Raw genomic sequence first — 208,513 nt, 5'->3', positions numbered from 1 at the left:
TATTCCCTTATTATATAATAAAAACTTTAAAAAATTACACTCCTATGCACATTTACTCCGCCAAAAGTCCTGCCGTGTTCAATAAGGCTTCTACTTTACAACTCTGCATCAGATTATAGCTTTGGAGTTTAAAACCTGCCACCTGGGATCATCCATTTCTTTCAGAAAAAGTGACATAGCTCAGTATGGGAAGCCTATTTATGAGATTTTTTTTCCAGCTTTTGACCCTACTGCTTGCCACATTGGCCCTCATTAAAATGCTCAGTTTTCCAGGCTCACATGTAAACAATGACCGTGTCACATCCTGTAGCCTGCAAGAAACAGCTGAAACCTGCAAGTAATTTCAACAGACTCAGTGGTAGATGAAGTTAACACAAGGATGAAGATATAATTGCTTGCATCAGACGTGAAGACAAATGGCATCGTCTTTCTCTCCCTTGTTCTTTAAACGAATTAGTTGAAGCCACACACTGATTTCCAGAAATAGCAATGCAAAATATGAAAATACATCAGTGTGCAAGGCATTTCAAACGAAGAAATATGGATCCCTTAAACAAATTATTGTATTACATTTCTGTACCAGGATTTTATGATGTTTCTTGGATTTCACATAAGGCTGTCATTTCTACAGATTGCATTATGAAAGTAGTCCAAAGTTTGGACTGTGTTAAAAATAGTGGAATATTTATAGGTTGCTCTGTTTTACATGCTGACAATGTGATCCTAAGAGCACTTCTTTGGAGAGTAAGCCCCATTGAATAGACATTAGGATTCTGAGCAGACCTACTTACAATTACCTTCAGAGTCACAAAGTTTATTCTAAGGCTGCAATCCTAAACATGTTTTCCTAAGAGTAACTTCCTTCCCCATTAAATACAAAGGGACTTATCCACAAGAAAAAAAATCATATGATTGGTAATGCAAGTCAGATCCTACATATCTATGGGGAGGGGCTGTGGCTCAGTGGTAGAGCATTTGCTTGACATGCAGAAGGTCCCAGGTTCAATCCCTGGCATCTCCAGTTAAAGGGACTAGGCAGGTAGTTGATGTGAAAGACCTCTGCCTGAGACCCTGGACAGCCACTGCTAGTCTGAGTAGACAATACTGACTCTGATGGACCAAGGGTCTGATTCAGCATAAGGTAGCTTCATGTGTCCATGTATATATCTAATTCTCAACATAGCCCCATCTGGGGATACTTAAATCCAGAGACTGGGACTATGAACACACAAGCCAGATCTTTCTAAAAAGCTGAAAAAGCCCTGAGTTTGCAGAAAACTGACGTGGAAGCCAAGCGGATTAGCAGTCTTGTCCAGGATACCCATCAGAAAGTCCACGGCCACATAGAAAAGTGTAGTTTATTTGTACAGTGCAGAAATATATACAGATACTCCCTTCACACTCTCCGCTCATAACATCCCGCATAGAACTGCGGTTTCACTTCATTATATACACCTGGTGATTGCAACCACCAATCACAGTAGATATCCAATTACCCTGGCATTGCTACTGCATTGCATCAGCCACCTGGCTATAGCTGGATCAGGCCAGCTTTCTCTAGCTCCCCAGGTACTTTCCAGGCTGATTACATCATCCTTAGATCTCACTGATCTATCCTGCACCTGTCAAACTAACTGACAGACTTGTAATCTTGACAAAAACATCTGGAAAAAATACATTGGGGGTGTTAAATCACATCCAAATAACAGAAGCAGCACCTGTTATTTCAAGAAACAGCTACCTTCTGAGATCTCAGTAGCTATTGTGGATATTGTAAGGCAACAACAATAATATTGCCAGCCTTCAAGCCTTGGTTTCTGTCAGTAAAAGACAGGGGGTGGGGCAGTTCCCTTTCCGGGCATGTTTTAGCCTTGCAAGCCATCGCTGCTCTTCTCCTTCCTGCTTTGGGGACAGGCTTGGAAGCAACCATCAAATGGCTCACTACCAAACAACTTTGCCAACTCACCCAGGCACAGCACCAACCACATGGCAACTCTAGGGTTGCCAGGCCCCCGCTGGGGGCGGGGCATCCCCCCTTTGGGCCCCCTCCTCTGGTGCTATTCAGCCAGCCAACAAGGGTCTTACCAGCCCTAAATTGAGACCTCAGCCTGGTTGCCATCAGCACCTTGATGTCACTTCCAGAAGTGATGTCATCATGTCACCAATGACATGAGACATAGAGTTTTTGCCCAAATACCAGAGCGTCACCTGTCGTTGGCGATATGATGACATCACTTCCAGAAGGGACGTCAATGCACATATGGCAACCAGGCCAAAGCCTCAATTTACGGCTGGTAAGCCTCCACCCACCTACCCCTTCCCTGCTGGTTGCCAGGGGGTTCGTGGCAATGCTAAGCAATTTACTACTGTTCAACAGCAGCCACCACACAAAAGCCAGTATGGCACAGGGGTAGGAATGTGAGACTTAAAATCTAAATCCTCATTCTGCCATGAATAGGTGACTTTCAGCCAGTAACTCAATCACAACGTAATCTACCTCACAGGGCTGTTGTGAGGATAAAATGGAGGGGAGAATTATGTAAGCTGCTTTGGGTCCCCATTGGAGAGAAAGGTGAGGTATAAATGAATAACAAATAAAAGCTGAAGACTAGGAAGGTAGAGGAAATTGGTGGGTGGGAAGAAGAGAAGCAAGAAAGGAAAGGAGAGAGGATATGGGGGCTGCCAGAAGGGGAAAAGGAAATATTGTGTGGAGGGGGATACAGGGGGAAATGAAGTACCCCTGACAGTTCTTGTGGGTTCACCACTTGTTTATTTCCAAAACTGATAATCCACAGTTCTTACTTCACAAGGATCTGGCAACTGATGGTACCCTTTAAAACCATGCTCTGCAGCACATAACATCAAGGTTCAGACTGCCAATGCCATGGATTCCCATCTCTTTGCTCTAAACGAATCCTGCACCAAAGTAGCAACAGTAATTGGCACGTCTGCTTCAGTGCAAGCGGAATTAAGTAATGCAGCAGCCTCACCCATGAGGCTTTTTCAGAGCAGGAGGGCCTTAACAATCTCTGTCCTCGTGCTGCCATCCTGAAATTGATCTCTTGAAAGCATATCTAGTGGGCAGCCTCCCGTGTTCCTGGGTCAGTGGCAAGATACACAACAGAGAGAAAAAGTAGTGTCTTGTTGAAAGGTAGGAATGTTTCGGCCTGGGTCAGTACTCTGCTCACACCAGTAGGATTGGCTTCTTGTCTTAACAGCTAAGAAAAGCCTTGGTGGATCATACCACATCCCAATAAGCTCATGATATGCCTTGTGAACTATTACCAACCTCATATGAGGAAACAAAAATATAGATGTTTACTCAGACAAGTGCATATGTATACAAACTGCAAAACCAGTCTGACCTGAAAGTAATATAGGCAGTCCTAGGCACCAGGGGTTATGATCAGGGTCCCTGAACTCATGACAAACTGTTTATTTTCCCAAGAGGGGAGAGTCAGGAAAACAGGAACCTTGGTTCAGCCATTGGGGCCTACCTGCCTAGGGGATCTGATGAATGGGCATCATAAAATTCAATAAGGGGGAGAGAGACAGGCTATATGCCAAGGGACCTTATTGGTAAAGAGCAGAGCAGCTACCATGAGGGGCAGGATTCCTATCTATGGATTGTGGGGAGTGAGGGCGAGATTTCTTTGTTCTGGGTTCAAACACTTCACCCAGATGCCGTGACCAGGCAATGTATTTGCTCCATCTGAAGGTAACTAGCCTAATGTAACTCAGACATATGTTTTCCCTTTATTTCCTTAGATCTGTAGTCTCCTACTGTGATGGCTATTTTCCATGTATGTGCTTTAATTTAATCTTTGGTAATAAAGCTTCTATCCTGTTTAAGAAAGCAGACTGTGCCTGAAATCCCACCGACACACTGACAGTTCATACATGCTAAGGACATTCACCCATGGGGGGAGCTAAGGTAATTGGAAGCTCTGCACTTTGTACTTGCTCAGAGACAGACTTACCAGCATAGCCCAAGGCGCTCGTTACTAAGAGGCTGGGTTTTATATCTGGGGGTGGTGGCAAGAAGAGGAAACACGATTTTACATACAGGCAAACATGCAACACATATGTGTGAACACAAAGACCCTGTGCGGGAATGTGATAAACCCCACTCCTAAACCTACTTTTCAAGATCCATTTTTAAACTCCCTCTATTTTTTGGTGCCTGCTGGCAAAGAAACTCTACACTACTTCCTTCCCTCACAAACTTACAATTCAGGAATCTCACATCAGTTAACCCTGAACTTTTCTTTTCACACTTAACATTGAAAGCTATATACTGAGCAACAGGCTTTATTTCATGGCCATTTTATATATTATACAGAAGCCAACCCAAACTTGCCAGCAAACATCTCAGGCTCCTCTCTGGGTTCGCTTTGTTCTCCTCTTCCCTCCTGGCCTCATGTCTCTATTTTAGGTCCCAAAACATGGCTCAAGAACCACTACCCTCCACACAGATGGTCAACTGCAGTGCCAATCTATGCACAAGCTACTTGATGTGTTCACATAGCTGTGTCTTTTATTCAGGGCTTTTTGGTCTTGTGTAGAGTTGGTTCTCGCTGCAAGCACTAACAGTGCATTAAGAGCTCTAGCATTCTTTATAGCACTCTTTAAAAGCAGCCAGAGAGATGACTTGGCAAGTATGAAGTAGCAGGACACAGAAGAAATGCCAAGGTGAAAATGGCTGTGTCACACAGCTGGAGGGTAAATGCAGGAAAAGGGAGATAAGGCCTGGAAAAAAAATGGTAGCGTAACAGCTTGAAGATTTTTATTTCACGTTTAAAAAATGCATAACTTGACTTGAAGAATAACCTAATATGACTTGAGATTTAGCTTCCTCTCAAGTCTGGTATTCCAACAACTGAATCAGGAGAGCATTATATACTATAATTTCAGAGGGAAACATCAGTGTGACAATAGTGTTTTTCACAGAAAAAGTGTTGTGTGCAAAAGCAATACCTGCATATGCACTCGGCTTTAAATACACAGGTACACATGACTTACACATGGATAGCCCCAGGCTAGCACAATCTCTCCAGATTTCAGAAGCTAAGCAGAGTCAGCCCTGGCTCGTACTTGGATGGGGGGGCCACCAAGGAAATGAAGTGTTGCTACACAAATGCAGGCAATGGCAAACCACCTTTGTCTCTTGCCTTGAAAACCCTATGGGGTTGCCATAATTTGGCTGTGACTTGTTGGCACTTTTCACCACCACGTCTTAATCACATTCCTTGCAAGTTCATGGGTTTCAAAGATGTGTGCACATTCATAAACTATATCCATCCATTAGGATTTTGCTGCAGGGTTTTCCACAGCAACTGAAATATATAGCACTGCTCTCCTATAATTTGCTCTGCTTCTACAAGGAATGAACCGCCATGATTCTTTTAAAATGTGCTGTTGCTGTCAGTTATAATTTAGATATAGACTGCTTGCAAGGCCACTCACTTCAAAACATTAGATTACTGGTAGGAAACACTAACACGGCTCTCTTGTTAAACACTCTGTCAAACAGCAGGATGAATGCGTAAAGCAGCTGTCAGCAAAATGCAACAGCATTAGAATTTCCCACTCGTGTGTGTGTGTGTGTGTGTAAAGTGCTGTCTGGTCACACCCAATTTATGGTGGCCTCAAAGCATTTTCAAGGCAAGTGATTGAGCAGAGGTGGTTTGCCATTGCCTTCTCTGCAAAGTCTTCCTTGGCGCCCCCCTCCCCATCCAAGTACTGACCCTGATGAGATCAAGCTATACTATTCCATATCCTACTAGGGTTGCCAAGCTCCAGGTGGTGGCCGGAGATCTCCTGGGATTAAAACGGATCTCCAGGCAAGAGATCAGTTAACCTGGAGAAAATGACTGCTTTGGAAGGTGGACTCTATGGCACTGAAGTCCCTCCCCTCCCTAAACCTCCACTCCTCAGGCTCCACTCCCAGAACTGTTCATAATTAAAATCTTCCTGGTTAGAGGCTATTAACTCATGCCAAGTTACAAAACTGTGTTCACTATTTTGTGCATTAGCATACAGTAGGACTCTTCAACATTATATAGATATATAATTTATTTTCTTAACTTGAAGTGCTCCTTAATCAGATTTCGAGAAGACCACCTCGAACAGCAACTTTGTGGATAGAGGAAGGTGGCAAAATGTTTACATTTAAAGATCAGAAGGAAAAGGGGGGTGGGGGCCAGCAAAAGGAATTTCAGAGAGCAAACTTCTTCTGACACCAGTTATGATGTAAAGTTATAAGGGCAAAAGCTGCCAGCACAAACACTGCAACAGCTTTGGAACAGAACGTTTATATTTTAGCACAAGGTAGTGCTCGGCTGAGGTTCCTAATTGCTCTAGAGTTCACGCTACCGTTCTTCAGTTAATATCACTAGATTTCGATCCGCTCCCAACTGAATCTTAAGCCATTCCAACCCCCAAATTTGACCTTCCACTTTAATATGTACTAATCTTTGAAACTGTCGCTAGTCTCTAGACAGTGCTTAGAGACATATGCAGCCCTGTCTGGAAGCTACGGTATGTCTTTTGACCCAGAACCCCACACATGTAAAGCAAAGATGCAGATAAGTCAGAGGTAGGGAGAATGCACAGGGAGAGCAAAACAGGCAGGCGACTGTCCGTTAGCCCCCAAATCAGCATCCTCAACACGCGCACAATTCTAAGCTCCCTGAACAAGGCACAGTGGGAAACGTAGTTCCTGCTTCCGCAATTGGCCCACGGAACTCCATTTCCCAAAAGGCAACGGGAGGGTACGAGCCGACGGCCTACGTCAGAAGCCCGGACAGCCAATCGCCTTGCGGCCGAAGCGAGCGCCGTCAGCCGCCAATGTTGTTTTCGCTGAGTTGAGCGGCTGGTGTTGTTGGCGGTGCCGGCGCCATATTGGAAGGGACGAGGCGGTGTTTTTTTTTTCGAAACCACCCATCCCCCCCTCCCTTCTCCTCGCTCGTTGCAGGGACAACGGAGCCCCGCCGAGCGCGGGCCTCGCCGCCGCCATGCTGTACCTGGAGGACTACCTCGAGAGTGAGTCTTGTGTGGGGAGGCGCGGCGGGGGGGCGCCAGGCCCGAAGGGGAGGGGGAGCGGCGAGAGCGAGCGAGGCGGAAGCTCCTCCCCCTTTCTCCTCCTCCCCCTCCCTCTTCATGGCGGCCGCCACATCTGACTGACTCGCTCCTTCTCTCCTCCCCCCTCCCTGCAGTGATCGAACAACTTCCCATGGATCTCCGCGACAGGTTTACAGAGATGCGCGAGATGGATCTGCAGGTGCAGAGTACGTGAGTCAGCCCCGCCCACAGGGCGCTTAAGCTCATGCGCAGCCCAGCAGGGGAGGGAAGAGAAAGGGGTAAGCCTTAGCCTGGAAGTTAGGTGGAGGGAGGCCCGCCCGCCGGGGACTCGTATGAGTGGTGATGGTGGCGGCGAGTTTTACATAGTTCCCGGTGAAGGAGGCTGCGTTCTAAGCAGGATAAAAGAAAGTCCCGTTGAGCTCTTTCGTGAGTAAAGCAGGCTTAAGAGAGCGCTTAGTAGGCGGCAGTAAAAGTAACATTATTTTATTAAACTTCTTACTGCCAAGTGGCGGTAAGAGTAATATTTATCATTTACAGCAGTTATGTGTGGCACAGTGTTTAATAATTTGTAAGCTCCTCTGAACTCAGTAATACCTGTGCTTCCAAGTAAACATGTCTCGTTTTTATATACCACTTTTCCAGAGAGACTTTGCAGCATGATCCATGTGGGGTTTCTTATCACATTTACAACGCAATCTTTTGCTGAGTTACTCCAGTCCAACCCTGATTGAAATCAGTGGTTTTAAACTGGAGTATCTCTGTAAGATTGCGCTGTGAATAACACAGTCTGACATTTCACTGAGAGGTCTACTCAGAATCCTACACAGATCTACCTAAAGGCACTTAATCTCAAGATTTCACTGAGATTATTTTTAGAATTGCACTGGCAGTAACCTTTTTACAATATAAATGAAGAGTTTTTACATTGGATATAACTTAAGAAAGTGTATCCAAGTAATGATTCCTGATCCTGGGATGTAGGGATTATAACTGAGAGAATGAGGTATTACAAGTGTATCTATATGCACACATACATGCTGTAATTACCCACTTTTCCACACAAGCCTGGGCAAGGGAGTATTTTCATATTGTTGTTTTTAAACATTTTTTTGCTGCCTTTCCGTTCGATCGGGGTCCCCAAGGTGGTGCACATAAAGACATTAAAAAATTTGAACAATTAAAAAGAACATTTAAAATTATAAAATAGTTCAACATAACACCAAAACCAGGGATGAGGGCCAGTAACAGTTACTGGCGGTATGCCAATCAAAACAATGAAACTCTTCACCCACTGTTGCGTTTTGTTGCATGTTCATGCTGCCAAGGTACCTGTATTCCTGTGAAAAACTAGAAGCAGTCTAACACGTAACAAGCATGCTTTCTGTCAGACATATACAGTCCTATAGGTTTTTATAAAGACATAAGAACGCAGTGTAGCAGAGTCACAGTTCTACTTACAGACACGTTTTTGACACAGGTCTTCATACACTGACATTCACGTTTTTTGCATGTAAGTATTCCAGCACAATATTTTATCTGCAGAAAGTGACAAATTGTGGCATGTGAACAATCTCTTCTTGTCCTGAAACAGATAAACCGGTATAGGAATCAAAGGAACCTTACCCTATTTGAAGCAATGCAGTCTTTTCCTTGTTAACATATTTGCAAACTACCGTTATAGTTTCTAGGATCTGATGGGCTCTGTCCCAGCAGCAGAACTAATCCTTCAGTTCTCAGCTCAGCTTCTGTAGTCAGACACCTTCACCGACCATGTTTTTTCCTTTGCAAATGCTCTTAAAGCCCAGCCTCCCTACATTATAGGTACAATGGAGAAGAAATGGTAAAGGGCCAAAAATAGGAGGGGGGATTTATAGAGCATATGGATGATTAAACAAATACAGGTAGAAAGTAGAATGGGTTCTAAGCAGCCTGTAGAATGATGCGTACGCTTCTTATACAAGAATTGGAAGTAGGAACAACTCCAAGGAGAAATGTCTCCATAGCCTTCGTACACTCAGCTATAAATTGGCAGAACCTGCTCATCATCACAGGAAATGGACCCAGTAACCAACATACAGGTCTAGGAAATGGAAGGAACTGAAAGTAGTCTCTAGATTTTGTGTGTATATTGGCTATTTCAGAGCAAGGATGAATTCATAAAGTGACAAAACAAAAATTTGGTTTACAAAATACCTGTCCCAGGGCCTATTTTGATGTGCCCGTTAAAGAATTATCCTTTCAATTAGCTGTTTGTCAGAGGCAAACCATTTTTTAAATGAAAAGGAGGTAAACCTGATCTGCCTCTGAAGCTACTGTGTGGCACAGTGGTTCATGTACAAAGAACTTGAGAGCCCACAAACAAATTCAGTAAGGCTGAAATTTCTTGCTTACCTTTGTATCTTCATAAAACCTATATTGTAAGACAAAAGAATACCAACATTAAAAAAATTCAATAATGAATGTATTCCCTGTATTATGCAAGCATAAGATTGCAGCCTTAATTCAATCCTATTGTGTTCTGTGAATCATATTTCTAAGTTAATATGGTTAAGGCTCTACTACAAGTTATCTGCCCTGACCTGGATGGCCCAGGCTAGCCTGATCTCGTCAGATCTCAGAAGCTAAGCAGGGTCAGCCCTGGTTAGTATTTGGATGGGAGACCACCAAGGAATACCAGGGTTGCTGTGCAGAGGAAGGCACTGGCAAACCACCTCTGTTAGTTTCTTGCCATGAAAACCCCCAAAAGGGGTCACCATAAGTCGGCCGTGACTTGACGGCACTTTATACATACACACACATGCAAATTATTTATTTTGTTTCTAGTTTCATGTTATTAATAAATCTCTTCTTAAGGGAACATTGGCATACCCTTCTGATAAAAAAAGCACTAGTGTGGACTCGCTGTGTCCAGAGGAGTACGTGTACACTGTATTGGAATCCCCATGGAATTCTTCATGGAATCCTCAAGATACTATGCCAGTATCTAAACAGTTCTACTTAAAATCCGATTCAGATCAATAACGGGGCTTACTCCCGGAAATGTGTTTTTAGGATCGCACTGACAGTGTGCTTAATGGGGGCTACTTCCAAGTCAGTCTGTGTAGGGCCACAATCTTGATTATGTTCTGCTGGTGCATTCATTTTCCTAATTGCTCTATGTAGTGAAGTCATTGGTTAAGAATCCTAAGATGGAGTAGATCTCTTTGCTGTTGATTTTAAGGAAAGGCACGTCAATCATAAACATATTTCTAAGAAATAAGTTTTTTTGGGGGGGTGTTTTTTAGTAAAACCAGCTTCCAAGTTACTTGGGAGTGAGTGCTATTGACTTCTATGGTAATTTGTATTTCATGAACATTCATGGTGTTCATTTTGCTAATAAATGCTTGCAAATGTATTTACCTATAATCTGTGGCAGATAAATAAACATCCTGTAATGTTCTGTGTGTGTTTAAGATGCAATGGATCAACTGGAGCAAAGAGTAAATGAATTTTTTATGAATGCAAAGAAAAACAAACCGGAATGGAGGGAAGAACAAATGACTTCAATTAAAAAGGTAAGAGTAAGGCAAAAACTAGTCAAATACCCCCCCCCCAAAAAAGACTGAGTCAGTTCTGACAATATGCCTGCAGCTGACTTGAAGAAACGCTTCTCATGCAAACTGCCTCATCTGAGTAGTGTGGGAGAAAGGATGCCAGGCAGCAGACATCAGTCTATGTTCTGAAGTCTCAGTGTGTTGGCCAACGCTCTAGAACCTCTGGTATTACCATAGAGTTTCCATAGAGCCTCGTCTGATATCATGTCTGGGTTTTTGCCCAGACATGTTGTTATGTAACCCGATGTCATTTTCTGTCCCTGCTGTTTCTCCCACTGACCCAAGAGGCGAGGACAGGAGGGAGGGCCCTTTGGTGGGGGATTGCCTCCAAGAAGCAGGCATTTGGCATTTTTATGTGGAAGCCATGAAATCACGCAAAACTGGTCCCCCTTCTGTAGGACCGTAGACTTTGATCCCTAGTTTTGCTTCTGCTACCTTATGTCTGTTACAAGGGCAGTCCTCTGCTGTGGAAAGTGTTGCTCTGATGCTAAAAAGTTTATTTCAAGATTATGGTCTAGCATTGCGGAAGCACCTAATGCTTGAGGGACATGTACAATTGTAGAGGAATGCCTCCCACAAAAGAAAAGGGTACAACTCAAGTGGAAGCATGGCTTAGGATTTAAAGCATAACTCAATTTTTCTTTTTTGTGATTGTTTGCTTGAACTGACTCCCTGAATTTTTTGCCTGATTCCCTCCCCAACCTTGAAGCTTCACACTTGGAACGTTGAACCAAATGGGCACACTGTCTTCTAATCTAAAGTCTCAGTCTTCAAGGAAGATATTGCACTGCAGTGTGTATTGAATTTTCCTGCTCTTTAGAAACATGGTGCAAGGATCAAGGTGGATTTTGAATTTGAAGTATAGAACACTGCTCTGAATTGTGTACCATATTTCATTTGTACATCTCAGCATTATCACAGTATATAAACGAAGAGAATGCAAAAAGAAGTGGATGAAATATAATTATAATTCTTACAAATTATTTTTTCTATGTAATCTGATACTCTCGTTGAAGGTTTTTCATAAAGTATTGCTCATCAGGCATTTTGATGTTAAAATGTTAGCCAAACTTTGTAATAATTATTATAATTGATTTCTGAAGACATTTTACTTTTACTGTTCCCATTCAGGATTATTATAAAGCCCTGGAAGATGCTGATGAAAAAGTACAGTTGGCCAATCAAATTTATGAGTTAGTAAGTAAAATAGAACTTATACTTGATATATGCTGGGCTTTAGTTTACAGACTTTAAAAACATTAATGCTTGCTTCCCTTGATGTCTAACACTTTGGTGTGTGTGTAGAGTATAACTGGTAATATGTTTTTCTGTTTAAAAACCTCTTTTCAATTATGTACTAACTGGTTTGTATGCACAATTGTGATCTTTAACAGACTGGTATAAACAACTAAGGCCCTGACCTCGATGGCCCAGGCTAGCCTGATCTCGTCAGATCTCAGAAGCTAAGCAGTGTCAGCCCTAGTTAGTATTTGGATGGGGGACCACCAAGGAATACCAGGGTTGCTATGCAGAGGAAGGCACTGGCAAACCACCTCTGTTAGTCTCTTGCTGTGAAAACCCCAAAAAGGGGTCGCCATAAGTCGGCTGCGACTTGATGGCAATTCACACACACACATAAACAACTAAGAGAGCAACACAAGCAAGAACCAGGCCCTGTGTATGTTTACTCAGAAGTAAGTCCCAGTGAGGCCAGTGATGCTTATTCCTAAGTAAGTGTGTGTAGGATTACGGCTGCAATCTCATGCCTGTTAAACTGGGAGTTAGACCCATTGAATACAGTGTGCCTTACTGTTAGTGTTGCAGTCCATTGAAAATTGTAGGCTGATTTTCAGAAAACTACTTTAGACAGGCTCAAGGCCTTGGTGCTCCCAGTGAGATCTGACTTCTTTGTTTTTTAACATCAAACATGTATGCTACCCTCCCCCCATGTCATATCACAAACTGCTTTTAGCAAGTCTCTCACTTTCAAAAGCAGTTTGCAATGAGGCAGGGGCCTGGGGTAGGGAGGGTTTTTTCCCTTTAATAAGTCCAAAGCCAACATGGGCATGTGAAACTAGTTGTATGCTGGTGAGTTTTTATCGCAGCTGTAGTTTGCAACCATTCATAGTACACATAATTGTTTAAATTCATTCAGCTAGACTTAATCTGTTCAGTATAATTAGCCACTTGATCATCATTACAAAAGGAAGAAGCTTTTTCAGTGTAATCTTTTTATTTTAACGGCGTCAAGGCAGATGAAATCAGGTTTTTTGTACAGTACATAATTAACTTAGTAAATTGATGATGGCCATGAGTTTAGAGAACTTTAAATGTAAGATAGACAATGGAAGATGATGATGTCTGTTTGCTAAGATGGCTAAATAGAACATGCGTGTATACAGTGAATACAGGTTGAGTATCCCTTATCTGAAATGCTTGGGACCAGAAGTGTTTTGGATTTTGCGTTTTTTGGATTTTGGAATATTTGCATATACATAATGAGATACCTTGGGGATGGGACCCAAGTCTAAATATGAAATTCATTTATGTTATGCACATAAGAATATAAGAAAGGCTCTGCTGGATCAGACCAAGGCCCATCAAGTCCAGCAGTCTGTTCACACAGTGGCCAACCACATAGCCTGAAGGTAATTTTATACAATATTTTTAATAATTTTGTGCATGTGGGGCATCGTGGGGAACTTGCCATTGGCTTGTCCAGCCTACACACGTGCCATTTTATTACCCTTTGTGAGTGCTCAAAAAGTTTTGGATTTTGGATATTGGATTTTTGGATAAGGGATACTCAGTCTGTACTGATTGCTTGTGGAGGGGGCAACAACAAAGGGACATTATGGCTTCCAGGACCTGTTCACAGTGGATGGGATCCAGCCAGCTTTTTCACTCAGACTTGCCCAGTTTTCCGCCTTACTACAGATGCCATTTGATGACGTGGCTTTTGTCCATGAAGGTCCTGTGATCTTCTTTGGCTGTTCAGAGGTGACCACGCCTCCCTTTTTCATCCACGAAAATGTTGGTTGGATCCAAATGAGTGTTTTGATTTTCTGAAACTGTCTGGTTGCAAACTGGCTTAAATTTTTTATTATGTTTTTAAATCAGGTAGATCGTCATTTAAGAAAATTAGACCAGGAATTAGCCAAATTTAAAATGGAACTTGAGGCAGATAATGCTGGGATTACAGAAATATTGGAGAGGCGTAAGTATATGTGATTTTTTTTCCAGTCGCTAAAAAGTTGTTTCGCAGAAACTGATAATCCAGAAAATAGCTGTTGTAATGTACTCCTTTAAGTTGCAGCTACTAGTATGCTTGATTTCTTGGGGCTTAGCATTTTAAGAAGTAGAGATGTCTATTTGTGTGTGGTATGTTTTATATTTTCATTATTTACTTGTAAATATGGACAGTCATCTTGTTTTGTGCAAAATGCCCAAACCAAAAGGAGAAGAAAGAACTTCAGCCCAGAAACATTAGGTAACCAAGAAAGTTGACAAAAAACCTAACAATAGAGCGACTAACAATAGGTTATATACAAAAAATTAACAAAGCTTTAATACATTGTAAATCATAAAAATGTCCATTCAAACCAGATGCATTTCGGCTGATAGGCCTTCCTCAATTATATAAATTCTTAAAATACACACCATAAAGTACAACAATTCCAAATATAAAAAACAACAATTCTGACCAAGTAATAAAACATGTATAAGAAGTAGGGGCCGTTCATTAGCTAGATAATCTCCCTTTCACTGTTGTAATAACATAGGACCATTGAGTATCATTTTTCAAATAGTTGTTATACCTGGTCTAACTATCTTAGTAAGCAGGGTCAGAATAAATCCTAGCTCTGTGGTTTGTATACATCCAGAATCTGGAAGCAAAATGCCTTCATAAATGCTATCCACTTGAATAATCTTGAACTATCATTCTAAAAATATGAATAAATACCACTTTGGATTTATCCCTTCTATTTCTTAGAATCATAGAGTTGGAAGGGGCCATAAGGGCCATCTAGTCCTACCCCTGCTCAGTGCAGGATCAGTCTGCATCTTGTTCAGTACAGGAAAATAAGTTCTGTTGATTTAGGTTGGGTTTACTTCTGTGAAGTGTGCTTATAGTCTCATTTTTTAAAAAACAGATTTTTATAGGACGTTGTATAGGAGCTTATTGCTTAGAGAGGCGGTGTTGTATAGTGACATGCTCTCAGCCATAACCTACCTCAGAGTGTTGATTGCTGTGAGGATAAAATGGATGAGAGGAGAATAATATGATTATCATTAAAATCTATTTTAAATTAATTGTTTAAAAGTACTCTTCAGTGTTTATTCAGTATTCCAAAATATGAGAACAAACATGAAAATAAATTCAGGGGTAATAAAGATCAATAGAGATTTTATTTGCTCGTTTTTAGTTTATATCCCAAATTTGTCATAGGATGCCAGTTAAAAGCCTAATTTGGAACCATTTGTGTATACTATCTTGTAAAGGAGCTGCACAGAGAATAAAAATATTTGATTCTATTTTAGGCAGGCCCTTAGTATGGTTGCTTTTAATATCTTTAGCAGTCTTTGCAAGACTGACACTACCATTAGTTTTAAATTCAACGAAATAAGAAACCAGGACATAGTACAGAAATCTTCTTGCTTAGTTTAAGAGAGCCTGTTCCTGCTCAGTTAGTCATTTAGAGATGTGAATAACATGGAGCTTTAAAGAATGGCATAGGCGAATGAAACTGCCAATTTTGAGATTGACATTGCTATAATTCACTCTTGCAAACTGTTCTTTCCATAGGTTCTTTGGAACTGGATACACCGTCACAACCACTGAATAATCATCATGCTCATTCACACACGCCGGTAGAGAGTAAGTTGCACATTTTAGCTTCTGTTGTTGATTAAAGTAAAAAAAAGAATTCCTCTCGTGAACCAACAGTCATACAAGCAACCTGTCTTTCCTTAAACCACCACCAAAATTTGATATAATGTCTTGAAAATAGTCCTTGAAACCACACTAGGGTTCTTTTTGTAGAGTACCCAAACTTTGCTGTTTTGTTTTGTTTTTGTCCCTTTGTAATCAAGAAAGTGTTTTGTATTTATAAACCTTCAGTATTCAATTGGGTTAATGTATTGTTTGTGTCTGAATCTAGAAAGGAAGCATAATCCCTCATCTCACCATGCAACAGCAGATCACGTCCCTGAAAAGAAGTTTAAGTCTGAAGCCCTTCTATCAACTCTCACTTCAGATGCCTCTAAAGAAAATGCAGCAGGTAATTTAAATTTCAAAAGTGATTATTTATAGATAGTCTTTTCCTATCTTCAGTGATAGGATTGTTTCTTCTTGGAAGAAAGCCAGGTACATTCCCCCCCCCCCAAAAAAAAAAATTTAGGAGCACAAGACTTACAGTTAACAACTTAGAGACATTGAAAACATAAACACAACAGCTAAGTGTAAGTATGTGTGAAATTCAGCTGGTGGAACGTAGTAAATTTGGGGAGGAGGTACATGCTGTTTGGACTTCCGGAGGATAACATTTTGTATTCATAAGTACAAGAGTCGATCGCTGACAAAACTGTTTCTGAAAATTAGCTCCTCTGGTGACATTGCTGTATTTGCCTCTGCAGAAAAAGCAGTGGCATTTTTATGGGGGAGGAAATTGGCCTTAGAAGAGGTGCTTCCCCAGTGTCCTTTACACTATGAATAGCCTTCTCTTTTTCCTCTCTTTGAAGTTAAATGCATAATGTTATCAGAAGTATGACCTGGCCTCTGGAGAGCCAGTTCTGTTTAATCTTGTAAATTGTGAAGTTTCTCCTTACTTTCCTGTGATTAGAAAAATATGGATTGGGTATGTGTATCCTGAGATCAGCTCTCCGTCTTCTCCTTTTAGGCCCCTTGCTTCCCTTCAGCCTGCTAACCTGCATTTATTTATGTACTTACCTAACTTCATTTATACCCCACCATTCTCCCCAAAGTGACTGACATCATTCTCCTTTCCTCCCTTTTATCCTTACAACTACAACCCTGTGAAGTAGGTTAGGCTGAGAGTGTGTGACTGGCCCTAGGTCACCCAGAAAGCTTTTATGGCAAAGTGGGGATTCAAACCTGGTTCTCTCAGATCTTAGTCTGACACTGTAACAACTACACCACACTGGCTTACACTGATTAAGAGCCTGTGTGTGTAGTCTATACTTGTGCTGCCAGGATTCTCTTATAGCTGGCATGAAGGTAATTGCCTGCTCTGTTTTTGATCACCACATCTCTTTGGAGGTTGCAGGAGATCTTTTAAAGCAAGAGTTTCTTCTCCACTCCATTGACCAATATACAGAAATCTCTCCTTGGGCTCCTTTTGGCAGGCAGACCATCCACATGGGGTTGACCCCTTTGGTATAGTGAGTGACTGAGGTAGTACAAACCAGATTGCCTCCTTATGACAGATTTCCAATTTTTGTTTTGTTCAGAAGCACAAAATATTTTGAAGCATGTTTTTAAAAATTTTCGATGTTGCACATTTTCTTTCTAAAAAAGATATTCATCATTATACTGTTTTGACTTGCATACTCTAGAAAGTGCGAGTGACTTGACCTACAAGCAAATCAGATATATAATCTATTGGGGATTTTTTTAATTGTGCAGAAACATTTAGGTTGCATATGATTATCTTTTTAGTTCAATTTCTATAGTAATTCCACTGGCATGAGAAAAAAAATAGTGATTATATTATTGATGTTAATTTAGTTTTCAAGTCCTTGCACTTTTGTGGGCATGTATTTCTAGTTTATCATCCTCATTAAAATGATTGTCCTGTATCCTATATGGGTACCAGCTCTGCTTTCTTATTCATATTTAATGATTTACTGATGTGAGGTTAGTCGCTCTCTTTCCTCACAGCATTCTTACGCTTCATTCCAGTGGAGAAAAAGTAAACAAATGGATAAATATTGATGGAGAAAGCAGTGCCAAGGATTCGCCCAAAACAGTGTACCTTATTACTTAATTGCAGCCTTCGGTTTCATTGGTAGATACCATTGGTTTTCAGCTTTTTTAGATCTACTTTTAGTTTTCACTTTGGACTATATAAATATGTTCCCTTTGTTCATCAAGGGTGTCGAAACAGTAATTCATCATCCTCATCCAACAGTGCATATAATGCAAATTCCTCTCAGCCATTGGCATCGTATAACCTGGGCTCATTATCTTCAGGAGCTGGAGCTGGTGCTATTACCATGGCAGCAGCTCAGGCCGTGCAAGCCACAGCACAGGTAAGGAATTTAAGCTATGTTTTTAAGTACCTGTCACCAGATGTCTGCAGTTGGAGGGGAACGTCTTTCGTTCAATTTGAATTGTTACTACCAGTTTAAAAGTACTGTCATTCTCTCTGATGCTTGGTGCCTAGAAGTCCCACCATCTTCAGCAGGACTTACTCCAAAGAAAGAATGCATACATTTGTGGCCATAGATTTTCATTGATACCCTTTCTTATATGCTGAAACTCTTTGGCATTTGATTGCAGCCTGAGCCTAAAGAAAAGTAGGTTTTTGCTGTTTCAGTGACTGACACAAAATAGAGGTATGCAAAAAAATATGAATCAGGTAATTTATTATTTTAAAAGCTAGTGTTGGATTCTTTAATATTGGTGCTAAAGCTGGTCATATTCAGAAATCAATAGTCATTTCCATTGGTTTCAGTGGGAAATGTGTTTTCAAGGTGTAACCACCTATCCCCTACATCCAGTTGTACTAAAATTCTTAGTTGCCATAGTTCATGCAGATAGGGGGGGAAATTCCCATTCTATAGCTAATTGAAATTCTCACTTGCATGGCAGGCACATTGGGTGTTAATTAACCTATCACTGAATGTATCCTACTTTATTGGGATGATGAAGTGGAGGGTTGTGTCAGTTTTTAAACAAACATGCAACATTCACACGATTATACTTTTCCCTCCCTTAACTGGCTTTCAGTATTTTTTCCCAGCCTGACTCTAGTACTGAAAGTCTCAAACTGGGAAAATATGCTGAAAGTACTGTAGTAAGGCATAGTATGAGATGGGATTTGGTTATTATTTAGTATTTAGGAGATGTTTATGAATCCTCCACAGTCCTGCTCGAGGTGGTATACAGTTAAATATTATCAATATTAAAAACAAACAAGCCCAGGGACATAAAAACACAATGAAAACTGACCTCAGATCAGAAGCAGCTGTGAACCAATACACAATGCTACTGCCACCACTTCAGGCTTTCTTTAAATATGATTGAAGGGGGCTGCTTGTCTTTTTTTCCCCTACTGGAGCTAATAGCAGCCGGAGAAGGATTGATTTTCTATTGGGGAACTGCTTAGTGCCTTTAGTTAAAATTACATATGTTGAGACTTCGCAGATCATGAATCAGAGGGTCTGTCTCACATAGTAAGATGGACTGATCCTCATCACTGATCTCTTATTTCTAATCTGATTGTGTGTGTACTTTGTACTATAGAAGCCTTAGGTTTTGCCTGTTTTCCCAGTACATGTACTTATACTATTTTGAATGCTGGGCAGGCAAAATTCATAGCTCAGCCTGCCACCTACTAAAGCAAAGTGTTTCCTTCTGTCATGGAGGCTGGCTAGTACTGTTTCTCTGTAATAGGGTGAGGTGGAATGGAACCATAGCTCTTGTGCCTCTCTCCCCCTTCTCAGTTTGCCATGCCTGTCTCCTAGTATGTTCAGTAGAATCTGTCCCTTGTGGAGACGATTGGGCTGGATATCATTGCTTACCTATTATGAGGGGAAACTGTAGCTTCTGCCTCTTACTCCCCCTCACAAATCAGAGCAGTCCAGCTACCTATGGAGGGGGGAAGCCTGCACTCTCTGTTTCCACCCCATGTCTTGTATAAGAAAAGCCTTTTCCTTGCCTACCTAGCACTCACATAGCCCCAGATGATGGAATATCTTAAGCAAATGGGACTCGAAAAGTTCTTCCAATGCTTTTTAGACATAGCCAATGATTGGCTGAAATTGCATCAAAATGCCAGTCAAAATAATCCTTGGTGGGGAGGTGGGCTAATTATTCTGCTTGGAAAACATCCCTATCATGCATGTGTTTGCTGAGTCATTATTTCAGCTTTCTGTTGTCCTTTCTGACACCTGCCTGGAAAAATGAAACCAAACAACAAAGCACTAGAATAACAATCAGATCAGGAGACTTCCTATCTCCCAAACCTTGGAAATAATTGTATTTGTATTAGGAATGTTTCAAAATGAAGTATGGCTTCAGTTGGATTGTGATTAGTAAATTTCCAGCTGCACATTCCAAGTGTTTAAAGAGGCTTAAGCTGCAGTCTTGTTCACATGTGAGATCAAAATCCCATTGCAGATGGCATGAGGTATAGGAGCCATGGGTATTGTCATTACCGGGTTGGATCAAGACTAAATTTTCTGCTAACAGAAGGGGTGGAGTAATTTCCACCAATTCCCTGTTCCTGCTGCAGAAACCCTTCTTGCTGTTCCAGAGGGTCCCCTGTCCCCCAGGAGCAGTACTTCAGGGAGTTCAGTGGGCTGCAATGGGGTGGGGTGAGGAATGTTCTGATCCAGTGACAGAAGTGCTTTGTGTGAGTGGAAAAGCTCATCTGGATCAAACACAATGTTTCTGGGAAACGGTGGGCATAGAGATAGTGCAGGGTTCCAAACAAGGACACGATTTCATGATGTTCGTGAAAACTAGTTTACACTCTGCATGCTGTACTAGTTACAATCCAAAGTGTGTTTATAATATTAGTAAATGATAGTGCACTCTGTTAATATTACTGTTTTCTTTTAGATGAAGGAAGGAAGGAGAACGTCTAGCCTAAAAGCGAGTTATGAAGCCTTTAAGAACAATGACTTCCAACTTGGAAGAGAATTTTCATTATCCAGGGATGCAGCTGGGTATTCGTCATCTGCTTTGGCATCTACATTGTCGCAGACATTGAGTTCTTCAACCACAGATTCTCGGAGTGGCCGAAAAAGCAAGTGAGTTAATGAAAATGGTTACTGCTCTTCTGCTGTGCTCCATTAAGAATTGGGAGGAAACTTAAATCTACCATCAGTAATGTTTAGCAACTTTTAAAAGAAACATAACTCAATGTTTTATATTTTTGTAAGAGTTATTTCCTGCCTGAGTACTTGGAGTGATGCAAGCTACAGCTTTTAAAAATCTTGTATGTACAGATGCACTCCCACATACGTGTAAGCACGCACACACAACAATCATTTATAACAGATTCTTGGTAAGGCAGGGTTCTTCCTGAGGATGGAGCAGAGAAATATATTTAACCACCCATGGATGGATTCGCTCCCCCCTCCTCTGCTCTTTTTTCCCCTGGTGTTAGATGGTCACTGAGGGACAAACTAGACATTACGGAATCACTGACGCCATTTTAGAGAAGAATTTTGCCATTTAGAAATGCAGCAGCTGCAGCACAGCAGCACCAGGTGATCTTGTGTGGTCCCCCCATGCCTTTTAAAGTTCTGAAATGCTTGGAAAGGTGGGGGGGGGCACAAGATTATCTGGTCCCTCTGCACTGTGGATCAAGCCCTCTCAGCATTTGTAAATGGCCGAATTCTCTAAAATGCAGTGAAGTCTGTAGATCGGCCCCACGAACACCGTACCATATAGTTTGGTCCCAGGTCTTAAATTTAGAAGGAACTAAGCCCCACTCTTTAGTCTTTGTGGCTCGGTACTGTTTAGCATAGAGCCAAGCTGTCAGGTCTGGTTGCTAGTCTTTCTCATCTCATTGTTGTAGCTCATCAGCATGGCATGTCTGTTCTGAGCAGAAGAAATCTTTTTTAAAAGCTAAGGAAGGCAAGAGTCAAGACTAATATGGCTAGTATTGCTAAATAAAAACTACATGAAGTATTAAGTCAAGCTTATTTTAAGTGTTCCATAGAGGAAAAAGGGATCCTTTAAATGTTGTCATCTGTGAATTTGCTGTAGAGGGGTTGAAACATTATGGAAAAGCTTAATAAAAGATCTGCAAAGATATTGGCATATTCTAGACTAGCTGTTCAGATGGTCCAGACCAAGAAGGGATTTGATTGGATCTGAGACTTTATGCAGAGTGAATTTAGACTAACATAACTGCTGCTGAAAGAGTAGCAGAAACCCTTTAAAGAATACAGTGAGCTAATGTTCCTGATCCTTTAAGAAATTGTAATATGGCTTAAATATGCAGAGCTTTGCTCTGGAATTAAGTTGGATTGTTGAGAAGTATAGAATGAATTCACCTATCAAAACATGAAGGTATTTTTAATATGAAGCTTCTGATCTTGGGCACATGTCTTACTGTAGAATTTTATTCAACACGGGGAGAAAGCATTTTTTTAAATACTATAATACTACCTGCTTTGCAAATTCTGTATATTATATTTTGAAAATTAACTGAATTGTTGCGGCTGCTAAAGCTAAAAATGCTTATACTAATGTACTTTATTGTAAAGCTTCTTAAAATTCAATTGTAGTGTTCTCATAGTTTCAGCATTCATATCATTATTCAGAGGATGAAAAATAATATTTGGTCATGCATATGTTTATTTTTCAGAAACAATAACAAATCTTCAAGTCAGCAGTCTTCATCATCTTCCTCGTCTTCCTCTTTGTCGTCATGTTCCTCATCCTCTGCTCTAGCACAGGAACTCTCTCAGCAAACGGCAGTAATACCTGAGTCTGATACTAATAACCAGGTTGATTGGACATATGATCCTAACGAGCCACGCTACTGTATTTGCAATCAGGTAAATCCTGTCCAGTATGACATAGAATAGAATATGAAACATTCTGCTCGTAGTAGAGGGTGCTTCAGATATGACAGTATGATTTAGCAGGCTCATTTGCTGAGAGCAGACTGTCTCAGGTAATGGGAGATGTGATGTAATAGGCTCTTCAGTTTGTAATGTTAACACTAAGACTACAAAATGCATAAGCATCCTAAAATAAGCCAGACCCTTGTGATCAAAATCATTTGGTGTATGGAATGGAGCCAACCAGCTTTTCCACTGGTGAAAAAGAAAGGAGGGGGTCCCCTTTGACCACCAAAAAAGGGCTTTCCAGGGATCAAGGGACCTGCTCATACAAAAGCTATGTGGGTTGGAGTTGCAGTAAGGAAGAGAATTGTGTGAGACTGAATGAAAAATCTGGTTGCACCCAGACAATTCAAAAATGCTAAAGGGTCTGATTCCAGAAGCTGTATAAAGAAGGTCGTCTAGCTACTAACTGGTACATTTTATGTCTCTTTGCCGCTTTCCATGGTGTTCATGCCCATTCATACACTCCAGCACATCTATATTCACTTTGACATATATCTTGCTTGGTGCTTTGGCTCCAGAAAAAGTGCTGGTCCTTTAAGGTCCTAAAAGGCTGTGGACAGGGATATTTGGAGGACTGCATCCTCTCATGTTGCCTAGCGCATCAGTTAAGATTCTGTCCTTCAGTCCAGCCCCCTGTGATCCCACCTGCAGATGTAAGATGAGTAGCAACCAGAGAATGGGCTTTTTTCTGTGGCAGTCCCTCATCTTTGCAGTGCCCTCCCCCTTGAGGCCAAAGCATTTTTAAAATCCAAGTTTTTAGCTAAAAAAAAAAGATAGGACTCCTTGGGTTTTTTTGTTGTTGTTGCTTTGCTTCTAGCCCAAGAACTATTTTATTACTATCATTTCAGGTTGCAGTTGTTGACGTGGCTTGTTTTGTTTTGTTGTTTTCATTGTGAATAGCCTTGAGCAGTTTTCTGGAGAGGCAGCATACAATCTTTCTAAATAGATAGATGCATTTCTGCTTTAAAAAAAACCTAAATCTTGCCCTATAAAACATTATCCAATATGCATTGGCACTCAGAATGCCCTTTGGATCAGCTAAAAAAAGGCCTTTTGAGTAACAAGCTAATCTTTCATTTGGGGCTTATCCATGCTGGATTGCATATGCACGAGTACCTACTTGAATATATGCTTGACGGTAATCGCATGCACTGTGCAGGTGAACACAAAGAGCACACTACCCTGTTGATGGTTAGCACTGTGAATTCTGATAGTACAGATGTGTGCAACTAGATCACTGGACTTTCTTCTGAAAACTCACAAAACAACCTTTCACTTAAAATGGAAGCTAGAAATTCTGTGTGAAATAAGGAAATATGGGCTGAGGATAAGAAGTGCCTTGTTTGGTTGACTTTTTATAGAAAAATATAATCTTCTCCTGATTCTTGTGAAAACAGTTATTTTTATCTAGGCAGTTCATCAGAAGTGACTATTAAGCCTGTGTTAAATGGATGCTTTAAATGGTACTGGAAAATCTAGGAAACTCAAAACATTTGTTGGGTAACCAAATTGGGAGTTCTTTGCATGCTCTGCTGGTCTTTTTCCGTTCTAAAACAGGCAAGAACAGAAATGCCAATGTGTAACAGGAATGCATTTCCAGCCTAGGACAACCTGGCATGTGTCCCATTTATGTCTCTTTGATAATGAAGGATCTTTGAAGTGAAGTATTTTGTGGAAGATACTAAGATTTTCTTTGTTTTCTTTCAACCAGGTTTCCTATGGTGAAATGGTGGGCTGTGATAACCAAGATGTAAGTATGGAAAAGATTAAAAAGACTTTAGATGTAAAATTACATTATTGAAAATTACTGTTTTAACCCAAAAATAAAGGCAAGCACATGCAGAGGATTGTGAATTTATCCCAGGGTTTCCTCACCTTCTTTCTTTAAAAAAATGCTGCTAATGCTGTAGCTGTAGATATTTCTAAAGTTGCTTTAAACTTCAGGGGAGGTTGGTTGGGGGGACCGGAATTTAAGGCCTCATGGCACATGCCCTTAGGATGAGGGGCAGAGTAATAATTACACAGAAGAAACCATAGCACTTGCAGACTGTTAAAGAATTAAACCTAAGTTTTCCAAAGATATTGGGCCTTCTTTTTTTCCTGTACTTTGTTTTCAAATCCTTCCAATCAATTCTAGCATTTTTATTCTCCATTTTTGCTTTGTGTAAATGAAGTGAGCCATGCTACAGACTTCTTCCCTGCACCTACAACTGTTGAAAGTTTTCTGACATCAGCTTCTTAGGAGGCAGTGACATATGTCTTCTCATTACTTGCCTTGCAGTGTCCTATCGAGTGGTTCCATTATGGCTGTGTTGGATTGACAGAGGCTCCCAAGGGGAAATGGTACTGTCCACAATGTACAGCTGCGATGAAGAGGAGAGGCAATAGGCATAAATAAACGTCCCGTCCACATCAGTAGAAAACTTTGTGCTACTGGGGTGGGGTGGGGGGGTTGAGAGGAGTTGGGGTGGGACGCTTCTTTGCAAATGGTCAAAGAAGGATCAGTTTAGCTGTCATAAAATGTTGACTTAATTTTGCTAGTTGTGTTTTAATATTGTATCTAAATTATTTATGCACTACTGTTGTGCTATAAATACTTTTCCAGTTAGCCATGGATTGTTCCAGTGGCAAACATATGCAGACATTTGTACTCTCCAACCATTTTCTCTAAGCAGCAGGCATTCTACAATCATTCGGTCTTCAAACAAATTCCAGCAACAAAGGTTTTGAAGGATTTTATAATACAGCTGGCATTCTGCTTGCACGTTCTGTACACGAGAGCTGTGATGTGGAATTTTGTGTATATATGGTGGTGCAGAAAGTCAGAATGTTAAGAGAAGGGATTTTTCTAAATGCCTTTATAGCTTTGTTTCTTGTTGAAACTTAAATTCAGCAGGCTGAAGAAAATGGTTCTCGTAAACACTGGGCTGGTTGTTCTCTAGAGTACTTGGTACATAACAAACAGACTCTTGTACACCTTAAACAAAACAAAAAATGTACCACTAGTCTTTATATGTTTGGGGGTCATTCAGGGCATAGGTCATTACAAGGGTGTTAAAAGTGATAAACCTTTTATAACAAATGTGTTTATTTTTTTGTGCAAGTGATCCTTTAAATTGAAACTTATTAGGTGTTACAATTTAAAAAAATCAAATGCTAGTATTAATGCTTTGCATACTTTATCAAAAAAGTACAGTAAAACATTTCATGGAGCTTTCATAATATGCTGTCTAATTAACTGGAGGATTTTAAATAGTTTTTATTTTTTTAAAAAATATATAAATAAAAGGTTTCCATCTCTAATGTACTAAGTGCTATGCTTGCCGTGTGATTGTTTTCTCTCAGGGTTTTCCCATTTCTAATATTAGTAATATTCCTTTAAAAGAAAGGTGTGTTGACCAGGAAATTGTTAAAAATAACACTTTCAGAGATTTAATTTTTTATAGATTATATGAAGAATTGTTTGCACAACATTTTAAATGAAAACTTATTACAGCATGTTTAAAGGTATTGCTAATTATACTATTGCAATTGGCTAATGGCATAATTAATAGCTTTAATAGTTGATTAGTATATCGTGTCCTCCTAATGTTGAGCGCAGTTAATTCCAGCGCAGCTCATATGAATGTAGAAAGAACTCTATGTAGATTGCTTCCATGGCATGCTGAAGGGATTGCAGTTTAGCATAAGAGAAGCCTCCCAATCCAGGTTTTCAGCCACAAGAGTAATTGGATTTTCACCTTTTCTTAGCTAAGTCTACCTTACAGGATTGTTGAATGGGGGGTGGGGGTGTTTCATAAATGTGAATAACGTGCAACACGATTGTAAAAGTGAGTTAAATCCCAATGTTCAAAGAACAGCTGAAGTTTCAAACCTCATGTGAAAGCATTGCTTTGTATATTTAAAAAAAAAAACAGTGGTGTTCACGGAGCCTCACAGTGATGGAAATGCAGTGTGGAAGCCAACTTCCCTCCTGTTAGGGAGAGGAGACTGAAGATTAAAAAGCTTTGGCACTTGTAGATAACTCCGTTGGAGATGCTGTGGTGGGTTTTTTACCCCATTTGCTTGCAAGAAGTTTCTTTTAAAAGGACATTTTTTCTGTGACAATTTTGAGGGCTAGATAAGTATTAACGTTACCCATAATAAGGAAAATCACTTAAACAATAACCCTAAGGCTCCTATATGGAAGTAAATTGAAATCAAGCAGATTTACTTCTATGTAATGTGTTTAGTCATAAGACAACCACCTGGATTATTGGTTGGAAAAGCAGTCTAGGACAGTGGTCGGCAAATGATGGCTCACGAGCCGCATGCGGCTCTTTGGCCCCTTGAGTTTGGCTCGCGCAACGGAGGAGGAGGCCCCCGGCTCGGCTCGCATCTCGAGCAAGAAGGCGCAGCTCCGCGCCCTGCGCCAAGAAGCTCAAAAAGCTGGGTGTCTACTCAGCCTGCAAGGTACCCGCCCGGCCCGGGGTTGGGGTGGGGTGCTGTGGAGGGGGGGGAGAAAGGACGGAGCCCCCGCCGCAGCAGCTCCCGCAGCCTTTCAGGGCTCCATTGGCCCTCTATTCTCCGCCGCCTCCACTTCCTCCTCCTCCTCCTGCCGCTGGTCTCCACCCCCCCACACCAGCACCGAGGGGGTGGAGGCTCAAGGACACACCCTCGCTGCAGCAGTGGCGGCGCTCCCAAGGCGCTCGCCGACCGGCCCCGGCCTTCCCTCCCCAGCAGTAGTGAGGCGGCGCCTTCCGTGCCCGGCAAAGGTGCCGGTGGCCGCTCCTCCTTGCCTATGCGCCCAGGGCGCGCCGGTGAGGAGCCGCCCCCCTTGCTCCAGGGAGGCTGCTCCTCGAGCCCTGGCCACGCCGCAGCGTCCTGCCGGGAAATGGGGCAGAGGGAAGTCTGGGCGAGGGCGAGTGGGGCTGGCCCGGCGCTCTCCGCTGCGCCTGGGCGCTGTGCCTAGCAGGGGCCTGGCCGGGGTTGTCGGGGGCAGGTGGCAAAGCAGAGCCGGCACTCCGGCGACACGCCCAGCCCCACCGAGCTGGGGCCAGCTGCTGCTCTCACGACTGCACTGCTTGGGGAGGGGGGGCTGCTCCTTCCCTCTTGGTTCCAGTGCCAGAAGTGGCGGCGTGCGGGAGTCGGGGGCAGGGGGGCGCGTGGGGCTCCGAGCCACCAGGAAAGGCCACGCTGGGCCGCCTTTTGTGAGGATGTCTCCGTCTCCCCCCCCCCCTCGCATTGTCCTCCTGGAAGCGCCGTTATGCATGCGAAATAGTCTCAGGGGCGGTGGGAGAGGGGCAGAGGGGAGGGGAGTCGCTGCCCGGGGAGCGGGGGGGGAGCTCGACGCGGCTGGGCTTCCTCTGGCGGGATTAGCACTTGTGAGCGTAGCTCCTGTTCACTTGGGCACAAAGGTTGGGGGGGTGGATTGGGCCCCACTTTAAAGGGTGCATAAAGGAGGTGAATGGAAGGGAAGAATTGGTTTTTATACGCCGACTTTCTCTGCCACTTAAGGAAGAATCAAACCGGCTTACAATCGCCGTCCCTTCCCTGCAACAGACACCCTGTGAGGTAGGTGGGGCTGAGAGAGCTGTGACTTGCCCAAGGTCACCCAGCTGGCTCCGTGTGTAGGGGTGGGGAAACAAATCCAGTTCACCAGATCAGCCTCTGCTGCTCATGTGGAGGAGTGCGCCAAACCACTGCTCTTACCACTACTACACCATGCTGGCTTCCTCTCACCTATTGCTTTTAAAGGAAAAGCAGGAAATTGAACCCAAGACTTTGTGCCTGCAGAGCAGATGCTCTACCCCTGAACCACAAATCTACGTGTTCAGGGTCTCTGACCCTATATATAGCAGAGCACACAAAACAAGGACCTTCCTGGCTGGACTGGTAAAATTCTGACCAGTTGGCAACTCTTGTCAGGTGCAAATGGGATTTGTTAATTAGTCAGTTATCAATAAGGCTCACAAGGACTTAGGCCCAGAAAATGTCCAGGAATATTAAATGAGAAAATAAGAAAAAGATGTCTTTGATCATGCACAAATTGCCTTTTCCACCCTGCTTAGTAAGCACAAGCGGTCCACTCATATCAGGAAGTAAGGACTGGAGAGTATAAATTTCAAGCGAACACAAGAAGAAGAGTTGGTTTTTATATGCTGACTTTCTCTACCTTTTAAGGAAAACCAAATCAGCTTACAATCACCTTCCCTTCCTCTCCCCACAACAGATATCAAGTTTTATTCAGTGTACCTATAGTTTAATTAAGACTTAAAACTTTATTAAGTTAAACTATATAGGTAGGTACACTGTTTATTAAGTTTAAGAAATTTGGCTCTCAAAAGAAGTCTCAATTGTACTGTTGATATTTGGCTCTTTTGACTAATGAGTTTGCTGACCACTGGTCTAGGATATTGAAAATAAAAGCCAGTAAAAACTATTGATTTTTATTTTATTTACCTTATTTATAGTCTGCCTTTCTCACTTGTAATCAAGGTGGATTACACAGGGTGAGTCAACACAATCAACAAAACGGGACATTCAATAAAACATGGGTTGGGGTTATAGATGGAACTAACCAAAAATCTAAAAGACAGAACTGAAGCAAAGCAAAAATATTAACATGATATATTAAATTAAGCAAAAATTACATAGTAGGATTCTTCTGACAGTGGGCTGTCACACACATACCACAGTCCCCTATCATTTATCGAAGTAACTTTATAAATAAGGTTGCCAGCCTCCAGGAGGTGGCTGGAGATCTGGGATTACAGCTGATCTCCAGGCGATAGAGATCAGTTAACCTGGAGAAAATGGCCGCTTTGGATGGTGGACTCTGGCATTATATCCCATTGAAGTCCCTCCCCTCCCCAAACCCTGCCTTCTCGGGTTCCACCCCCGTAATCTTCAGTTATTTCCTAACCTGGAGCTGGAACCTGGAGTTGGTAAACCATCTTGTACAGTACAACCCTGTTAGCTGTGTAGAAAAGCCCTCTTGAATAATTTAATTTTGTGTAGTTTGTGGAAAGCCAGGAGAGTGGGAGCCTTCCTGATTTCCTTGGGCAGGCCATTCCATAAGGTGGGGGCCACAATGGAGAAAGCACATGTACGGGAGGTGTTGATTTTGCCCATTTGCAGGTTGGCAGCTATAAAGGGCCCTGCTGAGATGAGCAAAGTTGTCATGTTACAGTGTGAAGGAGAGGCGGCCCCGTGGATAAGAGAGACCAAGATCACAAAGGGCTTTGTATGTGACAGCGAATACCTTAAATTGAGCCCCCTAACTAATGGGCAGCCAATGGAGTATCTGCAGAATGGGAGTAATATGCATGCTCCATCTAATATCAGATAATAGCCAGGCTGCAGCATTCTGCACCAACTGGAATTTCTGAATTGATTTTAAGGGGAAACCAATGTACAGCACATTACAGTAGTATAGTCTTGATGTTACTGTTGAATGGATCCAAGTGGCCAGATGAGCCATATCAAGGTAAGGGGCCATCTTAGGGACTACACTGAGTTGGCAGAATTTTTTTTTTTTTGCAACTGTATTAACTTGCTTCTCCAGCAATAAAGTTGGATCCATTATAACCCCAAGGTTTTTAACTGAATCAGCAAGGGTCTGCTGAACTCCCTCAAAAGTGGAGAGCACAATTTCCTTTGAGTTCTTCACCTTTCCAACCAACATAAGTTGATTATCAAGCACAGCATTCCTTTCTAGCAGTCTGGTGAAAGATTAGTATCAGCATATGCATTATGTGGGTGAAGTTCCTATTATAGCCACCAGGGGTGATTCTTGGCAGTTTTGGATGCACTGGTGTCCCGTAGTCTGGTGAAAAATGGGGATAGAAGGCCAAGGCCTAGGTCTTGCTTGTGCAACTGTTTGCAGTGCTTTTTAACACCTTGATTTCCTGTGAACATGAACATGGATGGTAAGTAAGGCAATTGTAGGGGTGATAACCCATGAACACAATCTATGGGTAGTAATTCTATTAATAAGGCCAGCAAACCATTGACAAGAAGAGATTGTCCGTGGCACATAAATGACTATTTGGGGAGTTCAGTTTCATTGTTGTAAAACAAAAGTTGTATTGCACTGCCCAGTAGGGCCGTCGATTCGGTTTGGCCCAAACCGAAAAACAGCTGAATTTCCCCGATTCGGCAGTTTTTAGTTCGGATGGAACTGAACTCAAAAAAGGCTGGAAACCGGGAGCCGAATTCGGCGAGTTTGGGGTGTTCGGTGAATAAATTTGGCAAATTCGGGGTTCAGCACAGCAGCATAACCGTCAGTTAGTAAGCAGCATTCTCCCGCGGCCAATCGGTGGCCAAGCAGTGTCGTCTTCTGGCCAATCAGTCGCGATTGAGCTCGTGAGCCCAGTTGCTGCGTGGCCCGGGGAGAGAAAGAGAGAGTATCTGTTTGTGTGAGAGAGAAATCCCAGTGGGGGGGGGGTGCATGTGCACATTCGCTCCTTTCCATGGCTGCAGGGGGCGCATTTTTGGGGGTGCAGCCCCCCAACTTTCAGCGTAGTTTCAGATGAGCCTTCTTGCAAGAACCCCCAAGTTTTGTAAAGATTGGGTCAGGGGGTCCTGAGATATGGGTCCCCCCTTTTCCCTATTGGGTTGAATGGGATCAGCCGATCCTGTGCCTCTAGAGAGCAGCAAATCCAAGGCAAAACCTCCCGTGCTTAAATGGAATCATATTGGCTTACCCAGTCTCTCCTGATGGAACAGAAGACATCCACGGTAAGACCCCTTTTGGGGCTTTAATCTATAATTTTTTTCCATGTGTATGTGGGCGGGGGAACAGTTTCTGTGGGGGGGAAAGCCAAAGGAGGCTTTTGCCCATTCTGCCGAGGGGTGTGTGACCGCTTACCTCTGTGGGAGTGTGTGTACTGCTTTTAAAGTTAAGTTTAAAGTTGAGTCTCTCTCCGCTCGGAACCCTTGGTGTCGAGCCTCCTCCTTGGTGTTTTTCACTGTTTTTGCCTCTAGCCTGGGGTTGAGTGCAATGGGGCGGCTTGCGTGAGATCCCCTGCATCTTGGATTTTTTCCCCGTTTGGGGGGTGCACCGCGGCGCCGTATTGGTTGGAGAGGTGTGGGGGGGTGCTGGTGAGACTTGCTTGAGTTTGGTGGGGTCGTTTGCATAAGGGGGGAGCGTCCCTCCACCATGAGAAGAAGGAGCAGGGCAGAAAATACAAACTCTGGGGGGTTTTTTGCACGGTCTGTTTTGCTGCTCACTCAAAAATGTTTTTGCAAAATCTGACATTCACAATACATTTTCACAGTCCAAGTCACCTGCTCCTTTTTTCCTTTTTGCTATAGCTAGCCTAGTGCGCCTCTGTTCCTTTCCATGGTCGCTCGCGTGTTGCTTTGCATTGCAATGGTTAGCACGGGAGGTTTTGCCTTGGATTTGCTGCTCTCTAGATGCCATTCATCCCAATAGGGAAAAGGGGGGGACCCATATCTCTGGACCCCCTGATCCCATCTTTACAAAACTTGGGGGTTCTTGCAAGAAGCCACATCTGAAGCTACGCTGAAAGGTTGAGATCTCTACCCCCAAAATTGCCCCCCCCCGGAGCCGTGGAAAAGCACCAATGTGCTTTAAGTAGCTTTATTCCTGTCTCTGTGGGCGATTTCTTTTGGGGGGGGCAACCTCTTCCCGGCCCCATATCTCGGGACCCCCAATCTTTACAAAACTTGGGGGTTCTTGCAAGAAGCGTCCCCTCAAGTTACCCTGAAAGTTTGAGACCTCTACCTCCAAAAATGCCCCCCCCCCCAGAGCAGCAGAAAGGCTCGAGTGCATTTTTAATGACTTTATTCGGCCGAATTTTCCCCCGAACTCGAACTAGGCACCGAATTCCATGGATCCGAATCGGGGGAGTTCAGACTTCAGCATATCCAGAATCGAGACGGGCCGAATTCTGCTGAATCCAAACTATACCGAATTTTTTTTTCAACAGCCCTACTGCCCAGCATGTATGACTTTTTTAAAAATACAGAATTTTAAAAAGTACTAATGTTAGGCTTTGCCCACCTGTTCTTTCAGAAATACTTGTAAGGTTTCATGCAACTGGGAGCAGGGGAACTTTGCTGATTCTCCCTTCCTACTTCAGATTCCAAATCTATCCCTCTTGCTGTTCCTTGGGGTGCCCTGTCCTCTAGCATTTCAGGGAAAAGCAGGAAAGGGATGGCGAGAAAGTCCCATTCTGTTGGCAAAATCCCTTCCATCATCAAAAATCACCACTGTATCCAATCCATGGAAAAAAGAGACACGCCATTACTGCAAACTGCAATACACCACAAAGAAGGTATATTTTAATGTTCTAATACATGGATATCATTTTCCTATGGTCACTTCCTCATTTAGGAGCTATTACTTGGCAACCTTAACCAAAGCGTGATCATTTTTGGAAAGTCTGTAAAACGGGATGCCTGGATTGGTCTGAATTTGCTAGAAATTTCATTTTGGTGCTGTCAAAATCATGCGTCATCCCTAATGTTATTTCATTGCTCTTAACAGAACGGTTGCCCAGAGCTGGATGGCCCAGGCTAGCCTGATCTCATCAGATCTCAGAAATGAAGCAGGGTCAGTCCTGGCTAGTACTTGGATGGGAGACCACCAAGGAATACCAGGGTCGTTATGCAGACATAGGCAATGGCAAACCACCTCTGTTAATCTCTTGCCTTGAAAACCCTACTGGGTTGCCATAAAGTCGGCTGTGGCGTGGTGTAGTGGTTGAGAGCGGTGGTTTGGAGCGGTGGAGTCTGATCTGGAGAACCGGGTTTGATTCCCCTCTCTTCCACATGAGCTGCGGAGGCTAATCTGGTGAACTGGATTTGTTTCCCCACTCCTCCACATGAAGCCAGCTGGGTGACCTTGGGCAAGTTACAGCTCTTTTAGAGCTCTCTCAACCTCACCTACCTCACAGGGTGTCTGTTGTGGGGAGAGGAAGGGAAGGAGATTGTTAACTGGTTTGATTCTCCCTTAAGTGGTAGAGAAGGTCAGCATATAAAAACCAACTCTTCTCCTCCTCCTCCTCCCCCCCTTCCATTCACTGGACTATTCCCCTTTGAAGTGCAGACAAGCATATGATTCCTCAGGAGACAGTGCTACAGGCTATGTACATCTATTTGGATAAATGGTTGTGTATGAAGTGGGGTAAAAGAAGGCAATAAGAAAATGTGTTTCCAGTAATGCTATCAGGGTTGATATTTGGGGCCAAAGTCCAGACTCCTGGTCCCCTGGCTCAGCTGAGGGGTAGCAAATATCTGTCTACTAGAGATGAACAAGCTTAGACTGGCTCACCTCCATCTTTATTCCCCTACGTCCTTCCCCTGTGCCTTCTGGGAACTGTAGCTCTCAGAATGTCTGACATAAATGCAGAAGGGAGGGAGACTGAGACCATTAAGTCAGGAGACTAAACTTACCTAACCGCATCATCAGCACTGTTCCAGGCACATTCTGCAGCACAGTGGATACCGGAAGGAGACTGAAGTAAGTATCTCTGTTGTTGCTCCTAAAATACTTTGGTTCTTGGCTAGCTAGCATGGCAAAGAAGCAGTGTCCATGTGCTCTGTGACTGTCAAACATCTCTAGTTTCCTGAGCTTAAGAACATCACATGCCATTGCTGCAGAGGAAACGAGTGTGAGACAGAATTGAGCAAAGCGAAGCACTATCACGAACTTAAGATGTCACAGTGGCATGAATAGGCTTCTGCTGCTCAAACATCTGTTCACTGAAGCACATTTCACTCTTACACCTGAAAAGGTTTACAGTTAGAGTGCTTAAGAAATATCTTCCTTCAGCATAACCTATCCTTCTGTTTCTAAATGAGTTGCCAGTCTGGGCATGCCTCTGGTTTGCAAGGAGGTCAGTCCAGGACAACAACTCATGCAGAGATGAATGAGAAAACCTCTGAGCGTATGTGAGTCAGTTGCAACTCAATGAAGAATGATTGAATAATCCATCACACTCAATGCAGAGATGGGGCAAATGTTTCTGACACTCTTTGGAAAATTAGTGCAACCCAAAGCAAAGTTACAGCCTTCTAAGTCAACTCAAATCAGTGGGCTTTCAATGGTGTAACACTGCTTGCGTTTGCACTGTAGATCATACAGAGCTGTACCAGGCAACCTCCTCTATAGGCTGATGTTTTGAAATCACGAAAGTGTTTAATTATTTGCCTCTCACCAGATTCACTAGAGTGCTTTTACCAGCACAGAGTCATTTTGTTCCCTGTTTCCTCTTTTGAGTTCTGGTTATGCTGAGTATTCTGTATCCAAGTCCCTTTTTTGAACTTTGCTTATGGAGTGCAGCACATGTGAGAAGAAGGGGGGAAAAAACTACATTGTTCCTGTGATCCAGCATTCCTTCTGCAGTTTCCAGTGTGTGTGTGTGTGTGTGTGAGCCTTTTTCAGAACTTGGTAAACCCCACCCCTCAGGGCAGTCCTGCTTTTTATTTATACGTCTGTGGCCGAACGGAGTTCAGATGGAGTGCCGTGTGCCTGTGTGTGCAAGATGAGCTGGAGTCTTGAGGCTGGATTGTTCCAAGTGGTTTTAATCAGTGACCCGCTAGGGGAGAATGGAAAACGTCTGACAGGGATAAGAACAGAGTAAGTAAACATCACGTTGCACGGGAAAGCTGGAAATACCAACCAAGAGAAAACTAGCCTTTTTGCTTGCTAAAATCCAGACAAACTCATTCAGCGAAGGCAGCATGTGTTTGCTGACAGGAAAAAAGCAATTTAAGAGCTCCGGGATGAAAGTAACAGTTAAAGAAACAGGGACTGGAAGTGCAAGAGGACAAAAAAGAGAAGAATAACAAAGCAACTGCTAGAGAAGCCTTGTTGCCCTTAAAGCTGTACAAGGCACATAACACATTTTATTGCTTTCTTGAATGCTATTGAACTGCTAGAGCTTTTGCTGCCCTGAGAAGAGCTTTTGCCCACATTGTAAGGTTTCTTCAGCTCGGTACCGCTCGCTGCATCAGTGTTCCTTCTTGTACTTTCCCTTTTCCCCTTTCAGTACGGATCTGTCACCACTCCTTGCGGGACCATTTGTTATTCAGCTCTGAAGACCTAAGGCTCTTTGCTACACTGTGCCATGGGAAAACACAGGCCCAGAAATGATGGAGAGAATTTGATGTATCGATGGGAAAACTCAAGCGCATCCCTTCATCTCATGCTGATAGAAAGGAACCACAGGGATCGTTACAGTAATGGGCAAAATTAAAACTGTGAGGTGGCCATGGCTTGCCGGCAAATTCTGCCTTGCCAGAGGTACTGTCGACTCCGTCCATTCCTTTTGGTGCTGGTGCTGGCCGTCTATCTTTTCTACCAGACCCTGACGCCATTAAGGGCAAGAAGATACCTCGCAGCCGTTGACAGCGGTGTTCTACCAACCCAGGAGGTGCAGCAGAGCTTATACAAGGAGGTGCCTACGAGGCAGGTCTACTGTGTCCTTCCTTCTCGCAACTTACAACTACAGAGGGAGGTAAGAAAACCGACAAGTCCTGAATGAGACACTTGACTGGCAAACCGGAGTAGCATGTCTGGCTAAAAATAACCTTCATGCGCACTGATACAGATTTGTCTAGTGTGCACAGGTGAGGCAAGAACAGTGAACAATTTGAAAACATTTTTAGCGTTATGTTCCTTGGCCGAATGAAATTGTCTAGAGGAGGGTTTCCAAAGTGATATCATCCTGGGGTCCGAGAATATTCAGGCAGCGTAGTGGGGAAATTGAATGGAAATGGGTGAATTGTTTAATACTGTAGTTTGAAGGGAGTAGCGAATAGCTGCAGTTACCAAAAGAACCAAGTAGGCTGTTAATACTGCAGTCCTGTGCAGAGTTCGCCCAGACTAAGCACATTGATTTCACTGGCCTTGGAGTGGAGCAACTGGAAGTGTTCGAAAATAATAGCATTTCTGAGCTTGTGGTGGCCACGATCCACACATTTTTCAAATGTTTCTCCATAATCATAAAACTGTGGAAAAGTTCACCTGCCAGAGGATTCTCCCAGTAAATACATAGTGGGTGAACATATCCCACAAGCTCTGTCCTCAGCCCATATCCTTCTTTTAACGGGTCTGAATAGACAACACAGTGATAGACTGATATGCTGCCTACCCTATGACTGGGAGACCTTGCTAGCATGCTGCACTTTCCTTTTCAGTTCATCAAGACCCAATTTTTGATCCTATGCAGAACATACCTGCAGATGCAACCAAAAAAAACTTTTCATATATATACACTGTTATAAAAATCTGTGGACCCAGGATTTACAGTGCCTAAAAAATTAGATGCAGATATGCAGGAACTAAAAATACTTTTCCATCTTTGTGCTGGATTATTTTCAAAAGTACTGCCCTGGCTCCAAACCATTTGATGTTGGTAACTCAGATCATTTGAACTGTATTTCCTGGCCTGCTCACTGTGGCTTTATTGATTTATTTATTTATACTTTACTTTTCTCTACAATGGAGACCCAAAGTGGCTTGCATCATTTGTCTCCCCTCCATTTAGGGTTGCCAACCTCCAGGTACTAGCTGGAGATCTCCTGCTATTACAACTGATCTCTAGCTGATAGAGATCAGTTCCCCTGGAGAAAATGGCCACTTTGGCAATTGGACTCCATGGCATTGAAGTCCCTCCCCTCTCCAAACCCCACTCTACTCAGGCTCCGCCCCCAAAATCTCCCACCAGTGGCGAAGAGGGACTTGGCAACCCTACCTCCATTTGATCCTTAGGAGGTAGGTTAGGCTGAGATGTGACTGGCCCTGAACACAGCTGTGGGTAAGGAAAACACAAGTGTCCCTAGCATGTCACCCAGATTTGCTTGAATGGGCTTTATTAAACTGTATTGCATTAATTAAAAAAGTGTGAAGTTGTGTTGCTGCTGACCAACCAAGAAAAAGCAGGAATGAAAAAGGGTATACTAAGAGCTGTATTTTCTTGTTGATCTTGTTGTGATTCAGTGGGCAGCCTGGACACAAGCAATGCGGGAGAGGGGGCTGTGGTAAAGCATCTGCTTAGCACGCAGAAGGCCCCAGGTTCAATTCCTAGCATCTCCAGTTAAAAGGATCAGGTAGTAGGTGATGTGAAAGACATCTACTTGAAACCCTGGAGAGCTGCTGCCTGTCTGAGTAGACTGAGCTGACCGTGATGGACCTATGGTCTGATTCAGTATAAGGCAGCTCCATATATACATGTCAAAGTAGTCTGAATGCATGTGTTGTGATAGAAAGCTGTCCATGCTGCTGGAAAAAGCCAGGTGTTCATGGATTCATAACCTATTACTAATTGTATAAGGATTTGGGCATTTAAAATGGAACATAACTATCCTCAACTATCTGTTCTAGAGTTATGAAGACATATAGGCTGTAATCTTAAGGGCACTTTCTTGGGAGTAAGCCTCAGAGAATACTCCCACTGAGTAGACCCACTTAGGATTTGCCCTAAATGATCTTTACTTTTGCCAATAAAACTCTTTTCAGAAAAACAAGTAAGATTTTAGGGGCTTCATTAAAATCACTTGGTTAATCTTCATAGTCTTTTGAGCTAAAAGAGCCCTCACTGGTATCCAGTGGCATCTGCAATATTTAAAAGAAATGACAATTTTCTGGCTCATTGGGCAATCATCTGGGAAACTGATGAAATAGGACTCATTTTAAAAAGAATATTTCATAGTCATTATCATACAGAGTTTATCACTCTTAAGTCCCAGTGATTCAAACATAAAAAATACATTTTTAAAATTCTCCAATTTAAGGCGTAATTTTGGTACAGATATTTCCGAATGTACACGCCTATTCTCCCAGTGCTTTGGGTGGTTTAGTGCACCATAGCATAGTGCTGGAAACTTTAATTTGTCCTTGAGTTACCTGTTTTCCAGCTGTGCCAAACTCTGCTGGCTGCAACATTTTAAACCCTGGTCATTTGTTTGATAGTTATTAAGTGTAGCTCCGTAGCTGTACCAGCTATTTTTATTATGGCATTTGTGATTAGCATGGATTTAACAGCATAAGGATTTGTTAAGTCCCCCGGAAAAGAATGTTCTATAAAACATGTGGATGGCTATTTAAATTACATGTCCTCCAGGCCAACTCTCTTATTACAAACAAAATGATGTCCTGACTATAAATAAAGCATTCCCTGACATTCCTAATAATGGGGCACCTCGACAGGGCTTTGCAGTCTAAATATACTTTCTAATAAGTTGGAAATTCAGATAACTTTTAGCTAGTTGGCTAATAACAATAGTTAAGAGTTTGAGTACAGTAGCTGTAAAAGACACAAACTGGTCTGACCAAATAGTATGTTCATATTCCTTTTTGTAGTTTCTGCAGTGGAATCCTAAGCACAGTCACCATTGACTTCAGTAGACTTAGAAAGGTACAATTCTGCTGAAGGGTAAAACATTCAAGATCCTGTCTTTAGCTGCCGTATGTCTCAGGAATGCATAGATACCTGCTTCACTGAGCTTGGGCCAAGATGTAGGCCCCCTGAAGTAATAGGATCTGCTCATGTCCTCATGAATAGGAGCTGGGGATTTGGTGGGTCAATCACCATATTGGAATAGAGTTCTTGAATTACACTTGTCTATAGATGCAGGAGCAGGAATGGGGGGAAAATTTCCAGTCACCATTTCAGTTACTTCAGAGCATGCTGTAGTTTGTAGGAGCTTTTATTAGGGTTGCCAATCTCCAGGTGCACTCTGGCGTTCTCTTGGATTTACAATTAATCACCAAACTACAGAGGTCAGTTCCTCTGGAAGAAATGGCAGCTTAAGAAGTAGGGTTCCCAACTCCAGCATGGGAAATTCCTGGATACTTGGGGGTGGAGCCTGGGGAGGGTGGGCCTTGAGGAAGGAACAACCACAATGGGGTATACTTAGGGTTGCCAGCTCCGGTTCGCGAAATACCTCGATATTTTGGGGGTGGAGCCTGAGGAGGGTGGGATTTTGAGTGGGAAGGGGCTTCAGTGGGGTATAATGTCATAGAGTCCACTTTCCAAAGCAGCCATTTTCTCCAGGGGAACTGAACTCTGTCACCTAGAGATCAGTTGTAATAGTGGGGGATCTCCAGCCACTACCTATTGTCTGGAGATCAGTTGTAATAGCAGGAGTTTACCAGCTAGTACCTGGAGGTTGATAACCCTATCAGTTCACCTGGAGAAAATGGCCGCTTTGGCAGTTGGACTGTAGCATTGAAGTCCTTCCTCTCCCCAAATCCCACCCTCCTCAGGCTCTGCCCCCCGAACTTCCCACCTAGGGTTGCCAACCCCCAGGTAGGGGATTTGAAGGGATTCTTTTGGAACTGTGTGATGGAACACACCCTGAGACTCTTTTTCTATTCAAAGTTGAAGTAACACATTTATTAGTTATTGTATAATTTCAGTATCTTACTGGAGATTTTGGATTGTAATCTTTATAGCATATATGGTGATTAATATATGCTCATGTCTACATGATAGTATTTGGTGTTTTTGTTGAACTCTGAAGTCTTGTCATAATTAACAATTGAGCTTGGTGCTGCTTGGTTCTCTCAACCCCCAGGTAGTAGCTGGAGATCTCCCGCTATTACAACTGATCTCCAGCCGATAGAGATCAGTTCACCTGGAGAAAATGGCTGCTTTCTATGGCATTGATGTCTCTCCCCTCTCCAAACTCCACCCTCCTCAGGCTCTGCCCCAAAAATCTCAAGGTATTTCCCAACCCGGAGCTGGCAACTCTACTCATGCCGGTCAACCCTAGCATGCATACATAATAAACCACAGCCTGTATCTTTGGGTAAATATGTAAAATAATTAAGCATAGGACTTTTGAATTTTAGCACTAAACACCTCCCACCTGAAGTTGCAGTTGACTGACCACATGAGTCCTTCAGTTCTCCTGGTGTGGCACCACAAGCCAACAATCAACGCCTATCTCAGTGATTTAGTGGTCTGCTCTATATTTACGGTAGATAGGAAACAATGAGAGACAGAGTAACATTCCAGATATTTCAGATGAGAGCCCACTCCTTCCTGAACAAAACTATTAGCGAGGTAAAAGCCAACAATTTTTTAAAACTTCCAGTGAACAAAGCAAAGCAGGAAATTAACTTCTTTCAAGCAATGCAGAAAGCCTCCAAGTGTAAACATAAAATAAACCAGACCCACAAAAAGTTGGGGTTTGGCATACAACTATGTGGGAAGTCCATATTCTAGCACACACAAAAAGGCTTGTTTTGGAAACAATAAAGTTTATTGTAAAGTTATACAGCGCTGTCTGGGAACATGGTTAGCAGCTAATTTGTAGTGCTCTAAATAATGAAGCTGAGCTGATACAAGTGGTTCTCTTTCCTTTGGGCTTGGTGGCCTTTAGCCAACTTGGTCTCAAGAGGTGTACAACAACCATTCACTGAGAGCCTGCTATGGCTCCTTGATATTCCTGGTGGTCCCAATAAATTTATCCTGCATACGTACCAGAAATTCTCTTGCCATACCCAAAGTGTATGGGTGGTATATAGTAGGCACAGAAGATCTGCTATGCCATTCATCAGTAACGTTTTCATTTACCTGAAACTCTCCAACATACTTTTCTTTTTTCTTCCAAATATGTGTGTATTCAGGGTTTACATACAACCCATAATTAAAACACAAGTTAAAAACATTCTTCTGTTGGTTTTAGGCCACATTTCTACCTAACTAGTTCCCAGAGCAAACTTGCTCCCCAGTCACTGTGATGCACCAATGAGTTAAATTATCATTCCTAAGGGTCAATTCACATGACCAGCTTGCTGTGTTGAAAATGTGGGTGGGTTGAGTGAATCCAGGAAGACTGGGCTGGCTTCAGGGTGTTCTCCTTCAGCATGGTTTGCCTTTGTGGATTGTGTCGCTAATCAAAGTCAGACATAGATGAGGCAGAACTACTGAAACTACATTGTATGCCAAGATATTTGTAAAGAGCAAGTTCCCCCTGCTTTCTATCGCTTTGAAAGATTCAGCCATTTTCTAAACTAAAACAGTTACTCTTGTTTTTGCCCAATGGAACAGTGATTATGTGCTCTGAGTGAGTTCCTGAGCCAATTTCATGTTTAAACAGAAAATGCTTTGAAGTTATGTAAGTGGGGAAAAAGAGGCCAGCAAAAAGTCTTGCATTAAAAAAATGTAAATGAAAAGACAGAGTGCTTCTTCCTGCATATATATTTTTTATTTTATTTTTAAATGAAGAAAACTGCAGTCTGTTTTTTTGATGAGCAGTGGCATGCGTTCAGTTTAGAACTTTGATTTTATGGGGTTAATAGCTGCAGGATTTAAAACAACAGCAATGGGACAAGGATTATTGAAGTGTTGTGTTGTGTTTAGAGTGTTGGACTAAGATCTGGGAGAACTGTGTTCAAGTCTCCACCCTGTCATGAAGCAAGCTAGGTATACTGAGGCCAGTCACTTTCTCTCAACCTAATCTTCCATGCAGGATCTTACCCAATTGGCAACAGAGGCAGCTGCCCCAGGCCCCTCCCTTCGAAGGAGGGGGGAGAAGAGCAGACTCCTGTCACTGTTTGAGCCGACCCCATCTGTATGGTTGCCAACCTCCAGGTACTAGGTGACGTTCTCCTGCTATTACAACTGATCTCCAGAGATCAGTTCACCTGAAGAAAATGCAATTGGACTCTATGGTATTGAAGTCCCTCCTCTCCCCCAACCCCGTCCTTCTCAGGCTCCTCCCAAAAATCCTCCCACCGGTGGTGAAGAGGGACCTGGCAACCCTACCCATCTGGGTCTTAGGAAGCTGGATTTCAGCAACACTGGGGTGGCAGTGATTGTGGGGCCCCATAGTGGACTGTTGCTGAAGACCCCAGAATCACTAAGACCAACCCTGCCTACCTTACAGGATTGTTGTAAGGATGAAATGGAGGAGGAGAGAACAATGTATGCTGCCCTGGGCTCCTTGAAGGAAGGGTGGGATAAAAATGTACTAAATAAATAACCTATTTAGAAACATGACAAAACACACTACATTGCATTCACAACTACATGTCACTGAAATCAGCCAGAGAGTTGAAAGCCCCTCTAGTTGATCCCTTTGCTACAAGGCAAAGCCAGCCCTTCAGTTGTGCCCTCCACACATGTAGAGCAACACTCTACAGGGAAAGCAAAAAATCCTTCAGGTTTTGAAGTAGAACTGTCCACTAATAGACCAAATGTATTGAATGATAACATGCTTTTTTAGAGCTGCATCCAGCCACTGTTGGCTGTTGCTCTATTGTAGTACTATAGTAATTCTTCATCTCCTGAATTGTCTTGTCCATACAAGAAAATCCAGTTGTGAATGACTGCTGTAATGCAAAAATAATGTAATATTGTTACATATAATGGATGCAATATAAAGAATATGATATAATGTGTGTGTGTATGTGCCATTAAGTCAGAGCTGACTTATGGTGATCCTGTAGGGTCTTCAAGGCAATAGATGTTTGGAGGTGGTTTGCCATTGTCTGCCTCCATGTGGGATGAGAGAGTGCTGAGAGAACTGTGACAGGCCCAAGGTGACTCAGCTGCTTCATGTGGAAGAGTGAGGAATCGAACCCTCCAGATTATAGTCTTCCACTCTTAACCACAACACCACACTATATTGTGTAATGTACACAATAATTATACACATTGTTTTGATTGTTTGCCACATTAGGGAGCCTAAGTTGGGTAGAAAGATGGTGGGGAAAACCCCCCAATATACAGTGGTGTGTGGATGCAGTCTAACTGATTGGCAAGCAATTTAATTGCTTTCAAAAATACATACATCATGGAAATCTTCTCAAAGTAATCTCTTCTTGACCTCAGGAAGGAAATTTAACACTGACTAAACAAAAGTTATAGCTGAGAATAAGACCATCTGTAATTTTTTTTACAGCACAATGCTATGAAGAGTTATGCCAGTCTAAGCCCATTGAAATGAATGGGTTTAAACTAGAGTCTCTCTATTTAGGATTGCACTGTTAGTCTGTTATTAATTTACCAGTCTTGAAATGGCATTAGCAAACCACTAACTCTCTGCTCCAATTACTAAAATGTGCTGTTACCACTTTAAATTGGTGCCTAACAATTAATCAACTAAAGCCTTAATTAATTAGCTTGCAGCCCAAGAACCTAACAGAAATGTCCAAAATATAGTAATCAATCAGAACCAGAGTTTAAATCAAACGACTGATTCTGTCATTCCATGGGAAACCTTACTGGGTGCATTTAAAAAAAACATTATGAAAAAGCAGTTAAGTGCTCTAAAATCCGCCTTGAACCATATTGAAGGGATATATCACGTGGTGATGATCTGTTCAGGAGCTTTCAGTTGCACAAAGCTAGTGACATTTGGCAGGTACAAACAGCACAGATATGTAGAGAGTAGACTACCGGAGGTGTACTTAAGGCTGTGCTTGGAAAACTCCCAGGAGCAACTTGAGACTTCCTGCAATAAGCTAAAGAAAGAGGCAGACATTAGATCAGGGAATTAAGGGACACAGTTTTAATAAGCAACATGGCAGTTCAATTTCAGTTATCTGAGGCCAGAGTGGCCATACTAACATGCTGAATGGAGCTGCCCAGGAGAAGGTTGGTTTAAGTTCCACCAAAGCAGCTAAACCCTTGAGCTGCCCGGCCTTGTGAAAGATCCGGCAACAAAGAAATGCCCCCCCCCCCACACACACACCAGTGGTTATGGATATGCCTTTGCATTTTCCTGCCCATGAGTTTTAATTCTGCCTCTGTGAAAAGCTGTGATGAGGATAATTAAGAAATCTAATCAACATAAAAATGCCAAATCTCTATAGTTCTCATTTGACTGTATTCAGCCCAATTATGAAGAGCTAAATCTGGTAAAATGCAACCAATTGTGGCCTGGTGCACTCTGGGAAAGGCAAAAATAAATGTCCTTTTCAGGACAAAAAGTGACCAGCATAAGTTATGATTCAAGAAGTCTCATCTGTCTGTTCACAGTTGGGGACCTCCTTGCAAGTGTGATACTTTTTACATTATTGGATGAATATGAGAATTTAGTCTAGGTCAATACAGCTTAAATTTTGGGGCCCAGTGATTTGGAGAGTGCAGCGTTATAGCTGTTCCTTGCATTCTAGCATGTGGGGTGGGATTTGTTTGAGAATGTGATGGATGACTAGGAGGATGTAGGCGTTCTAGTCCCTTATGCAGTTGTCCCAGCTGTGAGTGGACTGCTTTTGCTCTGCTGCAACAGCATCTGTATTAGCAGTAGAATAAAGGTTTGAGAAGGCTTTCCTTCACTTACAGTTCTTTTAGGGTAAATTGTGGCTGCATTCTTCTTTGAGCTCCACTGGGGAAAGTATTTATAAGTGAGCCATGAAAGAGGAACCCTGAGCCCCTGGAAATAAAGTTAAGTCTGAAGGCAGAGATACTGCCATCTGGAGTGAGAAACTGCTGAGGGACACGGCAGCTGTATTCTTCCCAAATGGTGTCATCATGGCACTGCTATGAAAGAAAGGGAAAAGCTCCAGCATGGGTTGAAATTTCCCTTCCTATCCCCATAAGAATTATGTTCAAAAACTGTGAATTTTAAGCATCTGGTATGCAGTTTCCAATCTGATAAACTGGAAATGCTACCATGGTGCTGCCACTAGAGTGGGTCGATAGATCTTGCCTACCATTTTTATATGTTTGGAGCTTTTGTTGCTTCAACTACAGTAGAATCCTCCAGGGTGGCCCAAGGGTTTACTGTAGGGTTGCCAACCTCCAGGTACTAGCTGGAGATCTGCTATAATAACTGCTCTCCAGCCAATAGAGATCAGTTCACCTGGAGAAAATGGCTGCTTTGGCACTTGGACACTATGGCATTGAAGTCCCTCCCCTCCCCAAACCCCACCCTCCTGAGGCTCCGCCCCAAAAATCTCCAGGTATTTCCCAACCCAGAGCTGGCAACCCTAGTTTACGGTGCCCTTGGCAAACTATAACTCTGACATCTCCTGTACACCTTCAATATAGAAAAAAGTAGAAAGTTAACTTCTACCTTTATGTTCTTGGCATTCAAAATGAACAATGTAAAAATAAATATTTTCATTTTTCAAAAACATTTCACTTATCCTAGGAATTCACTTCCATTTTATTTGGCACCCTTTAAAGCCAAGGCAACTGCCTACTTCACCTATTTGATTGGGCCAGCCCTGCATCCACATATCCTGGGAAATTGCACTGCTGTAAATTTCCTGTTCAGACAGCAAAATCCCATGTGAATGACTACAATAACATATCTAACAACATATGGATCCAGTTCCAATCTTCTTGCAAAATGGCCTCCTTTCTAATTAAGCAACCATTTTGTGCCAGAAATACAAATAAGTTATTTTATGTATGTGTGTGTATGCTGGTTTATGTGCAATGAAATACATAACTTTGAATTTATAACAAACCTATGTGATCATTTGTTGAACATTTCCAGAGAGATAAATATTCTGTGTTAATATATCGTACACATGCATCAGTTTGAAAATTGCTCTTGATTATGGCACATAATTCTCCTCTTGGAAAGCTAAAACCATCCTCCCACAGTTTAGCTCAAGGAATATGAAAAGAATAAAGATTACCAAGAGGGTAAATTATTTGAACAGACTCTTTTCATCTGTTGCTATTGAGTCCTTTCATGCCAAGTCTCAGCCTGAGGTAAACTTTTATGGCTGGAAAAAAGAGGCGTTTGAAAATGCACAATTGGCAAAGCTATGCATAAATTGGAACTTTGTTTCCATAACACTGGAAATTCTGACAAACTCCAATACATAGTGATGGTGACATTTTATGTATACTGTAGTTTAAGGTTTAGTAGTAGCGGCTCACAAGAGGGAGACCTATAAAGTTTGGAAGCCTTTTTTAATTTAAACTTTTTAAAATTAAATTTAATTAAATTTCATTTTAAACATTAATTAAAATTTAATTAATTAATTAATTAAAAGTTTATTTGAAAATAAAACCGAAAGGAAAGGGAGATATTGTAGGTTGATGGCCTAAATATTTCAATATCCACAAAGCATATCTATTTATTGCCTACAGAAGGAGTCCTTAACTTTGTTGAGTCTGTGGACACTTAGGAATTTTGAGAAAGGGTAGTGAGAACTACTGTAAATGACTGTCTTGGGGGAAGGCAATCACAAAATCTTGAGAGGTTACAAGCCAAGCATCCTTCTATGAAGTGAGCAGCTGTTTCAGAGAAGGTGCTCTCCACAGACTCAAAAGCATTTCATACTCCAATGAGGTGAAGAACAGCCAGGACTGGGATGTGGTGTTTTTCAGAAGATGCAAGAGGGTGCCAGGCAACACACTGGGCACATTGGGGATCACTAGCCTACACTGTAGGCACTATACAGAATGCAAACCTGAAAAATCGCTGCGGTTTGAATTCAGGATTCCCAGCCAGAGCCCAAGGATCATTACTCTGGGCTAGCCAGGGCTTTGGCCTCCAGGTGCTGCTTGATGAAGCAAAATGATGGAGCAAAATGAGGTGAGGCATTTCCCAAATCCTTACTGTCCCTGCTTCCCCAGTGCTCCTGGGGTGGCCAGCCAAGGATTGACCACCCTACTCTGGGCCAGTAAAAACTGTAACTTGCCCTCCCTTGTTTCTTATTCTATTGCACATGGGTTTGTAATCTGGATTCCCAGGACCCTGAAAAAGTACTCTTCCTTCCAATGCTTGGGTTCTGTTCCCAGGCTAAATCCCACCATGCTGTTCATCAGATCTCACTAACCATATACTTAGCGCAATTGTTTAATCTAGTCTGGTTTTGGTCTCTGACATAACGCTGAAAACCGAGGGTCCCTGAATTTCAAAGAAAAAGAGTTTCCACTAAAGAATCCAAGCTCTTCATTGCCTTGTCAAAACACATTTGTTATGTTAGTATGGCTACAATCCTACGAACACTTTCCTGGGAGTAAGCCACATTGCATAAAATAGGGCTTACTTGAAAGTTAACTAGCGTAGGATTGCATCTAAGGGTAGGAAACACCGGTGCGTAACAGCCCAAGCGAACCCTTGGGATCAAAGATTTCAAATCACCTGCTTTTGTAAAGCATTTTGGGAAGAAATAAGGAAATATTTGGATCAATCTCTTCTAAATCAGAAGGATCCAGTACAGAAGTTTTCTGTCTGGATGCTTTGAAACGAAAGGCAGGATACTGTATTTTGCTCTTTTCCAAAACCAACTTCTGACATTTTTGGGAGCTATTTTTAACTGTTATCTCTGTCCATGATGGAAAATAACTGCTTGGATTGGACAAGTTCCAGATATGTCATTTTATTAGAAAGTATTCTGTCAACCTTTTTTTGTTAACTGCACGATTAAAAGGCTATTGGACTTTCAGTGGAGACAGCTTTTAAGTTCATTAAGTTCTTCCTCAGGCATAAGAACTTTTACATAGTAATGGTTTTGCTTCCTCTTTCAGACAAAAATGGTAAAACATTTCTATCCCCATTGGAAGGATATTTACATTATAAACACACTCATTTAATCTCCTGACAAACACTGCCTGGTGTGTCCCAGAAACCACAGAGGAGAAATAAAACTATTTTTATTGCCAGAACTGATTTGCTATGTGGGAGACACTGAAGAGGTCTGAAGAGGCAGGCAAATATGTGATAGATTTGGAGAAACTCCAACAGAGAACTGTAATTGGTTTTTGAGGGAAGGTGAAACATGGAGGGAAGGCTAGAATGCCAAACTAGGATCTGGTTGACCCAGGTTTGAATCCTTATTCTACCATGGAAACCCCACTGGGGGATCTTGGGCCAGTCACTCTCAGCCTAACTTACCTCACAGGCTTATTGTGAGGATAAACAGAATTATGATATAAGCTGCTTTGGGTCCCCATTTGGAAGAAAAGCAAGGTATAAATATCTAAATAAAAAGACTGTGTGTGAAGCAAGGGGTGGCTCACAACATGCAAATTGCAGTCTTAATTGCCCAGTAAAGCACAAGTCCTCCAAAGTATTAACCTAAGGACATGCAAGGCCCTTCTTCATCCTGTATACTCTGCAGTGATTCCTCCTGTCTTGCTAAATGCTTGATGCCTCGGGCCTGCAAAGATATTATCAGTTCCCTCAAAACAATTACCAGGTTGGGAAATTCCTGGAGATTTGGGGCTGGAGCCTGGGGAGGGAAGGGTTTGGGAAGGGGAGGAACTGCAGCCATGTATAATGCTATAGAGTCCACTCTCTAAAGCAGCAATTTTCTCTGTAGGGTTGCCAGGTCCTTCTTCACCATCGGTAGGAGGTTTTTGGGGTGGAGCCTGAGGAGGGCGTGGTTTGGGGAGGGGAGGGACTTCAATGCCATAGAGTACAATTGTCAAAGCGACCATTTTCTCCAGGTGAATTGATCGCTATCAGCTGGAGATCAGCTGTAATAGCTGGAGGTTGGTTATAAAGATCACCAGTACTGTAAAGTCGTTGCTTCAAAAAACCAGTACACAGCCAATGATCAATATAGGTTGGCAATCCTATTTCTCTGATGGAACTGATCTCTCTCGCCTGGAAATCAGTTGTAATTCCAGGAGATCTCCAGTCTCCACCTGGAGGTTGGCATAGCCTTCTCCCTCTTACTGCTGCCCTGGGGGATGGCACTGGCAATTGTAAACAGAGAAGCAATTTCTTAAACTGTTCCTGCTCAGTGATAGTTTGCTCCCTGGGCGCAGACTGATTGGATCCATTGAGCCAGAAATGTGTCAAGGGCTTTGTATATCATGTCAGCCTTCCATAGTCTAAACATATTCCTTGTACTATTGTAACTCCTTTTGCAAAATCCATTCCACCAAATCCCTGCTGTTCTTTTCATAAAACCAGTTTGAAGTTTATTTTCCAATGCACATATATTTTTTGTGAATTAATGGTTATGTCCCTTTTGATTTCAGCCATCGGGTTCGTGTTCATGTCTGCCCTTCACCAGTTTATAAACAATATGTCTGTTTAGACAACTTAAAGACCATAAAACCCAAGATACAGATCAACTGTATGAAATATATATCTACAGAAACATCTAGAGCCTTTGATCAAATTCAAATGTGGAGATGGATTTTCTACAGATATTCAATCCTCAAGGATATTAGATCACTCATCCCTAACCGCACCCCATAACCAGAATTTCTCCATTTTTTTCACAGACCTAGTAAATCTGGCTCTGTAAGTTATATTTAGACACAAGTGGGGAGCAGTCGATAATGAGCTTTTGGAACCAAACATTGTCAGGTAGTGGGCTCCCACCATTGTGTATTGGCTCAGACTTCTGTATACTCATCATGGACTGCAATGATGATAAATGAAGATCATAAAGAATTCTGTAGACTAAAATATATGCCAAAGATACTGATAATAGACCAAATTCACTGGAGGGCAATGTGTGTATATGTGTAAAGTATAAAGTGCCATCAAGTCACAGGTGTCTTATGGCGACCCTCTGGTGTTTTCAAGGCAAGAGATGTTCAGAGGAAGTTTGCCATTGCCTGCCTCCGGAGTGGGCTGACAGAGTTCTGAAAGAACTGTGACTGGCCCAAGGTCACCCAGCAGGCTTTATGTGGAGGAGTGGGGAATCGAACCAGGTTCTCCAGATTAGAGTCCGCCGCTCTTAACCACTACAGCCCGCTGGATGAGGAGATGATAAATAACGTTCTTAGGAGAAAAGTAAGCAGCAGTGTCCAGGGAGGGATGATTAGAAATAGGATTTGGTCACCATGCCAGTATTATAGTCATTGCTTGTGGAGGCAGAAGAATCCAGTCAGCAGGATCAGCACCATGTGATCTGTTGAATGACTTAGCAGTGGCCACCGTAGACCACTTATACATCACTGGCCCATCAGGCACCTGTAAAGTGTTGATGCAGCTGCATTTCCTGAAGTAAGGTCGTAGAGGCTTTTATCCAGTTCACTACACTGCTGATAGCAAATCCACGGAAAAAAGAGGAAATTAAGAGGAGGTTCTGGTAACCCTGAAGATTGAGCATAATAGTAACAGAGAGGGGAGAGTAAGGAAGAGGATACTGGATGAAAAGGGCAAAAAACAAATAAAGGACACAGGAGGATACAGAAAGAAGAGGTATTCTGAGGTAAACCAGTACTTCCTCTCCCACTATTAGGATATAAATACAACAAGGACAGGGAGAGGTTGAATTACAAGACTGTGTAATACAACTCTTGTGAAATGATCACTTCCTATTTACTCCCGTTCTTGTACTTGATTGCTGGAATATTTCAAATCTTCTTGCCTTATCCATTTGTTCAATATATTTCAATAAAATATGAAGCAAAGATTTTAACAGGTGTCCCTTGTATTGACTGCAGCCAGGGAAAGATGCCATGTTCTATATTAAAACCAGAAAGGTATTAGCCATTCATCAATGGTCCAGCACAGCTATGTGTCTCCCTCCTACAAAGAATCTCATACTTGAGCCAAGCGTAACATAAGGCTACTTCCTGACACTGCGGGAAAGACTGCTGTGGGAGTCACTTTATAGCTAGCTACCCTATTCATCAACAACTGGAAGCATTTTCAATGGCATTTGTTTGCATTGAAACATCTGCCATTCTGCTTTTAGCAGACACCCATTGGAAGACCCAGAATGGCTTGTTTACATAATCCTTCCTGTAAGCATCCCAGCCATAAATCTAACAACTGTGAAGTTTGTCTATCCACTTTTTACTTTTTCAACTTCCCCTTTTTTTGTGGTTGTAAAAATAATGTACATTTATGGGCAATTTAAAGAGAAAGGTTATAAATTATTATGCGTCTGTCCTAAAGTAAGTTTTAATTGTTTTTCATACTAAAGCATTCTTGATAATGCTTTAAATGGTGAAATCCAAAAACAAAATCAATGTAATCCCTTTTATTAAAACCAAAGTTGTTTATGTTTGTTTGTTTGTGTGAGCCATGCACACAATCACAGTTTTGTGTGAATAGGACAACATACATATGTTCCTGCTTCAGTTCACAGGAACACATACCCGGATAAATCAGGATTTTGGTTTGCGTGTACCAAAGCAGGAACCTACATGGATTGCTCTGTAAAAACAAAATGGCAACTGCATGTACAGAAAGAACTGAGCGTAGCACGATCTCTACTAATATTCAAATGGTGCACAAAAATTAGGAACTCTTCACCAAGCTGGATGTGATTTTAAAAAAGCTTTGAGGCCATAATCTTACAGCTTCTTCGCATATTATATCAAATGTTTTGCTGGTTTCAATTTGCAGAGGTTCAGTCTGGCTGGAATTAGGTATATTCTAGGAATGCTGGAACCAAGAAGTCAAAAAATGGGAACTATCTACCTGAAAACAAAACAAGCAATAATTGGTCACCTTGACCTGGATGCCCCAGGATAGCACAATCTCAGAAGCTAAGCAGGATTGGACCTGGTTAGTTGTTGGATGGGAGGCACCAAAGAAGGCCAGGGTTGCTACACAGAGGCGGACAATGGCAAACCACCTCAGACAGCCTAATCCTGAAAGGGGGGGTATTACGAGGTGCCAGGGGATGGCACAGGTGTGCCACCTCCTGATTAGCTTGTAGCAGTGTATGGGGGAGTTATTTTCCCCCAAGCCTTGTGAAACTCACCTATAGAGTTTTCCGGTGCTATACCAGGGGTTTTGCAGGTGTAACTCTGTGCCTGTGAAAAGGGGCATTCCTGGGTCGATAGGGAACACCCTCCTGGATGCCGGCATGAGCATTTACGCCAGAAAAATGCTGCCAGCAAGGGATTGCTGGCACCCCAGTCTCACACTGCCATGCGGTACCCCTACACCGGTGTAAGTGCCCTTGTGCCAGCGTCCGTGCCACTTTGGACAGCGCAAGTGGCACTTATGCCAACATAGGGCTCACGCTGGTCCCTGAGAAGCTCAGCCCCCACTTTCAGGATCGCTCAGTCAGTCTTGAAAACCCTACAGGATACAACTTAACATCACTTTCCATCACCAATAATTGATCAAAAGTCTCTCAGTTGGACTGAACTGCCAAATGGAACACACAGGTCTTTTAAAAGGCTGAGAGCAAGCATGGGAAAATGCAGTAATCCTTTTATTACCATAACTACACTAATATTATCAGAGGCAAAAATATTATCTATTGAAGTTAGAGTTTGACTAAAGGGGGTTAAGTCAATATAAGATGCTATTTTTCTTCTATTGTAAAATTTATGATGTTTGATCTCTGTATTGTGGTGATTGGACTGGAACTGAAATACCGGTAAATTGGATTTCAGATATTAACAATACTGAAGATTAATTTTAGTTGAGTAAATAGTCCATTTAAGCCAAATAGTAATGGTATTACCTGGTGAAATTTCCCATGTTTTTTTTCTACAATCCTTTCTCTACTGACAAAATTCTAGTATTTCCACAAAACAGATTTATCTAGCTCAGATTGCTAGATAATGAAGTGCAAGGCCTTTGCAGCCAAGTCAGGAATAGTGTTTGTGTGAGCTTGGGGATGGTAAAGCGGGAACTTCAGTGGCAATCTGTTTTTCCCACCGGATGGATCCGAAACAAAGTAGGGCGTATATGCTAACAAGATTTAACATGTTACCATCAGCAATATTACAGGGGAGATTTTGTAAAAATACCACTCACAGCAAGGTTATGCCCTTGTGGAACAAACTATATAGAATCGGTTGCACATGTTCTTTTGCACTGTCCCCTTTATCAGATAATCCATCCTTCTTAAATTTATCAATCCATTGTTTGCTAGTAGGGAGTAGCAACCGGATGAGCACAGGGTAGCCTTTTTTATGTCTACCCAGGATGTGGCCACAATTGACTATGTAGCCAAGTTTTTGCAGCAAGCAATGGAGATTCATGAATGGTATTGGAAACAGGAAAAGGTGAACTTTGTTGAGTGAAACTGTACAATTACATTCTCAGTGGATGTTGTTTATGCCAATAAAGGTTTTGACATTAAATTGACTCATGATAGCTCACAAAATAGACAAGGTCAGTAACTGTGTTGGTCCGTAGTAGAATCATAAAAAAAATACAATAGCCACCTACTGTGGACAAATATATGGACACATTTTGGAGGCATAATATCTAGTGGTCCATAGCATTCCCTTACAGTAGTCAACAAAGCCAGAATAATACCAAAAGATAACTTGCTACGAGATAGGCCTAAATGAAACAACAGAACATCACTGCTGGTCATGTATAGGTCTCAACTCAAACCAGATAAACACATCATTAACGACCTACAAGCTAAGCTGGGCAATGATATTCTTCTCTCACAGGCATCAGGAGGAAAACCTTTTCTTGCCCACAGGTTGCCTTTTGACCTTAAACAACTTCTCACTCACAACTAGGGTTGCCAACCTCCAGGTACTCACCTCAAAAAGAAGAACCTAGGTTGTTAGAATGAAAGTGTTCTACGCAGATACGTTCCACCAGTAAGGAAAGAAAAAAGCTCTGGGCAAACTGGGAGTAAAACTCGAGCTTACATTAAGAATCCATGTGCATCTTCTGAGGAAGAAATCTTTGAAACAGGAACAACCAACCGGTAACCTGAAAAGAAAAGAAAAATAACTTTACGCATGGACATGTCTGGAAAAAACAACAGTGACATGAACACTTACCTTGAGAAGTTATAGTGATATGATTCATGGACTTCACTTGTCACATATGGAGACTGTACCCTCTGACCTTGAGATTTTGTATGATGACTGATCTATTATATGGTATTTGTATTGCAAGCATGTGGGAGATTTTGTATGTATAACATTGAGTTGGTTTATGTTTAGCATAGTTGTAGTAAGAATACATAGAGTAGAGATATCATCATTAAATGTGCAACTTTGATATGAAAACCTGGTAAAAATTACAATAGGTTGTTTTTGTTAAAATACAAGCCCTAGAGGTTGGCAACAATTGATTTTCAGTCTAGAGAAGCCCTTGAGATTGGCAAACACTCTTTTCTCCAGGTCATTCCTGGAGGGTGGCAACAGAGGATTTTTTTATCCAGGCCAGCCCTGGAGGTTGGGAACTGAGTTTTTTTCTTCCTCAGGTTTGTCCAGGAGGGTAATAACAATAGAACTTATAACTTAGATTTTACAACTTGATTTACATTATAATAGGTTGTTTTTGCTAGAACACAAACCTCCAGGTACTAGCTGGAGATCTCCTGCTATTACAACTGATCTCCGGCTGATAGAAATCAGTTCACCTGGAGAAAATGTCCGCTTTGGCAATTGGATTCTATGGCGTTTAAGTCCCTCCCATCCCCAAACCCCGCCCTCCTCAGGCTCCGCCCCAAAAACCTCCCACCGGTGGCAAAGAGGGACCTGGCAACCCTACTCACGACAGTGTGGTTTCTAATATGGATATGGGCTTTGGGACCAGGCTCCGCAACAAACCAAGATGCCAACTCTATCCCCATGTTCACTCTGATAACACAATCATGGGACCTAACAACACCAGCCATACCATTTCAGGTTCATTTGCTTAATTATCTTCAAACATTATATATGCCATCAAATGTCAGCAATGCCCTTCCACTCTCTATATCAGTCAAACTGGTCAGTCCCTACACAAAAGTATAAAAAGACACAAATCTGATATAATAAATCACAACACTCAAAAAACAGTGGGAGAACATTTTAATCTTCCAGGCAATTCCATTGCTGATGTAAGAGTGGCAGTCCTCAAACAGAGAAATTTCAAGGGGAGGTAGGGTTGCCAGGTCTCCCCAGTCACTGATGGGGGGTGGGGGGGGAGTAGGGTTGTCAGATCCAGGTTGGGAAACTCCTGGAGATTTGGGAAAGCAGCCTGGGGAAGACAGGGACCTCAGGGGGGTGCAATGCCATCCAGTCCACTATCCAAAACATCCGTTTTCTCCTGGGGAACTTATCTTTGTCACCTGGAGAACAGTTGTAATTCCGGGGGGATCCCCAGGTCCTACCTGGAGGCTGGCATCCCTAAGAGGAGGTTACAACAGGAGAGTGCTGAACTTGAGTTCATTTACAAATTCAGAACAATGGGCCCCCAAGACGGAATAGGGACATAGGATTATTATCTCATTATTATCTCACTACAGATGCTCATTTTCTGCCCCTAAGCATTTGTCTTCTGTGTTAACCAAGCTGATTACAATGTGCATTGTACCTTTGCCTCCTGAGTCACTTCTTTGCAACACCTCTCCCACCTTTTGACTGGAATATAAGGACTCAGGGATCTCCATTCCGACTTGTATTTGACTATGAGCTTTGACTCTCAAAACTTATACCCCCCTCCCAAATCCTGTTGATCTCCAAGGTGCTACTGTTCTACTGCAAACCAACACAGCTATCTTCTGAAGGCATATGATCTTGTCTCTTCTCTTTTAGATTGAAGATTCCATTTCTAAGTATGTCAGAAGCCTGGCAAAAAATGTGATACTTTACATCCCGTCTTCCAGCAATAAACAAGACCTTCAGTTGTATCAGCACATCCTTGCACAGCACAGCTTTACAGTTACAGTCCTTGAAGACAGGAAATTGAATGGACAGAAAGAACTCCACCCAGGTGAGAAAACTCAATGCCATACCAATAGGGATGCCAGCCTCCAGATGGGACCTGAGGATCCCTCAGAATTACAGGTCATCTGCAGACTACACAGAACAATTCCTTTAGAGAAAATGGATGCTTTGGAGGGTGGACTAATCTAGTAAAGGCTTTTAACCAAATACACTAGTGAAGTAAATATGTCACAATTTTAGGTAATATTGATGTATGTTTTCTGGCAAGCAACATCAGTTCATTACTCCCCCCTCCAAAAAAGAAAAGAAGAAGACCATAACAGGATTTAATTTAAGTGCTTTCTGTCAACATCCAGATGTATCTGTAACTTTCCCCATAAGGGAATTGTATCAAAAACTTTCAAAAGATGCCATTTTTAAAGCAAAAATCCTGCTGCTAATTCTATTCCACATGTTTGTGTTTTGTAGCTTGATCTGATTCCCAGCTTTTAAGAACAAGCTATTCAAATAAATTCAAGAAGTGAAGTAACTTGCTTACATACCAAACTTATGATCTTCCTTGAAAACAGATGGAGAAAGATTACTTCTCTCCTTGCTAGGCTACGTTTTTGTATGTTATTCAGCTGTGATACTTGATGTATTAGTTTCTGAAGACATATAGTTTATGTTGTGTCATAACATTTTTCTAGTAGAACTATTCTAAATTATAAAAATTCACTCCTTGGATGCAGTACTTAAAAGGTTTAGGCAATATAGACTAAAACATGAAATGAAAATGGTCAGGTAAATTGACAAGAATTGCTTGTCCTTGTCAGACATAATTTAGTAGCCATCAAGTAATTTTTTTCAATCAGCTTCAGGTTTTCAAAGGTCTTAGTGCTTCATGTTCCTCCACATGTTAAGATGGATATTGTGAGGATTTATAGAAAGCTGGCTCTGAACCAATGGACAAGGCTAATGGCATAAATGGAAAAAATGAAATGTTCCTTACCCTCCCTTCTGTTCCTGAATTCTTATTAGCTCTAAGGCAAATTACTTTCACATGTAGTCTCTCACATTATAGCCTAACCTTAAAGGCTCTTGTTAATTTGAGCCACTTGACATTAAGACAGTGATTGTAAGTAGATCTATTCAGAATCCCACTCAGTAGGACTTGGTCCCATGAAAGTAGCCTGTATATAAACAACTAAGGGAGCAATCCCAAGCAGGTCTACTCAGAACTATGTTATCCAGTAGGACTTACTCCCAGGAAACTGTCCTTAGGATTGCAACCTAACGGAGCAATCCTACACAGTTCTACTCATATGTAAGCCCCATGTTATTCAATGGGTCTTAATCTGAGGAAAGTGTCTTTAGGATTGCCCTATAAAGCAGGAACTAATTTCTTCCATGGAACTTTCCATGCTCCTCAGATAGCAGGAGGTGCATGACTAGGATCCATAAACACACTTCATATTGTGCAAGTGAATACAGAGCTATGGGGTAGGACTGTGGCTCAGTGGCTGAGTATCTGCTTGGCATACAGAAGGTACCAGGTTCAATCCTGGACATCTCCAGTTCAAAGGATCAGGTAGCAGGTGATATGACTCTACTGAGTCCCTGGAAAACCACTGCTAGTCAGGCTAGATGATACTGACCCTTATAGAAGAAGGGTGTGATTCAGTAGAAGACAGGTTCATGTGTTCAGCTCCCATAAATGAAAAAAGAGACCCAAAGTAACGGCTGTATAGTCCCTTAAACATTGGGGTGATGGTAAGCACATATGTTGGAATGGGTGTGCCATTTATTAGCACATGCCAGATACATTACAGGAATACTACAGCAGCATTACTATACTACTATAGTGTTACTGTACTACAACAATCTGCCAATTGTCAATAAACTGATGAAGGAAGCTTTGACTCTTGAAAGCTTATACACTGGAAATCTTGAAGGTCTTTAAGGTTTAACCGGGCTCAACCCTTGCAGTACTACAACAGGAACTCCTATGGTGGTAGACAGTTCACAAAGCTGAATACCTTTCAGATTGTTTCTATTCCTACACTATTTTTTGCTTTTCTCTCTCTCCACCATAACCTCCCCCTTTTCTTTTTCTGGCAACATTATGTACATATAATATATGATTCATTGATAAATCTTCCTCTTTTTAAGAACAAAGATTTGTGTGTGTGTGTATGGACGGCACAGAAGTAAATCTCAGAATCCAATAGGGAGCCTAAATTCCCTGTGTAGCTCTTGGCACAGCACTGCTATTGTGGTCTTCTGCAGCTGGTGCAGAGGAAAGAAGCAGAACTGGCCATTTTAGGAGAGAGGAAAAGACCACAAAATTATAGTAGGTCACAGACTAAACATACATCAGCAAAGTGACTACTTTCCAAAGCAATACGCTACTACTATGAGCTATGGTATCAAGACGGGGTGGTTTTTTTATTAGTTTTTGTCCTTATTCTATGCCAGTGTTGTTAGCAGTGCTTAGACTTCTGGCTGTCTCCCCCCCACCCCCGAAATCTTTTACAAATGATATAAATGGGATAGAAAAGATTCAGAAGAGATAAAGTAAGAGAAAAATGATATAAAATGCAAAACATATTAGTAGATCTTAAAATTTATTAATTTTGATGTTTACACCATGCATTTCTCCCCAGTGGGGACTAGGGTTGCCAGCTCCGGGTTAGGAAACACCTGGCGCTTTTGGGGGTGGAGCCTGGGGAGGGTGGGGTTTGGGGAAAGGGAGGGACTTCAATGGGCTATAATGCCCTAGATTCCACCTTCCAAAGCAGCCGTTTTGTCCAGGTGAACTGATCTCTAGTGTCTAGAGAACAGTTGTAGTCCCAGGAGATCACCAGCCACTTCCTGGAGGTTGGCAACCCTAATGGGGACCCCAAGCAACTTACATAGTTCTCCTGTTCTCCATTTTATCTTCCCAGTAGCAGCAGCAGCCTTGTGAGGTAGGTTAAGGTGAGAGAATGTGATAGGCCTAAGATCATTCACAGAGCTTCTGTGGTAGAATGGAGATTCAAACTTGGATCTCCCAGATCCTAGTCTGACATTTTAACCTCTTCATAGTTCTACATTGTGAGCCTCAGAAAAATAGTGTTGTGACATGACTGAGGGTCCTTCAGGTTTTCAGGAAGGAAAACAAATGTTCTTCCCCTTCAAAGGGTGTGTGGCCACAACACAGCAGAGAATTGTGCTTGCTTAAGCCCATTGAAATCAAGATGTAACAACTGGGAACCTGCAAGGACTTATCTCATTTTCACCTCTCCCGTTATTTCTTCTTTCCCTTTCCTAAAGCCCCCATTGCCTCTCCCATTTTCCTGCTTCCTTTTCTCCTTCCCATCCAACAGCTAGTAATCCAGGAACTTCCCAACCTGGAGCTGGCCACCCTAACCAAGCCTGGCCCCAATGAGTACTCCCTCAAGGGCCCTGTCTTTTACTCAGTGAAACCCCATCTGGAATGCTGTGGTTGCCTAGCAACAGCCACTTAGAGAATCAGTTTGCTAAAGCTACAGGTGCTTATTTTATCATTTTGGGTTTTAAATTTTTTTCACACTTTTCTGCACATCTGGAGCATTTTTCAGGTTTGTAGAAACATCTGTCTTGCCCGTTCACAGCTCCTATCACTGGATATAAGTATCCTCAGATTTGGCCGACTTTGGTATTAGAATATAAGATAAGAAAGCTTTCTTCATTCGAGAACAACTGACTATAGAACAAATTGCCTGGTGGGCTGGGGATGGAGCTGCAAGATCTCCTTCAGTGGAGGTGCTCATTATGGAATTTCCCCCTCAATTTTTTTTAAAGATAATCTTTTAATTGGAAGAGGAGGGCAATTTCCAGTGGCAGCCAGGAAACTATCTATTCTTGTTGAATGCAAGCTGTACAAGTGTTCCTTCATTTTAGAAAAATAACTACTGCAAATGAAAAAGCATAAGGGGAAAATGCTAGTGTATTTAGTTAACATCTGGTTACAATTTTCTGACATAAGGGCCCACCTATTTAAGTGAATGAAAGATGTTTAGCAAAATAAATAAGACACTGGATCTTTTGTTCTTTTCATTACTGTGGGGTAAAGGAAATATAATGAATCGAGAGGTCACAAGAAGCTCAGCTTTTATAAATACAAAAGTCTGAGAAAATTTAAGTAAATTGAATTCAAGTTCGAGCAGTATAAACAATCCAACAGAGTTAAGGTTAAATAAACATGACTAGGGACTCATTGATGCTAATACAAGCACAAAAGTCCTTGAGACATTAGTAATTTTGTTTTTAATCATTGCTAAAGAAACATACTAAAAATGAATCATGATATAAAAGTATTGTGGAATAAATAAATTAACTGTACATTCAACCTTGCTTTATTTCTCTTAAAATAGGATGCAAACACCACAGACCCCCACAGAACATTAATTTCTCAATTTAAAACATATGTTGCAGACATTAATTTTTGTTTGTAAAGCAAAATGGATATTTCCATTGTATTCTTTAGTCCTAGCTTTTGGCTAAACACTTCCATTTAAGATCATATTTGGAGACTTGGGATCATTTTGATTTTTAAAATTTTTTAACATAACGTATATTTAGTTTAGAATTTTTGAAATTACTTGTTTTGATTTCTTGTGAAAAATGAGTGAGACGGGCAGAATAATCCTGGGAACTGAAGCAGCCAGGAACGGCGCAGCCGCCTCCACAGAGGCTTCCCGGCTGCCGCAGGGGGTGGGGACGGGGTTTAAAAACAAAAAACGTTAAAATGGGGGGAAAGGCTCTATTGCAAACCCAAAATGGTGATACAGCAATGCCGTTGCATTAGGGGGCATTCCCAGGGGGTTGTTAGAATGCTGCCTGAAGGCAGCTCCACCTCCCAGAATGGCACAGGGATTTGCACTGGAAGAACACCGGTGGGAGGCCACATTGGCCTCTGAGGGCTGCGCTACTGCTGTGGTCCAGGAGGGCCAGCATAAGTGGCCCTATGCCGGTGTCCGTGCCAGTTTGCATGGCACAAATGGCACAGACACCGGCGTAGGGATCACTCTAGCTCCTAAGAGCATTTGCGCCCCCCCCCTTCAGGATTGCACAGTTAAGTATAGTGGAGTAACAAGGAAGGAGATGCGTTGGTGGGAAAAGGGAGGCCAAGGCAAGGAAAGTGTGGGGGAAACTGCCATGTGAATGCTCTTGCCACTGTGAATGTCTCTGCATTCACAGTAGCAACAAAAACTACACAGAGAATAGTTGCCATGTGTGGAAGAAGCCTGGGTCTACAGGGGGGAAAATCCAAAATATATAGTAACTAAAATGCAAATAAATAAATGAGTCCACATGAACTTATGGAATCATAAATTGGAATCATGCCGCAGATGGATGAAGACAGTATAATTTATTTATGTGTTTGACATTTAAAAGGTGAAGCGAATGTTGCTAGGTTTTGGTTGCAGTATAATTTGAAAATGGCATCCTCAGCATTAAAATGTATATATTTGCTAACACGTTGGCTACAATCCAGAGAATCATGTGAATACATCTGCATGTACAGCAGGATGTTTCTTCTCATTTCTTTCCAAAACAGACCACCACTACACTCTCCAGCTGGTCTGGAATATGAGGGAATGTTGAAGACAGAATTTACATGATAACCTTGCAGTAGCTTAGTAAGAAGTACTGCTAGACCCAGGAAACAATAACTTTTGGAAACCCTGGATGGAATTTCACTCTGGGCCAAAGGCCGTGGCATATTCACCATTAACTGATGGTGAGCCATCTGTAGACTACAGATTTCCACAGGAAATGGAGAACAGGGCAGTATATAATTTATGTCATAAGTTTCATTTTTTAAAGGTTGTTATCCCACCTTTCCTGGAAAGCTCAAGGCTGCAATAAAAAGGCCTAATAAAATCATCAACAATTAACACCACAAATACCTCTCTTGTTATCACAAATACAAATGTAAATATTCTGCCCAAGATAAATTCCACTCAGGTGCCTAGCGAATGCCCATATAAAAAGGCACACCAAAATGAACTGGAAATACATTCCATTTAGAAGAAGGCACACTGAAAAAACCAGACTTTCTTAAGACATGGAATCTTGCTCGCTTTTTCCAGAGGGTCAGAACCACAATGGAAAAGGCTCATGAATGGGCTGCAGTGACATGTGTGGACTCACAGAGAAAGTTCCTGGCAGGTCAGCCTTAAGCAAGCAGAGCCAAACCCCAGTAGCTCTGCCAACGTAACAGGCTAATTGGCATGGGACCTTCAGGGGCAACACCGACTGCTTGGTGGGGTGAGCAAGCACCCGTCGCCGACACAGGTGGCCATGTGTAAGCTGAGCTGTCCCTGCTGTGCTGGCTTGTAGCAACACCTTGGCTTGTTCCTGGGCCATTTTAACTTCCAACTCTACCCCAGTGCAATTCTAACTGAAGGCAAAACCAGAAGGTTCTCCTGAGAGCACTGTAACAGTTGCAGGGGTTCATACAAGGAGAGGCAATCCTTCAGACTGTAAAGGGCTTTCAGGGTAAGTCATGAGAAAGTCAAGAGAATGGCTGTGTGTGTGTGAGTGAGTGAGTGACAGAGAGAGAGAGAGAGAGAGAGATTGAAGGATGTAGCAAAGCAATGAATATTCAGTGATGCCCACACTACAGTATTGGAGGAAGGTAAGGTGCCTGAGACCTAGATTTTTGGGGTGGAGCCTGAGAGGGTGAGGTTTGGGGAGAAGAGGGACTTCAATGGGGTATAATACCTTAGAGTCCACCATCCAAACCAGCCATTTTCTCCAGGTGAATTGATCTCTGTCACCTGGAGATCTGTTGTAATAGCGGGAGATCTCCAGCCACCACCTGGAGGCTGGCAACCCTACTAAGACCCCAGAGTAATTGGTGAGGAGGATTTCAGAGGGGGCCTAATGAGCAATAAGGAGGGGGCCTGAGGATGGGACTTTAACCAGAGGTGGCTCAGAGGGATTCCAAGGGCTGCATACGGTGCAGTTAGAAGTTTTGTATCCACAGGCCAGAGCTCCTTTTTAATTATTATAATGATCTGGAGTAGCCTCATAGGATGCCGGGGACTTTTTCCACAGTAATGGAATCGAGAAGAATAGTTCAGAGCACCTGGCTCAGAAAATGTTCCTGACACATGTATCCAGTGTTCAGGAAGTAGTCCTTGGAATGCCAATATGATGATCACATTCTACACACGCCTGAGGGTTCATCCAGAGTACCAAGGCTCAGCACACTAGAAAAACATTGTGAAGTGCCTGGATTTCTGTGATCTGTTTGCTCTTTCTTGGTATGCTATGTTTGCCTTTAAAGAAGAGTTGCCATGTATTTTTTTTCCCTTATTATGGAAGTTATTCATGGCATCTCACTAGTGCAGTTTGCCATTTATTTATTTATTTATTTAAAAAATCTTCTTATTTCCCTTTGTGTAGAAATATCAGAGAATTTTCAACTTAATATTGCTTGGTGTCTGACAGCCTGATTCAGAAACCAACTAAAGCCAAAAATATCTGGGTTTAATGCTGGGATTCTGTTTCACTAATGGCAGAGCATCCCTCCGATGCAAAGAGCTTTCTGCCTGCAGAACATGGCCTGCCTACACAAGGCTGCTTGCATCAGAGAAAGGCTCCACTATTCACACAACAGAATCACAAGTTCCAACCTCATTTTAAGTTAGTTGACTCCCAGTAATTTCAGTGGGGACTTAAAGGCATAAATTAAGTTGTAGATTAGCTTGGCAACTTCTCATCAAGTCTGTTTTCCCTTCACACCCTATGTTTGCAGAATATTAATTACACACATAGGGCGAAAACGCATGGTCGCTTTAGCCTGCTTTAATCCCTGTTTCAGCCAGAATTCATCCAGGATCAAATGCATGCGTTTCACCGAACGTGCATTTGATCCTAGCTGAATCCTAGCTGAAACAGGGAATAAAGGAGGCTAAAGCGACCATGAGTTTTCGCCCACAGTCTTAAACTTCAGTGCAGAAACAGCTGGCACTAATCAGCTATTTCATCCACTATCCGTTGTACAAAACTATTGCATTCTTAAAAATTAGTCTTCAGAAGTCATATAGCTTACTCGGCCAGAAAGTGTGGAAATGGCTTGCATGGAGCTGTGCTAATAGCTGGCACAGAGATGCTAATAAATAGTCATTTAAAAGTTTTTCATCTCTGTTGAAGACTGTCATAAACAGAAGCAGCCCTGCACAGCTTCTTCATCACAGCAATAATCACATTGAAGTTGGTGTCATTCCCAGAATTTTGTTTCCAGCCATCATCCTGGTTGAGCTGCATTGTGTCCTGAAAAAAAACAAAAGCCTAGTCTGCTATTGTGTAGAATTAAATGAAGGTTTTCATAGCATGAAGGTAGACATTGGTGGTGGAAAGTGCTGTCAAGCTGCAGCCGACTTCTGATGACCCTGTAGTATTTTCAAGGCAAGAGACAAACAGAAGAGATGTGCCATTGCCTGCCTCTGTGTAGCAATCCTGGATTTCCTTGGTGGTCTTCTGAGATCTGATAAGACTGGACTAGCCTGGGCCATCCAGGTCAGGGCAGGCAAACATTATCACCTGCAAATATGCATGCCCCAAGGAATACCAGGGTTGCTGTGCAGAGGATGGCACTGGCAAACCACCTCTGTTAGTCTCTTGCCATGAAAACCCTAAAAGGGGTTAGTCTCTTGCCATGAAAACCCTAAAACCATAAGTCGGCTGCAACTTGAAGGCACTTTACACACACACACAATACACATGCCACATTGCTATTAAATACATTGCTGCAGGGCTGGCTGAACAGTTGCCTAATGGTAGGTTAATTTATCATATTTTTACCACCCTTCCTCCAAGAAGCTCAGGGCATACTTTCAGAGCCATCCTAAGCAGAGAGACACCCTTCTAAGTTAATTGAAGTCTTCCCCGCTCCCAGTCTGGCTTCACAACATCACTGTGGTGTAGTGGTTAGAGACGAGTGTGAAACTAGGATCTGGGATGACCCAGGTTTAAATCTCTACCCTGCCATGCAAGTTTGCTGGGTGACCTTTGGCCAGTCACTCTCTCTTAGCCTAACCCACCTCACAGGTTTGTTGTGAGGACAAAATGGAGGAAGGGAAACTGATGTTGTATGCTACTTTGGGTCCCCATTGAGAAGAAAAGCAGGGTATAACTATCTAAATAAATAAACAAACCTGAGAGAAGATTCTCAGCTGACCAGAGATTTGAACCTTAGTCTGACCCACTCTCCACTATGCCTCACTATCTGTAAGTGCTGGGAAGTTTTCAAGACTGCTGTCTAGAGCATATATCATGAAGTCTGTTCATTGAATTCATTTCTTTAAAAAATTAAAACATGCAAGCATATTTTATGCAACAACTTCTTCAAAGAAACTCTTTCCTCAGACTTCAAATGTTAAAGGAGTACCCAGGGTTGTTTTCAGGCCAGTCTATCCTGCTGGTTCTCTGCTTTGCCGTCTCGATTAGCAAAATATTATCTCCCACTTCAGAAGCTCTTCAGATGAAAAAATAAGTTTGTCATCCTATGCCAACTAATTCTTTGTTGATAGGCTCTTAATAGTCATTTTAGGCATTCCAAGTGATCAGTCTGGAGAGCAAAATGTGTGAGAATAACGCAATCTTATTTTCATCTGCTATCTTAGTTACTGTTTTGATCCACATAAGAATAAGAGTCTAACCAGATATGCTGGTTTCCATAGCCATTTCCCAAGCTTAGTTATCTGGCCTGCTGGAGGCTCAGTTCAGATCAGAATCTATGCTATCTTTCCCAAACTGAAGTGACCCTGGGGGGTGCTATTTCCCCTGTTGTAGGAATATTGATAGAGTTATTCTAAAATTTCCCCAGTGGGACAAATAGTGGCTCCTTGGGGCCACTTCAGGTCAGGAAAATAGTGTGGCGAGGTTTAAACCCCTCCCTTGGGTCCCATTCAGCTTGATAATTAAGTCTGCAAGACCACTGGGAGCTGAAGGAATTGGCATGTCTGGTTAGACTCTGAGATGCTGTTTACACATAATATACTGCTCAATTTGTACATCAGGCCGCCCAGAATGGAAAAGAATGCTAAGAACCAGATCATATGGACTACTATGAGTATGGGAGTGGCTGAGAAAGAGGTAAAGCTCTTAGCACCAGCTGCCGTGCAATGCTGAGTCACGGCTACTTACTTTGCCCAATATAGCTACAGCTCTAGCATTTAACTAGAAAAAGAAGGGGGCTGAACCATCCATCTCTCATTGGATTAAAAGCGCCCATCAGAATAGTACTTTTTCTAACCTGTGAGGCTACTTGGGCTGCAGTGGTTCAGACCTAATGCCATATCATGCTTCCCACCAAAAAGAAATAATAATGGTTGTGCTGAGCCTCTGAGAAAGGTGGGTAGTCACAACAGCAGTTGGCTTAAGAATCAAGGAAAGTTCTAGCCATGCTAGTAAAAAAAAAGTGAAATGCTGAGATAGCTCCTTAAAGGCCGAGTGAGAAATTGCCCCTTCTATCCCATGAACATAGCCAACTTTACTATGAGGACTGCATAGTAAAAGAAATGAACCTGTCATTGGCTGTCTGTCTTTGTGTTAATCTTGATAGTTTTAGTTTTAGTTTCTGTGAGTGTATTATACTGGCACTTGGTTAGCCAACTAAGGAGAAGCCTTTTAGTAAATAAATACATTTAATACAATTTTCTTTCCAAGAGAATTATGTAAAACAAGATGAAGAAGCAAAATTACCTCTCATTCCTAAATAAATCAATTTCTATCTGTTTTGCTCGGTATATTGTTGCAGTTAGTGCAAGTACAGCACCTTGATGTAGAACACCCAAAATATGCCGTCACTCCAGGAATCACAATAATTTCCCATTATTTCTCCAGTGGATGAGGGACTCAAAGTGTATAGAATTCTAACTCAATGTTCTCAATGTTACTTAGTTTTTCTCAGACTAGAATGTCTTCATAAGTCTTTCTCATTGTGCTTCTCTTTCTTTTCTTTTTATAGGTGAATTAAACCCCTGGGATCTTATGATTTGCTTATCCTCCAGCAAAGCTGACTATGAAAATTGCTTAGGTACACTAGACTCACATCAAACAACACTATTACAGAAGGTATGGTGGTTACAAAGGGTCATGGTTGTTGGCATTCCCTTAAATCAGCAGTCCCCAATTTTGTGGCATTTGTGGGTGCTTTTGGAATTTTGAACACAGGTTGTGGGCACCACAGCAAAACAGACACCATGGGGTCTGAGTCCAATCACAAAATATAAGGAGGTTCCACATTGGATGCAGCTGTTTCCAAGTGGGTGCTCCTGGCAGACAGAAAAGTAATCCTTCCTGGGCTCTTCTGAAGCATCTCCAACTCCAGTGAAGTGGAGAAAAGCCAAGATTAGTTCTTCTCTTTGGGAAAGAAGCAAGTGGGTGCCAGAAGATACATTGGAGGATACCATATTAGGATCCACTGCCTTAAGTAATTATCAATTAATAAAACAAAAATACTGGACTTTTTGATTTAGATTTTTGTTTCACTGCTCTACCATGCACACTATTTGATACCAACATTAACATATATCATATTTTCACTGTTATTGCTGTCCAGCTACTATAGGTATGTGTTGATAGAAAATGGAACACAATCTTTGCATACACAAAGTCCTAGTTTCAGTTCCCAGAATTTAACAGACCTTGGGCTTGTGACCCTGGAGAGCCACTGTTGGTCAGAGTAGGCAACGCAGCAGGAGAGACCAATAGTCTGTCTTTGAGTCAAACTTTGTGTGACATTATGAACCCTTTGTGTCAGTCAGGAATGTTTTGCTGGGGAGGGACCCCTGTGTAGCTTTCCTATAAATTGAGAAAGCCGCTTCAGGGGTTGGTAATATACACGGGGAAAACAGCATGGAGAGAGTGTGTTACCTTCCTCTACTACTGCAGACTTGATTCAGTTTAATCCTGTCTTGACTAGTCTTACTCTCTGTATAAGACAATTTTATATGTTGTGAGCAGGGTTACAACCCAGGCCTTTCTATGCACAATTCTAGCACTTCCTGAAAAAATATCTCACATAACAGAGAAAGGCCTTTGAGTAGGGTTGCCAACCTCCAGGTACTGGGGGAGAAAATAGACACCACTGTACTAGTATCGGGAGACTAGGAAGTCAGTACAGGAGCGAAAAACACATATAGGTGCAAAGACTGTTTATATGCTACTGTGTCTAATATAATACACACTCATAAATACACAAGGTGAACAACACATACAATCATATCAAGCACAAACATACAAAACCATCTCAGGGATGGTGGTAACAAGGAACAGTTCAATTCAAAAGTGCAATGTCTCTCAAAGTATACACATCAATCTTCTGTATTTTGTATACATCTCATGCAGGTAAGTGAGCAGATATAACAGATACTTAATATTCAGGGAGGAATAACTTCATGGTGGATATGGCCGTTTCAAATTCTTTGCAATTGAATTCTTCATCAGTCCTTCCTATTACAGTTTGCAATAATTTAAAATACAAAATTGGTTATATTTCTGTATGCATATAATGCCTTTACAATGTTAGTTTACAAAAATAGATTATATAATAAAATACATACAAAAATACTTATGAGCATGTTCCTCTTATATTGCACATCTTAATAGTAATAATAATGAATTTCAAAGTGCTGGATACAGGTTAGTTCCCACGAAGGTGAGGATAGGTATTTAGAAAATTAGCTTCACATTGCATACATGGCTACATTTGTGAATGTTACCCTTCAGCTGGAGATCAGTTGTAGTAGCAGGAGATCTCCAGCTACTACCTGGAGGTTGGCAACCCTACATTGAAGCCCCTCCCCAAACCCCAAACTCAGGCTCCACCCCAAAAACCTCCTGCTGGTAGCGAAGAGGAACCTGGCAATCCTACCTTTGAGCCAGAGACTCTGGAGGGTCAGGGGCAATTGGTGGTAGGAGGAGAGCCATTTGGCCTAGGCACAGAGACTAGGGCTTGTAAGGCAGATCTTAACTGACAGGCACTGGGCTAGATGTAGCAATATCTGAATTGGTATAAAGTAGTTTTGTGGAGAGTTGAAGGTGTGCTTAGTTCTGTTGTCTCATTCTCACTGAAAAGACAATGTGATGCCTCTTTCTTTCTTTCTTTCTTTCTTTCTTTCTTTCTTTCTTTCTTTCTTTCTTTCTTTCTTTCTTTCTTTCTTTCTTTCTTTCTTTCTTTCTTTCTTTCTTTCTTTCTTTCTTTCTTCTCTGCCTCTCCAAAATAGTTCCCAGATGGCTCTCAACTGTTTTGCTGTGAGTGACTTTGCTGTTACCTCAAGTGAATCTCTGTAGTTTATGCCACCCACAATTGGAATTCAGCTGTCACACATAGCAGGAAAATATAAAATTCCAAAGAAATTTACACAAGTGCCTCATTGACTGAAGAATGCTTGGCAATAATGCAAAACAAAGTGTGGAACATACACTCAGCATTTTAAAGGGAATAGGGGCCAGTTTTTCTGGGTGTTAAGTGGGAGTCATATCTTTTCTTTCCCTGAACAGACTTGGCTTAAAGATTGTTGTTTTTTCTTTATGCCCTTGTACAAACAAGTTTCCTAGGTTTAAGTGGGCAAGCAAGTCAACAGCTACACCCATTAAGAGCAAATGACAATCAGTGGAGTTTTTGAATAAATGCCAGCGAGAGAGAGAGAGAGAGAGAGAGAGAGCACATATTGAGAGGTTCACATGCAGCATGCTCTTTGCCATCGGTGCCTCTTTGCCATCGGCGGGGTTTTTTAGGGGTGGAGCCTGAGGGGGCGGAGTTTGGGGAGGGGAGAGAGGGACTTCACGGTCATAGAGTCCAGTTGCCAAAGCGGCCATTTTATCCAGGTGAACTGATCTCTGTCGGCTGGAGATCAGTTGTAACAGCAGGAGATCTCCAGCTAGTACCTGGAGGTTAGCAACCCTACCCAGTTCAGAGTGCCAAAAACATAATGACTGAACAGGGCTTGAGACTACTTCCTGTACGAGTAGTCAACTCTTCTCATTATCCTAAATAACGTTGCTAACCCTTCCCACTAGGTTTGCCAAGTCCCTCTTCGCCACCGGCGGGAGGTTTTTGGGGTGGAGCCTGAGGAGGGTAGGGTTTGGGGAGGGGAGGAGCTTCAATGCCATAGAGTTCAATTGCCAAAAGCGGCCATGTTTCTTCAGGTGATCTGATCTCTATCGGCTGGAGATCTGTTGAATTAGCAGGAGATCTCCTGCTACTACCAGGCAGTTGGCAACCCTACTTCCCACAGTTTACCAGCATACTTTCCCAGAGCAGGCTGAATAAAAATAATGCTAGGTTTAAGAGAGCCAGCAGGATATAGTGGTTAAGAGTGGTGGTTAGAAGCGGTGGACTCTGATTCCCCACTCCTCCACATGAGCGGTGGATTCTAATCTGGTTGGTTTCCCCATTTCTACACATGAAGCCAGCTGGGTGACCTTGGGCTAGTCACAGCTCTCTTAGAGCTCATCTACCTCACAGGGTGTCTGTTGTGGGGAGGGGAAGGGAAGGCGATTGTAAGCCAGTTTGAGTCTTCCTTAAATGGTAGAGAAAGTTGGCATATAAAAACCAACTCATCTTCTTTAAGGAGGAAAATGACACAATTTTTCTCATTATTTTCAGGCAAATGTTCTCCCCCAAATAGAAAATCTCCTTTGCAGAAAAGAAAGGCTGTGCCAGATAGTGAGAACATATCCAGGTAAAAAAAATCTGATTTCCTTCCACAAATTACTTTGTGTGATCACCTTTACCTTCTGTATACTGGCATACAACTGAATAAAAAATGCTGGAATGGGAATCTGTTTTATAGATTATTGGTTGTGGAGAAAGAATGAAAACAGTGCAATTGTATATTTGCATTAGGCAAAACAACTGTAGACACATGAACGCGAAGGAGGGTCAATGAGAATCAGTGAGGGAACAGCAGACAAAATAAAAAGTGTTCACCCTTTGGTGGAAGACAATCCCCAAGATATCTCATTATGTATATGCAAATATTCCAAAATATTCCAAAATATGGAAAGATCCAAAATATGGAACACTTCTGATCTGAAGCATTCCGCATAAGGATACTCAACCTGTAGGTTCAAACAACACAGGAACCACTGAAAATGGTGCCCACTTTCCCCCAAAGCGCACTTTATAAGGGAAGGGGGGAGATTGGGGGGGAGGTTGGCTTATGGCAGTAAGCTGCTCTGCCCCACTGGGAAAGCAGAATTTAGCTCAGCCCCCTTCCCATAGTGAGTTGACAGAATGTTCCCTACAGCCATTTTGTAGATCATCCAGAGAAAAGTTTGTTTGTTTGTTTTCTCCTGGAAAAAAGCCTCAGGAATGCTCAGAATGAGCACAACATCATATGGATGACCCCTTTAATGCTGGGGTTTCCTGCTTTCCATGCAGGAAATGCAGTTTTGAATTCTAAATGCAATCTTGAATAAAAGGTCATAGCATGCCTCAAGGATATATCTTTCACAGTCACACAGAATGACTGATTTTAAAATCTAAATAAAGCAATTTTCTATTGTTTTACTCTCTTCGCTCTTCATCAGGATATCCTCTTCATTGTCTGCTGGGCCATTTGATTTCTTTTTCCTGGCAGAATTTTCTAATTTAATGTTCCATCTAAGTGTTAAGGCTTCTGGGTTTCTGCTATTAGGATTGGGGGCTAATCTTGGAGAAAGAACGGAAATGGGACTCCTTCACAAGTCTACTTGGATTATTATACTGAAAATACCAGTCAGCACTGAGTTAAGGGACAGCTGTTCTCCACAAAGACAATTCCTCACTAAAATTAAAGATTACAGAAAGAACAAGAAAGAGATAAATAAATTGCACATTTAACTAACCAGTTAAACAGATTCAGAAAAAGAGACGACTTTTCCTTTGCACTTAAATTCATTTTTTTGCACAAACTCATTTCAGCGGGAAAGAATTAAACACATACTTAATTCTCCCAAGTCAAGCATGTTCTGGATTGTTCTCTCATTTCTTTCCTCTTAGGTTAAATACTTGAAAATTCCGGGAAGCTTGTCTGCTGTTTGTAAGCCTAACCTCATCTAAAGTGCCCATTTCTCTTTATGGTCAGATGAATCCTCTCTCTATATTTTTGAGTGAGTGTGAAGCAACAGTTTTGTCGGGAGCAAATTTATTTTCATTCTGTTCTCTGAGCCGATGGACACATGTGGTGAGCCTGATGCTTAACTGGCAGGTAGCCACCGTACACTCCCTTCGTTTCTGGCCTGCAGAAATCTGGCTCTGGTTCTGGGATCTTCATTGCATCATGTGGCAAAGTCTGCAGAGCTTGGAAAACTGCCATTTACACAGTGTTTCTCTTCATTGTCCCTGTGGTCTCTTCAGTAGCTAAAATACTTGATAAAGCTATGGATAACACTAGAAACGTTGGGAAGGGCATCTGTTGGAGGGTTTCCCTTTCTTGTAGGAAGAGCTATTTATGAGGTGCTGCTTCTTGCTCCCCCCCCCATCATGTTTTGCTTCAGAATATGTCCAACTTGACAGATTGGAATTCTGGGTTTCATGATAAAAGCGGGGACAGTTTCCTCATCTTGCATTATCTGTTGGGTCCTAGTTACATTTGCACAGCAGCAGGTGGTGGGCCAAAACCATCAGCTGTGAGGTGTGTCTTCTTCAGCTGTATTCCTTCAGGGGGCTGAGTCATCACCAGCTGCCTTTACTATTTGCATCCCCTCTCTGCACTGGGCCTGAATCCAAATACCTATTTTTAAGAAACTATTTCGAAGGGGGGGACATACATGCACACGCACATATGCTTTCTCCTTAGGGTTGCCAGCTCTGAGGTGGGAAATACCTGGAGATTGGGGGGGGGGTATCCTGAAGAGGGGAGGGTTTGGAGAGAGGAAGGACTTCAATGGGTATAATGCCATAGAGTCTACCTTCCAAAGTTCTCCTTCCCTGGAGGTTTTTAAGGTTAGATGGCCATCTGTCAGCAATGCTGATTCTGTGACCTTAGGCAGATGATGAGAGGGAGGGCGTCTTGGCCATCTTCTGGTCACTGGGGGTGTGGGGGGAGGTAGTTGTGAATTTCCTGCATTGTGCAGGGGGTTGGACTAGATGACCCTGATGGTCCCTCCGACTCTATGATTCCAGGTGAGGTAGCCTGGTGCATCACCTGGAAGTGACATTGCATCCTATCCAAACTTTACCATCCCCAGACAACTCCTCCAAAATATTCTGGCATTTGTCGAGGCAGTGTTGGGAACCCTACATCTAGGTAGTACAAATATGGACCCTTATGGTTCCTTAAAGAAAAACACGTTTTTACTCCATCAGCTCTATTATGGACTAATGGAAACCAGGAAAGACTATGGAAGTACAACCTGCATTGGGAACCTATATGTACAAAGTTGTGGAGTGTAAAAATAGGCTTTGTGTGCTTGTTCATGGGTCTCACATGGAATAGGTATGTGTGTATTAGCTACCATCTTAACCACATCTTAGCATACATTTAAGGTTTTGTAAAACTTTCCACTGTAGGGGCTGAGGTTTGGGGTGGAGGCAATAGGTCTAACACCATGCAGCCGATATAATTTTGAAGGTCTGTATAGACTTCACCAACAATAACTTACCCAAGATCACACACTGAGCGCTACACTCTATGAACTCAGAAGGAATTTTAATTCGGTTCCACACTCTAAACATACATGTCCACCTATATGTAAACTATTATGTGTATATTTCTACATTGCTGAAAGGCCACCATGTGCTTGGCATGCCTTGTAGCCCACTTAACTAGTATACTGAGTTAGATCATGATGGGTAGCCGTGTTAGGCTATCAGTAGCAATACAAAAGAGCAAGAGATCTGAAGAAGTGAGCTGTGGCTCATGAAAGCTCATACCCTGCCAGAAATTTTGTTAGTCTTTAAGGTGCTACTGGACTCTTGCTCTTTTCTACTAGTATACTGAATGCAATCCTAAATAGAGTGACGCCCTTCTAAGTAAGTTGGAATCTGATTTAGAAGGGTGTAACTGTACTTATGATTGTACTGTGAAGCTACAAGCTTGGACATTTCTGTCCTATCTGATAATCCTCAGATGAGAAATGGAAGAGAGAAACTCTATTGTTTTAAAATAATTATTTAATACGATCATATGAGAAAGCCAGAAAAAAAAATACTCTTCATTTAAGAAGGAAATTACAAATCACTCAGAAATGTTGATAGCACAGAAGCTTCTAGAAATGCAAAGATTATTGGGCAAATAGCCTTTGCCTTCTCATAAGCTTGTGCCCTATCATCATTTCCGAGTGGTCTGGAGTTTCTCTCTTAATTGATGGTTTTTCTGGTTTTATTATATCCTAACCACTTTGAAAACCATGGAGAATTACAGAACTGTGGCTTAGAACAGTTGGTTTATTCAGGAGGCAATTTGACTGGTATGTTAAGCTTTTTAAATGTCCTGGTCAGCGTGGTTGGAAAAATAAATATACTTTGATGCAGCCATGTAGTTCTTCTCATTCTGTTCCAGTTTTTAAAAAACAATAGTACCAAGCATTTTTAATTTCTTGTTGTTTCAAATGCATGGTTATATAAAGCCTGCACATCTATAGATCTAATAGCGATGTGTGACCCCTATCTGTGGATACCTAAATCCACAGATCAGGGCCACACTGATGCCAAACAGATTTTTCTTCAAATCTGAAATCAACAATAAAACATATGGTGGGGTTAAATCCCCCCCAAATACATTTGCATTGTTTACATATGTGCAGATGCTGCATCCGTCCTGGACTCAGCAGCAGTGATAGAGGAGCCTGGAGCAGTGCCAAGCTTGGCAAGGGGGGGGGAATATGATTCTTCCCGTGATTCTCCTAGCCCCTCACTGAGCAATAAGGAGGTAATCGGGTGTGGGGCATCAACAGTGATGGGGAGAGGGATTCCTTCCTGTGAGTATCATGTCTCCAAACATCAAGAGCATCGTAGTCCTTTGTAAAGTCATGGATAAGTTGTAAATTCATTCAGAGTTTATGAAATAAGGTGGTTTAAAAGTGTAAGCAATAAAAGGAGAAGAATCTAGCAGTCAAAGAACACTTAATATGTTAATGATGTGACTCATAATGTGGCTGATGTTTGCAAGGGGTTAAGGGTAATGAATCATGCTGCAGCACTCTTCTACACACATTTGTGGGTTGGACAGGTGTCTCAGATATCTGAATAGAACATGCTACTGCCATGCCAGTGTAAAAAGAGTGAAACATTCATTGTGTGTAGCAGAAAAATATTTTCGGTCTTGAACTTGTGGTTAAGAGGGTAGCTAATACAGCACAAGGAATTTTTATTTCAGTGATTAATCCTGTTAATATGGCTAGTTAATCCCTATAGCTGAGATGCTGAAAGTGTGCTTTCTATTCTTGAGGACAGTTCTATGCTGCGTGTGGGAATTCTTAGTAATTATGTCTTCATTTATAAACCAGGAGCCCAGCAGCACCTTAGAGACTGGCAGAATTTATGCCAGAATAAGCTTTTGTGAGTAGGGTTTGCCAACTCCAGCCTGAGAAATTCCTGGAGATTTGGGGGGGGGGGGTGCCAGTGGAGGAAGGAATATGGAGAGGGATTTTACTTAGAATTGATGTCATTTCCTCCAAGGGAACTTATCTCTATTGTCTGGGGATCAGTTGTAATTCTGGGAGAACTCCAGACCTCATCTGGAGTTTAGCAACTTTATTTGTGTCACAGCTCACTTCATCAGTAGAGTTTCCAGGTCCCTCTTCGCCAGCGGCGGGAGGTTTTTAGGACAGAGCCTGAGGGCAGGGTTTGGGGAGGGGAGGGACTTCAATGCCATTGAGTCCAACGGCCAAAGCGGGCATTTTGTCCAGGTGAACTGATCTCTATCAGCAGGAGATCTCCAGCTAGTACCTGGAGGTTTATTTAAATATGACAGTTGTAGGCTTTCACAAGGAAAAACAACTTTGTGCTAAATAAATAAAGAGCATATGAAAGAGAATCTTGTTAAAGCATTATTTTTTAGTTTTAAGGTTGCTGTCTTCTTTCTCCATAACATGTGTACATATTCATTCATATGTCCATTTACATAAGGGCGTGAAGTATCAAAGCAATATAATAAGCTATCTAGCATATGTTACAAAAACAATGATAGTGTGATCAAGAAGGCTGAAGTCTGCTTGGTGGTGGCCTTTGGCCTGATGTATTTATGCCCCTATACATCTGAAGATGTAATCTCTAACTCACAAAACTTTGCTGGTTGGTATAAATGCTATTACTCTTCCAGGTGCTGCTGCACTCCTGTTCTATTTTTCTTCTATGGACTAACACAGCTACTCATCTGGCATTTACTCGTTTATGTCACAGAAAAATGTAGCAAGAAGGTTTATCTTACTGGGGTTGTGGTCTGTCCACATTAAACACTGGTGGGACTATTGTAATTAAGAATTTGAAAAATGTTAAAATTTGGATATGCAGGTTTGTGTAGTGGCAAGGAGAAGCAAAAAGCTGAACATTTAAGCCACCTTTTAAGAGAAAGCTAACAGCCAAACCACACATTTAGGGTTGCCAGCCTTGGGGGGCGGGGGGGCTGGAGAATTCCCAGAATCACATCTGATCTCCAGAATTACATCTGATTCCCCTGGAGAAAATGGGTGCTCCAAAGGGTGGACTGTATGGAATTAGACCTTGCTGAGATCCCTCCCCAAATGTCGCCTTCTCCAAGGCTCCACCCTCAAATCTCCAGGAACTTCCCAATGTGAAGTAGGCAAGCCTATGCACATTGCATGGAAGTCATATGAACATCTCTTCAATTTCATTTTCCTCACTGAAATGCAGCAATAAGGAGTTGCATGTTTTTTGACTGAATCAATGAGGGGAGAAGGTGTTTGTCTCACTCCTCATTCTGGCAAACATGGAAGTTCCCAGCAACAGAAGCCATATTTCAGTTTAAAAAGACCTGTCAGTCCGGTGGATTGGTGGGCTTTTGCCCACCTCAGGAGTTTCAAAAAGAGCAGCAGCTCTTGCTTTCACATGGGTAGACCAAGGGGGTGAGTTCAGTAAATTTCCCTCTTGATAAAGGGGGACTTCATGGGCCAGTGGCAAGACCCCAAAGTCTCCTTCAATTCCAAGCAACAGATGATCACTTCCATAATAAATTTCAACTTGCAATTTCATATTGCATGGAATTAAATTGGGAGAGACTAAAAACAATCAGGTTCACACCTCTGTTCAAAAAGAAAGTATACCCTTCTATTTAATTGATACCTGCCCAGCCATTTAAAGCAATCATCTTGTTATTAATAACAAAATCCAAGAACTTCAAGCTAGCAGGATTAATTTTTTCATCCTTAGATCATCTTCCATAAAAATAACCCAAATCTTTCACTTCATCGTCCCACTGAGTCCCTCTGAAGCCAGCCATAATTCATCCTTCTTCCCAATATGGGCACTGAAATTGCCTGCCATCAGGATTTTTGCCCTAGGGTAGAGGCTAATCAGTCTATCTATTAAATTCTCTAGCTGGGACCAGAACTGGTTTAAAAGCATTTTATTTAGATTGGGGAGAATATAAACTGTCACCAAAATAAGGGAACATGCATTAAACTCCAGATAGCTAGCATTAAGAAGAAGATTCAAGAAGCTCTACTCTGTCAAATTGCAGAGCATTTGAAATCGAACATGAAAGACCAGCTTTGGGGCGACCTCCAGCATGGTGTAGTGGTTAAGAGTGGTGGTTTGGAGCAGTGGACTCTGATCTGGAGAACCGGGTTTGATTCCCCACTCCTCCACATGTGCGATGTACACTAATCTGGTGAACTGGATTTGTTTCCCCACTCCTACACATGAAGCCAACTGGGTGACCTTGGGCTAGTCACTCTCTCAGCCCCACCTACCTCACAGGGTGTCTGTTGTGGGGAGGGGAAGGGAAGGTGATTGTAAGCCAGTTTGATTCTTCCTTAAATGGTAGAGAAAGTCGGCATATACAAACCAACTCTTCTTCTTCGTTTGCCCCTTTTGATGCTTTTTCCATAAAGGATATATGCCCCAAAAGATACGCATCATCCAAAACCCAGGTCTCTTGTAATAATATTATCAAAAATTGAATACGAAACTCAACCACATCTGACTACCCAATCCTGGATACCCAGCCCGCCACATTCCATGAAAGGATTTTTAAAGAAGTGGGTGAGAGTCTGTCTTGAGTTGCTGGCTGCTAAAGCTGCTTACATTGTTCCTTTCGCCTCCATTTTATCCTCACAACAATCCTGTGAGGTAGCTTAGGCTGCAAAGGTGTCACTGGCCCAAAGTGTTACTGGCCCAGCAAGCTTCTGGGAATTTGAACCTCACTCTTCCAGATTCCAGTCGGACCCCATAAGCATTACACCGCACAGAGTCACAATTGTACATATGATTGCATCAAGCTTGAGAGGCAGTGTTGTGTAGTGTTTACAGTGTTGGACTAGGACTGAGGAGACTCACATTCAAATTCCTATTAATTCCCTCAAATCCTAACCTGCTTCACAGGGTTGTTGTAAAGATAAAATGGAAAGCAGGAGACCTATAATTACCACCCTGAGCTTTTTGGAGAAATGGTGGGACAAAATAACTGTTAACAGAGAGAGATTTCAGACAACTTTAGTGCTTTTTGTTTATTTTTGTTTTAGTGACACCAGTTGCTCTGTTTCTCTCCTGCAGGATTAATGGTGCAAGCAAGTGTGTACTTAGAAACTGTCTTCCATTTTGCTGTATCTGTGCAAAAAAAGTCAGAAATAGGAATAAATCTATGGGGAGTGCTAGGGTTGTGCCAGGCCAGTCCTGGGAATCAGCGGGAGGGTTGGGGGTGGAGACATCGTGGGAGGTGGTTTCACCGGCATGACATCACTTCCAGGGAAAACCTGGAAATGAGGGTAGATAGCTCAATGATAGGCAGATAGCTCAAGGAGGGCAGACAGCCAGTGTCACTAAAAGTTTTTAATTTTTTCTGCTTTATGGGACCCCCCACTTGCATCAGGGGCTTGGCAGCCTTCAGTTGAAGGTCTACAGATGCAATTCCAATAAAATGTACTTATTCACAGATGACACCAAAATTGCAGGATGGCTGAAATGCAGCTTTCCATTCATTTTCTGGCACAGCCAGCAATTGCTTTAGCATCTTGATATACTCAAATTTAAGACATCCTGTCTGTATTTCAGACATGCACAGCAACCACTGGGGAGAAGTTCAGAAGCACTTTGAGTGACATGTATGAATTCTAGATCTGACTAAACTATCAGCCCTCTGGGGCTTGACACCATTGCTCCCTCAGGGTTCAATTATTTTCTTCTTGCACAACTTTCAATAAGACAAAAATCCTTCAGTCACAAAGCATTCATTCTCCACTTCGCCAATTAGGCACACCTGTTTTTCAGAGAAAGCTTCCCAACTTACTGAAATACCCTGGCCAGATATTGTAAATATGAGAGCAAAAATATATAAACTTCTTACTTGGTAACAGGAAAAGACCCAGCATGGGATGCATTGACTCAATCAAGGAAGCAACAGACCTCAGTTTGCAAGTCCTGAGCAAGGCTGTTAAGGATAAGATGTTTTGGAGGTCATTCATTCATAGGGGGCCATGATCTGGATAGCCCAGGCTAGCCTGATCTCATCAGATGGTAGTTTATGGGATGAGGCACCCCTAGGGCTGCCAGCTCCGGGTTGGGAAATACCTGGAGGTTTTTGGGGCAGAACCTGATGAGGGCGGGGTTTGGGGGGGACTTCAATGCCATAGAGTCGAATTGCCAAAGCAGCCATTTTCTCCAGGTGAACTGATCTCTATCGGCTGGAGATCAGTTGCAATAGCAGGAGATCTCTATCTAATACCTGGAGGTTGGCAACCCTAGGCACCTCACATATTGGGAGCATGAACACAAGAAGTTGCTTTATACTTCAAGTTATACTCTTAAGCTATCAAGGTCAGAGTTGTCTACTCTGATCACCAGCAGTTCTCTCTCTTTCTCTCTCTCACACACACGCACATACATATAGGTCAATTAACCTCAAACCACACATCATATGAACAAAAAGGCTTTGTGACCGTGACAAAATAGAAGAGAACACCCTCTATGAGCAGATCTCAGAGGATTTTGGAGCGGTGGGGTCTGAGCTGGAGAACCGGGTTCAATTCCCTGCTCCTCCAAATGAGCGGCGGATGCTAATCTAGTGAACTGGGTCGGTTTCCCCACTCCTGCACATGAAGCCAACTTGGGCTAGTCACACTCTCTCAGCCACACCTACCTCACAAGGTGTCTGTTGCGGGGAAGGTAAGGTGATTGTAAGCCGGTTTGATTCTTCCTAAAGTGGTAGAGAAAGTCAGCATATAAAAACCAACTCTTCTTTTTCTTCTTCACTTACATTAGTAGGAATACATTCTAGGAAGCAATTGATCAGGACTCTTGAGTTCACTTAGGGTCTAGAGGCAGTTACCTACCTCTGTGGATAGTCCCAGAGGAACAGTCTTTAGTCAGAACCCACAACCTAAAGGGAGCTGGTTTTTGATATTGCCTAAATCATGGGTAGACTAAGCTAGTCACAGTAAGCAAACAGGATTTGAAATCAGAACCCAAATTATTATTTTTAACTTTTAAAAATGTTACTTATCACCAATTCTGAGAAGAATGTTGATGAATTGTGTAGATAAAAAGGTGGCCCCTTTGGGGGGGGGGGTGAGGAGCCCCAATCCAAATCACCAAAAGCAGAAATTTCATTACGGTAAAAGAAAAAATTCTGAAAACTAAATTTGAGAATATTTCCCTTTTAAAACTCCTACTAGGTACCATCATTTTCCATGGCTGCTGCTGCTTCAGTGCCATCTGTGCTCAATCTCTGCTGATCCTTCCTTCATCCTGGATTAGTCACACGGAGAACCCCACACAATCACTGATCACACAGGAATGTCACAACACTATGTAGCCAATCAATTAGCCACTTTATGATTTCCCTGATGGCCAGTGATGGTAATTGAGAATGAGGACAATGTGACCAATGATCAATGAAACCTTTAATGGCATAATTATTATTACAGTTGTTACAAAATAATCATAAAACCTAATATCAATAAAATGAGCTCAAAAATCAAAGGTTGCAAGCTTTTGAATTTTCATCATGTCCATCAGGAAATTGGCAACATCCATAGTAATCTTTGGAGCAAAATCATTTAATAGGAGTTGACATTTTGCTTTATTGGATAGATAATATTTAGAATGTATCCAATTTTTAAGCCTTTTCTCACGAGCTATTTGATATAGGGGGCAGTCAAGCAGTATATGATCAATCGTATCCAGGGAATTGGACCCACAGGTACAAAGCCGTTCCTGTATTGGGATTTGATGGTACCTTCCATACAACATCCTTGAAGGGAAGGCATTTACCCTGGCAAGAGAGAAGGCTCTACGAAGGGGAGGGATGTCCAAATTATAAAAATAGTGGGGAATACTGTCAGTTTTGTTCATAAGACCCAGCGCAGCTGAGGAGCAGACCGGGGGTTGAGTGGGATACAGCCTCTGTAGTTCCATACCTAAAAAGCGTTACTTAACAATTTTAAAAATATGAGCCTCGGAAGTTGAGGCCAAGTCTTCCAGGGAGACTCCAGTAGATTTTATTTTGGTCAGAATTATACGGTCCCAGGTAGTGTTATGTAGTTCTTTCAACAGCATTGATAAAAGAGAACCACACTCTGTTCTGAAATACAGTTTAAGCCAGAAACAAATTGTTATTAGCTAAGCCTTGGTTTCGCACAAATTTTGGCCTAACTCAGAATAAATTGCATAGTAAGAGACACATCGCGGGAAACTCAGAATTTGTCTAAAAATGTTTGCTTGAAAGGATTCCAAATTGTGATTAAAAGTATTGACCCAAATTGGAATACCGTATAAGATCTGAGGTAGAATTTTGGAATTGGATACCTTAACTGCGGCGGGGACATATTGGTTGCCCTTATAGAAAAAGAATGACTTCAGTTGGCTCAAGGATATTCTCCCTAGTTTGATAACTCTATTTCTGTGTACTACCCATTTCAAATTATAGTTGAAGGTAATGCCCAAGTATTTAAAACTCTTCACCTGATGTATTTTGGCCTTACCAATACGCCAGTTGAAGGGGGACCACTTCATAGAGAAGACTAAGATGTTAGTCTTAGAGTAATTGATATTAAGAAGGTTTAGATGGCAATAGTTTTCAAATGCCCCTAGATAGTGTTTGAGGCCAATTTTGGAGTAGGATAAAATGGCGGAATCATCAGCATATAAAAGAAGAGGTACGGCTTTACCTCCTAATTTTGGCAGATTGCCGTTGATGGAATCTAAAGAGCAAGCAAGGTCTGACAGAAATAAAAAGAAGGGAAGAAAGGATGCAGCCTTGCTTCACACCCTTGTTCGAAGGAATGTTATCAGTAAGGTCACCTTTAGGAGAATATTTAACCTGGCAAGTTGTAGATGAATGAAGTTTTTTTAAAAGAAATAGGAGGCGGGGATCAATTCCTAGTTTAGTTAGCTTAGACCAAAGTTTATCTCTGTTAATAGAGTCGAAGGCCGACTTTAGATCAATGAAGGCGACAAAAAGTTTCTACCCAAATTCATGTACTTTTCTTCAAGAGTGGCAAGAATCAGGCAGTGATCTAAAGTTGATTTATTTTTGGAAAAGCCAATTTGTTCAGGGCCGACGATGGAGTTGTCCTTAACCCACCTAAGGAGATGTTGTTTTAAGTGCTTCACATACAGTTTGCCTAAGATTGATCAGAGGAATGAGGACAATGTAAATTGGCAGGGAAATGTTTTTTGAAAGAATTGCCATAAAATTGCCCTCAATAAGTAACATTTTCGCACCACTGAAAATGTTCATGAACAACCACGAGTAGTTAAGATGAGTTTTATAATAAATAGCAAGTGTGATTTGGTTCTGCTGAAAGACTCTGAAACTATTCATACAGTTCCATCTTTCCACATTCATGGCATCACTTGAAAGTCCTTCTACTGTATGTTTGGACCATAGTGTACCAATCAGTTCAGAGTACAAATCTGTCTATGAATCGTGGTCTGAAGCCTTGTTCTACGTACAGGAGGCTTTGAAGAATTTTGTGGGGAAGGGGTACAAAAGAGACTGCAAAGACAATTGCAGGGAGCAGAGAGACAGAGAGATGTGTTCCTCATGAAAACATCTTCCCAGGTCTAGCAAAATGCACTATTTAATAAAACCTATGATCAGGCTGCATACAGATGTTAACAGCACCATCCTAGGCAGAGATACATCCTTTTAAGTCCATTGAAGTCCTTTGCTTAGGATGGCACAGTAAACCATCTATGTGGTTAGCATTGTGCATACTTCTGAACAGCAATTTTTTTTCACCAATTGTGTGATCATTAGAAATTCTACAGCCTCAATTATGCTTTTAACTTGACACACTGAAATAAAGTGAATCTGTTTTCAGGAGAAGTTGTACTAATCACTTAATAAGCTTAGCAGTGTGTGGTCCCCTGCTAAGTAATGAGATCTGGGAATAAAGGAACAGCTTGACTTCTCTCTTACTTAAGCATTCGGAAATGTCTAAAAATGGACTTTGCTGTAGTTAATAAAAGCTATGCCACATATGAACAAAAAATAAAAGGCTTTGTGGCTGGCAGAAAAGAAAGAAGGAGAACACCCTCTACTGGCAGATCTCATAATAGTTTTGCTCATTGATTCTATGAAACAATGGGTCAAAACTGGAAAGTAATACTACGTCTTGTTTGCCCTGAACTGAAGGGCTATGTTCCCATAGATTTTACTACTGATAAAATATTGAACGCTCTCTTTTGCTCTTTTGTGTCATGTGCAAGCCATCTTAAGTTTACTGAAATTAATGGGACAAGGACATAATTTCTAACTCTTCCAGCAGCAAATGTTCAGAATTTTCATCATTCTGACAGGAAAATTTCAAATTTCATCTGGGTTCACAGAAGGGGGTCCAAATCACTACTAACAACTGAAATGGCTACACTATGGCTCATTCACATTTCCTTTTCAGTTCTCAACACAGAGCTTCCGGAATAGTCAATCATTGAAAGCATGGGCTTTAATGTTATTCACTGCAGTAACAACAGTGTATAATGTGTTGTGCAGGCAGTCACTGAGGTCTTTTGCAACCAGATGTTGGCAGTGAATGACACAGTGAATGCTAAAGACATACGGCACTGCTTTTTTCAAGTAAGCAACATGGTAGCAACCAGTCAGTTGCACAAGCATGTATGTTAGTAAGTGAAATTTCCTTGTCTTCGAAGAACTGCTCAACAACACAAAGTATTTACTCCTCTTTAGTATCTGTTCTCAGTTGCCTTGCAAATAACTCGTGAGCCAAACTTTCATCTTTTATAAAGCACACATAAGCAAGAAGCAGAAATTCATTACCTGGCTGTGAGGACTTTCCCCATCCTGTAGAGTTGCCAGGTCCTTCTTCACCACCAGTGTGAGGTTTTTTGAGCAGAGCCTGGGGAAGGTGGGGTTTGGAGAGGGGAGGAACTTCAATTGCCCAAGCAGCCATTTTCTCCAGGTGAACTGATCTCTATTGGCTGGAGATCAGTTGAAATAGCAGGAAATCTCCAGCTAGTACCTGGGGATTGGCAACCCTACCATCCTGCCATAGGGTTCCCATCTTCTATACCTGGGTCTTAGATGCCCTTTGGCCTCAGAATTGGGAAAAGGAGAGGAAGGCTAAGTCATGTGGTTTCACCCCTTTCTGTTGGGCTCACTCCAAGGCTCTCTCTTTCACACTCTGTGGCCTACTGGTCAGAGTATAGCTCACATATCCTCCTGGTCACTCATGGGTTCATCATCCAAAGTTTCCTTTAATCCCTCCCCCAGCCCATTCAGGTCCAGTCCCCTTCACTCCAGAGTTCTCATGAAAGGGTACAAAGATTGGGGATTCACAATCCTTTCCCTCCCCAAACTGCCAGTTCCTCCTTCCCAGGCTCCCCCCGATATCTCTCACACACAACCTGGGCTTCTCCAGCCCTGCACTCTCCCACCTCTGGCTCACTCTAGCTTCTGTGCCCAGACCCCCACAGGATCTCTCACCTCCTGCTTGGCTCACAATGTGCTGCCAAGGGACTCCAGCACCCTCCTGGCCCCAGACGACTGCCCTGTCTCCATCCCAGATCCCACTGAACACTCCAGCCCCATCAGGCATTTGCTTGGCCAGCCCCAGGCTTCCTTGGTCTTGAGGTGGGCAGCTCTGCCTGATGCCATCCAGAGCCATTCTGCCAGGCCCATGACTGCTGCAGCTGCCTCTTTGCATGCCTCCTGACTTTTCTATGGATTGGCGTTTGAGCTTCCAGCAAAGGCCCAGGGCCTGTCCGTTGCCAGCTCCAGGAACACCAGATTGAGGTGAGCAGAGCCTCTCCTCTGGCTCTAGCTGTCTTCCCCAGATTGAGCTGAGTTGGGGAAGGCTTCCAGCCCCCGACACTAGCAAAGTTGACTCATCCAGCTGTTGTTCTTAGTATGCCACACAATGTATCTTCCACATTTTCAGCCATTTCATTTATGCATCTTTGCACTGAATTGCTGCTGGGAGGAAATGTCTTAATTATATCATGTGGTGACTTATGCAAAACAGTACTCTGAACTAAACTTTCTTTATAAAGGTTTGTCTGATTTTTTTTTATTTTTTGCCAAAAATATACCCAAATTTCCCCCCAGTATTTATATCTATTTACCATAATTTTCCCTCTAATTGGCAGAATATTATTTTTACCCTACATTTTCCCTCAGTTACCCACATTTTCCATTTACATTTTTCCTTTTAAAAAGTGGTTTTTTTTTTCATTTTTGAAGACAGTTATTGAGGAATTTTAAATCTATATGTAACCTAGAAATATTAGTATTGGGCAGAGTGTGGCAAAAATAGCACATATATAGCTAAAAAGCGTACTTCATAATCAACTGGTTCAGTAACTGAGAACACAAGAAAATAAATACCACACTCAATATTATTATGTTAAGGACTTACCAGCAAAAAACTTGAAAATTGACAGAGAGACAAAAACATTCATGGTGACTACAGCTCTGGTGGCACATTTACTAAAAATTCCAATAGTTTCCACCGGAGTTCAGCACTATACAGAGGCAAAAACATGGAGCACCATTTGCCAGTATCTAGGCTCAAGCCTGGTCAGTAATAAATAAGTGAACTAAGTGGGCCCACCTCTAACACCTCCCTGCGGCACCTTTACCTCTTGGCGCTCTCTGGATAATCCCACTGCCCAGCAGGGGGCAGTACCACCCACTTCACAAACCTCTCCTCTACCCAGTCGTGCTATTCACTGCAAATCTTCTGCAGTCAGATGAAATGCATGAGATAGAGTGGGGCCCAATGAATGGTCCAGAAATGCCCAACCTGTATAGCGACACCATAGTAACTGCTGCAATGGGATGCCACTGGAAGGCTCAAGTAATCTCCTTCAAGCTTTCTAAAAGAAGAACAGGATATAAATGTCATAAAGAAAGTAAGAAGAAGAAACAGCAAGGTATGAATGCTGTGGTTTTTGGTTTTATTGCAGTTCTTGAAATGAGAAGCATTTACTGCTCTAACAATCTAATTCCTTCCCCCCATTGAATGTCTTCTCAGAGTTGCATCTTCCAGTTGCTCTTCCTGCCTGCCCAGATATATTTCTGCCTCCAGACTCAATTATTGCACCTGGATACCTTCAAGCTGGGAAATCACATGATGACCATGAAACATTACGCCTTGCCCAAGGGTCAGATCCGCCAACTGAGAATATGCAGAAGTAAGACAAAATTTGATTATCTCATGAACCTAATTCTTGTGTGCAGAACTAGACATTCCTTATATTTCCCTTACCAGTCTAATAGAGTGGTCAAAGGGGTCATTTTGAGGAAAGAACCTGGGGGTGGGATGAAACTGAAATGAGCCCAGCTGTGGGAAAAACCCGGTCTTGGAAGTTTGTAAGGATTTGGAGGACAGAATCGATCGGCACGAGACCAGTTAAGCATCCCTCCTTCCCACCTGAACTCCACATTCTCTCTGCAAATGCAAAATTATGGTGTTGTCTGTCCCTCCTCCATATTTCTTATAATCCTACTCTGCCATAGTACTCATAGGATGACCTTGAGGTATTTCTCTCTCTCGTTGTGGATTCAGATTTGTTGCAAGGAGAAAATGGAGGAGAACAACCATGTAAGTGTCCCTGAGCTCCTTGGAGGAAGATCAGGATACAAAAAGTGGTGATCAATAGATAAATAACTGGAGGGCCAGTGTGGTGTAATGGCTTGGCTAGCATCTGTGAGACTAGGGTTCAAATCCCCACACACCCATGAAGCTCACTCGGTGTCCAGTCTCCCTCTTCTCTGCTTAAGAGTCTCTGTGGTGTAGTGGTTAAGAGTGGTGGTTTGGAGCGGTGGAGTCTGACCTGAAGAACCGGGTTTGATTCCCCATTCTCCCACATGAGCAGAGGAGGCTAATCTGGGGAACTGGATTTGTTTCCCCTCTCCTACACACAAAGCCAGCTGGGTAACCTTGGGCAAGTTACAGCTATGTTAGAGTTCTCTCAGCCCCACCTACCTCACAGGGTGTCTGTTGTGGGGAGGGGAAGAAAAGGTGACTGTAAGCCGATTTGAGTCTCCCTTAAGTGGTAGAGAAAGTTGGCATATAAAAAATTAACTCTTCTTCTTCTTCTTAACCTACTTCACAGAGTTGCTGTGAGGATAAAACTGGCATGGGAAAACCATGTGTACCACTCTGAGCTCCTTGCATGAAGGACAGGATAAAAATGCACTAGATGGATATATATTCTTGTACAAAATCCACAACGAAGGAAATGGCCCTCCCCCAAGCCCACAAATGTTCTAGATGATCCATTGGAACATTAATTATCATCAATTAAAAGGAACAAAGGGTATAAATCCAAAATTCCAAAATGAATAGACTGTGCCACTTCAATTAATATGCTTAGCCTAATTTTATATCTATATTATTTTTATATACAATTAACCAATAAAGTCTTGTACTTCTTAATATAGGGCAAAACTGCCAACAGGTATTAACAATTACAAAGAAAAAAATGTTAATCACAAATTTGAGCTCTTGTATACAAATATCGTATAAAAATATCAAACGTATTCTGTAAAGTGGCATAATACTTCTGTATAAATCATCCTTCTTGTGACCATCTTTGGGGTTAGTTTATTGGCAAAGTCAATAAGATGTTTTGGGTAAGAGGAAGAAACACTTTCCATAATGTTGTGTTGTCATTTCCTAGACATTCAACACTTGTTTCAGCTGAACATAAGGAGTCCTTTAAAATTCAAGACCTGTCTGTCATCATCAAAGCTTATGTACTGGTCACATCTTTAACACCTTTGCGAGCATTCCTTCATTCAACAGCGGTTGTCTGGTATCCATCCAAAAAGAAACACTTTTCAATCAAGGTAAAATGTTCTCTTTTCCACTTCAGTTTCTTTCAAAATGCTACAGATATTGGAAAAAAAATTGTACCGTTTTGTTTTTCCTTCCCAATAGCATTTTCTCTCTCATGTATACTGCTAAATTAGGTCCTCGCTGTTTGTGCTCCACCAAGCTGGGCATAGTGCATTAGAAATGGATGGCAGTCAACCATCTGCTCAACCCCCCCCCCCAAGGTTTGCTGCCTGCCTGGTAGTACAACAGTACCCTAGGATGTGGAGGAAGGTTTTCAAGTGTCTTGCACACCACAATACAGGGCTGGTGGGACACATTCAGTTTATAAGTAGTGATGGGCAGATTTCCAAATTTATAAGTAGTGATGGGCTTGCATCCATTTCCATTCACTTTTTGTGAGTTTTCCCTATGAATACTCAACATGCATGCATGCGCGCGCACATACACACACTTGAGGGCTTTTTGAATGCTCACAAGGAAACTTGAAAAAAGCAAGTCTAAACAAAATCCAATGCAATAGACTCAGGAACCCTGGGAAGTACATTTTCCAGGGTTACTTGTGTCACAGGATCTCCCTCCTGAACACCCCAGGAGGCCACTCCTCTCAACCATCTTGGGGTCCCAGTGCTGTACTCCTCCACTATGTTAAGAGTTTGATCCTGGACATTATTTACTCAGGTATACTTAATAGCTGCCACCACTAGGAGACCATTATTAGTTCGGGGTTTTATCAGTATTAGACCAGTTTCACATCCAGATTAACCTCTGTTCCCTTTGGCTGGTCACAAGATTGATACATTCTGATCCTAGACAGCCTGTCCAACTCTCTATTAAAATTAGTGTGTTCGTGAGAGGTGAACGTGGCTTGACTTCTCACCCCCTGCTGGTTTTGGCGGATAGCACTTTTAAAGGTAACTTCATGACACTAAGCAGCTGGATTATGAACAGGTAACTTAATGACACATAAAGGTAACTTCATGACACTAAGCAGCTGGATTATGAGCAGGTGTTCTCCACTTTCAAAACCAGAGATCAGCTTTTAAACTTTTATTGGCTAAGCATATGTACTAGACCACACAGATATTTGGGACAATCTACAGACAGTAGACTAAAGCAGAATACTAGTGAAGACAAATACACTTAGCTAGATCCTGGCCCTTTATTTATGGATTTCCCTATAGTTTGAGAGTTTTCTTCTTGGGCCAATCAGACCTTGGGGTTCCAATTCAAAATTTCCTCCAAGAAGTCTTTTAGGCAATCAGTTCCAAAGTAGAGATTAAGGGCTGTGCACATTAGGGTGTGTGCACAGCAAGGGGAGAAGACCATAAATAATTTATCAGAGGCTGTGACATGAGAACTCAGTGGTAGTAATGGTGTCAGGGTTGCCAACCTCCAGGTACTAGCTGGAGATCTCCTGCTATTACAACTGATCTCCAGCCAGTAGAGATCAGTTCATCTGGAGAAAATGGCTGCTTTGGCAATTGGACTCTATGGCATTGAAGTCCCTCCCCTCCCCAAACCCCGCCTTCATCAGGCTGTGTCCCCAAAAACCTCCCACCAGTTGCGAAGAGGGACCTGGCAACCCTAATTAGTGTGCTGATTCTACTCCCCCATCCCCCAATCAGGATAAAGCTGCATTTCCCTTCTGGGACTGTAGCTTGGAGGTTTATTGCCCATTGTATCCTAAAATGACATGAATCCTTCTGTAAACTCTTGTTCCTGAGCTACTGCTATTGCCAGGGCCAGCCCTACCATTACCTGAACTGAATTGTTTGCCTCAGGCAGCAATTTTGGGAAGGAGGGGGATGCCTCCTATCCCACTCACCTCACTCAAGCCTTCCATCTGCCTGCCACCTCCACCTCTCTCTTTGAGGAATCTGCATAAGAACCAAAACAGCTCCTTGCCCTCTGTCCCTCTTTAAAAACAGTGCAGCAAGCCTATTGAACCCTCAAGAGCTTCCTTACTTTTATCAGTTTAATTATAATTGCTTAAAAAAATCTTTGGTAACCAAAATGATGGCTGAGCTCTTGTGAGAGACAGGGATCTCGCAAGAGGTCAGAAATGCCTTTTGGTAACAGGTGGCTTGGGAGGGCTATGTGTGTATGGGGTGGGGAGTAAGAAGGATTAGCTGCTCCAGCTCCTGGGAAGGGGCAGCGAAGGGTCCAGGAAGCCAAATGGTTAAACTGGCACGGTGGTATTGTTCTAAGCACTCTGGTAGAAAAATAGAGAAAAGATAGAGAAAAGGGGATTTTAATGCTTCTCCCTTTCCTCTCCTCTGCTGTTTGAAAGAAGAGAAAGGGAAAGGCAATGTTGCAGGAGAAGGGACAGATGAGCATATTGGGATGAGCAGTTTTGAACTGGGGAAAATGTGTGTTCTCTGGTTGCTTCCTGCCTTCCGTCTGATGGCCCATTAATGGTCACTAAAGGTGGTGAAGTACCCCTTGGCCTATAAGGATTTAACATGAGGGTACCCCATGGCCAGCGTATCACACTGCTTTTCAAGCCTAACTTCAACTACTATGGGAACTTTGTTTTATAGCAGAATATAAACTTTTAAAATACCTTTATTGAGAGATTTATTATCCGAAAGAACTGAATAATGACTTAGATTTTATTTTCATCAAGTGATGCGTAAAAGTACAGAGGATAGGCATGATAATAAATTTAGCATTTTTTTAAAGTAAACATGAACCTAATGATGAATACCCTCACTCTTCTCTATTTAGATATTCTCTGGAGCCTCTGGGTATATATTTCTTCCATTACAACCTTTTTTCCTTCCACAATGATTGAGGAAGAGATGGTACTAAACACTGCATGAAGGGAAAATAATATTGCTGTGTACACATCTTGGGTTTCCTCAAATGATTCAAAGATTTGACAGCTCCCTTCCATTTCTCAGGTGGAGCCTGTGAAATATAAGAGAGTCAGTTACAAGCTGTATAAGAAGAAAGGCATAAAGCTAACGGGTTATTGATAGGAAAAAAAAGAGTTGATGGTCTTAATAGTTCTGGAGGAGAAGAAATATTTGAGATGGAGGCCTGTAATGCAGGTCTGGGGTATGTGCCTAAAAGACAGGAACCTGCCTGTAAATTGAGGCCCTCCTCCTCCTTCCTCCATTGCTGAAAGGAGAGACAGGGCCTTCTTTGGAACAGCCTCCCAATGTTTGTCTGCCTGGTGCATCCAAAGCTGATCTTCCAGCGCCAGATCGAAACCTGTTTATTTTTCCAGACTTTTTCCAAGACCCTTTCCCTCATTTCTTTCCCTGTTATGGGTTCTTGATTGTTTGTTTTAGTACTGGATTTCTGATGTAAGAGGCTCAGCTAGTTTGTAATGTCAATTACCTCCTCTTTCTGCCAAATCTTCTAAATGTGTTATGTCTTTAAGGAGTGCCTTATTCTCTGCTGCTAGTCAGGCTACAATCCTAAGAATGCTTTCCTGGCAGTAAGCCCCCTTAAATAGAATGGGACCTACTTCTGAGTAGACCTTGTAGAACTGCAAGGAGCAATTTTTGGCTTTTAAGATGTTGCTAGTTTTGTGATTGTACATTGGGAAATTTTAATTATTTACATTGTGATTACACGTTAATAATGCTATTTTTTTAACGTTTATTGTAAGATTGTCAAGAATCTGAGCTGATTAAAAGTATGGGACAGAAATACCTAATATAAGTCATATCTGTTGTGTAAAAGAAAATACCTGTGAAAATTCCATTTTTCTTGTGCTGTGCAAGATTCAAGAGCCTGTTGCTCTCCTCTGATGCCTTTCTGTCATGGTGAGCATCCTGAACCTCAGTTTTGTTCTTTTTCTGTGTGTGCATTTGTTGAACTTTAAATGGGAATCATCTGATGGATTAAATCTGAGCCATCACAGGCTTTTAACTAGGGCTGCCCACGCAGAGTCTGGAAGTGGACTCTGCCACCACTCAGAGCAGCAGCAGGAGAGAGAAACACCCTGCAATACCAGGTGTGGTGTCACGTTATTTCTGGTAAAAACAAAAACAAAAAGTGACATGGAGTCGTTCTAGGAATTGCTGGTTTTACCATAGACTTTCTCGCGATTCCAACAGCTACCTATGTCATTTCTGTGCTGTTGTTTTTTACCAGAAGTGATTTGATAACTAGTGTTGTGGACTGTCCCCCTATCCCTGCCCACAGCCCTCTTGCAAGTTGCCACAGGCACTGCCTTTCACTGATGGTTCAGAGTGTAGCCTGGTATAGCGGAATAAATGAAATAATTCCTGTTGCTGAAGATGCCAAGAAAAAACAGTAGGGGATTTGTTGTTGTTGTTCAGTGTTCTAAAATAAAAGTATTTATCAGGGAACAAAGATTAATTTTCAGAATCTTTTTGTTTTTTAATCATTTTGTATTTACCTGAAAGTTGTGAGATTTATGTGAACTGACGTAAAGCATTGCATAAAAGTTTACACTTCCTGTGCTCTGTGTGTGTTGTGTGTGTGTGACAGAGAGAGAGTATATGCAGTCCATTCAGTTCATGAGCTCAGTATGATTTCACATTTTGGTGAATGCAAGTTTTTTTTTTGGGGGGGCGAGGGGGTTGTCATCAAGTCACATCTGACTTATGGCAGCCCCTGGTGGGGTTTCCAAGGCAAGAGATGTTCAGAGGTGGTTTGTCATTGCCTGCCTCCATGTCACGACCCTGGTATTCCTTGGAGGTCTCCCATCCAAATACTTGCCAGAGTCGACTCTGCTTTGCTTCTGAGATCTGTCAAGATCAGGCTAGCATGGGCTATCCAGGCCAGGGCAAAGGCAAGTAGAGGTGTGGAAAGTATAGTAGAATATCCGTCTTTGCTGAAAGCGTCAATATTCTGAGGTGCAAGTCTACTCAGAAGTAAATACTATTTTATCTAATGGTGCTTACTCCCAGGAAAGTGTTCTTAGGATTGCAGCTTTTGCTTGTCATCCTGATGTCAAAATGTTCTTTTTCAACCTATACCAAGCGTGAATTGGTACAGCTAATTATTTGACTGTCCAGCAGATGGAGTTAGTGTGTTGGATTCTTAATTTCAGCTAGGCTGTTTCCTTGTGTTGTAAGATGTATACTGAATTGATTTCAGTAAAGTGTGTGGGGTAGAAATACCTAAAATAAAGCATATATAGAAGTTGAATGTGAAAATTCTCTCTTCTACAAAAATGGTAAAAGGACGAGAGCCTTTCCTCCTTTGATAAAGTTCTGTTGCGGTTCAACCAAGGAATGTCTTCAGCCCCACATATGTATTTTCAGTGTGATTTCCCCCTTCCTGCTATAGGTGCACTAGCTTAGATTGAGCTTTGAAAGCTAGATAACTAGTCAATGTAATTAAGGGCACTCTTTTGGGGCAGTGGGGGCTTGTGATGGAAATGAAATTTGTTTGCTTCTTTAAGAATGATTTAAAAACCTAGAAGTGTGAGCTGAAGTGTAGTTAGCTGTAGCCAAAGGCATAGCATCAGTAGTGCACAGCAGTGCCCTTGAGTTACTATGTTTACACACAGCCACCCCACCCCCCATATTGTGAAACCCTTTTTTAAAGGCAAGGAATGCCATCCCTAGGGTTGCCAGATCCCTCTTCGCCTCCTGGCGGGAGGTTTTTGGGACGGAGCCTGAGGAGGGCGGGGTTTGGGGAGGGGAGGGACTTCAATGCCATAGAGTCCAATTGCCAAAGCGGCCATTATCTCCAGGTGAACTGATCTTGATTGGCTGGAGATCAGTTGCAATAGCAGATCTCCAGCTAGTACCTGGAGATTGGCAACCCTAGCCGTCCCCCAGCAGGCAGATCAGGCAAAGATCAATAGTTTGTTAAAATCATGTGTTACTATCATATTTCTGTATCTGTGCTGGTTTCCATACTCCACATCCAAACCATTCCCTGAACATCACGATCATCTCTCATTGGTGGTTTCCAACTCAGTAAGCAAGGACATAGCACCTGAGGAGCTTCATGTCCCATTTGTGTTTGCTATTGTTTTGGAGCCACAATACAGCACAAAGTTTTATGGTACTTAAGTTTCCTGGTATCAATTTAAGCAGTCATCTTGAAGAAGGCGGAAGTATTTTGCTGCAATCTTAGCAGTTGTTTTCAGTTTCTCAGTAAAACCATCACAAAATTGTGAACAGACCCTGAATTTCAGTTTCAGTCCACTTCCTGCAGAGATCTGAAGGAACTCTGGAAGAGGCTGGGCCCTAAACAAGACAGACAGAGAGGCCAAAGTTTGTTTCCTTTACACATTCTCAGCTTTTGTTTGGATTTTGTCCATAAATCACTTATATTTTAAGCACAGACATGCCTGTTGTTGAGCTGCGATTGTGGATGTTGCTGCAACATCAGATCACAAAGTACGTTTCTCCATGTGCGTGCATTCCTGTGCATGTCTCTGAGGACAGTTATTTGAAGACGGAAAGAGGATCCAGAGAGACCGCTTCAGTCCTGGTTATGAGGATACTTTCATCTGCTGTTGTTTAAATAGGGTGATGGCATACATTCTGATTCTCTCTTTATGTTAAAGAAATTCAGTATAGTTCAGAGTTTTCCAAACTTGTTTGTGATTCTGGTTTTTGGTAGCTGCAGACCTTTTTTGAGAACTTCTTGAAAGCCAGCTCCCCACAGCAAGCCTTTGATGACATGAAAGAGGCAATAATCAAACTGTTACTGATAGCTGAAGTTTTCAGTGAGGAGTCTGCATCTGCACCAAAGGCCTTCACTCAGTAAGTAGACTGAAATAACCTCTTTAGAGCTATTCTGGTTAAACTTCCAGGTCCAGTATGCCACAGAACTAGGGTTGCCTACTCTGGATTGGGAGATTACTGGCGATTTGGTGGTGAAGCCTGGAGAGGGCAGAGTTTGGGAAGGGGAGGGAGCTCAGAAGAGATATAATACTGTTGAGTCTAGCCTCTGGAGCTTCCTTTTTCTCTGTAGTCTGGAGATCAGTGTTAATTCCTGGAGAACTCCAGTGTGCCCCCCCAAACTCTAACTAAATAGACATGATGCATTTTTAATCTACTCATGCAGATTTGTCATTTTATTTCAGATGCAGTTTATGCTTTCAGATGCTAACCTTTGACATTGGGTTCGGCTTCTCTATGTATCCTGTCATTCTAGAGGTAAGCAAACAGTTTGCTTCCTGGAGTAAGAAAGCATAAGTGACATTTTTTAGAAAGGGAGCAACAAACTATAAGTAGTCTGATGAGAAGAAACCCTTTATAAAGTGGAAGGAAAATTTCCTTTTTCCAAAGAAGCCAGAAAAAATATTGGTTATTTCCAGATCTTCCAAAAACCCTGTGCATAACAAGGTAAATGGATGTGGGACAACATCAGTTGTGAAGCTTTCTTAAGGGAACACTGGGGATGCAGGTGGGAGGAAGAAATGAGAACATTTATGTTGCGTGTCTGGAAAACTTTTTTGCTGGTACAAATAGGTCTCTCTGGGTTCCATATTCTCTTTTGATAAACAGTTACAGGTGGCTTCTGTATTTGCAGTCCATCTTTAGAAGCTGTGAGCCCTTACCAGAGAGTTGGATCTAGCCAGCATTTTCACTCATGTACCCAATTGCCCTTCCACAGGATTTTTGCCCTTGCAGGTCCAAGGAACCCCAGCATGGCCTTCCCTTTTTTACCAGCAGGAAAGTTGGTTGGATCCAAGCCAGTATGCATATCTAACTTTTCTAGATATATTTTCTCAGTTATATTTGTAATTGTTCCAGATACATGAACATTTTGACTTTCAAGCTGATGACGACACAGATTACCAGGACCAAATTGTTAAAGAAACTCTTCTTGAAGATACTTTCAGAATTCTCTTATCAAATAAATCCTCCTACTCTACATTCTTTGAGGCTTTATGGAATGTATATCAATCAGCAGGGCTCAAGGTATGCATAGATACCAGGTGTAGTCCAGGAAGCACTGCTTTTCTTATGCTTCACATTGAACCTTCCTGAATCAGACTTTATGATTTTGCTGATCTCTCTGTAACCAAACCCTATAGGAAGCTTGAACCTGTGACCTATTCATTAAGTGTAACAACCAAGTCTGTACCAGTCCTTTACACAGGGACTCACACCTGAAAGATTTGCAACAGATCTTCCTCTGCCACAGTTCCACCTCTTCTTTTTGACTATAAAAGTCTGTGTGATATTTCCATTACCTGAGCATCTAAAGAAGCCTGACTCACAAAATCATATGCTGGAATAAACGTAGTCTTAAAGCTTTCTGTTTTAGAAATCAAAAGAATCCACATTCACCACAAGAGGAAATTTCACTGCTGAGAATCAGAGACATAGTTAAGTCAGCAAATGGTAAAGAGTTTGGTGTTCATAGGGTATTTTATTGAGGAGTTCTGTTTTCCTTTTTACAGGACGAGTATCACCTGAAGGAATCTGATCAGTGTCTCACTGTGGAAGAACTAATTTCGTTGAGCAGTTTTGTAAAAGAGCTTCAAAATCTAGGAGAATATGAACTGGTAAGTTACAGGGGTTGTTTTGTTTTGTTACCTAAATGTTTTCCTTTTTTGTTACCTAAATGTTTTCCACATACTTTTGATTGCTGTGATTCACTCTGGTAAGGATTCAGAAGACCAAGCAATCAAACAATTTTAACTGATAAGAGAGAGAGCCTCGGTGAAGTCACCACGAGAAACCATGGCTTATTTTAACTGTGGTTGGTTTGTGACACTGGGATTCATCTTGGCAACTTCTGGTTTAATTGCTATAGCCTGAGATAGCATTTCTGGAGAAGAAGCCCAGATTAAACCAGCATTAGGTAAGGATGTCTATGTTCATAAGTCAAACAAAACTATTGTTAAGACTATGGTTAATAAACCAACTTCATGTCCTGGCTTCAGATCTTGGTTTGATGGATCCTAACTGAACACAGCTAGTGGTGTACCCTACATTCAGACAATCAACTATAGTTAATTTAATTAAGCTGTGGTTTCATGTGATGTCTGAACTAAGCCGTAAAGCAATGGTCTTCTACCTTTCCAGATCTGGAATCCACCTTCAGCCCCCAGGCAGCGGCACAGCATCTGTAGAATTGAAAGCACATGATAAAAAATTGTATGACAGGAAGAGGAGAAGTCAGGTTTATGACGAAAGTCAAGGCCAGGTCCATGGGAGCCAGAGGCAGGGAACACACGTAGAGTACCACGTCGTATACTGTATTGAGGAGCTAAAAAGGAATACTTTCCACCACTGAGTGACCTGACCTCACCTTCCTGCTCCTCTCTTCTCTGTGTGTAAAGAAAGGTTTAATGCATGCTAGCAGCAAGTCCTTCCAGAAAACCAGTAAAAAAGACTGCTCTATGGGACCTGCAACCCAGAAGTGCGGCTCCCTGATCCACCTGAGGGTCTTGATCCGTGGCTTAAAGACCACACCCATAAAGGTACAAATGCTTATCTGTTTATCCCGTGTGTCTAACTCGGTCCACATTAACTATCTTTCCTTTCAGCTTTTCCCATCTGCTGGCTCCAAGATCACATTTTTAATGAATGACTTTTATCGCATGGTGAAGCCAAGGAAAAAGCTTGCCTCAGTTCCTGCTATACATTGGCTTCTTTCAAACTTACTTGAACAGTTGCAAATCATTAAGAAAAGAAAACACACACACTTTGCAGGATGGTAAGATGATGATTTGATGATATTTATGTTCAGGGCTTCAGCAGCTATAGGCTTGATTCTATGAACAGAGGCATATGACTATATTTTTGCCCCATTATCTTCTTATCTACGATTGAGTTCTCATTATAAATCCAATTCTAGCTCATAGTATCCTCCAACATATATAGTGCCTGATATTGTATTTAGCTCAATCTGTAATAAATTGCATTACATGTTTTGAATATCAGGTCATGCTTAAGTGGAATTTCTCTAAAGTTTCACAAAATCAGTAATGTTTGCTGCCTAAAAGCAAAGGAAAAAATTAAACAAATAGAAAAGAGGGAGGAGAAAGAATTAATCCCGGCATATTTTTCAAAGAATACTGATCAGCACTAACATGCCAAATCTAGTCACTTGGGTTGGCACATCATCCCCGCAGTTCTCCTCTGCATTGGTCAGCATCCTCCCAACTCTATATATCAAGTTCAAGTTCTTTATGATTTCAGTTCACAACCAGTATATAAATAAAAAAAACATTAATTGCAAAAAAAGATAAAAGTAATATACAAAAATTCATTAATAAACAGAATAGTCCTAATGGATGCCAGCTAAAACTATACATTTCTGACAAATCTATATCTCTTATTTGCTGTTCAGAACGTCTTCAGATTGGGCTACTCAACTTTATTCACATGAACAAAGAAGTCTGTGTAATTTTTATTTTTTTTGATGATTTCAAAGAATTTTTTTTTAATTTACTTCATCAATACCCCTTCTTTCTCCCCAATGGTGTCCCAATGTAGTTTACATCATTCTCCTTTTCTCCATTTTATCCTCGCAATAACCCTGTGAGATAAGTTAAATTGAGAGTATGGGGATGGCCCACGTTCATGCAATAATCTTCATTGGCAGAGTGGGGATTCACATCTGGGCCTCCCAGATGTAAGTCCGATACTGTAACCAGCGCACTATACCAGCTCTCATAAGATCAGAATGACTTATCAGGATGATTCAGACATGAGTCAGCCATGTGCTCGTGCACTCCTTCATCTCCCTTCCCCTCTTTTAGTGCATTCAGATTCAATTACACTTCAAGCCTAAGCAGAGTAACACCCTTCAAAGTCTTCTGAAGTCTGTTAAAAAATGTCACTGACTTTTAATTTTGGAGGAGCCATAGGTTTCCATTACATCCTAACTAGCAAACTGGGGTTTGTTGGTTCGCTTTACTTAATTTATATGCCATCTTTCTGCTTCAAGGCTACTCAAGTACTCATGGCTGCTAATAATTTATAAACACATAAAATGTTCTGTCAGATGAATGCTAAGAATATCCACAAAGCCCCAATAACATTAAAATCTCCCACTTGGTTCAAAGGTGTTGACCCTTCCCAAAGCCAAAGTTGGCTCTTTCTATCTAATCCAGCACTGCAAGCCACAATTTGAATTAGGTTTTTCAGTTCTGGTTTGGAAGGGAAGCACAACAAGAATTGGCTGGTTTGGATAACAAGGTATAGCATTAAGTCACTGATTGACTCCCACACAGGAAGGATCACATTCATATAGTGTACATAGTGTTCTTTTATGTCTGAAACAACCTATCAACAAAATGTTTAAATCAATTTTTAACAACCAAATTGTTGCTATTGTATTGTAGCATAAACCAACTATTTATCTTCTGGAGACAAACATAATTCACATGGCAAAATATGACCCAAAACTGATAATATGTATGTGGGCTGGGGGAGGGTACAGGTTTTTAGTCATATATTTTGGTGACAGTATCTGCTAGCTGAGATTTGTGCCCCAGCATCCCAGGTCTTGTATGGCAATGGGACAAGGGAATGAAATATTGTTGAGGAACTGTCCGAAAAGTATACTATGCATTAAAGTTGAGAAAGAGATACATATTTGTGTAAAGTATTCACCTAGGATACTTTGTAACAATTTAGTTGACGTAAATCTGTTTTGTTCCTGTGCTGACAGGGGGGGGGAAAGATTTAGTAAAAGCAATGATTGCTCTCTAAGCAACCACATTGTATTTCTTTTGACTCTTTTTAAAAGTAGCTTTATACAACTGCAGCCCTGATTATGGATTTTGAAATGCATCATACTGTTTAGTTATAATAACCTCATATAACAATCCTATCCAGTTACTCCCACTGTTTTCAGTGGATTTATATTGAAGTAACTCTGCATAGCATTGCACTGTAAATACCCACAGTTTGGTCGTTCAGATGTATTCCATTAATGATAAGGCTTTTCTCAGGAAGAATGTTCCTTACAACAAAGAACAGCACCATAGTTAGCAAACAGATCTATAGGATTCAACTCATAGTTAATTAGCATTCATAGGAAGATGCACTTGTCAGTTTTCTCTACATTGACTAAATTGTTGTCTGTCCTCTTCTGTTGTTATGTAGAATTAGCTTATTCAGACTCATGAACCTTGTTTATTTGTTCCAGCTTCCAATATTTACTCCCTTTGGTTATTTCATTGTATTTATTTTGACCTTTAATATTTAGTGTGTGTGTATGTAAACATGTTTTTGGCCTGTGATCATAAACGATAATCATTCTTTAAAACTTCTGCGGATAGTCTGTATATTAGTCAACAGGATCATCAGAGAAGGCAGAGCTATCTATAACTCAGAATCTCTGTAAACTGGAATGTTTCTTTGCACGTAAACAACTTCAGCATAAATGGTTATATGTTCCTATCTTAGTTTTACGCTTCTAGTACTATCAAATGTTTTAATATTTCCAATGACTATTAAGAATTCTTTACAATTTTTCCACAGGCAAATCAAGGATTCCAAACATGTACCCAGGATGAAAACCAGATGGTCAAGCCATAGGTGAGATTAAAGAGTAGACATACAGCAAATTCTTAAAACTTGTAGTCCCATGGCACATGTGGAAAATGGGATTCACCCTTCCCCCCTCACCAGTTTTCCAACCTAAAGAGTCACACAGGATGCTATTTGGTGAAACCTGCACGTTTCCTTAGACCAGGGCTGGTTCCAGGTTTTTAAGGGCCCTGGGAAGAGAGTGCTCAGGGGCCCCCCTCCCGTCCTCTGCTCACCACCACCCCCCTCTTCACACATCCTTTCTTGCCAGTCCCCCCACTTATGTATCCTTCTCCTGCTTGCACATAAACCTTCCTACTGTCTACTGCACATAGGATTGCCAACCTCCAGGTACTAGCTGGAGATCTCCTGCTATTACAACTGATCTCCAGCCTATAGAGATCAGTTCACCTGGAGAAAATGGCCGCTTTGTCAATCGAAGTCCCTCCCCTCCCCAAACCCCGCCCTCCTCAGGCTCCGCCCCAAAAACCTCCTGCTATTGGTGAAGAGGGACCTGGGAACCCTACCTGCACATCTTTTCCTTCATGGCACTGGATGGTGTTTGTGACTGTCAGTGCTACTGCTGCGACTGACCCACACAGACACGCTCTTCCCTGGCGGTGCTGGGCAGCCTAGGCAGCCAGAAGCTCAGGAGGTGGATTGCTTGGTTGCAGGTGAGGGAAAGGCATGCGAGCAGGTGGCAAAGGATGCATGGGGGCTGGGAGCAGTGGGCCTTGCCAGAAGACCTGGACCCTGGCAGATGCCCCACCTCAGGGTACGCTGACACCGGCTTTGCCTGAGACACAGGGGTTTCTCCAGAAGGCCAAATAGTACCTTCCTGGGATTGTTTCAAGTTCAGACAATCACACCAGGGAGAAGGCAGAAGCCCTTCTCCACAAGCACTGAATGGCAATTGCACAGCAACAGTTCAATTGTATTGATTGGCTTCTTATATTCATAAATCAGTACATAAGTCACTGCAATTAATAAGAGCATGAATTAATGTGTAAACAGAAGAACTTGCTGGATCAACTCAAAAAAATCTATCAGCAGTCTGTCTCCAAGCAGTGTCATACAGTTATCTTTGGGAAACTGACAGGGAGAGGATGATGTGGATATTCATTGTGTGTGCCCACCATTGCTTTCCCCCTAGTTATTTTATGGAGTTTTGATAGATATATTAAAAAATCAACAATCTAACAAATTTAGCAATTATATTAATACACCTCCCTATTACAAAAATAATAACCAATGAATTGCCCCATTGCCTTTAGCGAGGATACGCCAGCAAAATAGCTGGTTTAGCAACACTGCAGCATGAGGGGGGGCGTTCTTGGGGTGAAAGTGGTTAGGAAGCTGCCCTGGGAAGGCCTCCCAGGATGCCACTATGGGGAGATATGGCGGGGAAATGCCTGCGAGAGGCTGCGCTGCTGGCATCTGAGAGCTGTGCTGCCACCACAGTCCATTGACAGCGGTGTAAGTTGCCCTACACTGGCATCCATACCAGTTTGCACAGCGTAAGTGGCACAGACAGTGGCATGGTGTCACGCCGGCTCGTATGGGCATTCGACCCCCCCTTTCAGGTTTGCATGGTAAGCCAGTAGCGAAATCATTTACATATGCTTTTTTGGGATAAAAGAAAGAGTACGTGGGAGGGATGAATATGCAAAAATTGCCCCCACCCATCTTTAATCAGTGGAAATTTTCCATTACTACTAACCTAGTATCTTCTTGTCTTTTGACTTGTTTTTCCTCTAAAATATTATATGCTGAGAAATTGCAATTAAGTAATCTTATATAATTAAGCTATTATTTATCCCCATATAGACTATCTTGTCCATATACAATAACATACAAAAAAATAATAATAGTAGCAACTCTCAAAATTCAAAATACAACAAGTACTCTTATCCAGTATTTAAGACAGGTCAGCGCTTCTATTATATGTGACGACATTTTATAAAGATGACTTTTTAAAAAAACAAGGAGTTCTGCCATGTTTTCATAACACTGTCTTTTTAACATGACACCAAAAGGTACATTTTGTTGATCCTGGGAAGGTTTCTTGCTTTCTATCTTCTCAAAATGAGCTTCTTACAATGCAGGCCTAACCAGAATTCCATCCTTATAAGTCTATTGACTTCAGCTAACTTAGGAAGGTATCCTCTGTTTAGGATTACACTGTTACAACCCATTCCTGAGGATTGTACTGAAAGTGTAGTGGAGGTGGAATGACCCCACCGCCAGCGTAAGTGCCCTCTTATCACGGAATCAAAGGCACTTACGCCGGCGGCAGATCCATCAGCGCTTCGGTGCTGCAGAACTTCACAGTGCTCCTCCGACACCACAACCTCTCTGGGACCTAAATCCCAGAAGAGAAATGTGGGGCTGGCATGTGGGGGGGTGTTCCCGGGACAATCCCAGGGGTGGCGCTGACTGTAGTCAGCTTCCTAAGCCCCTCCAGCCCGGGAATTCCCCCTCCATCAACAGCGGTGCTGCGCCCGGTTTTCCTTGGCGCAGTATCACTGTTTTCATGGGGGCTTTCCACTCCCATTTTTGATTTTTTTTCCTTTAAAGACCTTTTTTTAGCCTTGCAGCAGCTGGAAAACCACATTGAAGGCACCGCAGGGCTGCCTTGGCCATGCTGTCCCCGGCTGCTGCAAGGCTCAAGAATGGGCTGTGAGCCATTTAGAAACTCTGATTTAACCATGATTATCCCCTCCATGTTAATCTCTAATGTGTTGCAAAACCCCCATAAATCAAAAATAACTTCTCGTGTTTAAATAACGCAGGAATACCTCCCTCAATACCCCTGGCCTGATATTGTCATAACAGAACTCTTATAGTTAATATTCGTGTGAACAGCACTAAGGGATAAACCACAATTCTCCCCTGGAAGCTTGATGGAGTCCAATTTGTGGGTTGGATTACATCTAATATATTGAGTCAAAATGGATTAATTATGAACTGCTATTTTGAGATTATATATGTGGTGCATAATCAGAGAATACTTGTTCCTGAGCCTTCTTTTTGTCAAGTCAGTAATATCCTCCACCTTTTTTTTTTTCATTTTAGGAATTCTTATTTAGGAAAGGGTAGCATTAAAGGAGTTTCTTCCACACTTCCTGCAAAAAGTGAAGGTAACATACATTTTTCTCTATAAGTTTACTGGAAAAAATTCTTATTTTATGGATTGCTTGGTATCCAAACATTACCCAAAATTTCTGATTATCCAAACATATTGTGTTCCCCCCACCCCGTGACTCTATAAACCTGCATGGTATGAAACATCAATTTAACTGAGTTATCTAAAGGGATTGTGCAACTGCCAGCCCCTGAAAAACCTTGTTGCTACCTTCACATAGCCAGTGGTTGATGGGGTAGAAGTTAGCTTACTACTGGGTACCTTATCAGCTTGCTTACTTAGAGCTGGCTTGGGGGGCGGTGTGTGTGTCAAAGTGTGCTCGATATCAGCCCAAAAGTATCTAGTGCATAATTAATTTGAAGTGGAGAGTGTATTCCTGAGTGAGAAGTCTTGGGTAGATTATGTACTAGAGATTCTTGGCTGTTTGCTTTAGGACTGGCTCAAAACATCTTGGTCTTTGTGATAACTCCTACATAAACTTAATAACAACAGGACCAAAATATATAGGAAAAGACTGATAATTTGCACTGGCCCAGAAATAGACTTTTTCGGGGCTCTAGGGTGCCCAGGAAACAACTGGCATGCCTCTATCACTAATTTTAGAGCAGAAATATATAATGCCTTTTTATTGCTTGGGGCAGGAGCTTGTTTCTTAAAGGTAGATTTTGCAATGTATATAGCACAGACTATTCTAAATTGTATTTGTTTATCTATTAGGTTTGCGTTTTTTAAATCAGGATAAGGACATACACTGCAGTCATGGTAAGTCCAACCTGTACTTCTAGCACTTAATGTTCTAGGCAATAGGTGGCACTAATTGTACAGAATCGCAGCTAGTTTTTATATAGCCTTCTTCAGAAAATAAATTGGCTTCCATCAGCTACTTTATTGTTGGTAAAAGACTTCTGTGCAGGTAACAGGAATATTTTGGTAGGGGCAACAACATATAGGAATGAAAGAAGACAGTTCATTAGTGAATCCCAGCATCTTTTATCATGGGAATATCTAACTGAATTCCTCACATCCACCCAAACCTCAACCCTCTCTGTACAGACTGATTCAGTACTAGTACTACCATCACCACCCACAATGTCATCTCCATCATCATAACTATCGGGAATGTTTCAGTTAACCAATATAGAAAGCACTTACTTAATCCCCAGTAATAGTTCGAAGTTTTTTTCAGGGGAGGACTGGCCATTTAATCTACTGGGAGACTTCCTGCTGGGTTGCTGGTGACCACGAACAAGCCAAGCCAAACTCTGGCAGTTCCACCAGCTCTGCAGGAATCACATGGCTCAGGACCTTCAGTAGCACCAATGATCAGTCAGCTCACTTGTTTCCTCCTTTCACACCTCCAGGGGAGGAAATGGGTGAACCAGTGACCACTGAGAGCCAGTGTGGTGCAGTGGTTAAGAGCGGTGGTTTGGAGCGGCGGACTCTAATCTGGTGAACCAGGTTGGTTTCCCCACTCCTACACATGAAGCCAGCTTGGGCTAGTCACAGCTCTCTTAGAGCTCTCTCGGCCTCACCTACCTCATAGGGTGTCTGTTGTGGGGAGGGGGAGGGAAGGTGATTGTAAGCCGGTTTGATTCTTCCTTTTTAGAGAAAGTCGGCATTTAAAAACCAACTCTTATTCTTCATTGTCAGCACTGTTGGCATGGCCCATGCAGTGCTGGTTCACAGCACCACAGGGGGCATCTAGCTTGGCCGGTCCCTGGGACATTTAAAGTTCCCAGTCTACTCCTACTTTTTCTTGTCCTGTAATTCTTATGCAGATCCAGTTTATGTGTGGCATTGGGAAGAAGAATCACCAAAAGCCACCTGGCACATATACATTTAAAACCCTGAAAAATTGACCACAGTCCATATGGCAAAGGAACAACAAGTAGAATATAGTACAAAAAATAATGAGTCTACCCAGCACTTGATAAGGTCTCTAAGAATCTTTGTGTTATTTCTTTTTCTTTTCTTTTTTTCTTACAGATAAAGATACACTACCTCACATCAGGCAGATCTTCACCAATCCCCATTTAGACCTAAATCCAAAATTTGATCCAAAGATCAAAGAGTACTACACTGAAGTACCGTTTGATGTGGTAACAGTAAAGATTAGAGCAGAACCAGTGAATTGTCAGGGTGAAGTTCATTTGGATGAGAAGAAAGGACCCAGGTATTTGGGGTGGCCTTGGTTAAAAAAAAATGACTAATGATTGATACACCTGAGAAGCCATCATTTGGTTGGCTCTTAAATATGTCCTCATATGCAGGGTGTTTTCTAAAACAAGCTATTTGTCTGTGCATAGCCCATGAACCTGAGAGATTGCAGCTGACTACAAACTATTGTTACCTGTTTGTGACCGCATGGAGAAAAGCAGGTTGCTGCATGTGAGCAATTTGCCACTTGAAGAAATATCTCTGTGGTGCCCTTTTAAGTGGCTCCATCTGTTGGCCCTTGCTCTTAAGCAGAACTGTTCATGTTAGCAAAGGTACATATCAATGGCCCTGTCATGGATGGCCCCAGCTAGCCTGATCTCATCAGATCTTAGCAGCTATGCAGAGTCAGCCCTGGTTGGTACTTGCTTGGATGGGAGGACATCAAGGCAAGCTTAGAGATGCTATTCAGAGGAAAGCAATGGCACACCACCTCTGTATCTTGCCTTGAAAACACTATGGGGTCTCCATAAATCATCTGCATCTTGATGGCACTTTCTACCACCATCACAATAAATCAATTACCAGTATGCTCTGCTCCAAAGTTTTCTCTGCCAAGACCCCAAGCATGTAAACAGAGAGGCCCTTGTAGAAGCACAATCTAATAGACCCTTTAACCATCTGTTATATAAAGGGACTATTTTGTGTAGTAGTTCCATTGGGTAATGCTATGGGCAAAACTCTACATTCAACCATTCTTCATGATACGAAGAGGATGGCTTTTATTCAACCCACACATCCATAACAGTTAGGGCTGTGATGAACTTGTGGGTGTTGTTCTTGGCACCCTGACCAATATTTAATCTTCGTATCATGCCTTTGTTGAAAAAATATCATGGGTGGGTTTTTTCCCCCTAGAAGCTGGCTGTCACACCTAAAATGGCTACCGTGAGTGTTAAAATACCAACTGACATATTTAGAGTGGTTTGCTCTGTTGGAAGCATTACAAGCTTGTTGTGTTTGTTTGAGAGACACTTTCCAATTCTCTTAGCCATTCAAGCCTCCCTTAGGAGCAAAGGGGGCTGCACAAATTGTAGGCTCAAGTTCTGTTTGAAATTCTTTCATGCTTGGTTAGCGAGCAATTTCCAGGGCCAGCTAATGCTTGTAATCTTATTTGACTTAAGCACCTTGCAGCAATAGTCACAGCAATCTTTTCAGCTGTCTGGCCCATTCTGAGGCTGAATCCAGTATTTAAGTACCGTATATACTCAGGTATAAGCTGATCCGAGTATAAGCCGAGGTGCCTAATTTCACCCCCAAAATGGGGGGAAATTAGGCACCCGCGTATAAGCCGAGGGTGGGAAAGGAGGCCCTTCCCCCCCCCACAGGCTTACCTTATTGGGCTGCCGCCTGCCGGCGTGCCTTCTCTGCGGGACAGGAACGGCCCGCGGGGCCTCCTGGGCGCAGGGAGGGGGCCTCCGCCAGGGAAGGTGCACGGGTAGGCAGCGGCGGCGGCCCCCTCCCTGCGCCCAGGAGGCCCTGTGGGTCGCTCCTGGCCCGCAGAGAAGGCGCACTGGCAGGCAGTGGCGGGTCGGTCGGTAGGTGGAGGGAGGGAGGGCGGGGAACTTACCGCTGCCGCCTGCCCGCTCGCCTTCCCTGCGCCTTCCTCCTGCGAGCAGTCAGCCCCGGCCGGCAGGCATGGGGAGGGAGAGAAGGGGCCCTTCCCTGCCCTTCCCCGCCCTGAGGCAGCCCGGGCTGCGGAGGAGGAGGCGAGCACCAAGGCTTGGGAGCAGAGGCAGCTAGGACCCAGGGAGGGAGGGAGGGAGGAGGGCAGGGGCGGGGCCAGGCGAGCCCGGTGGCGGAGCACGTCCTGCGCAAGGACCCTCGCCTGGGCCAGCGTGGGCGGCTGGAGCGAGGGGGGGCGCGTGCGAGGAGGAGGAGGGGGCGTGTGGCGGGGAGAAGAAGACGTCGCTCCCTCAGCCGAGGGGATGGCAGGAAAGGGGGCGTGAGAGGGGCTCTGCTCCAGGCGGGGCCCAGCTCTGGCTGGAGGGAGGCGGCGAGGTAGAGGCGGGCCGGCTGAAGCGCCTTGGCCCGGCCCTTCACGTGGGAAAGTGGCGCCGCCGGTATATACGGTATGTCATATGAGCTATATCATCTGAATCCTACAAGCTACCATGAGCAGCTATTATATTAGACTTCTGATTTAGTGTCAGTCTAATTAGTAACCTCTGCTGACCCCTGCACTAATTTTATGTTAGAGTTAAATTGGCTTCCATTAAGTCATAGGTTTTTTTTAAAAAAAAATTAAATATACTTGTCAATGACTTCAGTTTAATATAATTTCATACTTTTAATATTAAAGTCTGTTTGTTGATAATACATGGGTAGAACTATGAGGCATCTGGATTTTGTAATGATCCCCGATTACTGTAGAGCCTCACAGATCTCATGCACTCATGCTCTTTTCCTTTCATCTCAATATCACCATGAGGTACATATGAACAAAAATTAACACCTTCTTATCTTAGCTGTGGAATCAGCATAAAGTATGTACTGCATTATTAAATGAGAGTTTTCACCCTGATGGTGTCACTTAACTCTCACACCTTGGATGTGCAGTGTTTCATTTTCTTGGTCCACTACAATTGGGATCAGATTAACTCCCCAATACCTTTAGCTAAACACTGAAATTAAAAACATCCATGCATACAACGAAGGGGTTTTACACTATGGAACCACTGATTTCTTCGTTGTAGGATAATACATGGAATATGGTTAGTGGTGCCAAAACATTGGAACTCCCTCCCTGGGGAGATTCGTCTGTCTCCCTCAATTGTTGTCTTCTGCCAATGAGTGAAGACTTTTTTGTTCTGTTTGGCATACCATCAATAACTGTTATGGGCCTCCTCCCTGTTTTTTAATGTTATGTCTGTTTATATGTTTTTATTGAATTATTGTATATATAATTTATTTTAAATGTTTTTAGTGTTTGACATATGCTGCCTTAGGAACCCTATTTGAGTGGGACGTTGGCCTAGAAATGTTTTAAATAAATATATAAATAAAAATATGAAGTGGCACAGCTAAGGAAGAAAAGATTTACAAACTTTTTATACTGTACTCCAAATATGTACAAGAGCTGAGTGTTCCTACCATATTTTTGGTTTAAATAAAAACATTTTGCTGAAAATCTGAGCTGTGATAATCATAAATGGCTGCAGGATGTCAAAATTGCTGTACTGGCTTTACATTATTTTATTATTATTTATTTATCTACTTTGTTCCTCTTTTTTTCTAACAGTACTGCAAATTACCCTCTTGGACTAGGAATAAACAGAGTCAATATTCTGGTAACAGGTGCATCTAATTCACTTCATGAGGTTGTGAGCATCTATAAAATCATCATTTATCGAGAAGACCGTCCAAGTTTGCCACTGTTTGATGACTTCATGATGTGTGGTTTTGTCCAGGTACTTTTTGGTTTTTAAATAATATTTTTCTCTATATGCCCTTTGGACCCCTTGCATTCTCTGTAATGAAAGGGTCAACTGAAATGTTTAAACCTCCCTGCCTCATTTTATTTTTCTTCAGAAGACTACTTTTCTCTCCCCCTTTTTAATCAATCTATTCTGCTGTGTTTTTCTTCCGCTCCCTATTCTCCTTATTTTGACATCCTACTTCAGCACTTGAAGTACAGACTTCACAACATCCATATCCATGTGGATAATTGCATGTGTATGAATTAGCCCTCATTACAAAATCTCCCTGTGCAGGAAAGCAGGGACAAGCGAAACTTTCTATGTTTGAATTGTATAAGAGGCTTTTGATTAAGATGCACTTTACTGTTAGAACAAATTGCTTTACTGGTGTTCTGATTTAGGAAAATGTTTAAGACAAGTGGGGAAAAGTAAGAGCTTGTGAGTGCACTGGGAACTTGCAGCTAGATTTCCCAACTTCAGCTTGGGAAATTCCTGGAAACTTGAGGATGATGGAGTTTGGGGAGGGGATGGAGCTCAGCAGGGATATTATACTCTATGGTATACCATGGATTCTGTCTCCCCCCAAAGATGCCTTTTCCTCCAGGGGAACTGATCTCTGTAGTCTGGAGATCAGTTATAAGTCCAGGAGGTTTCTTGTCCCCACTTTGAGTTTGGTAACCCTATTTCCTGTTTTCATTTGTTCATTCCATTTCCATCATGCCCTTCCTTATGGGAACTGAAAGTGATCTACATGGTTCATCCCCTTTTACCTTCACAACAACACTTTGAGGTGGGTTAGACTAAGAAAAAATGACCGGCCCTTGATTGTCTAGTTAGCTTCACAGCTGAGATGGGATTTGAACCTAGCCGTCCCCAATTCTTACCCTGTAATCACTATATCACACCATCTCCCTTCAAACAAAGTGGCTGGGATTTACAGAACAACTTACATATTTTCACGCTTTCTTTGTGCTTCTTCAGAAACGGTCTCCTGTGCCATGTTGCTTTGAAAATCTTTACAAGCAGCTTACAGTATGGCACAGGGGGCTGCTCTTGAAAATCCCACTATGCACTCTAAAGCTTTGGGATTCAATTAAAACAGTTCTTTGGGTCCCAGCCAGTATTTTGTATTAGTTCTAATGAAGGCACACTCTTCCAGAGAACAATACTCCATGAAATGTGAAAAAAATGTTTTAGAAAAGGCTTTGAGTTTTGCTTCCAATCATAGTTTACAGAAATAGCAGCTGGTAATTAGCTGGCCACAAAAGAAAATCTTGTATATTGTAGTGGCAATATTTTGGGTATTAAAGTACATTACTCGTGCCGGCTGAGTTTGCCTGTGCTAGAGATCAGAGGCTTCCATGCTTATACTCTTTAGTAACGAGACACCTGTTCGAGGAGCAAAGGATAAAGCCAAGCGATAGGCTCTTCTCTAGACACTTGACTAGGCGCAACTGGATGCATGCATCGGAAGGAAAAGGTCAAAGACAGTGGCATGGTCTTTCTCACAGTGGGGCTTCAGTTGAAAGTCTAATCCAGAGACTTTTTTCTTTCATGTCTAATCCCGTTAGGATATTCAAGTTTCACTGCAAGCTGATACCACGATGAAGGTTACAATACAAAGAAAGAGCCAGGGATGTTGTTTCCAGTCTGCCAACGATTCTTATGCATTTGAGTAATCCTGGATTAAGTTCAAGGCCATTCAGTAAAGGAGTGTGTAGCTCTAAAGCCTTGCAGCCCCTCCGAGTCCCAAATTATTGTTATTTTCTCTCTCTTTCTCTTTTTTATGGTGCCCATAATATCCTCATTAAAACCAAATTAGTCAAGGGATAAACTGTTGAGCCATGATGGCATGTTAAGAGGCTTGGGTTTCCATTATACTATTTTGCCATACTGCATTTCCTGTAAATTAAGAGGTTGTGGGCTTTATATTTATTCTGTTTGAGATTGAAAGGGCTGCATTTAAAACATGCCTTCCTGAGTCAGGAAGAAAGTACAATTGCAGCGACAATTTAGACCCAATATCTTTAGCATTCCAGATAATTTTGTAAAAGCTGAATACAAAGAAACAAAACATGGTAACAAATGGGAGGTATTCATGTTAACTATCATGTTAAACTCTTCTTTTGTTTAGAAATGAGAACGTGTCATTTGTTCTCAATGCACGATGAACAAATCCTGAATCATGGTCACTCGGGAAAGTAGTGATTGTCCAGTATAAAGGATGGTTCCATTTGGAGAAGCTGAGATTAACTACATTTTTCTGTAACATAAAAATAAAAACCAAGATGCATTACTGTAAGGAAGTATAATGTTATATAACTGTGAAATGCAGATCCCTTTTTAAGAAAACCATTAAGGACAGTAGACCATGAAAAACCAAAATTAACCTTCAGCATGTCCCTAAAAGCTAAAATGAGTAAACAGGCTATTGTACTTTGGTCACATTATGAAATGACAAGAGTCACTGCAGAAGACAATAATACTAGGAAAAGTTAAAGGCAGCAGGAAAAGAGAAGACAATGGATTACCTCTATAAAGAAAGCCATGGTTCTCCTTTTGCAAGACATGAGCAAGGCTGTTAAAATAGGCTGTGCATTCAGTAAAAGCCGAATTGGAAAAAAGCCAGAAAAATGCCATTTTGGCTTTTTCCCGGTTCTGCTTTTACAGAATGCAAAGAAAGGCAGGGAAAAGCCAAGCCGAAATAGCCGATTCTCGAATAAGCCAAAAATATTTGGCTTGTTCGGGATTCGGGAATCGGCCATTTCCCAACTGGGAGAGGAGAGCGTAACCTGAAATTTTTCAGAAAATCCAGGTTTTCAGGATTTTCCAAAAAAATTCAGGTTCAATAAACCCAAACCTGAAAAATACCGGGGGGGGGGGGGTCTTGTTCGGCAGCCCTATGTTAAAGATAGGACGTTTTGGAGAACATTGATTCATAGAGCTGCCATGAGTGGGAAGCAACTTGACAATACTTAACACACACAAATATGATAGGGCTGCAATGTTTAGTCAATTGATTTATTAAATAACTTACAAATGATAGAAATGTTACCCCAGTTAATTGGACACACATCCCTGCTCTGTTCCCCACCCCTCTGTCATTTTCCTCCCACTACACCTCCCTTGGATGACAGGGAGAAAGAGTTAAACAGGGACTGAGAACTGTACTATGTGTGAGCACTACTGCTCTTCCTTTTCTTGTGTCTTAGTGTTTTTGAGGTAAGAGATGGTCAGAAGTGGTTTACCATGGCATTGTTCTGCTCAGTACTAACCAGGGTTAGCTGAAGTGGCACTGCCATTGTCTATGAAAGATGCTCCAGCACTGTCACTTTCCACTACTGCTGCTGCCCAGTAGCTACCCATCAAAGATTCCTCCATCCCTATCACCATTGGAACTGTCTGTTCTCTTCTGCCAATGTGTCTGTTGACCCCTGAAGGGAGTGGATGTATCTTAGTCTGGTGTCTCAGCTGTGACCATTCCACCTTGAGTGACTCTGTTAGGAGTTTGGTCTCTTGACAGAGTCTAGACCCCTAACGTATTGTTCTCAGCTTCGCTGAGACACACAAACCCTCTCACCCCGTTAAGGTGTGTGTTCAAGAAGAGAACTAGAAGGTTTTATGACTAGGTGGCTTTTATTTTGGCATAAACTTTCATGGACATCTCAGATGTATGTGGTGGGTTCTCACTGTGAAGACATGTGTATAGAAAGGATTTATAGATGGATAGGTGGATAGATTGATGTATAGATTTATTATAAATAATAATAAATAATATGAGAGGTCTAGAGACAAACAAAAAGAAAGCACGGTGGCTTCCATATTACCCATAGAATCATCATTTTGTTAACAATAACATAAACAGAGCAAAAAGATTTAATGCAGATAATTGAATTAAAAATCCAGAGAAGATGAGGAAAAAATCCACATTGCATAGTTTTTATGCCCTCTTTTTCCAGGCATAATGTCAACACACTACTAAAGGAAAACATAACTAGTAACAAAATGTGAGATTGGAGATTTGGACTACTGGTGTTTAACATTGTTGGGGCTTTTTGGTTTTTATTTAACCTTTTCAGAAGCTATTAGCAAGAAACGAACGTGATGGTTTGTATGACTGTCTTAACTCTACTCATACCACCCTTTTTGGCTTGGTCTTTCTCTCCAGAAATAAAAGCCGTATCTATTAATTAGAATGTGGAGTCACTGAAACCTTTTGAGTCTGTCCCAAGCCATAGCTCTTGAACTCAATAGACAATGTGTAGCCACTGCACTTTCCCCTTGATGATATGCACAATAAACGGGAAAGAGGATCCGTCAGTAGGCAAGTTCCTAAGTGTTAACAGATCCTGAAAATTGGCAACAACTGCTTTTGCTGAGTATAGTCCTGTGTGAGCCAAGAGTGGATAATTTCACAGCGATGAAAAGGGAACACTTGGCGTTTGAGCTGTGGCCGCATTTTGCCTTTCATGCCATTTGGGCCTCCCGACTGAATTTTGGGAGAGAAGAAAGTGAATGCAGCTGCCTTTGCTAATCAGTCACTTGTGGCTCGGACCCTCGGGGAGGCAGGCAAAGGCAGAGACACACTGAGACACACAATCTGTGCTGATTAACAGTGAAAGCTGGTAAAGTTACTCTCTAAGCCTGTCTGGTCCATCAGGCGAAGAAATGTAATTTAGATGATTATCTGGGTGCCCATTAAACCTTGTGACCCACCACTAGTCTGTTTGAAGTCTGCCTGCTTAAACTTGCTAATAGGAACAATAGCAGGATTAGGGGAGAGGTCATGAAATAAGAGAGCAGCAGAAAGGATGACAAAGAGCGGAGGAGAACTTCCTACATGGATGCGTCTGGAATACTGAAAAAGGGGGGGACGGGGGAATCCCAATCATACTAATGCTGAGTTGTCAACCAATTACGAGAGAAACGAATCCAATCAAGCAGGAGATTTAATTTGTTTCAGCCTCTATGATTCTGCTTCCCAAACAACACTGGGGGGTGGGAGAGCTCTAATCACAGTTCCTTAGAAGCAAGTTCCACATAAATAAATGGAATTTGCTTTCCACCAAATATGTTCAGCATAGAGATATTGAGTTTCCCCCGACAAATAATATGATTTCTTTCCCCCCAATATAATTTCATTCCAAATGATTCTTAGCAAACCATCAGAAGCCAAACTGTGCTCAAAACTTATGTAAAGCAGCAGGGAATGATTTCCAAGGAGGAGGGAACAAAAAGACACAGTGCCGAAATGAATAGCCACAGGGTCTTTATATTGTGCAGATAATGTATGCCTGCATGCAAGCCACAAGATCCTCTCTCAGTATGACTTTAGACAGCAAATGCGTATTTTTCAATGATAGATTAAAATGGACTCAAGTGCATCTCAAGCAAAACAGCATTCAATGAATTCAATAAAAATATCACTTTCTTGGTGGTGGCATTGACTACTTGTATAATTGTAAAGGGAAACAAGTTTATGATACAATGCTTATCTGTGTAAATCAGTGAGAAGATATTGTTCCATGGTGGTTTCCAGTTCTAGATCTATCAGGAAAGGCTGGAATTAATGGAAAACAAAAAAAAGAAGAATATATAAAGATGCAAGTATGTGCAAGAAGACAAGCCATTGGAAGATGGGAGCCTTTTAAAGCAGTTGAAAAGGGAGTTGAGTAACTACATGTAACTTTCCAACGCTTATTCTAAGGCTAGAAAAGAATTAGTCTCCCCCCCCCCCCCCAGTCTGCTTAATGCAGTTGAATGCCTGAAAATTAGGATTAATACAGCAGGGAGAAATTATACTTGAAATGGTTTGGGCAGCACCTTTTCCTTGTTGAGACTTAAAAGTTAATTATTGTCACAATGGCGATAAATTTTATCCTTCTAGAAGCAGGCATTTGCCACATGGAAATGTTTTCCTTCTTGCGGGCTGTATGTCTTACTAGTGAAATAAATCAGTTTCCACAGGAGAGAAAGCGAGAAGAGTGGGGCACTGAGAAAATCTGCAACAGTTGCCTTGGTGACTTGGGCCAGGGATATTTCAATCCCTGTGATTTCCCCCCCCCCTTTGAAATACAGCTGGTCTTGTGTCAGGACATGGGAATCTTGCATAGAGTATCACACTTGTTCATTGGTTTTGTTGCACAGCCTCACTTTCAGCATCTAGTTTGATTTGTGAAGCATGGCACTGTACATGGAGAAATTCATGTAGTGCTCGCCTGGCTGTGCACCAATGTGCTTTATGTTATGCAGAAGATACAAGACCCAGATAGTACATCTGTTTCTGCTGGTACTCTGCTGTAAAGAGTTCAAGGCTGAGTCAGTGTTGGGTCTGAACTACGTAAGAGGTTCCATATCCGCAGGGTGGAGCGTGCATGGACCACAGCTTTCCTCCCCCTTGTATGTGCATTCCCCAGTAGTGGGAAGAGCTGGGGAGATCCTGTACATGACATAACAGTAGCACACAGAGATTCGGATGCCGCCATGGGTGTGACACTCCCCCATGGGTGGTCGACACCACTTCAGCTGTGATGGGGGGACTGGGGCTGTGGCTCCCTTAAAACAGTGCAAAAATGAGCAAGTGCAAAATGATTTTAATAACACACACTTAGACAATCTACCAAACAGTAAGACTTAAAAAAAAAAACCCCACAGTGTTTCTTTTCAGTTACTGGCTGACTGGTTTCTTCCCACTTTATTTAAATAATTCACTGCTGAGAGGCATGCAGTGACTGCCAGACTTTGTATGTGTGAGGGGGGAGTAGGACTCCCATCAAACTGTGTGAGAATATGCGTGCACGGAATGCTGCCATTGCACTGCACTGTACTTTTGAATACACAACCATACCCTGCTGAGCTGCTCATGAAATCCTGAATTAATCAACAAGAATTGGCTCTATGCTCGAGAGTGGCAAGCAAAACGTGAACCCATCCAGCAAGGCTTTAAACATCCCCGTGGCGCAGAGTGGTAAGCTGCAGTACTGCAGTCCAAGCTCTGCTCACGACCTGAGTTCGATCCCAGCAGAAGTGGGTTTTAGGTAGCCGGCTCAAGGTTGACTCAGCCTTCCATCCTTCCGAGGTCGGTAAAATGAATATCCGGCTTGCTGGGGGTAAAGGGAAGATGACTGGGGAAGGCACTGGCAAACCACCCCGTAAACAAAGTCTGCCTAGTAAACGTCGGGATGTGACGTCACCCCATGGGTCAGGAATGACCCGGTGATTGCACAGGGGACTTTTACCTTTACCTTTATCACAATATAAAGGGAAAATGCAGTGAGGTCAGCTTGATCAAATGTAAGGAATCGGTTAACTCAAGCCATTTGACTTAGTACTTTTGTTGGTGCTTTTTACCAAGAAGAGAAAAGCACTGATATTATCACAAGGGCCTAATTTATTAGAGCGCCTCTTTTGATAATCCACACAATGCGATAACCCTGTACCTTTGTTAAGACAAACTAAATATGACAGTCCATTGAGTTACCCTTAGAATTTCACTGATTTTTGCCCAGGTTTGATTTCTTTTTCTTAAAATGGGGAATGAGACTCTTTAAAAGTTGTTATTGCAAGATACTTTGACTGTTTGGATCACAGTATACAACAATCAGAGCTTCTTCTTTGTTAACCAAACACAATATTGAGCCAGAGGTCATTAACAGAGGTATATTTATGCAAAGCTGTTCTGCATGTAGGTCAGATGGTAGTCTTGGGCAGCCGCGCACGAACATATGATTGGGGGGAAATGCTTTTATCTTTAATGCTTTTATCTTTAAATAACCTTGAGATGGAAGCACTTGAGATGGCTTATAATCTTTGAAGGAAAATGCTCTTATTCCAAAGATTGTGGTAACCACGTACACCATGAATGGAATGGCTTGATGAAATGGTTGGTACAGGAGGAGATATCTGGTATTCGATCTAGTAATAAAGGGCACAAACTGCTGTGAACTTTTCCAATACAAAGCTCAGGGAAATGAACTGCACAAATTGTCCTCCTAGATGCTTTTCCTACCAGGTGCTTTCCCCCCACTTTCTAAATGTCCATCGGTTCATCAAAACACCTGACAAAACACCACAGTATCTCCATTGACTTCACAGACTACTGAGGCTGCTTTTCATTGAACAAAATATTTTAATTCCCTGAAACATCATTAGTTTAACCAAGCACTGGGGAAGCTCATCTATAACTTTGAGCTTGCTTAACCAAGACTTACTCCAATTCTTCATATTGTCAGCTCTGGCACCACAAAAAATCTCAAATCAGCCCAAGAATCTGCCTTATATTGACTGAGTTAGACCATAGTTATAAAGTTTAGTATTCTCTGCTCTGATTGGCAACTGTTTTCCGGGGTCTTTAGGTCTTTCACATCCCCTAATATCGGATCCTTTTACCTTTTACAACGTGACGCAGATGGCCCAGGCTAGCCTGATCTCATCAGATCTTGGAAGCTAAGCAGAATTGGCTCTGGTTGGCTCTTAGATGAGAGTCAACCATGATCAGAGGAACATGCCGAATATATTAGATTTATGCTAGATTTGATGGGCCTTGGTCTGATCCAGCATGGCTTTTCTGATGTTCTTATGTTCTTAACCAAAGAGGCCCAGGGTTGCTACACTGAGCAGACAATGACAAATCACCTCTGTTCATCTCTTGCTTTGAAAACTCTATGGGGTTGCTATAAGTCAGCTGGGACTTGATGGCACTTTCCACCACCAATACCTGATCCTTTTAGCCAAAGATGCCTGGGATTAAGCCTGGGACCTTCTCCATACAAAACAGATGTTATTAAATTCTGGATTTTCTTTATATTTTAAAGGCTGATTTTTGTAGTTTTAAGAGTTTGATAGTTTTAAGTAAATGTCTTTCATAGAATCATAGAGTTGGAAGGGACCACCAGGGTCATCTACTCCAACCCCCTGCACAATGCAGGAAATTCACTACTCCCCCCCACACCCCCAGTGACCCTACTCCATGCCCAGATGTCCTCCCTCTCATGATCTGCTTAAGGTCGTAGAATCAGCATTGCTGACAGATGGCCATCTAACCTCTTCTTAAAAACCTCCAGGGAAGGAGAGCCTACCACCTCCCGAGGAAGCCGGTTCCACTTTCTCCCTTTCCCACCAAAACGTTTCCCTGCCCCAGAGCTGGAGTTCTTCAGCACGTCTACAAACACAAGGCTTCCTTCCACTTTACAACCCAACCTCTGAGATATGTAGGGTTGCCAACTTCCATGCAGTAACATTTACGGATGTATCACTTTGCAGTACAGCAATAATGATTCTGCCTTATTATTGTGTGTTACAGTGACATTTGCACCTCTTAGACTCCAATGCCCTGACCTGGGTGGCCCAGGCTAGCCTGATCTCGTCAGGTCTCGGAAACTAAGCAGGGTCAGCCCTGGTTAGTATTTGGATGGGAGACCACCAAGGAATACCAGGCTTGCTGTGCAGAAGAAGGCACTGGCAAACCACCTGTTAGTCTCTTGCCATGAACCCCCCCTCAAAAGGGGGCGCCATAAGTCAGCTGCGACTTGACGGCACTTTACGCACGCACGCAGACTCCAATACATCCATTCTTTGGAAGGCAACACCAACACAGTGCATACCAGACACTTATCCTGGAAATTCACTTTCCTCAAACCTGGGGATCATAGAACCATAGAATCATAGAGTTGGAAGGGACCACCAGGGTCATCTAGTCCAACCCCCCGCACAATGCAGGAAATTCACAACTACCTCCCCCACACACACCCAGTGACCCCTTACTCCATGCCCAGAAGATGGCCAAGATGCCCTCCCTCTCATCATCTGCCTAAGGTCATAGAATCAGCATTGCTGACAGATGGCCATCTAGTCTCTGCTTAAAAACCTCCATGGAAGGAGAGCTTACCACCTCCCGAGGAAGCCTGTTCCACTGAGGAAATGCTCTGTTAGAAAATTCTTCCTAATGTCTAGATGGAAACTCTTTTGATTTAATAACTCTTCACCATTGCATTCAGTTGCCTTAGATGGGTATAACTCTGCTTTGGGTTGTACTGTAAGCCTTGAATACCATGGGCTGAAGCTTACTTATGCCTCCAGCACAAGCATGTGTGCTCTCACCAACCAGCTATTTACATGTGACTTATTAATTTTCCCAAATGGGAAAATGAAACATATGGCTTAATACTGTGCAATCAGGTTTTTCATATACCGCCACTGTGGATAGTATCAGACTTTGCTTTCTTTTATGATATTAATGAAATTAAAAACATCAAAGCCCTCTGGTTTGGATCTGTTCAGAGCATATTTGAGTGCAGACTGTAAACATGAACAAAGGGAAATGCCTGCTGTTGACTAATGAGTCAAGTACGGTTTTCATTAGTATTATTCCCTCAACACATATGTAACCTCCACCTTTGCATGAAGGGCTGGATCATAATTGGGTTTGTGGCATTGTGTGGGAGAACAACTTCAGAGCAGCCTGATCCCATTCATGTTTTCAGTGTTGTATGTGCTTCCTCTGTTTGAGCGGAACATATTTAGTTCAAAGGAAATGTTCCAGATGCTAACATCCCCAGAGGAGTAACCCAAATATCCATTGAATGGGTTGTACAGGAGCTCACCAAAGCAACACATTTCTTTTATAATATGTGGTTGTCATGCATCAAGCATTTCCCCAAACATAGAATTAGGATGGTTCATAATGAGATGCTGTAACCTACTGGCTAAGCAAACTGTAGAGCACTGGTGACCATTTTAACACAAAGGCATAGCCACCAGAATTTTTAAAAGGGGTTTGAAGTCATTGCAGTGCAGATTGCTACCACCAAGTTGCTACAGTCTGTTGAAGTATGGTAAGCAACAGCAATGTATAAATGAATATGCAAGAGTCAAGTGATGCATATTGGGGCAAAAAATCCCAACTTCACATATACACTGATGGGATCTGTGCTGGCAGCGACAGACCAAGAAAGGGATCTTGGAGTGGTAATGGATAGCTCGATGAAGATGTCAACCCAGTGTGCAGCTAATGTGAAAAAGGCAAATTCTATGCTGGCCATAATTAGACGAGGAATAGAGAATAAAACTGCTGCTATCATACTGTCCTTGTACAAATCTGTGGTGAGACTACTGTCTACTGGTCACCACACATAAAAGGATATTGCAGAGCCTAAGAAGGTGCAGAAAAGAGCAACCAAAATGATCAGGGGTCTAGAGCAACTGCCCTATGAGGAGCGGTTAAAACACTTAGGGCTGTTTAGCTTGGAAAGAAGGTGGTTAAGGGGAAACATGATAGAGGTCTATAAAATTATGCATTTACGGACAGGGAGAAGTTTTTCTCCCTCTCCCATAATACTAGAACGTGGGGTCATCTGCTGAAGCTGGAGGGTGACAGATTCAAAACAGATAAAAGGAAATATTTCTTTACACAATGCATAGTTAAATTGTGGAACTCCCTGCCCCAGGATGTGGTGATGGCTGCCAACTTGGAAAGCTTTAAGAGGGGAGTGGACATGTTCATGGAGGAGAGGGCTATTCATGGCTACTAGTAACAATGGATACTAGTCATGATGCATGCCTATTCTCTCCAGGATCAGAGGAGCATGCCTATTATATTAGGTGCTATGAAACACAGGCAGGATGCTGCTGCAGTTGTCTTGTTGGTGGGCTTCCTAGAGGCACCTGGTTGGTCACTGTGTGAACAGACTGCTGGACTTGATGGACCTTGGTCTGATCCAGCATGGCCTTTCTTATGTTCTTATTAATAAATAAATAAAAATGTACAATCAAAGATACAAATATAATTAATCAGAATGATCTAATAAACAGTAAACTCCTGCTTGATTCCCAACAAGGGAATCACCAAGGTGTTAGCAGCAGCATTCAGCTTCTATGGCTGGCTTTGCACTGATATGAAGTGGGATCAAAGATAACTTGTTCTGCCAAGAACTCATCCTATGAGGTCCTCTGCAGTTTAGGACTAAAGCACACTGCAAAAAGCATAAGATGCTGTTTTGTGGATACGTCTGTTTTTTATTATTTTTATTGTGTTGGTTTTTTTTAACCTTATGAGCTGCTGTGAACAGGACTTTGGAGAGGCGGCATACACGTTTTCCAATTCAATCAATCAAATGTTCTAATTTATATTATGCTTATCTCCTCATTTTGCATACTTGTTTACTGCTTACTATTGTGTACTGCGGACCACAAAACTAAAAACAAAATGCCTGTTAAATATTCATAGCATAGGACCCTTTTCCAGCTTATTCTAAACTGCAGTGGCTTTTTTCTCTCTAAACCTAGTTTGAGTGGCCATGCATCAAGTTGTCCTGCAACTTGGCTTGTTGCTTACTGAAGCACCTCAGGGTTTCCTGTGTTGTTTTTTCCCAGAAAAGAAAGTTGTAATTTGGCCCTGGATTGTCCAAAGGTTACAATAATCAAAGTTATTATGAATTGTCAAGAATGTGCAAATATGGAAAATTGGTAGCATCTTAACCATGGAAAATATTTAGAAGACACCTTGGCCACAACCAGCTAGGCTACCACCTGCCGCATCTACTCAACAATACCTTATCCTTTCAAAAATGTGCTACTTTTAATACTTATTTTTCTTTTATTTCTTTATGCCATGTTCTCACCTTTTGTGTTGCTGGGGCTCATATCTGTTTTGATTTTGTTTCCCCTTAAAAAGGGTGCAAACAGCAGTACAGCTTAACTGTCCTCACAATTTTGGAATGTATATCATTCTGCTTGTCTTTGGATGGAGATTTGTGAGATAATTATGAAAAATCCAAAATGTGATTGGAACACATATTCATTCAAACAAGCTCTGAGGTACCACAATGCCAAAAGGAACAGAATAAGAGCCATCTTGCTGACTGCAGTGGCATTTGCTTCTCATTTGCTACATTACATTAATCATTTTGATAGAGTGGAGCTAATCCATCTGCTCATAATTTATTTCCTTGTGATGTGATACCATTTTGCTCTTTTATGAGCTCACTCTGACTAATTTTATTAGTATAATTTTCATGGGCCTTTTAATCACTTTTCATCGTACTTGGGCTATGTACGAAACAGAGATTGACTAAATAAAGACACTGAAATGACTTCATGAGCAATGCCGATCCCTTTTTTCTACTAAAAATACAATTAGTTGCAGATGTTTCAGTGAAATATTTGGTAATTTCATTCTGTCCTTGATTAAGTGAGATAGGGTTGTACATTTACACTTCAAGAGCACAAGTAGTAATAACATTCCTCTAATCTTTAGCTGTAACTAGCATGCCAGGCTGGCTTGGAAACCTTGGTGAAGAGACAGAGAGTGATATTGCCTGGGCCCCATTACATTGAGACTAGAATCAGGGTTGCCAGCCTCCAGGCAAGGACCAGATTACTCCCAGAATTACAGCTGATCTCCAGACTACAGATATCAATTCCCCAGGAGAAAATGGCAGCTTTGGAGGGTGGAGTGTATGGCATCATGATCCTCCTGAGCTCCCTTCCTTCCCTAAATTCTTCCCTTCATAAAGGCTACCAGAAATAAGAGTAACTCTTTTTTAACCCAAATTCCTACACAGTGAAATCAAAGTTCTTTTAATTACTCCTTAGGGTCCTACTAAAATCAGTTGCCATAATCCAGTGGGAACCACACTTGAATATGCTCTTGAGACTTGATAGTTTCCTTTTTGTATCTCCCACATTAATCCATCCTGACCTCAGTGCTTTATAACATAAACTGGGGAAGAGGGGGCACTGAAACAGGGCTAGTCCTGTTTGTTTAGTCTTCAGAACCAGTCCCAGCATGACTAAGTAAGCATAAATCCTAATCCTTCCAGTTACGTAGATGCACATTTTAGTACCAAATCGAGCATGTTGTGCAATTATCCAAACAGTGCCAAGTTTACTGAGGCAATTTTTTTCCACTATGACTTGAAATGCATATGTCAAGTTCAATTTCTTTTGAAATCAGTCCAGCCATCTGAAAAGTTCCTTAATGATTGGCCCAAAGGAAGAAATATCCTTTATTTGAGTCTCATCCTTAGAGTGACTGATACTTCTGTGAAGTTTTGTCAACTTTCATCTTTGGATAAAGCACTAGGGTTATGGCAGCACCGCAAGAACCTTTAAGGAACTTGACAAATCCACACGCTGTTAATAAAATCTTATGTGGAGCTAAAGTAAATGTGAGTGGCTGACCTTTGGCCAATCCATTTTACAAGGCAATATTAAAACTGTCTTTGATCATAAAACACTGGTCCTCCCTTGTGTACTGCATACTTTCCGCATTCATCCTCCACAGGAGTTTGGGACTCAGATATTATTTAAAAAATGATTTCATTTATTTTGTAAACAAATTGAGGATATTTTCACAAATACACTCTTAATAGTGGTGTTGGCCCAGAATACAGTTGAAAGCAAAGATTATTGCACATTACGTAAATGCCTATACTGTTCACTACAAAATGAAGAAGAACATCTCTGCTCAGTTATTTTTTGGCACTTTGTTGACAGCAGTTGCAGTTTGTTCAGGAATTTGGGATTTTCCTGCGAAGCCTTATGCAAATTGTTATGCTGCACGGTAGAAGCCTTTTGATGATACAACTGGTGTCAGTAACACTGTTGGAATTATGGGCTCAGTCTTCCACAGAAACATAACAATTTAGTCCCCTGTCCTCCACCACACTGTAGCATTCTCCTATCCATATAATTCTGAAAAGACAGAGAACAAAATTTCACTGGGCCAAATCCCAACTGGAAGAGTATAGATTAAAAGCCTTATGAGTGTTATATTGCAACATAACATATTTTAGTTATTCTGTTCCATGAGCATTCTGTTTCAAACAGGTGAAAATCTTGGAATCCTCCCTGCCCTCTCAAATCTGTCTGCATAATAAAGTTCTGCTTAGGAAGTCATTATAATTGTTCCTTTTGTCTTGGGGAAATGTTGGATCACCTTTCCAAAGGTTTGACTGCTTTGACTGCTTTCTTTATTTTGGCCATCTATGCTTTGAAGCATAAACGTCTGCAGATGCACAGTTTTCTTCCCTGAATCTTAAAAGCCCTATGTGTGGAAGTTTATTTCCCAAAGAAATCCCAGGTGTAATTAGATCAATGAAGAAGCCCAGTGAAAATGCAGACCATCAGAATCCCTCCCTCCGGTTTATGATACTCTTTTTAATTGGCTGTCAAGGAGCACCGACCACCGGTAGTTTGCAAGCCGCGGCAGCAGTCACCCAGCACCCATTATCAGCTCCATGGATACTGGGAGGGGGGAACAGGCTGTGGCAGTGGCCATGGGGATGGAACTCCCCAGCAGGGAGCTGCAGCATTTTGGGTTTTTTGTTTGTTTGTTTTATTTTGCTGTTTTAATGATATATCGATAAAACACTAAAATACTAATAAATTAAGTGATATATCATTAAAACAGTAAAGTGAAACAAAAACAAAAAAACCCCAAAGTGCTGCTGCTCCCCACCAGAGATTTGCAGCCCAACGGCCGCCTCACACTGCCTTACCAGCCCAGCAGCGGGATTCTTTCATTTGTTCATCTTTGTTCTGGAGATGTTAACATCCAGAGATGTTAACACACTGCTGCAACTGACCAGAAAGGACCCCTATGTGTGTGTGTGGGGGGGGGGTGGAAGCCAACCCCTTTCCCGAGGTCTTTACACTACCTGAAACAATGACTTCTCTGGGAGGTTTTGGATGAGGGCAGGACAAGTGAGAATGGGTGGGGAAAGAGAAACCCCAAAACAGAGAGTATTCATGGGATCGAGGCAAACTTTAAACTCATGATAAAAGAGGTTCCTGAAACTGTGGAACTGGTGTGGGATGGCTGTGCGGTGACCCCTGAAGGATGGGGAAATTATGAAGGACTCAAAAAAAAAGACCCAGGGCAATTTCGCAGGGATTGCACAATGAATAACCAAGCATAAATGGCCTTTGAGAAGGAATTTGTAAACCCCAAGGAAAGATTGTCTTTGTTTTATAATCGGTCTATTGACAATGGACCTAAGCAACAGCATTATGACTGGATAAACAGAATGGACCTTGACAGAAAATTGTTTTAAGGCCAATTTAGGCGACAACCACATTTCATTTTGGTTATGATTCAAGACCAAACTAGATGAAATGTTGGATATCTGTGACTGGGTCTCCTGTCTCATTAAAGTTTCTTCCCTTCCATGTCCTTTTCTGATGGAAGTGTTATTTGCCACAGCAGGGGAAAACATGCAGGAAAACAGCATCACTAGGTGCTGCTTGACTTTAATCAGGAAAAAGGCAGAAAGGTGTTTTAAACTGACCATCACCACAGTCCCAGTCCAAAGGTGACCCTTCCCTTCCTCCATGGCTGCTGCGTAAAAAAATGTAATAAGATGGCTGAGCTAATCATAGAGCTCTAACATTTAATCGAGTTGTGCTCTAAGTTGCCAACAAATGGATGCAAGACAGCAAGAACCAGAAAACAACAACATGAAACAACTTTCCTGTCCCCTTCTCCTTTTCAAGCTTCCCATGTTGTCCAAGATACTTTCTGTGTGACTGAATAACTGCTGCATATTAATCAACCTCATGTTCATATTTTAAATAAGGATTGTGGGTCACTGATTCATCCCGAGGAATCCTGTGGGTTGCAACCTCTGTCTGCCGAATACCTGTCAGCCATTTCACAGCCACGGTTGAAAACATGTGAAGCAGGGGACACACAAGGTTTGTGCCTGATACATTTTCTACCTGTTTGTGCCTGATACATTTTCTACCTGTTTTCTATGCCAACTAGAATGGAGATTCTTGAATCTGCTGCAAGGACCTGTGTTAAGTAAAAAAAAAAAAAAAGATTAGCCATCACAATCACCCTGATTCTTAAGATGTGACAAGATTAGGTCAAAACTATTCTGTGTGTTTATTCACAACATAAATGAAAATGGCACATATAACTATGCTTTAAATATTGCATTTATTAAGTTTAGATAATCTCTTCTACCCATGAACTCAGTATACTTGTAACTGGGTAAAAGATCCATCAATACCTAGAAAAGTAAACATGTGAAATAAAGAGTAGTGTGGTACAAAGCCACACATATGGGCAGATGAGTGCCTGGTGAGAGAGCCTTTAATGTTCTGGAGAAGCCCCTGCCCTTACTAGGTGTCAGGCTGAGACAGGCAAAATCATATATAGGAAGGAGAAGGGTCTCTCCAGCTTTTTTTGTTTGTTTTCAGCCTTTGGCTACTGTAGTGGCAAAACTCTAGTCTCTTGAAGAACCCTCAGGTAAAATAAAAGAGCTTTAATTAAATCCATGTGTCTCACCCACGGGCACCTCAATTTTCCACTAGTCCTTATAAGCCACACCCCAACTCTGCTGCTACAGAACACCGTATGTTCTTTGCTGTCTAAGGAGTATTGCAACACTCTTGGGCAATAAATACTTTGGTCTGCTGGTAGGTAGGACTGCCGCGCTTCCCATCACTGTACAACAGCCGGTTGTAAAGCTCTTTCCATCTCTTCTTTTGAGGCAAGAACCATGCCTTGGGTCATGGGTTCTCACCTGCAGTGGTTGTGGTCTGTAAGGATGAAATTAAAGAGCTTGAACCATGGCCTTTCTGGAGCTAAAACTTCACAAGAGTTAGGTGGTTGGGACCCCCCAGGTGTCTCCAGTTCAAGCACTGTGTCGACTGCTTGATTTTAATCATCACTGCTTGATTTTAAGTCATCACTTACTTCTCAGTAAAGTGTATGAACTGTCATTGTTTCTGAATCTCAGACAATGTAAATTGTTATGAACATTCTGCATGTGGCATTTGATCTGCAATTAATTCACAACAGTTACCAATTTAGGCTGCAGCCATCATGTGATATATGTGTTATGTATGAACTGGCCTTTCAGAGCTTTTATTTTTTCTCTATACTACACCAAGGAACATTGTCCAGTGTTGTTAAATATAACCTTCCTGTTTGGGGGGGAAGAGAATACTCCTATGTGCCAAACATGGTATATGGTTCTTGTGTATAAGCAAATTTCTTCCCAAGGAGGACATCTTCATACCCTTGCTTTCTGTACCCATGAATATCTCCTTGTTCCTCATGTTCACAACAAATCCATATGTGACTAATTAATATCCAAATGAAAACAAAAAAACATGGTGGTGATTTGTTTTCCAGGACAATGGATTGTCCCTTGTCTTAGTTGTTCCGACAACAGAACCTGTGACTGGAGGCAAATAATATGGCAGCCTCACAATTGTCAATATCCTTTCATTAACAAACCAGAACTCCAGCAGTGTCTGGAAAGCAAAAAGGTACGTATGTATAAAATACATATGTTAACAGGAAACTAGTTTATCTCTGCATTCAAGGAATCATCTTGAATTTATTTTGCATGTATATGTATGTACGCCTATATTTGCTATATCTTAGTGATATATTAGAATAGTATCTTCACCAGAGATTATTAAATCTACTGGAATTTTCCCTGGGCAAAACGATATCTACTCATACAGGGCTACTTTCTTACCTCCCACCTTCTGCAGCAGCCCAAAATGCCCCATCCCAATCCTGGGTACCTGCATTTTCCCCAGGAAAAAGATTTCAGGGGGCATTTCTGGCGGCCATGGGAGGGAGGAGGCAAGAAGGTTGCAATCCATTAGTGGACATCCTTCCGCTTGCAGAAAAACTCTGGAAGCTCTCAGGCAGTGTTTTTATTTTGCACCATTTAACTGTAGCCCTGCCCACTGTTGTGTAGAGTCACCAATGTGGTAGCCATTTCTCAGGCTCCCTTTCTGGAATTGAACCCTAATTCCCTGTTCCCAGTAGTCACCATGGTAAGCACAGAATGTACCAGCCCTACCAACTTTTGATGGTACTTTCTGTGCCTGCCCTGCCCACTGTAAACAGCTTTTCAAGTGACAGCATTCTAATATCAGGATAAAATGGGTCCATGTTGCATCTACATACTGGTTGTAATGTGTTTCATATGAAGTATGTCTCTGTCTGTGACAGCTTAAAACAAACTTTGCATGCACTCTGTTTCTTTTGCTGTATACCTAATGCATGGCAATGCTTCTGCCCACTAATCTTACCAACTCTTCTTTCACATTCTTGTGCAGGTCTCAGGCGGACCTCACTAGGCTGAGTTTTCTGATAGTGAAAAGTCTAAGATGGTTGCTTGGAAACACATTTCTTCTTAATAGGCATGGTGTGACTGTCTAACAATTTCAGAGGTCTGTGGCTCAGTTACAATTTCTGGTGATACGAATTTCCAGAAGTAAGTAAGAAAACATTAGAAAATGTTTGCTCTACCTGATCCCCATAACAAAATACACTTAGGACCAAGTCTATCTAGTTAATGAACAACTGAAACAAGTGTGCTGGTATAAACAACTGATATAAAGATATATGCCTCTCCTTCCTTCTCTTTCAGTCGCTTTCCATATATGTGTGTGTGTGTGTGTGTGTGTGAACTGGCCTTTCTGCAAGGTACTCAGTTTAAATCCAAGGATTACAGTCTATGGCATGATGCAAAAGCCAAAAGGAGAAAAAATAACCAAATTTTTGTATTTAGTAGAGTTGCCAACCTTCAGATGGGACCTGTAGTTCTCCTGAAATTTCAGTTGACCTCCAGACTACACAGATAAGTTCCCCTGGAGAAAATAGTAGCGTTGGCAGATACACTCTTTGGCAGGGGTCCCCAACATGGTGCCCATGGATACCATGGCGCCTGCTGGCATCTTTCCTGGTGACCACCAAGTGTTTTTTGAAAGTGGGCAGAGTCAGGCAGAGCTTTTGCCCAGCAAGGGTTCTAATTGGCCACTGGAGATTTGATTGGCTGTGCAGATTTTTAAAGGCTCTTTAAAGGATCTTCACTGTGTGACTGAAGGTAAGCTGTGGCAACCATTTTATGGCCAGCTCCACCTTTTGGGGCAGCTCTTTTGCACCCACCACACTATGTTACAATTCCAAAAGTGCCCACAGGCTCAAAAAGGTTGGGGATCCCTGCTGAGCTCCCTCCCCTCCCCCAAACTATACCGTCCCCAGGCTCCACCCCCAAATCTCCAGGTATTTCCCAACCCAGAGTCAGTACCTACTCTTTAATAATATAGCAAAATATTGTATAATAGAATTATTACAGAAAATTCTGGAAGGAGCCAAATAGTAGTCACTCTCAGGTGAGCCAATGGGGAACAGTCTCATTGTCCTGCCTCTTCTTCAGCGAGGTTGAATGGCAATGTAGAATGGATGCCTACAACACTTGCTTATGTATATATCAGAAAGCCCTGGTAAATAATAATATTATTATTTAAACTAAATTATTAAATATTGTCTATAAAATAGTCTTCTATCAGTCTTTTTTGTGATCGCTCCTTTCCTCGACACATAGGTATTCCCTTCTATGCGATTATCAGACTTTATTTTCCCCTTTTCAAGGAAGCTGTAGAGACTGGAATGATTTCATTTAAACAAGAAAAAATAATAAATCTACAGAATTAAACAATTTGGTTATATTGGTGGGATTCTAGATTTGAAAGTAGGCAGAAGCTGTGCACCTTTTTGTTGATTTTGTCATCATATTTTATCTTGTCCTTAGGAAGGGGGAAACAGCATCAAAAGATTTGTTCCCAGCATATATCTGATCCTAGTCAATATTATTCTTTAAACTAAATTTCTCTATTAATATAATTTCAATTCTGACATAGCAAACGCATCCAAACTGCTCTAAAATGAACTGAAAATTGTTCTCAAATAAGATTAGGTATAGTATAATACTGAAAAGAACAGGCAAAACCCATTTAAGCTGTTTATACCTCACACAACAGAAAATAGCTTCCCAGTGAATGAAAAATGAAGTTTTGTAGGAACCAAGGAGTGTATTCAGGATTGCAGGAACAGCTCACTGTCATTTTGTTTCCCACTAATAGTTGTAACTACCTTTATCCAAACTGCTTTTTGACTTTCATGCATGTGAGAATGTGCTTAAACTGAGTTATTTCCGTGGGGACTAATTTGAGACCACCTGAGGTGGAAGAATAGATCCAGATTGGCTGAGACATGAAAAGGGGGAAATAAATTCCCCACAGCATTTTATAAGTGGATCTATTTGGGTTTATGGTGTGTTAGCAAAGCTAATCAGTCATCTGTGGGGAATGAGGGAGATTTCTGGCTGGGAAGTTTTTTTTACTAAGTTCGTTTCATGTAGCAATTTGTCTTTGAACTCTTTATTAAGGGAAACTGTAGGGAGGTTATATTACACTTGTTAGATGGTAACCACTTGGGAAATGACATGGGTTTAACTGTATTGAAAAGATGTGAAATCCAAATAAAAAGTGGCTTGATTTGTTTTACATCTGCGTGACAAAACCTCATATAACTTTATGGTTAATTAACTTTTACCGTAATAGTTCTGTGACTTTGCTGAAGCGTAACACTTTAATTATTATAGAAGGCAATTTTTCAGAAAATTGTAATGGGAAACTGGTCTTGAATGGTAAGTAGTTTTCCTTATAAATGGGCATATATCATTACACATTTACAGTAGAAGTGAAAGGTGACAAAGCATACATTTTATTTATCCCTCTAAAAAAGCAATTTACATTTTAATAGAGTATTAAAATGCCTCTCATCATTAAGGACAGGAAAAATGTTGAAGATACAATTTTCTAAAGAATTTAAAATTCACCTGTTAAAACAAGAACTTACATTATTTTTCCTACATGAGTCTTTTGGAGTTAAGGGTGTTTCAATTTCCTCATGATAGCTAATTTATAGCAACGGGTTCTGGCTAAGCAAGTGAATGCCATTGTAATTTTGCAACCAAGTCACATTTTCCAGACATGAAGTGATGTTTCATGGTCAGTATTTATAATGAGAAGCACTAAATCCCTGCTGCATTTACTGAATGTAGGGAGACACAATCTTATAAAGTAATAATATTATCTTGTACAGTACTTGAAACTGCATGAAAAAGCAACTGTTAATAGTCTCTGACCATGCACAGAAACCTGGTGTTACAACTCTCTTTATCAAACCATTCTGAAATCCGGGGAAACAGAGGAGTGGTAAATGTTGATTTAACCACTTGGCTAGAACTATAGATGATTGATTCTCCATGTACTAAGCATTTGTGGCTACAGCAGTTTCTGTGTACATGAATCCACCCATGCCATCGTTGTACATGTTCAGTACGACTGCAGAGTCTTACATGTCACTGCATCACACTTACTGAATTTAGACACTTTTCTTTCACTTCAGTGGCATAGTCTGTTGTTTCAAACCAAGCAAAGCACAGTCACTGATCACAAATGATATGCATCGAGGGACATTTAGCTTTGCTCGAATTAGAAATGGAATGCAAATACCTGGAAAGTAGGTGTGCATATTTATGCTACATGTGACAGAGACCCGGAGAAGTTAATATCATTTATTTATGACATATGGTCAAGGTGCACAACCCAGTTAAGCAAGAACACTTAGATGTAAGCTGTTTATATATCTAGGGCCAAACCACGTGTTACAGTTGATGCATGACCACCATGAGAACTTACAGTCAAGCTGCAAGATCTCCTTGAGAACTCCATTCTCAAGTGTGCAGGTCCCTGATTCAGACTTAGATGATGTTGTATAGGGAGAAAGGCTTGTGCCTTCTCCCTGAGTCATTTTCCCAACCCAAAACAGTCCCAAGGGATGCTATTTAACCTGTGGGCCATTGCATATGTAGCACCTTAATACATGTACAGCCAGCATGGAAATATCACCTTTGGGGCTGTTTTGGGTCACAAAAATAATATGTGTCCCCACATGTTGGGGTCCCAGTCTGAATCAGGGGCCCACATGTTTGAGAATTGAGCTTCCATGAGGAACTCATCTGACCTCAAGTCCCCATGCAGATCACATGCCAAATTTAACATGTACTTTGTCCCAATGAAATTATCATGCATAGATATTAAACCACCTCAGGACTTGGCAATAGGCAAGGTTTTTAACATTAATTAAAAGCTGCCTGGTTTTTCCTTTAAAGGTTCTTTTCATTGGTGATTCAACTAATAGAGGGATGATGTATTACCTGATGGAAAGAGTGAACAAGACCCTTCAAGAGTGGCAAAAAGCTCATGACATGAAGTTTTATCATAATATAAATAACAGAAACACATTTATTAGTTACTCATATTATCCCCAATTTTGGATCAGTGGAACCCAAAGACCGACATTTGAAGAAGCACTAGAACAGTTGCTACTCAGGTATGGTAGGACTCCTATCGCTGCAATATTTTTGCATTTTTCACAGTGGTTTGTTTATTTACTGCATTTTTATCCTACCTGCCTCTAAGCAGCTTAAGGTGACAGCCATGGTTCTCTCCTCCCCCATTTTATCCTCACAGCATCCCTGTAAGGCATGATCAACTATAAGACTGGCCCAAATTCTCCTAATAAAATTTATGGCAAACAGGGGTTTCAACCCAGGTCTGCCTAGTTCAACAATCTAACCATTATAGAACAGTGTTTCTTACTGATCTTTTTCATGTAATACAATGGCCCTATATCAGAGAACAGTGGGAAGGAATTGGTGTAAGATTCAAAGTTTCTTATGTGATTTCATACAAAGTCAATGGTCTGTCATGTGAAGATGAAGAAATACTACATCCCAGAGTTGTAGTTACTCCCTTTTGGCTTACAGCATTCTATGCCTGTGTAAAGAATTTCAATCTAGCATTCTATGCCTGTGTGGAGAATTTCAATCTAGTACATGTCTTTTTCTCCTTCTCCACGTTAACATTTGTCATTCAGAAATGTTCTCTAGGTATTGCTGCTACAGGGAGCAAAACAGAAAGAGGTGCAGTGGTTCCTCTCCCGCCCCACCCCACCCCCATAATTCTCTAAGCCCCTCCAATGCCTCTACAATGCAGATAGCCTTGTGGCAATGGTCTTCTGTTTTATTGGCATAGCATGTGATCTTATGTATCTAATTAGATCTGTGACATTAAAATGAGTAAAATAATTAATACATATGTAAAGTGAAAAATATGCACAGCCAGCCCTTGGTGGCCAGAATGACCGATATGGTTGACTAAAGTATAATGTAATGCTGTTAAAAATGTTTCCCTCTGTTCTGAGGCAGAATGGGTTTCTGCTTTCTCTTTTACTTTCTCTTTTATTTCAGATCACAGCCCCTCGAGAATACAGGGCAAACTGTATTAGTTGTTGGTGGTGTCCAGTGGCTTAATTTCAATCACTTGGCTATTATTCAAAAGGTGCTCAAGCGGTAAGCTTTAACTTGACAGGTTGTTTTTTTTTTTTTTTGCATACCTCATATGCAATAGCGCTAGCAGCAATTTTTAATATGTTAATGTCTTGTCATTTTTATGTCTATCTATGTGCTTATTCTAAAATATACTTATCCACAGAGCGAATCTCTCAAATATCCTGGTAGTGATAAAATCTCTGGGAATGGGCTTTCATCTGCCAGTGGATGGAGTGCATTCTTTGTCACTGGTAAGACACTTTTTGACTGTGAAAATGTTTTTAGGCCTTTAATGGGGTTTTTTAGTTGGTATCTTTACTCTAAGAATTGTGCTGATCTATGAAGCATACTTCCACTTTGCCAGTACAACATAAATGTCAGGATCTATTGTAGGCCCCATCCTAAACACAACAGTGCTTATGGCAAAAATTAGGGATGAAGTGATTAATCTCTTGTGTAACTGGTTCTAAATCATAGTACTTGGTCAGAAATGGGTGCTGGACTGAGCTTCTGAATTTGAGTCGTAATTATTACTTGAGACTGTTGAGAAATGACATTTATTCCGATTGTAACTGAACCTTAGCTGACAGACTGAAGTTTTGTCTTCTCTGCAGCTGCTTCTAACTTTCACAATGTTGGTATGCTTGGAGTGTGCCTTTTTGTATAATCGGGAGAGCTCTGAGTGAGATCTCGTGGTCTGGCTTCAGCCACAGCTGCTCATTGTCTACTCACAGCTGGATACCACAGAATGAGCAAGAGAGGTTTTTCTGCTGTCAGCCATCCCTCCTTCCCTTTATCAAGGAAGGGAGCAGGGGGGGGAAATCCTCTTTTGCCAGGCTTTGGCTGCTCTGGAGACTGGGCACACTTTGTGGCTTTCCCCAGTTCCTGTTCTGCCATCCCTCAAGCATCCTGGGCTGCCCAGCAATCTGCCCATCATGGAAGCATTTGTCATAATAGTGTTGATGAGAGGTCAACACTAGGGCTGCCAGTTTCCGGGTACCAGATGGAGATCTCCTGGGATTACAACTGAACAGCCAATACAGATCAGCTCACCTGGAGAAAATGGCTACTTTGGAAGATGGATTCTATGGCATTATACACCATTGTAGTACCTCCCCTTCCCTAACCCCGCCTTCCTAAGGCTCCGCCCCCAAAATCTCCAGTTATTTCCCAAGCCAGAGCTGGTAACCCTAGTCTCAATAGGACGTTTTCCCCCTCCTGGACAACTTTCCTCATTGTACAAGCTAAAGTTGCCCACTAACATTCCTCCTTATTATCTTGGTCTCCCCACTTTGCCCTTGGGTACAAAGGAATGGTCCTCAACAGTGAGGATGAGTCTAACACCTGACACACACATGCATAGTTTCCTGGTACTCAGTGACTAGAAAAGGTGATGGTGGAGCTTAAATGTCTCTGGAGGTACCATCGTGTCACCTGAAGCTTGTCTCCTGATTTCTCTGAGGCTCTCCAGAATTACTAAGTAATAAGAGAAATGCACTCATTCCCCACCCCAGGACTCTTTCATTCATTCTTCCTTCACTTGCTTGAGAGTTAAGCTTTGAACTGAAAAGAAATGCCAGGGCTGAATCCTGGTGAGCCTAGCAGAATTTTAGCCCTGCTGTTTTTCCTTTTAACCACCAAATTAAAAGTATAATTTATGTTTATATAATAGAATATTGTATGTATATAGCACCTTTATAGTAACAACAAAAATACATGCCTCTGCTCAAAGGAGCTTACAATATAAAATTCAGCATAGAAGAGACAAGAGCCAGTGAGGTGTGGTGGTTAGTGTCATAGTAGGATCTGGGAGATGCTGGTTTATATACCCACTGCCATGGAACCTTGCTCCATGCCCTTGGGAAGTCACTCTCTTTCAGACTAACCCACCTCACAAGACTGTTGTCAGGATAAAATGGACAAGAGGAGAATGATATTGTAAGCCACTTAGAATCCCCATTAGGGAGAAAGTGGGACATAAACTTCCAAATAGATAACTAATAGAAGGAAGGAAGATGAAGAGTCAACAAGGAAAGAACATATACTCACTTAGTAACACAAGCCTAGGTTGTCTGAGCCCCTCAAATATTATTTAGTATGTTTTTATTCCTTCTTTGCTCCACAGCAGTTTGATTCCCAAAGCAGATAACAATACAAACTCAACAAAAATTCAAAAATTAAAATAAAAACCCACTGTTTAAAAATGCAATAGGAATGGAGGAACATGGTAATATACAAGTTGAGTATCCCTTATTCGGACATCTGATATCCGGACTGATCCAAAAACAGGGCCTTTTGAGCCGGCATGCAGGCGTTACTCACAGGCCCTCAGCAGTGCCATTAATGGTCCAATGTACACAAAATTATTAAAAATATTGTTTAAAGCTATGATAGTCTAGTTATTTTACAGAGGACTAAACCGTGTATTTGGTGTGGTAGTATGAATGAGGATATTGGAATAAGTTGTAATATAGAAATTCTGTTAAATTTTTAAGCTTACAGTATTTTAAATTTTGAAGATTGTTGTATGTTTTTGTTGTTTATTTTATTGAATAAATATTTTAAAAAATATTGTTTAAAATTACATTCAGCCTATGTGTATAAATCTATATACAAAACATATATAAAACATAAATGAATTTCGAGTTTAGACTTGGGTCCTATCCCCAAGATCCCCATTATGTATATGCAAAAATTCCAAAATATTCCAAAATACGGAAAGATCCGAAATATGGAGCACTTCTGGTCCCAAGCAATCTGGATAAAGGATACTGTACTAGAGTATAATCCATCCATGATAAATCAGCCCTGGACAGCATATTAGAACAGGGTACCCTGACATAAGAACATAAGAAAGGCCCTGCTGGGTCAGACAAAGGCCCATCAAGTCCAGCAGTCTGTTCACACAGTGGCCCACCAGGTGCCTCTAGGAAGCCCACAAACAAGATGACTGCAGCAGCACCATCCTGCCTGTACAACATCATTGTACCAGAATAGCCACCATTGAAAAAAATGCCAAATTCCATAAAAATTTGGGGATTTTATTCTCTGGTCTAATTTTTTTATATATTTATTCATATTTTTACTGATCCAGAAATAATATAAATTTGTTTTGGCAAAAACTGTAAATCAGTGAATTAAAGAAAATGATCTGTCTTCTTTGTATTTAATTTTCAGGCAGAAGTACAACATTTGTGGAATGAAAACCAGGCTATTTTGAAGATGGCAAAACAATATGGCTACGAAGTGGTTGACACTTTCATTATTACTATGGGACGGTACAAGGAATTTTTGCAAGGGAAGTGTGGATGCCATTTTCATGAGGTGATTGTTAATGCTTGTTTTGATGAATAATTCAAAGAGTCCCTGAGTTGACATGTGTTAGTTAAAATATCTGCAACCTATCTGCACTGGTGCGATCAACCAGTATGAAAACTAGTAAACAGTGATTTGGGGCATTTTGAAAATGGGTGTGTGGTCCCCTTCGGGCCAAAACAGACAAGACACTTGGAGATCTTTCACTGGATCTTCCCAGTGGCTAGTAGCTGCTCCGCAGGCCCCCAAATCAGGTCAGAACCAGACTGTAGGAGAGGGAAATACCTTTCATCCTTCCACGTCCACCTGTTTCACTGACTGTAACTGAACCGTGCCCCACCCCCAATGTCCTTATTAGTACTGGAAAGAGAAAAATATATGTGGGGTAAGAGAACATGCCTAATAACAGAACAGACATCTTAATTTAAATGGTAAAACTATGTATGGTCAGAATGCATAAACCCCTCCTTCATCCTGTGACCTCACTCTAAATCAGGAACCCATGCAGCAGCTATTAGCCTCTTAACAATCTTGTGGTGTTCCATAGCAATTGTCCCTGTTATGTCTTTGTGCATTTAGCATGCATATACACTTTCTCCTCTGAAGAGTCTGGCTGCCGATCAGAAGGGGTTTGCATTGGTTCTCAAAGAGTGCCCACTTAAAGAATTTGAGAAATCTCACTTGAATTACTCTAGACCAGGGATCCCCAACTAAGGTGTCCATGAGCACCATGGCATCCACCAACACCTTTTCTGGTGTCCACCAAGTGTTTTTGGAAAGTGGGCATGACCATCAAGGCTTCTGATTTCACACAGGAGATCTGATTGGCTATGCACATTAAGGTAACATTGTTTCAGCTCAAGCTCCCACCATAGTGTTTTTTCCCCTCCTTCTCTTCTTTCTCAGTGCATTTTTAAACTTACTCCTCTTTATGGTTGCCAACCTCCAGGTGGTGGTTAGAGATCTCTCTCTATTACAGCTGATCTCCAGCTGATGGAAATAAGTTCCCCTGGAGAAAATGGCTGCTTTGGCAATTGGATTTTATGGCATTGAAGTCCCTTCCATCCCCAAACCCTGCCCTCCTCGGGCTCTGCCCTCGCAAATCTCCAGATATTTTCCCAACTCGCAGCTAGCAACCCTACTCCTCTTGTAACTTGCATTTGGGCTTCCTGTGTCTGTGTGTGCATCTGCCTCCTGCTACAGCCATTTTGTGGCTGTGCCCACCACCCTGTGTTGGAATTTCCAAGGTGTCCACAGGGTTAAAAAAGTTGGGGACCAACCCCTTTGGACCCATGAATAGCCACAGGGTGGCCCAGAGGCTAAATCCAGTCTCCATGACAAATTTGCTGGCCCTGGCAAATATTTAAAATGGTTTTTAAAAAGTTTGCCCTTTCACTCAATAATGTTTTCAAGTTGGAAAGTATATAAAGATTGAGTTGGCAAATGTATGTGCTTCTTCTTCAAGGACCTGCTTGAATGGCTCACAAAGCAGAAACAAAATTACAATAAAATTCTCAATGCAGTGACCATAAAAGTATCAATAATGAACCATAAAATTAGTTAGATATTCCACACTTTACTGTTATATCTCTTTATTGGATTTTGTATTTGTATGATTGCAATGTTGTCCTGTGATTGAGCACATGTTCCCCATAGCATTGAAGCCCTTTATTGGTATGGTACCCAATTTATTACAGACTCTGACCACTATTCCAATGAAAGGTAGGGTTGGTCAAATTGAGATGAACAGAGTGGCAGTCTGAAAAAGAAAGCAGAAATCAGCACCAGAGCGCTGACTGCTATTTGAAGCACTTAAGCCATCTAAAATATGTTGGTGCCCAGAGAATGCATGCACCCTCAAAATGTGCAGCTAACATTCCATGGAAACATTGTGCTTCTTAAAGGAGCCTCCATGAAGAATATGTGATACCACTTCAAAGCATTTCAACAGATTGCTTTGTCTGGACCTGATGCAAGGCAATGAAGAGAAAAGGCAGCTGCATCAGCTTGTTCGGTTTCAGGTGTTTGACTTCAATCCAGAATGATCCCTACTGAGATAAGCTGGATGGTGCACTCAGAGATGATCAGTTATCAGCCATTTCAAAAAGAAACTTCTTGGAATCAGAGAAGACAAATCAATTTGCAGTAATGTCAAAAATGCTTAGGTGGATCGCGAGTGGAAAGGGGGTAACATCAAGAGATCTTTGAAGCGCAGCAGTATGCAGTGCTGTGAAATTAGGGTGACACTCTCAATTTCCAATTGCCGAAAAACAAAGGAATTTGCATTCAAGTTTTGGAAGTAGCTTGAAAAGTAATCCTTCTATGTACCCTGAGTATAATTAATAAGTTTTTTTTTCTTCCATGGGAAAGAGAAGTGAGAAATTGGCAGGAATCACACATAAGAAGGTGACAAGAGCGGGGAGGCTATTCAGAGTTAAACCAGAGTCAAAAGAGTAATACATCAAAATAGTAATTCTTTTGTTTAGCCTCACATGTAAAGATATCACATAAAGATTTTAAAAAGTTTTAAAAATTACATACATACATAAAATTGGGGGAAAGAAAAAGTAACAAAAATCAATCAAAATTACATACTGTTACAGATAAAAGTAATAATAATAATAATAATAATAATAATAATGAACTAAGCTATGCATATAAAAGCCGGCAAAAACATTACTTGTCTTCCTCTCCACGTTCTAATTTTTGAACGTTTTCCCCCCCATTCTGGAGATTATTGGGAACCAGACAGCATTTAGATCTTCCATATCTTTATCATTTTATAATAATTCAGCTTAATTAATACATAAATTTGTTTGTTTTCCAATATCTTGCAAAGTTAATTCTAGCTGTTGTTAACATATGAAGGAATATGTCTTGTAGATCTTTTTGTATATCTGGTGTATAATTTAGTAAAATGGTCTCAGGATTTGCCAGAATATTTATTTTGAGACTGTTAACTATAATTTGGATCACTTTCTTCCAGTATGCCTTAGCTTTTCTACAACCCCACCACATGTGTAGGAAATCAGCTTCGGCAAGGTTCCAGTACCAACAATTACTAGCATCTTTGTCAAGGATCAGCATTTTTTGTATTCTGTTGGGAGAAAGATGCCACATATGTATCATTTTAAATAAGTTTTCCCTAAATGTAAGGCTTATAGTAAAATTAGAACCCTTTGTGAGTATAAATGCCCATTTTTTTCATCTAATTCATATCTCAATTTATTACTCCATTTCTGTTGTACAGGTGGCTTCTATTTTTTTAAATAAAATAACATAAATTGTACTCACAGAAATTTTGCTTAAAATCAATAGTTCAAATTCATTTAGGGCTCTAGGAATTAATTTACTCTTTTTAACCAGAGATACTAAATAATGTCTTATTTGAAGATATCTGAAAGGGGATTATACTTTTCTGTTTTCCTCAGGGAGTTTTACTGGTGTTTTCTGAGTTTTTTGATGTTTTTGAGGTTGTTGATGTTTTAATGATACTGATGAGTTTATGTATTTTAGTGGTTGTTACCCACCCTGAGACTGGCTTTCTGGGGATGAGGGCGGGCCACAAATTTGAATGAATGAATAAATGAAGATGGGACTGCACTGTGAAAGTTATGCTGGCTGAACAAGGATAGGATTATGTAACAGAATACTATGGACAGGTTATACTATGGACAGGTAATTACTGCATTTGTTTTATTGTTTAATTGTTTAAAACTATAAAACAGAAGCAGTAATTACCTGCGCATAGTATAACTCCATGGCTTAAACATGTACAATTTGAATGGAAGATCCATTTTTGTTACTCCCAAGCATCAATAGGATAATTTCACAAGCATTCTGGTGTTCTTTTCCAGGTGGTGAAATCCAAAACATCTGAAGGAAGCTCTCCTATGACAAGGACATTATCAAGACCCTATACGCTAGGCAAATATTTCAGCAACCAAAGCAATTTGATGCAACTGCAAGCCTACGCATCAAATTCTCAATCCCCTTATCACGTGAGAGGCCCAATAAACCAAGTTTATTCAGAAATCCTTCTCAGCAGGATCTGTGCAAATGACAGGAAAGCTGTTGGAACGTAGCTTCATTTGGCAGAAACGTAGACCTACAGACTGCCCACTTTCCCATGTAGCAATCCAAAGGCCATACCAGATTTATTACATACTTCTCTTAGTGGCTAAACATACCAGCATAACTCAAGACATGTGGCAGTTTCCGCAAAGCCTTATAAAATCCAGATGGGTCCCCATGCTTCTGTGGTTTCAGAATGAGAGACAGAGAATCAAAAGGAAGGGGAAAGAGTTGCTTGAAATATTGTCAAGATTGAAATAGTTGTAACTTAAGCATATCTATATGATAGGAAAGAAAAAAACGCTACATATATGTGTATGTGTGAATTTTGTAGAGACTACTCAAGTATAGTTGCAGTGTACAATATTACGTCATCTGTAAATAAAAACTTCATTCCACTTTCAAGAGTTTTATGACATAGCAAAATAGCTGTCTAAGAATATGCACTTGAAAGCAGGTATCAGGATGTCAGCCATAATACCAGATTTGCACTTTTGACCTTTGCATGATGGAAGTCACAATGACGCAAGTGCCACTCTGCTGCTATTGTTACACTGCTGCTTTCTCTGCTTTTGGCATTCTTCTACAGCACTTCAGTTTGTATATTTGCTGGGCAGACATGCTTCTTCTTCCAGTTTATGATCTCTGAGTTCAGGGAATAGGCTCAGAACTATCTTTAAAAAATTACTTTGTGTGTACTGCTACCCAAACCACAAAATTTATTGGGCACAAAATTTATTGGGGAGGGGCTGTGGCTCAGTGGAAGAGCCTCTGCTTTGCATGCAGAAGGTCCCAGGTTCGATCTGCAGCATCTCCAGTTAAAAGGACCAGGCAGTAGGTGATGTGAAAGACGTCTACCCAAGACCCTGGAGAGCTGCTGCCAGTCTGAATTGACAATACTGACTTTGATGGACCAAGGGTCTGATTCAGTATAAGGCAGCTTCATGTGAGAGAGGGAACTTTGGGACATTGTGGATTGCAGGTGAACTAGAATAATAGAATCATAGAGTTGGAAGGGACCACCAGGGCCATCTAGTCCGACTCCCTGCTCAATGCAGGAATTTTACAACTACCTCCCCCACACATGCCCAGTGACCCCTACTCCATGCCCAAAAGATGGCCAAGATGCTCTCCCTCTCATGAACTGCCTAAGTTCATAGAATCAGCATTGCTGACAGATGGCCATCTAGTCTCTGCTTAAAACTAAGCTTAAAACTAAGGCTGAGATAGAGAGCAGCTTGCTTAAAGTGAGTCCAAAACTATAATCCAAGCCACCTGGTTCTAGGTTCTCACTCTTAGATGCTACGTTCATCACTCCATTTTTTTCCTGACTGCAGCTTCAGAAGCATCAGAAGTCAGTCCCAAAAGTCAGGAGCAGCAAGGTAGATATCCTGGAAGCCCAGATGTCCACCTGCAGAGCTCATTGGTCAACCCTTTTGGATCCAAGCAACTGCTCAGATTAGGTGTAGATTTTTAATGGATATTTGTGAATTTCCCGCTAGCAATCTGCTAAATACATGTGATCAACAATCTTACACACAGAAAGAGGGCACTATCCTCATTTTTCTGGGATGACTTCAAAATTTGTCTTGCCCAATCTATCCACTTTCTATAACAAAGTGTGCCTTCAGTGTTTCTTTCTGGGTAGGTATTTTCCAATACTTTTATAGCAATGGTTATACATTGATCTCATGTATGGGTATCAAATGTGAAGGGTTCTGTGATATCAAAGGTATGCTGTTTTATTGAAGTCTTAAAATCACTATCTTTTTATAATGCTTCAGTATTTCTACATTCTAACTGTGCTCTTGTGTTTAAAGTTTTCCTATTGAACATTGTTTAGTTTTCTGTCTGCTTGATGTCCTTGTAACAGAAGCAGAAATGGAGAAGGGCTGCCTTTGTAAATAGGTTTGTACTGAAAAGCTAGAGTGTTACTAAAAAACAGAAAAAATTCTGGTCCTGTGCTTCTGGCAAATGTGCAATGACGTTTGTGCATATTCACCATGAGATGGTTTTTCTATGCTATTGTTCATTGTGTTTTAATATTTCTCAGATGTTGCTATTCTGAAAACCTTTCCATGTTATATTTTTATAGTTATATTTTAATATAAAGTTATCATTGTAACATCCAAACCAATCTATGTTTAATTTAATAGTTAACATGGACCAACAGTTTCCAAGATCAACTCCTCAGTTAAGTAACGCCAAGGCAAACCTATAGAAAAATGTATATTGTCATAGCACATGGGACAAAATGTTCTTTGGTAATATTGTTTCTTTTGTATACTGATATATGAATGGATTAGATACATAGCTCAAATAAACTGACCACTTCGTTATGTCGCTTGGATGTCAGTTTTTTGGGGATGGAGAAAATGTCTTCTTCTATGCCAATGATATACACAATGTGATATCTAAATTTCATTATTATGTTTGGCACATGGATGCTAAAAATATTGAATTCGTAACAGTTCACACTCATTTCAATAAAACATATTTTCAAGCAAGCATGCTATGCTGCACCCCCCTTCCAACCACTTCAATATCCCACTCACTCAGCCCAGCCATATATGCTGAGGGGAAAAGACGTTGGCCTGAGTATATTTGTGAGGAGAATTATTTTCCTTCTCCTCCAGTCCCACACCCGTATTTACCTCAGTGAGAAATAGGAGACAAGCGGCTTTTCAACTTAAACAGGGAAGTTTATTTAACAGAACTCACAGAAATAGGTTTTCAAGGAAAAGGCAGAATATTTTGGAGGGAAAACTCAGAATTAGATTGATACAAGCAAGATTACTTCAGAGAAATAGCTTAGATGTTCCCTTTCACTCAAGTTACTTTCAGTTCTCAAGCTTAGTTCTACCTCACAGAACTATTATTCAGACGTTCAGACTCTCAGTCTGTCATTCAGCTTCAGACTCTCACTCTGTTCCCAGCCTAGCTCTCTCTCTCTGACTACCCCACCTAAGTGGCTGTAATCCTCCACACCTTCCTGCTACCGGAATAGCTCCACCTCAGAGACTAATTCCCCTTGTGACTTGAGAATGGGCCCTCTCTAACCCAATTCTCACTCCTGTCACTCCCACAGGTTGTGTGTGTCAATAGCTTTGGCTTTCACAGAACCCCCCTCAGGTTCTCAGAGTCTAGTCTGGCTTCTTCTTCGTCTCTTCACCCAGCTCTCAATCTATCACAGCCTTCTCTGGCTGGTCCCAAGCTTCCACTACTTTCTCAGCCTCCTCTCAGGCTGGCTCCACGCTTCGAATCCTATCACAGCCCTCCTGTCAGGCTGGGTCCCAAACTTCGAATGCTTTCTCTGTCTCCTATTGCTCAGAAGAGTCAGCTCTCTGGCTCCGCTCACTCTTCGCCTGTCAGCTCTTGCTGCTGGTTAACCCCTTATCCATCACACATGCCCAGGATGTTGTAGGGAAGCTGTCTTTACAACATCATTTTGTGAAATTATTCATAAGGTACCATTTCTTGAGTATTCAATTCATTCATGTCGATCCAAAGACAGTGACAATGTGTACAATCCTGTGTGAAGTTAGTTGTGACCAAAGAGATGGTTCACATGCATGAACCACTCAGTTCCTTCTTCACAAGATCATCATATGTTACTCATATTAAGTTGACTGCACTGGCAGGCTGTGTGTGGCTAAAGTCCAATTTAAGATGCCTTTCTTGACCTTCAAGCACTTCACAACCTGGCATCCTTGTACCTGAATGAGTGCTTCTCCTTGTATCAGCCCATGCTCCTGTTAAGATCAGCACTCCCTGCTTTGTATGTTATGTCTATGAGAGGATAAGACATCTACAGCTAGGAGAAGGCCTTTTACTGCTTCGGCTCCTAGGCTTTGGATCAATCTGCTAGTAGAAAATAATGAATGCATTTTGTCTCTCTGCTTTTTTTGTAAAGGGTTGTTATACCTTTACATTTCAACGCCAGTTTATTTTATTTTAGAAGGTGATTGTATTTTTTATCATGTTGGCTTTTTTATCATGTATTTCACATTTTTGCATTATTATAATATGGAAACTTGGTTATCTTAATCATGTTTCTAGTTTTATGAGCTGCTTTGATTGTTTGGAAGAGCAACATGCAAACATTTTCAATAACCAAAATAATAAATCGAGTGAATAATGTCAAACTCATGCAGTCTATTTGTGGTGGGTTGTACATTTTCAGTCATCTCAGCATATGGAACTAACTGGAATGTTGTAAATGAGAAATCAAGAAACTCAAGTTACAATTTGAGGGTTGGGAAGTGGACCATTAACATTGCACGTATTAAATGGTTAATGTATGGAACATAATGAACATTGAATATGGTGTTAGTGCATGACCGACAGTGCCATCCTAAGCAGAGTTACATCCTTCTAAGCCTATTGACTTCAATGGACTTAGAAGGCTGTAACTTTGCTTAGGATGGCACTGTAATCTGTTCAAGGAGTGATTGTATTGCCGCTCTATTTTGAACCTCAGTGTTTTGTACTACACTGTACGTCTTTGCTTAAGGATTTCCACATTTTCTGCACAACATTAGAATTGTCAGCATAAGCCAATATTTTCATCAAGAGTTCTATGCTTCAAAAAGGTGTATTACTTATGTATTTTACTAACACAATACACGCACACTTGGTGTGCACTGTTGGACTAGACCAGTGGTTCTCAACCTGGGGCCATATGGCCCCCTGGAGGCCCCCAGGATATTCCAAGGGGCCACAGGTGAAAATTGTGTAAATGGGGGGCCACAGCACGAGACTAGGGGCTACAGAGGGAAGTGAGAAGTGAAGAAAACAGAAACACATGAAAACCTAACACATGACTTTCTTCATTGCACTTCTATGCATCGTTTGCAACTGTGGATTTTTGAATTGCTGTAATCTTGTGCAACGGCGGTAGAGGCTTTGTTCTCCCTTGTATGTGAACATTGTTGTTTATTAGTGTGTTGTATTCCCTTTTTGTGGGGTATTTTTTGTAAATTTCAGTTTCCCAATAAGAACTGCATGTGTGCATTTTGTGTGGCTGTTTATGCTTCTTTGTTTCTTGGCTATTTACAAACAAAACATTTAAATAGCTACCTTTCTACTGGAAGGACAGGGGGGCCACAGGAAGGAAACAAGGTCAGAATGGGGCCACGGTCGGAAAAAGGTTGAGAACTACCGGGCTAGACAACACTGACACAATTCCCCTGACTAGAATATGTGCCAGTCTACCATAGTATATGGAGCAGTGCCAAAGCTAGCCATGCATTCCGCACCATTAAACATGGAATAAGCCAGAGGTGTGTGAGAGGTAACATTGCTCAAGCAGAAATAACAGAGAAAATTACACTTGGCCCACATTCCTTTTTAACACCAAGGGTTAATTGTAGAGTATGTTGTTCCACACCACTGAAAACAAGAGAATGGTGTGCAAGATGAAAGGAAACCATTTATTTCAGTCAAAAGTACCTCAGTATCCTAGACAAGCAGGGAGGAAATTAAATTTATGAACATGTCCTATTGTGAACTATTTATACCATACATTCATTTGCATTGTGATTTCATAGCGAGAATTGCATATCCAGTACTTTAAATGGATACTTAAAGTTTCCCTATTAAAATAAACATACCAAAAAAACCATACTGGCTAACTAATGTATAATAATTTTAACAACTGTGAAATCTCTTTGCCAAAGGCTCCTTCTGCATAAAAATATTTCATACAAAGTTTAGTCTTCTTGCTAATTTGTTAGTGTTGGATTATCTTCATTTTATTTCTTGTGGGTTTTCTTTTCTTAAACATGGTCTTGCTTGAAGTTCCAGTCCTAAACCAGTGATCTTCAGCTTTTCCAGACCCAGGATCCACCAAGCTCCTGTTATGGGACAGGAAGTGGGGGACCCAGGGTTATAACTGAACCAGTGTCAAGGTCAAGACCATGGGCAAAAGAGATGAGGGCAGGAAACAAAAGCAAAGCGCCAAGTGTACCATAGTGAGGAACATGCCGAAGGATAAAGCCATGGAGGAGTCCACTACTGAGTGAACTCACCTCACTTTTCTGCTACTTGTTTCAGCATGCATGCAAACAGAAGAAGAAGGCAGGCACCCTGGCTCTCTACGCAGCAGGTGCTTCCAAAAGGCCACCCCCAAAAATGGCAGCTCTAGAGGGGCTCATGATGCATCATGTGGCAGGGACTATGAGAGTCCCTACCCATAGACCAAAAAGCACTGTCATATACAGCCATTAGGGTTGCCAACCACCAGGTAGTAACTGGAGATCTTTCGCTATTACAACTGATCTCCAGCCGATAGAGATCAGTTCACCTGGAGAAAATGGCCCCTTTGGCAACTGGACTCTATGGCATTGAAGTCCCTCCCCAAACCCCACCCTCCTCAGGCTCCGCCCCCAAAACCTCCCACCAGTGGTGAAGAGGGCCCTGGCAACCCTAACAGCCATAAATGGAGTGCCTCAATACCTTGAGTTTTACCAAGCTATATATTGTGACTATCACAAGAAAATGAGACAAATAGCATATCAGAGGAATAATTTCCATGGATGTTAAAACCAAAATTGCTTTTTGGTGCTAGAAATAGTATACTCAGTGGGTTAAAGAAAGCACCTGCAAGTACTGATATTTAACATTGAAGAGTTGACTAATGTCAAGTAAAAAAATCTTCCTTTGAAGCCTAATTGACTATGCTAGTAGAAGTCATCACTGAATACTCCTTCTGTGATTTAGGGCCTGGTTGAGAACTTGCAGTGACAAGTGTAAGTAATAAAAGACACCGCCAGAAACAGTGGTGATTTTTTGCCCCAAATATAATGTTCTGCTAAAAACAATGGAATATGTGCTGAAATGAAAACTACTTTAGTAAGCTTTAGCAAAGCAGAAAATCTCACATTTGAACAAGCTCAAGAAAAATGGTCATACATGTTTAGATTGCACATAATGTTGTGAAATATCAGCAATGCTGATTCTGTAAATTTAGGCAGATCATGAGAGGGAGTGCAGGAAGGGTTGCATTAGTGTTTGGCTCTTGTGGCCCTTTCTTACATGCCCAGAGTAATGCTGATCACCACTTTGGGATCAGGAAGCAATTTTCCTCCAGGCCAGACTGGCCATGGATCCTCATGGATCCTTTTTTTTCCTTTTTTTCTTTTCCATTTTCTGGGCATAAATTTAAAGGTAAGCAAAAGTGCTTTTAATTTTCAGCCAACCAACTAAAATTTGTCCTCACTGAAGCCCTACCAATTAATCAATAAAAAGTTTAGTTGATTATTGATTAAACCAATTAATATTTAAAGTTCTACTTTTTAGATCTACAGGTGGCTGCTTGCCCCAAACCTGAGCAGTGGGAATAATTTATAAACCATTGTATAGCTCAGAGAAAAAAACCATGCTGCCCCTGACCCATACACACATGGAAGCAGGCATGTATATATTTGTGTATGCGTATGTATTCATCCGCATCTAGACATACACACACAGAGAGAGATGCAATTTGTTCCCAGAGTAAGCAATCAAGATGATTCTGCCTATCAGCTATTTGGAGGAGGTGTGGGATTGGATTCCATCTTCTGTAGAAAGCTGGTGTAATTTTAAATTGTTTGATAGGGCTACATGTGTCCAAGATTGCCTCTTTAGCAACTCCAGTCTGGTTTCACTCTCTGTTCTTTGGTTCTCAGTGGCAGAGCATCTGCTTGGCAAGCAACCCCCCCCCCAAATTCAATCCCTGGCAGCTCCAATTAAAAGGATCAAATGGAATGTGAAAGACCCTGGATAGCAGCTTTCACTCTGAGTAGACAATACTCGCCACAATGGACCAACAGTCTGATTCAGTATAAGACAGCTTGATGTGATGTACTTATGAGGGACATAAGTACATCACATCAAGTGCATGCTTAAAAAGACCTTACATGGTTATCCCTTGAGGACAAAAGTGTGTACGTTGCCATGTATACTGACCTTGATGGACCAATGGTCTGATTCAGTATAAGAAGAAGAGTTGGTTTTTATATGCCAACTTTCTTGACCTTTTAAGGAGAATCGAACCAGTTTACAATCTCCTTCCCTTCCTCTCCCCACAACAGACTCTTTGTGAGGTAGGTGGGGCTGAGAGAGTTCAGAGAACTGTGACTAGCCCGAGGTCACCCAGCAGGCTACATGTGGAGGAGTGGGGAATCAAACAGGGTTCTGCAGATTAGAGTCCACCTTTCTTAACCACTACACCACACTGTCTATAAGAAGGCAAGGAGAGGAATTACACTGGGAATATCCTTACAGAAAGTTGCTTTACAGATCCCTAGACAAAGCAGCATGCAAAATGCACAGGGTTCTTTGGGTGGAATATATCTATGTAAAATCCAACTGCCCCATCATTTTTCTTCTCTGCTTTGACTCTGTATTCTTGCAGTCCCCTCTTGTGTATACTGATTCAGTATAAGGCAGCCTCATGTGTTCTTTTCATCCATGAAGAAAATAATCTTAAAAGCCTCAGAACTTTAAGTTCTTGTAATATAAAGACGTTATGATTTTTCCCCTTTCAGCATGAACAGCTAACTTTAGAGAAGTGTATAAATTGAAATCTAAGCAATCACTTTTCAACAGTGATATTAATTTTTCCTTAGCCAGCAGATACCACATTGCATTTTCCTTGCATGTCAACATTTTACTTTATTTCACATAAAAATGAAGGCACAGGAAAATGTTGATGGTGAAGGAAAATAAAGTTACAGAAGAGCATTAGTCATATACTAGTAATTTTGCAGCCAGCTGCTTTCTGTTAGTGTCTGTGGTTTATCTCAGTTTTGCAGGCTATCAGTAAAAATCAGTATCAGCAGATCATTAATAATGCAACTTAAAATCTGACTACTCAAACTAAGCCATTTATGCATGGCTGTTTCCTCATGGTAACTCCGCCGACTACTTCGGGGCTTTGATTTTATTATGCTTGCATTTTCCAACTGTCAGAAGTCATCTATCTCTCCCCGCGCGTTTTGCCCATGTGTTTTGGATTTGTGTTTAGCCAGCATCCAGAAAACATGCTGAAAACGTGCAGGGAGAGCGAGGCAACCTCTGAAGATTGGTAAATGCATGCATAATCAAAACAAAGCCCTGAAGTAGACAGGGTGGTGAGTCCAAGGGAGCCATGCATAAATGGCCAATGTGAACACATCGTACAATCAACTGCAGTGCAAATGACCATTTCAAACTGTTACCTGTTTGCACCCTAGACTTTTAACGCAAAAACAAATATTACCTCAGATGGAAGCATAGATGCCTTCATCACCACATGACTGTAAACATTCAGTGCTCATGATTTTCCTACAGAGAAGGGGTATCTGATTTGAAAAACTGATTGTGTGAAATACCCCTGAAATTCCCTAGAAAACAGATTGGAAAAGGTGGGAGGAGAGGTAAGGAAATCAGTACTTGCGGCTGAAGATGACTACCAACTGTATGAAGACAGAGAAAATCAAACTTATGGTAAGAGACAAACAACCTGGCAGGGGAAGAAACTTCTATTTCCCACTCCCTAATTGATGCACAGGAGCTGTCTGTACAGCCTACCCAACTCTGCTGAAAAGGATCTGGAGCCAAGAGGGAATGCTGGTATATTTGCATGAAGCTTAGTGGGAGAGGAGGAGGGTGGATACAAGTCCACTAATTTGCCATTGTAAATCGATATGCACAATGAATAGAGAGGCTCCAGAAACAGAGATCCTCAACAATTACATGTGACATGGGAGATCAACTGTTAGTGACCAACACAGATTTGCATGCAACAGGACAGAACCTTCTTGTACAAAGGCAGCATAGGCTTTGTGGATATCTCTTTCATGCCCTGCTTGTGAGATTCCCAAAGACCTACCTGGCCACCAGAAGGAACCAAAATGCTGGACCTGGTGAATCTCAGTAATTCAGCAAGGCAAATTTTATACTGCAAATTTTATACTTGCAAATTTGCAAATTTGTTGCAAGACAGCAACAAAGAAGGTGGCTGAATCAAAATCTTCTCAGAGGATACAAATTCCATACTTCTTATGTTCTTATATCACACAGTTAAGTAAGACTACTCTTCTTTGTGGAATGCAGCAATTTTAACAGTGTGTAGAATATCCTGTCCTCCAACAGAATCTTTTTTGAGGAGAAATGTCTGCATTAATGGAATATTCATCTCGCCTTACATCTTTTGGCAATTCAAAATTTCAGAAGATTTCTGCACTGATGTAAAGCATACTTCTTTAGCTTCAAGCACATTTTACCTCCTATAATTAAGTTAGAAATTTAGAATGCAGATCAAGATGACAACACAAACACTGTTTTAAGGTCATGAAATCGAAGAAATATTGAAAGGAACCAGAACTTTGCAGGGGTGACCCTGTAGTTTACTACTTCATTCAAGTAGTTTATAATACATACTAAAAAGCCTTAGATTACTTTCTTGCCAGGAAAAACTACTTTGTGACTAAGGCAATTGAACTTTGTGTGCAAAACAATATCAATCTTTTCCATCACCTACTAAAGAAACTATTCTTGACCTAGAAAAGAGCAAGAGTCCAGTAGCACCTTAAAGACTAACAAAATTTCTGGCAGGGTATGATCTTTTGTGAGCCATTGCTCACTTCTTCAGATACAGGTAGAGTGTGAGTCCATCTATCCTTAAGTAGAGAAGAGTGAATTAGGACATCCAATGGCAATAGAATATAAATGTCAAGATGGACTCACATTCTAACTGTATCTGAAGAAGTGAGCTGTGGCTCATGAAAGCTCATAGCCTGCCAGAAATTTTGTTAGTCTTTAAAGTGCTACTGGACTCTTGCTCTTTTCTACAGCTACAGACAGGCTAACACAGCTACCCACCGTGATCTATTCTTTACCTGTTATTACAACCCACCTTTAGCCAGAGACCAAAATCTTTTGAGAAAGTATTTATTTATTTCAAAAATTTACATATGGCATCTCCAGAGAGGTACTTACGGGGACTGGCAACTAAAACAATGCAATAAAACTACAGAGACTCAAAGCTGCCTGTAAAAAACAGGCTTCCTGATAAAATACTTCTCATAAATTTGTCCAAATACATCCCAAAGATCTTGTTCTAAAACCACAGCTGCTACCACTGTGAAACAGCATTCAAAAGGGACTGAGCGATACCCACTGAGTAGCTAAAAAGCGTTTAAACAATCAAATCACAAACATTTGTTTGCCTTAATTCAGGAGCCTCTAGGTGTTTCTACCAATCACGCTTGCTTAAAATCCACCTTTGTTCCACCCCCTTCAAAATTTAGTTAAACTCTAGTATAAATATTGATGGACTCCATATCAATATTTTCCAAGACGTGAAACTTCAGGCAGCTTGTTGGTTCGTTCCACTGATCCTCCTGCTGCCCCCTTCCCTTTAATCTCTCATGGCATGAGGAGAATTCATAATAAAATGGAAAGTGTAAACAGAGCGTGGCTCACAGAAACAGTTTTCATCAAGCCCTATCATAACTAACGCGATTTCGTTCCCACAGTGTCTTTATGTTTGTCTTAGACACAAATCGACTAAAGTAGGCTGATTTCTTTGCTGCACAGGAATAGGACAAAACTCCCTGGGCCCTTCAAAAACAAGCAAACAAAAAAACACACACACACACACACCAAAAACAGCCACTTGGGACTGTTCCCAACCTTTTTTTGACCAGGGACCACTAGGACTTTTTTGTTCAGTGCAGGGACCCCAAGGTTCAAACTAAAAATTCCGAGAATTTGAAAATAAACTTTAATCATAACATGAAGCTGAGAATAATATTTGAGTATGTTTTTTATAATAATAGAGAACTTGTAATTGAAAATATTATTGTATTATAACTTTGTTTCGCGGAGCTTAATTTAGTTCTCGCGGACCCCTGGGGGCCCGTGGACCCCCGGCTGGGAACCAGTGGAAGGAACCCGCCTCTCCCGCTGAACACCCTGGCAGGCAGGCTCTCGAGCCCCTTCGAAGCCCCGCCCCCACAGGAGACGCCACCACTCAGAGGGAGCGTTGACTATTGAGGAGCTGCCCTCGGCCAATGCGTTGGCCGGACAAGTGGCTGAAGACGCCGCAGTGGGAAGAAGCGCGGAGCCGCCCCAGGAGCTCGTGGCGCCCGAGCGCCGCGCGCGGCTCCCTGCCCGGGCTCCGGGCTGGGCTGGCTCCGCAGGCGGCGGGCGGCGCGCTCTGGGTCGCAGCGCCCGCGACTGAGCCGGGGAGGCGAGGCGGGCCGGAGGCTCGGCTGCCAAGGGGACTCCATGCGCCGGCGATGGAGGCAGGCGCGCCCCTGGGACTGGCGCGCCTGTGCGTGCTGTGGGCGGCGCTGCTGCTGGAGCTGTGCCCCTGGGGCTGTGCCCACGGCGGGAGCTGGATGTGAGTAGCGGCCAGGGGCGCGCCGCCACGCCGAGCCGGCGCCGCCTGTTCAGTCCCGCTTGCATGGCCGCACGTGCGCTTTTCGCGTTGCGCCTGTCCGGTTGGTGAGGCCAGCGGAGGGCCTGGTCCGGGCGATGCTGCGTGGCATGCTCACGCCCAGGTGGACACGGGGTTGCCAACTCCGGGTTGGGACGTTTCTGGAGAGTTGGGGATGAAGCCCGCGGACGGTGGGGTTTGGGGAGGGGAGGGACCTCAGCAGGGTATAATGTGTGTGTTTGTGTGTGTGTATGTGTGTGTGAAGTGCCGTCAAGTCGCTTCCGACTCATGGCGACCCTATGAATGAAAGTCCTCCAAATGTCCTCCCTTTGACAGCCTTGCTCAGATCTTGCAAATTGAAGGCTGTGGCTTCCTTTATTGAGTCAGTCCATCTCTTGTTGGGTCTTCCTCTTTTCCTGCTGCCCTCAACTTTTCCTAGCCTGACTGTCTTTTCCAGTGACTCTTGTCGTCTCATGACGTGACCAAAATACGACAGCCTCAGTTTAGTCATTTTAGCTTCTAGGGTCAGTCCAGGCTTGATTTGATCTGTAACCCACTGATTTGGTTTTTTGGCAGTCCACGGAATCCGTAACACTCTCCTCCAACACCACATTTCAAAGGAATCTAGGGTATAATGCCACCCTACAAAGCACCCTTCAAAGCAGACGTTTTCTCCAGGATAAGTGATATTTGTTGTCTGGAAATCAGTTGTAATTCTGGGAGATCTCCAGGCCCTAGCTGGAGGTTGACAACTCTAGGTGTAAAACCTCTAGCCACTTTTAGAAATGGAAAAAAAAATACATTTTCACATGGGAGGTTTAAGCAGGTCTTTCTGCAGTGGTTTGAATAGCCCCATTCTGCATTGGCCAGAATGCTCATTTGTATTACAAATGCCTGTTTGCTTTATTAGTAATGCTCAAACATTTACCATAAATAGAGCATGAAATCCCCAAAGGCAGTTTAAACCTTGCTTTAAAACCTCTAGAATGCCTCTGAGCCTCTACAACTCCCCTGTGGTGGTGGTTGTTATTGCACGCTGTATGCCACTTTAGGATTTGTGTTAAATTGCAGACTAGTTTAAAGAAAAGCCTATTCCCCTCACATTACAAAAGAATCCTAAAAGGAATATAAGTATTGTCTCCAATGGCATGGAAGGCAAATTCTGGCCTAATATTTGGTACCTGGTATGTTTTAAAATAGTTTAGTAGCCATTATTCCTCTAACATTTCCAGGGATAATTTTACAAGGAAGATCCAACAGGCACCTAAAATCCTGCCTAGAGGATCATCCCTGGAGATATTATACTTAAAAGAAAAATTCCATCATTTATTATGTCTGTTTTTAATTAATAAAAGTATTTTAAATAGTCATTCCACAAGCACCAAATGTTATGTCTGAACAGGCTACTTTGCCATTGGTGATGTACGTCTGGCTAGCTTTGTCTCTCCAAGGGGGTGCTTTTGCGGTAATATGACACTCTTGCCTTTTCCCAAGTGATTTTAAGAGTGGTGTTTGAATTTCCAGCATAAAAAAGGGCTGCGTAGACCTGAACGTACAAATTGATTTTTAAAGGAATGTCTTCTGCTACCTGTGGGCGTTTCCTGGTAAAAAGTGCTTTGCAAGTGTTGGGCTCAATGAACCAGACATCTACAACCCACATGGGAACTGTGCCAGACCACTTGCTGATGGTGCTAATCTAAACGGACTACCAGGATCAGAGCTGCTCTGCCACACATCAAGCAAGAGTAGCACTGATCCTGCGTCTTTTGGTGCCAGGTTATTCCTCTTCTTTAAGGTATTTCTTCCACACCCATTGTGGGCATGAAGGTCTCCTATACTGTGGTGCAACAGAGATTCAGGTGCTTTCACCCATGCTGAATAGTGCACTTTTAATCCACTGTCAATGCACTTCAGCAAGTTTGCACCTAGATTTTCTCATTACACACAGTTAAATCCTGTTGTAATATGCATTGAAAGTGGATTGAAAGTGCATTATCCAGAATGTGTGAAATAGCCCCAAAGGTTGTATTTACCATGGCTTGTAAAAACACCCAGAATGTGTGGTGTTTATTGGCCTGTTCCCACAATATGAGTATTTGAGGCTATCATTGTTTTCCTTTTTTACCTTCTTCCTTGGTTTGTACCATGGTGTGTTTCTCATCTATTATTGCTGTCTGTTGTGGATTTGGTTGTGTGCAAGAGACAAAGTGTCTGATACTTACCTCAGGACTGCTTCTGCAGGTGGTTGGGCATTGCCTCCTTCGGGGTCCCAGAGAAACTGGGTTGCTCTAACCTGCCCCTCAATGGCCGCCAAAAGGACCTGTGCAAGAAAAAGCCCTATCTCCTGCCCAGCATCCGTGAAGGAGCACGCCTAGGAATCCAGGAATGCCAGAGACAGTTCAGACATGAACGGTGGAACTGCTTACTCTCGCCGGATACTTCCTCTTTGGTGTTGAGCTCTTCGTCCATCCCTGTGGCTCCTTCCTCCTCTGTCTTTGGTTATGAACTGAGCAGCGGTATGTCCTCTGGTCAAAAAGTCATTCTGGAGTTCCACAGTTTCTCTAGTTTGGAGGTGGAATTCCAACAATAATGTGCAGCTTCTGGAATTCAGACAGGAATTCTGATAGATGTACGGCAGCTGCAGGTCTCCCCTGATGATACCTCTCTTGAAAATGCCTTAGACATAGCAGCAATAGAAAAGAGCAAGAGTCCAGTAGCACCTTAAAGACTAACAAAAATATTTTCTGGCAGGGTATGAGCTTTCGTGAGCCACAGCTCACTTCTTCAGCAGCAAAACATTGTCCAACTGGGGAAAGAGAATTCTGTGTGGAGCAGATGGTCAGACGTACATATTACTTGGAATCCTTTGTTTCTTTCTACTGCAAGTTTTTTAATAAAAGCAAAATTAGTTTGTGAAGGAGTAAAGGTAGGTAGAGAAAGGTTCCTACACTCTTTTTTCAGTTTGAAGTCACCCTACCCAAACTGCTTTTTTACCCATAAATGTGGTGGATATCTTCCCCCACAAAGGATGCAAAAGAGAAAAGGGTTGAACAGTTTGTCAGCTCTGATTCACAGTGTGTCCAGATTGATACTGGTTGAAAAAATTAAAAATGCAAAGACCCCCCCCCCCCAAAAAAGTCACAGAGTTCCCTGAGGGTGTAGTTTGAGTCCCTCACTGGATCTAGAAGGAGTCTGTGCTGTGCTGGTTCTTGGCAGGAATGACAACGACAGCCACAGTTAAGGGCATGTAAGACCATCCATTTCAAAGGGCTTCAATACGCTTAACTTTTTGCCTAGCACAATCTCAAATTACTGCTTTGAACTTTGATGGGGCAGGTAACTGGGTGAGCACTTGTCTGTGGCATCACAACGAAGGTACCGGTTTCTGGAGAATTCATTCCAGTTTTTTACTGGTGTGTCCTACTATGTACTTCTTTTGACAGAGGCATGCCAGAGATTGTAGTCTAGATTTCTGGCATGCCTTTTTGCACGTGGGCACGAACCCGACCATGGAATTTTGCACTCATCACAGCCATGGTTGGCTTGCGCTGTGCATAACAGCAGTGCTGCTTGCAGGTCTTGGATGTGATTGAATTAAATCTGAAAAATGGACTCCAAATATGAAAAAGGTCTGTCTTAACTGTGAGGGAAAAGCTGCAACTCTATGGACAAATGCAGAGCTTGCATTGATGAAGTTCCAGGTTCAGTCTTTGACATTCCCAGATGAAATGCTTCATATAGCCATGCTGGGAAAGGCCCCTGACTGAGTTCCAGAGAACTGTTGACTCTGCCAGAATGGACAAGAGGGTTCAGTCTGATACCATTAAAAGTTGCCCAAAGGGATGGGGAATGCTGTTTCAGAACCATCCACTTTTTAAATGATGTAATTATTATGAGAAGACAGTTTTACACATGAATAGAACCATAGAGTTGGGAGGGGCAATACAGGCCATCTAGTCTAACCCCCTGCTCAATGCAGGATCATCCTACAACATCCCTGACAAATGTTTGTCCAACCACTGCTTGAAGACTGCCGGAGGGGTGATTTCAGTATGTTGGCCTCCACCTAAGGTTGCCAACCACCAGCTACTAGCTGGAGATCTCCTGCTATTACAACTGATCTACATCTGATAGAGATCAGTTTCCCTGGAGAAAATGGCAGCTTTGGCAATAGGACTCTATGGCATTGAAGTCCCTCCCCTCCCCAAACCCCACCCTCCTCAGACTCCACCCCAAAACCTCCCACTGGTGCCAAAGAGGGACCTGGCAACCCTGCCTCCACCAGTGATCTCAGTAGGTTGGCCTCAACTAGAGAAAAATGGTTTTCTTGAGTCCCGTTGCAACCAATGGAACATGAGAGTTGCAATTAAGTTGTCCCCTTGATTTCAATTGGACTAAAGTGGAACAAATTTTCACTAGAGCATGGCTAAATTTCTATTTCTTCTACGTGGCTTTATGTTCCATATTGACAGCTGTGAATCATCCTTGTTAACTTTTAAATCCTGCCATGGGTATGTGCCGTTGATCTCTTGCCTTCTTTTGTAGGCACCAAAGAAACAGCATTTATCTATGCGGTGACCGCGGCTGGGCTAGTGCATTCCGTGACACATTCATGCAGTGCAGGGAATATGACCGAATGCTCCTGTGATACCAACCTGCAGAATGGTGGCTCCTCCAGTGAAGGCTGGCAGTGGGGTGGCTGCTCTGATGACATCCAGTATGGCATGTGGCTGAGCAGGAAGTTCTTAGATGGCCCTGTAAGAAATATCACTGGAAAAGATGGAAATGGATTGATTGCCATGAATTTGCATAATAATGAAGCTGGAAGACTGGTAAGGATTAGATTTTCTTCCCCCTTCTTACATGAGAAGAGCCCTGCTGGATTAGACCAGTGGTCCCTCTAGTCCATTATCAGCTTTCACGAAGCAGCCAACCACTTGCTTTGGAAGGCCAACAAACAGGGTGTAGAGGCCAGGGCCTTCCCCTGATGCTGCCTTCTTCCTCCACCAATGCCCTTTGGATAGGGAGGGGGATACAGTCCCTCTGCCTTTCCCCATATGACCATGCACTGAAATTCCCTATAACTTTAGCCTACACACTAAGTCCTGTGCTATTCACTAGGCAGTTCCTTTACCACAAATAAGCTTTGAAAGCCCATACATAGATCATCTTCTTCCTACTTCAGTGTCATTCTACTTCAGTGCAATATAATTCACTATGTGCATACACAGTTTGTGTGCAGTGGGGTGCCTTTTTTACATGAAGTGCATTAGATCAGTGGCCTTTAACATCTCCAGAGACCCTCAGGTTGTGAAGCCCCACCTGATGGATTGCAAGCTCCTGTAGAACCTCCCTATTTCTGGTATTTTGAAGGACTGCTGACAGCATGACAGTCTACAAATCAAGGGGGTCTTACCTCTCCTGCCTCTCTTTGCACATAGACAAAGAATTCAGCAGTGGAGTGGATTCCTTCATGGCTCAGACCCTTGGCTTGTCCCTCACTAAGACGCACCACCTGGTGTTTGGCTTGTGCTTCCTGTCACCACAGTCCTGGCCTTGACACTGGTGAGATTATAACTCTAAGAGTCCTTGTTATGTGACTGTGAGGAGCTTGCAGCTCATTGGGTCCAAGGCTACTACCCAGGGGTTAAAAGTGGGTCCCAGTTCTAGAAAAATTGAAGGCCACTGTACGAGACACAAGTAAATTGCATAGCTTTAACCCGTTGCACTGAAATACAGATGGTTCCCCTGCCTATAATTTGGTTCAAACACCTGACTGACCTGGATGTTTGCATTGCAGTGGATGTTTCCTTCTTTTTGCCTATGAAGCACTGGAACTGATACTGTCTATGCTCATCTCCTGGGGAACTGTTCTTATCAGTTATCTTATTCAGGATTGGAGATCTTGGTCCACTTTCTGGTTTCTGCCAGTGTTGTGAGTCTGTTAAGATCTTGCACCATACAACTGACTACATAAAATATCTCTAATAGGTCTGATCCTGATTTCTAGGATATGTTTGGCCAATGACAGTTACAAGAATGTATTTGTAGAGAGCCAAAAGCATGCCAGGCATCAAAGTAACATGGTTCCTGCCCAGAATTGTAATAATCCACAGTAATTGCACTGATGTAATCATAATATAACCCAGTGGGAAAAGATGCTGGACTGGAAACCTATTCCTGCTCCCTAATAATATTTCCTGGATTGGGATGACCGTGAAAAGAATGTAAGAAGAGCTCTGCTGGATCAGACCAGTGGTTCTTCTAGTCCAGCATCCTGTCTTGCACAGTGGTTAACCAGTTATTTCGGAGCACCATCAACAGGGCATAAAGGCTGATGTTCCCCTGATGTATTCAGAGGTTTATTGCCTCTGATTGTGGAGGTTCCCTTCAGTCACCATGGCTAGTAGCTGCTGATAAACCTATTCTCTATGAATTTTTCTAATCCCCCTTTAAAGCCATCTATGCCTGTGACCATCACTACAACTTCTGGCAGTTAACTGTACATTTTATTCACTCATTAAGTTCTTTTTTTTTCTGTAGATAATGGAATGTTTTGACAAATTATTAGATGATGAATATATTCTGTAATAACAGTCACATTATGATGCCAACCAAGTTGTTGGTATATATTTAACACATTCAAGACTCAACCCTTAGAAGATAAAAAGTTGTGGGTTGTTTGGTTACTTTTTCTTTTTGCTTTAGGCAGTAGCAAAACTGATGACAGTGGATTGCCGTTGTCATGGAGTCTCTGGGTCCTGTGCCCTAAAAACGTGCTGGAAAACCATGTCCACCTTTGACAAGATTGGCAGTTTTGTAAAAGATAAGTATGAGAACAGCATCCAGATTTCAGACAGACTTAAAAAAAAACTTCGCAGGAAAGAAAACAGCCAGCGCAAGATACCGATCCGTAAAGAAGACCTGCTGTATGTCCACAAGTCCCCCAACTACTGTGTTGAAGATCGCAAACTGGGTGTCCCTGGGACTCAGGGAAGGGAATGTAACCGAACTTCAGAGGGACCAGATGGCTGCAACCTCCTCTGCTGTGGTCGCGGATATAACACTCACGTAGTCAGACATGTGGAGAGATGTGACTGCAAATTTGTTTGGTGTTGCTACGTGCGCTGCAGAAAATGCGAGAGCATGACCGATGTTCACACTTGCAAATGAAAAACTATCTGCCTCTGAAACCAAAGCAGGGGGTGGGGAGCCCTACCAAGTAGCATTCTTAGGGTTGTGCAAAGGCTCAAGCTAGAGCAAATCCTCCTAGGACTGTTCACGGTCTAGAAGTTTGGAGTCTTACTGAAAGAGCAACTTGGAATAAGTAGCAACTCTTGATCAAAAGTAACAGAAAGAAAAGCGGTGGAGACCCTGCCTCCCCTGAAGTTTTTGCATAACTGGATGCCATAGATGAGTGACGTGGTGTTTGGTTGGTGTGCATATTCAACAACTATGATCACTCATGCCACAGAGGAGCCAGTGATGCCTTTATCTGTAATAAATACACACAGTGGTCAAGGAAGGAAAGACTAACATCCAGAGCCTAAATAATGCTACAGCTGCCAGCATGGGTCCAGTATGCACACTAGTCTCACCTAAAAAATATTTTACTTTGTAATATGGTTACTTTAAGAACAGGAGCTTGTTCTCAGGTGTAACATCATTGCCACCACCTTCAGCTATTAGGACTGAGCTTAACAATATGGTTAAAGGGGATAAGAGGTAAATTAAAGCAAGGAGGGACCAACTTCTTTGGCCTGGTGATGGAATTCTCCTTGGCTAAGCCATTCCGATGCCCCCAGCCATGATGCTTCACCATCATCTCCAAATTGGCTGGGGAGGTTTGGCCCTACCTGAAAATGTTGCAGTCCCACCTAGTGAGGATTGTGGCCTACAGCCTTGGTTCTTGGGGATCTCTGGAAAAACTGGAGAAACAGAGTACTACTGATACAACCAATTGCTTAGCAGCCAGAACTGGGGCCCGAGCCTGAGATGCATAGCAACAGGAATGAAATATATTCAACTAAGCAGGATCCCAATATGAAAGAAAGGTTTGATTGGAGGACTGGAACTTAGTTGCAACATAAAATGTGGTTTTTCACTTGCTTCTACTCAGTTGAGTTTCCGTCTAGACATTAGGAAGAATTTTCTAACAGAGTGGTTCCTCAGTGGAACAGGCTTCCTTGGGAGGTGGTAAGCAGAGGCTAGATGGCCATCTGTCAGCAATGCTGATTCTATGACCTTAGGCAGATCACCTTATTGGGGTCAAATATCCTGTGGCATTTCATGTCCCTCCATCTTTCACTCTTCCTCTCTTGTGAAAATTGCATCACATGTTTTGACAGTATTGGGGCAATTTTTACCCCAGTATCACTGAAAGAATAATGAACATTGTCATAGAGGGTGAAATTGACCCCGCCCCCAAAATCTTATTTTTATCTCTGGTGTTTTTGTTCCCATTTGGTTTCTTTGCTAAAGGTAAAGGTCCCCTGTGCAAGCACCGGGTCATTCCTGACCCATGGGGTGATGTCACATCCCGACGTTTCCTAGGCAGACTTTGTTTATGGGGTGGTTTGCCAGTGCCTTCCCCAGTCATCTTCCCTTTATCCCCAGCAAACTGGGTACTCATTTTACCGACCTCAGAAGGATGGAAGGCTGAGTCAACCTTGAGCCAGCTACCTGAAACCAACTTCTGTCGGGATCGAACTCAGATCGTGAGCAGAGCTTGGACTGCAGTACTGCAGCTTACCACTCTGTGCCACGGGGCTCCTTTGCCAGAATGAAATACTTAATAAAGTGTCCCCCTGCCACTGCTGTTGGCATGTTTACTGCAACTCCCCACGTTGCTTGATTCTATGACTAACTTTGGGGTCTATATGACCCCTCCCATTCTACTACAGTTAATAAAGTATACTTTTTACTCAGACAAGGATTTAACTTCTCTGAGTGATACACTAACCATGCAGCCCTGAAGGGGGGGGGGGCGAAGCGCTATAGGTGCTGGTGTAAGCCCGTGCCGGAGTGAAGGCAGTGCAGCAGCGCTACTCCCAGCCGCTTATGTACCCCCCCTTTCAGGCATGGGCTGCCCTAAGAAATAATTGCTTATGTCCATTTTGGATTTTCCCACCCTATCACTCAAAGATGTCAAGTGGATTGCTGGGCATACATAATAGCCTTTTTCTCTGAAGCATTACAAAGATTCTATTTCATCAGCCTTGTCTTCTTTCGCTAATGATTGTCAGACACAGGCAATTACATTTAATATTTGCAAGGCTTATTTTGTTTTCCTGCTAGCTCAAAAAAAAAAAGCTTTGTACAGGAGCTTTGTTCTTTAGCAGATTTATTAATAAATTTAATCTAAGTAAAAATTGGCCTTCCAGATTTAGGACTTTTCACAGCAGAACAAGAAAGCATCCATTTATGAGATACTGTTTTAAAGTAAAAATGAATAAAAGGCTTTGCTTTTGCTTTCCCGTATGAAACGAATGCTAACATTTAAAAAGGCTATTCCTTTTGAAGAACGGTCTAAATCAGGAATTCTCAGCCTTCCATTTCCTGAGCACCCCATTGTGATATAAATATTTTGGACCCCCTTAGCCCTCCTGTCCTCATTCATCAGTTCCTACCCCACAGAGGCCTCCATCCTCTTGAGTCCTCAAAACCATACAGTGAGACAGACCCCTTATGAGAAGTATACTTTAGAAAAAATGGCCTACGAAGTCAGGTCTCAGAGGATACCTGGGTTTTTTTAGGTCACAACTCAAAAGTTCTAATCAGTCTCATCCCTTGATCTGAAAGAATGTTACACCAGAGGCAGGAAGAAACTTTCTTCTATTACCTTTTAGACCGAGGCTGACTAAACAGGGGTAAGAAAGGATCTGGAAAAATGTTCAGAGCTGCACAGTCAAAAGACCAGCAAAACTCCAAATTCCTGTATTCGATAGAAAACTGTTGTTTTCTGTTACTGCCTGTGGAGGAAGAGTGGCATCTTTCTATAGGCTGGAATACTTTGCATTGGAAAACAGAGTGAAAGCCAGTTCAGTTTTATACGTGAAATATTTATGATTGTTCTAGGACTGTATTTTGTAAGGTGTCACTCAGCCAATTAGCTCCTAGGGTGTTACAAGATCCTAGCAACCAATCAGCATTGTTTCTTGCTAGTGCTCTGGAAGTTGGGTGGTGGGAGCTGTACAAGATTCTGCCCCTCAAAATAGGGTCAAGCTGATTCTGTCCCCTTCTACTGAGCAGAAGAATCCATTCTGAGAAAATGGAGGACTTCATTTTAACATGGTCATGAGAAGTAGGCATGCGACAAACTTTGCCAAGAACATGATATTTACCTTGCTCGCCTCTTGCAATAAGATGCAATGTTGAAGTTTCTGTCAAGCAACTTTGAAACATTTTAGCACTCTCGGGGGAGGGGTGGAACCAAGTTACATCATATAGGGAGGTAGTCCTCAATCTGCATTACCTACATCCTTACTCCAGGGATACAGGCTGTGGTTCACAACTGAAAAACAAAGGTTCACACATACGGTAGAGGCACTTCCTTCTACCCTCTCCAATACAGGTCATCGTTGTAAGCTCAGTGCTAATTATTAGTTGGAAATGAAGTGCCTGTTATTGGAACCTGATCATCCTTACGGGGTGGAGTAATTTGGTTGCAATTGAAAGAGCCTAGTTCTGTATACACTAGCAATTGTGCATGTATAGGGGGACTGATACATCACAAAGAGTTTTTGAAATTCAAGATGCAGCGTGCGGCTAGTTTTTGTGTTTTTTTAAAGTAAGGTAAAATTTTACTGTAGATATAGCTTGATCATGTCCTTTGGTTGTAATCAGGAGTTGTATATGAAGAGGTTTTGATTTCTGTAGCCCAACCCTTTTCATATTTACTCAGAAACAAATCCCATTGTGTTCAATGGGATTTACTCCTAAGTAAAGGTGAACAATTGCGCCCGTAAAGAATTTTTAAAATTGTTGATTAATATTTTACATCTTTAAAAAAGATTGAATTCATTGTAATTATTTTTTTAATAAAAGCTTCTGAAGCTCTGAAGAAAAGTGGCTGTTTTAAGCATACAAGACTGTAGAATTTTTGATAAGACCAAACAATTCTTTTTTATAAATATCTAAGTTATGCACCTCACCTTCAGTGTTTGAAAGGCACATCTGCTAAGTGCCCTGACTAATAAGATTATATTGGTCTTTCATAGTCTTAACTATAAGTAAATTGATGTCTGCATGTTAATCTTTCTTACTGGGAGGGCAGATTTTAACCAATCTTGTTCATAGCTGACAGGAGTTGCCAAGAGGATTCTTTCAGCCAGTATAATCAAGTCCAGGGGTGTCAAACATATTTGTTACAATAGCCGAATATGACATGTCACTTAGTTGGGACGGGCCCTGCCTTCTCAGCCCAGATCGGGAGTGGTGGGGGTGGGGGTGGCTGCCTTGGCTGGCTCGCAGGCTGGATAAGAGCTCTCAAGGGGCCGGATCCAGCCCATGTTTGACCCCCCTGATCAAGATTGTTACTGAAATTGTTAATGGATCTGTGCTTTGAGGACAGAAGCTTTGGTGGCTCAATTTGCCTCTATGGACTGGCCCAGTAACTTCCATGGATGGAACAACCCAGCGCATTTAATATACCTTACTTGCCTTCAAGGCCTGTACCATACATTTTCATGGAGTGTCCATGCCTTGAAGGCAAATGAGGTCTATTATTAATGCATTGGGCTACTGCTAGAACAAGCAACTGTTACTTTGGAAGCTCTCCATTTAATTATTTTGACTACAACTCTTCCCCCCCCCCAAACGTTTCTCAGATTTACTAGTTGCCTGGCCCAAAAGGCTTTTCATGAGCTAAAACATCTTGTTTAAAGGAAACACACGCTGAATATGGGAAATTCATATTCAAAATTGGATTGTTTTATAGTGTGCTATAGGGTCCTTTCCCCCCAAGTGGCTTTATATTTCACCAGTCTTTTGCAGATGTCCAAGTAAGTTTATATTCCCAGGACACAGTAAAGTGATAATTTGGTTGCATTGTTGCCAGTCCTGATGAGCATCTCCTGAACTCAGCTTTCACCATGTGTTTGAGGGGGTATAAGAATCAAGGAACCTTGAGGGATGTTCTATGATCAGGTAGGATGAGGTTTTCACCCCACACACACATGCCCATATTCAGCCTCATTTGCACACAACAGAGAGTAGTGCCATCTCTACTAAGATGATGTGTCAACTGAGCCCACATCTGTCCCTGTAAAGCTTCCACTAGATGACCACTTGACAACATCCCATTACAGAAGCCTAGTGCTTTCTTTAGATTTGCACCAAAGCAAATCAAACAGGACACTGAAACTACTTTGAGGACAGAAGCTTTGGTGGCTCAAGTTGCCTCTAGGGACTGGCCCAGTCACTTCCACGGATGGAACAACCCAGTTATTAATTACCTGCTTGGACCATCTGCAACTTACTAAGACTCCCATTACTAAGAGCTGCATTACAATTCCTTCTACTTAAATGTTTTGCATTTCCAAACTTAAATGATTTAATGTATTTTGTTAATAAAAATGGTTATTTATTGCTACATATGCATAAATGTCCACAATCAAAACTGAAATACAAAGTCAAAATAATGTAGTAAGAGTAATACAGAATTAGAGTGTTCTTTGCACATGGTATTCTGTAGCTGGTTCACAATAGAGGAATATGGTATCCTTGTAACTTTGCTGGCCTAGAGTTCAGTTGATGTCTTCTCTGCAGTCTGTGAATGGTAACTTACTGTTGCTTTGCCTATAGTTTTTATTTACATTTAATCTGCTTGGTGTTTCTGTAATACAAAGAGGAACGTACACAGTTTGAGAGGTGGATTCAGTAAACCAGAATAAGTTCACAAGAACAGATCTCTTCCCTTTCCCCTGAAAAGTTTTGAGAACACAGTGGGACATGACATTGTAGCGGGAATGCTGCCCTTGTATTAAGGAGAGGGGCTCATTTTTTACAAATGTATCCTTGAGCCACAGCCCCTAACACACTGAATCCCACTCTATTCCCAAATGTCTTCTGTCACCTCATTTCCAGAACAGATTTTGAGAAGCGCAGAAGGGAAGGTGGAATCCATCCCATTCAGGGTTCACTCTGTCCACCCCTTAATCTCCAAATGCCGCATCAGTAAAAATATTGTTTTTTATTAGAGTGGAAACAGACTCTCATGAGGATGTAGAATATTCCTTCATCCCAGAATCATAGGAACATGGTCCATGTGTGAGAAGAAGCACGTGTCAAGTTACAGTTCATGCACCGTGTATTTAATCTGCCATTCACAGTTAAAGCAAAAGGGATTTTTCACAAAGCAGATCAGAAGAGGAACTACACACCCTTCACACCTCCTTATGGTCCACAGATTTAAACAGTTCTCTGTCGGCAGGGTTTAGTTCCCCTCAGCCCTACATCCTACTTTCTAAATATTTTAAAACAGATTCCTCCCACCTGCATCTGTCACATGAACATCTGGACAGACATGTAAATAAATGTGGATCCACCTTTAATGTCAACATTCGGCCCTCTGTCTAAAGCAGCAACTAGACTTCTTCTAAAAACAACAAATCCTACTTTTCATCTGTGAATTAACAACATAAAGTTTTGGAATGCAAGGAACGAAGCACATTGATAAGACTGTTCAAACAAACCTCTTTCCTATAACAAATGGTTCAGACTTGCAAATAGCAGAACAATGTAAAAGAATCATATTTGCTATCTGGGAAAAGGTTACTTAAAATCATGTGGTCCCTCAAATTTGCACTTCGAGGCAACCCTCTTTGCAAAACGTATTATAGTAGCACTGGCTACTTTAGTAAATTTCAATATTTTAGGCTTGAACTGGGCTATTCTGAAGGCAGATTTGGGGCCTATTCACTCTAGTTAGATACACATACAAGGATTGTTATGCTTACTGGTAAAATAGACAGCCCAGCTCTCACAGGATGCTGACGATCCTCTTCACCTATTGCAGAGGATCGAGAAAACTGAAACCAGTCATGGCTTTCCTGACTATTTATGTGAAGAATAAAGTAAAGTAAAACATATTTTAGATTTTTAAAAACTTTATTTGATGAAAAATATATACATGGAAGTGTGATTTGATTTCTTCGGAGCAAGAACTAAAAATCTAAATGGTATATTTTACATATAATTGGTTGACTTATAACATGTATTTATTGCTGTTTTACAATAGCGGGGTGGTGGTGGAATGACACACACAAATTAAAACAGGAAAGCAGCTCAACCTCTTGGCATAGGGTTGTGGGTGTTTCTTAATTTAATTATTTCCGGTATTGCTTTAGCATCTTTAGTGCAAACAAGTTTTAAATTAGTCCAAAAGCAATTATCAGTTCCTGATACCAACACAAGCTCTTGGGGTGGGAGAGTATTGGCTATTCATGCCACACAACACAATGCAGTCTGGATAGCAAGAGTGGGCAGAATTATAACTTCTCCCCTACAGCAAACACACCAAACCATCTCACTCTTTGCTCTGCTAAAAAAGTAACACAACTGCCATTATCTAAAACCAATACAATTTTATGTCTCCACAAAATTAATTCACTATGGATCTCTATGGCATGAACATATTCCTTTAACAGCATCTCTACAGATGCATGTGTAAGTTTCCCAAGGTCCCAGTTCAATACTTCAGTTCTAGACCACAAATATAGGGTTTAGGAAGAGAAAAAAGGACAAAGACAGACCCAAAGAGGCTAAGACCCTGGATTCCCCTTCAACTTTAGGAATATACAGCATTGGAGGATTCTCATAATTTTACATGTTTTGGGAGACGCTGTCTGCTTTCTGAAGCTGGGGAGTGGGGTAAATTTACTTCCTGCTTCTTCCATGTAACATTTATGGGTAACATGAAACGTGCTCTTGGTTCTGATGGTGTGGAAGGGCCTAATTTGCACATGGAATCTCCCCTAGATCCACTCTAGTGTGCTAAAGGAGCACATGCCCACAAATACCATTTGGAGGACATGTACGAAATGACTGCCGAGTACAGAGGAATGTGGGCCTTGCAGACATCAAATATGGTGTATGGATAACTTTTAAAAAATCCAGTGCAAATGGGCCCTAAAAAGCCTCCTGTTAAAACAAATTGTTTTAACAACATGTTAAAACAACGAATTGTTTTAACAACATATTCACCTTTAAGGGACAGTGAGCATTATCATACCATGTGATTTCCCTCCAATATTAAACCCAGTTCTTCACATTATAGTAGTACAACTGGTAGTAGTGAAGCTATTCAAACTGAATGATGCACGCTGACTTAATTAACTTCTCTGTTAACATGCTGTTATTTCCTTCCTGGACAACACAAATGCCTCCAGAACTGGCTTGTGTTTGGCAGATCATACAGCTTTTAAAAAAACTAGCTGACATACGTAAGAAATAACCATATTATGCTGCTCTACTAGAAGTTTGCATTGCTAACCAGACAAAATACATGGTCGAGCAGCAGCCGCAGGTCAAGTTTTCCATATAAAGGATTTTTAACACTCAACCTTCACATTTAGAGATCTGGAGACAAATCACAGAAGACTGTTTGAACCAATTCTGCAGGAGAATGCTGCTCCCCGAGAGTCAGAGAATAAAAGACACACTTTCTGCTAAAATAAATTTACATATCCCACCGAAGATATGCATTCATAGCAATGTCATTGTCTGAGCAAAGTACAGCATAGTTCAGGATCGATTCAGCTATTTATCAGATACGTTGTCAACCTATAGAAGGAGTTCTAAAAGACACATTCCGCAAAGTAACCTGAACATTGTGCTTTTGGGGTGGGGGGATGCATTAGAAACAATCGTTCCATTTGCTTGGGGCCTATTTACAAAAACCCGAAGTTCTCTGTTTTAACAATAAATAAGCCAGATATTCAGACTCTCAATGCTTCATGCACACTGTAAGGTAGAAACATGCTTGAAAAAATATTTACAGAGGGCACAATCCACTGGGACCTTTTTCTGCACAAGTCCCCGTTAGATAAATGGGAGTCCTTCACCATGTTCTTGTGCAACTCCTAGTCATTTCTACAGCGCTTGTGCAAGGTACCATCCTGGAAGGATCCTGCCCATAGACAGTATTCTCTCTCCAAAAACCAACAGCAGCAGAAAGTGCATTTTTCTCCCAACATTCTGTTTTGTATGTGTCGTTTGCACGATTCCTTCAGTCTTGCTTCTGTGGGATACACCCTTCCATCTCTACGACTTCTGGCCACCCTTCATACTTGTTCGTATCTTTGTTGTTTTTAATATGCTATAAACAAATTTCACAGTTAAAATAAAGCTGCTTGCCCCAATGCAATAACAGTCATCCTTGATGAGCAGTGTAAAAGTTTAGTCTATAAAATAATATAATAATGTAATAAATAATAAAATAATGTAGTTGCATTTCTATTTCAGTTGGGGAGTGTTGAACAGTAGGGAGTAGCCAGGCCTAAGAAAATTAAGGAAGTCATGTGGTAGCAAGTTGCCCAGGGGTTGCTGCCAGGTCTGGGCCCAATGAGTCCTCCCCCCTTAAAGGCGAAAACAGTCTGGAAAGGGCCTTCCCCTCCCCCTGCCTTTTACTGACAGAAACCAAGGCTGGAATGCTAGCAATACTGTTGTAACTGCCTAGCAATGGTTACTGAGTCATTTGTTTCTTAAAGATACAGGTGCTGCTTTTATTATTTGGGGGATTTTTAAAAAAGATTTCAGGGATTTTTGCAAACTTGGGGTTTTTCTCAGGTTTCTGGAAAAATGTCTGGTCTGTTCATGGTCCCAGCCTCTGGATTTAAATATCTACTAATAAGGCCCATGTTGAGAATTAGATACATTGATTATCATGTGGGGGCCTATTCAAATTATTCGTATTAGGCACATTAAAATGGTGCCAAAGAATCAAAACTGGGGTCACTTTTCCATGCCCAAAAACGTGAGAACCAGCCCTATGAATCAGTCCTAAGGGGGGGGGGGGGCTCAATAAATGCTCATGCTGTACAAAGAATTTTGTTTGGTTCTTCTACAGAACTTTTTCAAAAAGTTCAGAAAGGACTAATATATTTCTAAAATATCACATATAGCTCCTCTTGCATTACTACCTGGTTCAGAATAGTTTGGCACTAAGCCATCAGGAGAGATAACAAGGCTGTCCCCAAAAGCACATTTTATTTTAAAATTTAAATATTTCCCCTTTTTTCCATGTTACACTCAAAGCAGCATATTCATGTCTTAAATGTTTAAGAACCAAACATTCACATTTTAACTGACTGATGTGACAGAGACATGAAGGTGGAGTCTTTGGGAACTGGTTTAACGGAATGGTATTAAAAACTCAAGTTACTTGCTTTATGTGTGTACATTACATGAAAAGGAAATTAAGATACAAATTTAAGTCAACACAGATTTTTACAGCAGTAGCTGTAAAGTAATCTTGTTATATTGGTGCAGCATAGTAACAAGCTTTAAAAGAAGGAAAATAGACAGGGCTTAATTTTCTGAGCCTGTTCAATACTACAGCTCAAACCCAGCAAATGAAAATACAGCAACTAGAATGTTCCATTACCTGCCCCTGAATCTATTTCCTTTCTACGCTGAGCAATGTAAAAACAAAATGCTTGTGTTCTGCTGGGTTATGGGACCTGGAATAGCGTGCTATTAACTCAGGTATGAACCATGCCTCCAAATGTTATCTTGAAAACAAACCTGTTCAAATGGACTTTTAGTCTTGATTCCTTTCCCACCACAGAAGACCCAATTGTCTCTAAAGCCAAGGTTTATAACGGACGTGCTTCCCAGTTCAGAGATTAGCTTCCGTGCCTCTTCATTAAGCCTTGAATAAGAGTCAGTGAGTCAATGACTACATAGAATATCCAAATAAACATTCTGCTTCATATGCCCTTTATGTTCTGGTCCTGTTTGAGCAAAATGTACAGGCTGCAAATCTGGCATGTCCCATGTCAATTCTTTAGGAGAACACAAAGAGGTAACTGAGTTTTATCATATTTACCCCTTTATACTTATATCTTTGTTCCCTGCTCTATGTATTTGTCTCCTCCTCCAGTGTTGGTCAAAGTTCAGAGGTCTTTCCTAAGTAATGGTTATACAGTGTACAATCAGATAAACCAGGGAAAACAAAGCTTCTCATTTAACTTGTCTGAATAAACACCTAACCTTCATAAACAAGCTCAAAGTCCTGTTAATTACAGCATTTGTGAGTCAGCTGCTATCCTGTTATAGATACATTATTATAGATATTTATAGATACAGCAACCTGTATCTATAAATATTGCTAAATGTTATGCTACTATTGACCCTTCTCCTCTATGAAACTAGGATAGTTTGTTTAGTTCTGCCCCCCTTACCCCTTTCTTTATCCCCAAACTGGGACAATACTAAAGCAGACTGCAAGCACATCTCAGACCCCAACTGTACAACCTTTGCCTCCCTTGAATAAGATCTTATTTATAGCCTTTATTGCTGATTGAAATAAAATCAGCCACTGATTCCTTCCCTAACTTCACCCTTTACCAGTCTATTTAGCAAGCATGTTTTTCCTTTCCTGAAGGATGGATCTTCTTTGCAAATCACAGAAGTACAATGTATATCACTTCCAGGTATAAAATAGTGTTCTTCAAACAAAGCATCCTGCAGCCTCCAGAAAAGCATGCTTGTTAAGTAGAGGAGTACCAGTATCTGAACATCTATTCTGTTCACAAGTTACACTGAATGCATGTACAATCCATGTACAGTGTAACCTGATTTTTCTTCATATATGCATTGAGTAATTCTCATGTTACATTAAATGCATGTACAGCTCAACATGGGATTGAAACTGCACATTTATCCAGGCACTGGTTCCTGATTTCATTCGTAATGCGAACAGGAACTGGCTCTTTCTTACAAAGAGATGTATGCATATACAGCCAGAATATATGTACAACACGTATGTGTTCCTGTAACTTGTGAACAGGGCTACTGTGGCACCAGGGCAAGGGAATATATTGTACCCCTAACAAAGAAGAGCTTGAGAATAAGAGAATTGTTGGGGGGGGGGGGGAGACTTAGAAAGCTTCCACTTATTTGCACCTCCCATGTTGGGAAACATGGCCCTACACAGGATTCTCCATTGTGGAGACATTTCTCCCTTCTCATCTCCTGAAGCACCCAGAAACATTCTGTACACAAGCAAGGACTCTGAAAGATTTATGGAGTAAAATTACTAGTGTTATCTTCAGACTTACTTAGTGGCGCCGTCATCATAGGTTGCCATTAAGACAATTGTTCCATCTGGAATAGCCTTTATGAATTCAATAAGTGGGGCGACATCTAAATAACATGGAAGCATGTGTTATTACAGCACAACATTATCTCTGTAACATCCCACAATTTAATTGCTCATGACTTCTTTTGCTATGATAGCACAACAAGGATCTTCATAAATGTACTTTATGTGGTGCATAATAGCCAAGTTTCAAGGATTTTACCTGAAATGAATGAATGAATAAATAAATAAATAAATGTTATTTCCAAAAATTCTCCTCAAAATTCACTTTTGCTAAATGTGATATACTTCAAATACCAGGGTGGATCCTATCCCTATCCTACTACTCCACTGAGCAAAAAATTAATAGTTTATTTATTTACTGAAATATTTATGCCCAACCTTTCCTGCTGACTCAACTTTGGAGTCTTCCTCCAATCTAAGGAAACTTCCTCCTAGTTAAGTGGCTCTTCTTCCAACAGAAAAACGATCTAAGTTGGAGAAAGTCTCCTCAAGCTGTAGAAAGGCTACCTGGAGGATGGTTGGATCCACCCCCATCTCCTGACATCTTTGACAATTATTTGATTTATGAACATTCATATTTTACAGTATTTCATAGCTGAAATTCAGTGGCATGATGATGGAAGAAATAGTTAATATTCAACAGTACATCATAGTGGTTGTCCAATTTTGCACCTTAAGGAAACTTTCCATATCATCCGGTCTGTCAAGGACTACCTACTTATCTGCTATGAAACTCCTGTCCTTTGCACTGGGGGATGTTCTAGGGTTCAAACTCACTTAATGCACTATTGGGCCTTAACACTGCCCCCTGTAAATTAAAAAAATGTGCCCATTATACAGTCAGCATTCCCTCTGGCAGTGTGTTGTTAAAGTATGTTTTATATGACAGCTGAGAAAATTGATGGATAACATGGAATGGTAACCTGTATTGAGAAACTGATGAGCTTTCAGGCTGCAAACAACGAAGGAGATACCGAACAGAGTCTAAAGCACGCCAAGTTCTACAGCAAAGTTTTCATACTCAAAATGCCAATTTTAATTTTTTATTCACAGGTTTGCGTTCAAAAGGTGAATGAATGACGACATGGGATAACTGGTGAATTCCAAGTATTCAATCCGGATCAAGTTTCAGAACAAATGTGTGTAAATCAGTGATGGACAATACTATGCACCACTAACCAAATAATTAAAATAGAGCAAGAACAGTTTATTCCTTATGGTGCAATGATGACTTTTAAATAGGAATAATGTACCTCTCTACTTACCTCCACCCCACATGTCAAAGAACTTTGTGTCCACTCCTCCACCTGTTTTACCTAGAAAAGGGAAAATGCATCACTAAAGTTGTTTAGATCAATAACAGGCTCAAAAATTACACCAGACACAGTAAACAGGGTGTGGTTGTGTGGACACCACTAGGGGCCTCTTCACCGTTATGCCTGTGCTACACAATGTGAGCCCTTGCACCAGTTGCCATTCAGTAGTCAGCTTACAGGCCTCCGATTCTTCCTCGGACTGTGCTCACCTCCTCCAAACGCTAGGTAAAGGCCCATGACTGGGTTGGATGCAAGAACTACACACAGAACAGATCCTTCCCGCTGTACCCTGTCTTCTGCAGTCCACCACACAATATGAGCATAAAAACAGAAGCTCTTTAGAATATAACAGGTAGGGCTGTTGAAAAAAAAAATTCGGTAAAGTTCGGCTTCAGCAAAATTTGGTCCTTTTAAATTCGGGACGTGCTGAAGTCTGAACTCCCCCGCTTTGGATCTGCGAAATTCAGCGCGAGATACGGAGTTCGGGGGAAAATTCGGGGGGGGGGAAGAGCCCCCCGTGCGCCTTCAGGGAAGCCCCGTGAAGGCGCGCGGGGGGCTCTTTAAACAGATCTGCGCCTAATAGCTGTTAGGCGCAGATCTGTTCCCCCCCCCCCGCGCGTGCCTTCACGGGGCTTCCCTGAAGGCACACGGGGGGGGGGGGGGACAGATCTGCGCCTAACAGCTGTTAGGCACAGATCTGTTTAAAGGGCAGATCTGTTTAAAGGGCCCCCCGCACGCCTTCAGGGAAGCCCCATGAAGGTGCGCGCGGGGGGGGGGGAAACAGATCTGCACCTAACAGCTGTTAGGTGCAGATCTGTTTAAAGCCCCCCCCTGCCTTCAGAGAAGCCCCGTGAAGGCGCACGGGGGGGGAGCCTGGAGAAGGGGTGGGGGTGGTAAGTAACTGACAGTTATGCTGCTGCGCCGAACCCCGAATCTGATGAATTTATTTGCTGAACACCCCGAAGTCGGGGAATTCGGCTCCCCCGTTTTCTGCCTTTTTTTGAATTCGGTTCGTCCCGAACCGGAAACCGCCAAATCGGGGGAAATTCGGCGGTTTTTCGGTTCGGGACGAACCGAATCGACAGCCCTAATAACAGGTATTTTGGAAGGAAGGAAGCTCACTGCTACCCTGACAATCTTACCAAATATTATGCAACTAACTAAAATAAAGGGAATGCTGTATCAGAACTGTTCTATAACTAGGGGCACAAGATGCTTTATCTATATTTAGTTCGATGAAAAAGGATAGCATGGTCATTTTTTCAGGAAATTCTTTTTGGAATTTACAACGATACAAATTTAAGGTGGTCCCCCCCCACCTTCTGACCTGGATATAAAGGCTGTTAGATCTTCATTCTATTTATATTTGACAAAGTGAAATTTGACACATGAAACCTTATCCCCCTGGAAAATTTTGTTGGTCTTCAAGATGCTACTTGAATTTTATTCTACAAGTTTATTCTACAAGTTATACTAAGTTCCTATAACTCTCCTCACCAACATTCACTTTTTATTTCCACATCTCTGAAGAATGTTCATATGTACTTAAGGTGACAACATTTCTAGAATTCAAAGTCACTTACCATTTACCAAAGCTATGTTGATGCCTCTCCCAACATTGTTTTTAACTCCACTCATCAACCTGAAACAAGACAACACAAAGAATTATAGCAAGTTTATTGTTTTGTTGTTTTTTTAATGGAAGAGTCAGTCTCCTCATCCACAAAATTATCCGGCATCTCCTCTTTACTTTCCTTATTTTGCTTAGTGTCAATTGCACATGCAGCAGTTACTAAAAACACCATCTCTCTTCAATGACACCCCTGTTCATTACCACTTGGAAGCATGTGGCGGTCAACTAAATTAGTTTCCATGAGTCAGATGTGGTCTCTGACCTGGTGGCGAAATGCAAAACCCAGCCCCACCATAGTCTGTTCTGTACAACAAGGAATCCCAGGCAGCAATGGGGATGCTCCAGTTGCTCTCATGGTACAAAGTTTTAAGTCTCCCATAAACATCCACCAGGTTAAGTAAACCAGTCTAGACCTCAATCCTGGAGCAGTAGAGAAACGTATTCGTTGTTATAAAAGATATTGCAGTTAATTTGTCAACGGATTTCAGCTCAACAAGTTGCTTGCATACAGAGTATTTCTTCTGGTTATTCCCACTCATTTGACCGCAGCTTGTTTTCATATGTTCTTTTCATAATAATATCACATCCCTAACTCTTTATTACTTGTCTTGAGGGCCTTATTTTGTAACAATAACAACCCCGCCGCTTTTCTCTTTATAGGTATGTTATACACATCCTTCATGTATCTGTCAAAGTGGGCTGTGGTTGCTAAACTTTATCAGACAAAAATTAAATCAGTTTACAAAGTTTAATTGTTTTGGTTAGAACAGATTTACAGGGCAATGCTAAGCAGAGTTACATCCTTCTCAGTCCTTGATTCTAATAGACATAGAAGGATACAGCTTTGCTCAGGATTGCAATGTAAGAGAAGAGGAACGTGCCATAGTCACAACCGACTCACGGCAACCCCATCTACGGCACAAGATACGAGCAGAGGTTACCATTGCCTTCCTCCTTGTAGCAGCCCCAGTCTTCCTTGGTGGACTCCCATCCAAATACTAACCATGGCTGACCCTGCTTAGCTTCTAAGCTCTGATGAGCTTAGGGTAAACAGGACTATTTGGGCTGCTGTTTTAAGAGCCTTACTCAAAAAGAACGTTTTAACTCTCAATGCTTAATAAAATCTTCTTGACACAAGCAACCATTATCAGAATACAATCTTGATTCCCCCCTTCCCACCAGGCCTCACAGAAAGTAGCAAGACCGATTTGTGCATGTGGCTGGCAGCTGCTCTTTGCAAAATCTGAATGGATGCTCACGGGAAGCGGGGAAAGCACAAGCTGTCTTCACATCTTAATCCTGCACATGTCCTCCATGCAAAATTTCCTTCGGACATAAAAGGGACAAATGCAGCCGCTCATGCCTCTGACTGGCGGCACTTCCTTTAAAGTCTAAAGCTCATCTTTAAACTTATGTTAGTCTGGAGTACTGTTAACTTGGAGCAGAAATCAGGCAATGGTGGTTTAAACAAACTTAGGAAACTCGTCTTGATTGGAGGGTGCAGGTCTGGCGGGTTGGAGCCCCAAGGCTTAGCACCCAGACTGGCTGAAGACCTGGGAACACACATAGGGAGGGGTCTGAAAAAGGGGGCTGTTCCTTTGATCAGGTCTCCCAGGGCGGGGGGGTGGGAATCCTGCTACAACCCAAATTAGATGCAACCTGGGTTGTAAGTACTTTAGTTAGCACCTGTCTTTTGCTTATTTGCCTTAGTGTGCTTAGATCTTGTCCTTTGCAATACCATGAGTCTGAGCATTGTATAAATAAGGTTTGTTTTTTTTACCTTGAGAGAGTCTGCACAAGTCCTTACCCACCTCCCTGGCTCCTTGGCATGATAATGAGCGATACCCCTGCAAGATTGGCTTCAGGAAACTCAGGACTCTGGGCAGAAAAGCACCACTGTTTCACGGCAGCTTTCTGAACAAGTTCACTGGTGCGTTGCAACTTTGTTCAACAGCGTCTGCCCCATGACACCACCAGAGTGGTACAGAAGGGCAATTCTGAAGGAGAGATGTCTTGCCTGTTCTGTTCAGAGGTTTTTGCTAGGGTAATGCAGCTTGCTGGCCACTAGGGGACAGCAGCACACCAGTTTGGGATTCTTGTCCAAAATTTTGGTCAATGGTCACGGAAGAAGAGGTCAGTCCTTGTCAAGACTGGAGCAACATTACATTCTGAGAAATGTGAGACCAAGTCTTTCAGTAAGATGAACATAGTATTGATGTGTTGAAATTTTCATTCCAACTTGGCTGAGAGCTAACATTAAAACCACTTAACTGTAACTATAGGATCAGATTTAGTAAGCAATTGCTTCTTTGTAACTCTCCCCCCCCCCACTATATTCAATTAATTTAACAATAATTTCTCTTTGTTATAATAGTAGTTTATCGTGTTTCCAGGATGGAGTCACAACGGACATAAAATGAACACTAACAAAAAAGGGTAATAGATTTTCTGTTATTAGACTCTTGTCACACAAGGTCATTCTGAAACCCATCATACTACACCCGAGTGTCATATTTAAAGAAAATAATGTTTTTGATATCAATACTCATCATACCCACCTGAGCTGCCAAAGAGCAGCTCTGCCTTTGAAAGCTACGCTGATGTAATCTAATCTTGTGAACTGCAAAGCAAGGAAGAACCTGAAACCTTTGAACCACCTGTGACACGTAAATGCAAATGTCATTCCAGCAGAGCCAGGTGACGAAGCTTTGGCTCCCAGACCTTTCAACTGAAGTAACCGTTGAAAAAAGCTCCTATTGTGAATATACGGGAGCATGGATTAGGGAAGTACTGCTATATGCTCTGACCTCTATGAGGATGGTATTTGCACATTACTGGAAACAACTGACATTGCCTGGCTAATCAGAATGGCTCCTGAAGATGTGGGAATTGTTATCAATAGTTCAACTAACAGCAATTCAAAATTCTAAGAATATTTTAGATGACAAAAATTGGCAACAATTGTGTTTTTCTTTTTAAAAAATCCTTAAGCTGTTAGAAATGAACAGTTAAGAAAGGAGTAACTAGAGTTATGTACATTCTCTTCCTTCATTAGTTTTTAATTTGTGAACTGGATGTGTTGTTTGCTCTGGATACTGGTTCTATGAATGGTTGCATAATAAAATAAAATCAATAAAACAAGACAGTAAAAACACAAGATGCCATTAAAACAAGCCAAGGCATCACACCATAAAACACACATTGATCAGCCTAAAATTAGGAAGATAAATGGATCTTCAGGCCAGAAGCATATCATAAAACATTTACCAGCTAAAACACCTTCATTAAAAGCCTGGGTAAAAAGGAATGCTTTGGCCTGGTACCTAAAGGCCTGGTACGAGGGACCATTAAAAATGTGACACCCCCCTTACAAATCTGAAGTAGTATACTCCGTTCTCAGGATTGTACCACCTCCTTCTGCTACATAAGTAAATCAGACCTTAGACCTTGTAACTGGAGAACAGCAAGGAAAGGTCAAGCAGAGAAACTTCACCTCATCAAGGACTGTCGTTGGATAAAAAGCTAAGAGTCTCATCAAAATTCTCTATACTCCACACATTACAAATCTGCAAGATACTCCAGGGAAGAAGCAGTTTGCTTGCTAGATCATAATTCTGAAAGGTCTTCCGCTGGTACAAACCCATTTAGCTTCCACTCTATCCTAAATACACGGGCACCAAGTATCCCTCACAATAAAAAAGGGATCTGTGGGCTGTGTCTGTAATGGGCTCTGCCCGCTTAAGAAGAAGGGCCACTTAATCCGGTTCCACCTCCTTCCACCCCCTTTGCTGCCAGAGGGCCCCCCTGACTTTCTGTACTGGCTGTTGGGGAAAGCGACAGTGTGAAAGATCCACTTCTACATGCTTCTTCCATTTATCAATGTTTGGATCCAACACACAGACATCAGCCGGTATGGAAGTTCTGTCTCTCAGGTGGTTAATCGTAGCAAAAAGAATGTTACACTGTGTGTAACAGTGCTTTAAAACAAGGACAAAAACTGAAGGGTCCAACAAGAATGATAATGCAATAATTTAAAAAAAAAAATCTTACACCCAATTAGAAACTGCTCTCTTACACACATGCAAGTGGATCAGTGACTAATATGCATGAATGACACAATCCTCAAAAGTGCATCACATGCTACCGTTTTCCTAAATCCTTGAATAACCAAGTGTAGGATTTGAGGTGACAACTACTTATAATTTCTCTTTGCCTCAATTCTCTTGTCCTTCTTTCCTTTTTGCTTCGCTGATGCTAATGGCTTTGTAATATCCACTGCTGAAATTCTAATGTGCTGCTTTCTATTTTCATTAGTGTGCATTAACAGAGTTTACTGCATTTTTATAAGTGTGCTGCTGCCTTGAGAACAGAGATGAGATATAAATCTGCCATACTAAGAACATATGCGCACAGAAGCATAGAAGCCACACAAGCTGCAGACTGTATGTTTAGTCTCTGTAACAAATCCAGCCTTGCATCTTTTTGAAACCTGTTTGTGATACGTTTGCACCCAAAATTAAACCGTACATATTCTCTTTACACCTGACACAGGATTTGACTTCAAAGGGTGTAACTCTGGTTGGGATTGCACTGTTACTTTACCAATATAATCTTAGATTCAATTAATGGACTACTACACCAACATACTAACTCACTGATCCAAAAAAGGGTCACTGCTTAACCACGAATAAAGTCATCGAAGAATTTTGGGTGTCATTTTACTGATTTTATAGACGCCTCCTTTGTTGTTTTTGTGTGGATATACGAGTGTAACCTGTGCTAATTAAGCCAGAAAAGGCAAAGCTGCAGTGAGAAAGCTACTCTCCTGTAACAACAAATGCTGCTAATCTTACAAAGTCACTTCAATTACATTGCTCAGCAGTAGAATCTAATCCATTACTTGATATCTGCTGTGCGGTTAAATGTGCCAGTATGGCATGCTTATAGAATGCTCTAAGTAATGGCTTATCTATCGTTTTTTGACCTAAGGTGAGGGGAGGAATACTGTAACTGTAGGATACAGAGCCTCACGACAGAAGGAAATGATAATTCTGAAAAGGCACACCAGGACTTTTGTGCTACCAGTGTGTGCCTTTACAAAAAAACCAGAGGTAATTCAGGCACTATATAACCGTTTACTTTGATGCCAGATGCCTTGAGTACGTAACCGCTTAGGGCCGGATCAGATAATGAGAAGCACCACAGCACGTTTTGTGTGTAGAAAGACCCAGATTTCATCCAGTTATAGGGCTGCAGGCCTGGGAAATGCTCCAGGGCTTATTTACACATTACAATGGATACAAATTCCTCAGTGTGACTCACAACTACATATGCATAGAGGGGGCTCACCTTTACAAAGCACTCCACTACTCAGTGTGGTTCCGAGCACTGCGGTGGTGGGGGGGAGCTTCAGGGTTCCCTTTCACACTGTTTTTCCAAGCAGAAACAGCTGTGCTGGGGAGGAGCTGTTTGCTCCTTCCTTGGGCTCCATGTGTCTGTCCTCGATCACATGATCACAGGACTCTCGACACAACACATGCTCATTTTAATGTACAGATAAGCCATTAGTTTGAGACATTGGGAGAGTCAGCTTCTGAGCTTTTAGAAAAAGATGTAATGTTAACAACAACGTGCAACTTACATAGCAATAAACCTGGGAATACATGGGAAAAGAACATAGGCTTACAATCTAAAGGCTTACATGCTGAAGAACTATACATTCTATTTGCACACCTATTTATCAGATCTAGCAACAATAAATCATTATTGGGTTTTGTTTTTAACCTCATGCTAAGTGCAAGGTAAATTTCTGATTAATTTTTAATCCCTTCCAAGATGATTCAAGAAAGAATATAAATTTTCTCTCACTGTGTTCATAACAATATTAATAGAACAGAAACTGCTCATACATACACATTATCTTCTACACAAATTTTAGGTCCAACGACGTTGGCTGCTCCACTTGCCATTTTGAAAGCAAAGTGTTTCTCTGGACAAGCTTTTATAGTTCCACATTTATATCTCGGGGGTTTTGTAGCTTGGGGGGGAGAAAAGAAATAAAGTTTAATTTTTAAAATGAGTGTACATATAAAACAGGCCCAGCTATTCTCTTTATTTTACCAAAGAAAGGGTTAAAGGAAAACATGCAGGCCTTATTTTATTTATTTTTAAAATGTTTTTAAGCCTCCTTTCCACCCAACTTAGTGTCCCCAATGCAGCAAATACAAACATTAAAAAGAAATTTTAAAATACATATAGATAAATATAAAACAACTAAATACAATTAAAACAAAACACAAACAGATGAACAGACTGGAGGGTCAATCAGAATCAATGAGAGAATGCCAGACAAAACAGAGAAGTCTTCAAAGTCTTCACCTGCTGGCGGAAGACAATGACAGAAAGGGACAAATGAGTCACCCCAGGGATAGTATTCCATAGCCTTGATGCCACTACCAAGGCAGCGCTTTCTCAGGTCGCCACACTTCTAGCTTCAGATGCTGGGGGCGCCGGCAGCAAAATCCCAGAAGTAGGAGCCTGCACCGGGGGGGGGGGGGGGCATTCCAAGGGCCGGAGCTGACATCAGTCAGCTTCCTAACCCCTTTTGCCCCAGAAACACCCCCTCGAACACCTACGACACCTTTTATGGTGGCATAGCCCTGTTGCTTTCTATGGGGGTAGTTCCCTCTTTTTCATTTTGAAATTACTTTTTATTTTCCGGACAGTGGCCGGGAAGCCTCTGTGGAGGAGGCATGGCTGCACCGTTCCCGGCCGCTGCCTAACTGTCCCCCCCCCTTCAGAAATGGGCAGTTAGTCTCCTTCAAGAAACGGAGCACGGCTGTACTTTTAAAACAGGTATTAATTAATCTGACCAGGATAACCCAGGCTAGCCTGATCTTGTCAGATCTCAGAAGCTAAGCAGCGTCGTTACCGACGAGTATTTGAATGGAAGACCTCCAAGGAATACCAGGGTCATGACGCAGAGGCAGGCAATGGCAAACCACCTCTGAACGTTTCTTGCCTTGAACCAGCAGAGGTCACCATAAGTCAGATGTGACTTGATGGCAAAATATATATATATGATGGTAAGCGTATGAGGCATAGTTATTTTCCTTAATTATTTGTTTAGTTTTATTTGTCTATTTCCTGCTCATGAGACCTTTGTAAGCTGCTTTGAGCTTACAAAGATATCATATAAATATTTTATTAATTAAACTATAATGAGTAAATTTCAGCAGAGCCACAGAGCTAATCAACATTGAAAGAACAGTCACAGAGAAGGGAGAAAAATGCATCAATCAACCAAAAAACAAAAACCCAGAAATATTTTCATTTGGCACCTAAAATGACGTACGTTATGTGACACATGAATGGCCCTTGGGAGGGAACTCTGAACAACAGATACCATGGCAGTGCCCATCTAGAGATCAACTTTAAGTTGGCAAAATAATTTTTTCCTCACAGAGGAGGAGGGAGATTTAATGGGTGGCCTATGTTTAATTTACAAAATTAAATACATAACACAAATAAAATCTGGCCCCATGATACTTACAGCGTACAGGGGGGTCCAGTGGTGACCTTGCTAAAAGAGAGAACAATTTTTTTTAAAAAAGGTTAAAAATAATCATGACATTTCCTAAATCAAGTTTATAGGTTTATAAAACATATTAAAGTCTGTACATCAACAAAAATGCATAAATATTGATTTCACTGAAGTAAACAAACTTGTGAGATTCCTGTGTGTGTGTGTGTGTGTGCGCGTATAAATAAAATATGAAAACAGTCAAAAATTAGATGCAAATGAAATAAAACTGCACTATACTGAAGATAGGACTGTGATGATCTGCTGCAAATAAGCTAAACTGACCATACCTGTGTTTTGACAACTTGCATGGAAAAAACTTGGGGTCATAAGACAAGTAATCCCAAATCATAAATCATAAATATTAGTAAATCAATTAACGATTATAATTCTGACTGCAATTATTAACAACTGAAGACAGTCACTTACCAAACAGATTTCCTAGGTTGGCATCCATTTTTATTTCAAATACTTGAGATATGACATAAAATGTCAGCAGAAACACCGCTACTGCTACCACCAATTTTGCAGCTCCTAGTTCAAAAGCAGAACACAAGCATTTCTCATTGCCTGTTTCAAGTTTTATGTAGAAAAGTATTTGCCCAGTCATTCAAATAGGCACTTCTATAGGTAAGCCTACTTTTTGCCTTGATTGACTCACTTCAGAACAGCGTCCTTAGTAGGTTTGCCAATTCTGGCTCAGTGATGCCCAGGGAGGGTGGAATTTAGGGAGGAGAGGGGATTCTGGGAGGGAATGTGACACCAGAGGTTGCCCCACAAAGTTGCCATTACCTCCAGGGAAAGTGATCTCTGTAGCCTGGGGATCAATTGTAATTCCTAGAGAATGCCACGCCTCCCCCCGGAAGTTGGCAACCTTCTGAGCTGTGCACAGATGGGATCAAGATGGGATCAAGAGTCAGGGGTCTACACCTTCAAGGCACACCTCTTTCTCTTTGCATAAAGCTAAAATTTGAAGGTCACTGTTGTTGGGGACTGAAAAAGCTAAGAGAGGCTAGTGAAAAGCAGCAGTGGCTCTCCCCTACCTTGCCTTACCTCTCAATTTGGATGTGCACTGTACTAGTTTTCAATAAATGATTTGTTTTTTTAGCCTCCAAGGAAAATTAGGAAGCACTAGATTTTTAATGCTAAAAAGTGAGTTATGAAACCAGGTAGCAATGGGATTTTTTTTTTAAAAGTACTCCACACACTAGAGAGACTTCAACCAGAATACCTACTATGGTCACATGTAGCTAATGATTTTTTATTATTTTCCAGAACAAGAGTGAAGACCAAATGACTGGTATTCCAAAATTATTTGCTTAAAGGATGAAAACATTAATCAATTTCTGTAATGCGATAAAATATGGGTTTAGAAGTCACAAGAATAGAGTATATTACAGCATTGTTTACTTGTTCTCAAATATTCAATGCTTTTTGTTTCTTGCATTTGCAAATGTGCCATGAGGGCTAAAAGTGTATTCTTTTAAACATTTTCAGGGATGATTTAATAGGGTTCTAGGAGGGTTTCATGAGGAACGTGGAGAAACTGGGCTTCACACAGGCATTCTGTTATATTTTGTTACTTGTTCAAGGCCCGAGGGAGCATTCTGCTACACACTGTGATATGGTTGTTCTCAAACCAACATGCCATGAAATTATTGGTTCAAAAACTATTGATGGCTTCTCAAGCAATCTTCACCTGATGCAAAAACATTTGTATACTGAAGAAGCAAATCAATTCCTCCTACTTTTATTTCATGCCCGATGCCCTCAAAAATATTTTCAAAAATACAATAAATAAGAGACTCCTCATATATGTTTAAAATGGTAGGAAATGAGGGTGATTGTTCTGATACAATTTTATACCCCATTCCAACTAATCTGCATGGTTTCATTAAATATGGGTTTGTGCCATAGAAACTACAACATAGTTGCTTGACCAACACAAAGCTCATGGCTAATTCAATGTCTGCCTGTTCCTCCCTCCTTATTTATATAAGGGGCCGACAAAGGCTACCACTAACTTAATTGCCATCAAAAGAGGGCCTATGGAGTACCTGCAGGAAACCCAGCAAAAGTATCTTCTGGCTCCGTAAAGTCTAACATATGTATTGCGGTGAGAAGTTTTATAAGCAAGGCACCCAATTCATCAGACACATCACACCACAATAAACGTGGCAGTATTTAAGAAAAAGTAGATGCCTAGGACAAACAAGATGAGACTCTGGGAAAATCATGAGAGGGGGGGGCTGGTTGCTTTTGTTTTAATTCTAAGCAGAAGTGGGGGCCCAAACTGAACCAAGGAAGGGATGTTTAATCATTTCCTTCTGTGCTGCATTTTTTCCACTTTAGATGTCTCCCCCAAGTTACTTGTCCCACACGGACAAGAAAATAAACTTTCCCCCCAATCCCTGACACAGCTTCTTTTAAATGCCAAATACATCCTACCAACATGAGCTATAACATAATTGAAACTACTATAAACAATATTTTTCCACACTTCCAAGATCAACATAGCAATTCTATGACAATTTATTCCAGTCTAAACCAGATGATTACAAGGGGCTTAGAACGGAGTAATTCTGCAGAGGCCTTCACTGTACATATCTTGACTGTTTGCCTAATAAATGCTACTGTTCCCATCTCTAATGCTTAGTCATATTCTCTACTTGAAATTCAAGACAAATGCAAACATACTGGAATCAATTTTTGTGTGGTATGTGTGATTTTGCCGCCAAGTCACAGCTGACTTATGGAGACCTCGTAGGGTTTTCAAGGCAAGAGACGTTTGGAGGTGGTTTGCCATTGTGTGCCTCCACATGGGCCGAGAGTCTTCTGAGAGAACCATGACTGGCCCAAGGTCACCCAGCAGGCTTCATGTGGAGGATTGGAGAATCAAACCCCATTCTCCAGATTAGAGTCCACTGCTCTTAACCACTACACAATGCTGCTCTGACTCAATCAATTTTTACAATTATATTTACCCATTTCCATTTATTAAAAAATTTAAATTAGAATGTAAAGAAAACTTAGAATGTAAAGAAAACTAATAAAGTTTTGTATTTCATCATTCTACCTAATAGACTTTACGATATATTAATTAGTATAATAATTATTTTCTTTTTTATCCACAACGAAATGCCAGTTCACAAACAGAATGGGAAACAGAATAGCTACTATGTGGCGAAATCAATCCAACTGACAGGTATAGTTAATGTAGACACTGATTTAATTTGTAGGGAAAAAATCTGGTTGCACTTCTTAAAATGCCTTCTGCTAGCAAGTTTCTCCCACCCCCCACCCCCAACTTTACAAAATCCAGTTCAGTAACAGTAATGGAAAAATTCTCATGCTTTGAAAAAAACCAAGTGTGAACACGGAGTAAGTTAAATGGTGGCTAAATTCTCTCTGTTTCTTCTCACACCTAAAACACAAAAAACCTATTTATGATCATATCCTATACAGAGGCGTTAAAAGGAAGCTTCATCTCAAACACAAACTCTAAGCTAGAGTTCTTAGACTGAAGAAAATACAGTATTCATTGTTAACTGGTTTAGAACATATGTTTATTTAAAGTTATCTATATGCTGCCTTTCCAGATTCATGCATAAGGCAGCTAACAAAAAGAATAAAATAAACCACAAATTAAAACTATAAAAAATCCAAATAAACTAAGCAGTGGTAAAACTATTCACCTGAATAAAACTAAAAGCCATCAAAAGCACTTGCAGAAAACAATTTTAAGAGCATAAAAAGGAAGCCACAAGATATCTCAGTGGAAAAGAGCCCGAACACTTGAAATGTAAGTAGTTTGTCTTGAACAGGTAGCATATAAATTCCCCAAATAAATATACTTAAGAACCCCAACTAAACAGCCTGGTTTAGTTGGGGTTCTTAGGTATATTTATTTGGGGAATGTGTCCAAGGCATGGTACAGTAAACCATGCCTTGGACACACTGAGGAGGTGAAACCTCTTTGTGGGGCATAGCTTGCCATTTTAAGACCACCATCATCCACTATCACTGCAAACAAAATTACCTGTTTCACCACATGAAAAAGGGGCCCTCTGTTACTCTTACCTGCTATTCTCATGGTTACCCCTGCTTCGTTATTGACACGATTGCATCTAACCAACTACCTGGGGGAGGGGAAAAAGCAGCACACAGTTACAAGAGAATAAGGAAACAGAAGGTTTGTCTTGGCAAATCCCATTAAATAAATGTCAGGACTCTCCAAGCTAACAGTAGTGATGCAACTCAATGATCCCAATGAATGATACAAATCTAGCCAGGACTGAAATCTAAAAATGTCTGAAAGTTTAGGCCAGCATGTGAATAACCAGACTATGACGTCTGTGTTTGATTTTCTCACATACAACTGCACTCTCAGGCATACTTGCATTTCACTTGTACACTACACATCTTTTGTTATATGAAAAGGTGATCATCACAGAACTTAAAAAAAAAAAAACAAGATTCATTGTCCAGTAAATACAAGATTTATCTCCTTTGAATAAATTCATATTCCCCATCGCAAAGAAGCGTAGATAATACAAGCATGGGATCATCTGTTTAAGACTGACAGATAGAAGGCATGTGGACTAAAAAGACTGAAACAAAGCCAGTGGCTGGGGTTTTTCCAGAAAAATTAGAATCTGGAAACTTTCCAGAAAATTACCTGATGCCCTTACAGAGTATGATCTGCTTGAGAATGGTCATTTTTGATGTATAGTTCAAAAACGTATCTTACAAGTAGCCTATGTTAATTTTATGTCCCAGGTTCTTGAACTGAAATATCTGATTAGCAGTAAAAAAAATCAATATTTCAAAAATGTTACATTCAAACAAATTTAAACCTTAATGTGGACGTATTTCTGCTGAAATAATTTTTTACAAGATAGTACAGCATTCACTTGTGTTGTTTAAGAAAAAAACATTCACTTGTGTTGTTTAAGGAAAAACAAAGTTACTGAAAACTGCTGACAAACTAATATTAGCACACCCAAAAAACTGTCCATGATGCACTATGGGTATGGGTGTGCTCATCTATTTCAACTAGGGTTGCCAACCTCCAAACGGTGGCTGGAGATCTCCTGAGATTACAACTGATCCCCAGGCGACAGATTTCTCCAGATCTCCTGGAGAAAATGGCTGCTTTGGAAGGTGGACTCTATAGAATTATACCCCACTGTAAGTCCCTTCCCTCCCCAAAACCCACCCGCCTCAGGCTCCACCCCCAAAATCTCCAGGTATTTCCCAACATGGAGCTGGCAACCCTAATTTCAACACAATCTTTTTAACAGATGTCTTGGGGGCATCTCATCACTTTCATTAGTTCCATATCAGAGAGGTGTTAACATTACTTCTACCATGTGACAGGAGACATATAAATGAGAACCTTAGCTTTGGTTTAGACTGGGCCTGAACAACCAAATCAGGCGAATTCATAATTTTATTTGGATTATTATATTTATTTGTGTTTTATACCCTCACCCTCTGGTTTACAGATCAATAAAGCATGACTGTATTCTCTCACACAACTCCTTGGGATATTCACTTGGTTAAAGCACACTAACCTCTGCCAAATGAGTTGGTCCTACTTTGTACAGCATTGGTGAATGCTCCGTAAACCCCAAGACACGTGGTTCTCGTAGGTTATCCGGGCTGTGTAACCGTGGTCTTGGTATTTTCTTTCCTGATGTTTCGCCAGCAGCTGTGGCAGGCATCTTCAGAGGAGTAACACTGAAGGACAGTGTCTCTCAGTGTCAAGTGTGTAGGAAGAGTAATATATAGTCAGAAAGGGGTTGGGTTTGAGCTGAATCATTGTCCTGCAAAAAGTATCAAAGGTAATTAATTAGCACATTACCTTTGTTACTTTTTGCAGGACAATGATTCAGCTCAAACCCAACCCCTTTCTGACTATATATTACTCTTCCTACACACTTGACACTGAGAGACACTGTCCTTCAGTGTTACTCCTCTGAAGATGCCGGCCACAGCTGCTGGCGAAACATCAGGAAAGAAAATACCAAGACCACGGTTATATAGCCCGGATAACCTACGAGAACCAATGAACTCTGACCGTGAAAGCCTTCGACAATATCCCAAGACACATGGTTTAGAAGTGCTAACGGGATTCACTTCTTTACCTTTTTATTATTGTTATTGTTTCTATTTTTATCCCATTTTTCCCAACAAGGTCAGGCCCAGAGTGGCTATCAACATTCTATATCATTAAATAAAACAGCGCATACAAGCCAATACAACCATTGTAAAACTATAAAACCTAAGATTAACAATACATATAAAATACTTAAAAGATGGCGTCCTCAGTTTTCCCTTGACAAAGGGCGAACAAGCATCAGCAGTCAGACAGCAAAATAGGGCACAGTGCAGGGAAAAACAGCAAAGGATCATTCCCTGAGAGGGTCCAACAGCGAAGCCAGCCAATGTACAACGGTCGCTGCCCCCAACCATATGCCCAGTGAAACGTCTCTGTTTTACAGGCCCTGCAGAACTGAGCCAAGTCCCTCAGGGCCAAGGTCTCACTCGACAGAGAGTTCCACTGGGTGGGTGCTGGGACCGAAAAAGTCCTGGCTCTGATGTAGGACAACCTGGTATGTCTTTTACTCAATATCTCAGACTAAACAAAGATTTCACTAGATTTTTTTTAAATCAGTGTCAAAAAAAAAAGTTTTTTTTCTCCCTAGGAAGAACCACCTAAAGCAGACTAACAGTAAGCCAAGTGTATTCCAAAGAGAGCCTGTAGCATTTCCCCATTCTTCAAGCTAGACCACAACGCAACGTCCACCACACCCCTCCTCTCTGGGATTACAGTTAAAATGTGAGAGATTGGGTGCACACAGATGTTTTCCAAGACAGTAAGCTGGTTCAACAGGCTCTGTCGCCTGCAGCCTTAGTTTAAAATAAATGCTTTCTTGAAAAGTGCTTCTCCCCGCCCCCCACCTGACAGCACACAAACTTCATTTTGAGCACATGAAATTCTAGATCACAGTGACAGTAAAAGACAACAGCCCCTGACTGCCAGGAGACCCTAAACTGGTGTTTAAAAATCCAAACAATCCATTCAATTTGTCTTTCAGAATAATTTAAATAAATCTATAAAGAGAGTGTATTTTACATTTCTCCATTTTAATTATTCGATTAACAACTGAAATTTAAACATTTATGTGGTCCCACAAATGAGCCGATAAAGAGTATATTTTACAACATCATATCTGTCCAGTTACTCAAATTGCAATGATTTATTTGAACACATCTTGGATCTTCGCAGTAGAGGGTGTAAGCCTTTAGCCATGGTTTGTATTACTTTTTCATTCATCCATAATACCTAGCAGATTTGCAGAGCAACCTCATGTATGTCTTTTCAGTAGAACAGAGTCACTCTGTTCAATGGGGCTTACCACGAGGTAAGAATTAATAGGATTGCAGGCTTAGACAGCTCACAATAACACGGATAAAGACCAATCATGAGTATTTGAATCCTTACTCTATTGCTAATGTAATGGTTCGTCTTGGGTGCTGTAGTATGTGTGGGGGAAAGAGAAGGAGACATTTTCCCTCAGAACATACCATAATCATTATGGGAGTCAAATGTGCGAACTGCACTCATCGTGGTGGCAACCCAAGAAAGTAGCTGCAGTGTCGTGGCACCAAGATAATGGAACGTGGAGACCCAAGTTTAAATCCCGACTGCCACAGAAGATTGCTAGGTAACCTTGAACCAGTCACATACTCCCAGCCCAACCTGCCTCATAGGGCTGTTGTGAGAATAAAATGGAGAACCCAAAGTGGCTTACAAAAAAAAAAAAAGTGTTTGTGCACATCAAACAAGCAAGGGAAACAAAACGAGTACATCTTATGGAAGTCCTGGATTAACAACTCCTCGTCTCTGTAGAGCTTTTTGCTTGGCTAGATTGAATGCTAACCATTCTATGGTAATGCAGGGCAGAATTCTGAATATACCATACTCTGACAGGATCTGCCCTCGCTCTTCTGGCTCTATTGACTCATTAGCCCATGCCCTTTTGGAATGCCGCTTTTACGAGGAACTTCGATCGCACTATATTTCCCCCTTTTAATATACAAATCCAATGCCTCTGTGACTGACATAATGCCTTTTTTACTAAGCGACAGAGACCCCAAGGCTACATTGTCAGTGGCAAGATTTGTTTCAGTCCTTATATCCCTCCAACACTAGATATATGCTGCTCAAGATCAATTGATCAAGGAGCTTCTAAGGGATAAAAGGAAAAGAAAAGGAAGTCCTGGATTCACTGCTTGGCTTGACTAAAGTCACAGCCTAAGGGCCAAAGGGCCAAGAGCCCTTTGGATACACCCAAACGTTATAAGTAACAGAAATGGGAAGACAGGAACAGGAAAAGCAGTCCTTAAAAAACATGTTACCAGAAAGACGAATGGAAAGAAAAGATGCTGGAATATGCAAATATGGCCAAGATGACTTATTTTATGAATTTAGACGACACACAAAATGTTGAGCAATTTAATGAGAAATGGTTACCATGGTATACTTATATATCTCCAAATATTTAACTGTAACATCTTTCTCCTTTTCATGTTAGTAAAAGTTACTTATGTCTATACATACATTAAAGTTGACTATTTTTAGAGAAATTGACCACAGTTTATCTTAAATATTATCTTAGTAATATTACCGGCTGCTTATTATGCACAAAAATATACATGATTACCTTTTATCAAGTAAAAATAGAATAGAAATTAACACTTTGAATCAGCAGTAATAACTACAGTAAGTATAACATAATTTAGGTATTAAGTATAATCTATGTGTGTATATCAATGATTGAGACAATGTCGTTTATTGCAAACGGATGCAAACTTTTCCCCTTCCTCTTTTTTCCTTTCTGTATTCCCTAAAAAATAATAAAAAATTATTTTTTAAAAAAACACATGTTACACAACTGGCAAAAGATGTTCCTTTTCTTACTCCTCCTTCCATTCCTGATCATGGTTTGGCCGCATATCTCGGTGGAGTTGTTCTCCCTGAAATGGAAGGTGCCAAATTCTGCTTTTCAGAGAAGCAATTTTACTCCTTGTTTCAGAAATGGTTTAGTACAGTTTCAGCTAGTTTTTTTAAACTGAAAAATTATCACGGCTATTCCTCCTGGGGCTTTTCTGAGTAGCAGAAGCTTTTCATCAAAAGATAAACTGGCAACAAAGTGGAGAAATACATACCACGTTCTTCCGAGTGGAAAAACCACAAAGCACTACTCTATTTGAGTATCTGAAGAGAGTTACATTTTCTTCAGTTGGAATTCTAGCCTATTCTGTTCCCAAAGGCCACCACAGCCTGGTGGTAATTGGAAACATACAAATGCGTACTTAAAAAATGTATAGGAGGACTGTCACTAACAAACCTCCCTGCTTATCCCCAGCCACATGATATTCGGTTGAATATTGCTTTTTCAAAGATATTCAGGCTTTGACTTTCAAGACCTTTGGGGGGAAGGTTTCCAAAGAAACCTTGGGAAATGCACCTCCACATTCAGCACACAGGACTGGAATTGGAGCACACCGCAAAGAGGCCACTCCTCATCACTTTAAAATCAACCACGTTGTTATCACTAGCTTATTTGTCTGGGACAAGCCCCATTCCATACCTCAGGCAAGCATCCAAGTAGCACTTGGAACTACTACAATGGGCTGGTGGCTGCATGCTCAGCACAGGTCTTCTGCCTCCTCTTCCAGCACCAATACCTTCCCTTCATATCAGAGGAACACATGCATGAACACACACGAAGCACAGATGACGCTGCCTTACACTGAAGCAGATCACCAGCCTGTCAAGGTCAGTACTGTCTACTCAGACTGGCAGCGGCTCTCCAGGGTCTTTCATATCACCTATCACCTGATCCTTTTTAACAGGAGATGACAGGGATCGAAACTGAGACCTTCTGCATGCAAAGCAGAGGCTCTTCCACCGAGCCCCAGCTACCCCCCAACGTCTGTCTGCTCCTCACCTCTAACACAGAGGTGCCTCCTCCCATCCTCCCCTCAATGCAAGGTGTGCCTGCAGGGAACTATGTTCTGCTCTCACATACTGTACATTATTTTCTCACACGGCAATCTGCTGTTACAGCTGTTTGTGTTGAAGGTGGCTAGGAGGGTGGAGAAAGGGCAGCATACCAGACCAGAAACCCTTCCCCTTTAAGCCACGTGCGTAGAACTGCCTTGTGTGTAGAAACCAGCCTTGTCTGTAGAAACAAGGACCCTCCTGGAAACCAGTGAATATGTTAAAATACTATTATAATGTTCTGACAGCAGTCACCAGCATCTAGGACCAAATCACAGTATTTGGCACTAAACAGAAAATTTCTTAGCACACTTTCAAGTACAATTCCCATTATGCTCCTGAACACCAGTTACTAGACATGTTACAGATGAGAGATATGAACAAACAAAACTGCATACCAAGGCCTGTTTGTTCCCAGAACACAGTGATCCAATTCTTAAGTCGCTAGAATGGCATGACTATTGTTTCTCTGGGCTCTCGTCTCATGGCATCCTGGTAACAACTGTAAGGTGCTAACACTGGGATCTATCTGTTGGATGGCATGGATTCTTCTCATACCAGCATGTCCCCTACCTAGAGTTTGGAAACAGAAGCTAGCATGCGGAAATGGCACACCATTTTGAAAGCCCATTTAGTTCATTCTTATAGATATTACCACATCACACTGGACTGGGCTGATGAAGCTCTCACCACTGGGGTAACATATGAAACTCTGTGACCTGATGGTTACAGCTGGGGAATCCCAGAGCTATAATTAACAGAAACCCATATTTTATATAAGACTGCAGTTATTGATTTCTGACCCACAAAATATGTGGCAGTTACAAAAAAAAAGGTGTCAGATTCAGCAGAATACAGCTTTACACATGCGGAAGAGGGTATTATGCTGATTCAGTAGAATGGCAATATTGATCCTATGTATAATGCTAGAGATTAGAGGATAAAGCAAAACAAAGGAGGAGAACGCTTGGTTAATCAATTCAAACTGTTTTCAGTAGATCAGAAGACCATGAGATGCTTGCTCATGACAGTATCAGGAAATGAAGTTATTTCCCTTGTTATTAGTGAAATCTCAATTTTTGATAAACATTTACAGTAAATTGACAAATCCCTCTGTATTAAAACAGAGGTAAGACTATACATCCAGATAGAGCTACGTAGGGAAATTAAATGGTTTTGACTGTCATACAGTGAGAATCTGCTAATTGCTGCAAAAGGCAGAGGTTATGGCTAGAAGATGCAATTCTGTGTTCACTGGGTGATAAACGCTTGCTCCATCCCTTTTCTAGGACAAAATGCTGCTACAGCACTCTGATGCCTATTTCCTCCACTTCTTCCATGGGAAGGTGGCTAGGGGCCTCAAGACAGCACAGCATAGGGACATGGTTAAAAATACATAGCAAATTACAAACAGAAATGAAACAAAAGAAAAACAAAATGTATCTGACCCTCTAATATCACAAAATATGAAATGCATTCGTTTCTGAAAGTATCGATTCACAGACTGTAGTTAATATACATATCAGAAAAAAATACAATGACTCACACTACCAGTACACTAGGGAGATGTACAAAGGGTTGGGAGTATCTTTGGAAATGTATAAGTAAAAGATAGATGGGGAAAAGGCAAGTTCTGCCCACTGTCCAAAGTTGTCTATTGCCCACCGTTTACTCAACAGCAAATAGGAACATAAAATTGTTCCTTAATTCAATCTCTGCAGAGTGTAGGTAGGGAGTAGAACAGATGAATATTTTGCCATTAAAAAACACTACAAATGCTAAACTAACACAATTGTGAGAGAAAGCTAAGTTGAAATTCCAGCATCTAGCTTCCTAAATATTCAAAATTCTTTCTTCATGGGGAATAATTCCCCACTTGCAGTCTGAAGTGGTAAAATCCAGGGACAGTTTTACCTGCTGTTTGTGTAAATTGTGTCTCAGACACACACTCAGAGGCCCATTCACACATCAAACCAGTGTAAGAAATACTGCATGGCATAGTATCAAGTCTTGGGTTGGGCTCACTGAACCTTCAGCTTGCCACTGTAAAACACGACATTTCAGTAAGCTTGTGTGGTTTGCCAGTGCCTTCCTCTGCACAGCAACCCTGGTATTCCTTGGTGGTCTTCCATCCAAATACTAACCAGGGCTGGGCCTGCTTAGCTTCTGAGATCTGACGAGATCAGGCTAGCCTGGACCATCCAGGTCAGTAAGCTTACAGGCATTTATATCCTTGTGCACACATGCCCCATCAATATTACCTGTTGCAAACAGGAGGCATGAGGTTTGCACTGGCATAATAAACACCCGATTCTCAGCATGTTTTATGTGAAAAAGGGAGTACATACAACTCCCAGGCTTACTTCTGCACCCTTCTAGCTCCATGATGGTTCACTGTGCACCTTCAATCTTAGGGCTTTTTCCACACATTACAGTGCAACAAACTTGAGTTTTCCACCCAGCACAGACTCCACAGGAAGCATCCCTCAAGTAGTTTACCTGCATATGATATAATCAAACACCTTTATGTTATATTTACATTTTAAATCTTCACGTAAGAAATCTTACCCATCAACAGGGCCAGACAGTATACTAGAAGCACCACTTCTCAAAATTTTAAGCCTGCATTATTTGCGGCATGAGTCTCTCCATCTGACATGTAAATTACACCCTCAGGATGAAGTGAGATACAAACCATAATAAATCAAGGAACACATGGAATAAACTGACAATTCACTGACTGTATGTTATGAATGATTAGGGGGAAAGCATACCCAAAATTAAGCAGGTAACCACCACATTTTAGATTTATTTATAGCAGCATGAGAGAAATATGAAGATTAAGTAATATGATTCATTATAATAAACATTTATTTAGCATTCAAGTCACAGCAGTTACATCATACAATTTAGCCTCTCCCACAGGAAAATAGGGAAGTTTAACTGCAGGTGCAGGTGGAAGGAAGTACTCAGATAACCTGGATAACTTTAAAAAAGGATGAAGAAGAAGAGTTGGTTTTTATATGCTGACTTTCACTACCACTTAAGGAGAATCAAATTAGCTTACAATCACCTTCCCTTCCCCTCCCCACAACAGACACCCTGTGAGGTAGGTGGGGCTGAGACAGCTGTGACTAGCCCAAGGTCACCAAGCTGGCTTCATGTGGAGGAGTGAGGAAACAAATCCAGTTCACCAGATTAGCCTCCTCTGCTCATGTGGAATCCAACCTGGTTCTCCAGGTCAGTGTCCACCACTCTAAATCACCACTCTCAACCACAAAACCAGAATTAGTATCCAACTATCCCTGAACCTAGTGGGAAATAATGAGACAGGAACTAACCTGATATAATGCCATTTGCCAACATACTATGTCCTTTTCTCCAAAACCCTTGTATGAAAGAAGATATTTTGTGAGACGATATACCTCCCATCTGCCAATTTAAATTATCTACCAGTGGTAACAATTCCAGAGTTCTATACTGTCTCAAGGCATTGGTAGAGAATCAGAACACTCCCTTTTATTAGCCAATCCAGAGCAGCAGGGAAATGTTCTCTCCCAACATTCCTAAACCATATCCAGAACAACCTAATAACAGTCTCATGAGACCAATTATGTCCACGCCTAGCTTTCTCAGCCCCCTCTCTTCATGATCACAACTGGAGATGGGCTTGGGATACTAAAAATCATGATGCTAGCTAATCCCTCCCCTAAGCAAGCTAAAGTGCTGATATACAATACATTCCAACATTATTGCATTCAACAAGCTGGGAACCCCTTCCGTTCTCTCACCCACTACCATTAACTACCCCATTACTTTCCTTTCCCTACTACAAGCCATTCAGAGCTGGTTAAATCATGCTGTTCTTATTAACTTGAATAACAAACTGTTGTTTTTTGGACTTCAACTGTGTTTGACAACGGATAACAAGTCCCTATGATATCTGTAGGGAGGAAATGGAAATTAATCCAGTCCCTTATGTGGGGCAATATCCCAGCACTCATTTGTTGCAGGATATACCACCTGTATAAAGCAGCAGAGTTCAAAACAGCCAAAAGCTATGTGGAGGAATATGCACAGCACACGTATTAAAATTGAAGAAAACTGTATTTAATAAAAGTTTATAAAGTCCTTTAAATAAACATTTTCTTAAGAGGTTTGCACTACTTTTCTCATATTAGCTGAAACATTGTTACTTCTTCATAGAGTGTGAGGCAGAGAGCTAACACAGAAAGATACACTGAGGCTGAATCTGAGTGAATGACTGTTGGCAGCATCAGCTACAAGTAATTGCCACTAGAGGGGAGGGGCTGATTCTACAGAAGCACAGAAAGAGCCTTGGCTACTTACCATGAAGGCTTCTTCTGCTCAGAGGGACGAAGGGCATCTTCAAGATGGGTGTTTCCTTTTCCTCTTAGCTCGTAAGGCAGGAATTAATATTTATTTTTTTCCTGGCTTCTGAGGGTAAGCGCCCCCTATAGCCAGTTATAAAACTTTCCAAGCCTTAGAAGATTCGTAGAAAAAGCTAAGAAACATGTTATTCGTTATTCTACTGTAATCAGTATTTTCAGGAACTGTAATTTTTTTAATAGACAACCTTGAACTTTAATTAACTATAAAAATAGAACGCAACTAGTGATGGACGTCTGGGAGGGCAATATGCCCTTCGTCCCTCTGAGCAGAAGAAGCCTTCACGGTAAGTCGCCAAGGCTCTTTCTCGGCTCAGAGGGACAAAGGGCATCTTCAAGATGGGACATACAAGAGCAGTCCCCGCCCTGGGAGGGTTAGACATCTCGTAGTATGCTTTGCAGTACTAGTCTGCCGAATGCGGCATCTGCAGACGAGTAAAGGTTTAATTTGTAGTGTCTTACAAAAGTAGATACAGACGACCATGTGGCCGCCTTGCAAATTTCCTCTATGGGAGCCTGTCTAACGAAGGCTGTTGAGGTGGCCACGCCTCGAACCGAATGGGAAGTTATGCCTCCGGGTATGGGTAGTTTGCTTTCCTTATAAGCCGTCTTTATACATAAGGAAATGGTGCGACTAATTGATGCCTTTGACATGGGCTTACCCTTTTTTGGTTGGGAAATGTTGATAAATAGTGACTCAGTTGTTCTGATACTCTCTGTTCTGGACATGTGCACATGCAGTGCTCTACAGAGATCTAGTAAGTGCCAAGTCTTTTCCATAGGGTCTTTGGATTGGGACAGAATGATGGTAGGATTATGTCCTGTTCTCTATGAAATTTTGTGTTGCACTTTGGAATGAATGAGTGGTCATGTCTAAGTACCACCTTGTCCTTGTGAAATATGATGAGTCCTGGGCGAACGGATAGAGCTCCTATCTCTGAAACTCTGCGTGCTGATGTTACAGCAGTGAGAAAGAGGACTTTCATCCTTAACCATTTTAATCCGACCTTTGTAAGTGGTTCGAATGGAGGTTTTGAGAGTGCTGTTAGCACGGTATGTAGGCTCCAGGTAGGGAACCTGTGTCTTACAGGAGGAGCGATGAGAGTTATACCTCTAAGGAATGGTTTTATGTGAAGATGTTTGGTTACTCTATAACCTGCCACTCGCAGAACAATAGTGGCTATTGATGCTAGCTGCCTTCTCAGTGTGGAGGTGGCTAAGCTGATTTTGTGACCCTCCTGTAAAAAGGACAGAATGCCTATCGTTCGAGGTTTGAGTGGATTGATGTTTTTGCGCCTGCACCATCTGGTGAATGCATTCCAGGTTGAATTATAAATTCTCTGCATTGAAGGTCTGTGTGCGGCCTGAATAGTGTTAATTATGTTCTTGGTGTATCTAATCTGTACAATCTCCCCCTTTTAATACCCATACGGTCATTTTGTACCATCCTGGGTCGGGATGGCAAACTGGGCCCTGTATCAGTAGGTCCGGTCTGTCTGGGAGTCTCCAGAGGTTGCTGTTTGACATCTGTATTAAGGTGGGAAACCATGGGCGTCTGGGACAACACGGGATTATGAATAAGACGCCTGCCATCAATGTTCGTATCCTCCTTAGCACTCTTGGAATGAGTGGGAGGGGTGGGAAGGCGAATAACATTCCCTTGGGCCAGGGTGCCATCAGTGGGTCCGTCTGTTCCGTCCCCACTTGTGTGTATCTGGAATAGCAGCGTGGTAGTTGGTGGTTCATATTGGTTGCAAATAGGTCTACTATTGGTGTTCCGAATCTCTGTGTGATGCAGTGGGAAATGTCTGGATGGAGAGACCATTCCGCCTCGCTGATCGTCTCCCTGCTGAGCCAATCTGCCTGTACATTGGTGACTTCCTGTATGTGTTCTGCAGAAAGTGATGTTAGATTGGATTCTGCCCACTGTAGCATCGGTAGTGCTTCCTTGTGAAGTGTTGATGATCTGGATTTCCCCTGCTTGTTTAAATGTGCCTTTGCGGCCACGTTGTCTGTCCTGATCAGTATGTCTTTCTCTTGAACTTGTTGTCTGAAGCTCTGCAAGGCTCTGTAAATCGCTCTGATCTCTAGAGCGTGTATGTGAAGTTTTTGTTCCTGGGGGGGTCCAGGTGCCCTGAGCTATGTGTTCGTGGAATGTTGCCCCCACCCTGTCGTGCAAGCATCTGTGTATATCTGCTCCGGAACAGGGTAAATGAATCGGAGACCTTTTGAAAGGTTGTTTTGGTCTGACCACCGTTGCAAACTGTTCTTGGCTTCCTTTGTATGTCCCTTTGGTAAGGTCTGAGGAGCCATTGCAGGGGTCTCGCATGGAGTCGAGCCCATTGAATAGTATATATGTAAGCTACCATGTGACCCTGTAACTTGGCAAGGGACATGAGTATGGATGTCCAGTCAATGTAAGTCTTTCTTGCTAGAGATATGAGATTGACTTTTTCTCTTGTGAGAAATATTATGTTTTGTTGTGTGTCTATATCTACCCCTAGATGTGTCAATCGTTGAGATGGAATCAATTTGCTCTTTTTGTAATTGATCAGAAATCCATGTGTTGTCAATTTTTCTATCACTAGTCTTGTTTACTGCACGCTTTGTTGTCTTGAATCTGCACATACCAGTATGTCATCGAGGTAAGGATGTATTCTTATTCTCTCTTTGTGCAGGTCCACTACCAGAGTAACTAGTACTTTGGTGAACAACCTTGGGGCTGATGTTAACCCGAAGGGGAGGGCCCTGAACTGGTAGTGTATTCCTTGATATAGGAACCTCAGAAAGCGGCGATGTTGTGGGCAGATAAGTATATGTAGGTATGCTTCTGTGAAGTCTATGGACGTTGCCTATGTGACTGACTTCGGTGTCTCCATTCGGAAACGTCTCAGTGGGATAAATCTGTTCAGAAACTTCAAATCTAGGATGGCTCTCCATCCTCCGTCTTTCTTGGGAACTGTGAAGAATACTGAATAGATTCCCAATTAGCACTCCGATAGAGGAACTGTTTCTATAGCTTTGATGTCCATCAGATGTTGTATCGCCTCTGAGGTTCTCTGAAGTTTGTCCTTGTTTTTGGACGTTGGTGATGTCACATCTGTTTGGTGGTATGTGGGAAAATTCTATTTGGTAACCCTGTGTTATTATGTTTAGTAGCCACTAGTCCGGCTGGGAGGTTGATCATTGTGGTTGAAAAAGATTGAGCCTTCCACAGGCTGCAGTGTGGCGTCACTGTTTTGTTTGGTGGCCGGATTTATTCCCTTTGTCGCCTTGGAATGTGGGAAACTTTGAACCTCTATTGAACCTTCCTCCTCTCCGAAAGGAGTTACGGTTCTGGTTCCATTGGTTTCTACGTTGATCTGGTCTAAACTTTTGTAGCGTATGGTATGATCAAAATGGAGTAAAATTTGAAGAATTTTGGTAGTCCTTCTGAAGGCTCTTAGGTAATGCTTTTTTCTTATCTTTAGTTTCCACTAATATGGGGTCTAACTTATCTCCAAACAATCTTTTCCCTTGATAGGGGAAACCCATTAGAACCGATTTTGATCGGTGTGTCACTTGCCATGGGCGGAGCCAAAGGGCTCTCCTTGCTTCTGCTGTGGCTGCCATGGCTCTAGCTGCGTATGTCATTGTGTCTAATGTTGAGTCAGCCAGGAAGGATACTGCTCGTAAAAGTCTAGATACGCCTTCACAGGCCTGCTTTTCCTCCTGTGGAATGAGCTGTGTTAATTTTTTGGCCCATATTATTGCTGCTCTGGACACCAGTGCTGATGTCACTGATGCTTTAATTGCCAGCGCTGAAACCTCGTGGGATTTTTTGCAAGCTAGCTCTGCCTTTCTATCAGCAGGATCCCTGATCAAGGTCTGATCTTCCTCGGTAACTAGCTCTGATGTGTGAAGTGCAGTGACTGGTGTTTCCACCGGCAGGAACCTTGAGTATGTCTGAAGTGTTTTGGTCTAAGTTGTAAAACTTTTTTGACATTAGGCCACTGTTTGGAGGCCATGGGTTTTTCCCACTCTGACTTCATGAGGGACAGGAAGTACTCTGGTACTGGCACCACTTTATCTTGGGTGTCATGCATGTGAAAAAACTCTCTTGTTCCCTTTTTTCTCTGAGGGTTTGATGATTCAGAGTCATCTGAAAGGTCAAGGGCAGCCAGTGTTTTTGATAATAATAGAGGAAATTCCTCTGTGTTAAAAACTCTGGATTGTTTGGGCTGTTCAATAATATCTTCCCCATCGGAACTGAACTCTCCTTCTTCCCTTTCATTGTTATCATCTCCTGAGTACACAGAATCATCCCCCTTTTCCCCCTGCATGGTTTGTTGCACAGAGCTGTCCTTAAGGGCCGCTTTAGTGGGCAATCTGCCCTCCCCATATGAGGTACCGGCATCAGTGCCTGTAACAGCCTGGTTTGGATGGGGTCCCATGTTGGACTGGGCCTGGTTTTGTGCTCCCTGGACTGGGTAACACTGAGGGTAATTCGGCATAGGAATGGGTTGAGCCGCTCTCAAACCTTCCGTGAAGGCGTCCCTAATAAGGGAAGAGAGCTCCGTTTTTAGGAATGCTAACCCGCCGTCCTGCAGTGGGTGAAGAGAGATCCTACCAGTATAGTCGGAGTCTCCGCTGCCGCTTGTCGTCCGTGCGTCAGAGGCGAGCCGCCTAAGGACGAAATGACACAAGGCAAAGGCGAGCCACCAGCCTCCTGGTTATGTTCCCTGAGTAGCTGCAGGGAATGGGCGTCTGGTGCCGGCGCAAGCTCCACGCCTGTTGCCGGAGTGCCCCAAGACAAAGGCGAGTCGCCAGTCTCCTGGCTTTGTACCCGAAAAAGCTTCGAAGAGGAAGCGGTAGACGCCGCTGAACTCTTCGCGCCGCCCGCCGCCGCAGACTTTCTTCCACTTTGTTGCAGCTGCAGAGCGGGCTGCTTCAATGAGGCGTTTTGCGCGCTTGTTGCCGGCCGAGACGGCCCTTTTGCGTTTTCCTCCGCCGCTTGCGCCGTTCTTTCTTTTTGTTTTAACCCTCAAGTCAATTTGTTGACTTGTAGAGGGTTGGATGGCCTCGGATGGATGAGGCATAGCCGTTAGCAGGCTAGGATCCAAATCGGCTGAGGCAATATAATTGTCATCCTGCCGATCCGCCATTTTGTTTTGGCGGGAAGGGATCCTTCTTTAATTACACTATCTCCCCTATCACCAAAAAGGACAGAAGAATAGTGGTAGGTATAAGGATAAGTATGAGGTATAAGATAGGTAAGATTAGAAAGTAAGGCTCGAGATTTTCTATTCCTTGTAGCTGAGAGCTGCGAAAGGCTTCTCTCCCAGTCAAGGCAGGAAATAGAACTGGCTATAGGGGGCGTTTACCCTCAGAAGCCAGAAAAAAAAAATTAATTCCTGCCTCCCAAGCTAAGAGGAAAAGGAAACACCCACCTTGAAGATGCCCTTTGTCCCTCTGAGCCGAGAACCCTCTGTCAATCAAATTAGGCTCCAGCATTAAATCCAACAATATCCACTACCGAATAACAAGAAATATTGGGGTAGTAATGCAAGACATTACGTTAAAAGGAAACATTTAATTAGAATTATTAACTAGAATTAGGTAGTGTGGAGAAGTGATAGGGGAAATGCCAGGTTATATAAATGAGGGGGGTACTGCAAAACTGATCTGACAAATTTCGCCAGTGTGGTGCCATGGTTAGAGAGTCAGACTAGGATCTTGGATACCCGGATCAAATCTCTGCTCTGCCATGGAAGTTTGCTAGATGACTTTGGGCCAATCACATATTCTCAGCCTAATTTAAAACACAAGTCTGTTGTGAGGATAAAATGGAGGAGAGAACAATGTAAGCTGCTTTGGGTCCCCACTGGGGAGAAAGGTGGGGTACAAATGAGGTAGATAGACAGATAACCAATTAATATGTGGTAGAAGACACAGCAGGCCTAGGTTAATGACATTTATTTACTTCATTTATACCCTTTCTCCCCACTGAAGCTGACCTAGTGCTTGCTTTAGACACCATGGGAAAACATTTATCTTAGCCCTACTCTTTTGGTGCCCTGACCTGGATGGCCCAGGCTAGCCTGATCTCGTCAGCTCTCAGAAGCTAAGCAGGGTCAGCCCTGGTTAGTATTTGGATGGGAGACCACCAAGGAATACCAGGGTTGCTGTGCAGAGCAAGGCACTGGCAAACCACCTCTGATAGTCTCTTGCTATGAAAACCCCAAAAAGAGGTCGCCATAAGTCGGCTGCGACTTGACGGCACTTTACACACACACACACACTGTTGGTATTCTATGGCCTGCCCTTTGTTTATAAATTTCCACTGCTGACTTTGCTGATTTTTTAAATTTTGTTGTTGTTTGCATGCTATGAATCATTTTAATGGTTTTAAACATTTATTCATTATTTTATTATTTGTTGCTAGCTGCCATGAAGAGGATAGAAATACTCTAAATAAATAAGTTTGTCAATGGAAAGGCAGTTGTCTCAGGCTATTTTAGTTCAGATTTAAGCTCAGGCTATTTTAGTTCAGAGCCCACATTCCTTTCCTTTTATCCCTTAGAAGCTCCTTGATCAATTGATCTTGAGCAGAATATATCTAGTGTTGGAGGAATATATAAGATTTGAAACAAATCTTGTCACTGACAATGTAGCCTTGGGGTCTCTATCGCTTAGTAAAAAAGGCATTATGTCAGTCACAGAGGCATTGGATTTGTATATTAAAAGGGGGGAAATATAGTGCGATCGAAGTTCCTCATAAAAGCGGCATTCCAAAAGGGCATGGGCTAATGAGTCAATAGAGCCAGAAGAGCAAAGGCAGATCCTGTCTGAGTATGGTATATTCAGAATTCTGCCCTGCATTACCACAGAATGGTTAGCATTCAATCTAGCCAAGCAAAAAGCTCTACAAAGATGAGGAGTTGTCAGATAATATGTATAGGCAGGCAGACCACGTGGGGGGGGTATTCCGAAGAACTGGGATGAACAGACGCGACGAGCACGAAAAGTAATGCTGTTATAATCGAGCTCTTTAATGCGCTTTTTAATTTTAGTAAATTTAGTTTAGAGCCCACATTCAGAACCCACATTCATACAACACATCTCCCTGACCACACAAGGCCATATAGGGACTACTGTTAGATAGATGTAATGGCTTCCTACATTATCTCCAGCAATATTTGAATCAGCAAATGACAGACATGAGGACAAGGCAGAAACTAATTATAAGCAAACTCCCTTTTCAAAGTTAGCTTTGGGTAGTTACTACTCAGCTTCAGGGATTCTTGGAAGAGACCGATTTTCTGGACCCATTTCAATCTGGCTTCAGGCCACGATTTGGAACAGAGACAGCCTTGGCTGATAACCTCTATCGAGAACTAAGCAAGGGGATTGTGACCCTGCTAATTCAGCTGGATGTCTCAGCAGCCTTCAGTACTATTGACTACCGTATCCTAGTGAGCCACCTCTCAGCACTGGGACAAAGGGGCACCATGTTACGGAGGTTTGAGTTCTATCTGGGGGGTCGGTCTCAGAAGGTAGTATTGGAGGATTTCCGCTCTGACCCATGGCTGTTGGCCTATGGGGTTCTGCAGGGTTCCATCTCATCCCCCATGCTATTTAATATCTACATCAAGCCACTGAGTGAGATCATCAGGAGGAATAGGATGTGGTGTTGTCAAAAGAGTATCCATTTTAGTGGAATTTTCCAGCATAAAGTGGTTTTCTGCCTCTTGCAGGTGTAGAGTGCACTCCCCCATCTCAGTCTCTTTCAGGGTCAGGTTCCCAGGCAAGCTTAATTGGATCATGTCTTTCAGCTGAAAATCTCACTTGGGAGGGGTCAGTTTGCTAATTCCCTGGAAAGTTCCATGAAGCAGCCCTATGATGGGTTGCGGAGGTCAGGGCCAGCTTTCTCCATAAGTGTAGCTAGTAAGAACAGTCTCTCATTCCCTTCCCCCTCCTTGCTGCCTGATGAGTTGTGGAAAACTCAAAATCTGGCACCCTGTTTTGGGATATTTTAGTTGGCCCAACTTTAGTGCTACACAACTTTTGTAGTGGGGGGGGGGTCTTCCTGTAGACTCATGCCACTACCTATGATTGGTATTACCACTACATCAAGTGGCAACTTATCCAATACGTTAATTACATATTCAGTGAAAAATTCATTTCTTTTTGTCAGGAATCTACAGCCAATTCATTTCCTCAGTTGATGCCCAATGACTAAGTATTCTCACATTCTCTGTCTCGTAACCATAATTTTATAAATCTCAATCACATTGCTTATTAGTTGTCTTCCCCACCCCCCTCAAACTAAAAATCCCCAAATGTTTCAGTCTCTTTTTCTGAGAAGGGAAGACATTTCAGGACCTTGATCATTTTATTGCCCCTTTCTGTACCATAAGCAAGGGAACAGAAATCACAACATATTGTTTACAAATGTTATCCAATGGCAATTTTTAAAAGAGTGATAACAGTAGTATATAAGAATTTCTGGAATTTCATAATGATGGTGGAATAGCCAATATTTAGGAAGTACTCTTTAAAAATAGATAAACCAGTTATATCCAGGAGTGGCAAACAGCTTAAGAAATTATGTGTTATATTGGCCTGAGGCAAGCCAATTGTGATATAGTGGTTAGAATGTTAGCTTAGGACCGGGAAGGTCTACATGTAAAGATGATGATGTGGCAGCAAGAACAGGGTGGGGAGTGGTGAAGAAGTCAGTTGTAATTGGCCAGACACACAAGAGGAGTCCCACTGGTCCCCACCAGCACCTCAAGGGCTTGCCTTTGCCCTCTGTGCATAGAATCGGCCTTCTGTGCTGGGCAAAACTGTCTGACACGCCACTGTTTATTAAGTGTGCAAGGGTTGCCCACCCTGATCAAATCTACCTCACAGGTTTGTTGTCAGCATACAATGGTTGAGGGAAGAACAATGTATGCTGCCTTGAGCTCCTGGGGAAAGGGTGGGACCTCAAAATGTACACCATATTATCTCACTCTGAATAGATTAGAACAGTGGACTTTAACCATACTAGACCCAGGTACCCAGATTTAATCCTAGGAAGCAAAACAGGATGGAGCCATAACTGCATAAAAGAACTTGTGTGCCTCGCAGTCACGTGACAGGAAAAAAAGGAGCCAGAGTTATGATCTCCCGCAGGGGCTTGGTAGTGTAAGAAAGTGTGGAAGTTGGAGTCCCAGTTGAAAGGGGTAGAAGGGAGTAGCCAGACTAGATTGCGGGGGGGGGGGGGAAGAGAAAGGGAGAGGGTTTTTTATTGGGGGTGGTCTCTGAACCTGCCTGTGCTAAAAATGAATCCTCTCCACCACAGACTGACTTTGCCCCACAATCACGCCACATCTCCCACCATATATGGAGGAGGAGGAGGCCCAGTGATCTTGCTTTTCACCCATGTGCACCAGCAGCAGATCTTCCACATTTAAAAAATGGTGGCTCTGTAGGGGCTGCTGACCCATCAGGCAGTGTTCCCTCAGCCGCCTGAAGGACTTCATCCATGGGTTGAAGATCGCTGGATCAAAGTACTAAAATGGAATATCTCTTTTCTTAATACCTGCCAGAGGAATGGGGACTCTTACTGCTTAGGCTGAGACCTTTCACTGTAGAGGAAACTAATGGATAGAACAGGAATTCCTCTCCCTCCCAAACTGCCAGCAACAGAAACCTGAGCAACAGAACAAAGAGTATTCACTTCAGCATCAATCAATAGAGGTAGAAAGGGCACTTGCCCAGGCCATGAAGATAAGCAATTCCCACTCACACACAGCCTGACAAACATCTCAGCTATGAATACCTTTTCCAATCTGATCCTAGCCACAATTACTCAGATACAAGTCCCTTCAGTTCAATGTGACTTATTCGCCTAAGAAATGAGTTGCGGCATTTTAATGCATCACTTATTAATGGAACACACATTGCATTTAAAAAACAAAACAAAAAACACAGATTCTGATGTAGGTCTTCCACCCAAGCCACCAAAGAAGGAAATTAAAATATGTCTCTTATAGAGTTATTGCACAGGTGAGAGGACATCTCTATTTGAGTCCGCTCAAAGCAAACTCCCCAAGAACCTATTAATCATGTGATGAAAAATTATACACTAAAATCTTTATGGAAACATCTAACACACAGCAAAATACAATTACACACAGCACTGTACTACTGTTAAAAAATACCAGCCTGTCTTAATAATTTTTAATTTAGTAATAAGCAAAAACCATATATGGGCTCCATGCAGCTTGCAAAGCATGATCATTCCATTCAAGATCTGAAAAGGATGGAGCTGCATGAAAATGCAATAGACTTCAACATTCCACATTGTTTTATTTATCAAACTGTGAGTATTGTACTTTGCTTGTGCGCACACACACACTTAAAGCTGGCTCTAACTTATCACAGTGCAAAAGAACATCTAGTATTTTCATTGAAGAGGGAAAATATTTTTAAACTAAAGCAAAAAACACCCAGTAGTCACCTGTAACAATGACATATCAATTTAGTCTGTAGGCTATATTTTATTTTTAGCTCTATAATACAGACACTAGCATATT

General features: G+C 41.8%; 4 protein-coding genes and 1 non-coding gene across 7 annotated transcripts; 4 read left to right on the top strand and 1 right to left on the bottom strand.

The window, feature by feature from the left end:
* Positions 1-949: 949 nt before the first annotated feature.
* On the top strand, positions 950-1,021 carry TRNAV-GAC (transfer RNA valine (anticodon GAC)). The gene has a single exon. It is a non-coding gene; the product is annotated as a tRNA-Val (tRNA).
* A 5,801-nt stretch (positions 1,022-6,822) lies between these two features.
* Positions 6,823-24,916, top strand: ING3 (inhibitor of growth family member 3). 2 transcript variants are annotated; one of them, XM_056846244.1, is made up of 12 exons: positions 6,823-7,044; positions 7,218-7,289; positions 10,537-10,637; positions 11,808-11,873; positions 13,797-13,893; positions 15,484-15,555; positions 15,839-15,958; positions 17,890-17,948; positions 20,485-20,675; positions 22,244-22,436; positions 24,220-24,258; positions 24,790-24,916. In XM_056846244.1, exons 1-12 carry the CDS (start codon positions 7,017-7,019, stop codon positions 24,904-24,906), a joined length of 1,155 nt encoding a protein of 384 aa, XP_056702222.1. In that variant the 5' UTR covers positions 6,823-7,016; the 3' UTR covers positions 24,907-24,916. The 2 variants fall into 2 exon arrangements, with proteins under 2 accessions (XP_056702222.1, XP_056702221.1); XM_056846243.1 differs by having other exon boundaries at positions 6,826-7,044; positions 17,791-17,948.
* A 10,750-nt stretch (positions 24,917-35,666) lies between these two features.
* Positions 35,667-141,417, top strand: CPED1 (cadherin like and PC-esterase domain containing 1). The gene is made up of 22 exons (XM_056846691.1): positions 35,667-35,977; positions 55,817-55,994; positions 66,936-67,042; positions 70,581-70,656; positions 86,573-86,732; positions 88,224-88,392; positions 94,943-95,085; positions 95,409-95,481; positions 96,082-96,249; positions 96,735-96,839; positions 97,827-97,996; positions 103,897-103,961; positions 104,684-104,728; positions 105,953-106,139; positions 109,422-109,590; positions 126,174-126,291; positions 127,742-127,878; positions 132,591-132,811; positions 133,731-133,832; positions 133,975-134,062; positions 136,989-137,135; positions 140,984-141,417. The coding sequence occupies exons 1-22, from the start codon at positions 35,732-35,734 to the stop codon at positions 141,209-141,211; spliced, it is 3,102 nt and encodes a 1,033-aa protein (XP_056702669.1). The 5' UTR covers positions 35,667-35,731; the 3' UTR covers positions 141,212-141,417.
* A 12,216-nt stretch (positions 141,418-153,633) lies between these two features.
* WNT16 (Wnt family member 16) lies at positions 153,634-160,799 on the top strand. The gene is made up of 4 exons (XM_056846492.1): positions 153,634-153,674; positions 155,848-156,122; positions 158,152-158,438; positions 160,315-160,799. The coding sequence occupies exons 1-4, from the start codon at positions 153,634-153,636 to the stop codon at positions 160,777-160,779; spliced, it is 1,068 nt and encodes a 355-aa protein (XP_056702470.1). The 3' UTR covers positions 160,780-160,799.
* An 8,848-nt stretch (positions 160,800-169,647) lies between these two features.
* FAM3C (FAM3 metabolism regulating signaling molecule C) lies at positions 169,648-187,606 on the bottom strand. Of its 2 annotated transcripts, XM_056846751.1 has the most exons (9): positions 187,545-187,606; positions 183,894-183,998; positions 183,435-183,464; positions 181,796-181,919; positions 175,833-175,891; positions 174,199-174,249; positions 172,890-172,974; positions 171,352-171,478; positions 169,648-169,924 (listed from the first exon to the last, which is right to left on the bottom strand). In XM_056846751.1, exons 1-9 carry the CDS (start codon positions 187,555-187,557, stop codon positions 169,835-169,837), a joined length of 684 nt encoding a protein of 227 aa, XP_056702729.1. In that variant the 5' UTR covers positions 187,558-187,606; the 3' UTR covers positions 169,648-169,834. The 2 variants fall into 2 exon arrangements, with proteins under 2 accessions (XP_056702729.1, XP_056702730.1); XM_056846752.1 differs by lacking the exon at positions 183,435-183,464.
* Positions 187,607-208,513: the final 20,907 nt, after the last annotated feature.

This window comes from Euleptes europaea, chromosome 3 (assembly GCF_029931775.1).
Source record: "Euleptes europaea isolate rEulEur1 chromosome 3, rEulEur1.hap1, whole genome shotgun sequence".
In the NCBI taxonomy this organism is placed as follows: Eukaryota; Metazoa; Chordata; class Lepidosauria; order Squamata; family Sphaerodactylidae; genus Euleptes; species Euleptes europaea.
This window is presented reverse-complemented; position numbering and strand designations above follow the sequence as displayed.

Bases quoted from the DNA above. Each gene is read 5' to 3' on its own strand.
- FAM3C (XM_056846751.1), bottom strand. The intron at 181,920-183,434 runs GTAAGTATCATG...CTCCCCCCCAAG, and splicing joins ACTGGACCCCCCTGTACGCT to CTACAAAACCCCCGAGATAT. The intron at 174,250-175,832 runs GTAAGTGACTTT...TCCCTTTTCTAG, and splicing joins CAACATAGCTTTGGTAAATG to GTAAAACAGGTGGAGGAGTG.
- ING3 (XM_056846243.1), top strand. From the start codon at position 7,017: ATGCTGTACCTGGAGGACTACCTCGAGA. The intron at 11,874-13,796 runs GTAAGTAAAATA...TTTTTAAATCAG, and splicing joins CCAATCAAATTTATGAGTTA to GTAGATCGTCATTTAAGAAA. The intron at 24,259-24,789 runs GTAAGTATGGAA...CTTGCCTTGCAG, and splicing joins TGGGCTGTGATAACCAAGAT to TGTCCTATCGAGTGGTTCCA.
- CPED1 (XM_056846691.1), top strand. From the start codon at position 35,732: ATGGCTTGCCGGCAAATTCTGCCTTGCCAGAGGTACTGTCGACTCCGT. The intron at 35,978-55,816 runs GTAAGAAAACCG...CTTCTCTTTTAG, and splicing joins ACTTACAACTACAGAGGGAG to ATTGAAGATTCCATTTCTAA. The intron at 106,140-109,421 runs GTATTTGGGGTG...TTTTTCTAACAG, and splicing joins GATGAGAAGAAAGGACCCAG to TACTGCAAATTACCCTCTTG.
- WNT16 (XM_056846492.1), top strand. From the start codon at position 153,634: ATGGCCGCACGTGCGCTTTTCGCGTTGCGCCTGTCCGGTTG. The intron at 153,675-155,847 runs GTGAGGCCAGCG...CTGCTTCTGCAG, and splicing joins GCGTTGCGCCTGTCCGGTTG to GTGGTTGGGCATTGCCTCCT. The intron at 158,439-160,314 runs GTAAGGATTAGA...TTTTTGCTTTAG, and splicing joins ATAATGAAGCTGGAAGACTG to GCAGTAGCAAAACTGATGAC.